At 38.9% G+C, this 264,348-nt stretch overlaps 1 protein-coding gene and 1 pseudogene across 2 annotated transcripts; both read right to left on the bottom strand.

Moving 5' to 3' along the window:
- Positions 1-27,146: 27,146 nt before the first annotated feature.
- ZDHHC15 (zinc finger DHHC-type palmitoyltransferase 15) lies at positions 27,147-254,449 on the bottom strand. 2 transcript variants are annotated; one of them, XM_049873317.1, is made up of 12 exons: positions 254,158-254,449; positions 221,451-221,477; positions 192,593-192,687; positions 164,695-164,815; positions 95,376-95,445; positions 79,874-79,906; positions 78,994-79,114; positions 76,290-76,422; positions 73,564-73,690; positions 56,655-56,755; positions 41,595-41,673; positions 32,439-32,523 (listed from the first exon to the last, which is right to left on the bottom strand). In XM_049873317.1, exons 1-11 carry the CDS (start codon positions 254,291-254,293, stop codon positions 41,627-41,629), a joined length of 1,011 nt encoding a protein of 336 aa, XP_049729274.1. In that variant the 5' UTR covers positions 254,294-254,449; the 3' UTR covers positions 32,439-32,523; positions 41,595-41,626. The 2 variants fall into 2 exon arrangements, with proteins under 2 accessions (XP_049729273.1, XP_049729274.1); XM_049873316.1 differs by lacking the exon at positions 41,595-41,673 and having other exon boundaries at positions 27,147-32,523.
- LOC126069692 (etoposide-induced protein 2.4 homolog) lies at positions 60,785-62,211 on the bottom strand (annotated as a pseudogene).
- Positions 254,450-264,348: the final 9,899 nt, after the last annotated feature.

Here is a 264,348-nt window from a genome sequence, read left to right as displayed (position 1 = left end):
TCCTTTTTATATGTTGCTGGATTCAGTTTGCTAGTATTTTGTTGAGGATTTCTGCATCCAAATTCATAAGAGATGTTGGTCTGTAGTTTTCTTTTCTTGTGCTGTCTTTGTCTGGTTTTGGTACCAGGATAATACAGGCCTTATAGAATGAGTTGGGAAGTGTTTCCTCCACTTCTATTTTGTATAAGAATTTGGAAAGTTTGAAATTATTTCTTTAAATGTTTGGTAGAATTTACCAGTGAAGCCATCGCAGTCTGGGTGTTTCTCTGTGGGAAGTGTTTACATTACTAATTCAATCTCTTTACTTGTTAGTAGAAATATTTTCTATTTCTCCTTGAGTCAGTTTTGGTAGTGTGTCTTTTTGGAAATTTGTCAGTTCATCTAAATTATCTAATTAATATGTTGGCACCCAGTTATTGGTAGTATTCCCTTATTTCCTTCTTATTTATGCAAAGTCTGTAGTGATGTCCAATCTTTCGTGCCTGATTTTAGTGATTTGAGACTTCTCTATTTTTTCTTGGCCAATCTAGATAAAGATTTGTCAACCTTCTTTGTCTTTTCAAAGTACCAACTTTTGGTTTTGTTGATTTTCTCTCTTGTTTTTGATTCTGTATATTATTTATCTCTACAATTACTTTTATTATTTTCTTCTGTTTGATTTGGGTTTAGTTTTCTTTTACTAGTTTCTTAAGGTGTAAGTTTAAGTTATTGATTTGAGATCTTTCTTCTTTTTTTAATATGGTTGTTCACAGCTATAAACATCCTTCTAAGCACTACTTTAGCTGCATCTCATAAGTTTTCATATGTTTTTTCTTCATTTTTATTCATCTCACAATATTTTCGAATTATCCTTGTGATTTATTCTTTACCTACTAGTATTTAGGGGTGTGCCATTTAATTTTCACGTATTTGTGAATCTCTCCAATTTGTTATTTTGTTGTTTATTTTTACTTTCATTCCATTGTGGTCAGAGAACCTTCTTTGTATGACTTCATTCCTTTTAAATTTATTGAAGTTTGCTTTACAGACTAGCATATTGTCTGTCCTGGAGAAAGTTCCATGTGCACTTGAAAAGAATATATTCCCTTCTTTGGTGGAGTGTTCTATAGATACTTGTTAGGTCTAGACTGGTATGTATGTATAGGTGTTCTATACGTTATTGAAAATGGGTTATTGAAATCAACTATTGCTGAATTATCTGTTTTTCCCTTTAATTGTGTCAGTTTTTGCTTCCTGCATTTTAGGGCTCTGTCGTTAGGTGCATATTTGCATATAATTTTTTTTTATATTTGTGTATAATTGGTATATATTCCTGATGGAGTGACCCTTTATGTACCTCTTCATCTGAATTAACATGTTTTGTTTTAAAATCTATTTTGTGTGATAATGGTATAATCACTTCAGTTTTCTTATAGTTGATCTTTGCATGATTTTCTTCTCTCCTTTTATTTTTAACCTATTTGTCTCTTTGAATCTAAATTGTATCTCCTGTAGACAGCATATAGGTGCTTTTATATCCATTCCGACAATCTCTGCCTTTTAATTAGATTGTTTAATCCACTCACATTTAATGTTATTATTGCTATAATTGGATTTACATCTGTCATTTTATTTTTGTTTTCTGTATGTCTCATGTATTTTTTGTTTCTCTTTCCTCTTTTCTTGTTTTCTTTTGCATTCAGTGAATATTTTTTAGCATGGCACTTTAATTCCTTTAATTATTTCTTCACTCTTTTTTGAATTATTTTCTTATTGTTTACTCTAGGGCTTACCATATACATTTTAACTTATCAGACTCTACATTAGATTTGATAATAACTTAATCTCAATGACATGTAGAAATGTTACTCCTATATAGCTCTACCCTGGTGACACAGTGGTTAAGAGCTATGACTGCTAACCAAAAGGTTGGCAGTTTGAATCCACCAACTGCTCCTTGGAAACCCTATGGTGCAGTTCTACTCTGTCCTATAGGGTCACTATGAGTCAGAATCAACTCAATGGCTGCAGGTTTTTTTTTTTAAATATATATATAACTCTATTCCCTCTTCTTCCTCTTTGTGCTATTATTTTATATATATCACATTTATATATGTTACAAACCTAACAATAAAAAAAATTTTTTAAACAATACATTGTTATAATTATAACTTTATATAATTTTATGAGTTTATAGAACCTGAGAGAAGAAAAGAAAGCAAATATATATTCAGAGAGTTTGTTATATCAACCCTCTTATTTACCATCTCTGGTTCACTTCATTGTTTCATGTAGATTTGATTTAACTTTTGGTGTCATTTCCTTACTCTGACATGACTTTGCTCCTACCCATCTCCTTTGTTCTGTTATTAGCAAATATATTTATATATGTTATAGGCCCAACAATATATTGTATACACGTTGTTTTATTTCATTTCATTTACAATCAGTTGAGAGAAGGAAGACAAATATGCATTTGTACTGTCTTTTATAATTACATAATTACCTTTACTAGCATTCTGTTTGTGTGTGTGTTCAAATTACTGTCTGGTGTCAGTTGTTTTCAGACTGAATAATTTCCTTTTGTATTTATTATTAGGCAGGCATATTAATTTTTTTTTTTAGCAACACATTCTCTCAGCTTCTTTTTTTCCTCCCTTTGGTCTAGGAATGTCTCTCTTTCATTTTTGAAAGATAGTTTTGCTAGATTTAAGATTCTTGGGTGAGTAGTTTGAATATATCATCCTACTGTCCTCTAGCCTCCATTGTTTCTGGCGAGAAAGCAGCTGTTACTTTTACTAAGATTCCCTTCTACATGACAAGTGATTTTTCTCTTGCTGCTTTCAAGGTTTTCTCTTTGTCTTTTGATTTCAATATATTTACTCCAATGTTTCTGGGTGTGGATTTCTTGCTTTTTTCTTACCTGGAGTTTGTTGAACTCTTGGATGTATAGATTAATGTTTTTCATTAAATTTGGGAAGTTTTCAATGATTATTTCTTTGGATTTTTTCTGCTCCTTTACTTCTGTGATATTTCTATTACATGTATGCTGGTTGTCTTAGGCTGGGTTCTCTAAAGAAACAAAACCAGTAAAGCATATAAATATATATAGAGAGAGATTATATCAAGGAAATGGCTCACACAATTTTAGAGGCTGAAATGCCCCAAGTCCGTGTATCACGATAGAGGCTTCCCTCAATTCATGTAGCTGCAGGGGCTGGCGAACCCAAGATTGGCAGGTCAGAGAGTGGATCTCCCGCTCTCAGGCTGTGAAGATCAATGAATTCCAAGATCTGCAGATAAACTGATAGCTCAAGTCCCAAGAGCTGGGGGTCAGATGAACAGGAGGCAGCTGCTGCAGAATCCAAATCCCAAGATCTGCAGATAAGCTGATAGCTCTTCCCTAGTCGCCTTTTGAGTGCCTTCCAACCTGGGGGGCTTAACTTCTGGCACTATATCAGACAATGTTCTGTTGCTATTCATAAGGTTTTCACTGGGTAAATTCTTTTCAGAAGTAGACTGCTGGGTCCTTTTTCCTAGATTGTCTTAGTCTGGAAGCTCAGCTGAAACCTGTCCACCTTGGGTGACCCTGTTGGTATCTGAATACCAGTGGCATAACTTCCAGTATCACAGCAACACGCAAGCTCCCATGGTACGACAAACTGACAGACATGTTCAAAAAATGTAGATGCTTATGTTTTCTTTCTTTCTTTCTTTTTTTGAAAAAGGTAGAAGAAAACAGATGCATGTTAAGGGGAAATGTGGAGGATATAAAAATTGAAATTCTAGAGTTAAAGAATGACAAGGATGAAAAATACACTGAATGGGATTAACAGCATATTGGACATTGCAGAAAAAAGATTGGTGAACTTGGTGTCATAGCAATGAAAACTAGGTAAAATTTTACAGAAGGAGAAAAAAAGACTCAAATAAAAAGAACAATCAGTAAGCTGTGGAACAACTTCAAGCTGCTTAACAAAAGTACTCAAGTGGAGGGAGCAGGAAAATATTTTGAGGAAATAATAGCCAAAAGAGATGAATATCAGAATGGTAGAGTGAGGGGCTCTGCAGACACTTTCCCCAGAAAAAGAACCATATAACTGGTAAAAATTATTTCTAAAGCAATTACTAAGGGCATATGGTTGGTAACTCAAAGGTTGGTAGTTTGAACCCACCCAGCAGTACTGAAGAAGGAAAGGCCTGGCAATCTGCTTCCATAAATATTACGGCCAAGAAAAACCTATGCAGCAGTTCTAATCTGTAACACATGGGGTTGCCATGAGTCAGAAATGACTCAAAGACACAAGACAACATCAACAACAAGTGCATGCAGCAAATAAAGAAAAAGAGTTTCTGGCATTTGAGACACAACCTGCTTTCTCCATTTACCCCTCACCAAGCTCAGCATAATGGAAGCTTTACTCCAACTGGGTGCAGTCAAGAAGACAGGGTTCTCTCTCACTCCAGTTACCAGTGAAGCCTACGGTATCTCCCCTGGAGGGATAGACCACTAGCATTTCTCATCACCCACAACCCCAAACTCTGTGTGGCAGAAGCTCTGCAATAGGCAAGAGGTGGCTAAGAGGTTTGGAATTGTCTTTTTTACCAAACCACCATTTGTGGGGCAAAAGTTATACCCCTGGTAAGGCAGACTGAGAATACCAGGAATCCAATTGTCCTCACCCAAGCTCACCTGTACGACAGAGGTTCAATGCCAAGAGATGCAAGCTGAAAAGACTACAGGCTACTGTCCCTACCCAATGGCTTGCTTGTAAAGTGTGAGGGTCACTTCAAGAGAAGCAGGCCACTTTCCCTGCCAACAGATCTGGAGCAGTGGAAGAGAGATTTTGCTCAGAAGGAGAGGCAGGCAATACCAACAAGAGAGCTCCAAAGCTCTCCACAAAGGAATTTAATTTATTTGGAATACAATATGGGGAAACTCAAGTCTAAAGGTGTTCCCAAAGATAATAAAGATTTTGATGGTAAGCGATTAAAAGGAGGTTGTTGCCATATTAGAGCAGCAAGCTAACGTGTAGAGTAGCTAGAAGTTTAACAGAGAGAATCAGGGAAAGACACCTAAGAAGAGCCTTCCTGTGGTTGGAACAAACCTCAAAGACTAGCCTCAAAGACTGTCACTGCAAAAAAGGCCCCAAATTTAATTGGATCAGACTGTGGAGAAATTTATGACCCAGGCCACTGTTGAAAAAATAGAGCAATCATCCAGCAATTAGTAGAGGCTAACAACTAGGAATGATACTAACAGAGGCAGACAGCTTAAAAGAGAGATTAGGGAAAAAGACAGTAAAAGTGAAACTGCTAAAATCACTGTCCTCTCACAGGGATTGTGTGCATGCTCAAGGATTCATTCTTTGAAGAGTGACATCAGAGGCTTCACATTGTAGGAGAAATATACTTCAATAAAATAGACCAGCCAAGTCTCTAAACTAATCAGCAAATAAGAAGTTACAAATGTGGGGAGATCAGTACCCAGAGTTGGTACAATATATTACCTGAAATGCCCAGTTTTCAACAAAAATTCTGAAACATGCAGAAAAGCAATAAAGTGTGACCCATACATTGGAAAAAAGAAGGCAACAAAAAATGCCTTTGAGACGGTCCATATGTTGGACATATATGCATAGATTTCACAGCAGTTATTACAAATATGTTAAAAAAAAAGCAAACTATGTTTAAAGCAATAAAATAAGGATTGCTGACAATGTCTTATCGAGTAGAGACAAAAAATAAAGTTAGGAATATTTTTTAAAAAAGGAAATTCTGGAGTTGAAAAGTACAATACTTGAAAAATACACTGGAAATGCTCAACAGTAGATTTTATCTGGCAGAAGAATCAGCAAATATGAAGACAGATGATGGAGATTATGGAATCTGAAGAACAAAGAGAAAAATAAAAGAAAATGAACAGCACTCAAAAAATGTGGGACATTATATTAAGCTGTGTTCTCTAGAGAGGCAAAACTAGTTCAAATCCACCAGGCATTCAAATCCACCAGGTGCTCCTTGGAAATGCTATGGGGCAGTTCTACTCGGACCTATAGGGTTGCTATGAATTGGAATTGACTCGATGGCAATGGGTTTTATATATATATATAAAATCTCCCCATGTGTCTGTGTCTGTCAATTTGTTGTACTGTGGTAACTTGTGTGTTGCCGTGATGCTGGAAGTTATGCCACCGGTATTCAAATACCAGCAGGGTTGCTCATGGTGGACAGGTTTCAGCTGAGCTTCCAGACTAAGACGGACTAGGAAGAAGGGCTTTCCTGCCTACTTCTCAAAAAAAAAAGAAAAAATAGCCAGTGAAAATCCTATGAATAGCAGTGGAACATTGTCTGATATAGTACCAGAAGATGACCCCCTCAGGTTGGAAGACACTCAAAAGATGACTAGGGAAGAACCGCCTCCTCACAGTAGAGTGACCTTAACGACATGGATTGAGTCAAGCTTTTGGGACCTTCATTGGCTGATGTGGCATGACTCAAAATGAGAAGAAACAGCTGCAAACATCCATTAATAATCAGAACCTGGAATATATGAAGTATAAATCTAAGAAAATTGGAAATGGTCAAAAATGAAATGGAACATATAAACATCAATATGCTAGGAATTAGTGAGCTGAAATGGACTGGTATTGGCCATTTTGAATCAGATGATCATATGATCTACTATGTTAGGAACAACAACTTGAAGAGGAATGGCGTCGCATTCATTGTCATAAAGAACAGTTCAAGATCTATCCTGAAGTACAATGCTGTCCGTGATAGGATAATATCCATGCACCTGCAAGAAAAACCAGTTAATAGACTATTATGCAAATTTATGCACCAACCACTAAGGCCACAGATGAAGAAATCGAAGGTTTTTACCAGCTTCTGCAGTCTGAAGTTGATCATATATGCAATCAGGATGCATTGATAATTACTGTTGATTGGAATGCAAAATTGGAAACAAAGAAGAAAGATTGGTAGTTGGAAAATATGTCCTTGGTGATAGAAACGACGCCAGAGGTCGCATGATAGAGTTTTGCAAGACCAACGACTTCTTTATTGCAAATACCTTTTTTCACTAACACGAATGGTGACTATACACATGGACCTCGCCAGGTGGAATACACAGGAATCAAATTGACTACACCTGTGGAAAGAGATGATGGAAAAACTCAATATCATCAGTCAGAACAAGGCCAGGGGCCAACTGCAGAACAGACCACCAACTGCTCATATGCAAGTTCAAGTTGAAACTGAAGAAAATTAGAGCAAGTCGATGAGAGCCAATGTACGACCTTGAGTATATACCACCTGAATTTAGAACCATCTGAAGAATAGATTTGACATGTTGAACACTGATGACCGAAGACCAGACATGTTGTAGAATGACATCAAGGACATCATCCATGAAGAAAGCAAGAGATCATTAAAAACACAAGAAAGAAAGAGCAAAATGGCTGTCAGAGAGACTCTGAAACTTGCTCTATAACATCGAGTAGCTCAAGCAAAAGGAAGAAATAATGAAGTAAAAGAACTGAACAGAAGATTTCAAAGGTTGGCTCGAGAAGACAAAGTAAAGTATTATAATGACACGTGCAAAGAGCTGGAGATAGAAAACCAAAAGGGAAGGACATGCTCAGCATTTCTCAAACTGAGAGAAGTAAAGAAATAGTTGAAGCCTCGAGTTGCAATAGTGAAAAATTCCATGGGGAAAATATTAAATGATGCAGGAAGCATCAAAAGAAGATGGAAAGAATACACAGAGTCATTATACCAAAAAGAATTGGTAGCCGTTCAACCATTTCAAGAGGTAGCATATGATCAGGAACCGATGGTAATGAAGGAAGATGTCCAGGCTGCAGTAAGGCCATTGCTGAAAAACAAGGCTCCAGGAATTGACAGAATATGAATCGAGATGTTTCATAAAACAGATGCAGCACTGGAAGTGCTCACTCGTCTATGCCAGGAGATTTGGAAGACAGCTACCTGGCCAACCGACTGGAAGAGATCCATATTTATGCCTATTCCCAAGAAAGGTGATCGCACAGAATGTGGAAATTATTGAACAATATGTTAATATCACAGGCAAATAAAATTCTGCTGAAGATCATTCAAAAGTGGCTGCAGCACTATATCAACAGGGAACTGCCAGAAATTCAGGCCAGATTCAGAAGAGGGTGTGGATCCAGGGACATCATTGCTGATATCAGATGGATCCTGGCTGAAAGCAGAGAGTACCAGAAAGATGTTTACCTGTGTTTTACTGATTATGCAAAGATATTAGACTGTGTGGATCATAACAAATTATGGATAACACTGTGAAGAATGGCAATTCCAGAATACTTGATTGTGCTCATGAGGAACCTGTACATAGATCAAGAGGCAGTTGGTTAAATAGATCAAGGGGATACTGCATGGTTTAATGTCAGGAAATGTGTGAGTCATGGTCGTATCCTTTCACCATACCTATTCAATCTGTATACTGAGCAAATAATCTGAGAAGCTGGACTGTATGAAGAAGAACGTGGCATCAGGATTGGAGGAAGACTCATTAACAACCTGCGTTATGCAGATGACACAACCTTGCTTGCTGAAAGTGAAGAGGACTTGAAGCACTTCCTGATGAAGATCAAAGACCACAGACTTCAGTAAGCATTACCCCCAACATAAAAATCCTCACAACTGGACGAATAAACATCATAATAAAGGGAGAAAAGACGGAAGTTGTCAAGGATTTCGTTTTACTTAGATCCACAATCAACACCCATGGAAGCAGCAGTCAGAAAATCAAGAGACACATTGCGTTGGGCAAATCTGCTGCGAAAGACCTCTTTAAAAGTGTTGAAAAGCAAAGATGTCATCTTGAAGACTACGGTGTGCCTGACCCAAGCCGTGGTATTTTCAATCGCATTATATGCATGTGAAAGCTGCACAATGAATAAGGAAGACCGAATAATTCACGCATGTGAAGTTACATATTGGCGAAGAATATTGAATATACCACGGAGTGCCAGAAGAATTGTCTTGGAAGAAGTACGATTAGAATGCTCCTTAGAAGCAAGGATGGCGAGACTGTGTCTTCCATACTTTGGGCATGTTATCAGGAGGGATCAGTCCCTGGAGAAGGACATCATGCTTAGTAAAGTATATAAAAAAAAAAAGTATAGGCTCAGCAAAAAAGAGGAATATCCTCAATGAGATGGATTTTCATTGTGGCTGCAATACTGGGTTCAAGCATAACAAGGATTGTGAGCATGGCGCAGGACCTGGCAGTTTTTTGTTTCGTAGTACATATGGTCGCTATGAGCTGGAACCAACTCGCTGGCACCTAAAGCAGCACCTTTCTCAACATATGAAATATAGTTATAACCATTTTAGTATTGTTTTCTCCAAATTCTATCCTCTTAGCCATTTCTGGGTCTGTTTTTCTTTTCTTTATTGTTTGTTATTTATTTTTTAAACAAATTTTATTGTGCTTTAGATGAAGGTTTACAGAGCAAATGACTTTTTCATTAAACAATTAATACACATATTGTTTTGTGTCATTGGTTGCCAACCCCACAACATGTCCACACTCTCCCCTTCTTGACCTTGGTTTCCCCATTACCAGCTTTCGTGTCCCCTCTTGCCTTCCCCTCCTTGCCCCTGGGCTGGTGTGCCTGTTTAGTCTTATTTAATTTTATAGGCCTATCTAACCTTTGGCTGAAGGGTGAACCTCAGGAGAGACTGCATTACTGAGCAATAAGGGTGTCCAGGAGCCATACTCTCCGGGTTTCTCCAGCCTCTGTCAGACCAGTAAGTCTCGTCTTTTTTTGTGTGTGTGTTTGTGAGTTAGAATTTCCCCAGCTCTGTCTGGGACCCTCTATTGTCAGAGCAGTTGGTGGTGGTAGCCAGGGACCATCTAGTTTTGGCTGGTATTTTTGAAATTTATTTTGTTGTTGTTGAGAATATATACAGTAAAACATACACCAATTCAACTCTTTTTACATGTACAATTCTGTGACATTGATTACATTCTTTGAATTGTGCAACCATTCTCACCCTCCTTTTCTGAGTTGTTCCTCCCCTATTAAAATAACCTGCCTGTCCCCTAAGCTTCTTATGTAATCTTTCAAGTTGCTGTTGTCACTTTGATCCCATAACGATAGTTCTTAAAAGAGCATAATGTTCAAGACAGACATTTTTTAGTAGTTATTTATAATAAACTATTGCTTGGTTTTAAGAAGACTTCAGAGGATATTTTTGGTTTAAGTTTTAAAGATTATCTCAGGGCAATAGTTTCAAGGGTTCATTCAGACCCCATGGCTACAGAAAGTCTGGAGTCCATGAGATTTTGAAATTCTGTTCTGCATTTCCCCTCTTTGATCAGGATTCTTCTATGGAATCTTTGAACAAAGTGTTCAGTAATGGTAGCCAGGCACCATCCAGTTCTTCTGGTCTCATTACAAAGGAGGCAGTGAGTGGCTCATGGAGGCAATTAACCACACATTCCACATCGTCCTCCTATTCCTGACTTTCCTTCCTTTGTTGCTCCAGGTGAATAGAGACCTATCATCATGTGTCGGACGCTTGCGAGCTTTTAAGACCCTGAGCACTATGCAATGAACTAAGAAGTAGAACAGAAGCATTAAATACAACATTAAGCCAATTAACTGAGATGACACATGAAACCATGACCCTAAACCTCCAAACCAAGGAACAAAATCCTGTGACGTTTTTTGGTTGTACACAAACAGCCTCAGCAGCTACTCTTTTTTTTTGTCATTGTAAATATACCTATCACGCAACTTTTGCGAATTCAACTTTTTACAGGTGTACAATTTATTGCCATCAATTTCAACAATTGGCTTGCAACTCTACCCTTAATCGATTCTATTGGTTATGTTTTACTGTCCCTTTGAATGTCTGGTAATTTTTCATTGGATGCCAGGTATTGTGAATTTCACCTTTTTGGTTATTAGATATTTGTGTTACCATTAATATTCTTGAGCTTCATTCTCGTGAGCAGTTAAGTTACTTGCAATAAATTTGATCCTTATAAGGCTTGATTTTTAAGCATTGTTGGGAGGTCCAGAGCAGCTTTTAGTCTAGGGCAATTTTCCCCATTACTGACATAAAACGCTTGTAAGTAGTCTGCTGGATGGTCCATGAATTGCAATGTTTTTACCATCTGCCTGGTGGCAAAATGAACTGTTGCTGGCCCTGTGCGAGATCAAGAGATTATTTCCCATGTTCCCTTTGGGTGGTTCTTTAGGGACCCCACTTTGTGAGCTATTGCCATATAATATTAATTCATACACAATTAAAAGAACTATTAAAACTTCAGGCATGCAACTTCCAAAATTCAATAAAGGATAAGGGGTTTTAGAATGAAAATTATTTTAGTGCTTATAATAGAAAATTAAAACTCCATTCTGAAGTTTAAAAACCAATGTCAGTATCACTAAAAATATCATTGACATGACCTAAATATCCCAGCAGCTCTCATCTTAAAAAAAAAAAATTAAAAGACCCCTTTAATTTGATGAGAAATATTTGGTCCTCTCTTGTCTGAAGAGAGGGCTTTATTTAACACCCAAGTAAACCAAACCCATTGCCATCAAGTTGATCCTGACTCATTGCAACCCTGTAGGATAGAGTAGAACTGCCCCATGTGGTTTCCAAAGCTGAAAGCTTTATGGAAGCAGAGTGTCACATTTTCTCTCATGGAGTGACTGGTAGGTTTGAACCACCAACTTTTGGTTAGCAACTGAGCACTTAACCAACGTGCCACCAGGGCTCCTTGGACTTTATATACCAAAAAAATGAAAAAACCAGGACTTTATATAGTACCTGCTTTTATATACATAGCCCATCTCTCTGGTCCTGCTATATATACAGCCCATCTCTCTGATAGCTTTAGCAATGACCTTGCTGCTGCTTATCCAACTGCTCCAAACCCTCAGATAGCGGGGTGTAAAGTTATGGAAATAGCACATTTTGAAAATATAATAAACTCAGTAATGCATTAATTAGTAACCTGTAGCTCAGTTTGGTAATGGAGCACAGTGTCACATAAAAGGTGCACTTATATTTGATTTGACAATTCTGTAAAGATGGTATACTGTTTAAGGTAGGAGTTCTTAGCCTGCGGTATGTGAATATATTTTAGAGTGTCTGCAAACCCTCTGACATTATTTCCAAAGTTTTCTGTGTATATGTGTGTGCATGTATGTTTATGTGGAGAGTGTCCATAGCTTATGTTTAGATTCTCAATGGGGTGCATAATCTAAATAAGGTTTAGGGCCCTTGGTTTAAGGCAACCTCAGATGGGTCCAAACAACTTCCCTCTCTGCCTCTCCCTCTTCCTAGCACTCTCACCCTCCCTGCATTTCTTCCCTATCAATAGTGTTCCCAGAGATGATAGCTCATTGTAGTGCGAATTATTATCATGAAGAAGTAGATTTAAAAGCTAGATTGGGTAGCACCAGGAAGACTGTATATAGTATATACTTTTTTTTTAACCTATCAACTGGGACTGTATTGTCTACACTCTTTGAAAATAGTCATATAAATGCAAAGTTCTTTCTGATGACTTTGGCTGAACTGAAGTTGTCCAAAACTTTCAGGTAAATAAAAAGTAGAAAACTCCCTAAGTCTATGATAAATGAAAGTATTTAAAAAATAATGTTTAGAAATGAGTGCTCTAGCTCTACCTTTGCTGCTTCCTAGCTGGCTGCTGTAGCTTGGCCGGCTGGGAAGTGCAGGGTCCACGCTGCTTTGATTCAGCCTGCCCACGCTGGAGTTCAGTGGACAGGGAGTATGAGAAAGCAGCTTCACAGAGCTCCCAGCAGGAGACGGAACACCTGGTAACCAGCAATATATGCTTCCCCACACCCTATCTTCCCCCCCCCCGTTCGACCTCCCCTACTTCATAGCTGGCTGCAGTTGCTCAGCTGGTAGGGAAGTGTAGTATCTGTGCCACTTGGATTCGCCCCACCCACATTGGAGATCAGCGGTCAGGGATTACGGGGAAGCAGCTTCACGGACCTCCCAGTGAGAGACAGAGTATCCGGTAACCAGCGATATATGCTTTCCCACCCCCTACATCTTCCCCGCCTAATTCGACCTCCTCTGCTTCCTGCCAGCTGCAGTCTCTGGGCTGGGAGGCACTGGCTTCAGCCCCCTGCCACTTGGATTTACCCTGCCCACACGGCCTGGGTCCCTGAGTGCCATTTGTTTATTCCTGCTGTTGCTTTTTATACTTCTTTTGGTTTCTTCTGTGCCTCTCACCACCTCCCCCTCCTTCCTCTTGAACACCTGGCTCTGTGTGTCATCTTTGCTTCTTCTTGAAAGGCTGTGAAGCACCGCGTGACTGGGGAATTGCTTCCCTGGCTCATGCTGCCACCTTGGTGGGATCTTCAGGGCTTTTTTGTTTTGTTTTATTTTGCAGCTTGGGAGCCCCTTCTAGTCAGACTGTACTGCGTGGCTTGGGAGCCACTTCTCCAGTCACCGAAGCTGTGCAGGTGGAATCCCATGGGCATTTTTTTTCTTTTTTCCTTTTTGCCCTTCTTCATTTCCCAGTTTCTCGTCCTTCTGTACTTACCTTCTTTTCCTGTCTTCTGAATATTTCGTGCTGTGTGACATCTCTACCCCTTCCAGCCAGGCTATACTGTGTGGCCTGGAAGCCACTTTCCTGGTCCTCACAGCTGCATCAGTGGGATTCCTCGGGGCTTATTTTCTTTCCTAAATTTTATTCACCTATTATTTTCTTTTTACCTTTTTCTTTTTTTGTTTTTCTCCATTTCTCAGTTTCTCATCTCTCCACTCCAACAACAAGCTACCTTAGCAATTTATTTTGTTTGTTTTTGGCTCCTGTTTCTCTCTCCTCTCCTCTTTGACATACCCATCTTAGCCCCACACATCACAACGTTGCCCCTCCTTCCTGCCTACCTGCACTGTATGCTGAACATCACACTGCTGAGCAGCACAGGCACAGCCTACTGGAACCTGCCCTGCACTGATTCCCCGCCCACTTTGTTGGCCCTAGTATGTGCCCCAAACAACCCATCCCAGCCTCTCCCCTTCAGGTGGACCTGCCCTGCTGCACCATAGCTGAGCGACTGATCCTGCCCATTGGAAAGGAAGTGACAAGTATTGTGCCCATAGGTGAGCAAACAACAAAGAACACACGGCCCACCTGCTCAAACATAACAAACAAAAAAAAAAAAAACGAGGAAAAAACAAATAAATCTACAGTCAATAAATGAAGAAAATAACTACTGAGTGTTCCAAAGACAGCAGAAAATATCAAAACATTAAAAAAAAAGGACAGGATGGTTCCAGGAAGCATCCAAAATAAAACACCAGATGAGTTACCAGTAGGAGAAAAGGCACTAGGACTACCTGATAGGGAATTCAAATCTCTAATATTCAGAGCTATCCAGGAGTTTAAGCAAAAAGCAGACAAAAATGAGGAAAAAATAGACCATGGAAAAGGCTGACAAATTCTTTGAAAATACAGACAAAAAATGGAAGAATTGTGGGAAAAAATACAGGAACAAAATGTCAAAATAAATTCACAACTAGAAATCATATAAAAACAATTAGATATTCAAAAGATAAAAAACAAGATTTCAGAAATAGGAGGGGTGAGGGGCAGTTCTGAAACAAAGGAAGACAGGATAAACGAAATTGAAGACAAACACTGGGATACAACTTTATTTGAGGAAAAATCAGAAGAAAGAATAAAGAAAAATGAAGAAACCCTGAGAAATACATGGGATACAATCAAAAGCAAAAATCTTTGAGTGATCGGAGTTCCAGAACAGGGAGAGAAAACAGAAAACACAAGAGGATCATTGAAGCATTGCTGATGGAAAACTTCCCTAATATCATGAAAGATGAGAAGTTGACCATCCAAGAAGCTCAACGAACCCCATATAGGATAGACTCCAAAAGAAAATCACCAAGGCATATCATAATCACACTTGCTAAAACCAAAGACAAAGAAAGAATCCTGAGAGCAGCTTGAGGAAAATGAAAAGTCACGCACAGAGGAGAAACAATAAGACTAAGCTCTGCTTATTTGTTAGAAACCATGCAGGCAAGAAGGCAATGGGATGGCATACATAAAACCTTGGAAGAAAAAAATTGCCAATCAGGAATAATGTATCCAGAAAATTTCTTGTTCAAATATGATGGCTAAATTAGGCCATTTCCAGATAAACAGAAATTAAGGGATTATGTAAAAACCAAATTACAAGAATTATTAAAGGAGTCCTTCAGTCCAATAACAAACAACATCAGACCATAGCCTGAATTGAGGATGCAAGACCACACAAGCCAGATACCAACCTAGGAAATGAACTCTCAAGGACTCTCCAAAACCGTAAGACTTACAACAGGGAAGCAGAGAGGTTAATCTGTAAATGACAACGTCAGAACAATAAAACAGGGAATAAATGGTGTAGGTTTAGAACTTTCCAATGGAGAGGAAGGCAAGGCGATGCCAAGTAATAACAGACTAGTTCAAACCTAGAAGTTAACACACCTATACATCAAAATTAAGCAGAAAAACATAAAGTCTCAGTAAAGACAAAATCTACAAAAACAAAAGAAATGAAAAAAAAAATCCACAAATAAAAGGAATTCACACAGGAGAGTAAGAGGAACAAAGAAAATCTCAGCACCACAAAAAAAAAAAAAACAACTACAAAGTGACAGCAATAAACTCACACCTATAAATAATTACACTGAGTGCAAATGGCTTAAATGCACCCATAATGAGACAAAGAGTGACAGAACAGGTAAAAAAAAAAAAACAGGATCCATCAATATACTGTCTACAAGAGACACACCTTAGAAACAAAGATGTAAATTTATTAAAAATCAAGGATAAAAAAAAAATCAAGCAATCAGCTACCGAAAAAGAACAGGCATGGCAATACTAATCTCAGATAAAATAGACTTTAAAACAAAATCCACAATAAAAAACAAACAAGGGCACTATATAATGATTAAAGGGATGATCCTTCATGAAGACATAACCATGATAAACGTCTGTGCACTCAATGACGGGGCTCCAAAATACAGAAAACAAACTGTAAGAGCACTGAAAAGAGAGATTGGCAGTTCCACAATAATAGTGGGAGACTTCAACACACCACTCCTGGTAAAGGACAGAACATCTAGAAAGAAACTCAACAAAGATACAGAAGAGCTAAAGGGCACAATCAGCCACCTTGAACTCATAGACATACATAGAACACTCCGCTCAACAGCTGCAAAGTACACATTCTTTTCCAAAGCACATGGAATGTTCTCCAGAATAGACCACATCTTAGGCCACAGAGAAACCCTCAAAATCCAAAACATTGGTATAATACAAAGCATATTCTCTGACCACAATGCCGTCAAGGTAGAAATTAACACGAAGAGCAAAGAAAAAAATTAATTACATGGAAACTGAATAACACCTTTCTTAAAAACCACTGAGTAATAGAAAAAATCAGAGATGGAATCAAATGAGAATGAAAACACATCATACCAAAGCGTTTGGGACACAGCAAAGGCAGTCCTCAGATGTCAATTTATAACAATAGATGGACACTTCAAAAAGGAAGGGACAAAATCAAAACATTAGCTACACAACTTGAACAAATAGAGAACAGCAAGAAAAAAAGCCCACAGCCACCAGAAGAAAGGAAACAATAAAGATCAGAGCAGAAATAAATGAAATAGAGAATAGAAGAAAATAGAATCAACAAAACCAAAAGTTGGTTCTTTGAAAGGATCAACAAAATCAACAAACCACTGGCCAAACTGACAAAAGAAAAACAGGAGAGGATGCAAAAAACCCAAATAAGAAATGAATTGGGGGACATTAAAACAGACCAACTGAAATGAAAAGGATCATAACAGAGTATTATGAAAAACTATGCTCCAACAAATTTGAAAACCTAGAGGAAATAGACAAATTTCTAGAAACACACTACCTACCCAAAGTAACACAAAATGATGTTGAAAATCTGAACAGACCCATAACAAGAGATTGAAAAGGTAATTACAAAAAACTTCCAAGAAAACAAAACAAAACAAAAAAAGCCGTGGTCCAGATGGCTTCACTAGAGAATTCTACCAAACATTCAGAGGAGAGCTTATGCCAGTGCTACTCAAATGATTTCAGAATGTAGAAAAGGAAGTGACATTTCCAAATTCATTATATGAAGCCAGCATAACTGTGATAACAAAACCAGGCAGAAACACCACAAAAAAGAAAATTACAGACCAATATCTCTCATGAATAAAAAAAAAAAAATACAGATGCAAAAATTCTAGCCAATAGAATTTAGCATCATATCAAAAAAATAATACACCATGACGAAGTGGGATTCATACCAGGTAAGCAAGGATGGTTCAACATTAGAAAATCAATCAACATAATCCACCACATAAACAGTCACATGATCATCTCAATAAATGCAGAAAAGGCATTTGACAAAGTCCAACACCCATTCGTGGTAAAAACTCTCAACAAAATAGGTATAGAAGGGAAATTTCTCAATGTAATGAAGGGCATCTCTGCTAAACCAACAGCCAACATCATTCTTAATGGAGAGAGGCAGAAAACATTCCCCTTGAGAAGAGGAACAAGACAAGGATGCCCTTTATCACCACTCCTAATTTAACATTGTGCTGGAAGTGCTAGCTAGAGCAATAAGGCAAGACAAAGAAATAAAGGGTGTCCACATTGGTAATGAAGAAGTTATATTGTCCCTATTTGTGGATGATATGATACTGTACATAGATAACCCAAAAGACTCCATGAGACACTAGTGGAACTAATAGAAAGATTCAGCCAAGTAGCACGATACAAGATAAACATACAAAAATCAGTTGGATTCCTATACACCAATAAAGAGAATGATGAAAAGGAAATCAGGAAAATAATAACGTTTATAATAAAAAAAAAACCCAGTGCTGTTTATAATAGTCCCTAAAAAAATAAAATACCTAGGAATAAATCTAATCAGGGATGTAAAAGATCTATACAAAGAAAACTACAAAACACTACTGCCAGAAACCAAAAGAGATATACATAAATGGAAAAACATACCATGCTCATGGATAGGTAGGCTCAACATTGCGAAAATGACAATTTTACCCAAAGTGATTTACAAATACAATGCAATCCTAATCCAAATACCAACAACATTCTTTTAAGAGTTGGAAGAACTTATCATTAACTTTATATGGAAAGGGATGAAGCCCCGGATAAGTAAAGCACTATTGCAGAAGAAGAATTAAGTAGGAGTACTCGCACTACCTGACCTCAGAACCTGCTATACAGCTATGGTAGTCAAAACAGCCTCATACTGGTACAAGGACAGAAACATTGACCGAATGGAACAGAATTGAGAACCCAGATGTAAATCCATCTACCTATGATCAGCTGATCTTCAACAAGGCCCAAAGTCCATCAAATGGGGAAAAAGGGAATCTTTTTAAGAAATGGTGCTGGCAAAACTGGATGTCCATCTGCAATAAAAATGAAACAAGACCCATCCCTCATACCATATACAAAAACTAATTCAAAATGGATCAAAGACCTAAACATAAAGCTGAAAATTATAAAGTTCATAGAAGAAAAATAGGAACAATGCCAGAGGCCCTAATACTTGGCATTAACAGGATAGAAACCATAAGCAACAATACACAAACTGCAGAAGATAAGCTAGATAACTGGGATCTATAAATTAAACATTATGCTCGCAAAAAGACTTCACCCAAAGAGTAAAAAGAGAACCTACAGATTGGGAAAAAATTTTTGACTGGTACAAATCAGACAAAGGTCTAATCTCTAAAATCTACAGGAAAATCCAACACCTGTACAACAAAATGGTCAAAGGAAATGAACAGACACTTCTTCAAAGAACACATTGAAGTAGTCAACAGACACATGAGGAAATGCTCACGATCACTAGCCATTAAAAAAAAAATAAACCTGTTGCCGTCGAGTCGTTTCCAACTCATAGCGACCCTATAGGATGGAGTAGAACTGCCCCATAGAGTTTCCAAGGACTGCCTGGTGGATTTGAACCGCCAGCCTTTGGGGTTAGCAGCCATAGTGCTTAACCACTACACCGCCAGGGTTTCCCACTAGCCATTAGAGAAATGCATATCAAAAACCACAATGAGATACCATCTCACCCCGGCATTAATGGCACGAATCAAAAAAACAGGAAATAAGAAATGTTGGAGAGGCTGTGTGGAGATTAGAACTCTTATGCACTGCTGGTGGGAATCCAGAATGAATGATACAACTATTTTGGGAAACAATATGGCGCTTCCTTAGAAATAGAAATACCATATGATCCAACAATCCCACTCCTAGGAATATATCCCAGAGAAATAACAGTTGTTACATGAATAGACATATGCACACCCATGTTCATTGCAGCATTTTTCACAATAGCAAAAAATGGAAACAACCTAGATGCCCATCAGTGAATACACACAATGCAGTATTACACAACCATAAAGAACAATGATGAATCTGTGAAGCATCTCATAACATGGATGAATATGGAGGGCGCTATGCTGAGTGAAATAAGTCAATCACAAAAGGACAAATATTGTATGAAACCACTACTGCTAAATCTCATGAAAAAGTTTACACGCAAAAAGAAACAATCTTTGATGGTTATGGGGGGGAAGGGTGTGGATGGAAAAACAGTAAATAGACAGTATATAAGTGGTAACTTTGATGAAGGGTAAGACAGTACACAATACTGGGGAAGCCAGCACAACTTGTACAAGGCGAGGTCACGGAAGCTCCGTAGACGCATCCAAACTCCCTGAGGGACTGAATTGCTGGGTTGAGGGCTGTGGAGGCCATGGTCTTGGGGAACATCTAGCTCAATTGGGATAATATAATTTATAAAGACAGTGTTCTACATTGTACTTTGGTGAGTAGCATCTGGGGTCTTAAAAGCCTGTGACCAGCCACCTAAGATACTCCACTGGTCTCACCCCTTCAGGAGCAAGGAAGAGTAAAGAAAACTAAACATACAAGGGAAAGATTAGTCCAAAGGACTAATGGACCACATCTACCACAGCCTCCACTAGTCTGAGCCCAGTACAACTAGATGATGCCCAGCTACCACCACTGACTTCTCTGACAGCAATCACAATAGAGAGTCCTGGACAGAGCTGGAGAAAAATGTACAACAAAATTGTAACTCACAAAAATAAGAAAAAAACAGACTTACTGGCTTGACAGAGACTGGAGAAACCCCAAGAGTATGGCCCCCGACACCCTTTTTGTTCAGTAATGAATTCACTCCCGAGGTTCACCCTTCAGCCAAAGATTGGACAGGCCCATAAAACAAAACAAGACTAAAGGAGCACAACAGCCCAAGGGCAAGGACTAGAAGACAGGAGGGGACAGGAAAGCTGGTAATAGGGAACCGAAGGTCTAGAAGGGAGAGTGTTGATGTGTAGTGGGATTGTTAACCATGTCATAAAATAATGTGTGTACTGTTTAATGAGAAACTAGCTCTGTAAACCTTCGTTTAAAGTACAATAAAGAAAAGAAAGGGGGAAAAAAAGTAGAAATGGGTGCTCTGGCTAGTCCTGTTAAGATAATCAGACAAAGGCAGTTTTAGATTTGCAAATTCAAAGTTTTGTCTGTATCACTCAGCTAACAGGATAAACATAAAAAAATAGAAGAGGTAAATTAATTTTACCCCCAACAAAACTGCAATTTTTTTAGATTGAAAATACGTTGGTCAAAAATAGGAGATGTTAGGGTTTAGGGGAAATGACGATCAAGTAGAAAAGGAGTTAAAAATGTTAATGTTTCCTATATCAGCTTAAAAAAAATTTCCATGGAGTCTATTCCCACTCATGGTGCTGCCCGCTGGAAACCCCAGGTTTTGCTTGGTGAGACTCAGCTCAGCCAATAAAGGAGAGACCAAGGTGGGAGATCAGAAAGGCACCTTTATTTCACTGCACAAGGAAAGGAACAGTTGGGGTTAGTGCTGCCAAGACTGCTCAGTGAAGGCAAGAGGGAAAGCTACTTTTTGGGGGTTTATAAGCAGGAAGTTCATGACAGTTACATCAGTAACATTCTTAATGATACTACGTAGGAGCAATGGGGTTTACATATAACTTCATGCATTGCTTGTTCAGAAAATGGTGGTTAAACTACACCCAGAGGCTGGGAAGTTACTATGTATGAGGTGCTTAATGAGCTAAAAGGTTATTGCGAATGTCAACCCGGTGCCTAAACAGGTTTCTGCCAATTTCCGCTACTTTTGGGCAGCAGTTAAGGAAGGGAGAGCAAGGATGTGTATGTAAAGCTGCGGGGTGTGTCAAGCAACGGAACCAGGATGTTGATGTAAAGCTAAGCTGTTTGAAGCAGTGGAATTTTCCGCAGCCTGGGGACCTCTGTATTAATGGCAAGGGTTTTCAATCTCTGACTTTTCAGAAGTAGATCGCCAGGGCTTTCCCAACTTAGCTTGCTGTGGTTGTTGTTTAGTGTTCTTATTCCCCTTAGAGATTTACATCTCACAGGACCTTCAACCCCCTCACTACCTGCAGAGACTTGCCACATGCTTTGGGAATCTTTGTGATTCAGTGGCAACTTCAGATTCGCATTAGTATTGTGTCTGAATCGCATTATTCGAAAAAGTGCTTTCTATTTGACCTCAGTACTTTATGTGTGGTATGACCTAATGACAATTTCTGCCTAATTGGTACCCTGTATTTGTTAACATTCCGATGGCAAAACTTTTGGTCTCCCTGTACTGTGAATTGTGTTTCATTTTCATTCAAATTCTTATATGCTACAGTCGTATTTAGAGTTTGCCAATATTGTGCAGCTCTGGGCCTGAGACTATGCAATTTGCAAAATTGATTTCAATGTTTCAGTTAAGGTTTATGAGGAAAATTTTTTTCAAAACCATAGCTTGTTGCTGTTGAGTGGGTTCTGAACACAGCGACCCTGTAGGACAGAGCATGAAATCTTTGAGGAAGCAGACTGGCCACCATCTTTCTCCAGTGGAGCATCTGGTGGGTTCAAACCACTGACCTTTTGGTTAGCAGCCTAGCACTTTAACCACTGTACCACCAGGGCTCCTTTTCAAAATCATAAATTCAAATACTTCTTTTAAAAAGTTTTCTTAAAATATGCTTTTTGCCATCATGTATTTTCCACCCCTGTAGTGTCAGAAGTCTAAACATTAAAATCTCATATACTATGTTTCTTTTTATGTGAGAATGAATATTTTAATATTCCAAGAGAAACTGACTACTTTTTGAATGTCATTGCACATGGTGAAAAAAATTAGAATTGAATAATTTCGTTGCTTATAATATGAAAATGCCTATCAATGTTTACAGATTCCTGTATGAAATATTATATCTTTGTATCTATATGTATAAATTAAAATTTCTTTTAAAACATATAGGCCTTCAATTTCCTAGGTAACCTCAACTCAAATAAAGTTCTTGTATAACATTCTCCTATTTTGTGCCTTTTTAAAGAAATTTATTATGTTTTAGGTGAAAGTTTACAGCACAAAATTAGTTTCCCATTCAAAAATGTATACACTAATTGTTTTGTAACATTGGTTGCAATCCCTGCAATATGTCAGCATTCTCCGCCTTTCCCTTTCCAACCCATGTTCCCTGTGTGCATTCATCCAGTTTTCCTGTCCCTTCCTGCCTTCCTGTCTTTGGTTTTGGGCAGGTGTTGCCCATTTGTCGCCTATACAGACAGAAATAAGAACCACGTTCCTCACCTGTGTTACTGTTTGTTTTATAGGCCTGTCTAACCTGGCTGAAAGCAGGACTTCAGGAGTATCTTTAGTTCTGAGTTAGCAGGGTATCTGGGAGCCATAGTCTCAGGGGTTCATGCAGGCTCCGTCACACAAGTAAGCCTTGTCTTTTTTTTTGTGAATTTGAATGTCGTTCTATATTTTTCTCCTGCTTTGTCTGGGACCCTCTATTGTGATCCCTGTCAGAATGGCTGGTGGTAGTAGCCAGGCACCATCTAGTTGATGTGGGCACAAGCTGGTGGAGGCTGCGGTTCACGTGGTCCATTAGTCCATTGGACTAATATTTCCCTTGTGTCTTTGGTTTTCTCCATTCTCTTTTGCTCTGGACGGGATGAAACCAATAGATGTATCTTACATGGCTGCTTGCAAGCTTTCGAGACCCCAGACACTACTCACCAACGTAGGTTTTGAACATTTTCTTTATGAACTATGTTATGTCAATTGAGCTAGATGCTCTCTGAGACCAGAGTCCCCAGCTCTCAGCCCTAGTAACTCTGTCCCTCAAGGTGTTTGGATGTGTATGAGTCAGAGTTGACTTGATGGCAATTTTTTTTAGGAAGCTTCTATGACTTCACCTTTGCCAAGTTGTGTTGACTTTCTCTACATTGTGTGTTGTCTTTCCCTTCACTGAAGTTAGCACTTGTCTAAAAAAAAATTTTTTTTTTTTTACTGTCTAATGGTTCCTTGCTCCCACGCATCCCCTCCCATGTAAATGTCAGAGATTGTTTTTTTCTCTGTGTTAACCTTTTCTTGGGTTTTTATAATAGTGGTCTCATATAATATTTCCTTTTGTGATTGACTTATTTCACTCAGCATAATGCCCTCCAGATTTATCCATGTTGTGACATGTTCCACAGATTCATCATTATTCTTTATTGCTACATGATATTCCATTGCATGTATAGTACCATAATTTGTTTATCCATTCATCTGTTGATGGGCATTTAGTTTGTTTCCATCTTTTTGCTATTGTGAACAATGCTGCAGTGAACATGGGTGTGCACATGTCTATTCGTGTGATGGTTCCTATTTCCCTAGGATATATTCCTAAGAGTGGAATTGCTGGATCATATGGTATTTTTTTATGGTATTTCTATTTTTAGCTTTTTAAGGAGGCACTGTATTATTTTTTTCCATAGTTGTTATACCATTTTGCTTTCCCACCAGCAGTGCTTAAGAGTTCCAATCTCCCCACAACCTCTCCAATATTTGTTCTTTTCTTTTTTTTTTGATTCATGCCAGTAATGCTGGGGTGAGATGGTATCTCGTTGTGGTTTTGATTTGCATTTCTCTAATGGCTAATGATCTAATGGCTAATGATCGCGAGCCTTGTGTCTGTTAGTTGCCTGAGCATCTTCTTTGGTGAAGTGTCTGTTCATATCCTTTGCCCATTTTGTAATTGGATTGTCTTTTTATTGTTGAGGTGTTCAAGTATTTTATAGATTTTGGATATTAGGCCCTTGTTGGATATGTCTTAGCCAAATTGTTTTTCCCAATCTGTAGGTTCTCTTTTTACTCTTTTGTCAAGTCTTTTGATGAGCATAAGTGTTTACTTTTTAGGAGCTCCCAGTTACCTAGTTTATCTTATGGTGTTTGTGCATTGTTAGTTATGGTTTTTATTGTATTTATGCCATCTATTTTTTTTTTAGGGCCCCTAGAGTTGTCCCTATTTTTTCTTGCATGATCTTTATCATTTTAGGTTTTATATTTAGGTCTTTGATCCATTTCGAGTTAGTTTTTGTGTACGGTGTGAGGTATAGGTCCTGTTTCAATTTTTTGGTTTTGTATACCAAACAGTTTTGTATAGATGCCCTTTACTATGTTGAGGTATTTCCTTTCTATTCTTATTTTATTGAGAGTTTTTATTAGGAATGGGTGGTGGACTTTATCAAATGTCTTTTCTGCATCAGTTGAGATGATCATGTGATTCTTGTCTTCTATTTATGTGGCAGATTACATTGATTTTCTAATGTTGAACCATCACTGCATACCTGGTATGAATCTCACTTGGTCGTGGTGTATTATTTTTTTTTATATGATGCTGAATTCTATTGGTTAGAATTCTGTTGTGAATTTTTGCATCTATATTCATGAGAGATACATGTCTGTGATTTTCTTTCTTCCTTTTTTTTTTTTTTCTTTTGGTGTCTTTACCTGGCTTTAGTATCAGGGTTACTCTGGCTTCATAGAATGAATTTGGGACTATCCCTTCCTTTTCTACGCTCTGAAATAGTTTGAGTAGTACTGGTGTGAGCTGTTCTCTCAGTGTTTGGCAGAATTCGCCAGTGAAGCTATCTGCACCAGAGGTTTTTTTAGGGGGGGATTTTTTTTTCTTCAATCTCTTCTCGTTACAGGTCTGTTCAAATTTTCTACCTCAGTTTGTGTTAGTTCAGGTTGGTAGTGTGTTTCTGGAAATTTGCCCATTTCCTCTAGGTTCTCAAACTTGTTGGAGTACAATTTTTCATAGTGTTCTGTTATGATCCTTTTTATTTCAGTTGGGTCTGTTGTAATGTCCCCTATCTCATTTCTTATTTTGGTTATTTGCTTTCTCTCCTGTTTTTCTTTTGTCACTTTGGCCAATGGTTTGTCTATTTTATTGATTTTTTTCAAAGAACCAACATTTGATCTTGTTGATTCTATTGTTTTTCTGTTCTCTATTTCATTTACTTCTGCTCTAATCTTATTTTCTTTCTCCTGATACCCATGGGCTTCATTTGCTGTTCTTTTTCTATTTGTTCAGGTTGTAGGGCTAATGTTTTGATTTTGGTCCATTCTTCTTTTTTGATGTGTATGTTTATTGTTATAAATTGGCCTCTGAACAGTCCCTTTGCTGTGTCCCAAAAGTTGTGGTATGTTTTCATTCTTTTTTAGTTCTAGGAATTTTTTATTCCATCTTTGATTTCTTCTATTACCCAGTTGATTTTAAGCAAGGTGTTATTCAGTTTTCATGTATTTGATTTTTTTCCTTACTTTTCCTGTTATTGACTTACTTTTATGGTGTTGTAATCAGAAAGAACCTTTTTTTTGATGTTTTGGATTTTATTGAAGGTTATTTTGTGGCCTAAAATGTCTATTCTGGAGAATGTTTCACGTGCTTTGGGAAAGAATGTATACTTTGCTGCTGTTGGGTGAAGTGTTGTATATATGTCTATAACGTCAAATTGGTTGATTTTAGTCTTTAGATTTTCTGTACCTTTGTTTAGTTTCTTTCTAAATGTCCTGTCCTTTATTGAGAGTGGTGATTTTGCCTTTTTTAAATTGAGAAAGAAATCAGTTTTCCTTTGTTTCTAGTAAGATTTGACATTTTTTTTTTTGCATTGGGTTTGTGATGTAAATTCTACCTGGCTTGTAAATAAATAAATGAAATAGAATTTTCAGCAGAGATATTTAAGGTCTTTACCTAGGGCAAGGTAAGTACTTTTTTATAGTACTTTTAAAAATAAGCTTATTATTAATGGAATAAAAGATTTCTTTCTGGTTTTGTGTTAAGCCTGACCTCTGTGGGTTGGTCCTCCCCTAAGTGATTCAAGTTCTCCATGATTGTTTAGTCAGATGGTCAGCAATGATCCAAAAATTAGTTTTTGAAGCTCTGCACTTTTATGACTTCTGCCTTCTTTGTAAGCTAATTGAGGAGCTTTTTTCTGTCTGAAAAGGATTTTTTGTGAAAATAGTGTATCTGTTGAGGAGAGCCTTCTTTGGAGCTTGTTTAAGGACGATCTTTTCAAATATTTTTCTGTGGGGAATGTACAATTTTGGATCAAGTGGACCACTGTGTTTTTTTCTCAAGACAATTGTATTGTTTTATCAGGTGGCATGCAACTGGAGAAAAACAAACATAGTCTTCAGTGTAAGAAAAAGCAAACCAGAGTTCACATCACCCTTAGGTACATAAGTTCTTTCTTTTTCTTTTCACTTATCACAATGACAGAATGAAAGGCAAAAGATGTCTGAGGCTGAGTAGAGATTGAAAATGATTAAGTGCCATTAGACTGGTCAGCTTTCTATCTAAAAGTCATTGCTGTTAATTAGCTAACTCATATCCATCTACGAACATAAGAAACATTGAACACATCGTGGGGTGGGGAGGGTGTTCAAAAGATAGATGTTACAGAGAATTCTATATACCACACGTACCAACCAAACCACGAGTGAATAAACTCTACTATACCCCATGAAATGAGATTTGTAAAAACTTCCACAAAAGCCGTTTCAAAATTTAGGCTTCCCCAACATTGTTTAACAAAACCATAATATATAAAAGAAACGACAATTTATGCATATACTTTTAATAAAGGACGTAAAAGATAAAGCTGGCCAGCATTTGTCAATATTTCTGCAGCGAGACACATGGTTTTAAGGATACTATATACAATCACTTTTTATATATGATTTATTTTTGTTGTTGTTGAGAATATACACAGCATAACATACATCGATTCAACAATTTCAACATGTACAATTCAGTAACAATGATTACATTCTTCAAGTTGTGCAACTATTCTCACCCCTCTTTTCCAAGTTGTTTATTCCCATTAACATAATCTCACTGCCCCCTAAGTTTCCTATCTAATCTTTTGAGTTGCTGTTGTCAATTTTATCCTATATAGATCGATCTTAAAAGACCAGAATGCTCAAGGCAGATGTTTTTTACTAGTTAAGCTAAACTACTGTTTGGTTTTAAGAAGACTTCGGAGGATATTTTTGGTTTAAGGTTTAAAGATTATCACAGGATAATAGTTTAAGGGGTTCATTCAGCCTCCATGGCTCCAGAAAATCTGAGTACAATCACTTTTGAGCAGATTGATGGAAAAAAAGGATTTGTAGCAAATTGGCAACTTGAGCTGAATTGCTGAAGCCTCCAGTGCCTTTCTTCTTCTGACTCTCCAGTGCTTTGCATATATTACCAAGACCCAACCCCAGCTTTTCTGCTGTGTCCCTTTGCTGATTTAGCCATCTAGGTGAAAGCAATTATTCCCTGCATGCATCTGATATCATTTTTTTTGCTTTAATGCCATTCCCTACTAAGAATCTATTTCCTGATGTATTGCATTCATTGTATTTTTTAAAAACTCATTCTGCCAATGGTTGTATACCAGGCTGCTCCAAAAAACAAATTTAATAGTTTTGAATACTGTGTAGGACACAGACCTAGCCCTTTGGGGCAAGTAAACAGTCATGAGTTACTATTAGAAGCCACTCATTCATTATTATATCGCAACTGCATGCAAAAGCCTACAATTTAATATGGTACATTACAGTCATGGTTAAAGAAATGCAGAAGTACCATACCTTGCAAATCATTTCCTACTGATTAGATGGAGCTCATGAATTTTTTAAGAAAATGGGACTTGTATAAGGGTCTAACAATTTTGTTAGATACGCTCTGACTGACAGAGGCACAGAACATGTCTTTTGTACTGAGTATCTTAGCCACTCTGGGCAGAGGTTCTGGAATGTATTACTGGAATTTTCTTTGCCTGTTAAGACTGTTGGACTTTTTTTTTCTGAAAGGAGAGCACAGAGAATCATTCCTTTAAAGTATTCACTTCTGGTGACCAGTCAGCCTGGTTTGGGGGCAGTTTATGTGTGTTTTTGTGTGTGTGTGTCTGAGCATGCACACGCAAGCGTGTGTGCATGTGTTTGTATATATGTGTGATGAGAGGTGAAACAGATGGGATTCACATGACTGTTACATTCTTGTGAGTTTGGGCCTTGTTAAATTTCAGGTGCATGTTACAATAATGTATATTCAATATTCTTAAAACATACCTGCTAGGATTGTGCTTAAATCTCCATTAATGTCAATGTTTACACTTTGTGCAATTTGGCATAAATGTGAGAAGCACATTCTTTTCCCTGGCAAAGACCGCCCTGAGATTTGGCTCCATGAGGGCCACAGGAGATAATGGCACTGGCTGATGCCACATAGTGTGAAATACACGTGTCACAATGGGCCAGTGGGGGAAAGAGGCACATATTACATTTCTGTCACATAGAAAATAAGAGTTGTATAAACTGTATACTTTCAGAATTTGGAAAAGTGGGACTCTTTTGGGCTGTGATCCTGCCCTAATTCCTCTCAGAGTTCTAAGATGCTCCATGATAGTTCCACTAATGGGAAACCAAGTCTCTTTAAAAGAGTGTACTGGACGCAGTAACTGTGAGTTCTTCCCAAGATAGCTATGTGCCTTTGGAGGGCATTTTGTTTCTTTTACCCTTAATTTTTCCAGCTGTGCCATGCAGAAAATTTTTCTTCTGTCTGTTTTTCCAAAGACATTGTTGGAATGAGTAGAAGAACATTAATAAAATACTCTAAGCTCTGCAAGAACAAATCAGCAATGATAGCACTGAAGAAAGAATGCAGCACACCAGTTCGCTTAGAAATACTGTGGTAGTTAAACTTTTCATTCCAGTCCTGCAATTAAAGACATATAAGAGCACTAGGGAGTTACATAGCACCTTTCAGCTGTAGGATCCTAACAATAAATATCTTCATTTTGCAAATGGAGAAGATGAGTATCAAAGAATTTGGGGAGTGAGATCCCATAGAAGTTACTGGGCAGAGAGCCCCAAGGATAAGCAAGCAAAGGAGTCAGATCAGGGTGCACTGATTATCAAACAAATCTTTCTGTCTTCTTTACCAATAATCAGTTTGGGGGGTAGTGCCTATGTGCATTAGTCAGTACTCAGATGACCTATGAGTAGGGGTATTTATGCTCATGCGTTATCAGAATCTACAAATTAGTGGGATCAAGGTGCTAAGATAGGAATAGGGTTTCTTTTTCCTCCAAGACTCCAGGGAAAACTCTGATTTGTTTGGCCTTTTAAATATGTGTAAGTCTGTAAGACATTAATTAGCTTGAAATGATAGCTCTCCTAAGCTTACTTTCCCAGTGCTTCCCTGTAGTTTACTGACACTGTCTTTTGTGACCTGATATCTGTGAAAGGTGAGTGCTCATACACTCTATGTATCAAAGAAATTCCTGATGCCTTCATGACTTTGGATCATAGTTAACAGCTGCGCTGCTAAAACTCTTGGCAGAAGATGACAGACAGGAAAAGGGGAGATTGCTTTGAGGCCCACTGACTGTGAAGTATGTAAAGGCCCTACCTCTAGAGAAAGGCGCATTTCTGTATAAATAGAAGGCAAGGCTTGTCTGCCATAAGACCATGTGGATGGCCAAATAAGCTGTCAAGAGGAATCTAAACAAGAGAGTGTTTTTGGAGGAAGAGGAGAAATGGGGAAAAATCTTCCCATCTTCCCATCTGAGCATATACAATTTCATCATGAAACCCAGTGTGCATAGTCTTCTAGACCACTTCCGAGCTTCTGAGTTTGAGGAACAGTCTCTGGCTCTAATAGATCAAGTCATGTCTAATCTCTAAAAAAGGAGCCCTGGTGGTGCAACAGTTAAGCACTAGGCTGCTTACCAAAAGGTGGTTCAAACCCACCAGGAGGAAGATGTGGCAGTCTGCTTCCTTAAGGATTACAGCCTTGGAAACCCTCTAGGGCAGTTCTTATTCTGTCCTATAGGGTCGCTATCTATAGGAATCGACTGGACTGCACACAACAACAGTGATCTCTCAAAAAAGAGCCCTGTGGCACAGTGATTAAGTGTTCCGCTGCCACCTGAAAGGTTGGGGCTTCTAACTCACCCAGCAGCTCCACAGGAGAAAAGACCTGGTGATCTCCTTCCGTAAAGAAGAAAACCCTATGGGGCAGGTCTACTCTGTCACATAGGGTTGCTATGAGTTGAAATCAACTTGATGGCATACAACAACAATCTCTCAAAGGAAATGCTGATCACAACCCATTTAATTTATGCTAAAATCTTATTTTGGTCAAAATCACCTAAAACCAAAAACTAAACCCAGTGCCATCGAGTCAATTCCGACTCATAGCGACCCTACAGTACAGAGTAGAACTGCCCCATAGAGTTTCCAAGGAGCGCCTGGTAGATTCGAACTGCCAACGCTTTGGTTAGCAGCCGTAGCACTTAACCACTACGCCACCAGCGTTTCCCAAAATCACCTAGAGGGTCCAAATGATCAGGTTTTGTTGCTTTAAGTAGCTGGATTGCTCACTTTCTCAGGTCCACCAGAGCCTAGACTGCTGATTGTTTGTGGTAGACAACTCTCTCTCTCTCTCTTTTTTTATTAAAAAAAAAAGTTTCAGGGGAGATAATTTAGTAAATTTAGTAAACCTAACCATCCCTCTGGAAACCCTGGTGGCGTAGTGGTTAAGTGCTACGACTGTTAACCAATAGGTTGGCAGTTCGAATCTGGCAGGCGCTCCTTGGAAACTCAATGGGGCGGTTCTACTCTGTCCTATAGAGTCGCTATGAGTCGGAATCAACTCAACGGCAGTGGGTTTTGGTTAACCATCCCTCTAGGGACTCAATTCCTTGATATCAGTAAGATGCCTCTAACAGTTGGGGCTTCTCTTGTCCACAGCTGGCACTACTGCATTGGTTGAAAAAAATATTTCAATACTTTTAGGTATTATAAAAAAGCAGCATTAGTGTCCATACTCATTGATTCAGATACTAGGACTAAAAGAAAGGCTGATTATAAATAAATGGGGAAATGGATGCAAGCTATCTTAATGTCTGAGCTACCATTGAGGCTAAAAGAAAGGATTGACATATTACTGTTAGTTTACCAATATCTGTACATTAACCCCTGCTGTGAAAACACGGATCTTTAGTGCTGTTCCTTGGGCTTATGTCAACTGTGAAATTTTACCCTTATTAACAGCATTGTAATTAAACCTGAAAGTCACCCTTAAACCCCTTTACAAAACCTATGGCCTATAACTGAGGCTTATAGTTTTTTTTTCTTTTCATCATAAATGTAATTCATACGGGCTAAAACAAAGCCAGACAGAGAAAGGAATAAAAGTAATTACGTAATTTGGCCAGCCTGGCATTAAAATTTTTAAAACACCAATTGTTATGTTTAATAAAGTGAAAATCTGATTTGATCTAATCTCATCTATTAGCAGCAGTGTTTCAGGAACCTCTAGGACAGATACTTTTCCAGGACAGAGAACAGGTTTTACATGGTTGTTCAATTTCCAATTTGAGGGCCTTGGTAATAGTGTGTTGAATCTTCCTCTACAATTTTAGGCTGATATAGGATAGTGTTCAAATCTCAGCAAATATTCAAATGCTACTTAGGGAAAAAGCATGATGAAATAAAAGCTTCAGGCTCCTGATTTTTTTTACCTTGATTTACACAACATCACGAAATTTTGTGTATATATATGCTGCACATGTTTATAAATGCACATGCTACAAGCAGCAAACTTATTCTGATTCTCCTCAGTACCACAAGACCCTATAGATATGGTTAATAGTCTTTCCAGTGTAATGAAAGACTCCAAGGAAGTCTTTAGAATTCTCCTTTATCTAACAGGATGAATGAAAAGAGCCTCCAGAAAGGTACAGATATTACATTTAGGCTTTCATGAATTAGGGGAGGGGAAATGAAATGAAGAAAGAAAAAGTAACACTGACATAATTAGTAGCTACCAAATTGATGAGTTGAGTCAGTAAAACAAATATCCTGTAATGTCCTGAAACATCTCTGCACAACAACTCTTTGATGGAATGACTTTAAACTCTGAAACTTTCGATCCACCACGGTGATTTTTTTTGAAGATTGAATGGTTCCCAATATAGAACTCTGTAAGCCTCATGGGAGGTGGTGGGTCCTGGGAATGAAAACGAGAAATTCACAGGTGAGTTGAACAACTGTAAATATGCACATGGTAACTAACATCCATTTGACAGTAATATGCAGCCATTAAAATCACATTTATGAAGTTTTTATGGATCAGCACTGGAAACTGTTAATTATTTTTAATCCAGATACTGTATCTGGAACCAAAGATTAAGGAAATATACTAAACTGTTGAAAGTGATGGATTCATGGGTAATTTATTTTAATTTTCTCTTTCTACTTGTATTTTCCACATTTTCTTTGGTAAACATATGATAATTCTAAAATATTTATTTTAAAAATTCACATGGAAATAACATGAGTTTTGAAATTATGTAATTTTGAATCTGAATTCTAGCTTTGCCACTTGCAATCTCTATGACTCTGAGCAAATAATACCAATGGATCTTAGTTTCCTCATCTATAAAACAGGCATAATAAAATCTACATAATATAATATCTGGTACAGAGTAGGCACTCAAGTAGCTATTATTATTATAACCTTTATGGAAGACAATTCAAGAGTATCTGCTAAGTTCATATTAGCAATTTAGCTTCTAGGATTCTGTCATAAGGAAATGGTTATAAATGAGGGAAATGATTTATGTTCAATAATATTATACACAGCCTTATTCATAATAGTAAAAAACTGGATAAAGTCTTAAAGTTGGACATTAGAGAGATGGTTAAATAAACAACAGTACCTTGATGTAAAAGGGAATTATTTTTGGTATTAGTGAAAAAAGCAGAGTTATAAACTGAACACAGTAAGTCTCAATATTTAAAAAACACTGGAAGTGATACAACAAACTGTTAACAAGAGCTCTCTTTATGTTAGGTTAGGAGAACGAGCAAAACATGAAATGGATTTTTTTTGGGGTGGGAGGTTGAAAGGCACTTTGTTATTCAGGTGTGGAGCTCAGAAAGAGTTGTGGGCTGGAGATACATATTCAGTAAACAGCATTATGTATGCTTTTAGTCATGGAGTGGATAGATTCTCTAAGGAATGAGTAGATTTATGTGACAGGCAGTAGAGAAAAGTTTGAGAATGTGTATTTAGATTATGGGTGATTTTAATGTTCTTCATAGTTTTGTCTCTTTTCTATTATGAGTATGTTTAATATACTTTTAAAATGAATTCCAATGTGTTATTATTTTCTGATTATAAAAGTAACTCATGTTCATCATAGAGTAATTGGAAAATATAGAAAGAAAAAAAATGACCTACAATCTCCGTGACTGTTTTCCATTCCCCCTCCTTCTCATTCATTCCACAAATATTTATTGAATGTTTACCATATGTCAGACACTGTGCTAGGGGCTGGTACTAAAATGAGAACAAGACACAGTCCCTTGCCCTCAAGGAGCTTACAATCTAGTGTGGGAGACAGCCAATTTAATAGACTCTTATAACACATAATAAAAGTGCTGTCATAGGAGGGTTAAGGTAGCACCTAGAAGGGACATAGGCCTCAGCTGTGGGGGTCATTCAGTGATACCCTGAGTAAGTGATGTGAAAGCTAAAATCTGGAGGACAAATATAGTCAGCTGAAGGGCGCTGGGGTAGAGGAGGTGAGAGGTTGCTGAGGAAGCTTCCTAATCAGGGGAAACAGCAGGGACATGCTTGAGGGACTGAAAGAAGTACAGTGTGGCTCAAGTCGAGTGTAGGGATAGGACTAGTAGAAAGGAAGCTTCAGAGTCAAGAATTATGAGAGATAAGCCTTGAGAGATGAGCTGGGGCCAGATCATGAAAGGGTTTGTAAACTGTGTTAGGGAACTCAGATTATGCTGAAACCAATGGAAGAGTCATTAAACAGATTTGAGTTTTTGATCATTCTAGCAGCAATGTGGATAATGGACTGGGGGTGGGGGGAGTGGTGTAAGACTGGAGGCAGGGACAGCAGTTAAGAGGCTATTGCAGCAATACCGATGATACATGAGCTAGAGGTCATGGTAATCAGGATAGAGAAATGTGAGCAGCTTCCAGAGATGTTTAGGAAATGCAATTATACATGCCTTGTTGATTGATAAGATATGGGAGAGGATGAAGGAGAAGGAGCAAAACAAGAGATGTTTATATGGCATGTGAAAGACACTTGGTTATTTAGGTCTGGAGCTCAGGAAACCATTCAGGGCTGGAGATACATTTCCAGCAGTTATCAGCATATACATGCTTTTTCAGTGAAGGAGTGGATAGGTTCCCTAAGGAATGAATAGATTTACATGATGGGCAGGAGAAAATGCAACAAAGTTTAGGAAAACACTGTTTTAAGAAAGAAAGAAACTTCTGGTGGGGGGGGGTGAGGGAGGATGAAAAGAGGGTATAGGAGATTTGAGAGAAGCCTGAGAAAATTTTCTTTAATTTTTTAAATTTAACTACAGTAAAACTTTTTTTGGTATACAGTTCTGTGAATTTTTGCACATGCATAGATTCTAGTAACCACCACCATAGACAGAATGCAGAACCCCTAACATCTCCACCCCTAACCTCAGCAAGCACTGGTCTGTTTTCTTTCCATATATTTTTGCTTGTTCCAAAATGTCATATAAATAGAATCATACAGTATATAGCTTTTTTTACCCATTCAAGTATGGGTGTAATGGAATCTCCTTGTGGTTTTAATTTGCATTTTTAAGTAGCTATCGATTTGAGCATCTTTTCTTCTGTTTATTTGCCATTTGTATATCTTCTTTGGTGAAATATCCCTTCAAACTTTTTGCCCATTTTTACTAGGTTGTTTATTTTCTTATTTTTGGGCTTTTAGAGCACTTTACATATTTTGGATACAAGTCTTCTATCAGATATGTGTTTTGCAATATTTTCTCCCAGTGTGTGACTAAAAAAAATTCTGTTCAGTGTTCTTCACAGAGCAAAAGTTTTAAATTTTGTTGAAGTCCAATTTATAAATTTTTTTTAATGGATCTTACTTTTTTTTTACTTTTGATGTCATATCTAAGAACTCTCTGCCTGACTCAAGGTGATGTAGATTTTCTCCTATATTTTCTTCTAAGAGATTTATAGTTTTACATTTAGGTCTATGATCCATTTTGAGTTAATTTTTGTGTATGGTGTGAGGATGTTCAGTTGTTACAGCACCATTTGTTGAAAACAGTCTTTTCTCCATTAAATTGCCATTACATTCATGTAAAAATCACTTGACCATATTTATGTGGGCCTATTTCTGTATTTGATTTTCTATTCCTTTCCATTGGTTTATGTGTCTATGCATTCAATACCAGACTGTCTGGACTTCTGTAGCTGTATAGTATGTCTTAAAATTGGATAGTTAGAATGCTTTGGCTTTGTTTTTCTTTTTTTGGAATTGTTTTGGCTATTCTAGTTCCTTCTATTAATTTTAGAATCAGTTTGTCTTCTACTCCATGAACATGGTATGTCTTTCCATTTACTTAGGTCTTTTTTGGTCTCTCATGCATTTTGTAGATTTCAGCATACAGATTTATTTTTTTGGAGTTTTTGTAAATGATATTGGGTTTTTATTTTGGTTTCCTAATAGTGCATTGCTAGTGTACAGAAACACAATAGGTATTTGTGTGTTGAACTTGGATCCTGTGAACTTGCTAAACTCACTTATTAGTTCTAGGAGTTTTTGTATAGTCCTCGGAATTTTCTATGTAGACAACTGTAATGGATTGAATTGTATCCCCTAAAATATGTGTCAGCTTGGGTAGGCAATGTGTGGTTGTCCTCCATTTTGTGATTTTCCTGTGTGTTATAAATCATTATCTCTGACTGTGGTTAAAGAGGATTAGGGTGGGTTGTAACACTCTTGCTCAGGTCACATCCCTGATCCAATGTAAAGGGAGTTTCCCTGGGGTGTGGCCTGCACAACCTTTTATCTTACAAGAGGTAAAAAGAAAGGGAAGCAAGCAGAGAGTTGGGGACCTCATGCCACCAAGAACAAAGCATGGGGAGCAGAGCACGTCCTTTGGACCTGAGATTCCTGAGCTGAGATGCTCCCAGACCAAGGGATGATTGAGGACAAGGACCTTCCTCCAGAGTCGACGGAGAGAGAAAGCCTTCCCCTGGAGCTGAGCCCTGAATTTGGACTTTTAGCCTACTTTACTGTGAGGAAATAAATTTCTCTTTGGTAAAGCCATTCACTTGTGGTATTTCTGTTATAGCAGCAGTAGATGACCAAGACAATAATCATGTCATCTGTGAATAAGGATAGTTTTATTTCTTTCTTTCCATTTGGAGTGCCTTATATATATTTTTTCTAGCCTTATTGCATTTGGTAGAACTTTCCCTATGATATTGAATAGGAGTGATATGAGAGAAGGTTTGATATTTTGGTTAACAGAAAAAAGAACCAACAGTAAGTAGGTAAATAGTGAAGATTTATCAGGCCAGTCAAGGCTGAAGACTACAAATCTATAATCTGTTCGGTTGTGTTATTTTTGTAGTAGTCCTTAGTAGCCTGGGTGCAGGAATGGAGAAGGCAGACACTTGGATTGAATCTGGTATTTGGGTTTTATTGGCTGGGGAAATAGAGTTAGGGAGATAAGAATATTGGCAAGAGAGGTTGAAGTGTCTTGGCTAGACAGAGGAGGAGGTAGCCCATGTAAAATTTTGTTTTCCTAATATTTTGGTTTATTTCCTTCCCTTGTGTGTGTATGTATTTAAAATTTTTAAATTAAAATAAAAAATGCAATTTTATAATGTTTTCAAAGTTCATTAATATTGTAACATGTATCAGTACTCCATTCCTTTTTGTTGCCATACTGTATTCAATTGTATGGATATACCACATTTTATTTATCTATTCATCAACTGATGGACATTTGGATTGTTTCCACCTTTTGACTACTATGAATAATACTGCTAAGAATATTTGTTTACAGGTTTTTATGTGGACATATGCTTTCATCTCTCTTGGATATATATGTAGGAGTGGAATTACTGAGTCATATGGTAACTATGTTTAACATTTTGAGGAACTGCCAGAGTCTTTTCCAGAGTGGCTGCACCATTTTACATTTCCACCATCAATGTATTAGGCTTCTAATTTCTCCACATCCTTGCTAACATTTGTTATTTCTGAGGATGATGATGATGGTTGCCATCCTAGTTGGTGAGAAATGGTATCTCACTGTGACTTTGATTTGCATTTCCGTGATGACTAATGATGCTGAGCATCTTTTCATGTGCTTATTGGTCATTTGTATATTTTAGAGAGAAATGTCTGTTCAGATACTTTGCTCATTTTAAAAATTGGGTTATTTGACTTTTTATTATTGAATTGTAAGTATTCTTTATATTCTGCATACAAATATGTATACATAACAAGATTCCATTTTGTATGATTCCATTGATATAAAATGTGCAAAATAGGCAAGTTTATAGACAGAAACTAGATTAGTGGTTGTCTAAAGCTAGGAGGATGGTGTTCTGGTTAAAGCAGTGGCTAAAGCTCTCAGCTGCTAACCAAAAGGTCAGCAGTTTAAATCCACCAGCCGTTCCATGGAAGAAAGATGTGGCAGTCTGCTTCTATAAAGATTTACAGCCTTGGAAACCCTATGGGTAGTTCTACTCTGCCCTATAGGGTCGCTGTGAGTTGGAATCTACTGGACAGTAGTGGGTTTAGAGCTAGGAGTGGGAGGAATAGGGAGTAACTGCTAATGAGTATGGGTTTCTTTTGAGTGATGGAAATGTTCTAAAATTGATTGTGGTGATGGTGCACAACTCTGTGACTATACTAAAAACTACTGAATTGTGGGTGAATTATATGGCATGTGAATTATATCTCAATAAAGTTGATAAAAATATACTTTAAACTGTACTCATAGAGCTTTTCCACATAACCATACTATTAATTATTCTTCAAGATCATTATTTTTAATGGCTGCATAATATTTCACGATAATGATGTTTCTAATTTTCTGTTATTATAACAAATTGATGATTAATAGTTTTGCAGATCTGATTATGTCCTTAAAATATTAATATCCTAAATGGAACTACTAGATAAAATTGTATGAACAGTTTAAGTTTTCCTATACATTTTGCCAAATTGCCCTCAAGAAATGATCTATGAATTTAACCTTCAGCAGCTATAACAGTGCCTGTTCCAACATGTCCGTGTTGACACTATTTATAATTTGTAAAAATTGAATGATTTAATGGAAAAAAAGCATTTTGGGTTATTTCGATTTGTATTTCTTTATACTGAAGTTAGGAAACCCTGGTGGCATAGTGGTTAAGAGGTCGGTGCCAGGCGCTCCTTGGAAACTCTACTGGGCAGTTCTACTCTGTCCTATAGGGTCACTATGAGTTGGAATCGACTCGATGGTAGGGGTTTTTTTTGGTAGACTGAAGTTGGCAACCCCATGTATGTTAGAGTAGAACTGCACTCCATAGTGTTTTCAATAGCTGATTTTTTGAAAGTAGATCACCAGGTCTTTCTTTCAAGGCACCTCTGGGTGGACTCCAACTGCCAGTTTTTCGGTTGGCAGCTGACTGTGTTAACCATTTGCACCACCCAGGGATTTGCCATGAGTCAGAATCTACTTGATGGCAACCTTTTTTTTTAATACTGAAGTTGAACAATTTTCATGTTTATTCTTCATTTTAATTTTTTATTTTGCCTTATCTGTTCGCATCCTTTGCCCATTTTCTAACTGTTGTGTTTTTCTTTTTCCCTGATTTGTAACAGATTTGTAAATTAAAGATGTTAATCCTTGTGTGTTGTATGTTTTGCAAATGTCCTTCCAAATCTGTCTTTTAATTTTGAAGAAAATATCACCTAAAGTCAGTGCATTTCTTTGTGTAAAAATTGTGGTAATAACTTCTTACATACGAAAATTTGAGACACAATGAAAATATGCTACCAAACCCACTGCCGTCGAGTCAATTCCGACTCATAGTGACCCTATAGGACAGGGTAGAACTGCCCTATAGAGTTTCCAAGGAGCACCTGGCGGATTTGAACTGCCAACCTCTTGGTTAGCAGCTGCAGCACTTAACCACTACGCCACCAGGGTTTCCTGAAAATATGCTAGCATTTGTTAATTCTAAGCTATAAATACATGGAATTTTTTCACTTTATACTTCTTACTGTTCTTTAATTTAAAAAATTTTCACAAGAAAAAGGAAAATACATATATCTAATAATTTGTACATACACAACTTATTCAACCATTTTCTTCTCTGTAGACATTCAGACTGTTTCCAGTTTGGAGTTTTTACAACATTACTGTAATAATTATGTTCATACACTTAAAAATTCTTCATATCATAACAAGTTTTGAAATGTTTCTCCCACTCCTTTCTCCTATGTTTCCAAAGACTTCTGTTATTGTCATAACATGACTTTGTTGTTCCCACAAAATTAATCAGTTAATTTATTGGAACAGAATGCCCTAGGAAAAAGGCATTTCTTAAAGCCAAATTTGCTTATCTAGGGAAGTATATCACAAATGTATTTCATGGTTCAATGTTCACTCAAGATATTCTGAGAAAAAAGGGTTACGGGGCAAATAAGCTTGAAAAATAAATTATTCTACTTCTGGAGATTCACCAAGTTCTTTAGCATATTAAAAGTCCTGATAAGTACTGTACTAAAGACAGGGTTTCATGATCTGCACAAAATAAAGAGTTCCTTAGTCAAATGAGTTCAGGGAACTACTATATCCTCCTCTTGGAGATTTATAAAACCCATTATTTTGCATAGCACAGTAAAAGATATGGGAATTCTTACACTAAAGACATCGTTCTAATTTTACTCATACAGTTTCCTAAATTTATTTTAGCAGAGAATTTTTTCCCTTTTACATTTGTTAACATCTATTAACATCTATAGAAAACCCTTAGTAAAATGTTAAGAAAATGAAAGAGATAAGCACCATGGATAACTGAAATCTACATACTACTACCATGTAAGCTGTCTTACCTAAACATCAAACATTTCATCAGAGCTTTGAAAAGCAAGACAGCCTTAATTCTTAATTCTTCCCTCTTTTCAACCTTTGATTATAAGTGAAGATGCACAGTAAATAAACAGCCTAAGTAGTTTTTTTTAATGTAGTGCCATAGTGGAAAGAACATACTTTTGAGGTCAGACAGACCCTGGGTTGATAGCTTATGTTGGTGACTTACTAGCTATGTGACGTCAGATAAGTGGTTTAACCTCTCTGGACTTTGGTTTTCTCATAAATAAAATAGGAATCATAATGTTCACCTCACAGAGCTGTTGTGAGGATTAAATGAGATAACATATATTAAGTAAATAACAATGTGGTTGGCACATACAAAGTCCTATATACTGTCTACACTAGTATACAGTAGGAGTTATATAAGGGAAAGTAGTGAAGATTTGAGAGCGCACAAATAGATGGATAGGCTACAGAATAATTGTGAGCTTTTTCATGGGGATAGAATTGGAAGGCTTATGAGATCAGAGCTTTGAGTTCCACGGTATTTCTATTACCAAAATTCTCCTTTTAATACCGAACTATACTGGGTTTCTTTACCTGTAAGTATTTCGAGGGCACTGGGTTTTTTTTTTTTATTGCAAAGAAAAAGCTGTTTACTTTTTCACTAGGAAGAGAATTACAAAAGAGAAGCCCATGGGTAAGGCAGCCTACCATTAACAAATTAGTGCATTTTAGGTGGGGTGGAGTGTAGGGAGGGTGTTTTTTAAATCTGTGAGTGGGTGAGAATAAGTTATTAACTAATATAATGGAGTCAGGCAAAAAGAACCTATTTGTAATCTATATAATTTCAATCAGAGACCTGGAGTGCACCAGGACAAGGTATATCATTCACAGTATGAAGTAAATAATCCTAACGGAATGTTTGGCTGTTTCTGGATCCCCTGGTGTCTTTTAGCCCAAGTGATGTAACTGAGTTTGTAGGGAATCTTTTTTCAGTACACTGCACAGGGAAATTACGTGTAGAAATTACGTTTATGTGAGTGGTAGAAGAGTGAAGAATTTAACACCGTGTTCACTAGAATGAGAACTCACCCCTTTTCTAATTCTGCTCCCAAGGCCGCTTTTTAGTAGTGCGGGTGGCATTGTATGTGCCTCCCTCAGAATACTGACCTGTCTGAGAGATGCGAGAAATGTGAGAACTGCTATGTTTCCGTTTCCACAGCAAGAGATGATGAGCCTTCTGGATAATCTGTAAGGTTGAAAAGTGAAGGTGATCACATGTCCTTGTCTCTTACATGGGTGGATATTCACTCACTGGCATATTTTGTTTTTGTCCAATTCCTGGAAGCAGCAGACACCCGCAAATCTCTAAAGCATTTGTAACCAGTCCAGACATGCACATCCTACTAGTCAGTATGCTGTACTATGCACTAATATTTAAAAAAATATATATCAGAATAATATGATCTATAATACTGGCTGGTATTTGACTTAAATAGCTATGATAACAGCTCAACATCATCTGACTTTAATTGAATGGTTTAGGTCTTGCTACTCACAAAATCACCATTTTACTGTTATTCCACTGGACATTGAGATAGCTATTATAGTACTTTAGGTATTGGTATGTTTCTAAAACAGAATAAGGTTTCTAGAAAATAAGAGGCTTTGGGATTAACATGCAACGTCATTTATGGTATAAATGCTTTTGTTTCTAACACCCACCATTTTGGGGGAGCAAAGTACACTCCAAATCAGCTTGTTTAATGTACAGATAATCACTTTCTTCATACTCCCTGCATAATAATGTGCTTAGCACTTTGAGATAAAAAAAGTTGACAGTAGTTGTCTCTTATACTTTCTGCCTTTGAAATCAATGAGTCATTCAAAGTGTTCCCATAGGTTTAAGGTCTGGGTTACCCCTGCCACAGCAGGCTGGCAGACTCCCATGCCAATGAGTCAACCAGGCAGATTTGCAGAGACAAGGCTGTGTTCTTCCAGGAAGAGGGGAAAAGTAAAAGTGGCTCTGAGAAAGCCTGTCTTTGGAACCATAGCCCCATGCCAGGCACAATATTCTGTCCTGTCTGGAATACCAACCTTTTGGCTATTCTTATCCCTAAGTCTGAACAGAAAGCAGCCGAATTGGCCCAACTGTTCAAATGAAGGGACTATAGAGAATAACTCACTTATATTTGTCAAAAACTCATGGAGAAAAAGAGGCAGCTAGTGCTTAAACATTCATCTTATCCCACTTATCCAACATTTCTACCAAGGAGACTGATAAAGAGTGAAAGGCAATTCTGGAAGTGCAGTGCACTATTTATTTGCTTTCCCACTCCAGGGAAGTGATTCTAATTCTTTCTATGTTCACTCCTGGCTAATGGTTGGCTGTCTCAGAATTTGTAGGTGTGGTCTGGCTATGTACCTTTCCAAAAGTTGGCTTTTAGCATTCTGCTAAGTGGGTTTGTTCTACTTTCTTCAACGGCAGCCCACAGTCTTATTTGGCACAGAACACTTCCTCCTGGCAATTATTTGAATTAAAACTAGGCCCTTGCAGACATTGAAGCCTGAGCTGAAAAACCCAATTATCAACTACCTTCATGGTTTCACTCCCAAGTGAGATTAAGCTGATACTTCAGGGGTAGGCTCATCACCTGTGAGGCCCAAATTGAAAAGTGCAGATAACCTCAAAGAATCAGGCTCTGCATAATAGAAGACAAATGCAGAATTTAAGAAGTCAATTAACCTTCTCCATCTACTGTCTGCACCTATACTGCTCCCTCCAACCCCTACCAGCTCTTGCTGTCCTATGCTGTAGTGATTTTACCATTGTTCAATAGAACTTGAACCAAGAATTATTAGTCTTCATGTAAGCTGCTTTGGTTCTCGTTCTCTTCCTGTCTTGTCCTGCATCTCCCTTCTTTTAAAATTCTAGGTTTCCACATAATCTTTTGATACCATGACAAGTGACAGTGACAGTATGTGTTTCCTTCTTTCTAGCCATTGGTTCTCAGAGACTGGGAGGAGTAAAAGACACAATGTGGAGTCTGGAAGAACCTAGGTTGAGTAGTGACTGCTTTATGACCTTACATAAGTCACTTTACCTCCCCAGCCTCAGCTTTTTAAATCTGTAAAATAGGGGGAGTACTTTCACATTCACTGTAAATTTGTGATATTCTCCCCCAAACTATGAGTGTCTTCTAAGTTTCTATCCTTGATCCTCTGACTTTATCTTACATCCTTCATTTCCTTGTCCACATGGATGCATATCAACACTGCTTAGGTGATTCCAAATTTTACATTTTATCTCCTTTCCCTAGTTTCATTATTTCCTTCCTCTTTCATGGGTTTAACTGCCATCTCTATACAAATGACTCCCAGATCTCCTTACTTACCAAGAGTATTTCTAGTTATTTAAAATGTCTCTTGGCTTTGATTCTTTCTATTTCTAGTGTTACCACCACTCATGAAGCTACTGTAACACAGGCCTGGCTTTCTGTTACTCTTTCTGGTTCCTGTCTCCCCAGATTCCAATCCATCCTGCATACCCATACCTAAGTAATATTTCTAAAATTTATCTTTCATTATATTAATAAATCACTTAAGACAAGAAAACTGATAGATATCTCCTACTGTACCAAGTCTACAAAGCCTTCTATCATCTGGCCATACCTTACCTCTCTAAGATTACTGCTGACGACACACAATGCTGTGCTTCAGAATGATGATCGATCGTTCAATGTTCTTACCGTATTCACGTTGTATCTCTTACCTGAAATGCTACTTCCTTCTTCCTAGCATCTATTCTGATGTTACCCATCCTAATAACACCTAGCTTAAGTCCTGCCTCTTCCTCGAAACCTCTTACCACTACAGCCCATACTCCCTTTCCTTATATAGATATACTCAGAGTTTAAGCATTTTTAATAAACACATACTTATTATACGTATCACACAGTACTTAGCACAGGGATAAGCCTACATTAGATATGTAATTATAAGCATCATTTTTATGGCAATGAGTACATCAAGTCTTGTGGTAGACTTACGAGTTTTTCTTATCCTTCCTTACGATTGAAAATTCTTTGATAGCAGAGGCCACCATTTATTTTTATTTATATCTCTCCAAAGTACCTAGTCTAAGGTATTCCCTGAGAAAATGCTTTTTAAACTGAATTGCTTGATTGAAGACCATTATTTAAGGGAAACATACCAATTCAGAGCCCAGGGTTGGACAACATAGGTAAAGCTGTAAAATAAATAACCATGATATTACTCCATGAGGTAAGGTTTCCAGGAGCTGAGGACATGCATACTCCCTTCTTTTCTAGAAACATGGGGAATAAGTCACTTAGAAGATACCTAGCTACCCAAAGGAGTACTTCTCTCTAACCCAGTGTATTATCTTTGATGCTTTCAATGATGAGACCTAGGATTCCTTCTCTTGGACAAAGGCAAATGACAAGTGTGAAAGTAGGTTGTTTATAGCCCGATAGGTGATAGGAGGGAGCAACTGGGTGTATATATAGAGGATACTTAAAGAAATAAATTTTCTTCCAGAATGTGGAAGGTGTATTAATAATATAAGTTTATAGTGGCCTCTAGTATTCCCTCTGAAAAAGGAAAGGAACCATCTGGTGAAAGATGTCAGGTTGTAGTTATTCGGCTTGACTTCTGACTCCTCAGTATCAAATGGGGGTCATAGAATATCACACTCTAGAGCTGAAGATTGCCTACCGATCATGAAGTTGAAACTGAGGTCCAGAGAGGAAAAGGGACTTTCCAAAAGCCACATCATGAACTTTGTCACAGAGCTGGGAAATGATTCTCATTCAAGTGCTCTATCCACATTTTTCCATCCTTCTGTTTCTGGTTAAAGAGGCACAGGAACTGAGATAATTTTTTTTTTGAAATGGACCTTAAAAAGTAAATAGGAGCAAAGGAGTGATACTGGTGATATAGCAGTTAAGGGTTTGAACTTTGGAGCCAGTTTCTGTCACTTATTAGCTGTGTGACTTTGGGCTTTTCTGAACTTGAGTTTCATCATCTATAAAATGGGGTTACTTAGTTGGAGCCCTGGTGGTGCAGTGGTTGAGCACTGGGCTGCTAACCAGATGGTCGGCAGTTCAAATCCATCAGCTGCTCCTTGGAAACCCTATGGGGCAGTTCAACTCTGTTGTATAGGTTCACTATGAGTCGGAATCGACTCGATGGCAATGGGTTTGGTTTTGGTTTTTAGTATTTATATTTCACAATGTGATTATCACTATTAAATGTGAAAATGCCTATAAATCACCTGGCATATAATAGGCATTCAGCAATGTTAGTTTGTCCCTCTTCCCTCCTCCTTTTCCTATTATATTCTTGGTCAACCACCCAGACTTTCTACCCCAGAACAGTACTGGGGTAGGAATATATGAAGGAACAGGAGAAGAGCCACTCACTTAATCATCCTAAATGTATAATCATAAGTATATGTCTCCTGGGAAGATCACGCTGGTAAAATGTTAGTATATGGCAGTGTGTCTAGAATTCCTATATAGAAAGCTGGAAAAGGATTGACTGAGCGCAAGTAATCCAAGAAGCTGGACTACATGAGGAAGAATAGGATTGGAGGAAGACTCATTAACAATCTGCGATATGTAGATGACACAACCTTGCTTGCTGAAAGTGAAGAGGACTTGAAGCACTTACTGATGAAGATCAAAGACCACAGCCTTCAGTATGGATTATACCTCAACATAAACAAAATCCTCACAACTGGACTTATAAACAACGTCATGATAAACGGAGAAAATATTGAAGTTGTTAAGAATTTCATTTTACTTGGATCCACAATCAATGCCCATGGAAGCAGCAGTCAGAAATCATAGTATTGCATTGGGCAAATCTGCTGCAAAAGGCCTCTTTAAAGCATTAAAAAGCAAAGATGTCACTTTGAGGACTAAAGTGCACCTGACCCAAAAAACCCACCAAGCCATGGTATTTTCAATCATCTTATATGTGTATGAAAGGTGCACAATGAATAAGGAAGACTGAAGAGGAATTGATGCCTTTGAATTATGGTATTGGAGTAGAACAAGTCTGTCTTGGAAGAAATACAGACAGAGTGTTCCTTAGAAGTAAGGATGGCAAGACATCGTCTCATGTACTTTGGACATGTTATCAGGAGGGACCGGTCCCTGGAGAAGTACATCATGTTTGGTAATGTAGAGGATCAGCAAAAAAGAGGAAAACCCTTGAAAAGATGGACTGACACAGTGGCTGCAATGATGGGCTTAAACAAAGCAATGATTGAGAGGATGGCACAGGACTGGGCAGTGTTTTGTTCTGTTGTGCATGGGGTCGCTATGAGTTGGAACCAACTTGACAGCACCTAACAACAACAACAACAAGGGCTCTTCTTTAGTTGGCCCTGCCTGTCTATGTATGGGAATAAAAAAGGGCAATTAGGTACTCCTGAAGGAGTAGATTCTTTGAGGTAGAAAGCATGGGTTTAACTCAGGACCCTATCTAAATCCTGTGGCAGTGTCTTAAAGTTCCACAGAAATAATCATACAAGTTTGGTTAGTCCTAAGGAACTAAGTAATAGAGAAAATAATTTACTCTTGAAGCAAGAATCAATGGTTTTCTCTCACTAGGAGTTGATTTCACAGAATATCACCCAGAGAAGCTTCTAAAGCACAAACTCCTGATGTGAAAAGCCTCTTATCTCTGGACCAGGGCACTCGTATACAGGATGTACTGGAAAAGTCTGAGTTCTGATGAGGAGACTGAGAGCTCTTACCAATCCTCTCAGAAGGCCCGGGGATTATAGCAATCTCTGGCACAGGATGGAAGTGTGCTTTGATAGGAGTATTACTTCATCATCTTTCTAAAACATGTTCCTCACATCATGCCCCTGCTCAAAAACCTTCAATTTTTTTCCCATCACCCATAGAATAAAGTTCTTAGTCTTGCATCTAATGTTTTATCCAATTTGATACCAATTTACCTTTCAAATCAATCTAACAATCTTTTTCTATATGCAACCTAATTTTGCTATGGTTGCAGAGGATACTGAAATGAACGTGACATGGTCTCTGACTTCAAGGAGTTCCCATCCAACCCCTTATTGCCCAAACATTTGCTGAACCAAGTTACTTTTTTTCATGTCCTCCTCACTTTTTTTTTTTCCCTCACTTAGCTTGGGGTCTTGTGCAATACAATCTGTGACTTTGCTTGTAACCTCTGCCTCTCCATTCCTTGCCACCGATCCAAATAGCTTTAAGGCTCAAAGTCTACCTCCTCTGTGAAGCCATTCTTGACCACATGAATCACTCTCTTCCTTGAATTTCTATCACACAAACTTTACGGTCCCACTCATTTTGTCAATAACATATCCTGTATTGTTTTTTTTGGCAACTTTTCATGTATCTATTTTATCTCTGCAAATAAATGCAGGACCCTTAAGTTCAGAGACCATACTGTATAACAACCCTTATGGGTTCAATGTCATATTCTTAATATACTCCCAATAAACGCTAACTTATTTCTTCTGTTAGTCTTTCTGACAGGCTATTTATTATGACCACAGAAACTACCCAATTAAAAATAAACCAGAAACTCCTTATACCTTGAGCAGTTACTAATAAGTATCATACAAAGAAAGCTTTACCTAAGTAAAAAGAAAAAAAAGTAAAGGAGTGAGAAATTAGGTTATATATAAAAACACTTAATACACTGGAAAGGAAGCCTGGAGGCATAACAGTTCAGTGTTTGACTGCTAACCAAAAGGTTGATGGTTTGAACTCACCCAGTGGCTCCGTGGGAGAAAGACCTGGTGATCTGCTTCTGTAAAGATTACAGCCAAGAAAATTTTATGGGGCAGTCCTACTCTGTCATATGGGGTTGCTATGAGTAGAAAATTGACTTGGTGACACCTAACAACAACAACAATACACTGAAGTCTGAAGTCAATATTTTTCTAGATAAGTATCCAGCAGCATTTGGCAAGAAGAAGCTTAATTCCTCCAAGCCTTGGTTATCATTAACATCGGAAAAGCTGCACTAGCAAATTCAAGCAGGTTTTTAAAATTTTTTTTTATTATTATAGAGATTTTTTTACTCGATAAAAATATCCCTCCTGGGATATATTCTTAAAAATTATCAAAATAAAGAGCCCATTTCTAGCTTCTTTAAAAGCAATTTTGGCTACTTAAGGAAAGCTTTTTTTTTTTTTTAAGGAAAGCTCAGTTCTTTTTCCACTTCATTCTTTCAAAAATGTTTTTCTTGTCATAGTTAATACACCAATATAGAGTAACTGGCACAGGCTGTGCATAACTATTGTGTTCTCCGGGGCTTGGTCCTGACCTGGAGCTCTCTATTAGGTTCTCAAACCAGGGTGATGAGGAGCTGAGTGAGAATAAGGAAAGGGACTCGCTCTATCTTCTTTATTAGGAAATAAGCCTAATGGACAGAGATCACATGGTTACAATTGACAGGTGCTAACTTTGGTACTTACATGAAAGCCAAAACTGAGTTCAGGTCCTGTCAAATAACCAAAATCTGGATGTTCTTGGCAATCATTTGTCAAGGCTCTAATTTGTGGATCAGGACAGGGGAATCATTGAAAGGCAGATTAGTATGAGCTTAGGTTTGTTCTAGATGATAGGGAGAACTGGGAAGTTCCCTGTAAACTCTGGGACAACTTTTCTCTGGAACTCTCTGACCCTCTCTATCAGAATTAAGCCTAGAATCTTAAGAAGTTTTAGGCTACTATCCTGAGCTCAGATGATTTGAATTCCTTATGTTGTTGTTGTTGTTGTTAGGTGCCATTGAGTTGGTTCTGACTCATAGCGACCCTGTGTACCACAGATGAAACACTGCCTGATCCTGCGCCATCCTCACAATCATTGTTATGCTTGAGCTCATTGTTGCAGCTACTGTGTCAATCCATCTTGTTGAGGGTCTTCCTCTTTTCCATGGACCCTGTACTCTGCCAAGCATGATGTCATTCTCCAGGGACTGATTCCTCCTGACAACATGTCCAAAGTATGTAAGATGCAGTCTCACCATCCTTGCGTCTAAGGAGCATTCTGGTTGTACTTCTTCTAAGACAGATTTGTTCGTTCTTTTGGCAGTCCATGGTATATTCAATATTCTTCGCCAACACCACAATTCAAAGGCATCAATTCTTCTTCAGTCTTCCTTGTTCATTGTCCAGCTTTCACATGCATATGATGTGATTGAAAATACCATGGCTTGGGTCAGGCGCACCTTAGTCTTCACAGTGACATCTTTGCTTTTCAACACTTTAAAGAGGTCGTTTGCAGCAGATTTACCCAATGCAATGTCTTTTGATTTCTGACTACTGCTTGCATGGCTGTTGATTGTGGATCCAAATAAAATGAAATCCTTGACAACTTCAATCTTTTCTCCGTTTATCACGATGTTGCTTGTTGGTACAGTTGTGAGGATTTTTGTTTTCTTTATGGTGAGGTGCAATCCGTACTGAAGGCTGTGGTCTCTGATCTTCATCAGTAAGTGCTTCGAGTCTTCTACGCTTTCAGAAGCAAGGCTGTGTCATCTGCATATTGCAGGTTGTTAATGAGTCTTCCTCCAATCCTGATGTCCCGTTCTTCATATAGTCCAGCTTCTTGGATTATTTGCTCAGCATACAGATTGAATAGGTATGATGAAAGAATACAACCCTGACGCACACTGTTTCTGACTTTAAACCAATCAGTATTCCCTTGTTCTATCCGAACAACTGTCTCTTGATCTATGTAAAGGTTCCTCTTGAGCACAATTAAGTGTTCTGGAATTCCCTTTCTCACAATGTTATCCATTACTTGTTATGATCCACACAGTCGAATGCCTTTGCATAGTCAATGAAACACAGGTAAACATTCTTCTGGTATTCTCTGCTGTCAGCCAGGATCCATCTAACATCAGCAATGATATCCCTGGTTTCATGGCCTCTTCTGAATCTGGCCTGAATTTCTGACAGTTCCCTGTTGATATACTGCTACAGCAGCTTTTGAACGATCTTCAGCAAAATTTTGCTTGCATGTGATATTAATGATATTGCTTGATAATTTCTGCATTTGGTTGGATCACCTTTCTTCAGAATAGGCATAAATATGGATCTCTTCCAGTCAGTTGTCCAGGTACCTGTCTTCCAAATTTCTTGGCATAGACACGTGTGCACTTCCAGCACTGCATCTGTTTATTGAAACATCTTAGTTGATATTCCTTCAATTTCTGGAGCCTTGTTTTTTGCCAATGCCCTCAGTGCAGCTTGGACTTCTTCCTTCAGTACCATCGGTTCCTGATCATATGCCACCTCTTGAAATGGTTGAACGTCGACCAATTCTTTTTGGTATAATGACTCTGTGTATTCCTGCCATCTTCTTTTGATGCTTCCTGTGTCGTTTAATATTTTCCCATAGAATCCTTCACTATTACAACTTGAGGCTTGAATTTTTTCTTCAGTTCTTTCAGCTTGAGAAATGTAGAGTGTGTTGTTCATTTTTGGTTTTCTATCTCCACCTCTTTGCATGTGTCATTATAATATTTTACTTTGTCTTCGCAAGCCACCCTTCAAAATCTTCTGTTCAGTTCTTTTACTTTATCATTTCTTCCTTTTGCTTTAGCTGCTCGATGTTCAAGAGCAAGATTCAGAGACTCTTCTGACATCCATTTTGGTCTTTTCATTCTTTCCTGTCTTTTTAATGACCTCTTGCTTTCTTCATGTATGATGCCCTCGATGTCACTCCACAACTTGTCTGGTCTTGGGTCATTAGTGTTCAATGCGTCAAATCTATTCTTGTGATGGTCTCTAAATTCAGGTGGAATATATTCAAGATCATACTTTGGCTCTCAAAAACTTGTTCTAATTTTCTTCAGTTTCAACTTGAACTTGCATACGAACAATTGATGGTCTGTTCTGCAGGCGGCCCCTGGCCTTTTTCTGACTGATGATATTGAGCTTTTCTATTGTCTCTTTTCACAGATGTAGTCAGTTTGATTCCTGTGTGTTCCATCTGATGAGGTCCATGTGTATAAAAAAAAATCACCATTTATGTTGGTGAAAGAAGGTATTTGCAATGAAGAAGCCGTTGATCTTGCAAAATTCTCTCATGTGACATCCAGCATCATTTCTATCACCAAGGCCATATTTTTCAACTACCAATCCTTCTTCTTCGTATCCAACTTTCACATTCCAATCAACAGTAAATATCAATGCATCTTGATTGCATGTTGGATCAATTTCAGACTACAGAAGCTGGTAAAAATCTCCAATTTCTTCATCTTTGGCTTTAATGGTTGGTGAGTAAATTTGAATAATAGTCGTATTAAGTGGTCTTCCTTGTAGGCATATGGATATTATCCTATCACTGACAGCGTTGTACTTTAGGATGGATCTTGAAATGTTCTTTTTGGCAATGAATGCAATGCCATTCTTCTTCAAGTTGTCATTCCCGGCATAGTAGACCATATGATTGTCCGATTCAAAATGGCCAATACCAGTCCATTTCAGCTCACTAATGCCTAGGATATTGATCTTTATGCATTCCATTTCATTGTTTACGGTTTCCAATTTTCCTAGATTCATACTTCGTGCATTCCACATTCAGATTATTAATGGATGTTTGCAGCTGTTTCTTCTCATTTTGAGACATGCCACATCAGAAAATGAAGGTCCCAAAAGTTTGACTCCATCCATGTCATTAAGGCTGACTCTACTTTGAGGAGGCAGCTCTTCTCCAGTCATCTTTTGAATGCCTTCCATCCCGGGGGGCTCATCTTCTGGCACTATATCAGACAGTGTTCCACTGCTATTCATAATGTTTTCACTGGCTAATTCTTTTCACAGGTAGACTGGGCCCTTCTTCCTAGTCTGTCTTAGTCTGGAAGCTCAGCTGAAACCTGTCCACCATGGGTGACCGTGCCAGTATCTGAATACTAGTGGCATATCTTCCAGCATCACAGCAACACGCAAGCCCTCACAGTATGACAAAATGACAGACACATGGGGGGGCTTTCCTTATTGCCAGACAAATCCACAGCTAAGAAAACAAACTCATGGGAGATTGTTGAGGAAGATGCTTTATGGCCAATCATATTACATTATTACATAGTTCAATTTGGATCCCTCTGTGGGAGAAGCAGCTGTTTCCCAGTGTGAGGACTGCAGGTTGCTTGAAGTTGCTTATTTAAGTCAATGTGAAAAGAAACCTCATAGCCTCCTTGGTAAGATCTTGCAGAGTAAATTTTCCTAGGAAGTGGACTGTATTCCTATTTATCCTACTTATGGATGCAAACCTCTCTGGAACAAGCTAATATCATAATTCAGTCAGTGGTGTTGATTAAAGAGTTATTCCCTTGTAAATAGAAAAAGCCATTGCTCTGCTGATGGTGTCTTTGCCAATGTCTCTGTTAGGGTCACTGCCTAGGGAATCTTGACTGTGGCTACATGCTCTGGATTTCCAGGGATGGTGCATCTTAAATCAATGTCGAAGGTCAAAGAGTATTACAACTAATTTGAAAGGGATGATGGTTGGAAAATAGCTTTGTTACTTGTGGAAACAATAATAAAAGGACATAGAACATTCAGAAAGATGTCAGAGCCATAAAGGTAAAAATAAGATTGTGAAATCAGTTCTATAAGGAAATATTAAGGAGCTAGGACTCCTCCCCTCTGGGAAAGCTAAGGGGGTTCTTTATGGGTCGCACATATAGGCAGGTTTTGACGTACAGCAGTTTGCATTTAAGAATCACCCTAACAGTCACACCCACCTTATTATTCATGACAGTTAATGGCAGGTAGGTCATAGATGTCACTCAACCATCTGGAGGAAATGGATTCCAATTTTGAATAGAGCAGAAAAAGTTATATTGTAATTGATAATATATTTTATTCAAGCTAAAGGAAAATTACGATGAACAAAAGATAGTAATAAAAAAAAACTTTTTTTTTTTTTTAATAGAACAGACATATTTGGGTCATTTCGTCAAAAAACTAAAATGCTAAAGCTAAGTCTCTCAAAAGTCTTTAAAAAGATGCCTGTTAAAATCTCCTCAGAATAATACACTGACCTGTACACTTTTGATTTGTGCATTTTTCAATGCATTTGTACATTAAACACTTTATTTTTTAAAATAATTTTTATTGTGCTTTAAGTGAAAGTTTACAAATCAAGTCAGTCTGTCACATATAAGCTTATATACACCTTACTACATACTCCCATTTACTCTCCCCCTAATGAGTCAGCCTACTCCCTCCTTCCAGTCTCTCCTTTCGTGACCATTTTGCCAGTTTCTAACCCTCTCTTCCCTCCCATCTCCCCTCCAGACAGGAGATGTCAACACAGTCTCAAGCGTCCACCTGATACAAGTAGCTCACTCTTCATCAGCATCTCTCTCCAACCCATTGTCCAGTCCCTTCCATGTCTGATGAGTAGTCTTCGGGAATAGATCCTGTCCTGGGCCAACAGAAGGTTTGGGGACCATGACTGCCAGGATTCTTCTAGTCTCAGTCAGACCATTAAGTCTGGTCTTTTTATGAGAATTTGGGGTCTGCATCCCACTGTAACACTTTATTTTTAAAATCTCATCGGGGAAGCCTATTTAAATACCTTGACTTCATAAAGGTGTTTCTTTCTTTTTTTTTGTTTTAATTTTTATTGTGCTTTAAGTGAAAGTTTACACATCAAGTCAGTCTCTCATACAAAACCTTATATACACCTTGCTGTATACTCCTAGTTGCTCTCCGCCTAATGAGACAGCACATTCCTTCTCTCCACCCTGTGTTTCCGTGTCCATCCAGCCAGCTTCTGTCCCCCTTGGCCTTCACATCTCCGCTCCAGATAGGAGCTGCCCAGATAGTCTCATGTCTATTTGATCCAAGAAGCCCACTCCTCACCAGTATCATTTTCTGTCTTGTAGTCCGGTCCAATCCCTGTCTGAAGAGTTGGCTTCAAGAATGGTTCCTGTATAAAGGTGTTTCTTTACCTTATGCTTTGTTGTATTAAAATAAGTCAGAAATTTCAAAGAAGATAAAGACCTTACGTAGTTCCTGTGATAATAAATTTTTACTTAATGAGTTACTGTTTTACCCTATTCATTAATTTATATACAATTTAGAATGCTTTACATTATGTAGTGTATAAGTACATCACTTATAAAAACCAAAAAACCAAACCCGTTGCTGTTGAGTCGATTTTGACTCATAGCAACCCTATAGAACAGAGTAGAACTGCCCCGTAGAGTTTCCAAGGAGTGCCTGGTGGATATGAACTGCTGAACTTTTGGTTAGCAGCTGTAGCACTTAACCACTACACCACCAGGGTTTCCGGTATATCACTTATTGTGAACTAAATATTATATTTTGGTCTAGGAACCAAACCCTGGTATTATTCTTACAAGAAATTACGTTCAACCCACACAATTTTAACTTATAGCACCCAGGAATTGAAGTTTTAGAAGTGCAAGGCCTGCCTATACATGTTAGGTTATGCACAGAAAATGGGGACAACTGAGGATAAAACAGAAGGTCCTGGACAAATAGTGCAGCATAACTTATGTTAGGGAAAAGTACAGTTTTCTAATAGTTAAAGTTGTTAGATACTAGAATTGGCGATAAAGGAGGGTTGTGGAATCTTCTTCAATGGACTTTAAAGAGAATAAACTCATCTAGAGGATGGCATCATGGTCTTGTTAAAGCTAAAGGTGGCTTATAGTCTATCATGATTTATGTAAGAAGTAGTTGAACGCTTCAGACAGCAACATGGCATCCAATCATTGCACTGTGTCTCACGTGTATTTGTCCAAAGGAGATATATAGCACTGTATTGGAAAGAACACAGGATTTGGAATCAGGATCTACCTGTTTCTTGCTATATGACCTTGGATAAGTCATTTAATACCTCTGAGTCTCAGCTTCTTCACTTATAAAATGGGGATGGTATTAATAATAATGCCTACCTAAAATGACAGTTGTAAGAGTAAAAGGAAATAAGGTGTATGAAAGTACTTTGTGAACTGTAAAATGATGTACACATTTGTTATGATTAAATACTTTTGAAGAAGTCTGGAATTATTATTAGCCTTGGTGGTGCAGTGGTTAAGAGCTCGGCTGCTAACCAAAAGGTCAGCAGTTTGAATCCACCAGGCGCTCCTTGGAAACCCTATGGGGCAGTCAGAATAGACTTGATGGCAATGGGTTTGGTTTTTTTTCTAAGAAAGTAACCTCTTTATGATGTAGTGCAACATCTACACTTTAAGTGTTCTTCCTCTTGCCAACACAAGGCTCAGATATGAATATTTTTTCCACAGTGGAGACATTTCAACCAGGTAAGACCCTATAAGTCTCTGATTTGTGTTAAAGTTTGGGGGTTTTAATATCAAAATAAGATTTATTATCACTTGTGACTGCTGTAAGTAAAAGTCTATTCAGAAAGGATGACGGCTGAAGGGAGACAGACCAAAATACAATCAATTTTCCAATAAAGACTCAGCAAGAGGAGGTAAGGGAGTTGTTTATGTTGTAAGTTCTTTGGGCTGGGCTAGAACTTTGAGAATGTAACGTGCTGGTGTAACTATGGATTTGGGACTGGTTTGCTTTGCTTAAACCTAGTTAAGTGCCTTACTCTAATTGTGGACTTCTAGGTAGAGAACCTGGGCCTGGATAATCTAACTGGGTGAAAATTTAGAAAGGTTTGTTTCCAACCTCTGCTCCCCACTTCAATGCTTTTCCTGTCCTAGCTGCATTCCACAGCCTCATTCACCCCAGGTACTGTTTGTGATAACTACTACAAGCTCCCACTCAAAATTGCAGCCAGTTACTGCATTATTAGGACCAGCAGCTAAAAACTACTATCTGATGACTAGTATTATCAACATAAGCAAATGTAGAGGCCACAGTAGTAGGCATAGCATCACATGGAGACAAAGAATAGGAATAGGGCTGGTAATGGAAATACAGGGCATAGGAACTTCCAGCTCCCCACAAAAAGTCTCAAGATAACCAAATGATATGGTAAAAAAACATTGGGAGGGTAAAGCTCTGCTTCCTTATTTTTTCTTTGCCCTTCTAGCTTTTAGAAAAGTAGTCTACATGCACATGTAGGCTTGCCCCCCATATACTATCTTTTATTCTTCAGTGTATATCTGTTGTGTTAAAATGAACTTTATTAGTACTTGGCCTGCTGGGTGGAGAAATGGATTCCTTCTTGGCCTACTTACCTCGGCTGTCATCCTCATCTTCCCAGGGCTCTTCATTTGCTAGCAATGGATTCTGTGACTCATTCATAGACCTCATAGGGAAGGAGTGTCCATCACCAGGGCTGGTGGGAAAAAAGAAGGCAGTAAGCTCTTTCAGCTGACATAGGCTTTTTGTGACGGTACTGTTCCTTTTAGAAATGGGGGGGTGGATAATTAGGAAAATTTAGGCTTATTGGCTAAAGTCATGGTGGAATAGGCTCTTAAATAGCATTATTTAGTTGCTGTATTGTTCTCTATTTTTTATTAACTTATTTCTAGTGACAGTACACACAACCAAGCATATATCCATTCACAATTTCTACATGTACAGTTCAGTGGCATTGGTTACATATTTCACATTGTGTTACCATTCTCAGTATATCTCTACCCATATTGTTTCATCATCATTAATTTAGACTCTCTGCCCCTTAAAGTTCTCATCTGTGCTTGAGATTAACTGCTGTTAGTTTGAACTGATATGGATACTTCTTTATAAGAGCGCAATGCTCAAGGCAAACATCCTTTGTTAATTGAGCTAAATAGTTGTTTAATTTAGCAATGGCTTCATGGGATAGTTTTGGTTCAAGGTTTAAAGATTATTTCTGGGCAATAGATTCAGGGGTTCCTCCAGTCTCAATGAATCCAGTAAATCTGGTTTCCATATGAATTTGAAGTTCTGTTCCACAGTTTTACCCCTTTTGGTCAGGATCCATCTATCAGTTCTATGATGGTTAATGGTATGTGTCAACTTGGCTAGGGTATGATTCTTAGTGATTTGGCAGACACTATGTAATCACTTCCCACTTTCTAATCTGATGTGAGCAGCCAATCAGTTGAAAGGGGAGTTTCTTTGGGGGTGTGGCCTGCCTCCAGTATATAAATGGATGTTCTAGCAAAGCTCTCTCTCTCTCTCCCCTGCACTCTTGTCATTGCCTGAACTCCAGTTCTTGGGATGTAAGCCTGAAGAAGTCTTCAACCTGCCACCTGACCTCCAGATTTTGGATTCGCCAGCCACCACAATCCTGTGAGCCAGCAGAGGCTTCCAGCCTGCCACCTGACCTGCAGATTTGGGGTTTGTCAGCCCCTGCAAACTTGTGAGGCAGCAGAAACCTTCAGCCTGCCACCTGACCCAGAGATTTGGGACTTGCCAGCCCCTACAACTGTGAGTCATTTCCTTGAAGTAAATCACTCTATGTTTATATATATGCTTCACTGGTTTTGCTCCTCTAGGAAACCCAGACTAAGACTTGGTCCTTGATCAAAACATTCAGTAATGGTAGCTGGACACCATCCATTTCTTCTGGTCTCATGGTAATGGAGGTAGTAGCTTATGACGGCAACTAAACATGCAGTTTATTTTCTTCTCTGATTCCTGGGTATTCTTCTTCCTCTGCTGTTCCAGGCAAATAGAGACCAATTGTTATATCTTGGGTGGCTTCTCACAAGCTTTTAAGACCTGAGGTGCTACTCACCAAACTGGGAGGTAGAACAGATACTCTAAAAACAATAGGCCAATTAACTGGACAGACCCACAAAACTATGGCCCTAAACCTTCAAACCAAGAAAACTAAACCCATGAGATCAACGAGAATCAATAAGTGCAGCCTTTTTTGGGGGAGGGAGGGGGGGAGGGGGTGGTGTTCTAGTTGTAAAATTATATAGAACACTTTAGTTGCCATTTTGCCCTTTTTTCTGGTGTACAGCTTAGTGATAACAGCTACATTTGTTAAGCTGTGTAACTATTACCCTCAGTTGATGCCTATTTTTCCATCACCATAAACGAAAATTCACTACTTCCCAGAGAGTTATCCCCCTCTTCCTCCCCCCTCCTACCCCTAGTAATAATTAGTAACCATTGATCTCTATAAAATTACCTATTCTTGTCATTTCATATGAGTTAGACGATACAATATTGAGGAACCCTGGTGGTGCAGTGGTTAAGCGCTTGGCTGCTAACGTAAAGGTTGGCAGATGGAACCCATCAGCCACTCCGTGGAAGAAAAACCTGGTGATCTGCTCTTGTAAAGATCACAGCCTAGACAACCCTATGGGACAATTCTACTCTGTCCTATAGGGTAACTATGAGTCGGAATCAACTCAATGGCACACAATGACAACAAAAATATACAATATTTGTCCTTTCGTGGTTGACTTATATCACGCAGCATAATGTCTTCGAAGTTCATCTATGTTGTAGTGCATATCAGGACTTCAATTTTATGTATGTATCACATTTTGTCTATCCATCCACCCATTGATGGGCACCTGGGTTGTTTCCACCTTTTTGCTATTGTGAACAACGCTGCAATGAACACCAGTGTACATATGTCTGTTTGTATTATTATTTTTAGGTCCCCTAGATGTGGAATTGGAAGATCTTATGGTAGTTCTATTTTATTTTAATTTTGGGAAGCCAGCTGACATTTAATTGTGACATTTTAAAACTGTACAATTGTTTTGACACCCCTTCCCCCCAAACTTAGTCTCTTAAAATGACAAGAAAAAAAAGCCAACCAATCATAGGTTCAATGCATTTAAAAAATTTACACCTTCAGTTCCTATTTGTAGCACCCAATATTCCTTGGAAATACCAGACGGATCCAGCAGTGACCAACAGTAAATTTCAATCTCCATGGTTTAAAATTTCAGGTTCTCTGAGCATTCTGTGTTGCAGTGGCACTTATCCAGAATTGATACCTCTCTATAGTTGGGGAACTTTATGTACTGGTAAAGGCCTTTTCCCTTCAAAGGGAAGAAAGAAAATCACTCCTCAAAACCCAACAGATCTGGTTGCGAGGTCTTTCTTCCTGTTGTATTTCTTTAGACTCATTTAAAAAAAAAAAACCTTTAAAATTTTTTTTTTATTGTGCTTTAGGTGAAAAGTTTACAGCTCAAGTTAGTTTCTCATATAAAAATTTATACACATATTGTTATGTGGCCCTAGTTGCAATCCCTATAATATGACAGCACGCTCCCCCTTTCCACCCTGGGTTTCCCCGTGTCCATTCAACCAGCTCCTATTGCTTTCTGCCTTCTTATCCTGCCTCTGGACAGGAGCTGTCCATTTAGTCTCATGTATCTCCTTGAACTAAGAAGCACACTCTTCACAAGTATTATTTTATTTTTATAGTCCAGTCTAATCTTTGAAGAGTTGGCTTCTGGAATGGTTTTAGTTCTGGGTTAACAGAGAGTCCAGGGTCATTTTTTGCAGTGGATCAAGAGAGACCAAAGCCTAACCTGAGTTACAATAAACAAGACAGTGATGGCTATAAAGGGAGTGACCAGGAGCAACTGAGATACTCCTTCTCCTACCACATCCAATGTATGTGTTCACAGAAAACAACAAAAATAACAAATCCACAAATTACAACAGTTACATTTACAAAATCCATTCATCCAAGTGTGTAAGGCAGGAAGGGGAGGTGGTGGTGGTGGGGTAAATGGCACAGGAAGAAAAACAAAGTATTCAATTAATCCAGGCACAGGGTCCAACAAATGCTATAAAATAGCTGCAGAAAAACCTGTGGTCCTTTCAGACTCACAGTGCTAAAAATCCATATACTGGTGTCAGGAAGATTCTATCTAAGTGCAACAGAGAAAAAACTCCAATTCCTCAGAGAAAAGGGAATATTCAAAGAGCCCTTTGCAGAGCGGATCCTGCCTTCCCTAGTGTCTTAGTTATCTAGTGCTGCTATAACAGAAATACCACAAGTGGATGGCTTCAACAAACAGAAGTTTATTCTCTGACAGTTTGGAGGCAAGAAGTCCAAATTCAGTGTGTCAGCTCCAGGGGAAGGCTTTCCCTCTCTGTCAACTCTGGAGGAAGGTTGTTGTCATCAATCTTCCCATGGTCTAGGAGCTTCTCTGCACAGGAATCTCTGGTCCAAAGGCATGCTCAGCTCCCAACACTGCTTTCTTGGTGGTGTGAATTCCCCAAGTCTCTGCTTGATTCCCTTTCCTTTTATCTCTTGTAAGATACAAGGTGATGCAGACCACACCCCAGGGAAACTCCCTTTATAGTGGATCAGGGATGTGATCTGAGTAAGGGTGTTATATCCCTCCCTAATCCTCTTTAACATCATCTAACTTTGCCTCATTAACCACAGGCAGAGATCAAGATTTACATTAATCACAAAATTGAGGACAACCACACAATACTGGGAATCACAGCCTAACCAAGTTGACACATATTTTTGGGGGACACAATTCAATCCATGACAGCTGAGTAGGGGGAAGTGAACAGGGAAAAGAGATGCTACACCCTCCTTCCAATCCCACCCATCCCCCGTGGGTGGCAGGTGAAGTCAGTGGCCTGCAGCAGCCTTCAGTTTGGCAGGAGGTAGATGTGATGAAGTGAACTTCTCTGCAGAAGTTGAGCTACTCAGAGCAGACTGCAGGTAGGCTGTCTTGTGGAAGATTTTGTTGCTTAAGAAGACCACCAAGGAGAAGAGGCTCAAATGAAAAAGGTATGCTTTGCCAGGGGTCTTTGCTACATTGGTGCTGATAATGAATAAAGGAAAGAGGATGGAAAAGAGGCAGCTAATAATGTATGAGGACTGCATTGCTGTGAGGAAAGCCAAGGGCAAACCAAAATCCAAAGTAGTAAGGCCAATTCCTTTCTATGTTTTACAACTGCTGGTGCGTTTCAATTTCTTTATTGAACCAGTGAAATTCAAAGCAGAATAGTGAATACAGAAAGATACATGCAGGAGACTAACCAGATGACAGAGCCCTGGTGGGACAGTAGTTAAGAACGTGGCTGCTAACCAAAAGGTTGGCAGTTTGAATCCACCAGCTGTTCCTTGGAAACTTTATGGGGCAGTTCTACTTTGTCCTATAACATTGCTATGAGTTGGAATCAACTTGACGGCAATGGGTTTGGTTTTTGTTTTTTTAACCAGATGACCAACAAGATGGATAGGGAAGAGACTCACAAACATCTCCTGGATAAGGAAAAGAGCCTGCAGCAAAAGCTTGAAGAGCATATTAACAGTTATTCTGCTGACACTAGGAAAGAGGTGAGGCTTCCTCCCTGATACCTCAAATGGTAGAGCAGCTACTTGGAATCAAATGACATTGACAGCTTTGCTAAACACAAACAGGGGGAGCACCCAAAGAGCACTGAAAATTGATGTGAGGAAGAATTCCAGCCATGACCAAATATTTCCACGTAGTGATGGATTACCAATAATTTGTGCTATTACTGACTGAAGCACAGGAGTAAATACTCAGTAAAACAAGAGGAGACTCAACCAGAATACTCCTCCATTCCAAGAACAGCACTGGAAAATTCTATTAACTATATATGGCTCACTCTCTTGCCTCCGCTCTATACTCTGGGTTCTCCTCTACGCCAGGACACTACTTGCCCTTCTTGACACTGTTCTTCCCTCTTTTCCTGTATTCGAGCATTCAGCTTTGAGACGGTACAGATACCTCAGATGGAGCCCTTAATTTCCCTGGCAAGGTCCTGGAGAAAGATTTTAAGACTGTCAACCATCTCTTCACCACCCAAACTATGAACTACACAGAGGAGAGATAAGTGCCTCAAACTATATTCATTAGGAAGGGCTCAGCAGCAGCAGCAGCCATGGGCACAGGCCGGCCCTCGCCTGCCACAGGCCACTTACTCCTCTGCCTCTTGCCATGGTTCTCGCCAGGTCACTTCCAGGCCTGGCTGCTGCACCTGCACTGGGCATGCCTGGCCACATGGAGCCTCTGGGAAGCTGGCTCTATTTCTAATTTTTCAAGGAAGTGCCATAACATTTTCCATAGTGGTTGTACCATTTTACATTCCCACCAGCAGTGCATAAGAGTTCCAATTTCCCTATAACCTCTCCAACATTTGTCATTTTCTATTTTTTTTGATCATTGCCATTTTAGCAGGGGTGATGTGGCATCTCATTGTAATTTTGATTTGCATCTCTTTTTTAATGTCTAATGAGGAGCACTGGTGGCATAGTGGTTAAGTACTCAGCTGCTAACCAAAATGTCAGTGGTTCAAACTCACCAGCTGTCTGGGGGGCAGTCTATTTCCATAAAGATTTACAGCCTTGGAAACCCTATGAGGGAGCTCTACTCTGTCCTATAGGGCCACTAATGAGTCGGAATTGACTTGCTGGCAGTGGGTAATGGCTAATGAGCTCGACCATCTTGTCATGTGTTTGTTGGCTGCTTGAATATCCTCTTTGGTGAAGTGTCTGTTCATGACCTTTGCCCATTTTATAAATGGGTTGTCTTTTTATTGTTAAGTTGTAGAAGTTTTATATATATTTTGGATATTAGACTGCATTGTTTTCTATATCTTATTTGTTGGTCTGTATCCATGCTGTTTTTGTTTGTAAGCAACTCTTTAGCTTGTTTTCCACAGTACCCCATATGGCAACATGTACACATAGCAAGCTTCATAAATATCGTTTGCTAATGATGATTCCAATTTATATTCCATTATTTTAGTGCTTCGATTCTGAATTTCCAAGAAAGATTAGCCAATTCAGAATCATTTACTATAGTAAAAATAAGCTCCTGTGAACTGGTGATAATAATGTCTGAGTGCTCTGCTATTTATTTGGCTTGTTCAAGGTTATTAGAAGCTGGGGAGAAGAGCCAGAGGAAATCTCCAGAGTGCCAATTCTAGGGAAAATTATCTGCATATAGGGTCTATTTTGTGGATATCTATGGTCACCTAGAGTCACTTTCCTGGTTAATCTCTGGCCATTAACAGATGGGATGCATTGGCTACAGTAGGTTACAGTTTGAACATTTGAGTCTATATATCTGAATGCATTCCCAATTTAAATCTAAGTGATTTATGGATTATTCATTTGATGTTATCAATGCCTTTTCTCCTGTCTGTGAATGTGGCTAATTGGATGTTGACAGATTATTGATGGCAATCTACAGAGAATGTAATTTAAGTGAGTGGACTTTGATTTCTATTCCAGAGAAGACCCATTTTAAACCCCCCTTTGACCTGGTGATGGTGTGTGTATATTTGTGTGTATGGGTGGAATAGGTTCAGATAATTGCTGGAAACTGTTATTAATTAACATTACCCACTGATACAATTTTGTCTTATGATTTATTGCCAGGATAGTGGGATATACCACGGCTGTTAAATAAATGAGAGAACCTGTAAGATACTAAGTGGTGCAGAGGAAGTATCAAGGCAATGAATGAAGGGGAGGAGAACATTTTCCTTAACTACCATCTTCCCAAAAAGTTTTCTCAAATAAATGAACAAATGAATGTATCCTTGTCTGAGAAGTTGATCTAAAGGGTGCTGCAAGAAGGCTGTAAACAAGCTCTGCTTCAGAGCTAGTTCAGTTGATGGTGGTTCAATCTGGTTCACAAAGTTACTCAGAGGATACAAACTTTGCTCTTCTCATCTCTCCTTTACAGCTTTCCCTGCATTCCTGATGCAGTCCCATTACCAGCAAACTCTAAATAAATCTTCGTTCCTGCTTTTTGTTTTAATCTTTTTCTTCATAAAAACAATATAAGCATTTCACCCCAAAATATGTAAAATAGAGGAAGGTAAATTAATTTCCAATACTATTGTCCTTACCACTTGTAGCATTTTTGGTATATTTCCTTTCTGTTGTTTTTTTCTATATGTATTTATACATATGTCTAATTATAATGAACATACCATTTGGGATTCTACATTTTTCACATAAAATATGGTAAGCATTTCCCCTTACTGTGATACAATCTTTATAACTATTACTTTTGCTTACATAATATTCCATCCAGTGGCTATATATCTTTATTTATCCATTCTCATATTGTTGTTTAGTTAGGTTGTTTCCTAATTATTGGCTGTAAATAGCACTTTGGGGAATATTTTTGTACATAAAGTTTGTTTCTGTCCTTAGAATATATTCCCACAAATGGAATTACTGGATCAATGGACACATACATTCTTAAGGTTTTTTGATACATATCACTGAATTCATTTCTAAAAGAGTGGTACCAGTTTATATTGCCACAAAGCATGAAAATGTCTGTTTTTACCAGACTCTTGCCTCCTGCTTTGTCTTTACTAACCTAGAAATGAAAAACCTGGGGAATAATGTAATTGGTATCACTAAGCTGTATACCCAAAAAATCCTGAATTGGAAATGTCATGTTATATATATTTTTACAAAAATAAAAGCAGGTGTTGAGACTGATTGTGCACAATCAAATACCTCACAAGATATGCTTCCTTCATGTGGAGGTTTAGAGTCATGGTTTTGAGGGGCATCTCTATTATTTTTTTTCTATCAATTGGCCTAAAATTGTTTCTCAGTACCTCTACTTCCTGGTTTGTTGTGGAGCAACTGGGGTCTTAAAGCTATCAAGCGGCCATCCAAGGTACAACATTTTGGTCCCTATTCACCTACAGCAATAGAGGAAGAAGGACAGTCAGGAATCAGAGGAGGAAATCAAATGCATGTCTGGTTGCCTCCACAAACAACCGCCTCTCTTTTTTTTTTTAATTGTACTTTAGGTGAAGGTTTACAGAGCAAATTAGTTTCTCATTAAACAATTAATACACATATTGTTTTGGGACATTGGTTGCTAACCCCATGACGTGTCAACACTTTCCCTTTCTTAGTTTTGGGTGTCCCATTTCCATTCATCCAGGTTTCCTGTCCCCTCCTGCCTTTTCCTCCTTGCTCCTGGGCTGGTGTGCCCATTTAGTCTCATATGTATGGTTGAGCTATGTGTATTACTGGGCCTGTCTAATCTTTGCCTGAAGAGTGAACCTCAGGAGTGATTTCAGTACTGAGTTAAAAGGTTGTTCCGGGGCCATACTCTTGGGATTGCCTCCAGTCTCCATCAGACCAGTAAGTCTGATCTTTTCTTGTGAGTTGAATTTTGTGCTATGTTTTTCTCCAGCTCCGTCCGGGATCCTCTATTGTGATCCTTGTCAGAGCAGTCAGTGGTGGTAGCAGGTAAACATCTAGTTGTGCTGGACTTAGTCTGATGGAGGCTGTGGTAGTTGTGGTCCATTAGTCCTTTGTACTAAACTTTCCCTTTTATCTTTGGTTTTCTTCATTTCCCCTTGCTCCAGATGGGATGGCACCAGTGTAGTATCTTAAATGGCTGATCACAACCTTTTAAGACCCAAGATGCTACTCACCAAAGTAGGATGTAGAACATTTTCCTTATAAATTATATGATGCCAATTGAGCTAGATGCCCCTGACATCATGGTCCCCAGCCCTCAAACCAGTAATTCACTCCCTATGGAAGTTTGGATGTGCCTATGAAGCTTCCATGACCTTGCCTTGGTCAAGTTGTGCTGACTTCCCCAGTATTGTGTACTATTTTACCCATAACCAAAGTTACCACTTATCTACTATCTAGTTAGTGTTTTTCCCCACCCACCACTTGCCTCCATCGTAACCATAAAAGATTGTTTCTTTCTGTGTGTAAACCTTTTCATGAGTTTTTATAATAGTGGTCTTATATAGTATTTGTCCTTTTGTGACTGACATATTTCACTCAGCATAACACCTTCCAGATTCATCCATGTGCTGAGATGTTTGGCAGATTCATCATTGTTCTTTATCCTTGCAATAGTATTCCATTGTGTGTATATACCACAGTTTGTTTATCCATTCATCTGTTGATAGGCACTTAGGTTGTTTCCATCTTTTGCTCTTGTGAATAATGCTGCAGTGAATATGGGTGTGTGTATGTCTATTCATTTGACGGCTCATATTTCTTTAGGATATAGTTCTAGGAGTGGGATTGCTAGATCATATGGTATTTCTATTTCTAGCTTTTTAAGGAAGTGCCATATTGTTTTCCAAAGTGATTGTACCATTCTACATTCCCACAAGCAGTGCATAAGACTTCCAATCTCCCCACATTCTCTCCAACATTTATTTTCTGTTTTTTGATTCATGCCAGTAATGTTGGGGTGAGATGGTATCTCACTGCAGTTTTGATTTGCATTTCTCTAATGGCTAGTGATCTCGAGCATTTCCTCATGCATCTGTTAGCTGCCTGAATGTCTTCTTTGGTGAAGTGTCTGTTCATATCCTTGGACCATTTTTTAATTGGATTGTCTTTTTGTTGTAGAGGGGTTAAATTTTCCTATAAATTTTAGAGATTAGACCTTTCTTGGATATATCACACCCAAAACTTTTTCCCAGTCTCTAGGTACTCTTTCTACCTTTTTGGTGAAGTCTTTTGATGAGCATAACTACTTAATTTTTAGAAGATCCAAGCTATTAGCTCATCTTCTGGTGTTTGTGTACTGTTAGTTATGGTATGTATCCTATTTATGCCACGTATGAGTTGGACTCCACTTGATGGCAGCGAGGGGGATTAGGACCCCTAGTGTTGACCCTATTTTTTCTTCCATGATCTTTATAGTTTTTGGTTTTATATTTAGGTCTTTGATCCATTTAGAATTAGTTTTTGTGTACGGTGTAAGGTATTGATCTTGTTTCATTTTTTTACAGATGGACATCCAGTTTTGCCAACATCAGTTGTTAAAAAGATGGTCTTTTCCCCATTTGATGGACTTTGGGCCTTTGTTGAGGATTGGGTGCCCATAAGTGGATGGACTTACCTCTGGGTTCTCGATTCTGTTCCATGGGTCAATGTGTCTGTACTAGTACCAGGCTGTTTGACTGCTGTAACTGGATAGTAGGTTCTGAGGTCAAGAAGTGCAAGTCCTTCTACTTTGTTCTTTTTCTTCAATAGTGCTTTACTTATCCAGGGCCTCTTTCCTTTCCATATAAAGTTAATGATTAGTTTTTCCACCTCATTAAAGAATGCTGTTGGTATTTGGATCAGGATTGCATTGTATTTGTAGACTGCCTTGGGTACAATTGACATTTTCACAATGCTGAGTCTACTTATCGATAAACATGGTACGTTTTTCCATTTATGTAAGTCTCTTTAGGTTTCTTGCAGTAGTGTTTTGTAGTTTTCTTTGTATAGGTCTTTTATGTCCCTGGTTAGATTTATTCCTAAGTATTATTTTTTTAGGAGCTATTTTTTTTTATAATAAATAGTATTACTTTCCTGATTTCTTTTTCTTAGTTCTCTTTATTGGTGTATAGGAATCTAACTTATTTTTGTATGTTTATCTTCTATCCTGCCATGCTGCTGAATCTTTCTATTAGTTCCAGTAGTTTTCTTGTGGAGTATTTTGGGTTGTCTATGTATAGCATCCTCACGAGTCTGTCAGTTTGTCATACTGTAGTGGCTTGTGTGTTGCTGTAATGCTGGAAGCTATGCCACCGGTATTCAAATACCAGCAGGGTCATTCATGATGGACAGGTTTCAGCTGATCTTCCAGACTAAGACAGACTAGGAAGAAAGACCTGGCAGTCTACTTCTGAAAAAAAAAATTAGCCATTGAAAACCTTATGAATAGCAGTGGGACACTGTCTGATGTAGTGCCAGAAGATGAGCCCCTCAGGTTGGAAGGCTCTCAAAATATGACTAGGGAAGAGCTGCCACCTCAAAGTAGAGTCAGTCTGAATGACATGGATGGAGTCCAGCTTTCAAGACCTTCATTTGCTGTTGGAGCATGACTCAAAATGAGAATAAACAGCTACAAACATCCGTTAATAATAAGAATGCATTGATAGTTACTGGTGTTTGGAATGCAAAAGTTGGAAACAAAGAAGAAGGATTGGTAGTTGGAAAATATGGCCTGGGTGACAGAAACAATGCCGGAGATCTCGTGATAGGATTTTGCAAGATCAACGACTTCTTCATTGCAAATACCTTTTTACAACAACATAAATGGCAACTATACACATGGACCTTGCTGGACAAAATACAGAGGAATCAAATTGACTACTTCTGTGGAAAGAGATGATGGAAAAGCTCAATATCATCAGTCAGAACATGTCCATGGGCCAACTGAGGACAGACCATCAATAAGTCACATGCAAGTTCACGATGAAGATGAAGAAAATTAGAACAAGTCCATGAGAGCCAAAGTACAATCTTGAGTGTATCCCACCTGAATTTAGAGATCTCAAGATTGACACATTGAATGCTAATGACCGAACACCAGACAATTTGTGGAATGACATCAAGGACATCATACATGGAGAAAGGCAGAGGTCATTAAGAGGACAGAAAAGAAAGAAGACCAAAATGGAGGTCAGAAGAGACTCTGAAACTTGCTCTTGAATGCTGAGTAGCTAAAGTGAGAGGAAGAAATGATAAAGTAAAAGAACTGAACAGAAGATTTGAAAGGGTGGCTCGAGAAGACAAAGTAAAGTATTTATAATGACATGTGCAAAGACCTGGAGTTACAAAACCAAAAGTGAAGAATGTGCTCAGCATTTCTCAAGCTGAAAGAACTGAAGAAAAATTCAAGCCTTGAGTTGCAATACTGAAAGATTCTATGGGCAAAATACTGAATGACGCAGGAAGCATCAAAAAAGATGGAAGGAATAGACAGTCACTGTACCAAAAAGAATTGGTTGATGTTCAGTCATTTCAGGAGGTAGCATATGATAAAGAACCAATGGTGCTGAAGGCAGAAGTCCAAGCTGCACGGAAGACATTGGCGAAAAACAAGGATCCAGGAATTGACGGAAACCAATTGAGATGTTTCAACAAATGAATGTAGCACTGCAGGTGCTCACTCGTCTATGCCAAGAAATTTGGAAGACAGCTACCTGGCCAACCAACTGGAAGAAATCCATATTTATGCCTATTCCAAAGAAAGGTGATCCAACACAATGTAGAAATTATCGAACAATATCATTAATATCACACGCAAGTAAAATTTTGCTGAAGATTACTCAAAAGCAGTTGCAGCAGTACTTCTACAGAGAAATGCCAGAAATTCAGGCTGGATTCAGAAGAGGACGTGGAACAAGGGATATAATTGCTGGTGTCAGACAGATCTTGGCTGAAAGCAGAGAATACCAGAAAGAAGTTTAGCTGTTTTTTATTGACTATGCAGAGGCATTCGACTGTGTGGATCATAACAAATTATGGATAACATTGGGAAGAATGGGAATTCCAGAACACTTAATGGAGATCGTGAAGAACCTGTACATACAACATAAGGCAGTCGTTTCAACAGAACAAGGGGATACTTCATGGTTTAAACTCAGGAAATGTGTGTGTCAGGGTTGTAACATTTCACCATACTTATTCAATCTGTATGCTGAACAAATAATCTGAAAAGCTGTACTATAGGAAGAAGAACACAGCATCAGGATTGGAGGAACACTTATTAAAAACCTGTGTTATGCAGATGACACAACCTTGCTTACTGCAATTGAAGAGGACTTGAAGCACTTACTGATGAAGATCAAAGACTACAGCCTTCAGTATGGATTACACATCAACATAAAGAAAAGAAAAATTCTCACAACTGGACCTATACACATCACGATAAACGAGGACAATATTTAGGTTGTCAAGGATTTCATTTTACTTGGATCCACAATCAATGTCCATGGAAGCAGCAGTGAAGAAATCAAATGATGCATTGCATTAGGCAAATGTGCTGCAAAAGACCTCTTTAAAGTGTTAAAAAGCAAAGATGTCACTTCAAGGACTAGGGTGTGCCTGACCCAAGCCGTGGCACTTTCAATCTCATTATATGCGTGCGAAAACTGAACTATAGATAAAGAAGACCAAAGAAGAATTGACATCTTTGAATTATGGTGTCAGTGAAGAATATGGAATATACCATGGATTGCCAAAAGAACGAACAAATCTGTCTTGAAAGAAGTACAACCAGAATGCTCCATAGAAGCAAGGATGGTGAGACTTTGGACGTGTTATCAGGAGGGACCAGTCCCTGGAGAAGGACATCTTGCTTGGTAAAGTAGAGGGTCAGTGAAAAAGAGATGGATTGACACAGTGGCTGCAACAATGGGTCCAAGATTAACAATAATTTTAGGATGGTGCACAATCAGGCAGTGTTTTGTTTTGTTGTACATAGGGTCACTATGGGTCAGAACCAACTCAATGGCACCTACAGACAACAACATGTATAGTATCATATCATCTGCAAATAGGGATAGTTTTAATTCTTCCTTCCAATTTGGATGCCTTTCATTTCTTTTTCTTGCCTTATTGTTCTAGCTAGGACTTAACAGCAGAATGTTAAATAGAAGTGGTGATAAAGGGCATCCTTGTCTTGTTCCTATTCTCAGGAGGAATGTTTTCAGCTTCTCTCCATTGTGAATGATGTTGGTTGTTGGTTGTGTATAGATACTTTACTGTGTTTAGCAATTTCCCTTCTATTCCTATTTTACTGAGAGTATTTATTAGGAATGGGTGTTGGACTTTATTGAATGCCTGTTCTCCATTGACTGAGATGATCATGTGATTCTTTCATTTTATTTATGTGGTGGGTTATGCTGATTGATTTTCTAATGTTGAACCATCCTTGCATATGATGCTGAATTCTACTGGCTAGAATTTTTGCATCTATATTCATGAGAGACCTTGGTCTGTAATTTTTTGTGGTGTCTTTGCTTTTGGTATTAGGGTTATGCTGGCTTCACAAAATGAATTTGGAAGTACCCCTTCCTTTTCTATGTTCTGAAATAGTTTGAGTAATATTGGTGTGAGCGCTTCCCCGAATGTTTGGTAGAATTCTCCAGTGAAGCCATCTGGGCCAGGACTTTTTTTTTTTAACCTTTTTAATCTCTTCTCTTGTTATGGATCTATTCAGATTTTCATCCTCAGTTTGTGTTAGTTTAGATAGGTAGAGTGTTTCTAGGAATTTGTCTATTTCCTCTAGGTTTCCAAATTTGTTGGAATACAGTTTTTCACAGTACTCTGTTATGATTCTTTTTATTTCTATTGTAATGTCCCCCATTTCATTTCTTATTTGGGTTATTTGCATCTTCTCCTGTTTTTCTTTTGTCAGTTTTGCCAGTGGTTTATCGATTTTGTTCATTCTTTCAAAGAACGAACTTTTGGTTTTGTTGATTCTTTTATTGTTTTTCTATTCTCTATTTCATTTATTTCTGCTCCAGTCTTTATTATTTCCATTTTTTCTGGTGGCTGCGGGCTTCTTTTGCTGTTCTCTTTCTATTTATCTGAGTTGTATAGCTAATGTTTTGATTTTGTCCCTTCCTTCTTTTTTGATGTATGCATCTATTGCTATAAATTGACCTCTGAACACTGCCTTTGCTGTTTCCCAAAGGTTTAGGTACGATGTGTTTTCATTCTCATTTAATTCTAGGAATTTTTTGATTCCATCTTTGATTTTTTCTATTCCCCAGTGGTTTTTAAGCAGGGTGTCATTCAATTTCCGTGTATTTGATTTTTTTTCCTTGCTCTTTCTGTTATTAATTTCTACATTTATGGTGTTGTGATCAGAGAAGATGCTTTGTATTATCTCAATGTTTTAGATTTTGTCGAGGGTTGCTTTGTTGCCCAATATGTGGTCTATTCTGGAGAACGTTCCATGTGCATTCGAAAAGAATGTATACTTTGCTGCTCTTGTGTGGAGTGTTCTATATATGTCTATGAAGTCAAGTTGGTTGACTGGCCTTTAGATCTGTATCTTTGTTCAGTTTCTTTCTAGATGTTCTGTCTTTTACTGAGAGTGGTGTGTTGAAGTCTCCTACCATTATTGTGGAACTGTCAATTTCTATTTTCAGTGCTGTTAGAGTTTCTTTTAGGTATTTTAGAGCCCTGTCATTGGACATGTAGCTATTTATTATGGCTGTGTCCTCATGGTGGATTGTCCCTTTAATCATTATATAATATCCTTCCTCGTCTTTTATGGCAGATATTGTTTTAAAGTCTATTTTATCTGAGATTAGTATTGCCACTCCTGTTCTTTTTTGGTTGCTGTTTGCTTGATAAATTTTTTCTCATCCTTTGATTTTTAATATATTTATGTCTTTGTTTCTAAGGTGTGTCTCTTGTAGACTGCATATTGACGGGTCCTGTTTTTTTAATCCATTTTGTCAACAACTGCCTCCTTTGCCATGAGACCAGAACTGGATGGTGCCTGGCTACCATTACGGAAGTTTTTGATCAAAGATTCTATAGAAGAATCCTGATCAAAAGGGGAAAAATGCAGAACAGAATTTCAAATTCTTATGGAATCCAGACTTTCTGGAGTCATTGAGGCTGGATGAGACCCCAAAACTATTGCCCTGAGATAATCTTTAAACTTAAACCTTAAAACAAGAAAACTATCCCCTGAAGTCTTCTTTGAACCAAAGATAGCTTAATTAATAAAGAAGAGACCTGGTGGTATAGTGGTTAAGAGGTTGGCTCCTAGCCTAAAGGTTGGCAGTTCAAATCCACCAGCCGCTCCTTGGAATCAATATGGAATAGTTCTATTCTGTCCTATAGGGTTGCTATGGGTCAAAACTATAAATTCCTTGGAGCCCTTGTGGCGCAGTGGTTAAGAGGTACATATGCTAACCAAAAGGTCAGCTGTTCAAATCTACCAGCTGCTCCTTGAAAACCCTACTGAGGCAGCTCCACTCTGTTCTATAGGGTCTCCATGAGTCAGAATCAACTCAATGGCAATGGGTTAATTAGTAAAGTACATCTACTTCGAGCATTGTGCTTTTAAAGAATGATTTATGTGAGATCAAATTGACAATAGCAATTTGAAAGGTTGGATAGGAAGCTTAGGGGGCGGTGAATTTAAGATAATGGTGGTGAAATAATTTGGAAAAGGATAGTGAGAATGGTACCACAACTTTAAGAATGTAACCAATGTCACTAAATTGTATATGAAGAAATTGTTGAAACAGTATATCTTTGGCTGTGTATACTTTCACCAATACAAAAATATTTTTTAAAAATTGGAGGAAGAAAACTTCTTATTGGACTGATACCTGGTGCACATTATAATCAAAACTGTTTTGCCACTTCAAGGTATCGTCCAGCATCAACTTCTTTCAGTAGTTATAACTACTTACCTTGACCCGATAGGTATTAACCAGAACTTCTTGTTATTTCCAAACACCTGCTGGATATTTTTGATGAAGCCAAGGTTGAACCCATTTTTCTCTGGGCCATTTGTAAACACTGGAGTGCAGAAGGCCTCTAGGGAAGGGCAGAGGAGTTGGAAGAAAGAGGAAAGAGGAAGGAAGCAACAAAGAAACAAATTTCAGGATAGTTACGATTTTATAAAAAAAAAAATTTTTTAAGTTATCCATAAATGTGACTTGGATCTATGATATCTTTTTGCTGTGGTAACACAGCCCTCTCATTCTTAGTTATTGCTAAATTACTTACTAAAAACCAGTTTAATCACATAACATGAAGTAAGATTGTTATTCAATATAAACAACTGGTTTTTTGGTTATTTTGTTTGTTTGTTTAAAGGCAGAGGAAACATATGATGGTAGAAATAATTAAGCAGCCAGGGGGCAGTATATATTTTATACTGCTGGATGTGAAGGGTGAAAAAGCAAAAATAACAGAACTTTATTTGAATCTTAGTGGCAACAGCCAGTTCGTCTCCATCTTTAGAGCTGGGAAACAAAGTAACGACACATAAAGAGATGGTAATGACATTGATCTGGTTTTGAAACATTTCAGGAATGAAAATATTCACAATGAAGGCTGCGATGTAAGGAACTAAGGTTTACTCCAGAGAAAATGTCAATGGGTGAACTATAATCACCTCAAAGAGCACAAGGACTTGGACCATGTTGGTGCACATTATTTTTAGACACATATCCCATTAAGCAAACACTCTCACTGTTGGACTCTGACTGGATCTGGCCATTTCCCATTTGTTCTTTCCTTTCAAAGACTCTGTTATCATGAAGCTTTTAGTAGTCTTCTGCTTTGCAGCAGATCTCTAAGCCAAATGTGCTACTCTACCACCCTAAAAACTAAGTGCTATATATAGATTTGGTTTACAAAATGGGTGCAAATACTTTCTTAGCTTTTAACATTACTAACAAATGAATTCCCAAAGTGTAGTAGCTTTTGCACTAAACTTTCCTCAAATCTATCCTAGCTAAACATTAAACTCTTGTACAGTTTCTTGTCACATCTCATGCATTGATTTGTACACAATGATGAAAAAGTTGTTGCAATGGAATCCATCAGAAATACAGTTCTCCAAATAACAGGCCAGGCTCTACAGTCAGTAATGAACCAAAAGAATGGTCATTTCTTGTACTCATTTTTTAGAGACTCACTTGTTTAATGTAATGTATTTTGTCTCATTCCTTTTTGAGTTCAACATTTGCCCTCATAGGTCCTTTCTGTTGCTGTTGTCCCTTTTTAGTCTTCTCTAAACAAGCAGCAATCTCTTTCCAGAACACTTATTGATGGCTCTACTTGTTTGACAAAAATATATTACTTTATTTTGCTAGTTACTTTTTTGTATGTCTGTTCTGTATCTCAACTATTTTGTAAGCTTTCTGAGGGCAGAGGCTTGGATATATAAACTTAGAAAAGTAACCTTGAAGTTTTCCTTTGATAATAACCAATTGCATATCTAATAAATAACCGAGCCTTATATATCCTTCTGTTGTTGCCATTGTAATGTTTCTTGCATCATTCCAAATATTACATCTCCAATGCCATTCTCTAAGTTCTAACTTGTCTAGATTCCTGCAGTGATCTCCTAGAGTCATCCCCCTGTCAGGCCATCTTATATGCCCTTACAAAACCAAATTACCTAAAATATCACTTTTTACGTCTTCCTAGTCTGCCACTCATTAGTTTTTTTTCTGCCACATACCTTTCTGAATTCTCTGCTGATGCCAAACTTATTTCCTTCCCCTCATCTCATTTCAACACACATCTGACCTATTTCTTTCTACCACATGTCTGCTTTTTTCTCCTAATCCCATTTTCCAGTCAAATCCTACCTAGCCTTCAAGACCTAGCTCAAACCTCCCTCTCAAATCTCTAATAACACTTATGGCAGATATAGTTTGTGTTATAATTAAGCACTGAATTTTTATCTAGTATATTATGTTTCTTTTCTTGTGTGTATGTCTCATCTCCATGGAAAGGCTGTAAGCTCACTGAGGATATGAATTTGTTTATATATTCTAGTATCTTTCACAGTCTCTACAAAGCTCACTGATGATTGTAGACATAAATGATTTGTTGGTTTGGATTCTTTCTCAGGGTTCTGTTTTTGGATATGTTTTATCTTTTATTGACCTTCGTCTCCCTTTTCTGATGTTCTCTTCTGATTTCTTCTTTTTCCACTTCCTCACATAAACACCTTTTAGAAATCTTTTGGGCTGTAATTCTAGGGTACTACTACCCAATAGGAGCCTTGGTGGTACAGTGGTTAAGAGCTTGGCTGCCAATCAAAAGGTCAGCAGCTTGAATCCACCAGCCCCTCCTTGGAAACCCTATGGGGCAGTTCTACTCTGTCCTTTTGGATCACTATGAGTCAGAATCAACTCAACAACAGGTTTGATTTGGTTTTGGTATTACCCAATATGAACGATAAAGAGCACTGGTCATTTTTGTTTTTGTGCCTCTATGCCTCCACGCCTCTCTAGTTTGATGAAAAGTATTTTCATCTGTCTCAGTTTGGTGCCAAAACGATGACACTGCAGCTGAAATGTTTCATTGGAATGTTTTCTCTTCCTTAGGAACAATCTATAGGTCACTCTGATATTCATTAATGTATTTTTTTTCTAGTCTAAATATCCAGTCTTACCTAAGGTGGTTTTGTTTCTGCTGACAAGCCAACAGTGGTAACCAAAGAGAATCACAAGGCTGACAAAAAACATGCAGGCCACAAAGAGGAGAAAAAGGACATGGAACTTGGAGCGAACACTGGGCAATTCCCCCTAGAAAAGAAATAATAAACAAACAAACAAAACCAAAAGATTAAAGTGGCAAGGCTTGGCTAGTTTTTCTGTATAGGTTAGTCATATTCTGACATACATAAAACGTCTAGCTATCATTTAAAATATAGATTTTGTAAAATATTTACAAAACAATTCCTTCTACTGATAACCTGAACACCTCATCATGGATATGCTCTCAGCCTACAAAGCCTGAAATAGATCCTTGTTTAAATGCAGTTCAGTGTAAAATAATGTAAAATGTACCAATTAGAAAAGGGTAATATGAGAGGGGTATAAAAAATGAGAAGGGTATACTCAGGCCATAATTGGCATGTAACCTCTTTAAAGCTGTACTCCATTTAACTTCATAATTATGAATCATTGGCTAATGGTGGTCTTGAAGCAATATGGCTCATCCTTTTGTCTCAAGGTGGACTAGTCTAGAATTCTTTATATGTCATATTTCTTTGTACATATGTGTGTTGAAAATGTCACAGTGGTATATGGAGGAAGTTAAAGCACATAGGTAGAATTTTAAAATGTCCTACCTATAAGTCATGACTTGATTTTAAAGTTGCTGCAAATTTTGTGTAGCTGAAGTGGAATGTGCTGGTATACTACATCTTGTGGAACAGTTGTTTAGACAGTAAGAATCAAGTGGGATTTTGTAGACAATTTTGAAAGTAATTGGCTAAACATTTCAATAAGAAGCTGGGGCATCTTTTTTCCACGTGGCATTGTGTTGGTCTGATGAATCTCTTTGAAATATTTCCAAATGCTCCCTAGTAGTAAAGTTAAAAGTGATTCTTGAATGAGGTGGACCTCAACATTCAGATCTGGTTCTACTCTGGTTTGTAAGGAGAAAATTAAGGTTTAGCAAGATGTAGCAAGATCAGATATTACAGATTTTTTCATCTCTTAGAGATTTTTATTCATTTTGATGTCAGGAAATATTGGGAATCATCCAGGATGTATATGTTTGAAGGATAAAGATAAGGGGGAGTAAGCCAGCCAGATGCTTTCAGCTGAGGGGTGATCTGGGTGAAATTTTCCTGGGGGAAGAACAGCCCAGGAAATAGCTACTCAAAGGACTTCAACTTTCAGGAGGCTTTATCAGAAACTAGGAGCACAGCTAGCTTCCCTGATATATGGCTTTAAAAGTACACAGCATTGTTTACTTTTCATTTTAAGGGCAGACTCAATTCGGCCTAAGCATACAAGTTGAATTTGATTGCTATGTTTGTTTGGTTTTGAATTTATAGGAAAGACTCCATGTATTAGTTTGTAGTGGTTTTTGCCTGGTTGGGTTTATGCTTTCATAATCTAATTTTTAAGTATTTTTTAAAAGCTTTAAAAAAAATCACTTGTTTTACTTCTTACACTTTTAAATGAGCAATTAGAAAATGTCTGGGCGAGAGGGACCGATAGAAGGTCAGTCCACATCCTATGTAGCTGGGTTGGAAGTCTCTTCTCCCCGCCCCCAAAATAATTAGTAGAGTTCTCTTCTGTCTGCCAAAGCATATCTACTGTGCTGTCCCTTGATAAAGCCCTTAATGTTAAACTTTTTGTGTTAGAAGAGGATGACAGCCCTAAGTTCAAAATTACTTTCTCAAGAGATGACCAAACTAAATTAATCAAAGCAATACCCATATTCAGAGGAATACTGGTAGAATAATGCAATTATCTTTTTTCCTAAAATAATTCACAGCCTTCCTGAGGAATAGGGATATCTTTTGCAGTTCATTGGCATGAAATCAAAAAATATATATATTTTGACTATACTGCTGACAGATCATGGATACATATATGAACTGGAAAGCTGCCTTCAACTGTTTGGAAATAGATGGGAGATGATTGATATAAGTCAAGCAGAAGAATGATGAGATCAGGATTTTTTTTTTTTATATTTCATGGTAATTATTGAAATCACATTTTGAAAGGTAAAGCACTCTCAACATCTATTTTATTTGATCTTGGCAATGAGCCTGTGAAGCAGGTAACAGAGCTAGCATTAAAACCCAGTTCTCCTAAATCTCAAACTAGTATTCTTTTCACACAAAGTTCAAATGAGACTCACCGTTTCATTTTGGTCATATGTGAAGATGATCGATGTATCTTTCTGTTCTGTGGGAATGTTGCAACTCTCCTTTGAACAGGGAATTAGAAAGTATTTTCTAACAATGGGGGAGTGGTTTGTTACTCTTTCTTGGGAAACTAGGTATTTAGAATTAGTTTCAATATTTGTCAAATATATAATTGATAAGAAGTGGATTTTTTAAACTTGGCTAGTGAAGTACATTGTAAAGAATCAGTAGAATTCAAGAATTCCTGAAGGTCTTAAAAAGATTCTCATGTGTTGCAGAAACTTAACTGGAATCATTAAATAACATCCTTCCCATAAATCTCAAAGTATTAAACACAGAAAACACGCTTTTGGTGGCTTCCCTTCTGGTTACTTCAGTATTAAATTAGCTACTCCAAAACACGAAAAAGATAGGGTGAACTATTTCATAGATTGGAGTGGGGTGGGGGGGTGAGGAGGGGAGAGGACTTCAGGAATTTTAAACTTACTCTCCAGTATTTGATGAAATAGCTGAAGACTGTTGTAGCAATATACAGGCAATAGAGAACAGAGTAAGCTAAGAACTGAAGGAAGAATTTGTAGTTGGAAAATCCAATGCAGTTATTAACCCTAAAAAAAAAATGAAGAAGAAAGAAAAACTAATTTGAAATCAGGACCCACTGATTGAGAACACACTGATACATAAGTGAACTAAACAATGGACACATGTTACTCCTGCTGCTTCATTATGTGTTATATAGAAACCCACAGAGATTAAAGCCTCTTAATAGGAACGGACTAGAAAAACAAGTTCACATCTCACTTGTTTCTCCTTTCATTTATAGGCACAGACACATCTGGCCTGACTAATAGTTCTGAACTGATTTCTGACACTCCCAAGCAGAGCTGGATCCTGGATACTGAACACATTAAAGTCTTAGCAGCTGCACTTAGCATAATGTGGTCTCTTTGCGGTTAGATGATTTGAGACTGATTCTCTAGGTCTGTCATACAAAATTTGGAGAAGAACTGCTGAATTTAACAATCCTACCACACAGTGGATTCAAACATCAAGCCAGCTAAAAACAACTGAATTGTGTAATATCAAAGAGGAGAAGGAATTGTGCTTTATTTCATTACTATGCCCAGTAGCTAAAGCTAATGAACTGGAGACTATTAGCTTTGTGACCCTAGAAGTGCACTACCATACCTTTGGTGGTATATTTATTCTTGCTGTAAAATGTTACTCCTCCTCTGCCCCCCACACAAATACAAAGCCCAGTGAATTATGGCGGCAGAAACAGGTGTGTTACAATTATGCTTAGGAAAGCAGGTACACTGAGAAATTTTTACCCTTTTAAAGGCGAGAAATCAATAAAAGGGACATACCATGGGCAGTGATGGTCCATCTTTAATACACACCTACAAAAGGGAAAAAATACAGTGTAATAAATGAGGCTATGGAAATGACGCAACACCTTATAATTGCACTCAAGTTCTCACCAGTATTTTTAAATATTTCTAGTATACCCATATTTCCACTATAGCTACACCAAAACTATGTATCCTGTTATTCCTAGGATGAGGCAATCACAACAACACTTTATAAGGTCATACTGGCCTCAACTTACATGCCTAGAAGTCTAAACTTTTAAAAGGAATTAAGAACTCCAGGATATTGATTCGGAGAAAAGGTCCAAGATGTCTCTTCTCATTTTTTTTTCAATACTCAATTTAATAAAAGTACAGAAGAAAGCATATGGCTATAACCTATGTTTGAATCAGGGATAAGGGAAAAATGAGGGGAACAAGTACCCAAGAAAAAAGGCATGAAGATTATATTTATTAACATACAAATGGGGTTTTACAAAGCTGTAATAATTTGAGCAACCAAATAAATACAGTAGTTTTAGGTTATAACCCAAAGTATAAAATAAATATCCATAAGTCCATACTAATAAGTGACTGACTAAATAAATGTGGGGGAGGAAACAAATTTAACATGCAGAAGAATTCCAAAAATTTTTGTAGATACATCACCCTCAAGGAGGTGGCACATAACTCTCCATTCCTTTAATGTTTTTGTGATTTCCTTACCAAGAGTGCAGTATGGAAAGGAAAGGGCGGGGGTGGGTGGGGGTGGGGGGAGAAGAGTGACCTTGCAGAGGCGAAACCTGCCAAACACTATCTCAGCCAGGTGATTGAGATGAGAGTACTGAAAGTGATAAATCATGTTAATAGTTAAGTACCCTTAATGTGATGTGATAAGAATGGCACTTTACCTCTGTGGTCTTCTTCCCTAAAACAAATTGTTGGGTTGTTGTTAGGTGCCATCGAGTCAGATCGGACTCACAGCCACCCTGCATACAAAACAACAAAACATTCCCCAGTCCTGTGCCATCCTCACAATCACTGCTATGCTTGAAACCATTGTTGCGGCCACTGTGTCAATCCATCTCCTCAAGAGTCTTCCTCTTTTTCACTGACCCTCTACCTTACCAAGCTTGATGTCCTTCTCCAGGGATTGGTCCCTCCTAATAACATGTCCAAAGTACATGAGACGAAGTCTCACCATCCTTGCTTCCAAGGAGCACTCTGGCTATACTTCTTCCAAGACAGTCTTGTTCGTTCTACTGGCAGTCCATGGTATATTGAATATTCTTTGCCAACACCATAATTCAAAGGTATCAATTCTTCTTCGGTCTTCCGTATCCATCGTCCAACTTTCGAGTGCATATGTTGCTATTGAAAATATCATGGCATGGGTCAGCCATGCCTTAGTCCTCAAAGTAACATCTATGCTTTCCAACGTTTTAAAGAAGTCTTTTGCAGCACATTTGCCCAATGCAATATGTCATTTGATTTCTTAACTGCTGCTTCCAGTCAGTAAGTGCTTCAAATCCTCTTCACTTTCAGCAAGCAACATTGTGTCATCTGCAAATCGCAAGTTGTTAATGAGTCTTCCACCAATCCTGATGCCATGTTCTTCTTCATATAGTCTGGCTTCTCGGATTATTTGCTCAGCATACAGATTAAATGAGCATGGTAAAAGGATACAACCCTGATGCACACCTTCCCTGATTTTAAACCATGCAATATCCCCTGATTCTCTCCAAACGACTGCCTCTTAGTCTATGTACAGGTTCTACATGACTACAATTAAATGTTCTGGAATTCCCATTCTTTGAATGTTATCTATAATTTGTCATGATCCACACAGTCAAATGCCTTTGCATAGTCAATAAAACACTGGTAAACATCTTTCTGATATTCTCTGCTTTCAGCCAAGATCCATCTGATATAAGCAGTGATATCCCTCTGTCCACCTCCTCTTCTGAATCCAGCTTGAATTTCTGGCAGCTCCCTGTCAATGTACTGCTACAACTGTTTGTGTGTGTGTGTGTTTTAGGTGAAAGTTTACAGCGCAAATTAGTTTCTCATTCAAAAATTACACAAATTGCTTTGGGACATTGGTTGCAATCCCCGCAATGTGTCAGCACTCCCCCCTCTCTCTTTACACCCCGGGTTCCTTGTTTCCATTCGTTCAGATTTCCTGTCCCTTTCTGCCTTCTCATCTTTGCTTTTGGGCAGGTGTTGCCCATTAGGTTTCCTATACTTGATTGAACTAAGAAGCACTTTCCTTACCTTTGTTATTGTTTTATAGTCCTGTCTAGTCTTTGGCTAAAAGGTGGACTTCAGGAGTGGCTTCAGTTCTGAGTTAGCAGGTGTCTGGGGGCCGTAGTTTTGGGGGTCCCTCCAGTTTCTGTCAGACCAGTAAGTCTGGTTTTTGTTTGTGAACTTGAATTTTGTTCTACATTTTTCTCCCTTTCTGTCTAGAAGCCTCTATTGTGATCCCTGTCAGAGAGGTCTGTGGTGGTACCAGGTACCATCTAGTTCTTCTGGGCTCAGGCTAGTGGAGGTTGTGGTTCATGTGGTCCATTAGTCCCTTGGACTGATATTTTCCTTTTGTCTTTGATTTTCTTCATTCTCCTTTGCTCTGAACGTGATGGGACCAATAGATATATTTTAGATGGCTGCTCACAAGCTTTTAAGGCCTCAGATGCTACTCACCAAAGTAAGAGGTAGAACATTTTCTGTAAAAGCTATGTTATATCAATTGACCTAGATGTACCCTGAGACCATGGTCCCCAGTCCTAAGCCTCAGTATCTCAGTCCCACAGGTGTTTGGATATGTCTAGGAAGCTTCTATCTCTTTGTCTTGGTCAAGTTGTGCTGGCTTTCCTTATAGTGTGTGTTGTCTTCACCAAAGTTAACACTTGTCTGCTATCTAGTTAGCGATTTCGCTTCCTCACCTCTCCCCTCCCTTACAGACATCAAAGTTTTTTTTTTCTGTGTGTAAACCTTCTCTTGAGTTTATATAATAGTGGTCTCATAAAATATTTGTCCTTTTGTGATTAACTTATTTCACTTGGCATAATGCCCTCCAGATTCATAAATGTGAGATATCTCGCAGATTCATCATTGTTCTTTATCATTGCTAGTATTCCATCGCGTGTATGTACCATAACTTGTTTATCCATTCATCTGTTGATGGGCACTTAGGTTGTTTCCATCTTTTTGCTATTGCGAATAATGCTGCAATGAGCATGGGTGTACATATGTCTATTCGTGTGATGGCTCTTATTTCTCTAGGATATATTCCTAGGATTTGGATTGCTGGATCTATGGTATTTCTAACTTTTTAAGGAGGCTCCATATCATTTTCCATACTGGTTGTACCATTTTACATTCCCACCAGCAGTGCATGAGAGTTCCAATTTCCCTATAAGCTCTCCAACATTTGTTATTTTCTGTTTTTTTGATTCATGCCAGTAATGTCAGGGTGAGATAGTATCTCATTGTAATTTTGATTTGCATTTCTCTAATGGCTAATGATTACAAACCTTTCCTCATGCATCTGTTAGCTGCCTGAATGTCTTCTTTGGTGAAGTGTCTGTTCATATCCTTTGCCCATTTTCAAACTGGATTGTCTTTTTGTTATTGAGGTGTTGAAGTATCCTACAGATTTTAGAGATTAGACCCTTGTCGGATATATTTTAGCTAAAAAATTTTTCCCCAGTCCGTAGGTTCTCTTTTTACTCTTTTGGTAAAGTCTTTTGATGAGCATAAGTGTTTAATTTTCAGGAGCTCCCAGTTATCTAGTTTATCTTCTGGTGTTTGTACACTGTTATGGTTTGTACTGAATTTATGCCATGTACCAGGGCCCCTATAGGGTTGCAGGGCCCCTATAGGGTTGCTATGAGTTGGAATTGACTCGATGTCAGTGGGTTTGGTTTGTTTTATTTGGGGGGGGGGTATCAGGGCCCCTGGTATTGTCCTTAATTATTCTTCTCTGATCTTTATCATATTTTTGGTTTTATATTTAGATCTTTGATCTATTTTGACTTAGTTTTTGTGTATGGTACGAGGTATGGGTCCTGTTTCAATTTTTTACAGATGGACATCCAGTTTTGCCGGTACCATTTGTTTAAAAAAAAAACTGTCTTTGCCCAATTTAATAGACTTTGGTCCTTTGTCAAAGATCAGCTGACCATAGGTGGATGGATTTACATGTGGGTTTTCAATTCTCTTCCATTGGTCTATGTGTCTGTCATGCGAGGCCTCCTACTTTATTTTTCTTCAGTAATGCTTAGCTTATCTGGGGCCTCTTTCCTTTCCATATAAAGATGGTGATTAGTTTTTCCATCTCGATAAAGAATGTTGTTGGTCACTGGATCAGGTTTACGTTATATCTGTAGATCGCTTTTGGGTAGGACTATTTTCACAATGTTGAGACTTCCTATCCATGAGCATGGTTAATTTTTCGATTTATGTAGGTCTCTTTTGGTTTCTTGCAACAGTGTTTTGTAGTTTTCTTCGTATGTGTCTTTTACATCCCTGGTTAGATTTATTCCTAAGTATTTTATCTTTTAGGGGCTATTATAACTGGTACTGCTTTCCTGATTTCCTTTTTGAAGTTCTCTTTGTTGGTGTATAGGAATCCAACTGACTTTTGTATATTGATCTTATATCCTACTATGCTGAATCTTCCTATTAGTTCCAGTAGTTTTCTTGTGGAATATTTGGGATTCTCTATGTACAGGACCATATAATCTGAAAAACAGGTATAGTTTTATTTCTTCTTTTCCAATTTGGATGCTCTTTATATCTTTTTCTTGCCTTACTGCTCTAGCTAGGACTTCTAGCATAGTGTTAAAGAGGAGTGGTGATAAAGGGCATCTTTTTCTTGTTCCTGCTCTCAGGAAGTATGCTTTCAGCCTCTCTCCATGGAGAATGATGTTGGCTGTTGGTTTTGTATAGATACCCTTTATTATGATGTAGAATTTCCCTTCTATTCCTATCTTATTGAGAGTTTTTATCAGGAATAGATGTTGGACTTTACCAGATGCCTTTTCTGCATTGATGGAGATGATCATGTGATTTTTTTCTTTTGTTCTATTTATGTGGTAGATTGCGTTGATTGATTTTCTAATGTTGAACCATCCTTGCATACCTGGTATGAATTCCACTTGTTTGTGGTGTATTATTTTTTTCCATATGATGCTGAATTTTACTGGGTAGAATTTTGTTGAGAATTTTTGCATCTATATTCATAAGAGATATTGGTCTGTAAGTTTCTTTTTTTTGTGGTGACTTTGCCTGGCTTTAGTATCAGTGTTATGCTGGCTTCATAGAATGAATTCAGGAGTATTCCTTCCTTTTCAATGGTCTGAAGTAATTTGGGTAGTCCTGGTGTGAGCTCTTCTCTGAATGTTTGGTAGAATTTTCCCAGTGAAGCCATCGGGCCTGGCCTTTTTTTTGGGGGGGGGGAGGTTATTTTTTTAAATTATTACCTCTTCAATCTCTTCCTTTGGTATGGGTCTGTTTAGGTTTTCTTCATCAGTTTGTGTTAGTTTAGGTAGGTAGTGTGTTTCTAGAAATTTTCCATTTTCCCTAGGTTTTCAAATTTGTTGAGTATAATTTTTCATAGTATTTTGTTATGATCCTTTTTATTTCAGTTGGGTCTGTTGTAACATCCTCACCTAATTTCTTATTTGGGTTATTTTCTTCCTCACCTGTTTTTCTTTTGTCAGTTTGCCCAGTGGCTTGTTGATTTTGTAGATCTTTTCCAAGTAACCAACTTTTGATTTTATTGATTCTTTCTGTTGTTTTCTGTTCTCTATTTTATTCATATCTGCTGTAATCTTTATTATTTCCTTTCCTCTGGTGGCTGGGGGCTTCTTTTGCTGCTCTTTATTTATTTGAGTTGTAGGGTTAATGTTTTGATTTTTGGCCCATTCTTGTTTTTTGATGTGTGTGTTTACCGTTATAAATTGACCTCTGAACACTGCCTTTGCCCTGTCCCAAAGGTTTTGGTATGCTGTGTTTTCATTTTCATTTGATTCTAAGAATTTTTTGATTTCCTCTATTATGCAGTTGGTTTTAAGAAAGTTGTTATTCAGTTTCCATGTATTTTTTTTCCTTGCTCTTCTTGTTATTGATTTCTACTTTTATAACGTTGTGGCCAGAGAAGATGCTTTGCATTATTTCAATGTTTTGGGTATTACTGAGGCTTGCTTTGTGGCCTAACATGTGGTCTATTCTGGAGAATGTTCTATGTGCTTTGGAAAAGAATGTATACTTTGCTGCTGTTCGATGGAGTGTTCTATATATATCTAGGAAGTAAAGTTGGTTGATTTTGACCTTTAGATCTTCCATATCTTTGTAGAGTTTCTAGATGTTCTGTCCATTACCATGAGTGTTGTGTTGAAGTCTCCTACTATTATTGTGGAACTATTTCTCTTTTCAGTGCCGCTTTAGTTTGTTTTACATATTTTGGAGGCCTGTCATTGGGTGCAGAGATCTTTATTATGGTTATGTCTTCTTGGAGTGTCCCTTTAATTATTATATAATGTCTTTCCTTAGCTTTTATGGTTAATTTTACCTTATAGTCTATTTTATCTGAGATTAGTTTTGCTGCTCATACCCTTTTTTGGTTATTGTTTGCTTAAAATATTTTTTTCAGCCTTTGATTTTTAATATATTTATGACTTTGTGTTTAAGGCATGTCTCTTGCAGGCAGCATAGTGATGAGTCATGTATTTTTTATCCATTTTGTCACTCTCTGTCTCTTTACAGGTGCATTTAAGCCATTTACATTCAGCGTAATTATCAATAGGTATGATTTTATTGCTGTCATGTTGGTGTGCTTTTTTTTGGTGGTGATGATGTTTTTGTTTGTCTTACTTTCCTGTGTTGAGTTCCTTTTTAGTGTGTATTTTCTTTCTTTTTTTTAATAGATTTTGTGTTTACTGAGATTTTATATTTTTTTATTGTGATGAGTTGGTTTGTTAGCTTTCTTTGTGGTTACCTTGAAATTTGCCCTTATCTTCCTAAGTTTGAACCAGTCTTTTATTACTTGATATCACCTTGACTTCCTCTCCATTTGAAAGTTGTATACCTACACTGTTTATTTCCCCATTGTTGTTTTGACATTGTCATTTACAGATTGACGTCTCTATTTCTGTTTTAAGTCTTATAGCTTTATTATTGAGAAATATTTACCTAGTTGGTATCTGGCTAATGCTATCCTGTGTCCTAGACTCCAGTTGTTGTGTGATGTTGTTGGTTGTCTAACTGAAGGACTCCCTTTAATATTTCCTGTAAATTTGGTTTCGTTTTCATGAATTCCCTTAATTTCTGTTTATCTGGAAATGTCCTTATTTCACCATTGTATTTGAGAGAGTTTTGCAGGATATATTATTCTTGGTTGGTGGTTTTTTTTCTTTCAAGGTTTCATATATGTCATCCCATTGCCTTATTGCCTGCATAGTTTCTATTGAGTAATCAAAGTTTAGTCTTATTGTTTCCCCTTTGTAAGTGACTTTTTGTTTGTCTTGAGGTGCTCTCAGGATTCTTTCTTTGTCTTTGGTTTTGGTGAGTGTGATTATGATATGTCTTGGTGAGTTTCTTTAGGTATCTACCCTATATTGGGTTTGTTCAGCTTGTTGGATGGTCAGCTTTTCTTCTTATATGATATCTAGGAAGTCTCCTGTCAGCAAATCTTCAACAATCTTCTCTGTGTTTTCCATTTTTGGACTGCGATCACGAACAAATTTTCACTCGATTCTGTCCCACATAATTCTTAGGTTTTCTTTATTCTTTTCTTGGATTTTTCCTCAAAGTGGCCTCCAGGGATGTGTCATCAATCTTGCTGATTCTGTCTTTCATTGTTTCAAATTTGCTTCTAAAACCTTTTATTGAGTTGTCCATTTCTGAAATTTTGTTGTTTATCTTTTGAATTTCTAGTTGCTGTTTTGTATGATTTTTAATTGTTTATTTTGATGTTTTGTTCCTGTATTGTTTTTCTGAATTATTCTTTCGCTTTATGTGTGTTATTCTTGATTTTGGCTATGTTTTCATTGGTTTTATCTGTGTTTTCATGATTTTGTCTACTTTTTCCTTGGTTTTGTCTGTGTTTTCCTTGATCTCTTTCCTAATCTCTTAGATAGCCCTAAGTATTAGTCTTTTGAATTCCATATCAGGTAGTTCCACTGCCTTTTCTTCTACTGGAAGGTCATCTGTTTCTTTATTTTGATCATTTGCTGGAGCCATATTGTCCTGGTTTTTTATGTTTTGATAATATCTGTTGTCTCCAAGACAATTAGGTACTATTTTCTGTATTTATAGATTTTGTGCTCATTTGTTTTGTCCTGCTTCTTTGTTTTTTTTTTTTGATATGTCAGGGTGGGTAGTCTGGGTGTGCTTTGCTACTGGCTCGTCTGTGGGTACAATAGCTCTCACCACCTTGTCCAGGTGAACAGGGCAGCAGCAGGCAGGTCAAGCACACTTTGCTGTACACTGGTTTGGCGAGGTGGCTGAGGGCAGACTGGGCGTATACTGTGTGACCCCTGGTGTTGGTCCAGTGATGTGGGAGCAGTCACAGCCCCTTGCCTGAGAGGCAGGGATGTCAGACAGGGAGTGGTATGGGCTTACTTCCCTCTGTTCAGCAGCTGGTCAACTGGTGGGAGGGGTGGGGTATTGTGAGCCTAGTTCGGCAGTGGACCTGAGCCAAGGATGATCTAGCCTTGTCGGTACTGTGAGGGCCAGCAGGAAGGAGGGGTGACATACAGGACTAGGTAGGGAGAACAAAGAAAAGAGAGAAAAAGAAAACAAATGTAGCTGGCAGGTGGGGGTGAGGCAGACCTGGGGGCTGGCGGAAGTGGGGTGAGGTGTCATATGGCACTAGGTTGGAGGGATAAAGAAAAGGAATAGAAAAAAAGGAAAAAATAGTGCAGCAGGATCTGGTAGATGGAGGCAGGGTGAACCCGGGATGGCAGTGAGCTGGTGGCTCTCTAGTCATGGTGGTGTAGCATGGCTTGGTGGAAAGAGTTAGAGATGGCATATGAGCTAGGTAAGAGGGAGAAAGAAAAGGAAGAAAGGAAAAAATGGCACAGTGAGAGCCAGCAGGTGGTGGTGGGGTACACCCGGCTGGTTGCAGGCTGGTGGCTCTCTACCTGTGGTGATGCGATGTGGCCCAGTGGGAGGGGGTAGAGGCAGCATATGGGGCTAGGTGAGAGGGTGAAAGAAAAGGAAGAAAGAGAAAAATGGCACTGCGGGAGCTGGCATGTGGGGGCAAGGCAATGTGGTGTGGACCAGCAGGTATGGGTAGAGGTGGGTTATAGGGCTACGTAGACAATTTACTAAACATTTACTTGATCTGTACAAGAGTAAGAATTCTAAGTCAAGTTAACAGCAATCTAACTCAAGTCATCAAAATAGAGAGTCACAGACCCTCGGTGAATTACCAGACTTGAGCCAGTTTACAGACTCACAACCCCTTGAATGATGGGGGTGGGGGGCTGGGTTCCCTTAAGGAAGGACTCTACTGCACTGCCAGAAACTTTAATCTTTCTTTCTCTCAGCCTTCTCCAAAGGGACCTATGTCATTTTACTAAAGTGGCTTTTCACTGGGGAAAAGGAAAAAATCAGATTTTTCGGGGAATACTTGACACCGGGTTTGAACTGACACTAATTCCAGGAGACCTAACACGTCACTGGGGTCCACCAGTCAGAGTGGGGGTGTATACAGGTTAGGTTATTAACTGAGTCTTAGCTCATGTCCATCTCACAGTAGGTCCATTTGGTCCCTGAACTCATTCTGTAGTGATGTTCCCAGTTCCAGAATGCATAATTGGAATAGATATACTCAGCCCTTGGCAGAATCTCCACATTGGATCACTGACAAGTAAAGTAAGGGCTTCTGTGGTAGGAAAAGCCATGTGAAAGCCAATAGAACTGCCCCTACCTAGGAAAATAGTAAATCAAAAGAAATACTGCATTCCTGGAGATATTGCAGAGATTACTGCCACCATCAAGGACTTGAAGGATGCAGGGGTGGTGATTTCCACCACATCCCCATTCAACTTGCCTATCTGGCCTGTGCAAAAAATAGATGGATCTTGGAGAATGACAGTGGGTTATCGAAAACTTAACCGGGGGTGACTCCAATTGCAGCAGCTGTTCCAGGTGTGGTTTCACTGCTTGAGCAAATTAAATCATTTCCTGGTACCTGGTATGCAGCTACTGATTTCACTAATATCTTTTTCTCCATACCTGTTATGAAGGGCCATCAGAAGTAGTTTGCTTTCAGCTGGAAGGCCAGCAATACTCCTTCAGTGTCCTACCTCAGGGCTATATCATCTCTCCAGCCCTATGTCATAACTTAGTCCACAGAGACCTTGATTGCCTTTCCTTCCACAAGATCTCACACTGGTCCATTACATTTATGCCATTATGCTAATTCGACCTAATAAGGGAGAAGTGTCAATGATTCTGGACTTATCGGTAAAACATTTGTGCACTAGTGGATAGAAAATTAATCTAACAAAAATTCAGGCGCCTTCCACCTCAGTGAAATTTCTAGGGGTCCAGTGGTGTTGGGCATGTTGAGATATTTCTTCTAAAGTGAAGGATAAGTTATTGTATCTGGCTCCTCCCACAACTAAAAGAGAGTTTGTCTTAGTCATCTAGTGCTGCCATAACAGAAATACCACAAGTGGATGGCTTTAACAAAGAGAAATTTATTTTCTCACAGTCTAGTAGGTTACAAGTTCAAATTCCGGGCGTAGGCTCCCGTGGAAGGCTTTCTCTCTCTTTTGGCTCTGGAGGAAGTCTGTCTCTCTGCTTGCTTCTATCTTTTATATCTCAATAGATTGCCTCAAGACACAATCCAATCCTGTAGGCTGAGTCCTGCTTCACTAACACAACTGCTGCTAACATCATAGAGGCAGGATTTACAACATACAGGAAAATCACATAATACTGGGAATCATGGCACAGCCCAACTGATACACACATTTTGGGGGAGGACCTAATTCAATCCATGACAGAGGCACAATGCCTTGTGGGTGTCTTTGGATTTTGGAGGCAACATATCCCTCATTTGGATGTGCTATTCTGGCCTATTTATCAAATGACTTGAAAAGGTGCTAGTTTTGGGTGAAGCCTAGAACAAAAGAAGGCTCTTCAACAGACTCGGGCTGCCATACAAGCAGCTCTGCCGCTTGGGCCATATGCTTTCGCTGGTTCAATGATGCTTGAAGTGTCAGAGGCAGATAGAGATGCTGTTTGGAGTCTCTGGCAGGCCTCTATTGGTGAATCACAGTGCAGACCCTTATGATTTTGGAGCAAAGCCCTGCCATCTTCTGCAGATAACTACTTTCCTTTTGAGAAACAGCTTTTGGATTGTTACTGGGCCTTACTGGAGACTGACCGCTTAACCACGGGGCACCAAGTCACTATGCGGCCTGAGCTGCCCATCATGAACTGGGTGCTGTCTAACCCACAGAGCCATAAATTTGGATGTGAATGGCAGCACTCCATCATTAAACGGAACTGGTATATACAAGATCGGGTCTGAGCAGGACCTGAATGCACAAGTAAGTTGTATGAAGAAGTGGCCTAAATGCCCGTGGTCTCCACTCCTGTCATTTTACATTCCATCTCCTAATCTGCACCTATGGCCTCATGGAGCACTCCTTATGATCAGTGGACCAAGGAAGAGAAAACTTGTGCCTGATTTACAAATGGTTCTGTGTGATATGCAGGCACCACTGGAAGGTGGACAGTGGCAGCACTATAGTTCCTTCTTGGACCTCACACTACCAAGGAAGAAGAACTGGGAGAGGAGCTTGTCCTTTGGACCTCGGGTCCCTGCATTGAGAAGCTCCTAGACCAGGGAAAGATTTATGACAAGAACCTTCTTCCAGAGCCAAAAGAGAGAAAAAGTCTTCCCTTGGTGCTGGCACCCTGAATTCAAACTTCTAGCCTCCCGATCTGTGACAGAATAAATTTCTGTTTGCTAAAGCCGTCCACTTGTATTTCTGTTATAGCAGCACTAGATAACTAAGACAGAATTTGGTCCCACTTTCTGGGACTTCCCTGAAGGACAGTGGTGAAAGGAAATCCTCCTAATAGGCAGAACTTCAAACAGTCCACTTGGTTGCTCACTTTGCTTGGAAGGAAAAATGGTCAGATGTGTGATTGTATACTGATTTGTGGGCTCTGGCCAGTGGTTTGGCTGGATTATCAGGGACTTTGAAGGAACATGATTGTAAAATTGGAGACAAGGAGATATGGGGAAGAGGCATGTGGATGGACCTCTCTGAATGGGCCAAAGTAGTGAATACATTTGTGTCATATGAGTGTTCACCAAAGGGTGACCTTAGCAGGGAAGAATTTTAATAATCAAGTGGATAGGATGAAGCATTCTGTGGAAACCAGTCATTCTCTTTCCCTAGCCACTCTGGTCATTGCCCAATGGACTCATGTACAAAGTGACCATGGTGGCAGGGATGGAGACTGTGCATGGGCTCAGAAACATGGACTTCCACTTACCAAGGCCAACTGCGCTACAGCTACTGCTGAGTGCCCAATCTTCCAGCAGCAAAGGCTAACACTGAGTCCCCAACATGGCACCATTCCTTGAGGTGATCAGCCAGCAACCTGGTCGCAGGTTGATTACATTGGGCCGCTTTCATCATGCATAGGGCAGCATTTTGTTCTTACTGGAATAGATACTTACTCTGGATATGGATTTGCCTTCCCTGCACACAATGCTTCTGCCCAAACTACCATCCGTGGACTTACAGAATGCCTTATCCACCCGTATGGTATCCCAAACAGCATCACCTCAGACCACGGGACTCACTTCACAGCAAATGAAGTGCGGCAATGGGCCCATGCTCATGGAATTCACTGGTCTTACCATGTCATCCTAAAGCAGCTGGCTTGACAGAATCATGGAATGGCCTTCTAAAGACACAGTTATGATGCCAGCTAGGTGGCAATACGTTGCAGGGTTGGGGCAGCGTTTTCCAGGAGGCTGTATTTGTTCTAAACTAGGGTCCAATATATGGTGCTGTTTCTGCCATAGCCAAGATTCATGGGCCCAGGAATCAAGGGGTGGAAATGGGAGTGGTACCACTCACTATTACCCTAGTGACTCACTCACAAAATTTTTGCTTCCTGTGCCCACCATCCTATGCTTTGCAGGTGTAGAGGTCTTAGGTCCAAAGAGGGGAATACTCCTACCTGGAGACTCATCACTGACTCTACTGAATTGGAAGTTAATAATGCCAACTGGTCACTTTGGTCTCCTTATGCCTCTGGTTCAACAGGTAAAGAAGGAAATTACCATATTGACTGGTGTGATTGATCCTGATTACCAAAAGGAAATTGGGTTGACATTACATAATAGAGGTAAAGAAGAGTATGTCTAGAATGCAGGAGATTCCTTAGGGCGTCTCTTAGTACAACCGTGCCTTGTAATTAAAGTCAACTGAAAACTACGGCAACCCAATTCTGACATGACTACTAATGACCCACTCCCTTTGGGAATGAATGTTTGAGTCACTCCTCCAGGCAAAGAATCATGACCAGCAGACCTGCTTGCTGAGGGCAACAGGAATATGGAACGAGTGGTGGAAGAAGGTAGTTCTACATACCAGTTATGATCATGTGACCAGTTGCAGAAATGAGGACTGTAATTGTTATGAGTATTTCTTCCTTATATGTATGCATCAAATATTTTCATTTTCTTCACTTATAAAATATAAGATATAAACAGGACTAGTGTGTTTTTGGTTGTACGCGTGTTAGTTGTATCTTGTTAGGTACAAGTATGACTTTATAATTCTTTATTTAGAGATTATGCATGGTTTGAGATGTGTACAGGTGTCATGTTGACAAGGGGTGGACTATGATCATTAAAGTTGTGTGTCACCTTGGGTGGGCTGTGATTGTGGTTTGACACTTATGATGTAGTTTGGCAGTGGTATAATGACATAATTACACCTATGATAAGATCTGATACAGTGTGATCACCTTCATGATGGAATCTGCTGTGAGTAGCCAATCAGTTGAAAGAGTTTCCTTGGGCGTGTGGCCTGCATCCAATATAGGAAGACTTTCTGGCAAGGCTCTCGGGCTTTTGCTCACTCTGGATCCTGCAGTTGGCTCCTATACATCTGACCTCCAGTTCTTGGGAGTTGAGCTAGCAGCTTACCCGCCATCTTGCTTTCCAGTCTTGGTATTCATCAGTCTCCGCAGCCTGTGAGCCAGGAGAAGCCTCCAGGTCTGACCCGTTGACTTTGGGCTTTCCAGTCTCTACAACCTCGTGAGCCATTTCCTTGATATAAAACTCTCTCTATATATATTTATACACTGTACTGGTTTTGTTTCTCCAGACAACCCAGCCTAAGACACCGGCAGAGTAGACCATATGATTGTCTCATTCAAAATGGCCAATACCAGTCCATTTCAGCTCACTAATGCCTAGGATATTGATCTTTAAGCATTTCATTTCATTTTTATGATATCCAATTTTCCTAGATTCATACTTTGTACATTCCATAGTCCAACTATTAATGGATGTTTGCAGCTGTTTCTTCTCATTTTTAGTCATGCCACATCAGTAAATGAGGGTCCAGAAAGGTTTATTCCACCTGCATCATTAGGTTCAACTCTACTTTGAGGAGGCAGCCCTTTCCCAGTCATATTTTGAGTGCTGTCCAACCTGAAAGACACATCTTCTGGCACTATATCAGACAATGTATCACCGTTATTCAAAAGGTTTTCCTAGTCAATTTTTTCCGGAAGTAGACTGCCAGGTCCTTCTTCCTAGTCTCTCTTAGTCTGGAAGCTCAGCTGAAACCTGTCCACCATGGGTGACCTTGCTGGTACTTGAAATACCGGTGGTATTATAGCTTCTAGCATCACAGCAACACACAAGCCACCACAGTACGACAAACACATTACCCCAGTCTAATCATGAGAAAAACATCAACAAACTCAAACTGAGGGACATTATGCAAAATACCTGACTAGTACTCCTCAAAACTGTCAAGGTCATCAAAAACAAGTGAAGTCTGAACTGTCACAGCCAAGAAGGGCTATAAGGAGACATGACTACTAAATGTAATATAGTATCCTAGATCTGATCCTGGGACAGAGAAAGGACATTACGGAAAATGAGAAACACTAAATAAGGTATGGACTTTAGTTTAAAAACAATGTATCAATATTGGTTCCTTAATTGTAACAAATGTACCGTACTAATGTAAAATGTTAATAACAGATGACATGGTTGTGGGGTAGAAGGAAACTATACATCTTTGCAATAATTCTGTAAATCTAAAAATGTTCTAAAATAGCTTATTTTTTTTTTAAGTGGGGTTTTATTTCTCTTTCCTATCTTTATAATAGGTGAATCATCATGATCCCCATAAAGGTATTTGACATGAGTTCATCATGATTGAAAGGAAATGTTCTTAATTCAGGCATGGTTACATTTTAGGATCAGCTTAGGAGAAATATGGCTGTCACTTACATGGCACAGACAGAGCAGTGGTGGCAGCGGTCTGGCTTGATTAAATGGCATCGGTCACAAAATCGTACAGCTGTAGGAAAGATAAGATAGTTAGCACTGATTAGAACTCAATATAAGACCATATATCTTACTAGCCTAGCTGGATGGCTTGTTATACACTGATTAAGGGTAGTCAACTAATTGCACTTCAAGTTATCAATCAAAAAGAAGATCGACCAGATAAATTGTGTTATGTATTTTTTCCCTGTTGGATTAATCTTGTAAACACTTTCTGGGGGACATGGGTAGAGTAGAAAAGCTTTCATATATTGATATATGATCATAAGATTTTTGTATTATAAAACAAACTATACTATCAACTGTTTGAGTGATCTTGGGCAAATCTCTTAGCCTCTGTTTAACCCAACTTCCCTGTCTGAAAACAAGCATTCATAATTTATCTCTTGTCTTTAGAGGCTAGATTGTATCAGGTGGATAAAACTCCAACATTATGGTAAAGAAAGTGGTTCTCAGAACAACAATTTGGAGAATAGAAGACACATTCTAGAGAAATCAGTTCAAATGATTATTTCATAGATAAAGACCTAGGCCATGTCAAGTGACTTGCCCAAGGTCACACAGCAAGTGAATGACACAGTTGGGACCATTACAGAGTTTTTCTGACTCATTCAAGGTTCTCTCCAACTCATAAGTCTGATACAAAAAATCATTTTTTCAAAAATCCTATGCCAACAAATTAGATAACTTAGATGAAAGGAGCAAATTCCTGAAGCACATAAAGTGACTCATGAAGAAATAGAAAATATCAAAAGAACCAAAACAAGTGAAGAGATTGAATCAATAATCAAATATCTCCCCCCCCAAAAGTCCTGGAGCAGCTGCCTCCACTGGTGAGTTCTCCTGAACATTTAAAGAAGAATTGACACAAATCCTTCTTAAACTCTTCATGAAATAGGAGGGGATACTTCCTAACTCATTCAAGATGCAAGCATTATCTTGATATCAAAACCAGACAAAGAAACCACAAGAAAACTACAGACCAATATCCCTTATGAATATAGATGCAAAAATCCTCAACAAAATGCTAACAAACCGACTCCAACACCATATTAAAAAGATTATATACCATGACCAAGTGGGATTTATCCCAGGAATGTAAAGGTGATTCAACACTACAAGGTAAATCATTGTAATATACCATATTAATAGAACAAAGGAAAAGAACTACATAATCATCTCAATTGATACAGAAAAGGTATTTGACAAAATCTAATACCCTTTCATGATAAAAATACTCAACAAACTAGTAATAGAAGAAAAATTCCTTAATCTGATAAAAGGCACTTATGAAAATACTCAATGGAGAAAAGACTGAGAGTTTTCCCCTTAGGATCAAGAACAAGACAAAAACGGCTGCTCCCACCACTACGATTCAATACTGTACCGGAAGTTCCAGCCAGACAAGGAAGAAGTAAACTATCCCTTTTCAAAAATTACATGATTCTATATATGGAAAAACCCAAAGAATCCACAAGAAAGCTACTAGACCTAATAAATTAATTCAGCAAAGTCACAGGGTACAAGGTCAATATGCAAAAATCAATTGTGTTTCTATATACCAGTAAAGTATGTCTGCCTTTAGCATTGTGCTCTTTTAAAGAATTATCTATGGGGGATCAAATTGACAATAGCAGTTCAAAAGGTTAGATGATGTCTTAGTCATCTAGTGCTACTATAACGGGAAATACCACAAGTAGATGGCTTTAACAAAGAAAAATTTATTTCCTTATAGTAAAGTAGGTTAAAAGTCCAAGTTCAGGCCATCAGCTCCAGAGGAAAGTTTTCTCTGTCGGCCTTCTCATCAGTCTTCCCCTGGACTAGGAGCTTCTCCACACAGGAACCTCAGGTCCAAAGGACGTGCTCTGCTTATGAGGTCCACTCCCTTTTACACCCCAAAAGAAACCTGCTCAACACACAATTCAATCTTATAGATTTAGTCCTGCCTCATCAACACAACTGACGCCCATCCCCCCTCATTAACATCATAGAGGCAGGATTTACAACACATAGGAAAATCACATCAGATGACAAAATGGTGAATAATCACACAATACTGGGAATCATGGTCCAGCCAAATTGATACACACATTTTTGGGAGGATGCAATTCAATCCATGACAGATGAGAAGCTTGGGGCAGTGAGTTTATATTAATAGTGCTGGAATAATTTGGAAAATTATAGCAAGAATGGTTGCACAGCTTGAAGAATGTTATCAAAGTCACTGAATTGTATAGGCAGTCCTGTATTACAAATGAGCTTCCGTTCCTAACTCTCTCTTTAAGTCAAATTTATATGTAAGTCGGAACAGTTAGGTACGGTTCGTATCTAACATCAGTTTGTCAAATGTTTGTCTTAGTATATAATGTACTTTTCTAGGCATAAAAAACATGAAAGAAAACACTTCCAGATACACTAAAACATAATAATAATGATAACGTTTTTTTAATTAATTTTTATTAAGCTTCAAGTGAACATTTACCATTCCAATCAGTCTGTCACATGTAAGTTTACATACATCTTACTCCCTTCTCCCACTTGCTCTCCCCCTATTGAGTCAGCCCTTTCAGTCTCTCGTTTCGTGCCAATTTTGCCGTCTTCCCTCTCTCTCTATCTTCCCATCCCCCCTCCAGTCAAGAGTTGCCAACACACTCTCCAGTGTCCACCTGATTTAATTAGCTCACTCTTCATCAGCATCTCTCTCCCCCCCGCTGACCAGTCCTTTTCATGCCTGATGAATTGTCTTCGGGGATGGTTCCTGTCCTGTGCCATCAGAAGGTCTGGGGAGCATTGCCTCCGGAATTCCTCTAGTCGCAGTCAAACCATTAAGTATTGTCTTTTTATGAGAATTTGGGGTCTGTATCCCATTGGTCTCCTGCTCCCTCAGGAGTTGTCTGTTGTGTTCCCTGACAGGGCAGATATCGATTGTGGACGGGCACCAACTAGTTCTTCTGGTCTCAGGATAATGTAGGTCTCTGGTTCATGTGGCCCTTTCTGTCTCTTGGGTTCTTAGTTGTTGTGTGACCTTGGTGTTCTTCCTTTGCCTTTGCTCCAGGTGGGTTGAGACCAACTGATGTATCTTAGATGGCCGCTTGTTGGCATTTAGGACCCCAGACGCCACATTTCAAAGTGGGATGCAGAATGTTTTCATAATAGAATTGTTTTGCCCATTGACTTAGAAGTCCCCTCAAACCAAGTTCCCCAGACCCCAGGCCCTGCTCCGCTGACCTTTGAAGCATTCATTTTATCCCGGAAACCTCTTTGCTTTTAGTCCAGTCCAATTAGGCTGACCTTCCTTGTATTGAGTGTTGTCTTTCCCTTCACCCAAAGCAGTTCTTATTTACTAACTGATCAATAAAAAACCCTCTCCCTCCCTCCCTCCCTCCCCGCTTTGTAACCACAAAAGTATGTGTTCTTCTCCGTTTTTTCTATTTCTCAAGATCTTATAATAGTGGTCTTATACAATATTTGTCCTTTTGCAACTGACTCATTTCCCTCAGCATAATGCCTTCCAGATTCCTCCATGTTATAAAATGTTTCAGAGATTCGTCACTGTTCTTTATCGATGCGTAGTATTCCATTGTGTGAATATACCACAATTTATTTACCCATTCATCCGTTGACGGACATCTTGGTTGCTTCCAGCTTTTTGCTATTGTAAACAGACCTGCAATAAACATGGGTGTGCATAGATCTGTTTGTGTGAAGGCTCTTGTATCTTTAGGGTATATTCCGAGGAGTGGGATTTCTGGGTTGTATGGTAGTTCTATTTCTAACTGTTTAAGATAAGGCCAGATGGATTTCCAAAGTGGTTGTACCATTTTACAATCCCACCAGCAGTGTATGAGAGTTCCAATCTCTCCGCAGCCTCTCCAACATTTATTATTTTGTGTTTTTTGGATTAATGCCAGTCTAGCTGGTGTGAGATGGAATCTCATCGTAGTTTTAATTTGCATTTCTCTAATGGCTAATGATCGGGAGCATTTTCTCATGTGTCTGTTGGCAGCCTGAATATCTTCTTTAGTGAAATGTGTGTTCATATCCTTTGCCCACTTCTTGATTGGGTTGTTTGTCTTTTTGTGGTTGAGTTTTGACAGAATCATGTAGATTTTAGAGATCAGGCGCTGGTCTGAGATGTCATAGCTGAATATTCTTTCCCAGTCTGTAGGTGGTCTTTTTACTCTTTTGGTGAAGTCTTTAGATGAGCATAGGTGTTTGATTTTTAGGAGCTCCCAGTTATCTGGTTTCTCTTCATCATTTTTGGTAATGTTTTGTATTCTGTTTATGCCCTGTATTAGGGCTCCTAGGGTTGATCCTATTTTTTCTTCCATGATCTTTATCGTTTTAGTCTTTATGTTTAGGTCTTTGATCCACTTGGAGTTAGTTTTTGTGCATGGTGTGAGGTATGGGTCCTGTTTCATTCTTTTGCAAATGGATATCCAGTTATGCCAGCACCATTTGTTAAAAAGACTATCATTTCCCCAATTGACTGACACTGGTCCTTTGTCAAATATCAGCTGCTCATACGTGGATGGACTTATATCTGGGTTCTCAATTCTGTTCCATTGGTCTATGTGCCTGTTGTTGTACCAGTACCAGGCTGTTTTGACTACTGTAGCTGTATAATAGGTTCTGAAATCAGGTAGAGTGAGGCCTCCCACTTTCTTCTTCTTTTTCAGTAATGCTTTGCTTATCCGGGGCTTCTTTCCCTTCCATATGAAATTAGTGATTTGTTTCTCTATCCCCTTAAAATATGACATTGGTATTTGGATTGGAAGTGTGTTATATGTATAGATGGCTTTTGGTAGAATAGACATTTTTACTATGTTAAGTCTTCCTATCCATGAGCAGGGTATGTTTTTCCACTTAAGTATGTCCTTTTGAATTTCTTGTAGCAGAATTTTATAGTTTTCTTTGTATAGGTCTTTTACATCCTTGGTAATATTTATTCCTAAGTATTTTATCTTCTTGGGGGCTACTGTGAATGGTATTGATTTGGTTATTTCCTCTTCGGTGTTCTTTTTGTTGATGTAGAGGAATCCAAGTGATTTTTGTATGTTTATTTTATAACCTAAGACTCTTCGAAACTCTTCTGTTAGTTTCACTAGTTTTCTGGAGGATTCCTTAGGGTTTTCCATGTATACGATCATGTCATCTGCAAATAGTGATAGCTTTACTCCCTCCTTGCCAATCTGGATACCCTTTATTTCTTTGTCTAGCCTAATTGCCCTGGCTAGGACTTCTAGCATGATGTTGAATAAGAGCGGTGATAAAGGGCATCCTTGTCTGGTTCCCGTTCTCAAGGGAAATGCTTTCAGGTTCTCTCCATTTAGAGTGATATTGGCTGTTGGCTTTGCATAGATGCCCTTTATTATGCTGAGGAATTTTCCTTCAATTCCTATTTTGGTAAGAGTTTTTATCATAAATGGGTGTTGAACTTTGTCAAATGCCTTTTCTGCATCTATTGATAAGATCACGTGGTTTTTATCTTTTGTTTTATTTATGTGATGGATTACATTAATGGTGTTTCTGATATTAAACCAGCCTTGCATACCTGGTATAAATCCCACTTGATCAGGGTGAATTATTTTTTTGATGTGTTGTTGGATTCTATTGGCTAGAATTTTGTTGAGGATTTTTGCATCTATGTTCATGAGGGATATAGGTCTATAATTTTCTTTTTTTGTAATGTCTTTACCTGGTTTTGGTATCAGGGAGATGGTAGCTTCATAGAATGAGTTGGGTAGTATTCCGTCTTTTTCTATGTTTTTAAATACCTTCAGTAGTAGTGGTGTTAAGTCTTCTCTGAAGGTTTGGTAGAACTCTGCAGTGAAGCCGTCTGGGCCAGGACTTTTTTTTGTTGGAAGTTTTTTAATTACCGTTTCAATCTCTTTTTTTGTTATGGGTCTATTTAGTTGTTCTACTTCTGAATGTGTTAGTTTAGGTAGGTAGTATTGTTCCAAGAATTTATCCATTTCTTCTAGGTTTTCAAATTTGTTAGAGTACAATTTTACGTAGTAATCTGAAATGATTCTTTTAATTTCATTTGGCTCTGTTGTGATGTGGTCCTTCTCGTTTCTTATTCGGGTTATTTGTTTCCTTTCCTGTTTTTCTTTAGACAGTCTAGCCAATGGTTTATCAATTTTGTTAATTTTTTCAAAGAACCAGCTTTTGGCTTTGTTAATTCTTTCAATTGTTTTTCTGTTCTCTAATTCATTTAGTTCAGCTCTAATTTTTATTATTTGTTTTCTTCTGGTACCTGATGGGTTCTTTTGTTGCTCACTTTCTATTTGTTCAAGTTGATGGGGCAGTTCTCTGATTTTGGCTCTTTCTTCTTTATGTATGTGTGCATTTATCGATATAAATTGGCCTCTGAGCACTGCTTTTGCTGTGTCCCAGAGGTTTTGATAGGAAGTATTTTCATTCTCGTTGCTTTCTAAGAATTTCCTTATTCCCTCCTTGATGTCTTCTATAACCCAGTCTTTTTTCAGGAGGGTATTGTTCATTTTCCAAGTATTTGATTTCTTTTCCCTAGTTTTTCTGTTATTGATTTCTAGCTTCATTGCCTTGTGGTCTGAGAAGATGCTTTGTAATATTTCGATGTTTTGGATTTTGCAAAGATTTGTTTTATGACCTAATATGTGGTCTATTCTAGAGAATGTTCCATGTGCACTAGAAAAAAAAGTATATTTTGCAGCAGTTGGATGGAGGGTTCTGTATAAGTCAATGAGGTCAAGTTGGTTGATTGTTGTAAGTAGGTCTTCCGTGTCTCTATTGAGCTTCTTACTGGATGTCCTGTCCTTCTCCGAAAGTGGTGTGTTGAAGTCTCCTACTATAAATGTGGAGGTGTCTATCTCACTTTTCAATTCTGTTAAAATTTGATTTATGTATCTTGCAGCCCTGTCATTGGGTACATAAATATTTAATATGGTTATGTCTTCCTGATCAATTGTCCCTTTTATCATTATATAGTGTCCTTCTTTATCCTTTGTGGCGGATTTAAGTCTAAAGTCTATTTTGTCAGAAATTAATATTGCTACTCCTCTTCTTTTTTGCTTATTGTTTGCTTGATATATTTTTTTCCATCCTTTGAGTTTTAGTTTGTTTGTGTCTCTAAGTCTAAGGTGTGTCTCTTGTAGGCAGCATATAGATGGATCGTGTTTCTTTATCCAGTCCGTGACTCTCTGTCTCTTTATTGGTGCATTTAGTCCATTTATATTCAGCATAATTATAGATAAATAAGTTTTTAGTGCTGTCATTTTGATGCCTTTTCATGTGGGTTGTTGGCCATTTCATTTTTCCACATGCTTTTTTGTGCTGAGACGGTTTTCTTAGTGGATTGTGAGGTCCTCATTTTCATAATGTTTAACTTTATGTTAGTTGAGTCGTTACGTTTTTCTTGGCTTTTTTCTTGAGTTATGGAATTGATATTCCTTTTTGTGGTTACCTTGTTATTTACCCCTATTTTTCTAAGTAAAAACCTAACTTGTATCGTTCTATATCGCCTTGTATCACTCTCCATCTTGCAGTTCAATGCCTCCTATATTTAGTCCCTCTTTTTGATTATTGTGATCGTTTATCTGTTGATTTCCATGATTCCCTGTTATGTGTATTATTTTGTTTATTTATTTATTTTTTAGAATTAATCTTAATTTGTTTGTTTTTGTGCTTTCCCTATTTGAGTTGCGTTGATATCAGGATGTTCTGTTTTGTGACCTTGTATTGTGCTGGTACCTGATATTATTGGTCATCAGGCCAAACAATCTCCTTTAGCATTTCTTGCAGTCTTGGTTTAGTTTTTGCAAATTCTCTAAACTTGTGTTTATCTGTAAATATCTTAATTTCTCCTTCATATTTCAGAGAGAGTTTTGCTGGATATATGATCCTTGGTTGGCAGTTTTTCTCCTTCAGTGCTCTGTATATGTCGTCCCATTCCCTTCTTGCCTGCATGGTTTCTGCTGAGTAGTCTGAACTTATTCTTATTGATTCTCCCTTGAAGGAAACCTTTCTTTTCTCCCTGGCTGCTTTTAAAATTTTCTGTTTGTCTTTGGTTTTGGCAAGTTTGATGATAATATGTCTTGGTGTTTTTCTTTTTGGATCAATCTTAAATGGGGTTCGATGAGCATCTTGGATAGATATCCTTTCGTCTTTCATGATGTCAGGGAAGTTTTGTGTCAGGAGTTCTTCAACTATTTTCTCTGTGTTTTCTGTCCCCCCTCCCTGTTCTGGGACTCCAATCACTCACAAGGTATCCTTCTTGATAGAGTCCCACATGATTCTTAGGGTTTCTTCATTTTTTTTAATTCTTTTATCTGATTTTTTTTCAGCTATGTTGGTGTTGATTCCCTGGTCCTCCAGAAGTCCCAGTCTACATTCTAATTGCTCGAGTCTGCTCCTCTGACTTCCTATTGCGTTGTCTAATTCTGTAATTTTATTGTTAATCTTTTGGATTTCTACATGCTGTCTCTCTATGGATTCTTGCAACTTATTAATTTTTCCACTATGTTCTTGAATAATCTTTTTGAGTTCTTCAACAGTTTTATCAGTGTGTTCCTTGGCTTTTTCTGCATTTATCCTAATTTCATTTGTGATGTCTGTAAGCATTCTGTAAATTAGTTTTTTATATTCTGTATCTGATAATTCCAGGATTGTATCTTCCTTTGGGAAAGATTTTGATTCTTTTGTTTGGGGGGTTGGAGAAGCTGTCATGGTCTGTTTCTTTATGTGGTTTGATATGGACTGCTGTCTCCGAGCCATCACTGGGAAACTAGTTTTTCCAGGTAATCAGCTAAAAAAAATGCAGTCAGATCCCTATCTGAATTCTCCCTCTGGCTCCGGGTATTCGGATGTTAATAGAGCCGCCTGGGGAGGGTGGGGGAGGGATCAGAGAGCTAGGAGTGTAGCACCTCAGAATATAGAGCTGATTCCCGCATTCACGCTCTGCCCACGGCTGCCAATATCCCAGCGGGACGGCTCCCCGGCTGGGGCGCTGCTCTCCCCGCTCCAAGACCTGTCACTTCCTCCCGGGGACTTCTCCGTCCGGTGAGTCGCAGCGCTCGCGCGAACTGGGTGGGCGTCGCCTGCACGAACGTCTGGGCCCGCCCCCGGGGTCGCTTTAGGGAAATATAGCTGATCCCCACGCTAGCGCCCCGCCCACTTCCCGCCAAACTCCCGGCGGGACGGCTCCCCGGCTGGAACGCTACTCTCCCCGCTCCAAGATCAGTCACTGCCTCCCGGGTGCTTCTCCTACCAGCTGCGCCGCTACGCCGCCCGCGCCAACCAGCTAGGCTCCCTCCCGGGATGAGTTCGGGGGGCAGGGCTGGGCCCCTTGTCTGTGCCGTCTGCCCCCCTGGGCTCTGCCCCAGATCGGGCTCCAAAGGTCACCTGCCTGGTACGCTGGCTCCTGGTTCTGAAAACGATCGCTGTCTGCCCGTATTTGTTCGTTCTCCGTCTCTAAGTCTGTGTTTGTTGTTCAGAGTTCGTAGATTGTTATGTATGTGATCGATTCACTTGTTTTTCCGAGTCTTTGTTGCAAGAGGGATCTGCAGTAGCGTCCACCTAGTCCGCCATCTTGGCCCCGCCAATAATAATGTTTTGATGCATGTTGCAAGGTAGCACCCATTTGTTATTATGAACCATTGTATATACCTTCTCCAGAGTTGAAGAGATACCTACTGGGCAAATGTTATCGAAAATACTCAGTAGATTCTGTTCTGTAAAATCTTTGAGACCAATTAGACTTTATTGTAGACTTTGAACTAAAAAATCTACATTGTACCAATGGGCTGTGTTTCTGTTGGGTTTTGAACCCTTCTCCTCAGAGCCAGGGAGGGTTGGGCACATGGGTAGGATGATGCTGGGGCCAGAGAGATCATTCTCCCATCACCTGCTCACCAGACCTGTCAAGCCCACACACCAACTATGAGGCCTCTGCCTCAAGGTGCAAGGAAGAAAGTGCCGCTCAGGTTACGCCAAGAGTTCAGGGAACAAGGGTTGTGAAGAGGACGCTTAGGGAAACCCAAATCTGAAGTTCTCCATGGGTCCCTGGAAACCATATGGACATACAGAGGTCAGGAATCTAAGAGCGCCCCCCCCAGCCACCAAAAAAACCACTGCAATCGTGAAATTCCACATGTGTCAGGTAGTGGAAACAGAAGCCCAGAGAGGTGCTGTGATGGCCCTGGGCTACACAGAGGGTCCAGCAGGATGGAGTGGGCTAAGCTGGGTAAGGATGTGCTGCGGAGGCCTGGTCATGTGCTCAGCACGGCGCACTGACTGGTTGTACTAGGAGAACACATAGAGTGAGGCACCCACATGCCGGCCTTTGGTTGCCACTACCCGCAAGCCTGACATGTGGAGTGGAGCAGTGGTGCTTGGGGTACGCAGACAGTGGGGCCAGCCCTTTCCAAGCACCAAGGGAGGAGGGTGCATGTGGGTTCTCTGCTCACTGCTGCCAGCCCAGGGCTGGACACACCATGTTGCAGAGGCCTGTCAGCTGCCAGCTGCGCCAAAGTACCCGCTGCCGCACCTGCACACGTGGGAGAAGTACGGCCCACTGTGGGAGCTCCGGCTGAACGCTGAGTCAGTTTTTTCCTGATAGGCTTTACAGGGGTTGATTTATAACTACAGGTTGTACATAGGTCAGATGTTCATAACCTGGGGACTGCCTGTACATGCAGAAATTGTTGAAATGGTATATCTTTTGCTGTGTATATATTTCACACACACAAAAAAATCCATCAGCCTTCTTTGCAGAAATGCAAAAGCCAGTCCACAAACTTATATGGAATTGCAAGGACCCAAAATAGCCAAAAGCAAAATTGAAAAAGAACAAAATAGGAGGACTCACATCTACCAATTTCCAAACGTACTATAAAACTACAGTAATCAAAACAGTCTGGTACTGCTATAATGACAAACACATATACCAATGGAATACAATTGAGAGTCCAGAAATAAACCCATGCATCTACAATCAGTTGATTTTCGATGAAAGTGCTAAGTCCATTCGATGCAGAAAGTATATAGTCTTTTCAATAAATAGTGCCAGGACAACTGGATCTCCACATGCGAAAGAATGAAGTTGAACCAATACCTTATGCCATATACAAAAATTACCCCAAAATGGATCAATGACCTAAATGTAAGAGCTAAAACCATAAAACTTTTACAACAAAACAGTAATGTTTTGGGACCTAGTTTTTGACAACGGATTCATAGCCAGAACACAAAAAGCACGAGCAACAAAAGGCAAAATAGATAAACTGGGCTTCATCAAAATTTAAAAAATTTTGCATATCGAAGGACTTTATCAACAAAGTGAAGGGTAAACCTAGAGAGGGGTAGAAAACATTTGGGAACCATATATCTGATAAGGGTTTTATATCCAGAATATACACAGAATTTCAACTCAACAACAAAAAGACAGACAACCCAAACAAAAAATGGGCAAAGGACTTGAGCAGATATTTCACCAAAGAAGATATACAAATGGCCATTAAGCACATGAAAAGATGCTCCATGTCATTAGTCGTTAGGAAAATGCAAACCCAAACCACAATGAGATACCACTTCACCCCCGCTCGGATGGCTATTATCAGAAAAAACGAAAGTAACAAGTGTTGGCAAGGATGTGGAGAAATTGGAACCCTCATCCATTGCTGGTGGGACTGTACAATGGTACAGCCTCTGTGAAAAACAATTTCGTGGTTCTTCAAAAAGTTAAACATAGAATTGCCATATGAACCCAGCAATTCTACTCTTAATGTACATACCCAAGAGACTTGAAAGCAGGGGCCCAAACAGACACTTGTATAACAATGTTCATTGCAGCATTATTCGCAACAGCCAAAAGGTGGAAAAAACCCAAGCGTCCATCAAAAAATGAATGGATAAATAAAATGTGCTATATACAAACTTGTTGCTGTCAAATTAATTACGACTCATGGCAACTCCATGTGTTACAGAGTAGAACTGCCCCATGGGGTTTTCTTGGCTATAATCTTTATGAAAGCAGATCACCAGGCCTTTCCTCCATGGTGCCACTGAGGAGGTTTGAACCATCAACCTTTAGGTTAGTAGTTGAGTGCAAACCATTTGGAATATTATTAAGCCATAAAGAGAAATGAAGTTCTGATACATGGTACGGTATGGATGAACCGGCTGACTCATTAGGGGGAGAGTAAATGGGAGTATGTAGTAAGGTGTGTATATAGGCTTATGTGTAAAAGACTGACTTGATTTGTAAACTTTCACTTAAAGCACAATAAAAATTATTTAAAAAAACATTATGCTGAGTGAAATAATTCAGACAGAAAAGGGCAAATATTGTATGACCTCATTTATATGAAATATCTAAAATTGGCATTTTTTTTTAATAGAGACCAAAGTTTATTAGTGGTAACCAGGGACAGGTAGGTTCGGGAAAGAGGGAGTTATTGCTTAAGGGATACTGAGTTTCTGTTAAGGGTGAGGAAAAAAAACTGGAAATGGGTAGTGGTGACTGAATGTAATTAATATCCCTGAATTATACATGTAAAAATGGTTGAAATGGAAAATGTTTTGTTATATATATTCTACCACAATAAAAAAAAAATCATTTCTCTCTCCATCCTTCCCTTCCTCCCTCCATTCCTCTCTCACACCCTATTTTTCTTCCTTGCTTTCCCTTAAATGAAAGGCATTTTCCTTTCCCTCTCATTTTCTCTGTGCTCACTGATAGAGTGTGACTATGTTTGATTGTAGAGTATGACTGTGTTATTAAGTGTGACAACTAAAATATATGAACAATTTGAGCTAATATAATAATTCCACACATATCTGATTGAACATGTTGTTAACTTCTGTTGAATCAGCCCCCAACTCACGGCAACCCCATGCACAACGGGATGGGACTGTTGTGATCCACAGGGTTTACACTGGCTGATTTTTTTTTGAGATTCAACATAATGGACTGCTAATCAGCAGTTTTGTGTTCATTTCTAGAAATGGCGGAGGGGTGGGTGGGTGGGTGGGTGGCGGTGTTGACCAGATCATGGGAATAATTGAGGTTTAGCTCCTTCAGCATATCATGAGAATACCCTAGTTAAAGCCACCATCATCTCTCACCTAGACAACTGCAATAGCTGGCTAACTGATCACTCTGGTTTCATTCTTGCCCTGTACAATACATTCTCTATAGAGTAGCCAAGGTGATCTGTTAAAAAAAAAAAAAGTAAGATCATATCGCTTTCCTCTTAAAATGCTCAGTAGATTTCCAACATCCTTAGATAAAATTCAGACTCCTTACCATGGCCTGCATCATCTCCTTTGCCTACTGCTTCAGTCTCATCTTGTCCCACTCTCCACCTACTATGCTCCAGCAACATTGGCTGCCTGTCTGCTCTTCTGACATTCCAAGCTTGCTCCTGTCTCAGGGCCTTTTGCACTTGCAGTTCCTTCTGACTGGAATGCTCGTCTCTCTACTCTTTACATGGCTAGAACCTCTTTATCATTTAGTTCTCAGCTCAAATGGCATTTCCTCAGAAAAACTTTTCTTATTACACTTTATCATAGGGGCTGCAAAGATACGCCTCTGGGGGTCGGCCAATTTGGGGTTATGGTGAAACATGAGAATTCATGCCCTGTCTAAAGACGGTGGCCACTACTCAGCTTCAGCTAATTTTTGCCAGTGAGTATGCAAATCAAATGTTGACAGAGCATCTGAATTTTCAAGAGTAACCCTAAATCTGGATTTTTATGTGGAAATAATTGTTAAAAACTTTTAACAAAATGTGAAGTTTAAAAAGGAATACATAGATGAAACAAAATATATCTTTGGGTCCAATTCAGCCCATATGCCTCTAGTTTATGACCTTTACTGTATTACATCATTCTGTTTACTACTGTCTGACATTATATAGATAATTTCCTGTCTGTCTCCCTTTCACCAGAATCAAAACTCTATAAGGGCTGGGACCTTGCCTGTCTTGTTCAACCCTGTATTCCCAATGCATGCAAGAGTGGCTCACACACAGTAGGCACCTTTTAAAAATTAGTATTATCCCAATTCAACTTTTTACAAGTATACAACTTATTGACATCAATTACATTAATCAGCTGTACAACCATGACCCATAAACAATGTGATTCTTCCATCACCATAAACAGAAACTCAGTGCTCCATGAGCAATAACGACCCCGTTCCTCCCTCCCACCCCTGGTAACCACTAATAAACTTTAGTCTCTATACATGTGCCTGTTCTTATCTTTTTATATAAGTGAGGTCATACAATATTTGTCCTTCTGTGATTGACTTATTTCACTCAGCATATGTTCAAGCTCCATCCATGTTGTAGCATGTGTCAAGACTTCATTTCTCTTTCTGGCCGAGTAGTATTCCATTGTATGTATGTACTACATTTTGTTTATCCATTCATCCATTGACGGGCATTTAGGTTGTTTCCACCTTTTGGCTATAGTGAATACTGCTGCAATGAACATTGGTGTACAAGTCTCTGAGTCTCTGCTTTCAAGTCTTTTAGGCATATACCTAGGAGTGGAATTGCTGAGTCATATGGTAGTTCTGTTTTTAGTTTTTTGAGGAATCGCCTCACATTTTCCACAACTGTGCCATTTTACATTTCCACCAGCAATTGGGTAAGGATTCCGATTTCCCCACATTCTCGCCAACATTTGTTATTTTATGTTTTGTTTTGTTTTTTCAATCTTAGTTATCCTGTTGTTGTTGTTAGGTGCCATCGAGTTGGTTCAGATTCATAGCGACACTATATAAAACAGAACAAAACACTGCCCAGTCCTGCACCATCCTCACAATTGTTATCCTTGAGCCAATTGTTGTAGCCACTGTGTCAATACATCTTGTTGAGGGTCTTCTTTTTCCCTGACAGTCTAGTTTACCAGGCATGATGTCCTTCTCCAGGGACTGTTCCTTCCTGACAACATGTCCAAAGTAGGTGAGACATAGTCTCACCATCCCTGCTTCTAAGGATCATTCTAGCTGTACTTCTTTCAAAACAGATTTGTTTGTTCTTCTGGAAGTCCAACACCATAATTCAAAGGCGTCGATCCTAGTAGGAGTGAACTGGTATCTCATTGTGGTTTTGAATAGCATCTTTTCATATGTTTGATGGTCATTTGAATGTCCTCTTTGGTGAAATGTTTATTCAAGTCCTTTGCCCATTTTATGATTGGTTATTTGTCTTTCTGTTGTTAAGCTGTCGAAGTTTATATATACATATATATATACACACACACACGCATAAGTTGTACACCTGTTAAAAGCTGAATTGGCAAATGTTGTGTGATAGATGTAGTTACAACAACAACAAAGAGCAGCTGCTGAGGCTCCTTATATGCAAACAAACATGTCATGGGATTTGGTTTCTTGGTTTGGAGGTCTAGGGTCATGGCCTTATGGGACATCCCAGTTAATTGGCCTAACATTGTGTTTAGTGATTCTTTCCTACCTCCTAGTTGGCTACAAAGTGTCTGGGGTTTTAAAAGCTTGCAAGCGGTCATCCAAGGTGCAACAATTGGTCTCTATTTACCTGGAGCAACAGAGGAAGAAAGAGAGTTAGGAATAGGAGGAGGAAATGGAATGTGTGGCTAATTGCCTCCATGAACAACTGCCTCCTTTGCCATGAGACCAGAAGAACTAGATGGTGCCTGGCTACCATTATTGAACATTTTGATCAAAGACTGTATAGAAGAATCCTGATGAAAAGGAGGGAAAATACAGAATAAACTTCAAATTCTCATGGAACCCAGACTTCCTGGAGCCACTGAGGCTGGATGAACCCCCAAAACTATTGCCCCGTGACTATCTTTAAGCATTATACAAAAAATACCCCCTGAAGTCTTAAAACCAAAGAATAGTTTAGTTTAACTAGTAAAGAGTGGCTGCCTTGAGTACCATCCTCTTTTAAGAACTATCTATATGGGATCAAATTGACAATAGCAACTCGAAAGATTAGATAGGAAACTTAGAGGGCAGTGAGTTTATATTATTGGGGGAGGAACACTTTGGAAAAAGAGTATGAGGATGGTTGCACAACTTGAAGAATATAATCAATGTCACTGAATTGTACATGTAGAAACAGCTGAATTTGTGTATGTTCTGCTGTGTTTATTCTTAACAAGAAAAAATGAAATAAAATTAAAAAATTACTGTTATGCAAATTTTCAAAATACACTAAAAGTAGATATAATAGTATAATGAACCCCATGTACTGATACACAGCTTCAACAATTATCAACATTGTGCCATTTTGTTTAATCTATTCCCTACACTGGCTTTTGACTTGAAAATTTTAAAGCAAATCTCAGACACTGTATCACTTCAAACTATAAATATTTCAGTATGCATAGACATTTAAAAATTACAACCACCATGCCATTGACTTCCTAGCTAGCTAACAATAAGTAATTAATATCTGATGCTGTTGTTGTTAGGTGCTGTTGAGTTGGTTCCAATTCATAGAGACCCTATCTATGTACAACAGAAAGAAATACTGCCCTGCACCATCCTCCTAACAGCAGATATGCTTAAGTCCATTGTTGCAGCCACTGTGTCAATCCATCTCATGGAGGGTCTTCCTCTTTTTTGCTGACCATCTACTTTACCAAGCATGATGTCCTTCAGGAACTGATCCTCCCTGATAATATGTCCAAAGTATGTGAGATGTAATCTTGCCATCCTTGCTTCTAAGGAGCATTCTGGTTATACTTCTTCCAAGACAGATTTGTTTGTTCTTTTGGCAGTCCATAGTATATCAAATATTCCTCGCCCACACCATAATTCAAAGGCATTGATTCTTCTTTGGTCTTCCTTATTCATTGTCCAGCTTTCACATGCATATGAGGTGATTGAAAACACCATGGCTTAGATCAGGCGTACCTTAGTCCTTAAAGTGACATTTTTGCTTTTTAACACATTAAAGAGATCTTTATTTTTATTTTTGTTATTATTTTTGGATGTTACGGTGAACATTTATTTGAATATCTATCTCGGTTGGGGTTTCTCCATCTTATAAGGCAGAACCATTACTATAAAGCTGCAAAGGTCAGATGCTCACTTTCCCATCCACCTTTGTGGCGAGAAACCGAGGACATGGCTTAGATTCAACATTTAGGCACACTCACCTCTGAGTTCAGCAGTGGCAGCCACTGTACTGGCTCTGCAGCATGAGTTTAGCTGTGTCCATCTACTGCTATATTCATTGCCTAAGTCTGCCGTAACAAATTACCACAAACTGGGTGGTTTAAAACAACAGAAATTTATTCTCTCACAGTTCTGGAGGCTAGAAGTTCGAAAACAAGGTGTGGACAGGATCATATTCTCTCTGAAGGCTCTAGGGGAGGATCCTTCCTTGCCTCTTCCAGCTTCTGGTGGCCACAAGCATTCCTTTGTGTTCCTTGGCTTATAGACATGTCCACTTCAATATATGCCTTCAGAGTGTTCTCCCTGTGTGTCTATCTCTGTGTCTCTTCTCTTCTTGTAAGGCCATTAAAAACAAACAAAAAACACTGCCTTCAAGTCAATTCTGACTCATACCAACCCTATAGTACAGAATACAACTGCATCACGGGGTTTGAAGGCTGCAATTTTTTTTTCATTGTACTTTAGATGAAAGTTTACAGACCAAATTAGTTTCTCATTAAACAATTAATGCACATATTGTTTTGTGACATTGGTTGCCAAATCCATGACATGTCAATACTCTCTGCCTCTGGACTCTGGGTTCTCTGTTACCAGCTTTCCCGTCCCCTCCTGCCTTCTTGTCCCTGCCCCTGAGCTGCTGTGTCCACTTAGTCTCATTTTGTTTTATGGTCCTGTCCCATCTTTGGCTGAAGGGTGAACCTCAGGAGTGACTTCAGTACTGAGTTAAAAGGGTGTGTGGAGGCCATACTCTTGGAGTTTCTCCAGTCTGTGTCAGACCAGTAAGTGTAGTCTTTTCTTGTGGGTTAGAATTTTGTACTACATTTTTCTCCAGCTCTGTCTGGGACCCTCTATTGTCATCCCTATCAGAGCAGTTGGTAGTAGCCAGGCACCATCAACTTGTTCTGGACTCAGTCTGGTGGAGGCTATGGTAGTTGTGCTCTGTTTGTCCTCTGGACTAATCTTTCCGTTGTGACTCTCGGTTTTTCATTTTCTCTTGCTACAGATGGGGTGGGACCAGTGGAGTATCTTACATGGCCACTCACAAGCTTTTAAGACCCAAGATACTACTCACCAAAGTAGGATGTAGAACATTTTCTTTATAAACTATGTTATGCCAACTAAGCTAGATGTCCCTCAAGGCCATGGTCCCCAGCACTCAGCCCAGTAATTCTAGCTCTCAGGGAGCCTGGATGTGTCTATGAAGATTCCATGACCTGGCATTGGTCAAGATGTGCTGACTTACGTAGAATTGGGTACTTTCTCTTCACCAAAGTTACCACTTATCTTTGTCTAGTTAGTGTTTATCCCTCCCCACACCTACCCTCCCTAGTAACCACCAAAGATTGTTTCTTTCTGTGTGTAAACCTTTTCATGAGTATTTATAATAGTGGTAGCATGAAGTATTTGTCCTTTTGTGATTGACTTATTACACTCAGCATAATTCCCTCCAGATTGATCCATATAGTGAGATGTTTTGCAGATTCATCATTATTCTTTATTGTTGCATAGTATTCCATTGTGTGTATGCACCATAGTTTGTTTATCCATTCATCTGTTGATGGGCACTTAGGTTGTTCCCATCTTTTTGATGTTGCGAATAATGCTGCAATGAACATGAGTGTACATATGTCTATCATGTGATGGCTCTTATTTCTCTAGGATATACTCTTAGGAATAGATGGCTGGACCGTATGGTATTTCGATTTCTAGCTTTTTAAGGAAGCACCATACTGTTTTTCAAAATGTTTGTACTATTTTACATTTCCACCGGCAATGCATAAGAGCTCTAAGCTGCCCTCAGGCTCTTCAACTTTTATTATTTTGTTTTTTTTTTTTGATTTGTGCCAGTAATATCGGGGTGAAATGGTATCTCACTGTACTTTTAATTTGCATTTCTCTAATGGCTAGTGATCGCAAGCATTTAAACATGAATGTCTTCTTTGGTGAAGTGTCTGTTTATATCCTTTGACCAGTTTTTAAATTGGATTATTTGTCCTTTTGTTGTAGAGCTGTTGGATTTTCCTATAGAGATTACACCTTTGTCGAATGTGTCATAGCCAAAAATTTTTTCCCATTCTGTAGGTTCTCTTTTCACTCTTTTGGTGAAGTCTTTTGATGAGCATAAGTGTTTAATTTTTTTTTATTTAATTTTTAAAAATTTTTATTGAGCTTCAAGTGAACGTTTACAAATCAAGTCAGTCTGTCATATATAAGTTTATATACACCTTACTCCATACTCCCACTTGCTCTCCCCCTAATGAGTCAGCCCTTCCAGTCTCTCCTTTCGTGACAATTTTGCCAGCTTCCAACCCTCTTTACCCTCCCATCCCCCCTCCAGACAGGAGATGCCAACACAGTCTCAAGTGGCCACCTGATACAAATAGCTCACTCTTCATCAGCATCTCTCGCCTACCCACCGTCCACTCCCTTCCACGTCTGATGAGTTGTCTTCGGGAATGGCTCCTGTCCTGGGCCAACAGAAGGTTTGGGGACCATGACCACTGGGATTCCTCTAGTCTCAGTCAGACCATTAAGTCTGGTCTTTTTATGAGAATTTGGGGTCTGCATCCCACTGATCTCCTGCTCCCTCAGGGGTTCTCTGTTGTGCTCCCTGTCAGGGCAGTCATTGGTTATGGCCGGGCACCAACTGGTTCTTCTGGTTTCAGGATGATGTAAGTCTCTGCTTCATGTGGCCCTTTCTGTCTCTTGGGCTCATAGTTATCGTGTGACCTTGGTGTTCTTCATTCTGCTTTGATCCAGGTGGGTTGAGACCAATTGATGCATCTTAGATGGCCGCTTGTTAGTATTTAAGACCCCAGATGCCACATTTCAAAGTGGGATGCAGAATGTTTTCATAATAGAATTATTTTGCCAATTGCCTTAGAAGTCCCCTTAAACCATGGTCCCCAAACCCCCGCCCTTGCTCCGCTGACCTTTGAAGCATTCATTTTATCCTGGAAACTTCTTTGCTTTTAGTTCAGTCCAGTTGAGCTGACCTTCCATGTATTGAGTATTGTCCTTCCCTTCACCTAAAGTAGTTCTTATCTACTAACTAATCAGTAAAAAACCCTCTTGCACACTCCCTCCCTCACCCTCCTCCTAACCACAAAAGTATGTGTTCTTCTCAGTTTATACTATTTCTCAAGATCTTATAATAGTGGTCTTATACAATATTTGTCCTTTTGCCTCTGACTAATTTCACTCAGCATAATGCCTTCCAGGTTCCTCCACGTTATGAAATGTTTCACAGATTCGTCACTGTTCTTTATCGATGCGTAGTATTCCATTGTGTGAATATACCACAATTTATTTAACCATTAATCCGTTCAAGGACACCTTGGTTGCTTCCAGCTTTTTGCTATTGTAAACAGACCTGCAATAAATATGGGTGTGCATATATCTGTTTGTGTGAAGGCTCTTATTTCTCTAGGGTATATTCCGAGGAGTGGGATTTCTGGGTTGTAAGGTAGTTCTACTTCTAACCGTTTAAGATAATGCCAGATAGATTTCCAAAGTGGTTGTACCATTTGACATTCCCACCAGCAGTGTATAAGAGTTCCAATCTCTCCGCAACCTCTCCAACATTTATTATTTTGTGTTTTTTGGATTAATGCCAGCCTTGTTGGAGTGAGATGGAATCTCATGGTAGTTTTAATTTGCATTCCTCTAATGGCTAATGATCGAGAGCGTTTTCTCATGTATCTGTTAGCTGCCTGAATATCTTCTTTAGTGAAGTGCGTGTTCATATCCTTTGCCCACTTCTTGATTGGGTTGTTTGTCTTTTTGTGGTTGAGTTTTGACAGAATCATATAGATTTTAGAGATCAGGTGCTGGTCTGAGATGTCATAGCTGAAAATTCTTTCCCAGTCTGTAGGCAGTCTTTTTACTCTTTTGGTGAAGTCTTTAGATGAGCATAGGTGTTTGATTTTTAGGAGCTCCCAGTTATCGGGTTTCTCTTCGTCATTTTTGGTAATGTTTTGTATTCTGTTTATGCCTTGTATTAGGGCTCCTAGGGTTGTCCCTATTTTTTTCTTCCATGATCTTTATCGTTTTAGTCTTTATGTTTAGGTCTTTGATCCACTTGGAGTTAGTTTTTGTGCACGGTGTGAGGTATGGGTCCTGTTTCATTTTTTTGCAAATGGATATCCAGTTATGCCAGCACCATTTGTTAAAAAGACTATCTTTTCCCCAATTAACTGACACTGGGCCTTTGTCAAATATCAGCTGCTCACATGTGGATGGATTTATATCTGGGTTCTCAATTCTGTTCCATTGGTCTATGTGCCTGTTGTTGTAGCAGTACCAGGCTGTTTTGACTACTGTGGCTGTATAATAGGTTCTGAAATCAGGTAGAGTGAGGCCTCCCACTTTCTTCTTCTTTTTCAGTAATGCTTTATTATCCGAGGCTTCTTTCCCTTCCATATGAAGTTAGTGATGTGTTTCTCCAACACATTAAAGAATGACATTGGAATTTGGATCGGAAGTGCATTGTATGTATAGATGGCTTTTGGTAGAATAGACATTTTTACTATGTTAAGTCTTCCTATCCATGAGCAAGGTATGTTTTCCCACTTAAGTAGGTCCTTTTTAGTTTCTTGTAGTAGTACTTTGTAGTTTTCTTTGTATAGGTCTTTTACATCTTTGGTAAGATTTATTCCTAAGTATTTTATCTTCTTGGGGGCTACTGTGAATGGTATTGATTTGGTGATTTCCTCTTTGATGTTCTTTTTGTTGATGTAGAGGAATCCAAGTGATTTTTGTGTATTTATCTTACAACCTGAGACTCTGCCAAACTCTTCTATCAGTTTCAGTAGTTTTCTGGAGGATTCCTTAGGGTTTTCTGTGTATAAGATCATGTCATCTGCGAATAGAGATAATTTTACTTCCTCCTTGCCAGTCCGGATGCCCTTTATTTCTTTGTCTAGCCTGATTGCTCTGGCTAGGACCTCTAGCACAATGTTGAATTAGAGCGGTGATAAAGGGCATCCTTGTCTGGTTCCCGTTCTTAAGGGAAATGCTTTCAGGTTCTCTCCATTTAGAGTGATGTTGGCTGTGGGCTTTGTATAGATGCCCTTTATTATGTTGAGGAATTTTCCTTCAATTCCTATTTTGGTGAGAGTTTTTATCATGAATGGGTGTTGGACTTTGTCAAATGCCTTTTCTGCATCAATTGACAAGGTCATGTGGTTTTTGTCTTTTGTTTTATTTATATGGTGGATTACATTAATGGTTTTTCTAATATTAAACCAGCCTTGCATACCTGGTATAAATTCCACTTGGTCGTGGTGGATTATTTTTTTGACATGTTGTTGAATTCTATTGGCTAGAATTTTGTTGAGGATTTTTGCATCTACGTTCATGAGGGATATAGGTCTGTAATATTCTTTTTTTTGATGTCTTTACCTGGTTTTGGTATCAGGGAAATTGTGGTTTCACAGAATGAGTTAGGTAGTATTCTGTCATTTTCTATGCTTTGAAATACCTTTAGTAGTAGCGGTGTTAACTCTTCTCGGAAAGTTTAGTAGAACTCTGCCGTAAAGCCATCTGGGCCAAGGCTTTTTTTTGTTGGGAGTTTTTTCATTACCGTTTCAGTCTCTTTTTTTGTTATGGGTCTATTTAGTTGTTCTACTTCTGATTGTGTTAGTTTAGGTAGGTAGTGTTTTTCTAGGAATTCATCCATTTCTTCTAGGTTTGCAAATTTGTTAGAGTACAATTTTTCATAATCATCTGATATGATTCTTTTAATTTCAGTTGGGTCTGTTGTGATGTGGCCTAGCTCGTTTCTTATTCGGGTTATTTGTTTCCTTCCTGTATTTCTTTAGTCAGTCTGGCCAATGGTTTATCAATTTTGTTAATTTTTTCAAAGAACCAGCTTTTGGCTTTGTTAATTCTTTCAATTGTTTTTCTGTTCTCTAATTCATTTAGTTCAGCTCTAATTTTTATTATTTGTTTTCTTCTGGTGCCTGATGGATTCTTTTGTTGCTCCCTTTCTATTTGTTCAAGTTGTAGGGACAGTTCTCTGATTTTGGCTCTTTCTTCTTTTTGCATGTGTGCATTTATCAATATAAATTGATCTCTGAGCACTGCTTTTGCTGTGTCCCAGAGGTTTTGATAGGAAGTGTTTCCATTCTCGTTGCATTCTATGAATTTCTTTATTCCCTCCTTAATGTCTTCTATAACCCAGTCTTTTTTCAGCAGGGTATTTTTCAGTTTCCAAGTACTTGATTTCTTTTCCCTAGTTTTTCTGTTATTGATTTCCACTTTTATGGCCTTGTGGTCTGAGAAGATGCTTTGTAATATTTCAGTGTTTTGGATTCTGCAAAGGTTTGTTTTATGACCTAATATGTGGTCTATTCTAGAGAATGTACCATGTGTGCTAGAAAAAAAAGTATACTTTGCAGCAGTTGGTAAAGAGTTCTGTATAAGTCAATGAGGTAAAGTTGGTTGATTTTAGTAATTAGGTCTTCCGTGTCTCTATTGAGCTTACTGGATGTCCTGTCCTTCTCCGAAAGTGCTGTGTTGACGTCTCCTACTATAATTGTGGAGGTGTCTATCTCACTTTTCAGTTCTGTTAAAATTTGTTTTATGTATTTTGCAGCCCTGTCATTGGGTGCATAAATATTTAATATGGCTATATCTTCCTGGTCAATTGTCCCTTTAATCATTATGTAGTGTCCTTCTTTATCCTTTGTGGTGGATTTAACTTTAAAGTCTACTTTGTCAGAAATTAATATTGCTACTCCTGCTCCTTTTTGATTGTTGTTTGCTTGATATATTTTTTTCCATCCTTTGAGTTTTAGTTTGTTTGTGTCTCTAAGTCTCAGGTGTGTCTCTTGTAGGCACCATATAGACGGATCGTTTTTCTTTATCCAGTCTGAGACTCTCTGTCTCTTTATTGGTGCATTTAGTCCATTTACATTCAGTGTAATTATAGATAAGTATGTGTATCATTTTGATGCCTTTTTATGTGTGTTGTTGAGAATTTAGTTTTTTCACTTACTTTTTTGTGCTGAGACGTTTTTCTTTGTAAATTGTGTGTTCCTCATTTTCATAGTATTTGACTTTATGTTTGCTGAGTCGTTACGTTTTTCTTGGGTTTTATTTTGAGTTATGGAGTTGTTATACCTGTTTGTGGTTACCTTAATATATATTTTTTAATATTTACCCGTATTTTTCTAAGTAAAAACCTAACTTGTATTGTCCTATTTCGCCTTGTATCCCTCTCCATTTGGCAGTTCTATGCCACCTGTATTTAGTCCCTCTTTTTGATTATTGTGATCTTTTACATATTGACTTCAATGATTCCCTGTTTTGAGCGTTTTTTTTTTTAATTAATCTTAATTGTTTTTATGATTTCCCTATTGGAGTTGATATCAGGATGTCCTGTTCTGTGACCTTGTGTTGTGCTGGTATCTGATATTATTGGTTTTTTGACCAAGCAATTTCCTTTTTTATTTCTTGTAGCTTTGGTTTGGTTTTTGCAAATTCTCTAAGTTTGTGTTTATCTGTAAATATCTTAATTTCGCCTTCATATTTCAGAGAGAGTTTTGCTGGATATATGATCCTTGATTGGCAGTTTTTCTCCTTCAGGCTCTGTATATGTCATCCCATTGCCTTCTTGCCTGCATGGTTTCTGCTGAGTAGTCTGAACTTAATCTTATTGATTTTCCTTTGTAGGAGACCTTTCTTTTCTCCCTGGCTGCTTTTAAAATTTTCTCTTTATCTTTGGTTTTGGCAAGTTTGATCATAATATGTCTTGGTGTTTTTCTTTTTGGATCATTCTTAAATGGGGTTCGATGGGCATCTTGGAGAGATATCCTTTCGTCTTTCATGATGTCAGAAAAGTTTTCTGCCAGCAGGTGTTCAACTATTCTCTCCGTGTTTTCTGTTATCCCTCCCTGTTCTGGGACTCCAATCACATGCAAGTTATCCTTCTTGATAGAGTCCCACATGATTTTTAGGGTTTCTTCATTTTTTTTAATTCTTTTATCTGATTTTTTTTCAGCTATATTGGTGTTAATTCCCTGGTACTCCAGATTTCCCATTCTGCATTGTAATTGTTCGAGTCTGCTCCTCTGACTTCCTATTGCGTTGTCTAATTCTGTAATTTTATTGTTAATCTTTTGGATCTCTGAATGCTGTCTCTCTATGGATTCTTGCAACTTTTTAATTTTTCCACTATGTTCTTGAATAATCTTTTTAGTTCTTCAACTGCTTTATTGGTGTGTTCCTTGGCTTTTTCTGTAGCTTGCCTTATTTCATTTCTGAGGTCATCCCTGATGTCTTGAAGCATTCTGTAAATTAGTTTTTTATATTCTGTATCTGATAATTCCAGGATTGTATCTTCATTTGGGAAAGACTTTGATTCTTTAGTTTGGGGGTTTGTAGAAGCAGTCATGCTCTGCTTCTTTATGTGGTTTGATATCGACTGCTGTCTCCGAGCCATCACTAAGATATTGTAGTGATTTATTCTATATTTGCTCACTGAGTCTTGTTTTGTTTTCTTTCAGTATACATAGATGGGGTACTAGATTGCGCTGTCTTGATTGTTGTAGCCCTTGACTCACTTATGACCTGTTACCAGCTGGTTTGGGCTGTTACCAGATATATATGCCTGAGTCCATTCACTATTCTTGAGTAGAAACTGATTTTGAGTCATCAAGTGTGTGATGCACACTGTCACCTAACCACCTTGAGAAGTAGTGGTGGTAGCTGTGTGCACCAGATTCTAGTAGCAGCTGGGGTTCACACTCCAGGAGGGACAGGATGCTGACTGGCTTCCCCCAAGTGTCAGTGAGGTAGGTGTGTCTCTATTCCTAAAGCACCTTCGTGGGTGGGCTCTGCAGCTGTACCTTAGGCACCCAATGCAAGTACCTCTACAGATTGGTAGGTGTCACCCTCCTTAGACCCCTAAGGCAGGAGGCTAGGTAGTCTTCAGTTCCCTGTTGTGGGTCAGTGAGGGCTCTGTTGAATAGGCAGAGATATCAGACCTGGGAAACTTGTCTTTCCAGTAAGTCCCCTAAAACAAATGCAATCAGATTCCTATCAGAAATGCCTTTGCATTATGATAGCCACCTTGTTCCCTGTAGGGATGAAAGCCCAAGACTGTGGATCACATATGCTTGGCTGGAGCTGGTTCTGTGTTTTTAGTCCAATTAGGCAAGGATTTTTGGTCCCTGGGTTTTTTGTGGTTGCTTCTCTCAGGCCAGAAGAATGGGTTAGGAAAAGACCAAAAAAAGGAAAAGAAAAAGTGGAGCAGTTCTCCCTCTGGCTCAGGAAATTCCAATGTTAATGAAGCCGCCTGGGAAGGGGAGGGGAGGGTTCAGAAAAACAGGAGAGAGTAGCACTCCGGAATATAGACAAAGTTACTTATCTTGCTTGGGATGACTGTTTTATCTGAGATTCCCGAGGGGCGCGTCGCCTGTGTGTGCTGGCTGGGTGGAGATTGCCCCCGAGGGTCATGCCCTTGTCCCGAGCTTGCGCTGTCTCAGAAGCCACGGTCAGTTCCTCTGCTGCCAGTCCAAAGCCCTGCGTCAAGGTTCCCCAGCTGGGACGCAGCACTCCCGGTTCCAAAAACAGTCGCTGCCTCCTGGTGACTTCTCCTCCCGCCAGTGGCATCGTCACGCCGCCCGTGCGGACCGGCTGGGCCCCCCCAGGTCAATTCAGGGGGCTGTGGCTGTGCCCCGTGTTTGCACCGTCACAGGATGTCGTGCTTAGCTCCCCTGTGCCCAGTCCAAAGCCCTGCGCCAAGGTTCCCCGGCTGGGACGCTGCACTCCCGGCTCCAAAACCAGTCGCTGCCTCCCGGCGACTTCTCCTCCTGCCACCCACGTGACCACGCCGCCAGCACAGACCGGCTGGGCCTCCTCCCGGGGTCAGTTCAGGGGGGTAGGTCTGCGCCCCGTGTTTGTGCCATCACAGGATGCCGTGCTCAGCTCCCCTGCACCCAGTCCAAAGCCCGGCGCCAAGGTTTCCTGACTTGGACGCTGGCTCCAGGCTCTGAAAACAGTCACTGTTTCCCCATAGTTGTTCGTTCTCGGTCTCTGTCACTCAGGTCAACTCTTTAAATCTGTGTTTGTTGGTCAGGGTTCGTAGATTGTCATGTATGTGATCAATTTACTTGTTTCTCCGAGTCTTTGTTGCAAGAGGGATCCGAGGTAGCGTCTACGTAGTCAGCCATCTTGGCCCCCTCAAGTATTTAATTTTTAAAAGATCTCAGTTAGCTAGCTTATCTTCTGGCATTTGTGTATTGTTAGTCATGGTTTATATGCTATTTATCCTGTGTATTGGGGTCTCTAGTGTTGATCCTATTTTTTCTTCTATGATTTTCATAGGTTTGATTTTATATTTAGGTTTTTGATCTGTTTTGAATTAGTTTTTGTGTATGGTGTAAGGTGTGGGTCCTGTTTCTTTTTTTTACATATGGACATCCAGCTTTGCAAGTACCATTTGTTAAAAATACTGTATTTTCTCCATTTAATGGACTTTGGGCCTTTGTCGACGATCTGGTAACTATGGGTAAATGGATTTACATCTGAGTTCTTGATTCTATTCCATTGGTCAATGTGTCTGTTGTTTTACCAGTACCAGGCTGTTTTGACTACCATAGCTGTATAGTAGATTCTGAGGTCAAGTAGTGTAAGTCCTCCTACATTATTCTTTTTCTTCAATAGTGCTTTACCTATATGGGCCTCTTTCCTTTCCATATAAAGTTAATGATTAGTTTTTCCATCTCATTAAAGAATGCTGTTGGTATTTTGATCTTGATTGCATTATATTTGCAGATTGCTTTGGGAAGCACTGACATTTTCGCAATGCTGAGTCTATCAATAAGCATGTATGTTTTTCCATTTATGTAGGTCTCTTTTGGCTTCTTGCAGTAGTGTTTTGTAGTTTTACTTGTATAGGTCTTTTACATCCCTGGTTAGATTTATTCCTAAGTATTTTATTTTTTTAGGAGCTATTATAAATTGTTTTGCTTTCCCAATGTACTTTTCATAGTTCTCTTTATTGGCATATAGGAATTCAACTATTTTTTTTTATGTTTACCTTGTATCCTGCTACTCTGCTGAATCTTTCTATTAGTTCCACGCAGTTTCATATAGAGCAGTTTGTATTCTCTATGTATAGTTTCATACCATCTGAAAATAGGGATATTTTACTTCTTCCTTACCTATCTGGATACTCTTTATTCTTTTTCTTGCCTTTTTGTTCTAGCTAGGACTTCCAGCACAATGTTAAATAGGAGTGGTGATAAAGAGCCTCCTTGTCTTGTTGCCGTTCTCAGGAGGAATGTTTTCAGCCTCTATCTATTAAGAATGATGTTGGGATTTCGGAGGAGGCGGGGCCAAGATGGCTGACTAGGTAGACACTACCTCGGATATCTCTTGCAACAAAGACTTGGAAAAACAAGTGAATCGATCACATACGTGACAATATATGAACCCTGACCATCATACACAGATCTAAAGAGTTGACCTGAGTGACAGAGACTCAGCCAGCGCAAGCAGGCTGGACACTGACGCGGCTAACGAGAGAACGAGCAACCACAGAGAAGCAGCAACTGTTTTCGGAGCCTGGAGCCAGCGTCCCAGTCAGAAAACCTTGGCGCTGGGTTTTGGATTGGGCGCAGGGGAGCTGAACACGGCATCCTGAGATGGCGCAACCATGGGATGCAGCCCTAGCCCCCTGAAGTGACCTCGGGAGAAGCCCAGCCAGTGCACGCAGGCACCGCAGCTACGCGGCTGACAGGAGGAGAAGTCACCCAGAGGCAGTGACTGGTTTTGGAGCCTGGAGTGCAGCGTCCCAGCCAGGGAATCTTGGCGCTGGGCTTTGGACTGGGAGCGGAAGAACTGACCACGGCTTCTGAGACAGCACAAGCACAGGAGGCAGGCCTGGCCCTCGGGGCAATCTCGACCCAGCCAGGTTACAGGCCCCTCGGGAATCTCAGATAAAACAGTCATCACCAAGCAAGATAAGTAACTTTGTCTATATTCCTGGGTGCTACTCTCTCCTATCTGATCCCTCCCCTCCCCTTCCCAGGCAGCTTCATTAACATTGGAATTTCCTGGGCCAGAGAGTGAAGTGCTCTGCGTTTTTTTTTTTTTCTTTTTCTAACCCATTCTCCTGGCCTGAGAGAAGCAGCTACAAAAAACCCAGGGACCAAAAATCCTTCCCTGACTTCCTGAAATTGGACTAAAAATACAGAACCAGCTCCAGCCAAGCATACAAGATCCACAGTCTTGGGCTTTCATCCCTACAGGGAACAAGGTTGCTATTATAATGGAAAGGCAATTCTGATAGTGATCTGACTGTAATTGTTTTAGTGGATCACTGGAAAGACAAATTTCCCAGGTCTGATATCTCTACCAATTAAACAGAGCCCTAACTGACCCAAACAGGGAACTGAGAGCTGAAGCTCCACCCAAACCACCTAGACTCCTGCCATAGGGGTCTGAGGATAATGACACCTACCAATCTGTACAGGTACATGCATTGGGTGCCTAAGGTACAGCTGCAGAGCCCACCCACCAAAGTGCTTTAGGAATAGAGACACACCTACCTCACTGGCACTTGGGAGAAGCCTGTCAGCATCCTGCCCCCCCCCGGAGTGTGACCCCCTGCTGCTATTAGAACCTGGTGCACACAACTATCACCACTTCTCCTCTAAGTGAATAGGTGACAGTCTACACCACACATTTGGTGACCCAAAATCAGATTCTACTCAAGAATAGTGAATAGACTCTTAGGCTTACATATCTGGTAACAGCCCAAACCAGCTGGTAATAGGACATAAGTGAGTCAAAGACTACTACAATCAAGACAGCACAATCTAGTAGCCCATCTATGTATATTGAAAGAAAACAAAAAAAGATAAGACTCAGTGAGCAAATATAAAATAAATCATTACAATATCTTATAGATGGCTCAGAGACAGCAGTCAATATCAAACCACATAAAGAAGCAGACCATGATTGCTTCTACAACTCCCCAAACTAAAGAATCAAAATCTTTCCCAAATGAAGATACAATCCTGGAATTTCCAGATGCAGAATACAAAAATCTAATTTACAGAATGCTTTTTCAAGATACCAGGGATGACCTCAAAAATGAAATAAGGAAATCTACAGAAAAAGCCAAGGAATACACTGATAACGCAGTTGAAGAAATCAAAAAGATTATTCAGGAACATAGTGGAAAAATTAATAAGCTGCAAGAATCCATAGAAAGACAGCATTCAGAAGCCCAAAAGATTAACAGTAAAATTACAGAATTAGACAACTCAATAGGAAGTCAGAGGAACAGAATCGAGCAATTGGAATGTAGAGTGGGGGAGGTGGAGGATAAGGCAAATGACACCAATACAGTTGAAGAAAAATCAGATAAAAGAATTCAAAAAAATGAAGAAACCCTAACAATCATGTGGGATTCTATCAAGAAGAATAACTTGCGTGTGATTGGAGTTCCAGAACAGGGAGGGATAACAGAAAATACAGAGAGAATAGTAGAAGATCTGTTGGCAGAAAACTTCCCTGACATCATGAAAGACGAAAGGATATCTATCCAAGATGCTCATCGAACCCCATATAAGATTGATCCAAAAAGAAAATCACCAAGACATATTATCATCAAACTTGCCAGAACTGAAGATAAAGAGAAAATTTCAAAAGCAGCCAGGGATAAAAGAAATGTCTCCTACAAAGCAGAATCAATAAGTTCAGACTACTCAGCAGAAATCATGCAGTCAAGAAGGCAATGGGATGACATATATAGAGCACTGAAGGGGAAAAACTGCCAGCCAAGGACCATATATCCAGCAAACCTCTCTCTCAAATATGAAGGTGAAATTAAAACATTTACAGATAAACACAAGCTTAGAGAATTTGCAAAAACCAAACCCAAGCTACAAGAAATAGTAACGGAAATTGTTTGGTCAGAAAATAATATCAGATACTAACACAAGGTCACAGAACAGAACATCCTGATATCAACTCAAATAGGGAAATCAGAAAAACAAATTAAGATTAATTTTAAAAAGAAAAAAATGCTAAAAACAGGGAATCATTGAAGTCATTATGTCCAAGATCACAATGACAAAGAGGGACTAAATACAGGAGGCATAGAACTGCCATATGGAGAGGAAAACAAGGCTATATACGATGTTACAAGTTAGGTTTTTACTTAGAAAAATAGGCGTAAATATTAAGGTAACCACAAAGAGGTATAACAATTCCATAACTCAAAATAAAAACCAAGAAAAACATAATGATTCAGCAAACAAATTCAACTACTATGAAAATGAGGAACACACAATTTACAAAGAAAAATGTCTCAGCACAAAAAGTAAATGGAAAAAAGAAATTGTCAAGAATACACACAAAAAGGCATCAAAATGACAGCACTAAACTCATACTTATCTATAATTACACTCAATGTAAATGGACTAAATGCACCAATAAAGAGACAGAGGGTCTCAGACTGGATAAAGAAAAACGATCCATCTATATGCTGCCTACAAGAGACACACCTGAGACTTAGAGACACAAACAAACTAAAACTCAAAAGGATGGAAAAAATATATCAAGCAAACAACAATCAAAAAGGAGCAGGGGTAGCAATATAAATTTCTGACAAAATAGACTTTAAAGTTAAATCCACCACAAAGGATAAAGAAGGACACTACATAATGATTAAAGGGACAATTGACCAGGAAGATATAGCCATATTAAATATTTATGCACCCAATGACAGGGCTGCAAGATACATAAAACAAACTTTAACTGAACTGAAAAGTGAGGTAGACACCTCCATAATTATAGTAGGAGACTTCAACACACCACTTTCAGAGAAGGATAGGACATTCAGTAAGAAGCTCAATAGAGACACGGAAGACCTAATTACTAAAATCAACCAACTTGACCTCATAGACTTAAACAGAACACTCCACCCAACTGCTGCAAAGTATACATTTTTTTCTAGTGCTCATGGAATATTCTCTAGAATAGACCACATATTAGGTCATAAAACAAACCTTTGCAGAATCCAAAACATCGAAATATTACGAAGCATCTTCTCAGACCACAAGGCAATGAAGCTAGAAATCAATAACAGAAAAACTAGGGAAAAGAAATCAAGTACTTGGAAACTGAACAATACCCTCCTGAAAAAAGACTGGGTTATAGAAGACATCAAGAGGGAATAAGGAAATTCATAGAATGCAACGAGAATGAAAACACTTCCTAACAAAACCTCTGGGACACAGCAAAAGCAGTGCTCAGAGGTCAATTTATATTGAAAAGTGCACACACACATAAAGAAGAAAGAGCCAAAATCAGAGAACTGTCCCTACAACTTGAACAAATAGAAAGGGAGCAACAAAAGAATCCATCAGGCACCAGAAGAAAACAAATAATAAAAATTAAAGCTGAACTAAATGAATTAGAGAACAGAAAAACAATTGAAAGAATTAACAAAGCCAAAAGCTGGTTCTTTTAAAAAAATTAATAAAATTGATACAACTTTGGCCAGACTGACTAAAGAAATACAGGAAGGAAACAAATAACCCGAATAAGAAATGAGATGGACCATATCACAACAGACCCAACTGAAATTAAAAGAATCATATCAGATTATTACAAAAAATTGTACTCTATCAAATTTGCAAACCTTTAAGAAATGGATGAATTCCGAGAAAAACACTACCTACCTAAATTAACACAATCAGAAGTAGAACAACTAAATAGACCCATAACAAAACAAGAGATTGAAACGGTAATCAAAAAACTCCCAACAAAAAAAAGCCCTGTACCGGTGGCTTCACTGCAGAGTTCTACCAAACTTTCAGAGAAGAGTTAACACCATTACTACTAAAGGTATTTCAAAGCATAGAAAATGACGGAATACTACCTAACTCATTCTATGAAGCCACAATTTCCCTGATACCAAAACCAGGTAAAGACATCAAAAAAAAGAATATTACACACCTATATCCCTCATGAACGTAGATGCAAAAATCCTCAACAAAATTCTAGCCAATAGAATTCAACAACATATCAAAAAAATAATCCACCACGATTGAGTGGGATTTATACCAGGTATGCAAGGTTGGTTTAATATTAGAAAAACCATTAATGTAATCCACCATATAAATAAAACAAAAGACAAAAACCACATGACCTTGTCAATTGATGCAGAAAAGGCATTTGACAAAGTCCAACACCCATTCATGATAAAAACTCTCAGCAAAATAGGAATTCAAGGAAAATTCCTCAACATAATAAAGGGCATCTTTTTTTTTTATACAAAGCCCACAGCCAACATCATTCTAAATGGAGAGAACCTGAAAGCATTTCCCTTGAGAACGGGAACCAGACAAGGATGCCCTTTGCCACCGCTATTATTCAACATTGTGCTAAAGGTCCTAGCCAGAGCAATTAGGCTAGACAAAGAAATAAAGGGCATCTGGATTGGCAAGGGAGAAGTAAAATTATCTCTATTTGCAGATGACATGATCTTATACACAGAAAACCCTAAGGAATCCTTCAGAAAACTACTGAAACTAATAGAAGAGTTCGGCAGAGTCTCAGGTTACAAGATAAACACAAAAATCACTTGGATTCCTCTACATCAACAAAAAGAACATCGAAGAGGAAATCACCAAATCAATACCATTCACAGTAGCCCCCAAGAAGATAAAATACTTAGGAATAAATCTTACCAAAGATGTAAAAGAGCTATACAAAGAAAACTACATAGTGCAAGAAACTAAAAAGGACCTACATAAGTGGAAAAACATACCTTGCTCATGGATAGGAAGACTTAACATAGTAAAAATGTCTATTCTACCAAAAGCCATCTATACATACAATGCACTTCCGATCCAAATTCCAATGTCATTTTTTTATGTGATGGAGAAACAAATCACTAACTTCATATGGAAGGGAAAGAAGCCCCAGATAAGTAAAGCATTACTGAAAAAGAAGAAAGTGGGAGGCCTCACTCTACCTGATTTCAGAATATATTATACAGCCACAGTAGTCAAAACAGCCTGGTACTGGTACAACAACTGGCATATAGACCAATGGAACGGAATTGAGAACTCAGATATAAATCCATCCACATATGAGCAGCTGATATTTGACAAAGGCCCAGTGTCAGTTAATTGGGGAAAAGATAGTCTTTTTAACAAATGGTGCTGGCATAACTGGATATCCATTTGTAAAAAAATGAAACAGGACCCATACCTCACACCATGCACAATAACTAACTCCAAGTGGATCAAAGACCTAAAAATAAAGACAAAAACGATAAAGATCATGGAAGGAAAAATAGGGACAACGTTAGGAGCCCTAATACAAAGCATAAAAAGAATACAAAACATTACTAAAAATATCAAAGAGAAACCAGATAACTGGGAGCTCCTAAAAATCAAACACCTATGCTCATCTAAAGACTTCACCAAAAGAGTAAAAAGACTGCCTACATATTAGGAAAAATTTTCAGCTATGACATCTCCAACCAGTGCCTGATCTCTAAAATCTATATGATTCTGTTAAAACTCAAGCACAACAAAACAACCCAATCAAAAATTGTGCAAAGTATATGAACACGCACTTCACTAAAGAAGATATTCAGGCAGCTAACAGATACATGAGAAAATGCTCTCGATCATTAGCCATTAGAGAAATGCAAAGTAAAAGTACGTTGAGATTCCATCTCACTCCAAAAAGGCTGGCATTAATCCAAAAAACACAAAATAATAAATGTTGGAGAGGCTGTGGAGAGATTGGAACTCTTATACACTGCTGGTGGGAATGTAAAATGGTACAACCACTTTGGAAATCTATCTGGCGTTTTCTTAAAAAGTTACAAATAGAACTACCATACAACCCAGAAATCCCACTCCTCGGAATATACCCTAGAGTCATAAGAGCCTTCACACGTACAGATATATGCACACCCATGTTTATTGCAGCACTGTTTACAATAGCAAAAAGCTGGAAGCAACCAAGGTGTCCATCAACGGATGAATGGGTAAATAAATTATGGTATATTCACACAATGGAATACTACGCATCGATAAAGAACAGTGACGAATCTGTGAAACATTTCATAACATGGAGGAACCTGGAAGGCATTATGCTGAGCGAAATTAGTCAGATGCAAAAGGACAAAGATTGTATAAGACCACTACTATAAGATCTTGAGAAATAGTATAAACTGAGAAGAACACATTCTTTTCTGGTTACAAGAGGGGGGAGGGAGGGAGGGTGGGAGAGGGTTATTTAGTGATTAGTTAGTAGATAAGAACTACTTTAGGTGAAGGGAAGGACAATACTCAATACAGGGAAGGTCAGCTCAACTGGACTGGACCAAAAGCAAAGAAGTTTCCTGGATAAACTGAATGCTTCAAAGGTCAGTGGAGCAAGGGCGGGGTTTTGGGGACTATGGCTTAAGCGGAATTCTAAGTCAATTGGCAAAATAAATTCTATTATGAAAACATTCTGCATCCCACTTTGAAGTGTGGCATCTGGGGTCTTAAATGCTAACAAGCGGCCGTCTAAGATCAATCAATTGTTCTCAACCCACCTGGATCAAAGGAGAAGGAAGAACACCAAGGTCACATGATAACTATGAGCCCAAGAGATAGAAAGGGCTACAGGAATTAAAGACTTACATCATTCTGAGACCAGAAGAACTAGATGGTGCCCAGCCACAACCGATGACTGCCCTGACAGGGAGCACAACAGAGAACCCCTCAGGGAGCAGGAGAACAGTGGGATGCAGACCCCAAATTCTCATAAAAAGACCAGATTTAATGATTCGACTGAGACTAGAAGAATCCCGGCGGTCATGGTCCCCAAACCTTCTGTTGGCCCAGGACAGGAACCATTCCCGAAGACAACTCATCAGACATGGAAGGGACTGGACAATGGGTTGGAGAGAGATGCTGATGAAGAGTGAGCTACTTGCATCAGGTGGACACTTGAGACTGTGTTGACATCTCCTGTCTGGAGGGGAGATGGGAGGGTAGAGAGGGTTAGAAACGGGCAAAAGGTTCAGGAAAGGATAAACTGGAGGGAGGGAGTGGGCTGACTCATTAAAGTAAATGGGAGTATATAGTAAGGTGTGTACATAGGCTTATGTGTGACAGACTGACTTGATTTGTAAACTTTCACTTAAAGCACAATAAAAATTACAAAAAAAATGATTTTGGCTGTTGGTTTTGTATAGATGCCCTTAATTATATCAAGAAATTTCCTTTCTATACCTATTTTTTAAAATTAAAATGTTACTTTTATTTATTTTTAATTTTTTTATTTTTATTGTGCTTTAAGTGAAAGTTTACAAATCAAGTCAGTCTCTCCAACAAAAATTTATATACACCTTGCTCCCCCCCAATGAGACAGCACACTCCTTCTATACCTATTTTTTTGAGTTTTTATCAGGAATGGGTATTGGACTTTATTGAATGCCTTTTCTGTGTTGACTAAGATGATCATGTGATTCTTTTGTTCTGTGTATGTGCTGGATTATGTTGATTGATTTTCTAATGTTAAACCATCCTTGCATACCTGGTATGAATTCTACCTGGTCGGGGTATATTATTATTATTTTTTATGATGCTCAATTCTATTGGCTAGAATTTTTTTTGAGAATTTTTGCATATATATTCATGAGAGATACTGGCCTGTAATTTTTTTTTTTGTAGTGTCTTTGTCTGGCTTTGGTATCAGGGTTATGCTGGCTTCATAGAATTAATTTGGGAGTGTCCATTTCTCTTCTATATTCTGAAATAGTTTGAGTAGTACTGGTGCAAGCTCTTCTCTGAATGTTTGGTAGAATTCTCCAGTGGGGCCATCTGGGCCAGGGCTTTTTGTTGTTGTTGTTGGGAGTTTTTTCATTACTTTTTGAATCTCTTCTCTTGTTATGGGTCTGTTCTAATTTTTGACCTCAGTTTGTGTTAGTTTAGGTAGTGTGTTTCTAGAAATTTGTCCATTTCCTCTAAGTTTTCAAATTTGTTGGAGTATGGTTTTTCATAGTTTGCTGTTATGATTCTTTTTATTTCAGTTGAATCTGTTGCAGTGTCCCCTATTTTGTTTTATTTGTATTATTTGCATCCTCCCTTTTCTTTTGTATGTTTGGCCAATGGTTTGTCGATTTTGTTGATCCTTTCAAAGAACAAACTTTTGGTTTTGTTGATTCTATTGTTTTTCTAGTCTCTCATTTATTTCTGCTCTGATTTTTTATTATTTCCTTTCTTCTGATGGCTGTGGGCTTCTTTTGCTGCTCTTTCTATTTGTGCAAGTTTACAGCTCATGTTTTGATTTTGTCCCTTTCTTCTTTTTTGATGTGTGCATCTATTGCTATAAATTGACCTCTGAGCACTGCCTTTGCTGTGACACTGAGGTTTTGGTATGATGTGTTTTTATTCTCGTTTGATTCTAGGAATTTTTTGATTCCATCTTTCAATTCTTCTATTACCCAGTGGTTTTTAAGCAAGGTGTTATTCAGTTTCCATGTATTTGATTTATTTTCCTTGTTCTTCCTGTTACTAATTTCTACTTTTATGGAATTGTGATCAGAGAAGATGCTTTGTATTATTGTAGTGCTTTGGAATTTGTTGAGGTTTGCTGTCTTAGTCATCTAGTGCTGCTATAACAGAAACACCACAAGTGTATGACTTTAACAAAGAGAAATTTATTCTTCACAGTAAAGTAGGCTAAAAGTCCAAATTCAGGATGTCAGCTCGAGGGGAAGCCTTTCTCGCTCTGTCAGCCTTCTCATCAGCCTTTCCTCATACTAGGTGCTTCTCCCCACAGGAACCCTGGGTCCAAAGGATGTGCTCTGCTCCTGGCACTGCTTTCTTGGTGGTATGAGGTCCCCCTGTCTCTCTGCTCACTTCTCTCTTTTATATCTCAAAGGATTGCCTCAAGACAGAATCCAATCTCCTAGATTGAGTCCTGCCTCACTAACACAACTGCTGCCCATCCTCCCTCATTAACATCATGGAGGCAGGATTTACAACATAGAGGAAAATTACACAACACCAGGAATCATGGCCTAGCCAAATTGATACACAATTTTCTGGGATATAATTCAATCCATGACAGTTGCTTTGTGGCTTAATATGTGGTCTATTCTGGAGAATGTTCCATGTGCATTGGAGAAGAATGTGTACTTTGCCGCTGTTGGGTGGAGTGTTCTCTATATGTCTATGAGGTCAAGTTGGTTGATTGTGGTCTTTAGATCTTCTGTATCTTTGTTAAGTTTCTTTCCAGATGTTCTGTCCTTTACTGAGAGGTGTGTTGAAGTCTCCTGCTATTATTTTGGAACTGTCAATTTCTCTTTCCAGTGCTGTTATAGTTTGTTTTACGTATTTTGGAGCCCTGTCATTAGGTGTATAGATATTTATTATGTTTATGTCCTCATGATGGATTGTCCCTTTAATCATTATATAATGTCCTTCCTTGTCTTTTATGGCAGATTTTGTTTTAAAGCCTCTTTTATCTGAGATTAGTGCTGCAACTCCTGCTCTTTTTGGTTGCTGTTTGCTTGATATTTTTTTTCTATACTTTGATTTTTAATATACTTATGTCTTTGTTTCTAAGGTGTGTCTCTTGTAGACAGCACATTGGTGGGTCCTGTTTTTTTTTTTTTAAATCCATCATGTCACTCTCTAGCTCTTTATGGGTGCATTTAAGTCATTTACATTCAGTGTGATTTTGATAGGTGTGAGTTTATGATTGCCATTTTGTAGTGCTTTTTTTGGTGGCACTGACGTTTTCTTTTTTCCTCTTACTCCTCTTGTGCTGAATTACTGTTCTTTGTGGGGTTTTTTTTTCCATTTCTGTAGATTTTGTGTTTACTGAGACACTGTTTTTCTTCTTTATTTTGATGAGTACATTCATTAACTTTCTTTGCAGTTACCTTGGAATTTATCTAAGTTTACACCAGTCTTCTATTACTTAATAATCCCTTACTTCCTCTCTATTTGAAAGTTCTATACCTACACTGTTTATTCCCTCTTTTATTGCTCTGATGTGGTTGTCATTTACAGATTGACCTCTGCTTCCGTGTTGTAAACGTTTTAGTTTTGTTTTATCCTTAAGAGTTCATTATCTAGGTTGGTATCTGGCTGATGCTGCCTTATGTGCTAGATTCAAGCTGTTGTTTGATGTTGTTTGTTCTCTAATGGAAGGACTACATTTAAGAATTCTTGTAAGTTTGGTTTGGTTTTTACATATTCCCTTAATTTCTATTTATCTGGAAATGTCCTAATTTCACCATCATATTTTGAGTGAGAGTTTTGTAGGATATATTAATCTTGGTTGGCAGTTTTTTTTTCTTTCAAGGTTTTATATATGTCATCCATTGCCTTCTTGCCTGCATGGTTTATGCAGAGTAATCAGAGCTTAGTCTTATTGTTTCCCCTTTGTATGTGACTTTTCATTTTTCTAAAGCTACTCTCAGGATTCTATGTCTTTGGTTTTAGCAAGTGTGATTATGATATGTCTTGGTAATTTTCTTTTGGTGTCTATCCTATATGGGGTTCACTGAACTTGGATGGTCAGCTTTTTGTGTTTCATGATATTAGGGAAGTTTTCTGTCAGCAAATCTTCAATGATCCTCTCTGTGTTTTCTGTTTTCCCTCCCAGCTCTGGAACTCTGATCACACATAAATTTTTGCTTTTGACTGTATCCCACATCTTTCTCAGGGTTACATCATTTTTCTTCATTCTTTTCTCTGATATTTCCTCAAAGTGATAGCCAACTGTTTCTCTAATTTCGCTCATCTTATCTTCCATTTTTTCAGATTTTCTCCTAAAACCTTGTATTGCACTATCCATTTCTGATATCTCATTGTTTATCTTTTGATTTCTAATTGCTGTTTTTGTATGACTTCTAGTTTTTTATTTATTTTGACATTTTGGTTCTGTATTATTTTCCTGAATTCTTCCATTATTTTGTCTGTCTTTTCCATGATTTTGTCTGTATTTTTGCTTTATTTTTATCTGCATTTTCCTTCATCTGTTGGAGCACTCTAATATTAGAGATTTGAATTCCCTATCGGGTTGTTCCAGTGCCTTTTATTCTAGCAGAAGGTTATCTGGTGTTTTATTTTGGATACTTTCTGGAGCCATTCTTCCTGTTTTTTTTTTATATGCTTTTATATTGTCTGCTGTCTGTGGGACATTGAGGAATTCTTTTCTTTGTTTACTGACTGTAGACTTCATTGTTTCATCCTGCTTTTTTGTTTTATTTGGTTATATCTGAGCAGGTGGGCTGGGTGTGTTTTGTTGCTTGCTCGCCTGTGTGCACAATACTTCTGACCACCTTGTCCAGGTGGGCAGGGCTGGTCACTCAGCTATGGTGTAGCAGGGAGAGTCCAGTGGGGGTGGAGAGGTGGGGGATGGGTAGTTTGCAGCACAAACTGGGTGCAACTGGGCAGGGCAGGGGGGTAGTGCAGGTGGGGTAGGGTGGACTGCTTCAGTACTGCTCCAGGGTGTGGCTCTTGGCACATGGTGCAGATAGCCAAGAGGGAAAGGAGAGGATGTTATGTGCAGAGCTAAGTGGGTTTGTGAAAGAAGAGAAAGGAGAGAAACAAAAGCAAAAATGATGTAAAAATATTAAAAAGTAAATAAAATGGCAGTGTGGTAGGATTCAGCAGGTGGGGGCAGAGCAGACCCAGTGAGGTTGTGTGCTGGTGGCTGCCCAGCCAAGTGCTGTGATTCGGCCTCTCGAGACGGTGTGTGGGTGGCACGCAGTGCGAGGTGGGGAGGAAAAAGGAGAGGAAAAAAGGGAAAGAGAGAGAAGTAACCAACAATCAAATAATAAATAAATATATATATAATGAAAAGAAATAACAACAATGAAAACATGAGGTGGGGGAGCCAGCCATTGGGGGCAGGGCGGAATTGGGGTGGTGGCAGTGTAGAGCCTAGGTGGGAGAGAGAAAGAAAAGGAGAAGGGGAAAGATAAAGAAACAAATGACACTGAGAGGGCTGGCCTGTGTGGGCAGCACAAACTTGAGAGGCCATATGCCAGAAGCTCTCTACCTGTGCAGTACAGCACAGCCTGCCAAGAAGCTAGGGGCAGTGCTTGAGGCTGGATCAATGGGAGAAACAAAAGGAAGGAAGGGAGAGAGAAGAAACAACAACAAAAACATAAACTAACAATACAAAATCAACTAAAAGAACTAAAAAAAATGAAGAAAGCCTTAGAATTATGTGGGACACTATCAAGAGGAAAAATGTATGAATGATCAGAGTACCAGAACAGGGGGGATAAGAGAAAACACGGAGAGAATTGTTGAAGGTTTGTTGACAGAAAAGTCCCTGATATCATCAAAGATGAGAAGATACCTATACAAGAAGCTCAACAAACCCCATACAGGGTAGAAACAAAAAGAAAGTGACCAAGACATATAATCAAACCGGCCAAAACCAAAGACAAAGATAGAACCTTGAGAGAGGCTAGGGATAAACAAATAGTCACCTATGAAGGAGAACCAATAAGACTAAGCTCTGACTACTAAGCAGGAAACATGCAGGAAAGAAGGCAATGGGATGAGATATATGAAGCCTTGAAAAAAAAACTGCTAGCCAAGAATCATATATCTAGGAAAATGGTCTATTAAATATGATGGTGAAATTAGGTCATTTTCAGACAAACAGAAGTTAAAGGAATTTGTAAAAACCAAACCAAAATTACAAGAAATATCAAAGGGGCAGGTGGGCCCAACATGGCAGAGTAGCTCGGTGCTTCCGGTGATCCCTCTTATAACAAAGACCCCCAAAAATAAGTGAAATGATTATATTTATGACAAACTAGGACCCCTGAACATCAAAGGCAAAGTTAGAAAATAGACTGAGCAGAAGGGGGAGGGAGAGACAGTTCAGAAGCTGAGAGGAGTTACCGGACCTGAATCACTGGGGTCTCTCAGACACTATTCCTGGGAGCAGCTGCGGCGGGCTGGTGGTAGTGTTCAACCGCAGTTTCCTCAGGGAGAAACAGCCAGCCGCACAGCCTACTCACACCTCCGGAGCCAGAAAATAAAGCATTCTCGGAAAATGCTAAGTAATTGCATATATTTTACTGCGCCCACAGCCCCCAAGCTGGCTTCAGCGGCTCTTCATTTCCCTGGCCCTGAGGTAGGTCTCGTTGAGCGTTCTGGGCCATTCTCCTGGCCTTGGAGAAGGAAAAAATTCACAATTGAGGGAAAGGACAATTTGCCAGCTAAACTAACCTGAGGAGCTCAGAACAGAAGCAGCTCCTGTCCAGGCATAAATGGTCTGTGGACTTTGAATACGTTTCCCTCCTGCATGGACTTGTGTGGGCCTACTTCAGGAGAATAGGCCCTTGTTGGCAGACTGCAACTGTTTCAGCTGTGAGGTGAAAAGGGGGGTGTTTGATATTTGACACCGCTTTGCTATTAAACAGGGTCCTCACCTACCCACATCAGGGGCCCAAGGACTGGTGGCTCCACTCAGGTCACCCGATTACCCACGAAAGGGGTACAAGGAAAACTGGTCGCTCACACTCCTTACAACCAAAAGCATTGGATACCCGTGGTCTGGCTGCAGAACCCACCCACTTGTGTGCTCTAGGGAACAGGAACGCACTTTCCTCACAGACACTTGGGGGATGGTTGTCAGCCCCCTGCATTGTTCAGAGCGTGACCCCCTGCTGCAACCAGATACAGGTACCTACACCATTCACCCCTGCCCCTCTAAGACTGTAGGACAGAGCCTGTACCATACACTTGATGATCAGCTACCTGGACACATGAGCTGAATCCATACAAGAAAAGTGAATGGAATCCTAGGCTGATATACCTGATAACAGTGCTAGCCATCTGGTGAGAGGACATCAGATCTTCAAAGGTGAAAATAATCAAGCTAGCTCACTCAAGCAACCTATTTAGGCATATCAAAACAAACAAAGCAAGAATCTAGGATACAGTATGCAAACATAAAATAAACTAATACAATAACTTATAGATGGCTCAGAGACAACAGTCAATGTCAAATCACATAAAGAAGCAGATCATGATTGCTTCAACAAACTCTCAAAACAAAGAATCAAGGGATCTTCTGGATGAAGGTGCCTTCCTGGAATTCCTGGATGCAGAACACAAAAAATAAATATACAGAACTCTTCAAGACATCAGGAAGGAAATCAGGTAATACGCAGAACAAGCCAAGGAACACACAGATAAAGCAGTTCAAGAAATTAAAAAGGTTATTCAAGAACATAATGAAAAATTTAATAAGGTGCAAGAATCCACAGAGAGACAGCAATCAGAAATCCAGAAGATTAACAATAAAATTGAAGAATTAGACAACTCAATAGAAAGTCAGAGTAGAAAAAATTTAGCAAGTTGAAGGCAGAATTGGTGAGATTGAATATAAAACATTTGTCACCAATATATTTGAAGAAAAATCAGACACAAAAATTAAAAAAAATGAAGAACATTAAGAATCATGTGAGACTCTATCAAGAGAAACAACATAAGAGTGATTGGGGTACCAGAACAAGGAGGGATAACAGAAAATACAGACGGAATTGTTGAAGATTTCTTGGCAGAAAATGCTCAAAACAGGGAAACAGCAATGTCATTATGTAAAAGAAGACAACATTAAAACAATAAAGATAGACTAAGAAATGTAGTCATAGATCTTTCATATGGAGAGGAAGACAAAGCGATATAAAGAAATAAAAGTTAGGTTTAAACTTAGAAAAATAGGGGTAAATATTAAGGTAACCACAAAGGAGACTAACAATCCTACTTATCAAATACAAGAAAAACAGATATAGCAGAAACAAAATCAACAATAACAAATAAGAAGAAAGACAATATAACAGATAAACTACTCAGCACAAAAAATTAAGTGGGAAAAAGAAACTGTAAACAACACAAAAAAAAGACATCAAAATGACAGCACTAAACTCATACCTATCTATAATTACGCTGAATGTATATGGACTAAATGTGCCAATAAAAAGACAGAGAGTGGCAGAATTGATAAAATACAATCCATCTATATGCTGCCTACAAGAGACACACATTTGACTTAGAGACACAAAGAAACTAAAACTCAAAGGATGGAAAAAAATGTATCAAGCAAACAACAATCAAAAACAGCAGGAGTGGCAATATTAATTTCTGACAAAATAGACTTTAAACTTAAATACACCACAAAGTATAAGGAAGGACACTGTATAATGATTAAAGGGACAATACACCAGGAGGATATAACTGCATTAAATATTTATGCACCCAGTGACAGGGCTAAAACAAAACATAAAACAAACTCTAACAGCATTGAAAAGTGAGAGAGACAGCTGCACAATTATAGCAGAATTCAACACACCACTTTCGGTGAAGGACAGAACATCCAGAAAGAAGCTCAATAAAGACACGGAAGGTCTAAATGCCACAATCAACCATCTTGACCTCATAGTCATATACAGGAAACTCCACCCAACAGCAGCCAAGTATACTTTCTTTTCTAGTACACATGGAACAGTCTCTACAATAGACCACATATTAGGTCCTAAAGCAAGCCTTAGCAGAATCCAAAACATCACAATATTACAAAGCATCTCCTCTGACCATAGGGCCAAAAAAGTAGAAATCAATACCAGAAAAAGCAGGGAAAAAAAATCAAACACTTGGAAACTGAACAATACCCTGCTCAAAAACAACTGGGTTATAGAGGACATGAAGGACGAAATAAAGAAATTCATAGAATCCAATGAGAATGAAAACATTTCCTATCGTAACCTTTGGCACACAGCAAAAGCAGTGCTCAGAGGTCAATTTATATCAATAAATGCACACACAGAAAAAGAAGAAAGGGCCAAAATACAAAGAATTATCCCTACAACTTGAACAAATAGAAAGAGAGCAACAAAAGAAACCCACAGGCACCAGAAGAAAGCAAATAATAATTAGAGCAGAATTAACTGAAATAGAAAACAGAAAAATAATTGGGAGAGTTAACAAGACCAAAAGCTGGTTCTTTGAAAAAATTAACAAAATTGATAAACCACTGGCCAAACTGACAAAAGAAAAACAGGAGAGGAAGCAAATAACCCAAATAAGAAAAGAGATGGGCGATATTACAACAGACCCAACTGAAATTCAAAGAATCATATCAGATTACTATGAAAAATTGTACGCTAACAAATTTGAAAACCTAGAAGAAATGGATGAATTCCTAGAAACACGCTACCTACCTAAGCTAACACAAAAAGAGGTAGAACAGCTAAATAAACCCATAACAAAAGAAGAGATTGAAAAGGTAACAAAAAAAATCCCTGACCTGGAGGGCTTCACTGCAGAGTTCTACGAAATTTTCAGAGAAGAGTTAACACCACTACTACTAAACGTATTTCAGAACATAGAAACGGACGTAATACTCCCAAACTCATTTTATGAAGCCTGATACCAAAACCGGGTAAAGACACCACACAAAAAGAAAATTACAGACCTATATCCCTCATGAACTTAGATGCAAAATTCTAACAAAATTCTACCCAATAGAATTCAACAACATGTCAAACAAATAATTCACCATGACCAAGTGGAATTCATAGCAGGTCTGTACAGTTCGTTCAACATTAGAAAAACAATTAATGTAATCCATTATATAAACAAAAGACAAGAACTACCTGATGTTATCAATTGATGCAGAAAAGGCATTTGACAAAGTTCAATACCCATTCATGATAAAAACTCTCAGCAAAATAGAAAGAGAAGGAAAATTCCTCAACATAATAAAGGGCATTTATACAAAGCCAACAGCCAATATCATCCTAAATGGAGAGAGGTTGAAAGCATTCCCCTTGAGATCGGGAACCAGACAAGGATAGCCTTTATCACCACTCTTATTCAGCATTGTACTGGAGGTCCTAGCCAGAGCAATTAGGCTAGATAAAGAAATAAAGGGCATCCAGATTGGTAAGGAAGAAGTAAAAATGTCTCTATTTGCAGATGACATGATCTTTTATACAGAAAACCCTAAAGAATCCTGAAGAAAACCACTGAAACAAATAGAAGAGTTCAGCAGAGTCTCAGGACACAAGATAAACATACAAAAATCAGTTGGATTCCTCTACACCAAAAAAAGAACATCAAAGAGGAAATCACCAAATCAAAACCATTTACAGTACCTCCCAAGAAGATAAAATATTTAGGAATAAATCCTACCAAAGATGTAAAAGACCTATAGAAAGAAAACTACAAGAAACTACTGTGAGAAATCCAAAGAGACCTACAGAAGTGGAAAAACATACCTTGCTCATGGATAGGAAGACTTAACATTGTAAAAACGTCTATTCTACCAAAAACGATCTATAGATACAATGCAATTCTGATCCAAATTCCAACGACATTTTTAATGAGCTGGAGAAATGAATCACCAATTTCATACAGGAGGGAAAGAGGCCCCGGATAGGTAAACCATTACTGAAAAAGAAGAACAAAGTGGAACGCCTCACTCTACCTAGTTTTAGAACCTATTACACCACCACAGTAGTCAAAACAGCCTGGTACTGGTACAACAACAGATTTGGAACAGAATTGTGAATCCAGACATAAATCCACCCACATAGGAGCAGCCAATATTTGACAAAGGCCCAAAGGCAGTTAAATGGGGGAAAAGACAGTCTCCTTAACAAATGGTGCTGGCATAACTGGATATCCATCTGCAAAAAAATGAAACAAGACCGATACCTCACACCACGCACAAAAACTAACCCAAAATGGATCAAAGACCTAAATATAAAATCGAAAATGGTAAAGATCATGGAACAAAAAATAGGACAATGCTAGGAGCCCTAATACATGGCATAAACAGCATACAAAATATTACTAACAATGCAGAAGAGAAAGTAGACAAGTAGGAGCTCATAAAAATCAAACATCTATGCTCATCCAAAGACTTCAAAAGACTAAAAAGATTACCTACAGATTGGGAAAAAGTTTTTAGCTATGACATTTTCTATCAGCATCTGATCTCTAAAATCTTCATGATACTGCAAAACTCAACTACAAAAAGACAAATAACCCAGTTAAAAAATGGGCAAAGGATATGAACTGGCACCTCACTAAAGAAGACATTCAGGCAGCTAACAGATACATGAGGAAATGCCCATGATTATTAGCCATTATAGAAATGCATATCAAAAGTACAATGAGATTCCATCTCACTCCAACAAGACTGGCATTAATCCAAAAAACGCAAAATAATAAATGTTGGAGAGGTTGTGGAGAGACTGAAACACTTATACACTGCTGGTGGGAATGTAAAATGGTACAACCATTTAGGAAATCGATTTGGCGCTTCCTTAAAAAAACTAGAAATAGAACTACCATTTCATCCAGCAATCCCACTCCTTGAAATATATCCTAGAGAAATAAGAGCCTTCACACCAACAGATATATGCACACCCATGTTTACTGCAGCACTGTTTACAATAGCAAAAAGATGGAAGCAACCAAGGTGCCCATGAACGGATGAATGGATAAATAAATTATGGTATACTCATACAATGGTATACTGCACATCAGTAAAGAACAATGATGAATCTGTGAAACATTTCATAACATGGAGGAACCTGGAAGGCATTATGCTGAGTGAAATTAGCCAGTTGCAAAAGGACAAATATTGCATGAGACCACTAGTATAAGAACTTGAAAAATAGTTCAAACAGAGAAGAAAATATGAGAGTGGGTTGGGAGGGAGAGGGGCTTTCACTAGTTAGATAGTAGATAAGTACTATTTTAGGTGAAGGGAAAGACAACACACAATACAGGAGAGGTCAGCACAACCGGACTAAACCAAAAGCATTTTCCTGAATAAACTGAACACTTCGAAGGCCAGCATAGCAGGGGTGGGGGTTTGGGGACCATGGTTTCAGGGGACATTTAAGTCAATTGGCATAATAAAATCTATTAAGGAAACATTCTGCATTCCACTTTGGAGAGTGGGTTCTGGGGTCTTAAACGCTAGCAAGCAGCCATCTAAGATGCATCAACTGGTCTCAACCTACCTGAAGCAAAGGAGAATGAAGAACACCAAAGACACAAGGTAATTATGAGTCCGAGAGACAGAAAAGGCCAGATAAACCAGAGACGACATTAGCCTGAGACCAGAAGAACTACAACCGATGACAACCGATGACTGCCCTGACAGGGAACACAACAGAGAACCCTGAGGGAGCAGGAGAACATTGGGATGGAGACCCCAAATTCTCGTAAAAAAAGCGGGCTTAATGGTCTGGCTGAGACTAGAAGGACCCTGTTGGTCATGGTTCCAAGACCTTCTGTTAGCCCAAAAGAGGAACCATTCCCGAAGCTAACTCTTCAGACAGGAATTGGACTGGATTATGGGATAGAAAATGATAGTGGTAAACAGTGAACTTCTTGGATCAAGTAGACACATGAGACACATGAGACTATGTGAGTAGCTTCTGTTTGGAGGGGAGATGGGAGTGGGGAGGGTTTCAGTAGCTGGCCGAATTGACAGGAAAATAGAGAGTGCAGGGAAGGAGTGTGCTGTCTCATTAGGGGGAGAGCAACTAGGAGTATATAACAAGATGTATATACATTTTTGTATGAGAGACTGACTTGATTTGTAAACTTCCACTTAAAGCAGAATTAAAAAAAAAGTGACACTGCTTTTTGAGACATACCCATTACCCGCTGCCATTGAGTCAATTCTGACTCATAGCGACCCTACAGGACAGAGTAGAGCTGCCCCATAGAATTTCCAAGGAGTGCCTGGTGGATTCCAACTGCCAACCTTTTGGATAGCAGCCATTGCACTTAACCCCTACTGCATTTTGAGACATACGTCATTAAAACTGAAAAGCCAACTCTGAGGTGAACTTTAGTATGCAGTTTTTTATTGACTGCTCTTGTTACCAACACCTGAGGAAGGAACTAGAAATGGGCAAAAGGAGAAGTCAAGCTACAGTTCAAGTCCCACAGGGAGCTCTAGAGCTAGAATGACCCTTCAGAGTTCTCTTGAGTTGGGTTGAGATGTCCAGGCCTTTATCTCCCAGTTGTTTTTTTTTTTAACAATGACTCCTACATGGATCAGTCATTGGATGTGGGCTATCCTGGAAGGGGCAGGGCCTTGGGCAAAGGGGCTTCAACAGCTGAGGCAATCCCCAAAGGGACTGACTGTGGAAGGCCATCTGCTGATTGAACTCCTAGCACTGGAGCAACAAGTCTTTTCTTAAAGAAAGATTTGGCACATTACAATGTCCACCATATCACCACAAGTTGTACCAACCAGTGTTCAAAGGAACTCATCTGTCCTGTGATCAACAACATCTCCACACCTTCTCCAAACTGTGCTGCTTGAATTTTCTTGGAAAGAGCCATGGGTGAAGGTTTATGCCATAAAAATAAAAGATAAATCCAAATTTTTAACCCTCAAATCTTTCTAATTCAAGATATCTTCATGTACCTCTCGCTCCCTACCCAAAGTAAACTAAATACATTAGAAGCAACCTTGGACTCTTTATTCAGTCACAATTTTAAATCTTCAGTTTGTAAACCAAAATGAAAATATTATTTCTATGCTCAGTATCATTATCAAACATGAATCCTTACTTGTCCACACACTGTAACTGTTATTAGTAAATCCCTGCCTCTAGATGGACAAAGGACTCCAGGATTAGAAAACCATATATGATTGATTGATTTTTACTCAAACCAAAACCAACTTTATTTCAAAAGCAAACAAGCATGTCAGGGGGTACTTTCTAGAGAAATTTAGGATACTTCATCTTTGCAATATGTCAAGTTAAAAATAAACTAAAAGGAAAATCGGCTGAGGAAAAAAATAGCTCACAACCGTCATGATAGATAGATAACCTCAAAGCACCAGTCATGCCATCTCAACAATTCCAGTACATTTAACCATTTTACTTGTTTTTTTGTTGTTTTGTTTTGTAAATTAACAAACTGTCATTCTGTTGTTTAAAAAAGAAACAGCTGGTAAATATTACTACTCAAGACCTACAAGTATTTGCTGCAATAGTTGGATAGGCCAATGTTACGCTGAAGATACATGTTGATATTAAAAGGGTTTCTCTTTTGGTACGTCAGGAGATAAATGACATATTCTAAGAAGGAAGTGCAGCTAAATTTTCTTTTACCTGCAGTGAAATTATTGGGCCTTGTCTACTTCCTTAAGTACAGATCAATCCCAGACTCCTCACTAAAGCTTTAGGCTGTATGTAAAAACAAGCTGAAGTACCCAAATAATTTTTCTTTTTGTTTTATGTAAATTATTGGCATAACAACCAGCTTTCAGTAAAACTGAAAGAGGGAAAAGTGTACGATCCACTTAAAAAAAAAGCATCTGGACTTTTAGGTGTTTTTTGTTTGTGTTTTAAATTTAAGGTGTCTTTTATTCCTACGGAGCCCTGGTGGCATAACGGTTAAGCATTCAGCCGCTCACCAAAATGTCGGCAGTTCCAATCCACAGCCAATCCTTGGAAACCCTATCAGGCAGTTCTACTCTGACCTACAAGGTCACTATGAGTTGGAATCGACTTAACGGCAATGGGTTTGGTTTTGATTTGGTTTATTCTTACAGTTAATTCAACAGTTTCGAGCAGCTGAAAATCTCTGACCATAAAAGTAAATGCAAAGTGTAATGGTAAATGGATGTGATTCAAGGAACGGTTTTCTCATATAGATCTAAGATATAAAATGTATCCATTTAACTTTTCTGTTTTGTAGCATCCTATACATATGGGTATACATATGATGTAAATATTACGTAAATGCAATTTTAGATGAGAGTCTCAAAGCATTGCTTAAAAATTATCCCAGGTGTCTGTGTTTGTGTGTGCATGTACAATATATATATTCATCTTTAAAATGAACCACACTGTAATTAAGAGCGAAAACAAAAGAAATATCAAAAAGAGTCCTCTGGTTAGAGAACTAAAAATACCAGACAACCCAAGACTAGAACACAGGACAGATTGACAACTTATCAACCCAGATAGGGTAGTTGCAAAAACAAGTCAAAGCTAAAAAACTGAAAACAGGGAAACACAGACATCAATATGCAAACGATGACAAGTCAAAACCAAAAAGAGGTAATAAATAGTGTAGTCACAGAATTTCCACAAGGAAAGGAAGTTAAGGCCATATCATGTAATAAAAGATCAGTTTAAACTTAGAAAAATAGATAAATTTTAAAGTAACCACAAAGGAAGCTAACAAACCTACACATCAAAATAAAAAAGAAGAAAAACATAAAGATTCAGCAAACAGAAAATCAACAATGAAAAAAAATGAAAAGAAAATACATAAAAAAAGACTCAGCACAGAAAATTAAGTGGAACAAAGAAACTGTCAACACCACAAAAAAAAAGTCAAATGACAGCTGTAAACTCATACCTATCAATAACTACACTGAATGTCAATGGGACAAATGCACTAATAAAGAGAGAGAGTGGCAGAATGGATTAAAAAACACGATGTGTCTGTATGCTGCCTACAAGAAACACACCTTAGACCTGAAGACACAAACAAACAAATTCAAAGGATGGAAAAAAACATATCAAGCAAACAACAATCAAAAAAGAGCAGGACTGCCAATATTAATCTGGAAAAAAATAAACTTTAAAATAAAATCCACCACAAAGGATAAGGAAGGACACTATATAATGATTAAAGTGTCTACACATCAGGAGAACATAACCATAATAAACATATATGTACCTGATGACAGGGCTCCAAATACATAAAATAAATTCTAACAGCATTGAAAAGAGAAATAGACAACTTTACAACAATAATAGGAGACTCTAACACATCACTTTCAGTGAAGGACAGAACACCTAGAAAAAAAGCTCAGTAAAGATATGATAGATTTAAATGCCTCAGTCAATCAACTTGACCTCATAGCCATATACAGAACACTTCACCCAACAGCAGCCAAGTATACATCCTTTTCCAACGCACATGGAACATTCTCCAGAATAGACCACATTTTAGGCTACAACCAAGCCTTGAGATAATCCAAAACATCAAAATATTACAAAGCATCTTTTCTAACCTTAATGCCATAAAAGTAGAAATCAAGAACAGAAACACCAAGGAAAAAAATCAAATACATGGAAACTGAGCAACACCTTCCTCAAAAACTACTGGGTTATAGAAAAAATCAAGGATGGAATAAAGAAATTCATGGAATCAAGTGAGAATGAAAACACATCTTAACAGAACCTTTGGGACACAGCATATTACTGCTTAGAGGTCGATTTATACCAATAAATGCACACATCCAAATGGAAGAACATGCCAAAATCAAAACATTAACCCTACAACTCGAACAAATAGAAAGAGAGCAGCAAAAGAAGCCCTCAGGCACCAAAAGAAAGGAAATAATAAAAATTAGAGCAGAAATAAATGAAATAGAGAATAGAAAAACAACAGAAAGGGTCAAGACCAAAAGTTGATTCTTTGAAAAGATCAACAAAATTGACAAACCTTTGGCCAAACTGACAAAAGAAAAACAGGAGAGGAAGCAAATAACCCAAATAAGAAATGAGATGGGTGATATCACAACAGACCCAACTGAAATAAAAAGCATCGTAACAGAAAACTATGAAAAACTGTACTTCAACAAATTTGAAAACCTAGAGGAGATGGACAAATTTCTAGAACCACACAATCTACCTAAAATAACACAAACCGAGGTAGAAAAACAAAACAAACCCATAACAAAAGAAGAGATTGAAGAGGTAATTAAACCCCCCCCCCCATAAAAAAGCCTTGGCCCAGATGGTTCACCAGAGAATTCTACCAAGCTTTCAAAGAAGAATTAACACCAGTACTGTTAAACATATGTCAGAGCATAGAAAAGGAAGGAATACTCCTGAATTCATCCTACGAAGCCAGCATAACCCTGATACCAAAACTAGGTAAAGACACCACAAAAAAAGAAAATTACATACAAATACCTTCATGAACATAGACACAAAAATCCTCAATAAATTCTAGCCAATAGAATTGAACAGCATATCAAAAACAAATTCATCATGATCAAGTGGGATTCATACCAGGTATGCAGGGATGGTTCAACATTAGAAAAACAATCAATGTAATCCATCACATAAATAAAACAAAAGACAAGAACCACATGATCTTATTAATTGATGCAGAAAAGGCATTTGACAAAGCCTAACACCCATTCCTGACAAACTCTCAGCAAAATAGGAAAAGAAGGGAAATTCCTCAACATAATAAGGCCAGTAGCTAACATCATTCTAAACGGAGAGAGATTGAAAGCATTCCCCTTAAGAACAGGAACCAGACAAGGATGCCTTTTAACACCACTCTTATTCAACATTGTGCTGGATGTCCCAGCCAGAGCAATATGGCAAGAAAAAGAAATAAAGGGCATCCAAATTGGTAAGGAAGAAGTAAAAGTACCCCTCTTCACAGTGATATGATATTATACACAGAGAACCTCAAAGAATCCACAAGAAGGCTACTGGAAGTAATAGAAGAATTCAGTAAAATATCAGGAAAAAAGATAAACATACAAAAATCAGTTGGATTCCTCAACACCAACAAAGAGAACTTAGAAAAGGAAATCGCCAAATCAATATCATTTAAAATAGGCCCCAAGAAGGCAAAGTACTTAGGAATAAATCTACCCAGAGACTTGAAACACCTATACAAAAAATACTACAAGAGGGGGCCAAGATGGCGGACTAGGTGGACGCTACCGCGGATCCCTCTTGCAACAAAGACTCGGAAAAACAAGTGAATCGATCACATCCATAACAATCTACGAACTCTGAACAACAAGCACAGACTTAGAGACGGAAAACAAACAAATACGGGCAGACAGCTACCGTTTTCAGAACTAGGAGCCAGTGTACCAGGCAGGTGACCTTCGGAGCCCGATCTGGGGCAGAGCCCAGGGGGGCAGATGGCACAGACAAGGGGCCCAGCCCTACGCCCCCGAACCCATCCCGGGAGGAAGTCTAGCTGGTTGGCGTGGGCGGCATAGCGGCGCAGCCGGAGGGAGAAGCACCCAGGAGGCAGTGACTCATCTTGGAGCGGGGAGAGCAGCGTCCTAGCCGGGGAGCCGTCCCGCCGGGACTTTGGCGGGAAGCGGGCGGGGCGCGAGCGGGGGGGGGCAGCTATATTTCCCTAAAGCGACCCCGGGGCGGGGCACACACATTCGTGCGGGGGGACGCCCACCCAGTTCTCGAGTGTGGACCAACGCACCAGAGGGAGAAGTCCCCGGGAGGAAGTGACAGGTCTTGGAGCGGGGAGAGCAGCGTCCCAGCCGGGGAGCCGTCCTGCTGGGATTTTGGCGAAAGCGGGCGGGGCGTGAGCGCGGGGTCCAATTATATTCCCCAGAATTGACCCAGGGGGCGGGCCCACCTGGTCATGCGGGTGACGCCCACCCATTCGCGCGAGCGGTGCGGTGCACCGGAGGGAGAAGTCTCCAGGAGGAAGTGACAGGTCTCCGAGTGGGGAAAGCAGCGTCCCAGCCGGGAAGCCGTCCGACTGGGATTTTGGCGAAAGCGGGCGGGGCGTGAGCACGGGGTCCAATTATATTCTCCTGAATAGACCCTGGGGGCGGGCCCACCCGTTTGTGCGGGAGACGCCCACCCAGTTCACGCGAGCGGTGCCGTGCACCGGAGGGAGAAGTCCGCGGGAGGAAGTGACTGGTCTCGGAGCGGGGAGAGTAGCGTCCCAGCTGGGGAGCCGTCCCGCCCGGATTTTGGTGGATGGGGGCGGAGTGTGAACGCGGGGATCAGCTCTATATTCTGTGGTGCTACACTCCTAGCTCTCTGATCCCTCCCCCACCCTCCCCAGCCGGCTCCATTAACATCCGAATACCCGGAGCCAGAGGGAGAATTCAGATAGGGATCTGACTGCATTTTTTTTAGCTGATTACCTGGAAAATCTAGTTTCCCAGTGATGGCTTGGAGACAGCAGTCCATATCAAACAACATAAAGAAACAGACCATGACAGCTTCTCCAACCCCTCAAACAAAAGAATCAAAATCTTTCCCAAATGAAGATACAATCCTGGAATTATCAGATACAGAATATAAAAAAACTAATTTACAGAATGCTTAAAGACATCACAAATGAAATTAGGATAAATGCAGAAAAAGCCAAGGAACACACTGATAAAACTGTTGAAGAACTCAAAAAGATTATTCAAGAACATAGTGGAAAAATTAATAAGTTGCAAGAATCCATAGAGAGACAGCATGTAGAAATCCAAAAGATTAACAATAAAATTACAGAATTAGACAACGCAATAGAAAGTCAGAAGAGCAGACTCGAGCAATTAGAATGTAGACTGGGACTTCTGGAGGACCAGGGAATCAACACCAACATAGCTGAAAAAAATCAGATAAAAGAATTAAAAAAAAATGAAGAAACCCTAAGAATCATGTGGGACTCTATCAAGAAGGATAACTTGCGAGTGATTGGAGTCCCAGAACAGGGAGGGGGGGCAGAAAACACAGAGAAAATAGTTGAAGAACTCCTGACACAAAACTTCCCTGACATCATGAAAGACGAAAGGATATCTATCCAAGATGCTCATCGAACCCCATTTAAGATTGATCCAAAAAGAAAAACACCAAGACATATTATCATCAAACTTGCCAAAACCAAAGACAAACAGAAAATTTTAAAAGCAGCCAGGGAGAAAAGAAAGGTTTCCTTCAAGGGAGAATCAATAAGAATAAGTTCAGACTACTCAGCAGAAACCATGCAGGCAAGAAGGGAATGGGACGACGTATACAGAGCACTGAAGGAGAAAAACTGCCAATCAAGGATCATATATCCAGCAAAACTCTCTCTGAAATATGAAGGAGAAATTAAGATATTTACAGATAAACACAAGTTTAGAGAATTTGCAAAAACTAAACCAAGACTGCAAGAAATGCTAAAGGAGATTGTTTGGCCTGATGACCAATAATATCAGGTACCAGCACAATACAAGGTCACAAAACAGAACGTCCCGATATCAACGCAACTCAAATAGGGAAAGCACAAAAACAAACAAATTAAGATTAATTCTAAAAAATAAATAAATAAAAAAAATAATACACATAACAGGAAATCATGGAAATCAATAGATAAACGATCACAATAATCAAAAAGAGGGACTAAATATAGGAGGCATTGAACTGCAAGATGGAGAGTGATACAAGGCGATATAGAATGATACAAGTTAGGTTTTTACTTAGAAAAATAGGGGTAAATAACAAGGTAACCACAAAAAGGAATATCAATTCCATAACTCAAGAAAAAAGCCAAGAAAAACGTAACGACTCAACAAACACAAAGTTAAACATTATGAAAATGAGGATCTCACAAGCTACTAAGAAAAACGTCTCAGCACAAAAAAGCATGTGGAAAAATGAAATGGCCAACAACCCACATGAAAAGGCATCAAAATAACAGCACTAAAAACTTATTTATCTATAATTACACTGAATGTAAATGGACTAAATGCACCAATAAAGAGACCGAGAGTCACGGACTGGATAAAGAAACACGATCCATCTATATGCTGCCTACAAGAGACACACCTTAGACTTAGAGACACAAACAAACTAAAACTCAAAGGATGGAAAAAATATATCAAGCAAACAATAAGCAAAAAAGAAGAGAAGTAGCAATATTAATTTCTGACAAAATAGACTTTAGACTTAAATCCACCACAAAGGATAAAGAAGGACACTATATAATGATAAAAGGGACAATTGATCAGGAAGACATAACCATATTAAATATTTACGCACCTAATGACAGGGCTGCAAGATACATAAATCAAATTTTAACAGAATTGAAAAGTGAGATAGACACCTCCACATTTATAGTAGGAGACTTCAACACACCACTTTCGGAGAAGGACAGGACATCCAGTAAGAAGCTCAGTAGAGACACGGAAGACCTACTTACAACAATCAACCAACTTGACCTCATTGACTTATACAGAACTCTCCACCCAACTGCTGCAAAATATACTTTTTTTTCTAGTGCACATGGAACATTCTCTAGAATAGACCACATATTAGGTCATAAAACAAATCTTTGCAGAATCCAAAACATCAAAATATTACGAAGCATCTTCTCAGACCACAAGGCAATGAAGCTAGAAATCCATAACAGAAAAACTAGGGAAAAGAAATCAAATACTTGGAAAATGAACAATACCCTCCTGAAAAAAGACTGGGTTATAGAAGACATCAAGGAGGGAATAAGGAAATTCTTAGAAAGCAACGAGAATGAAAATACTTCCTAACAAAACCTCTGGGACACAGCAAAAGCAGTGCTCAGAGGCCAATTTATATCGATTAATGCACACAGACAAAAAGAACAAAGAGCCAAAATCAGAGAACTGTCCCGACAACTTGAACAAATAGAAAGTGAGCAACAGAAGAACCCATCAGGCACCAGAAGAAAACAAATAATAAAAATTAGAGCTGAACTAAATGAATTAGAGAACAGAAAAACAATTGAAAGAATTAACAAAGCCAAAAGCTGGTTCTTTGAAAAAATTAACAAAATTGATAAACCATTGGCTAGACTGACTAAAGAAAAACAGGAAAGGAAACAAATAACCCGAATAAGAAATGAGAAGGACCACATCACAACAGAGCCAAATGAAATTAAAAGAATCATTTCAGATTACTACGTAAAATTGTACTCTAACAAATTTGAAAACCTAGAAGAAATGGATAAATTCTTGGAACAATACTACCTACCTAAACTAACACATTCAGAAGTAGAACAACTAAATAGACCCATAACAAAAAAAGAGATTGAAACGGTAATCAAAAAACTTCCAACAAAAAAAAGTCCTGGCCCGGACGGCTTCACTGCAGAGTTCTACCAAACCTTCAGAGAAGACTTAACACCATTACTATTGAAGGTATTTCAAAGCATAGAAAAAGACGGAATACTACCCAACTCATTCTATGAAGCTACCATCTCCCTGATACCAAAACCAGGTAAAGATATTACAAAAAAAGAAAATTTTACACCTATATTCCTCATGAACATGGATGCAAAAATCCTCAACAAAATTCTAGCCAACAGAATCCAACAACACATCAAAAAAATAATTCACCCTGATCAAGTGGGATTTATACCAGGTATGCAAGGCTGTAATATGCAAGGCTGGTTTAATATCAGTAAAACCATTAATGTAATCCATCAAATAAATAAAAAAAAAGATAAAAACCACATGATCTTATCAATAGATGCAGAAAAGGCATTTGACAAAGTTCAACACCCATTTATGATAAAAACTCTTACCAAAATAGGAATTGAAGGAAAATTCCTCAACATACAAAGCCAACAGCCATTATCACTCTAAATGGAGAGAACCTGAAAGCATTTCCCTTGAGAACGGGAACCAGACAAGGATGCCCTTTATCACCGCTCTTATTCAACATCGTACTTGAAGTCCTAGCCAGGGCAATTAGGCTAGACAAAGAAATAAAGGGTATCCAGATTGGTAAGGAGGAAGTAAAGCTATCACTATTTGCAGATGACATGATCGTATACATGGAAAACCCTAAGGAATCCTCCAGAAAACTACTGAAACTAACAGAAGAGTTTGGAAGAGTCTCAGGTTATAAAATAAACATACAAAAATCACTTGGATTCCTCTACATCAACAAAAGAACACCGAAGAGGAAATAACCAAATCAATACCATTCACAGTAGCCCCCAAGAAGATAAAATACTTAGGAATAAATCTTACCAAGGATGTAAAAGACCTATACAAAGAAAACTATAAAACTCTACTACAAGAAATTCAAAAGGACATACTTAAGTGGAAAAACATACCCTGCTCATGGATAGGAAGACTTAACATAGTAAAAATGTCTATTCTACCAAAAGCCATCTATACATATAACACACTTCCAATCCAAATACCAATGTCATATTTTAAGGGGACAGAGAACAAATCACTAATTTCATATGGAAGGGAAAGAAGCCCCGGATAAGCAAATCATTACTGAAAAAGAAGAAGAAAGTGGGAGGCCTCACTCTACCTGATTTCAGAACCTATTATACAGCTACAGTAGTCAAAACAGCCTGGTACTGGTACAACAACAGGCACATAGACCAATGGAACAGAATTGAGAACCCAGATATAAATCCATCCACGTATGAGCAGCTGATATTTGACAAAGGACCAGTGTCAGTCAATTGGGGAAATGATAGTCTTTTTAACAAATGGTGCTGGCATAACTGGATATCCATTTGCAAAAGAATGAAACAGGACCCATACCTCACACCATGCGCAAAATCTAACTCCAAGTGGATCAAAGACCTAAACATAAAGACTAAAACGATAAAGATCATGGAAGAAAAAATAGGATCAACCCTAGGAGCCCTAATACAGGGCATAAACAGAATACAAAACATTACCAAAAATGATGAAGAGAAACCAGATAACTGGGAGCTCCTAAAAATCAAACACCTATGCTCATCTAAAGACTTCACCAAAAGAGTAAAAAGACCACCTACAGACTGGGAAAGAATATTCAGCTATGACATCTCAGACCAGCGCCTGATCTCTAAAATCTACATGATTCTGTCAAAACTCAACCACAAAAAGACAAACAACCCAATCAAGAAGTGGGCAAAGGATATGAACACACATTTCACTAAAGAAGATATTCAGGCTGCCAACAGACACATGAGAAAATGCTCCCGATCATTAGCCATTAGAGAAATGCAAATTAAAACTACGATGAGATTCCATCTCACACCAACTAGACTGGCATTAATCCAAAAAACACAAAATAATAAATGTTGGAGAGGCTGCGGAGAGATTGGAACTCTCATACACTGCTGGTGGGATTGTAAAATGGTACAACCACTTTGGAAATCCATCTGGCCTTATCTTAAACAGTTAGAAATAGAACTACCATACAACCCAGAAATCCCACTCCTCGGAATATACCCTAGAGATACAAGAGCCTTCACACAAACAGATATATGCACACCCATGTTTATTGCAGGTCTGTTTACAATAGCAAAAAGCTGGAAGCAACCAAGATGTCCGTCAACGGATGAATGGGTAAATAAATTGTGGTATATTCACACAGTGGAATACTACGCATCGATAAAGAACAGTGACGAATCTCTGAAACATTTCATAACATGGAGGAATCTGGAAGGCATTATGCTGAGCGAAATGAGTCAGTTGCAAAAGGACAAATATTGTATAAGACCACTATTATAAGATCTTGAGAAATAGAAAAAACGGAGAAGAACACATACTTTTGTGGTTACAAAGCGGGGAGGGAGGGAGGGAGGGAGAGGGCTTTTTATTGATCAATCTGTAGATAAGAACTGCTTTAGGTGAAGGGAAAGACAACACTCAATACAAGGAAGGTCAGCCTAATTGGACTGGACTAAAAGCAAAGAGGTTTCCGGGATAAAATGAAAGCTTCAAAGGTCAGCGGAGCAGGGGCTGGGGTCTGGGGAACTTGGTTTGAGGAGACTTCTAAGTCAATGGGCAAAATAATTCTATTATGAAAACATTCTGCATCCCACTTTGAATTGTGGCGCCTGGGGTCCTAAATGCCAACAAGCGGCCATCTAAAGATACATCAATTGGTCTCAACCCACCTGGAGCAAAGGCAAAGGAAGAACACCAAGGTCACACGACAACTAAGAACCCAAGAGACAGAAAGGGCCACATGAACCAGAGACCTACATTATCCTGAGACCAGAAGAACTAGTTGGTGCCCAGCCACAATCGATGTCTGCCCTGTCAGGGAGCACAACAGACAACTCCTGAGGGAGCAGGAGACCAATGGGATACAGACCCCAAATTCTCATAAAAAGACCATGCCTAATGGTATGACTGCAACTAGAGGAATCCCAGAGACAATGCTCCCCAAAACTTCTGATTGCACAGGACAGGAACCATCCCTGAAGACAAATCATCAGGCATGAAAATGACTGGTCAGTGAGGGGGAGAGAGATGCTGATGAAGAGTGAGCTAATTAAATCAGGTGGACACTGGAGAGTGTGTTGGCAACTCTTGACTGGAGGGGGGATGGGAAGATAGAGAGAGAGGGAAGATGGCAAAATTGGCACGAAACGAGAGACTGAAAGGGCTGACTCAATAGGGGGAGAGCAAGTGGGAGAAGGGAGTAAGATGTATGTAAACCTACATGTGACAGACTGATTGGAATGGTAAATGTTCACTTGAAGCTTAATAAAAATTAATTAAAAAAATACTACAAAACATAACTGCAAGGAACCAAAACGGACCTACATAAGTGGAAAAACATTCCATGCTCATGGATAAGAAGACTCAACATTGTGAAACTGTCAATCATACCCAAAGCCATCTACAGACACAATGCAATCCCGATCCAAATTCCAATAGCATATTTTAATGAAATGGAAACTTCATGTGGGAAGGGAAGAGGCCCTGGAGAGGTAAAGCATTATGGAAGAAGAACAAAGTGGGACGCCTCACACTACCTGATTTTAGAACCTATTATACTGCCACAGTAGTCAAAACAGCCAGGTACTGTTGTAACAACACATGCATAGACCAATGGAACAGAATTGAGAACCCAGATGTAAGTCTGTCCACTTACAAGTAGTTGATATTTGACAAAGGCCCAAAGTCCATTAAATGGGGAAAACACAGTCTCTTTAACAAATGGTGCTGGCATAACTGGATATCCAGCTGCAAAAAAAAAATGGAACAGTACCCACATATAACACTATACACAAAACTATGTCACAATGGATCAAAGACCTAAATGTAAAATCTAAGATGATAAAGATCATGGAAGACAAAATAGGGACAGCACTAGGAGCCCTAATACATGGCATAAGTCATATACAAACCATAATTAACAATGCACAAATTCCAGAAGATAAGGTGGGATCTTCTAAAAATTAAACAATTATGCTTATCAAAATACTTCACCATGAGAGTAAAAAGAGAACATACAGACTGGGAAAAAATTTTTGGCTATGACATATCTGATAATGGTCTAATTTCTAAAATCTACAAGATATTGCAACACTTCAACAACAAAAAGACAAATAATCCAATTAAAAAATTGGCAAAGATATGAGGAGACACTTCACCAAAGAAGACATTCAGGTGGCTAACAGATACATGAGGAAATGTTCCCATTAGGGAAATGCAAATCAAAACTAAAATGAGATACCATCTCACCCCAACAAGACTGGTACAAATCCAAAAAAACACAAAATAATGCAAGTTGGAGAGGTTGTGGAGAGACTGGAACACTTATGCACTGCTGGCAGGAATGTAAAATGGTATGGCCGCTTTGGGAAATGATTCAATGCTTCCTTAAAAAGCTAGAAATAGAAATACCATACAATCCAGCAATCCCACTCCTAGGAATATATCCTAGAGAAATAAGAACTGTCACATGAACAGACATATGTACACCCATGTTCACTACAGCTCTATTTACAATGGCAGAAAGATGGAAGCAACCTGGTGCCCATCAACAGGCGAAAGGATAAACAAATTATGGTGCATACACACAATGAAATACCATGTAACGATAAAGAACAATGATGAATCTGCAAAACATCTCACAACGTGGATGAATCTGGAGGGCATTATGCTGAGTGAAATTAGTCACAAAAGGGCAAACATATGAGACTATTATTATAAGAACTCAAGAAAAGGTTTAAACACAGAAAAAATCATTCTTTGATGGTTACGAGGGTGGGGAGGGCAGGTGAGGGAAATTCACTAACTACACAGAAGACAAGGATCAACTTTGTTGAAGGGAAGGACAACACACAATACAGGAGAAGTCAGCACAATTGAGCCAAAGCAAAAGCTAACAAGTTTCCTGGACACATCCAAACATTTTGAGGGACAGAGTAGCTGGGGCTATGGCCTGGGAACCGTAGTTTTGGGGGACATCTAGATCAACTTGCATAATAAAGTTTATTAAGAACATGTTATGCATCCCACTTTGGTGAGTGGCTTGACACCAGCCATCTAAGATGTATCAGTTGGTCCCAACCAGCTTGGAGCAAAGGAGAATGAAGAAAAACAAAGACACAAGGAAAATATTAGCCCAAGAGACTAAAGGACCAGGTAAACCAGAGACTCCAACAGTCTGAGACCAGAAGAACTAGATGGTACCTGGCCACCTCCCTGACAGGGAACACAACAGAGAGTACTGGATGAAGAAGGAGAAAAGTGTGGAGCAGAACTCAAACTCACATAAAAAGACAAAACTTAATGGTCTGACAGAGGCTGGAGGAACCCTCGAAACTGTGGCCCCTGGACCCTCTGTTAACCCAGAACTGAAACCATTCCCAAAGCCCACTCTTCAGACAAAGATTAGACAGGAGTATAAAACAAAAAATAATACACGTGAGGAGTGTGCTTCTTAGTTCAATCAGATACATGAGACCAAATGGGCAGCTCCTGTCCAGAGGCAGGATGAGAAGGCAGGAGGGGACAGAAACTGGTTGAATGGACACAGGGAACATAGGGTAGAAAGGGAGAGTGTGCTGTTACATTGTGAGGACTGCAACTAATGTCACAAAACAATGTGTAAAATTTTTGTATGAGAAATTAAAAAAAAGAAAGAGAACAGCAAAAGAAGCCCACAGCTACCAGAAAAAATGAAATAATAAAGATTGGAGCAGAAATTAAATAAAGACTAGAAAAATAGAATCAACAAATCCAGAAGTTGATTCTTTGAAAGAATCAATAAAATCAACAAACCATTGGCCAAACTGACAAAAGAAAAACAGGAGTGAACGCAAGTAACCCCCAAAAAGGAACGAAATGGGGGACATTAAAACAGACCCAACTGAAATAAAAAGAATCATAACAGAGTACTATGAAAAACTATAGTCCAACAAATTTGAAAAACTAGGAGAAATCGACAAATTTCTAGGAACACACTACCTACATAAACTAACACAAACTGAGGTAGAAAATCTGAACAGACTCATAACAAGAGAAGACATTGAAACGGAAGTAAAAAAAACTTCCGACAAAAAACAGCCCTGGGACAGATGGATTTACTGGAAAATTCTACCAAACATTCAAAGAAGAGCCCATACCAGTACTACTCAAACTCTTTCAGATCATAGAAAAGGAAGGGATACTTCCAAGTTCATTCTATGAAGCCAGCATAACCCTGATACCAAAATCAGGCAAAGACACCACAAAAAAAGAAAATTACAGACTAATATCCTTTATGAATATAGATGCAAAAATTCTCAACAAAATTCTAGCCAATAAATTCAGCATCATATAAAAAAAATACACCACATATACCGGAATTTATACCTGGCATGCAAAGATGGTTCATCATTAGAAAACCAGTCAACGTAATCCACCACATGAATGGAACAAAAGAAAAGAATCACATAATCATCTCAATCGACACAGAAAAGTCATTCGATAAAGTCCAACACTCATTCCTGATAAGAACTCTCAATAAACTAGGTACAAAAGGGAAATTCTTCAACATAATAAAGGGCATCTATACAAAACCAACAGTCAACATCATTCTCAATGGAAAGAAGCTGAAAAAATTCCTTCTGAGAACAAGAACAAGACAAGGCCATCCTTTATCACCACTACTATTTAACATTGTGTTGGAAGTCCTAGCTAGAGCAATAAGGCAAGAAAAAGAAATAAAGAGCATCCAAATTGGTAAGAAAGAAGTAAAGCTATGTCTTCGCAGAATGATATATTATACACAGAGAACCCTAAAGACTCCACAAGAAAACTACTGGAACTAATAGAAAGATTCAGCAGAGTAGCAGGATACAAGGTACCAAAACCAAAAAACCAAACCCACTGCTTTCAAGTCGATTCCAATTCATAGTGACCCTATAGGACAGTGTAGAACTGTCCCATAGGGTTTCCAAGGAGTGCCTGGCAGATTTGAACTGCCGACCTTTTGGTTACCAGCCATAGCACTTAACCACTAGGCTACCAGGGTTTCCAGGATACAAGGTAAACATACATAAATCAGTTGAATTCCTATACACCAATAAAGAAAACTACGAAAAGGAAATCAGGAAAACAGTACCATTTATTACAATAAATAATAATAAAATAGGAATAAATCTAAAAAAAAATTTTTTTTTAATCTAAACAGGGACATAAAAGACTTATACAAAGAAAACTGCAAAACACTACTGCAAGAAATCAAAAAAGAAAACATAAATGGAAAAACTATACCATGCTCATGGATTGGCAGACTCAACATTGTGAAAATGTCAATTCTACCCAAAGCAATCTACAAATAAAATGCAATCTCGATCCAAATGCAACAGCATTCTTTAATGAGATGGAAAAACTAATCATTAACTTTATATGGAAAGGAAAGAGGCCCCATATAAGTAAAACATTATTGAAGAAGAATAAAGTAGGATGCCTCACACTACCTGACCTCAGAACCTACTACACAGCTATGGTAGTCAAAACATCTGGTACTGGTACAAGGAACATTGAGCAATGGAACAGAATCTAGAATCCAGATGTAAATCCATCCACCTACAGTCTTCAACAAAGGTCCAAATCCATTAAATGGGGAAAAGACAGTCTTTTTAATAGATGGTGCTAGCAAAACTGGATGTCCATCTACAAAAAAATGAAACAGAACCCACAACTAACACCACAGACAAAAACTAATTCAAAATGGATCGAGGGCCCAAATATAAAACCAAAAACTATAAAGCTCATAAATGAAAAAATAAGGTCAATGCTACAGGCCCTAATATGCAGCATAAAAAGGATACAAACCATAACTAACAATACACAAATGCCAGAAGATAAGCTAGATAACTGGGAGCTCCTAAAAGTCAAACACTTATACTCATCAAAAGACTTCACCAAAAGAGTAAAAAAACCTAAAGATTGGGAAAAAATTTTTGGCTGTTACAAATCAGACAAAGGTCTAATCTCTGAAATGTATAGGAAAACCCAACAGCTCTACAACAAAAAGATAAATAACCCTATTACAGGATATGAACAGACACTTCACTAAAGAAGACATTCAGGTGGCTAACAGATACATGAGGAAATGCTCAGGATCACTAGCCATTAGAGAAATCCAGTTAAAACTACAATCAGATACCATCCCACCCCGACATTACTGGCACAAATAATTAAAAAAAAACCCAGAAAATAACAAATGTTGGAGAGGCTGTGGGGAGATTGGAACTCTTATGCAGTGCTGGTAGGACGTAAAGTGGTCCTACCATTTTGGAAAACTATATGGCGCTTCCTTAAAAAGCTAGAAATAGAAATACCATACGATCCAGCAATCCCACCCCTAGGAATATATCCTAGAGAAATAAGAGTCATCAAATGACAGACATATGTACACCCATGTTCATTTCAGTGTTAGTCACAACAGCAAAAAGTTGTAAACAACCTAAGTGCCCATCAACAGATAAATGGATAAACAAATTATGATACATACACGCAATGGAATACTACACAACAATAAAGAACAATGATGGATCTGGGAAACACCTCACAAGATAGATGAATCTGGAAGGGATTATGCTGAGTGAAATAAGTCAGTCACAAAAATACAAATACTGTATGAGACCACTATTACAAAAACTCATCAAAAGGCTTATGTACAGAAAGAAAGAATCTTTGATGGTTACTAGGGAGGGGAGGGGGGCCTTGGTGGCACAGTTGTTAAGGGCTCAGGCTGCCAACCAAGAGGTTGGCAGTGCAAATCCACTAGCCACTTCTTGGAAACCCTATGGGGCCGTTCTACTTTTTTCTATATGGTCTCTATGAGTCAGAATTGACTTGATGGTAATGGTTAATGTTTTAGGGAGGGGTGGGGTAGGGAGGGAAATCCTGGTGGCGTAGTGGTTAAGTGCTACGGCTGCTAACCAAGAGGTCAACAGTTCAAATCCACCAGGCGCTCCTTGGAAACTCTATGGGGCAGTTCTACTCTGACCTATAGGGTCGCTATGAGTCGGAGTCGACTCAATGCCAGTGGGTTTGGTTTTGTTTTTTTGGGGGGAGAGGGAGGGAAAAACACTAACTAGACAATAGATAAGTGGCAACTGTGGTGAAGGGCAAGACAGTACACAATTCTGGGGAAGTCAGCACAACTTGACCAAGGCAAGGTCATGGAAGCTTCATAGACACATACAAACTCCTATAGGGACTGAGTTACTGGGCTGTGGGCTGGGGACCATGATCTTGGGGGGCACCTAGCTCAATTGGCATAACAGTTTATAAAGAAAGTGTTCTAAATTCCACTTTGGTGAGTAGCATCTGAGGACTTAGAACCCTGTGAGCGACCATCTAAGATACTCCACTGGTCTCACCCTGTCTGGAGCAAGGGAGAATGAAGAAAACCAAAGATACAAGGGAAAGATTAGTCCAAAGGACTGACGGACCACAACTATCACAGCCTCCACCTGACTGAGTCCAGCACAACTAGATGGTGCCCGGCTACTTCCATCGACTGCTCTAACATGGATCACAATAGAGGGTACCAGATAGATTTGGGGAAAAATGTAGAATATTCTAACTCACAAAAAACGATCAGACTTACTGATCTGAAGAGATTGAAGAAACCCCGAGAATATGGCCCCTGGACAGCCCTTTAACTCAGGACTGAAGTCACTCCTGAGGTTCACCCTTCAGCCAAAGATTAGATAGGTTCATAAAACAAACAAAAATAAACGTAGCTCAACCACTTATATGAGACTAAATTGGCACACCAGCCCAGGGGCAAGGACAAGAAGGCAGGAAGGGACAGGATAGCTGGACGAATGGAAACGGGGAGCCTAAGATCAAGAAGGGGAGAGTGTTGAGATGTTGTGGGTTTGGCAACCAATGTCACAAAACAGTTTGTGTATTAGTTGTTTAATTAGAAAGTAATTTGTTCTGTAAACCTTCATCTAAAGCATAATAAAAGAGGAAGAAAATGGAAATTATTAAATGTATGTTTAATTTGTATTTAGTGCAGCTGTGAAAATTTTTATTTTATTAACATTTATTAATAAAAATTTTAATTAAAAAAATAAGACACCCTGATGGATGATGCAGAGAGGGATGGATATATGGACAGATATGTGTGTTGGTAGGATGGTCTGCCTTTAATATTCCCATGCAGGCTGCCTAAGCTGAGGTCTTGGGCTCAAAGCATTTTCTGATACCCAGTGCCTTGGGCTCAAAGCATTCTCTGATAAGGAGGGTCCAAATTGAGTCCCTCTCTCTCCTTCTCAGTCTCCTCTGCCTGTCAGAGAAAGCTTCCTCCCTGTTCCAAACCCACAGTAACTTTCTGTCTCTATGACTACTTAATTGTACTAAAGTAATTAATCTTGTAGCTAGTAGGGGAAGAAATGTTCTTTCTGTTCATATACCCATGGTCACAGGACTTCCAGGATTTCTGAGTTTGAACAAAGCTTGGCAACAGAATGGTCAAGCCAGATGCAGCTGAACAAAGACCCCTTCCTCTCACACCCCTGCCCTATTCCCACACACTTTGAGGTATGAATCCCTAGACCCTTTTGCTTTGTAGTCTTTTGCCTGCAGGGTAAACTTGAAGCCTATATGTACAGAAGAGATTTCCTGTGTCAACTCACCCTGAGACAGAGGTCTGAGGGAGACCGCCCCAAGATGAACCTTACGCCATTATTCTGTGACCTGACCACTATGTAAGTAAAAAAAAAAGCTTGTAAATGCCACTGGGTAATGTCAATTAATTAATGAGAGCTGTTTTTTTTACAGCCCTCTACAAGCCTATTTTTTATTGTGGCTCATCTCTATATGATAAAGCAATATAGTAAAATATTAATGGTAGACTACAGTGGTAGGTATACACATGTTCATTATACAATTCTTTCAACTTTGATATGTCTGAAATTTTTATAAAATGGTGGGGAAAAAATCCATGGTGGTTTTCAGAAGATGGGAGAAAAAAAAGGGGCAAGCCTAAGAACATATATGACTTAGCCTTTGTGGCATTCTTGCTGTGTTGTCTCTCCTTTTCTAGCTAAACTTAGATGAACTGACCTCCACTCCCGGTTCTTGTGTAAACTGGTAGCTTCTTGGCCATATCGAAAAGCATCTGCTTCTGTACCTCAGGTCTCTCTTCATTTTCATAGCGTTCCTTGTCTGTATAAGACAAGTGAAACTGGAAGCAGAAGTAACAGACAAAACTTTATTTTCCAAGCTTCACAGAAAAGATTAACAGTAACAATAACAACAACAAGAACTATTTAAATGGAAATAATAATTACCTACCCTTTAGGCCCAGGTACCATTCTGGCTTATTATTTTCTCTGGCTAATTATCTCAATCCCCATAACTCTATGACATTGGTATTATATTTATTTCATAAAACAGGAAAATAACAGAGAGATTAAGTACCTTGTCCAAGATTGTACTCACTCAACTAGTAAGTACCAGAGCTGGTTCCCAAACCCAGTTCATCTGACTGTAATTCATGTGCCCTTTCCCCTTCCCTGGAGCACTGGTGGTGAAGCAGTTAAGAGTTAGGCTGCTAACCAAAAGGTCGACAGTTTGAATCCACCAGCTGCTCTTTGGAAACCCTATGGGTCAGTTCTACTCTGTCCTATAGGGTCGCTATGAGTCAGAATCAACTCGATGTCAATGGGTTTGGTTCCCCTCCCTTATGCCATATGATATCACCTACACTGTGGATGGTTAACCATGTCTTGTTATTAAGTGGTAAGTATGGTTCATAAGTGATACTGATGATACTCTTAGAGGAGCTGGATGTGACTGCTTATAACATTGTCTGCATATTCTAATCTTGCAAATGAGTATATTATTACTATTTCAGTAATTTTTAGTTTGGTAGGGAAAAAGATGTGGCAGTCTGCTTCCATAAAGATTTACAGCCTTGGAAACCCTATGGGGCATGTCATGGATTGAATTGTGCCCCCTCAAAAATATGTGTCAACTTGGCTAGGCCATGATTCCCAGTATTGCGTGACTGTCTACCATGTTGTCATCTGATATGATTTTCCTATGTGTTGTAAATCCTACCTTTATGATGTTAATGGGGTAGGATTACAGGCAGTTATGCCAATGATTAGTGGGTTTTATGTTAATGAGACAGGACTCAATCTACAAGATTAGGTTGTGTTTTAAGGCAATCTCTTTGTAGATATACAAGAGATAAGTGAGCAAAGAGACATGGGGACCTCATACCACCAAGAAAGCAGCACTGGGAGCAGAGTGTGTCCTTTTGACCTGGGGGTCCTGTGCAGAGAAACTCCTAGACCAAGTGAAGACTGATATCAAGAACCTTCCCCCAGAGTCGACAGAGAGAGTCTTCCACTGGAGCTGGTGCCCTGAATTTGGACTTCTAGCCTACTAGACTATAAGAGAATAAACTTCTGTTTGTTAAAACCATCTACTTGTGGTATTTCTGTTATAGCAGCAGTAGATAACCAAGACAGGGCAGTTCTACTCTGTCCTATAGGCTCACTATGGGTCACAATCGGCTCGATGGCAGTTGGTTTGTTTGTGGGATAGAACTTGTTGTCACACTTTTCTAATCTTGCAAAAGATATGCCAAAGGATTAGTAATGCAGACCTGGAGGCTTTCTTCTGCATGGGCAGAAGGGTAGGCAGAGGTGAAAAGCAGGAGGATCTGTAGTCAGAATTTCTGGGTTTAAACTTCATCTCTGCCACCTAATAGTTAGAAAATCACTTTGGAAAAATCACTTAGGCCTAGTTTCTTCATCTGTAAAATAGAAGAAGTAGTATTTACTTCATAAGATTAGTGCAAAAGTGCAAGATAATAACAAGCAATTAAAAGCCTCTTTTAGACGTCCAATTTTTTATCATTTAAAAATATCTGATATTGCTAATCTTTTAAATTTTAAATACTTTGGTGGGTGTACAGTGGTATCTTATGATTTTAATTTGCACTCCCCTGATTACTAATGATATTAAGCTCCTTTCCATTAGTTTATTAGCCATTTGGATATCCTCTTGTGAAATGCCTATTCAAGTCTCATGTTCATTAAAAAAGAAAAAGTGGACCTAAATAAATGGAAAGACATCTACGTTCATGGATTGGGAGATTTAATATTGTTAAGATGGAAATACTAACCAAAACAATCTACAGATTCAGTACAATTGCTATTAAAATCTCAACAGCCTTTTTTGGAAAAATGGAAAAGGCAATCTTCAAATTCATATGGGATTGTAAGACAAACACAGATTATTGGCTACCAGGGACTGGGGAGAGGGGGAAATGGAGGAATGTTGCTTAATGGGTACTGAGTTTGTTTGGAGTGATGAAAATTTTGGAAATAGATAATGGTGATTGTTGCACAACTTTGTGATTGTAATTAATGTCACTGAATTGTACATTTAAAACTGTTATAATGGGATGCATGAGCAACAGAAGACAAGTTAGATAGCTGGGACCTGCTAAAAATTAAATATACATTGTGCTCATGAAGAGGCTTTATCAAAAGAGTAAAAAGAGCACCTATAGACTGGGAAAAAATCTTCAGGAATGACATATCTGATAAAGGCCTAATCTCTAACATATATAGAAAACTTCAACAACTCAACAACAAATAATCCAATTGAAAAATGGGCAAGGGCATGAACAGACACTTCTTCAAAGAGGATATTTAAGTGGCCAACAAACACATAAAAAGATGCTCACAATTAGTAACCATTAAAAACCCAAAACCAAATCCGTTGCCATAGAGTCAATTCTAACTCACAGCAACCCTATAAGACAGAGTAGAACTGACCCATAGAGTTTCCAAGGAGCGCCTTTTGGTCAGCTGCCACAGCTCTTAACCACTATGCTACCAGGGTTTCCTAGTAACCATTAGAGAGATTCAAATCAAAACTACAATGAGATACCATCTCAACCTTGCAAAAATGGCACTGATTAAAAAAACAGAAAACAACAAACGCTGGGAAGGTTATGGGCAGATTGGAACCCTTATCCACTGCTGGTGAGATTGTAAAATGGTACAGCCACTATGAAAAACAGTATGGCACTGCCTCAAAAAGTGAGAAATAGAAATACCCTATGATCCAGCAATCCCACTCCTAGGTATATACCCTAGAGATCTAATAGCAGTGATACAAATAGACATATACACCCCTATGTTCATTGCAGCATTATTCACAATAGCAAAGAGATGGAAACAACCTAAATACCTATCCATGGATGAATGGATAAACGAAATGTGGTGCATACATACAATGGAATACTATGCAGCTATAAAGAATCATGATGAGTTCATGAAACACAACACAGATGAATCTGGAGGACCTTACGCTGATGTAAATAAGTCAATCAGAAAAAGACAAATATTGTATGATTCCACTTTTATAAAAAGACAAAAATAGGTGTCTTAGTTATCTAGTGCTGCTATAACAGAAATACCACAAACAGGTAGCTTTAACAAACAGAAGTGTATTTCTCAGTTTAGGAGGCTATAAGTCCAAATTCAGGGTGCCAGCTCTAGGGGAAGGCTTGTCTCTCTGTCAGCTCTGGAGGAAGGTCCTTGCCTCTTTTTGAGCTTCTGCTCCTGGGCAATCTTCATGTGGCTTGGCATCTCTCCCCCATCTCTGCTTTCCACATGCTCGTTTAATATCTTTTTTATCTCAAAAGAGATTGACTTAAGATACATCCTACACTAATTTTGATGAACAACCCATTCCCAAATGAGATTATAACCATAGGCGTAGAGGTTAGGATTTACAACACATATTTTAAGGGAACACAATTCAACTGATAACAATAAGTATCCATACAGAAATCAATGTTCTTTGGTGTTTACCAGGGATGGAGGTGGAGGGAGGAGGAATCATTCTTTAGACAGAAGACACATTGTCTTAGTCATCTAGTACTGCTATAACAAAAATACCATAAGTGGATGGCTTTAACAAAGAGAAATTTATTCTCTCACAGTCTAGTAGGTCACAAGTCCAAATTCAGGGCGTCTGCTCCAGGGGGAAAGCTTTCTTTTTCTGTCAGCTCTGGAGGAAGGTCCTTGTCCTCAATCTTCCCCTGGTCAAGGAGCTTCTCAGGCACAAGGACCCCGTGTCCAAAGGACGTGCTCTGCTCCTGGTGCTGCTTTCTTGGTGGTACGGGGTCCCCCTGTCTCTCCGCTCGCTTCTTTCTTTTATATCACAAGAGATTCCCTCAAGACACAATCCAATCTTGTAGACTGAGTCCTGCCCCACTAACACAACTGCCACATATCCCCTCGTTAACATCACAGAGGCAGGATTTACAACATACAGGAAAATCACACAATACCAGAGATCATGGCCCAGCCAAACTGGATACACACATTTTTGGGGGGACACAATTCAATCCATGACACACGTGTTATTTCCGGTGATGGGGAAGGCAATACTGAATATGGGCGAAGTGTGCACAATTTGACCAAGGTTAATGATGACACTAAGAAATACACAAGAATAAGGAACGTTATTGGTACATGCTACAACATATGCAATTCTGAAACAACAGCAATAACAACCAAAAAATACGTGAGTGGTTACATGAGTAGATATGTATGCATATATGTGTACAGGAAGGTATACATGTATATATACAAGTGCATATATAGGTGTATCTGTAGGCATGTGCATATACATGTTTTTATGTGCTAAATATATATTCATATATATAATAAAGCACATAGGGAGCACAGTCACAAATACTTCCCAGACATAAACCAACACCTTTCAGGATTGGTTCAAAGGGGTTTGAAGGCTTAGGACTATAGTATCATGGAACAACTTGGTCAATTGGCACAACATAGCCCATAAAGTTTATGTTCTACATCCTAGTTTGGAAAGTAACATTTGGGGTCTTAAAAGCTTATGAACATCTTAAACGCTAGCAAGCAGCCATCTAAGATGCATCAATGAGTCTCAACCCACCTGGATCAAAGGAGAATGAAGAACACAAAGGTCACAAGGTAATTATGAGCCCAAGAGACAGAAAGGGCTACATGGACTAGAGACTACATTATCCTGAGACCAGAAGAACTAGATGGTGCCCGGCCACAACCGATGACTGCCCTGACAGGGAGCACAACAGAGAACCCCTGAGGGAGCAGGAGAACAGTGGGATGCAGACCCCAAATTCTCATAAAAAGACCGGACTTAATGGTCTGACGAAGACTAGAAGAATCCCAGCGGTCACGGTCCCCAAACCTTCTGTTGGCCCAGGACAGGAACCATTCCCGAAGCCAACTCATCAGACATGGCTTGGACTGGACAACGGGTTGGAGAGAGATGCTGAGGAGGAGTGAGCTACTTCGGACTATGTTGGCATCTCCTGTCTGGAGGGGAGATGGGAGGGAAGAAGGGATTAGAAACTGGCAAAACGGTCATGAAAGGAGAGATTGGAAGGAGGGAGTGGGCTAACTCATTAAAAAAAAAAACTCATTAGGGGGAGAGTAAGTGGGAGTATGTAGTAAGGTGTATATAAGTTTATATGTGAGAGACTGACTTGATTTGTAAACTTTCACTTAAAGCACAATAAAAATTATTTTTTTAAAAAAAGCTTATGAACAGCCATCTAAGATACAATTATTGGTTTCTACTCCTCCAAAAGAGAAAGAAGGAAACCAAACACTCAAAGAAGAAACTAGTCTATAGGACTAATTGCCTACACAAGTCATAGCCTTATCTATCTTGAGGCCAGAAGAACTAGATGGTGCCCGGCTACCACTACTGACCATCTAACCAGGGACAAAATAGATGGTCCCAGATAGAATGGGAGAAAGTTGTAGAACAAAACTCAAATTCTTTAAAAAAGGCCAGACTTACTGGAATGGTAGAGACTAGAGGAACCCCCTAGACTATTGCTCTGAGATACCTTTTGAACTTTGAACTGAAACCACTCCTGGAGATCACTTTTCAGCTAAATAACAGATTGGCTCAAAAATAAACAATATCTAAAAAAAAAAAAAAACTGTTATAATGGAAAAGAACAATTTTTAAAAAGAATTGGATGGATTGTCTGTCTTTTTTGTATAGATTTTTGGGAATTCCTTATATGTTTTGATAGGAATCATTTTAAAATTTTGGATACTAGTCCTTTGTTAGATACATGTATTTTGAATATTTTATCCCAATCTGTGGCTTGTCTTTTTTCTTCCTTAATAATGCATTTTGATGAACAGAAGATAGTCATTGGAGTGTAAATGTATACAATCCCTTTGGAGAATTGTTTGATATTATCTACTTAAGCTAAATATACGTCTACGTACTACGACCCAGGAATTCCATTCCTACTTGTATACCCAAGAGAAATATGAGTGTGTGTGTGTAAAAGGACATGTAAAAGAATGATCATAGAAGCTTTATTTGTAATAGAAAAGATGGCAAGAACACAAGTGTCCTTCAATGAGTGAATTAATAAGGCAACTGTGGTATATTCATAAAATGGGCAAGTGGGAGTAACTAACATCAATAAAAGGAAATTAATTACTTAAACATGCATCAACATTGATGACTCTGAAAAGCATTATGTTGGGTGAAGGATTACACAGAACAGTGCACACTATGATTTGTTTTTATGGAGTTTAAAAACAAGCAAAACTAATCTACGGTAATAGATTTCCAATTAGCAGTTATCTCTGAATTTTCTTTTCTGAGGGGAGTTTGATTCAGAAGAGATATGAAGGAGATTTCTGAGGTGCTAGAAATGTTCAAAATCTTAATCTGGATGGTGGATTACATGGGTTTATATATAGGTGAAGATTCACCAAATTGTACAATTTACAGCATGATTCTGGGACTACAGTACATATGCTATACCTTAATAAAAAGTAAGACAACTGAACATTTTGATCAAGGATTCTATAGGGGGATCCTGATCAAAAAAGGGGGAACTGAAGAAAAGAATTTCAAATTCTCTGGAGCCATGGATGCTGGTTGAACTCTGGAAACTATTGCCCTGAGATAATCTTTAAACCTTAAATCAAAAATATCCCCTGAAGTCTTCTTAAAATCAAACAATAGTTTAGATTAACTAGTAAAAAATGTGAGGCTTGAGCATTATACTCTTTTAAGAATTATCTCTGTGGGATCAAATTGACAACAGCAATTCAAAAGATTAGATAAGAAGCTTAGGGGGCAGTGAGTTTATGGGGAGAAAGGGAGGGTGAGAATGTTTGCACAACTTGAAGAATGTAATTATTGTCACTGAACTGTACATGTAGAAACTGCTGAATTGGTGTATGTTTCGCTATGTATATTCTCAACAACACCAAAATAAATTAAAAAAAAGATTAAAACAAATTAATAAATTAGTTAAGATAATTTAAATATAAACAACTGTCTTAGTTATCTAGTGCTACTATAACAGAAATTTATTTTCTCACAGTTTAGGAAGTTAGAAGTCTGAATTCAGAGTGCCGGCTCTAGGGGAAGGCTTTCTCTCTGTTGGCTCTGAGAGAAGGTCTTTGTCTTCCTTCAACATCTGTGGGCCCAGCAATCCTTGGAGATCTCCATGTGTTTTGGCATCAGTCTTCCCCTGGGACTAGGAGGTTGTCAGTGCAGGGACACCAGGTTCAAAGGACACGCTCTGCTCCAGGCTCTTCTTTCTTGGTGGTAGTAAGATCCCTCTCTTCTCTGCTCACTTCTATCTCCTTTTATCCTTGTAAGATAAAAGGTGTGACTCAAGCAAGAAAACAAAAATCCTCATGACTGGACTAATAAGGAACATCATGATAAACGGAGAAAAGACTGAAGTTCTCAAGGATTTCATTTTACTTGGATCCACAATCAACACCCATGGAAGCAGCAATCAGAAATCACAAGACAGATGAGGCAGAGCCAACATGGCACTATAGACAGACGCATCATGTCATCCCTCTATAGCAAACACCCAAAAAACTAACTAAAACAGATACAAATGTCAATCCTGGAACTCTGAACATCAAATGAAGGGACAAAGAACTCAAACAAGCACCAAATGGAATAAGAAACTGACAGAGAACGAGGAGAACTATGAAGTGAAGGTCCCCTAACAGCTCATGTGGCATGGACTCACCATCTTGGACCCCCAGCCACCAAGAATGGCAGACAGGGAGTACAGGAAGGCAACTTCACAGAGTTCCCAGCAGGAGACAGAACACCCAGTAACCAAGGATACACACTTTCCCAGCTGCCACCATTCTTCCCTCTGTGTGGCCTCCACCACTTTCCAGTGGGTTACAATCACTCAGCCAGAGAGAAGCCGGCTATTTACTGCTTGGATTGACCCCATACTCCCCCGCCTCGGCTTGCTCCTTCAGTGCCATTTTTATTGTTGTTTTGCCTACTTTTTGTTTCTTCTCTCTCACCTCCTTCCTTTCCTTTCTTTCACCCAGCTGGTGCAATGTATCACCTCCACTCCTTCTGGACGAGCAAGCCACACTGCTCAGCTGGGGAGCTGCTTCCCTGGTCTGCACTACCACCTCAGTGGGCTCCATCAGGGCATTTTTTTTCTTGGTTTCTTGTCTCTCTCTACCTTCCTTTCATTTCTCCAGATCACCTGGCCACATGTGCCATTTACACTGCTTTTTGATGGTCTGTGCCAAATCGGTAGACGGGAAGCTGCCAGCACATGGCTTCCCCAATCCGTGCCACCACAACGGTGGGCTCCTTTGAGGTATTTTTTTTCCTTTTTTTCTTGGTTTCTTGACTCTCTCTACCTTCCTTCCTTTCCTTTCTACTGACCATGTGGCCACATGTGCCATCCTCACTGTGTTTTGATTGACTCTGCCCCTCCACTAGACTGGGGAGCTGCTGGCACATGGCTTCCCCAGTCCACGCCACCATGCCAGTGGGCTCCTGCGGGGAACTTTTTTTTGTTTTAATATCTTGACCCCCCTCTACCTTCCTTCCTTTCCTTTCTCCCAACCACCTGGCCAGTGTGCTGTCTCTGCCACTTTCTGATAGGCTCTGACACACCGCTTGCCTGGGGAGGAGCTGGCACACAGCTTTCCCAATCTGCACTGCCACACTGGTGGGCTCCTGTGAGGCATTTTTTTTCTTGGTTTCTTCTCTTCCTCCACCTTCCTTCCTTTCCATTCTCTCGACCCCCTGGACACATGTGCTGTCTCTCCCATGTTTGTGACTGTCTCTGCCACACTACATGGCTGGAGAACCACTGGCACATGACTTCCCCAGTCTGTGCTGCCATGCTGGTGGGCTCTTTCGGGGCATTTTTTTTCTTGGTTTCTTACCTGTCTCTAACTTACTTCCTTTCCTTTCTCCCAACTGAACTGGCCACGTGTGCCATCTCTGCCACATTATGACGGGCTTGCCACACTACTCAGTTGGGAAGCCACCGGCACACAGCCTCCCCAGTCTGTGCTGCCACACTGGTGGGCTCCCTTGGACTATTTTGTTTTTCTCAGTTTCTTGTCTCTCTCTACCTTCCTTCCTTTCCATTCCCCCAACCAACTGGCCCCCTGGTGCTTCTTTTTTCTTTTTTTAGTTTCTTATCTCTCTCTCCATTCCTCTCTTTTCTTCCACCCACCAAGTTGTGTGTGTGACATCTCCACCCCTTCTTGACAGCCTGTGCCACATGGCCCACCTAGACAATCACTGGCACGTTGCTTCCCCAGATCCACGCCACTCCACTGGAAAGCTCCCCCAGAACCATTTTTTTGGCTTCAGTTCTCTCTATTCATGCTCTTCTTTCTCACACCCACTTAGCTCCACACATTAATCCTCCCCCTTCTCTCCTACCTATCTGCACTGCAAGCTAAGTGCTACACCCCCAAGTAGCACAGGCACAGAACACCAGACCCTGTCCTACACTGCCTCCAGCCCCACCCTGTCAGCCCCAGTACATGCCACAAATGATCCATCCCCACCCCACCATAGTTGAGCAACTGGCCCTGCCTACCTGGACAAGGTGGTGAGAAGTATTGTGCCCAAAGATGAGCAAACAACAAAGAACGCCCAGCCCACCTACCCAGATATAACCAAACAAAAAAGCAGGATGAAACAAACGAATCTACCATCAATAAATGAAGAAAATTCCCGAATGTTCTGAAGACAGCAGACAATATAAAAACAAAAACAAAATACAGGACAGGATGACTTGACAATAGGTCCAAAATAAAACACCCAGATGACCTTCCAGTAGAAGAGGCACTAGAACTACCTGATAGGGAATTCAAAAGTCTAATATTCAGGGATCTCCAAGAGATAAAGAAAAATGCAAACAAAAATAAGGAGAAAAATAGACAAAAGTACAGAAAATACAGACGAAATCATGGAAAAGAGGCAAAAAATGGAAGAATCCAGTAAAATAATACAGGAACAAAATGTCAAAATAAGCACACAAATAGAAATCATATAAAAACAGCAATTAGAAATCCAAAAGATCACAAGATTTCAGCAATGGACAGCACCATAGAAAGTTTTAGGAGCAAATTTAAAACAATGGAAGACAGGATCAGTGAAATTGAAGACAAATCCTCGTATACCACATTGTTTGAGGAGAACAATGAGAGAAGAAGGAAGAAAAATAAAGAAACCCTGAGAATGATGTGGGATACAATCAAAAGCAAAAAATACACATATGATTGGAGGTCCAGAACAGGGGGGGGAAATGGAAAATACAGGGAGGATCATTGAAGATTTGCTGACAGAAAACTTCCCTAATATTATGAAAGATGAAAAGCTGACCATCCAAGAAACTCAACAAACCCCATATAGGATAGATCCCAAAAGAAAATCACCAAGACATATCATAATCACACTTGCTAAAACCAAACACAAAAAAAGAATCCTGAGAGCAGATCAAGAAAAATGAAAAGTCACATAGAGTGGGGAAACAATAAGACTAAGTTCTGATTACTGAGCAGAAAACATTCAGGCAAGATGGCAATGGGATGACATATATAAAACCTTGAAATAAAAAAACTGCCAACCAAGAATAATATATCCTGCAAAACTCTAGCTCAAATATGATGGCAAAATTTGGACATATCCAGATAAACAGAAATTAAGGGAATACATAAAAACCAAACCAAACTTCCAAGAATTATTAAATGGAGTCCTTCAGTTAGAGAATCAACAACATGAGACAACAGCCTGAATCTAGGATGCAAGACCACATGAGCCAGATACCAACCTAGATAATAAATTCCAGGATAAAACAAACAAAAAAAAAAGATTTACAACAGGGAACCAGAAAGGTCAATCTGTAAATCAAACAACGTCAGAACAAAAATGGAGTAAATGGTGTAGCTACAGAACTTTTGAATGGAGAGGAAATCAAGGTGATATCAAGTAGTAAAATGCTGGTTTAAACTTAGGAAGATAGGGGTAAATTTCAAGGTAATCACAAAGAAAGTTAACAAACCTACTCACCAAAATAAAGAAAAACAGAAAGTCTCAGTAAACACAAAATCTACAAAAATGAAAGAAACAAACAAAAAATCTGTAAACAAAGGAATTCAGCACAGGACAGTAAGACAAACAAAGAAAATGGCACCACAAAAAAAAGCACTACAAAATGACCACAATAAACTCACACCTATCTACAATCACAGTGAACGTAAATGGCTTAAATGCACCCATAAAGAGACACAGAGTGACAGAACAGCTTAAAAAAACAGGACCCATCAATATGTTATCTACAAGAGACACACCTTAGAAACAAAAATGTAAATATATTAAAAATCAAATGATGGAAAAAAAAATATAAAGCAAATAGCAACCAAAAAAGAGCAGAAGTGGCAATATTAATATCGGATAAAATAAACTTTAAAACAAAGTCCACCATAAAAGACAAGGAAGGACATTATATAATGATTAAAAGGACAATCCACCATGAGTTTATAGCCATAATAAATATCTATGCACCCAATGACAGGGCTCCAAAATACATAAAACAAACTCTAACAACACTAAAAAGAGAAATTGACAGTTCAACAATAATAGCAGGAGACTTCAAAACACCACTCTCGGTAAAGGACAGAACATTTAGAAAGAAACTCAACAACTATACAGAAGATCTAAAGGCCACAATAAACCAACCTCTATAGACATATATAAGACACTCCACCCAACAATAGCAAAGTACACATTTTCCAAAACACATGGAAGGTTTTCAAGAATAGACTACATCTTAGGCCATAAAGCAAAACTCAACAAACCCCAAAACATTGAGATAATACAAAGAGTCTTCTCTGAACACAATGCTATAAACGTAGAAGTTAATAACAGGAAGAGCAAGGAAAAAAATCAAATATATGGAAACTGAGTAACACCCTGCTTAAAGCCACTGGGTAATAGAAGAAAGCAAAGATGAAATCAAATTCCTAGAATCACACAAGAATGAAAACACATCATACCAAAACCTCTGGGACACAGCAAAGGCAGTGCTCAGAGGTCAATTTACAGCAATGGATGCACACATCAAATGAGAACAAAATCAAAACATTAGTTATACAACTCGAACAAATAGAAAGAGAACAGCAAAAGAAGCCCACAGACACCAGAGGAAAGGAAATAATAAAAATTAGAGGAGAAATAAATGAAACAGAGAATAGAAAAACAATAGAATCAACAAAACCAGAAGACAGTTCTTTGAAAGAATTAACAAAATCGACAAACCATTGGCCAATTTGACAAAAGAAAAACAGGAGAGGATGCAAATAACCCCAATAAGAAATGACAGACCCAACTGAAATAAAAAGGATCATAACAGAGTACTATGAAAACCTTTACTGCAACAAATTTGAAAACCTAGAGGAAATGGACAAATTTCTAGAAACACCCTACCTACTCAAACAAGCACAAACTCAAGTTGAAAATCTGAACAGACCCATAATAAGAGAAAAGATCGAAAAGGTAATTAAAAAAACCTCCAAACAACAAAAAAAGAGCCCTGGCCCAGATGGCTTCAATGGAGATTTGTATGGAACTTTCAGGGAAGACCTTACACCAGTACTACTCATGCTATTTCAGAACACAGAAGAGAAATGGACACTTCCAAATTCATTCCATGAAGCCAGCATAACCCTGATACCAAAACCAGACAAAGACACTACAAAAAAAGGAAAATTACAGACCAGTATATCTCATGAATATAGATGCAAAAATTCTCAACAAAATTTTAGCCAATAGAATTCAGCATCATATAAAAAAAAATACACCCCGACCAGGTGGGATTCATACCAGGTAAGCAAGGATGGTTCAACACCAGAAATCAATGTAATCCACCACATATATAGAACAAAACAAAAAAAATCACATGATTATCATAGTCGACTCAGAAAAGTCATTCAGTAAAGTCCAATACTCATTCCTGATTTAAAAAACAATCAGAAAATAGGTATATATATATATTTTATATAAACAAACCCATTGCCATCAAGTCGATTCCGACTCATAGCGACCCTATAGGACAGAGTAGAGCTGCCCCATACAGTTCCCAAGGAGTGCCTGGTGGATTTGAACTGCCAACCTTTTGAATAGCAGATGTAGCACTTAACCACTATGCAACCAGGGTTTCCTTTCTATACCTATTTCTATACCTAAAAAATAGGTATAGAAAGGAATTTTCTCAACGTAATTAAGGCCATCTATATAGGGTCTTTTTTTTATATAGGGTCACTATGAGTCAGAATCGACTCGATGGCACTGGGTTTTGGGTTTATACAAAACCAACAGCCAACATCATTCTTAATGGAGAGAGGCTGAAAACATTCCCCCTGAGAACAGGAACAAGACAAGGATGCCCTTTATAACCACTCCTATTTAACATTGTGCAGCAAGTTAAATAGGGTCACTATGAGTCAGAATCGACTCGATGGCACTGGGTTTTGGGTTTATACAAAACCAACAGCCAACATCATTCTTAATGGAGAGAGGCTGAAAACATTCCCCCTGAGAACAGGAACAAGACAAGGATGCCCTTTATAACCACTCCTATTTAACATTGTGCAGCAAGTCCTAGCTCGAGCAATAAGGCAAGGAAAAGAAAAAAGGGCATCCAAATTGATAAGGAAGAAGTAAAAACTTCCCTATTTGCGGATGATATGATACTATGAAAAGAAACGCAAAAGACTGCATGAGAAAGTTATCGGAACTAATAGAAATATTTAGCAGAGTAGCAGGATACAAGATAAACATACGAGAAACAGTTGGGTTCCTATATACCAATAAAGAGAACTATGAAAAGGATATCAGAAAAATAATACAATTTATAACACCCCCTTAAAAAATAAGATAAAAAAAAGCAAGTTGCTTTTTTTTTTATCTCATAGGAGTAAATCTACCCAGGGATGTAAAAGCCTATACAAAGAAAACTACAAAACACTGCTGCAAAAAACCAAAAGAGACCTATATAAATGGAAAAGCATACCATGCTCATGGATAGGTACAATCAACATTGTTAAAATGTCATTTCTACCGAAAGCAATCTACAAATACAGTGCAATTCTGATCCAAATATCAACAGCATTCTTTAATGAGATGTAAAAACTAATCATTAACTTTATACAGAAGGGGAAAAGGCCCTGGATAAGTAAAGCACTATTGAAGAAGAATAAAGTAGGAAGAATCACACTACATAACAGCCTGCTACCGGTACAACGACAGATCAATGGAACAGAATAGAGAATCCAGATGTAAATCCATCCACCTATGGTCACCTAATCTTCAACAAAGGCCCAAGGTACCTTGAACGGGGAAAAGACAATTTTTTTTAACAAATAGTGCTGGCAGAACTGCATGTCCATCTGCCAAAAAATGAAACAGGACCCATACCTCACACTGTACACAAAACTAATTCAAATGGATCAAAAAGGATCAAAGACCTAAATGTAAAACCAAAAACTATAAAGATCATGGAAGAAAAAATGGGGTTGATGCGGAGGCCCTAATACACAGCATAAAAAGGATACAAACCATAACTAACAATACACAAATACCAGAAGATTAGCTAGATAACTGGGATCTTCTAAAAAATTAAACAGTTACGCTCATGAAAAGACTTCACCAAAAGGGTAAAAAGAGAACCTACAGACTGGGAAAAATAATTTTGGCTATGACAAATCCGAGAAAGGTCTAATCTCTAAAATCTACAGGAAATCCAACACCTTTAAAATAAAAAGACAAAAAATCCAATTAAAAATGGGCAAAGGTTATGAATACACACTTCACCAAAGAAGACTTTCAGGTGGCTAACAGACACATGAGGAAATGCTTGTGATCACTAGCCATTAGAGAAATGCAAGTCAAAACCACAATGAGATACCATCTCACCCCAGCATTACTGGAACAAATCAAAAAAACAGAAAATAACAAGTGCTTGAGAGGTTGTGAGGAGACTGGTACTCTTATGCACTGCTGGTGGGAATGCAAAATGGTACAATCATTTTGGAAAATGATATGGGGCTTTCTTAAAAAGTTAGAAATAGAAATACCATATGATCCAGCAACCCCACTCCTAGGAATATGTCTTAGAGAAATAAGAGCTGTCTCACGAATAGACATATGCGCAGCCATGTTCACTGCTGCATTATTCACAATAGCAAAAAGATGGAAACAACCTAAGTGCCCATAAACAGATGAATGGATAAACAAACTATGGTACATACACACAATGGAATACTACACAATGATAAAGAACAATGATGAATCTGCAAAACATCTAATCACATGATGACTCTGGAGGGCATTATGCTGAGTGAAATAAGCCAATCACAAAAGGACAGATATTGTATAAAACCACTATTATAAAAACTCAAGAAAAGGTTTACACAAGAAAAGAAATAATCTTTGATGGTTATAAAGTAGGGAAGGGAGGTAGGGGAGGGGCGGGTAGGGAAGAACACTAACTAGACAATAGATAAGTGGTAACTTTGGTGAAGGGTAAGATAGTACACAATGATGGGGAAGCCAGCACAACCTGTACAAGGCAAGGTTATGGAAGCTCCACAGACACATCCAAACTCCCTGAGGGACCAAATTACTGGGCTGAGGGCTTGGGACCATGGTCTCCTGGAACATCTAGCTCAACTGACATAACACAGTTTATAAAGAAAATGTTCTACATCCTACTTTGGTGAGTAGTGCCTGAAGTCTTAAAAGCTCGTGAGCGGCCATCTAAATACTCCACTGGTCTCATCTCGTCTGAATAAGGGAGAATGAAGAAAATCAAAGACACATGGGAAAGATTAGTCCAAACAACTAATAGACCACAACTACCACAGCCTTTACCAGACTGAGTTCAGCACAACTACCACCACCGACTGCTCCGACAGGGATCACAATAGAGGGTCCCAGACAGAGCTGGAGAAAAATGTAGAACTAAATTCTAACTCACATATACACACAAGAAAGACTAGACTTACAGGTCTGACAGAGACTGGAGAAACCCCGAGTGTATGGCCACTGGACACACTTTTCACTCAGTACTGAGGTTCATCCTTCTGCCAAAAATTAAACAGGCCCATAAAACAAAACATGACTAAATGGACACACCAGTCCAGGCAAGGACAAGAAAGCATTAGGGGGCAGGAAAGCTGATAATGGGGAACCCACGGTCAAGAAGTGGAGAGTGCTGACATGTCGTGGGGATGGCAACCAATGTCACAAAACAATACGTGCACTAATTGTTTAATGAGAAACTAATTTGCTCTATTAAACTTCATCTAAAGTACAATAAAAAAAAGAAAAAGGTTAGATGCTACGAAAACTGTAAACTATAAATATTATGCCTTGGAAAAAGCAAAATGAAAAATAAATTTTTCTTATGATCATCCAAAAAAAAAATCAAATGACGTACTGCATTGGGCAAATCTGCTACAAAAGACCTCTTTAAAGTGTTAAAAATCAAAGATGTCACTTTAAGAACTAAAGTGTGCCTGATCCAAGCTATGATGTTTTCAATTCCCCCGTGTGCGTATGAAAGCTGAAAGATGAATAAGGAAGACCCATCTATTATACCGCCACAGTAGTCAAAACAGCCTGGTACTGGTACAACAACTGAAACATAGACCAATGGAACAGAATTGAGAATCTAGACATAAATCCATCCACATATGAGCAGTTGATATTTGACAAAGGCCCCAAAACAGTTAAATGGGGAAAAGACAGTCTCCTTAACAAATGGTGCTGGCATAACTGGATATACATCTGCAAAAAAATGAAACAAGACCCATACCTCACTCCATGCACAAAAACGAGCTCAAAATGGATCAAAGACCTAAATATAAAATCTAAAACAATAAAGATCATGGAAGAAAAAATAGGGACAACATTAGGAGCCCTAATACACGGCATAAACAGTATACAAAACATTATTAAGAATGCAGAAGAAAAACTAGATAACTGGGAGCTCCTGAAAATCAAACGCCTATGCTCATCCAAAGACTTCACCAAAAGAGTAACAAGACTACCTACAGACTGGGAAAAAGTTTTTAGCTATGACGTTTCTCATCAGTGCCTGATCTCTAAAATCTACATGATACTGCAAAAACAACTACAAAAAGAAAAAAAAACCAATTAAAACATGGGCAAAAGATAAGAACAGACACTTCACCAAAAAAGACATTCAGGTAACTAACAGATACATGAGGAAATGTTCACGATCATTAGCCATTAGAGAAATGCAGATCAAAACTACAATGAGATTTCATCTCACTCCAACAAGGCTGGCATTAATCCAAAAAACACAAAATAATAAATGTTGGAGAGTCTCTGGAGAGACTGGAAAACTTATATACTGCTGGTGGGAACGTCAAATGGTACAACCACTCTGGAAATCGATTTGGCGCTTCCTTAAAAAGCTAGAAATAGAACTGCCATACGATCCAGCAATCCCACTCCTTGGAATATACCCCATAGAAATAAGAGCCTTTATACAAACAGATATATGCACACCCATGTTTACTGCAGCACTGTTTACGACAGCAAAAAGATGGAAGCAACCAAGGTGCCCATGAACGGATGAATGGATAAATAAATTATGGTATATTCACACAATGGAATACTACACATCAATAAAGAACAGTGATCAATCTGTGAAACATTTCATGACATGGAGGAACCTGGAAGGCATTATGCTGAGTGAAATAAGTCAGTTGTAAAAGGACAAATATTGTATAAGACCACTATTATAAGAACTTGAGAAACAGTTTAAACTGAGAAGAAAACATTCTTTTGTGGCTACAAGAGGAGGGAGGGAGGGAGGGTGGGGGAGGGGTATTCACTAATTAGATGGTAGATAAGAACTACTTTAGGTGAAGGAAAGACAACACATAATACAGGGGAGGTCAGCACAACTGGACTAAACCAAAAGCAAAGAAGTTTCCTGAATAAATGGAATGCTTTGAAGGCCAGTGAAGCAGGGGTGGGGGTTTGGGGACCATAGTTTTAGGGGACATCTAAGTCAATTGGCATAACAAAATCTATTAAGAAAACATTCTGCATCCCACTTTGAAGAGTGGCGTCTGGGGTCTTAAACGCTAGCAAGAGGCCATCTAAGATGCGTCAATCGGTCTCAACCCTCCTGTATCAAAGGAGAATGAAGAACACCAAGGACACAAGGTAATTATGAGCCCAGAAGACAGAAAGGGCCACATGAACCAGAGACTACATCATCCTGAGACCAGAAGAACTAGATGGTGCCTGGCTACAACCAATGACTGCCCTGACTGGGAACACAACAGAGAACCCCTGAGGGAGCAGGAGAGCAAAGGGATGCAGACCCCCAATTCTCATAAGACCAGACTTAATGGTCTGACTGAGACTAGAAGGACCCCCGTGGTCATGGCCCCCAGACCTTCTGTTCCCCCAGGACAGGAACCATTCCCGAAGCCAACTCTTCAGACATGGATTGGACTGGACAATGGGTTGGGGAGGGATGCTGGTGAGGAGTGAGCTTCTTGGATCAGGTGGACACTTGAGACTATGTTGGCATCTCCCGCCTGGAGAGATGAGAGGGTGGAGGGGCTTAGAAGCTGGTGAAATGGACACAAAAAGAGAGAGTGGAAGGAGAGAGCGGGCTGTCTCATTAGGGGGAGAGTAATTGGGAGTAAGTAGCAAGGTATATACAAGTTTTTATATGAGTGACTGACTAGATTTGTAAACTTTCACTTAAAGCACAATAAAAATTATAAAAAAATAAGGAAGAGCCAAGGAGAATTGATGTCTTTGAATTAAGGTGTTGGCGAAGAATATAGACTATACCATGGACTGCCAGAAGAAGGAAAAAAATCTGTCTTGGGAGAAGTACAGCCAGAATGTGCCTTAGAAGCAGGGATGGTGAGACTTCATCTCACATACTTTAGACATTGCAATGGATTGAATTATGACCCCCCAAAAATGTGTGTATCCATTTGGCTGGGTCATGATTCCCAGTATTGTGTTGTTGTCCTCCATTTTGTGATTGTAATTTTATATTAAAGATGATTACGGTGAGATAGTAACACCTTTACTGAGGTCACAACCCTGACCAATGGAAAGGGAGTTTCCTTGGGGCGTGGCCTGCACCACCTTTTATCTTACAAGAGATAAAAGGAAAGGGAAGCAAACAGAGAGTTGGGGACCTCATACCACCAAGAAAGCAGTGCCCAGAACAGAGCACATCCTTTGGACCTGAGGTTCCTGCACTGAGATGCTCCCAGAACAAGGGAAGAATGATGACAAGAACCTTCCTCCAGAGTTGATAGAGAGTGAAAGCCTTCCTGTGGAGCTGGCATCCTGAATTTGGACTTGTGGCCTACTAGACCGTGAGAGAATAAATTTTCTCTTTGTTAATGCCATCCACTTGTGGTATTTCTGTTATAGCAGCATTAGATGACCAAGACAGACATGTCAGGAGGGACCTGTCCCTACAGAAGGGCTCTAAGCTAAGCAGAGGGTCAGTGAAACAGAGGAAGACCTTTGACGAGATGTACTGACACAGTGGCTGCAGCAATGGGTTCAAGCATAACAACAGTTGTGAGGATAGCACAGGACCCAGCAGTGATTTTTCTGTTGTATATAGGGTCGCTCTGAATCAGAACAGACTTGAAGGCACCTAACAACAACAAACAACAGTGTGACTTGAGTAAGGGTATGATTTAAATAAGGCGGTGACCTGAGTAACGGTGTGACTTGAGTAAGGCTGTGACTTGAATCACGCCCTTTAGTACAAGATACATACCCCACTAATCCTGCCTCATTTACATATAGAGATTTAGGACTTACAACACATAATTACACAAAACCACAAAATGGAGGACAATTATACAATACTGGGAATCATGGCCTAGCCAAGTTGACACATATTTTGGGGGGACATCATTCAATCCGTGACAACGACTTATAAATTAAAAATGTATATAATCAAACAGTCTATTTTAAGAACCATACCTAGTGATGCATTTTTACAGTATAATGTCATTCTCAGTTACAGTTTTCAAATTAAGTACTAACCCCAGGGGGCATTTGGAAATGTGTAGGGGAGTTTTTGGGTGTTATACTAAATGCAGTGCACAATGGGCATTTACTGGATGGGGGCCCAGGATGCTAAGGATTCTGCAATGAGCTGGTCAGAGCCACATAATTAAGATCTGTCCCAACCAAAAGGCTGAAGGGCAGTGTTTTAAAAGAGCAACTAAGTATTGTAAATTTAATAGAAAAAACACTCAGTTATTTTGTTTTCTTAGAAGAACAATGTATACTAACATGAAAGCATAAAGTTTTTGAAAATTCTTTTTAATTTTGATAATTAAAAGTAGTACCTTATGGTGGCCCTTTAATTTCTGCGATGTCCTTGGACATATAATTTCTTTATGGTACACAATGTTGAATAAAATTAACATTAAGGACATCATACATGATGACAGCAAGAGGTCATTAAAAAGACAGAAAAGCAAGAAAAGAGCAAAATGGATGTCAGAAGAGACTCTGAAACTTGTTCTTGAACATCAAGTAGCCAAACCAAGAGGAAGAAATGATGAAGTTAAAGAGCTGAACAGATTTCAAAGGGGGATTGAGAAGACAAAGTCAAGTATTAACAATGACATGTGCAAAGACCTGGAGTTAGAAAACCAAAAGGGAAGAACATGCTTGGCATTTCTTAATCTGAAAGAACTGAAGAAAAAACTTAAGTCTCGAGTTACAATATTGAAAGATGCTACAGGGACAATATTAAATGACACAGGAAGCATCAAAACAAGATGGAAAGAATACATAGAGTCACTATACCAAAAAGAATTGGTTGATGTTCAACCATTTCAGAAGGTAGCATTTGATCAAGAACCAATGGTATTGAAGGAAGAAGTCGAAGCTGCACTGAAGGCATTGGCAAAAAACAAGGCTCCAGGTATTGACGGAATACCAGTTGAGATGTTTCAACAAACAGATGCAGCCCTGGAAGTGCTCACTCGTCTATGCCAAGAAATTTAGAAGACAGCTATCTGGACAACTGACTGGAAGAGATCCATATTTATGTCTATTCCTAAGAAAGCTGATCCAACCGAATGCAGGAAATTATCGAACAGTATCATTAATGTCACATGCAAGTAAAAGTTTGCTGAAGATCATCCAGAAGTGCCTGCAGCAGTACATCTACAGAGAACTGCCATAAATTCAAGCCAGATACAGAAGAGGCTATGGAGCCAAGAATATCATCGCTGATGCCAGATGGATCTTGGCTGAAAGCAGAGAGATGTTTACCTGTGTTTTATTGATTATGCAAAGGCATTCAACTGTGTGAATCATAACAAATTATGGATATCATTGCAAAGAATGGGAATTCCAGAACAGTTAATTGTGCTCATGAGGAACCTGTACATAGATCAAGAGGTAGTTGTTCGAACAAAGCAAGGGGATACTGCATGGTTTAAAGTTAGGAAAGGTGTGCATCGGGGTTGGACCCTTTCACCATACTTATTCAATCCGTATGCTGAGCAAATAATCAGAGAAGCTGGACTATATGAAGAAGAACGTGGCATCAGGATTGGAGGAAGACTCATTGACAGCCTGAATTACGCAGATGACACAACCTTGCTTGCTGAAATGAAGAGGACTTGAAGCACTTACTGATGAAGATCAAAAACCACAGCCTTCAGTATGGATTACACCCCAACATAAAGAGAACAAAAATCCTCACAACTGGACCAATGAGCAACAACATGATAAACGGAGAAAAGATTGAAGTTGTCAAGGATTTCATTTTACTCAGATCCACGATCAACACCCATGGAAACAGCAGTCAAGAAATCAAAAGACACATTGCATTGGGCAAATCTGCTGCAAAAGACCTCTTTATAAAATATTAAAAAGCAAGGATGTCACCTTGAAGACTAAAGTGCACCTGACCCAATCCATGGTGTTTTCAATCGCCTTACATGCATGTGAAACCTGGACAATGAATAAGGAAGACCGAAGAAGAATTGATACCTTTGAATTGTGGTGCTGGGGAAGAATATTGAATATACCATGGACTGCCGAAAGAACGAACAAGTCTGTCTTGGAAGAAGTACAGGAATGCTCCTTAGAAGCAAGGATGGTGAGACTATGTCTCACATACTTTGGACATGTTATCAAGAGGGATCAGTCCCTGGAGAAGGACATCATGCTTGGTAAAATAGAGAGTCAGCGAAAAAAGAGGAAGACCCTCAACGAGATGGATTGACACAGTGGCTGCAACGATGGGCTCAGGTGTAACAACGATTATGGGCATGGTGCAGGACTGGGCAGTGTTTGGTTCTGTTGTACACAGGGTCACTATGTTAGGTGTGGATGGACTTGACGCACCTAACAACAACAATATGGTATATTCTATCTAGCTGGAGGGCAGAAACAGAGTTGCTTCCATTTGTGTGTGATAAAAACTGTGTGTTTATTCAACAAATAGACTGGTTTAGAATAAGATGTTAGGACTAGACGCTCTATTTCTGGCACTTGTCAAACCTTACTGAGGATTACAGTTGTTATCAGGTGCCATCAAGTCGGTTCTGACTCATAGTGCCCCTATGTACAACAGAAAGAAACACTGCCTAGTCCTGAGCCATCCTCAACAATCCTTGCTATGCTGGAGCCCATTGCTGCAGCAACTGTGTCGATCAATCTCATTGAGGGTCTTCATCTTTTTTGCTGACACTCTACCAAGCATGATGTCCTTCTCCAGGGACTAGTCCCTCCTGTTAACATGTCCCAGTTTATCCCTAAAAAATTCCCAAGCACTTAGTCTTTCTCTCTGTTGGGCTATAAGCTTCATAAATAGTGTAAAGCAGTCAATTATTTTGACTTGCATTTCTGTGATTGCTAATAATATTAAGCATCTTTTTGATGTATTTGTTGGACATTTATATATCTTTGAAGAATTGTCTATTCAAGTCCTTTCACCATTTTTAAATTTGGGAGTTTGTCTCTAGGATAATGAGTTCTACGTGTTGTTTATATATTCTGTATCCTTGACTTGCAAATATTTTCTCACTCTGTGTGTTGGCTTTTCACTTTCTTGATAGTGTCCTTTGATGCACAAAACGTTTTAATTTTGATGAAGTCCAATTTATCTGTTTTTGTTGTCTGTGCTTTTGGGATTGTACCTAAGAATCCATTCATTGCCAAATTCAAGGTCATGAAGATTTACGTATATGTTTTCCTCTAAGTATTTTATAGTTATAGCTCTGACATTTAGGTCTTTGGTTCATTTTGAGTTAATTTTGCATATGGTGTGTGGTAAGGTTCAAATGCATTCTTTTGCATATAGATATCCAGCTGTCCCAGCACCATTTGTTGAAGAAACTAGTCTTTCCTACATTTAATGGTCTTGGCACACTTATTGAAAATCAGTTGGCCGTAGATGTATGGGTTTATTTCTGGACTCTCAATTATATTCCATTGACCTATATGTCTATTCTTTTGCCAGTACCATATTGTTTTGATTACTGTAGCTTTTCAGTAAATTTTGAATTCATCAAGTGTGAGTCTTCCAATTTTGTTCTTTTTTGGCTATTCTAGGTCTCTTGCCATTCCATAAAATTTCTGCCAAAAAAAAAATCCATTGAGATTTTGATGGGGATTGCATTTAATCTGTAGATTGCTTTGGAGAGCACTGCCAAAGTTTGTCTTCCAATCTATGAATGCAGGATATCTTTACATTTATTTAGGTCTTCATTAATTTCTTTCAACAGTGTTTATAGTTTTCCATGTACAAATCTTACACCTCCTTTGTTAAATTTCTTCCTAAGTATTTTTGATGGTATTGTAAATATAATTGTTTTATTTTCTTTTATATTTCTTATTGCTAATGTATAGAAAACAACTGATTTTTGCATGTTGATCTTATATCCTGAAACTTTGCTGAATTCATTTATTAGCTATAGTAGGTTTTTTGTGTATTGTTTTTACGATTTTCTACATGTAAAATCATGTCATCTGTCAATAGAGATAATTTTATTTCTTTTCCAACTTGAATGTCTTTTAATTCTTTTCCTTGCCTAATCGATCTGGCTAGAACTTCAGGTACAATGTTGAATAAAACTGGACAAAGTGGGTATTCTTGTCTTGTTCCTGATCTTAGGGGGAAAGCTTTCAGTTTTTCACCATGGAGTATGATGTTAGCAGTGGGTTTTTCATAAATGCCTTTTGTCATTTTGAGGAAGATCCCTTCTACTCCTAGGTTGTTGAAAAAAATTTTAATCATAAAAAGGTGTTGGATTTTGTCAAATGCTCTTTCTGTACCCATTGAGATGATCATACGGTTTTTTTTTTTTCCTTCATTCTATTAATGTACTGTATTACATTGATTGATTTTCTTCTGTTGAACCAGCCTTGCATTCCTGGGATAAATCCACGTGGTCACGGTGTATAATCCTTTTAATTTGCTACTGGATACAGTTTGCTAGTATTCTGTTGAGGATTATTACATCTATATTCTTAAGCGATACTGGCTTGTAGTTTTCTTTTCTTGTGGTATCTTTGACTTTGGTGTCAGTGTAATGCTGGCATCATCGAATGAGTTGGGAAGTGTTTTTCTCTCTTCCAGTTTTTGAAAGAGAAAGAAGGATTGGTATTAATTCTTTAAATGTTTGGTAAAATTCACCACTGAAGCCATATGGTCCTGGATTTTTCTTTGGAGGTTTTATTATTATTATTACTGGTTCAATCTCCTTACTTGTTATAGGTCTGTTCAGATTTTCAATTTCTTTTTGAGTCAGTTTTGGTAATTTGTGTGTTTTTTAAAATTTGTCTATTTCATCTAGGTTATCTAATTTGTTGGTGTAGAATCATTCATAGCATTCTTTTACAACCCTTTTTTATTTCTGTACGGTGACTAGTAAAGTCCCCACTTTCACTTCTGATTTTACTTATACTTTCTCTCTCTCTTTTTATCCCATCAAGCTAAAGTTTTGTTAATTTTGTTGATCTTTTCAAAGAACCAACTTTTGGTTTTGTTGACTACTTTTCTATTCTCAATTTCATTTATATCTGCTCTAATCTATACTATTTCTTCCTTCTGCTCTTCTTTTTCTAGTTCCTTAAAATATAAAGTTAGGTTATTGATTTGAGACCTTTCTTCTTTTTCATGAAGGCATTTACAGCTGTAAGTTTTTCTCTGAAAACTGCTTTTACTTCGTCCCATATGTTTTGTTATGTCGTGTTTTGTATTCATTCACCTCAAAGTATTTTCTAATTTCTCTTGTGATTTCTTCTTTGACCCACCAGTTGTTTAAGAGGGGGTGTTTTTAATATGTCCACATATTTGCAAACTTTTCTAGTTTTGCTTATGTTATTGATTTTCAGTTTCATCCCAGTGTGGTCACAGAATGTACTTTGTATAATTCCAGTCTTTTAAAATTTATTGAGACTTGCTTTGTGGCCTAACATATAGCCTATCCTGGAGAATGGCTCATGTGTATTTAAGAAGGATGTTTATTCTATCGCTGTTGGGTACAATGTTCTATATATGTGTTAGGTCTAATTGGTTTATAGTGTTTTTCAAGTCCTCTATTTCCTTATTGATATTCTGTCTACTTTTCTATCCATTACTGAGAGTTGTGCATTGAATTCTGCTATGATCTTCTGTCTACTTTTCTATCCATTACTGAGAGTTGTGCATTGAATTCTGCTATGATCTTCTGTCTACTTTTCTATCCATTACTGAGAGTTGTGCATTGAATTCTGCTATTATTATAGAACTATCTATTTCTTCTTTCAATTCTGTCAATGTTTGCCACTTGCTTCATATATTTTGGGTCTTCTTCGTTAGGTGTGGAAACTCTGGTGGTGGAGTGGTTAAAAAGGCTTGCAGTTTGAATCCATCAGGCACTCCTTGGGAACCCTATGGGGCAGTTCTACTCTGTCCTATAGGGTCACTATGAGTTGGAATTGCCTCAACGGCAATGGGTTTGGTTTGGTTTTTGGTTTCTGTTAGGTGTTCATATGTTTATAATGGCTATATATTTATCTTAGTTATCTAGTGATGCTATAACAAAAATACCACAAGTGGATGGCTTTAACAAAGATAAATTTATTCTCTCACAGTCTAGGAGTCTAGAATTCTGAACTCAGGGTACCAGCTCCAGGGGAAGGCCTTCTGTTTCTGTAGACTCTGGGGGAAGATCTTTGTCATCAATCTTTCCAGGTCAGGGAGCTTCTCATCACGGGGGCTCCAGGTCCAAAAGACGCAATATTCACCTGGCTCTTGTTTCTTGGTGGTATGAGGTCTCCACGTCTCTCTGCTCACTTCTTTCTTTTATATCTCAAAAGAGATTGACTGAAGACCAACCTAATCTTGTAGATTGACTCCTGATCCATTAACATAACTGCCACTAATCCCACCTCATTAACATCATAGAGGTAGGATTTACAACACATAGGAAAATCACATCAGATGACAAAAATGGTAGACAATCACACAATACTAGGAATCATGGCCTAGTCAAGTTGATACACATTTTTGGGGTACACAATTCAATCCATAACAATATTCTTGAATTAATTGTTTTGTCAATATATAATGTCCTTCTTTGCCTCTTGTAACAATTTTTGACTTAGTCTATTTTGTCTGATATTAGTATAGCTATACTAGGTTACTTGGTCACTATTCGCATGGAAAAACTTTTTCTATTATTTCATTTTGAATGTATTTGTCTCTTTGATTCTAAAGTGAGTCTTGTAGACAGCATATAGTTGAATGATATTTTTAAATCCATTCTGCCTATTCCTTTTGTTTGGAGGGTTTAATCCATCTTAATGTATGTAGTTACTGATAAGGTAGGATTTATATATGCCATTTTGCTATTTGCTTTCTATGTCATATCTTTCTTTTTCTTCTTCAATTCCTGCATTATTGCCTTCTTTTGTGTTTAATTGTCTTCTTCTAAGTGTACCATTTTGACTCCATGAAGGGGACAGTTTAAACCAGTGTATTTCCTAATGTTTAGAGACTGAAAATCTCTTCCATTGTTTGTTTTTACTTTGGAATCTAACCTAATTTAGAGTAGCCACACATTATAAATGTCTGATATGATCACATATTCTTTCATGAAACCCTTCCAAAGACTACATAAAACACTTGGATTCAAGTAATTTGGTTTGAAAACAATTTATTTAACTATTGATTTTTTTTCCTCTGAGTTGACTTTCAGAGCCTTGCCAGATACTAAAATAATACAGTTTCATAGAATTGAAGAGGTGAGTCCCCAGAATCCAAGTGGATTCTTGCATCTCTAATTATATCACTAATGCAAATAGTGGTTTCCTAGTCTTAAAGATATCCAGGGCTGGTGATTACACAAATTCCTTCAACTGTCTATCTGCCTTTTTAATTTACCTTTATGACTAAGAATTCTCCATTAAGATTACCCTCAATCTCTCCTTTATAATGGAAGGCTATTTGCTCCCCTTTCTGCCTACTATCCGGCTTTATTAGCATCTCTTTCTTCCATTCTTAGCTTTATGAAATAACAAGTATTCTTACCTTCTGGTTTGGCTGCTGTGGTAGTGTAAAGATAGACTTCCAGTAGGTCCAGGCAAAGAACACAAAGATGGCATGGTAGAGTATGAGGTAGACAACTGAAATAAGAAAAATTTTAAGGTTTATATTATACTTTTATCCATTTATAAAAGTTTAAAAAGACATAAAGCTCAACAACAGATTTCTATTTTGCTTTCCTATTACCAAGTATTCTCTAGTATTATTATACAATGTTCATTCTTATCATTTTCCCATGCCTGGAAGCAACAGAAGTGCAAGAAACCAGGTATAATGCTAAATTTTGAACAAGAACTTTCTGTTTCATGTTTTAAAAGTTGCCACATGATTCTGTAGTAGAGGGAGAAATGTCCTTCATGACAATATGTGTCATTATCTCTGCCACTGTTGGTACTGAAAGATGATAGTATTTACACAGCACTTTAGAGTTTACAATGCACTTTCATATACATTAAAAAAACAAACCAAACCTGTTCCTGTCAAGTCAGTTCCACAGGACAGGGCAGAGCTACCCCAGAGAGTTTCCAAGGAGTACCTGGTGGATTCAAACTGCTGACCTTTTGGTTAGTAGCAGTAGCTCTTAACCACTACACTGCCGGGGTTTCCTTCATATATATTAAAAAAAAATTTTTTTATATTACATAGCTTTATTTCCTTAATAACCTTGTGAGAGAGATAACAGGACAGAGATTATCTTCCCATTTTATAATACACGAAGAAACTGAGACTCTTACGGTAGTTAATTAACCAAAGTCCACAGCTATACATAAACCTTCTGCAGAGGGGGACAGAAGCTGGGCTGAATGGACATGGGAATAGAGGGCAGAGAGAGGGAATGTGCTGTCTCACTGGGGGTAGAGCACCTAGGAGTATATAGCAAGGCGTATATAATTTTTGTATGGGAGACTGGCTTGTTTTGTAAACTTTTACTTAAAGCACAATAAAAATTTTAAAAAGAAAAGAAAAAAAAACAACATAAGCCTTCTAACTCTAAATGCCAAGTTCTTTCCCATAGCCTCAAAGTCTAAATACTTCTAAAGTCTGAGTTGCGCCTTTGAGTGAACTGTGAAAAGGGCTCTCCACTCCCTTTCTTTTTATACTCTGCCTCTTGGATAGCTCTTCAGATATGGGAAATCTTGATACTCTTCACAGAGTTGGTTTTAAGACCGAAGGTCAGTTTACTGTATCATTTTGAGACCTTGGATGCCATGGTCTTATTACCTCACACCATTAGAAACAGTCAAGGGAATGATGTGACTCAAGTCCAAGTTCATAGAACTGAGCCTTTTACACATTTATGACTGAATTGAACAAAGCCTTGTTCTTGTGGCCAGTGTTCCTAGCCCTACAGTACAAGACTTTTTTATGTATTTCATTATTTTTTTTTAGTAATTATGACATCTCATTTTAAAAAATAAAGCAATATAAAGTAAAAAGTAAATGTCCACACCCAACCCCCATCCCCCACATACATACCCTGAACCTTCCACTTCCCTCTCTTAAGGCATAACGCCTGTTTGGTGTATGTATTTCTAGATATTCTCATTTCTATGTTGTTATTTGTTAGGTACTGTCAAGTTTCTTCCGACTCATAGTGACCCTATGGACAAGAGAATGACACACTGCCCAGCCTTGCACCATCCTCACAAACGTTGTTATATTTGAGTCCACTGTTGCAGCCACTGTGTCAATCCACCTTGTCCAGGATTTTCCTCTTTTTCGCTGACCCTTTACTTACCAAGCATGATGTTCTTCTCTAGGGACTGGTCCCTCCTGATAACATGTCCAAAGCACATGAGATGAAGTCTCACGATTCTTGCTTCCAAGGAGCACTTTGGCTGTATTTCTTCCAAAACGGAGTTGTTCGTGCTTCTGGGAGTCCATGGTATATTCAATAGTCTTCACCAACACCGTAATTCAAAGGCATCAATTCTTCTTCAGTCTTCCTTATTCCATTGTCCAACTTTCGCATGCATATATGGGGCAACTGGAAATATGGCTTGGGTCAGGCTCACCTCACTCATCAAAGTGACATCTGCTTTTTCACACTTTAAAGAGGTCTTTTGCAACAGATTAGTCCAATGCAATATGTCATTTGATTTCCTGACTGCTGATTCCAAGGGTGTTGATTGTGGATTCAAGTAAAATAAAATCCTAGATAACCTCAATCATTTTTTCGTTAATCATGATGCTGCTTATTGGTCCAGTTCTGTGGATTTTGTGTGTGTGTGTGTGTGTGTGTGTGTGTGTGCTTTAAGTAAAAGTTTACAAATCAAGTCAGTCTCCCATACACTAATTTATATACACCAATATAATTTATACATAAATTATATAAATATATTTATATATTAAATATTATGTAGCAATAATTTATATACTCCTAGTATCTCTCTCTTAATGAGACAACACACTCCTTCTCTCCACCCTGTATACCCCAAGTCCATTCCACCAGCTTCTGTTCCAATCTGCCTTCTCCTGTTCCATCCAGACAGGAGCTGCCCAAATAGTCTCATGTGTCTACTTGAGCCAAGAAGCTCACTCTTAACCAGTATCATTTTCTGTCTTATAGTCCAGTCCAATACCTGTCTGAAGAGTGGGTTTTGGGAACGGTTCCAGTCTTGGGCTAATGAGGTCTGGGGACCATGACCACTGGGGGCCTCCTAGTCTCAGTCAGACCATTAAGTTTCATCTTTATACGAGCACTTGAGGTCTGTATCCCACTTCTCTCCTGCTCCTTCAGGGATTCTCTTGTATTCCCTGTCACAGCAGTCATCGGTTGTAGCTGGGGACCATCTAGTTCTTCTGATCTCAGGCTGATGATTTATGTGGTCCTTTCTGTCTCTTGTGCTCATACTTACCTTGTGTCTTTGGTATTCTTCATTCACTTTTGTTCCAGGTGGGTTGAGACCAATTGATGCATCTTAGATGGCTGCTTGCTAGTGTTTAAGACCCCAGATGCCACTCTCCAAAGTGGGATGCAGAACGTTTTCTTAACAGATTTTATTATGCCAATTGACCTAGAGGTCCCCTGAAACCATTGTCCCCAAACCCCTGCCAAGCTACACTGGCCTTTGAAGCATCCAGGAAACTTCTTTGCTTTTGGCTTAGTCCAGTTGTGCAGACCTCTCCTGTACTGTGTTGTCTTTTCCTTCACCTAAAATACTTCTTGTCTACTATCTAATTAGTGAATACCCCCTCCCTCCCTCCCTCCCCACTCTTGTAGCCAGCTGTTTAATTTCTTGAGCTCTTATAATAATGGTCTTATACAATATTTTTCCTTTTGCAACTAATTTCACTCAGCATAATGTCTTCCAGATTCCTCCATGTTATGAAATATTTCACAGATTCATCATTGTTCTTTATCAAGGTGTAGTATTCCATTGTGTGAATATACCAAAATTTATTTATCTATTCATCCGTTGATGGGTACCTTGGTTGCTTCCATCTTTTTGCGATTGTAAACAGTGCTGCAGTGAACATGGGTGTGCATATATCTGTTCGTGTAAAGGCTCTTATTTCTCTAGGATATATTCCAAGGAGTGGAATTGCTGGATCATATGGTACTTCTATTTCTAGCTTTTTAAGGAAGCGCCAAATTGATTTCCAAAGTGGTTGTACCATTTGACATTCCCACCAGCAGTGTATAAGTGCTCCAGTCTCTCCACATCCTCTCCAACATTTATTATTTTGTGTTTTTTGGATTAATGCCGGCCTTGTTGGAGTGAGATGGAATCTCATTGTAGTTTCGATTTGCATTTCTCTAATGACTAATGATTGTGAGCATTTCCTCACGTATCTGTTAGCTACCTGAATGTCATCTTTAGTTAAGTGTCTGTTCATATCCTTTGCCCATTTTTTAATTGGGTTATTTGTCTTTTTGTAGTTGAGTTTTAGCAGTATCATGTAGATTTTAGAGATCAGACACTAATCGGAAATGTCATAGCTAAAAACTTTTTCCCAGTCTGTAGGTAATCTTTTTACTCTTTCGGTGAAGTCTTTGGATAAGTATAGGTGTTTGATTTTTAGGAGTTCCCAGTTATCTAGTTTCTCTTCTGGTGTGTGTGCATTGTTAGTAATGTTTTATATACTGTTAATGCCATGTATTAGGGCTCCTAGCGTTTTCTCTATTTTTTCTTCCATGATCTTTATCATTTTAGATTTATTATTTAGGTCTTTGATGCATTTTGAGTTAGTTTTTGTGCATGGCCTGAGGGATGGGTCTTGTTTCATTTTCTTGCAGATGGATATCCAGTTATGCTAGCAACATTTGTTAAAGAACTGACTTTTCCCCATTTACCTGACTTTGAGCCTTTGACAAATATCAGCTTCTCATAGATGGATGGATTTAAGTCTGGATTCTCAATTCTGTTCCATTGATTGGTCTATGTATATGTTGTTGTACAGTATCAGGCTATTTCTACTACTGTGGCAGTATAATAGGTTCTAAAATCAGGTAGTGAGGGCTCCCACTTTGTTCTTCTTTTTCAGTAATGCTTTACTTATCTGGAACCTCTTTCCCTTCCATATGAAGTTGGCGATTTGTTTCGCCATCTTATTAAAAAATGTCATTGGAATATAGATCAGAATTGCATTGTATCTATAGATCGCTTTTGGTAGAATGGCCATTTTTACAATGTTGAATCTTCCTATCCATGACCAAGGTATGTTTTTCCACTTATGTAGGTCTCTTTTGGTGTCTTGTAGTTTTCTTTGTATAGGTCTTTTACGTCTCTGTAAGATTTGTTCCTAAGTATTTTATATTCTTGGGGGCTACTGTAATTGGCATTGAATGGTGATTTCCTCTTCGATGTTCTTTTTGTTGGTGTAGAGGAATCCAACTGATTTTTGTATATTTATCTTGTATCCTGATTTGTATCCTGATACTCTGCTGAACTCTTTTATTAGTTTCAGTAGATTTCTTAAGGATTCCTTAGGGTTTTCTGTGTATAAAATCATGTCATCTGCAAATAGACATACTTTTACTTCTTTTTTATCATTCTGGGTGCCCTTTTATTTCTTTACCTAGCCTAACTGCTCTGGCTAGGACCTCCAGCACAAAGTTGAATAAGAGTGGTGATAAAGCGCATCCTTGTCTGGTTCCTGTTCTCAAGGGGAATAATTTCAAACTCTCCATTTAGGATGATGGTGGCTGCTGGCTTTGTATAAATGCCCTTTATTCTGTTGAGGAATTTTCCTTCTATTCCTATTTTGCTGAGAGTTTTTACCATCAATGGGTGTTGAACTTTGTCAAATTCCTTTTCTGCATCAATTGATGAGATCACGTGGTTCTTTTCTTTAATTTTATTTATATGATGGATTACATGAATTGTTTTTCTAATGTTGAACCATCCCTGCACACCTGGTATGAATGCCACTTAGTCATGGTGAATTATTTTTTTGATATGTTGCTGAATTCTACTTGCTAGAATTTTGTTGAGGACTTGATATCTAAGTTCATGAGGGATATAGGTCTGTAATTTTCTTTTGTGTGTGTGTGTGGTGTCATTACCTGGTTTTGGTATCAGGAATATGCTGGCTTCATAGAATGAATTTGGGCGTATTTCATCCTTTTCTACGCTGTGAAATACCTTTAGTAATAGTGGTGTTAACTCTTCTCTGAAAGTTTGTTTGAACTCTCCAGTGAAGCCATCAGGGCCAGGGCTTTTTTTTTGTTGGAAGTTTTATCATTACCTTTTCAATCTCTTCTTTTGTTATGGGTTTATTTAGTTGTTCTTCCTCTGTTTGTGTTAGCTTAGGTAGGTAGCGTGTTTCTACAAATTCATCCATTTCTTCTAGGTTTTCAAATTTGTTAGAGTACAATTTTTCATAATAATCTGATATGATTTTTTAAATTTCAGTTGGGTCTGTTGTAATGTTGCCCATCTCATTTCTTATTCAGGTTATTTGCTTTCTCTCCTGTTTTTCTTTTGTCAGTTTGGCCAATGGTTTACCAATTTTGTTCAATTTTTTCAAAGAACCGGCTTTTGATCTCGTTAACTTTTTCAATTGCTTTTCTGTTCTCTATTTCATTTAATTATTTTCTAATTTTTATTATTTGCTTTCTTTTATCTCTTTCTATTTGTTCAAGTTGTAGGGATAATTCTTTGATTTGGGCCCTTTCTTCTTTTTGGATGTGTGCATTTATTGCTATCAATTGACCTCTGAGCACTGCCTTAGCTGTGTCCCAAAAGTTCTGATAGGAATCATTTTCATTCTCATTGGATTCTATGAATTCCTTTATTCCTTCCTTAATTTCTTCTATAATCCAATTGTTTTTCAACAAAGTGTTGTTCAATTTCAATGTGTTTGATTTCTTTTCCCCGTTTTTCCTGTTACTGATTTCTAGTTTTGTGGCTTTATGGTCAAAGAAGATGCTCTATCATATTTTGATGTTTTGTATTGCGTTAAGGCTTGCTTTGTGGCCTAATATATGGTCTATTCTAGAGAATGTTCTATGTGCATTGGAAAAGAATGTTTATTTGTCTACTGTTGGACAGAGTGTTCATTATATGTCTATAAGGTCGAGTTGGTTGATTGTGGCATTTAGATCTTCCGTGTCCTTATTGAGCTTCTTTCTGGATGTTTCGTCCTTCACTGAAGGTGGTCTGTTGAAATCTCTTACTATTATTGTGGAGCTGTCTATCTCACTTTTCAATGCTGTTAGAGTTTATGTATCTTGATGCCCTGTCATTGGGTGTGTAAATATTTAACTTGGTTATATCCTACTGGCATACTGTCCCTTTAATCATTATATAGTGTCCTTCCTTATCCTTTATGGTGGATTTAACTTTGAAGTCTATTTTGTCAGAAATTAATATTGCCTCTCCTTATCTTTTTTGATTTTTGTTTACTTGATATATTTTTTTCCATCCTTAGAGTTTTAGTTTGTTTGTGTCTTTAAGTCTACGGTGTGTCTTGTAGGCAGCCTATAGACAGATCATGTTTTTTTTTTAATCCATTCTGCCACTCTCTGTCTCTTAATTGATGCATTTAGTTGATTTACATTCAGCATAAGTATGGATAGGTATGAGTTTACTGCTGCCATTTAGATGTCTTTTGTGTGTGTTCTTGACAGTTTCTTTTTTCCACTTCATTTTTTGTACTGAGTAGTAATCTTTATATATTGTCTTTTCCTCTTCTTCATTGTTGTTGATTTTGCTTTTGCTGAGTCTGTATGTTTTTGTTGTGTTTTACTTTGATCTGTAGGCTTGTTAGTCTCCTTTGTGGTTACCTTAACATTTTCCCATATTTTTCTAAGTTTAAACCTAACTTTTACTTCTTTATATCCCCTTGACTTCCTCTCCATAAGAAAGATCTATGACTATATTTCTTAGTCCCTCTTTATTGTTTTAATGTTGTCATGTTTTACATAATTACATTGCTTTTTCCATTTTGAAAGTTTTTTTATCTTATTTTTGTGATTTCCCTATCTGGGTTTATATCTGGTTGCTTTGTCCTGTGTTCTATTCTTGGGTTGATATCTGATATTATTGATTTTCTAACCAGAGATCTCCCTTTAGTATTTCTTGTAGTTTTGGTTTGGTTTGGTTTTTACAAATTACCTAAACTTCTGTTTATCTGTAAATGCCCTAATTTCACCTTCATATTTGAGAGAGTTGTCCTGGATGTGTGATTCTTAGTTGGCAACTTTTTTCCTTCAATTTTTTATATAAGTCATCCCATTGCCTTCTTGCCCACATGTTTTCTGCTGAGTTGTCTGAGCTTATTCTTATTGACTCTGCTTTGAAGGTGACTTTTCATTTATCTCTAGCTGCTCTTATAATTCCTTCTGTATGTTTGGTTTTGGCAAATTTGATTATAATATGTCTTGGTAACTTTCTTTTGTGATGTACCTTATGTGGGGTTTGATGAGCATCTTGGATTGGTATCTTCTCATCTTTCACGATATCAGAGAAGTTTTCTATTAACAAATCTTCAACAATTCTCTCTGTATTTTCTGTCATTCCTCCCTGTTCTGGTACTCCAATCACTCGCAGGTTATTTCTCTTGATAGAGTCCCCGTGATTCTTAGGGTTTCTTCATTTTACTTCTTTTATCTGATTTTTCTTTGAGTATATTTGTGTCAAGTGTTTTATCTTCAATGTCATTAATTTTGCCTTCTATTTCCTCAGTTCTGCTCCTCTGACTTTCTACTAAGTCGTCTAGGTCTGTAATTTTATTGTTAGTCTTCTGAATTTCTGATTGCTGTCTCTCTATGGATTCTTGCAGCCTATTAAATTTTACATCATGTTCTTGAATAACCTTTTTAATTTCTTCAACTGCTTAATCTGTGTTTTCCTTTGGTTATTCTGTGTTTTGCCTGATCTCCTTCCTGATTTCTTGAAGAGTTCTGTATATTAATCTTTTGTATTCTATGTCTCATAATACCATGAAGATATCTTCATTTGGCAGATTCCTTGATTCTTTGTTTTGAGAGCTTGTTGAAGTGGTCATGGTCTCCTTTTTTGTATGATTTGATATTGATTATTGTCTCCGAGCCACCTGTAAGTTGTTTATTATTTTATGTTTGCTTACTGTGTCCTAGCTTGTTTTGTTTTGATATGCCCAAATAGGCTGCTTGAGTGACCTAGCTTGATTATTTGTGCCTTTGAAGCTCTAACATCCTGTCACCAGATGGCTAGAGCAGTTACCAGGTATGTGAGCCTAGGAGGCCTTTCACTTTTCTTGTATGGATTCAACTCAGGTGTCCAGGTAGTTGATCATCAAATGTGTGGCACAGGCTCTATCCTACAGTCTTTAGAGGGGCAGGGGTGATTGGTGTAGGCACGGGTAACTAGTTGCAGCAGGCATTCACGCTCTGAACAATGCAGGGGGCTGACAACCATCCCCCAAGAGTTTGTGAGGAAAGCGTGGCCCTGTTCCCTACAGCGCATAGGTGGGTGGGTTCTGCAGATGGACCATGGGCGCTCAATCCTTTTGGGTGTAAGGATTGCTTGGACCCCTGTCATGGGTGGCTAGGTTATGTGGGTGCAGCCACCAGTCCTCAAGCCCCTGATGTGGGTAGGTGAGGACCCTGTTTAATAGGCAAAACAGTGTCAAACATCAAACACCCACCTCTCCACCCCATAGCTGAAACAGTTGAAGTCAGATCTGTGACACATACACCATTGCTGTCTGCCAACAAAGGCCTAACCTCCTGAAATGGGCCCACACAGGTCCATGCAGTGGTGAAAGGTATTCAAAGTCCACAGTCCATTTGGCCTAGACAGAAGCCGCTTCTTTCCTGAGCTCCCCAGCTTAGTGGAACTGGCAGATTGTCTCTTCCCCCAATTGTTAATTTATTTCTTCTCCAGGGCCAGGAGAATGGCTCAGGGCATGCAGCAGGAACTATCTCAGGCCCAGGGAAATCAACAGCCATTGAAGCCAGCTTAGGGGTTGGGGCACCATAAAATAAACGAAAGTACTTAGCTTCTGCCAATAGCGCTGTTCTCTGGTTCTGGAGATATGAGTAGACTGTGCAGTCGGTTGTCTCTCCCTGAGGAAACCTCATCCCAAATGGTACCGCCAGCCCCGCCGCTATCACTCCAGGGGATCTTTCGTGCCTGAGGGGCACTGGTTCTTGCTGTCAGCTCCGGCAATGCCTCACCGCTTCTGAACTGTCTCTCCCTCCCCCTGCCGCTCAGTCCGATTACCTAACTTTGCCTTTGATGTTCAGGGCTTCTAGATTGTCATATATATAAATGTTTCACTTGTTTTCAGGTCTTTGTTGTAACAGGGATCACCGGAAGAGTCTGAGTACTCTGCCATCTTGGCCCCACCTCCCAGTTCTGTGGATTTTTGTTTTCTTTATGTTGAAGTGTAATTCATACTGAAGGCTGTATTCTTTGATTTTCATCAGTAAGTACTTCAAGTCTTGTTCAATTTCAACAAGTGAGGTTGTGTTATCCCATGTTGCAGGTTGTTAATGAGTCTTTCACCAATCTTGATGCCACATTCATCTGCATATAGTCCAGTTTCTCAGATTATTTGCTCAGCATACAGACTGAATAAGTATGGTGAAAGGATGCAACCCTGATGCACATCTTTCTTGATTTTAAACCATGCAATACATCCTTGCTCTGTTCAAACAACTGCCTCTTGGTCTATCTACAGGTTCCACATGAGACAATTAAGTGTTCTGGAGTTCATATTTCTTTATATTTATATGAATATATGCACACAATATACATATGGAGTTTTTGTAATACTTTTTAAATTTTCATTGTATTTTTTGAAGGGTAATAGATTCACACAGTTGAAAATTCAAAGTTATGAAAAGTATACATTGAAAAGTTTCCCTCCTACCCCTGTCCTTTAGCCACCCACATCCCCTCCTTGGGGGAAACCAATATCATAATATCATGAGTTTATTGTGTATCCTTCATGATATGAGACATGTAAAAGCACACAGGTAGGATGCTTTTCTTCATACTTTTTACACACTATTTTGCATCTTACTCTTATTTTTTATTCACTGTAAACTGGAGATCATGTCACTTAATATAACTTAGAGAGAATGAGTTTTCTCAATCTTCTATGAAAAATTTGCAGGGGATTTCACTGCATGAATATACCATAATTTATTTAACCAGTCTGTCTCTGATGGGCATTTAGTTTCCCCTCTTCTCTTGCTAATAAAAATAATGCTGCAATGAATAACTTTGTATATGTCTCTGGCACATGTACAAAGAACACCTATAGTATCAATTCCCTGAAGTGGGATTGCTGGGCTAAAGTGTATGCCTTTTGGTAGATATTACCAAATTACCCTTTAGAGACGTTGTATTTAATTTACATTCTCATCACCAATGAATGATAGTGCTCCTTTCTCCACAGCCTAGTCCACATGACATGTTATCAGAATTTTTGATTTTAGGCAAGACCTTTAGACCATTTCTTTGAATGTATTATCTTTTGCTCTTATTTTTTTTTAATGTTTCTTTGGTTTTATAAGGATTGTGCAGGGAATATCCCATGATTAAGTTTGAAGGAATATATATTAACCCATGTTCCTTTAATATGGAATGAGAGTATGGAATCTTTAGTTGCAAAGAAATTAGGGCAGAACAATTTTATGTTTACCTTATCATTGGCATTTAAATGTAATGAGATTCAGCAGTTTGGGTCACCTGAATGGTGAGAACAAAACTCTTACACTTGGAAGTATTTTGAGGGCAGGCATTAGCTTAAGTTTTATTTCAGTGATTGAGGTGGGAAGTGTGAAACTTTAACTTGATTCAGGTGATACTACAAGTAAATAATGGTTTAATTATGGAACCTGAAATGGCTGGTTCCCATTCCTGTATCCTAGTATTTGGTAGAGGTAATAAGTAGTTTTTTTTTAAGAGATGAGTGGAAAATGAGGCAACTTGAAGTTAAGTGATCAAGTCAAGGTCATTCACTAGATTGGTAGAATAGGGAATATACTGTAGATTTAATAAAATCTTTCATATCAATTGATAACTAAATGCATTTGGGTTGGTAAAAAAAAATAGAGAGGGTTAATACGGAGAGGGGGTCATATCTTGCAACTACAGGCTATACTTCAACACCAGCTATAGCTTTAGCTCATTGAAAGTCTCCTTTTTGCTCAGGATAGAAATCTGGCTGTTATTTATCAGCCAGACAGTCACTTCTCCCTTTGAGTAGAACACCTAGCAATGAGGTGTTGATTCTAACATTCAAGTTCTCTGATCCATACAGGTCACTGTCCTTACTTTTACTGCCTTAAAAGTGCTAACAAAGAGCTGGATCTTGCTATTTGAATAGCTATTTGAAGGGGAGTTTAGAAAGAAAATGTAAGAGGCCCATAGATAGTGCCCAAGGGTCTAAGGATTCTACAAGAATTGATCAAAATTGTTTCCACGATTTAGCTACGCCCTAGGAGAATTCAGGAACCCTGGTGGTACAGTGGTTAAGGCACTTGGCTGCCAACTGAAAGGTCAGCGGTTTGAACCCACCAGCTGCTCCACAGGAGAAAGATGTGGCAGTCTGCTTCCATAAAGATTTATGGAAGTGGGTTTGGTTTTGGCTGGGTAGGAGAATTCAAGATTTTCCCAAGGGTTGTTTCCCTGGTTTAGCCAGCCATCCCCTAGGAGCCTCTTTGATACCAAAAATCCAAACCTGTTGCCACTGAGTCAATTCCAACTCATAGTGCACCAAAGGACAGAGTAGAACTTCCCAAATAGGGTTTCCAAGAAGCACCCAGTGGATTTGAACTGCTGACCTTTTGGTTAGCAGCCAAACTCTTAAACATTATGCCACCAGAGTTTCTAGGAGTCCCTCTGTTAGTGGGATCAAATTCTGGTGCCAGCATATAGCATCATGTTTTGAACAGCAATGGCTTTCCTCATTGATGTCAACTTCAAAAGTTAGGGTTGCCTCCCAAGAATCTTAATTTCTCTTAGTTATCATTTCCAAAAAACAAAAACCAAACCCAGTTCCATCGAGTTGATTCTGACTCATAGCGACCCTATAGAACAGAGTAGAACTGCCCCACAGAGTTTCCAAGGAATGCCTGGTGGATTCAAACTGCCAACCCTTTGGATAACAGCTGTAGCACTTAACCACTATGCCACCAGGGTTTCCATAGTTAACAATTAGGCATCTGTTATTGTTGTTAGCTGCCATAGAGTCTTTGTCTGACCCATGGCAAACCATGAACAACAGAACGAAATGCTGCCCATTCCTGTGCCATCCTCATGATTGGTCATGAATCGGACCACTGTGGTTCATATGGTTTTCCTTAGCTGATTTTGAATAGTAGATAACCAGGCCTTTCTTCCTAGTTTGTCTTAGTCTGAGAACTCCGCTGAAACCTGTTCAACATCAGAGTAACACACAAACCTCCAACGGCAGATGGGTGGTGGCTGTGCATGAGGTTTATTGGCTGGGAAATCAAACCCAAGACTCCCACATGGAAGGCAAGAATTCTACCACTGATGACTTCTATGGTCATTAAGCATCTGCCAGTCATCAATTTATATAAACCTTTTATAAAGCTGTTATGTCTCATTCTGTAACAATTCTTGGGGGTATTGAGTCTTGCAAGTTTGCTACCCACAGTAAAAAGCAAGGCATTATTTTATACATCTTGAACTTTTCTACCCCCAGGTGCCTGTCAATTTGTCATACTGTGGGGGCTTGCATGTTGTTGTGATGCTGGAAGCTATGCCGCCAATATTCAGATACCAGCAGGGTCATCCATGGAGGACAGGTTTCAGCTGAGCTTCCAGACTAAGACGGTCTAGGAAGAAGGATCCGGCAGTCTACTTCTGAAAACAACTAGCCAGTGAAAACCTTATGAATAGCATTGTCTGATATAGTGCCAGAAGATGAGCCCCCCAGGTTGGAAGGGACTCAAAAGAAGACTGGGGAAGGGCTGCCTCCTCAAAGTAGAGTCAACCTTAATGAGATTGATGGAGTCAAGCTTTCAGGATCTACATCTGCTGATGTAGCACGAAGCAAAACGAAGAGGCACAGCTGCAAACATCCTTTAATAATTGGAACCTGGAATGTATGAAGTATGAATCCATGAAAATTGGAAATAGTCAAAAATGAAATGGAACACATAAACATCGATATCCTAGGCATTAGTGAGCTGAAATGGACTGGTATTGGCCATTTTGAATCAGACAATCATATAGTCTACTAAGCCGGGAATGACAACTTGAAGAGGAATGGTGTTGCATTCATTGTCAAAAAGAACATTTCAAGATCTATCCAGAAGTACAACGCCATCAGTGACAGGATGATATCCAAACACATAGAAGGAAGACCACTTAATATGACTATTATTCAAATTTATGTACCAACTACTAAGGCCAAAGATGAAAAAATTGAAGATTTTTATCAGCTTCTGCGTTCTGAAATTGATCAAACATGTAATCAGGATGCACTGATAATTACTGGTGATTGGAATGCGAAAGTTGGAAACAACGAAGACAGATCGGTAGTTGGAAATTATGGCCTTGGTGACAGAAACAATGCCGGAGATCAAATGATAGAATTTTGCAAGACCAACCACTTCTTCACTGCAAATACCTTCTTTCACGAACATAAACGGTGACTATACACATGGACCTCGTGAGATGGAACACACAGGAATGAAATCGACTACATCTGTGGAAAGAGACGATGGGAAATCTCGATATTATCAGTCAGAAAAAGGCCAGGGGCCAACTGTGGAACAGACCATCAATTGCTCATATGCAAGTTCAGCTAAAACTGCAGAAAATCAGAGCAAGTTCATGAGAGCCAAAATATGACGTTGAGTATATCCCACCTGAATTTAGAGATCATCTCAAGAACAGGTTTGATGCGTTGAACACTAAGGACATCATACACGAAGAATGCAAGAGGTCACTGACAAGGCAGGAAAGAAAAGACCACGATGGATGTCAGAAGAGACTCTAAAACTTGCTCTCAAACATAGAGCAGCTAAAGCAAAAGGAGGAAATAATGAAGTAAAAGAACTGAACAGAAGATTTCAAAGCATGGCTTGAGAAGACAAAGTAAAGTATTATAATGACATGTACAAAGAGCTAGAGATAGAAAACCAAAAGGGAAGAACATGCTCGGCGTTTCTCAAGCTGAAAGAACTGAAGAAAAAATGGAATCCTCAAGTTGCAGTAGTGAAGGATTCTATGCAGAAAATACTAAACAGGCAGGAAGAATCAGAAGAAGATGGAAGGAATACATGGAGTCATTATACCAAAAAGAATTAGTCTACGTTCTACCATTTCAAGAGGTAGCATATGATCAGGAACTGATGGTACTGAAGGAAGTCCAAGCTGTACCGAAGGTACTTGCGAAAGCAAGGTTCCAGGAATTGACGGAATATCAATTGAGACGTTTCAACAAGCAGATGCAGCGATGGAAGTGCTCACTCATCTATGCCGAGAAATATGGGAGAGAGCTTCCTGGCCAACCAACTGGAAGAGATCCATATTTATGCCTATTTCCAAGAAAGGAGATCCAACCAAATGCAGAAATTATTAAACAATATCATTAATATCACATGCAAGCAAAATTTTGCTAAAGATCATCCAAAAGCGGTTGCAGCAGTATCAACAGGGAACTGCCAGAAATTCAGGCTGGATTCAGAAGAGGATGTGGAACAAGGGATATCATTGCTGACATCAGATGGATTCTAGCTGAAAGCAGAGAATACCAGAAGGAAGTTTACCTGTGTTTTATTGACTATGCAAAGGCATTTGACTGTGTGGATCATAGCAAATTATGGATAACATTGCAAAGTATGAGAATTCCAGAACACTTAATTGTACTCATGAGGAACCTGTACATAGATCAAGAGGCAGTTGTTCAGACATAAAAAGGGGATACGGAATGAATTAAAGTCAGGAAAGGTGTGTGCTGGGGTTGTATCCTTTCACCATACCTATTCGATCTGTATGCTGAGCAAATAATATGAGAAGCTGGACTATATGAAGAAGAACAGGGCATCAGGACTGGAGGAAGACTCATTAACAACCTGTGTTATGCAGATGACACAACCTTGTTTGCTGAAAGTGAAGAGGACTTAAAGCACTTCCTAATGAAGATAAAAGACCACAGCCTTCAGTATGGATTATACCTCAACATAAAGGAAACAAAAATCCTCACAACTGGACGAATAAGCAACATCATGATAAACTGAGAAAAGATTGAAGTTGTCAAGGATTTCATTTTACTTGGATCCACAATCAACACCCATGGAAGCAGCAGTCAGGAAATCAAAAGACGCACTGCATTGGGCTAATCTGCTGCAAAGGACCTCTTTAAAGTGATGAAAAGCAAAGATGTCACCTTGAAGACTAAGGTGCGCCTGACCTAAGCCATGGTATTTTCGATCGCATCATATGCATGTGAAAGCTGGATGATGAATAAGGAAGACCGAAGAAGAATTGACACCTTTGAAATCTGGTGTTGGAGAATACTGAATATACCATGGACTGCCAAAAGAATTAACGAATCTGTCTTAGAAGAAGTAAAACCAGAATGCTCCTTAGAAGCAAGGATGGCGAGACTGCGTCTTACATACTTTGGACATGTTGTCAGGAAGGATCATTCCCTGAAGAAGGACATCATGCTTGGTAAAGTACAGGGTCAGTGGGAAAGAGGAAGACTCTCAACAAGGTGGATTGACACAGTGGCTGCAACAATGGCCTCAAACATAACGATTGTAAGGATGGCTCAGGACCGGGCAGTGTTACGGGCAGTGTTTTGTTCTGTTGTGCACAGGGTCACTATGAGTCGGAACCTACTCGACGGCACCTAATAACAACAACAAACTTTTCTAAGTTTCAAAGAGCTTTCTAGTCCCAGTATACTGGAATTTGGTGAACAACATCAATCTAACAAAATCCGTAGTCTTCATATGTTTATAAACTTAGATTATAGCCCCTTTCAGTTTTTGTTTTTCCCTGATGAAGAGGTCTTCTCTTTTTGGTCTACTGTGGGCATTGCGGTGTCATGCAAAATAAAATGGATTTGGAATCATATAACTGGGGTTTGAACTCTGGATCAGCCACTTAATAGCTGTTTGGGTCCTTAGAAAGCTGGTTAACCTTGCTGATCACTAATCTCTCTCTCTCTCAGTAGGCAGATAGATATTAATAATACATACCTGACGAGCTTGAAAGGTTGTTGTGAGAATTAACTTAAACGTGGAAGTCTGACATACTATAAGCACTTAATAAACATCAGTTTTCTTCCCCCTTCCTTCTTCTTGAATCTTAGTGATTTGTTCTCTGAGATATGGTGGTAAAAATTACACAGAGGACTTTGGGGGCAGAAACACCATGGATTTGTTCAAAAGCAGAAAATGGTTTGTTTCCAAACCTCTTCTTAATGACGTCTACCCAACATTTCATTTATCTTGGGTATATAGAAGTACAGAGGGCAACATCCCTTGAGGAATAATTTTTGGCTTATTTTCTGCTTTTAAATGGATATTTGGGAGATCATCACTCTGTATATATACTTTGGATTAAATTCCATATATATACTTTGGATTAAGTACTGCCCAATGCTTCCATGTAGTAAGGGACACTCACAGTATACTCCAAAGTGGAACAGAGAATCTCTGTTGTCTATATGGTGGCTAGGGATTTGTGTGGCAATTCTCTGCTGGCTGAGAGGGTGGCAGGGGTACTCCTAATCACAGCTTGATTTCCTCAGAATGATTACCTTTTGTTGGTACAACCTAGACATCCTTTACCTCATTAACATGATTTTGACTTGGTTTATTTAAATTTCATAACATTTGAGACTTAGAAGAGACCTTAGATGTCATTCGGTCCAATGGTCTATATGATGCATAAATCTGCTTTACATTATCCCTAATAATCCCAGCTTTTGTGTGAATACCTTAAATGATACAAAACTTATCAACTCCTAGGGTCACCCATTGTATTGTTGGAAAATTATGATTGTTAGACACATCTTCCTCATATTAATCAGAAATATGCCTCCTGGTAACTTCTTCCCATTGGTCCTAATTTTGTCCTCGGGGACAAATAAGGCTTGCTTAAAAACAAAGAGACTTATATACAGAACATTTAAAGATCTCTTAAAACTCAATAATAAGAAAACAACTCAATAAAAGATGGGCAAAAGACTTAAACAGATACTTCACAAAAGAAGATATGCAAATGATAAATAAGCACATAAAAAGATGTTCAGCATCATTAGTCATTATGGAATTGCAAATTAAAACCACTTCATACCCATTAGAATGATTAAAAAAATACTGATAACACCAAGTATTAGTGAAGACATGGAGCAACTGGAACTTTCACATATTACTGGTAGGAATGCAAAATGGTACAACAACTTTGGAAAAGAGTTTGGCAGTTTCTTATAAAGTTAAACACACTTACCACAAGACTTAGCAACCCCATTCCTAGGTATTTACCCAAGAGAAATAAAAACATATACCCCCACAAAGACCTGTACCTATATACTTTTATCATCTGTATTCATAATAGCGAAAACTGAACACAACCCAAATACCCATCAACTGATGAATGAATAAGGAAATTGTGGTACATTTGTAATACAGAATACAATTCAGCAATAGAAAGAAAAATTTTCTCATACATACACCAACATACATGAATCTTAAAACACACATTGCTAAATGAAAGACGCCAGATACAAAAGGCTATATACCATATGATTCCATTTATATGATAGCTTGGAAAAGGCAAAAGTATAGGGACAGATAGCAGATCTGACGTTGCCAAGGGTAGGGACAAAAGAAAAGAGGGAATCTTTTGGGGTCATGTAAAAATTATCTTGATTGTGGTGGTAGTTATGTCACTGTATATATTTGTTAAAACTCATCAACCTCTATATTTAAAAAAGGTGAATTTTATTGTATGTAAATTATACCTCAGTAAACCCGACAAAAACAAACAAAACCAAAGAGACCTAAAAATGGGCCTTTTCCCCTGATGTCTTTTTTTCTTAGATTTTCTGATATTTTAGCATAACAGATGATAGCTATTTATTCTGACTTCCCAGTCCAGCATTTTTATTTTCCTCAACAGCCATATTCTAATATATTGGGACATTATAGGCTGTAGAATTTAAAGCACTGTGCATAGGGACACAGCTAAGGTGGGAAGCAAAATTATGACTCTGAAGCCTGGAGTTGGCAGCACTCTGGCTAATCTTTTCTTACACATAAAGAGCTCATAATTTTTGGCTCTGGATCTGCCCCCACCCAGAGGGAACCTGATACAAGTGGGAGTTGCTGGGACACATAGGGAAGGGCACAGGACCATGGAAGTTCCAGTTCATCCCAATGGGGAGAGATGAGCTGGTGCACGGAGGTGTCATAGCTTTGAAATGGTATATTTAGATGTAGCTATATTGGAATCAACTCGACGGCACAGGGTTTTTTTTTTTAATATCAAAAGACCCCCACGTGTCTGTCAGATTGTCATACAGTGGGGGCTTGTGTGCTGCTGTGATAATGGAAGCTAGCCACTGATATTAAAATACCAGCAGGGTCACCCATGGCGGACAGGTTTCAGCTGAGCTTCCAGACTAAGGCAGACCAGGAAGAAGGACCCGGTAGTCTACTTCTGAAAAGAATTTGCCAGAGAAAACCTTATAAATAGCAGGGGAACAGTATCTGATATACTCCAGAAGATGAGCCCTTCAGCTTGGAAGGCACTGAAAATATGACTGGGGAAGAACTGCCTCCTCAAAGAAGAGTCGGCCTTAATGACATGGATGGAGTCAAGCTTTTGGGACCTTCATTTGCTGACATGGCACAACTCAAAATGAGAAGAAACAGCTGCAAACATCCATTAATAATTGGAACCTGGAATGTAGAAAGTATGAATCTAGGAAAATTGGAAATGGTCAAAAATGAAATGAAACTCATAAAGATCGATATCCTACGCATTACCCAAATCGAGTCGATTCCTAGGCATTAGTGAGCTGAAATGGACTGTTATTGGTCATTTTGAATCAGACAATCATATGATCTACTACATCAGGAATGACAACTTGAGGAGGAATGGTGCTGCATTCATCATCAAAAAGAACATTCGAAGACCTACCCTGAAGTACAATGCTGTCAGTGATAGGATAATATTCATATGCCTACAAGGAAGACCAGTTAATAAGACTATTATTCAAATTTATGCACCGACCACTAAGGCCAAATATGAAGATACTGAAGATTTTTACCAACTTCTACAGTCTGAAATTGATCACACAAGCAATCAGGATGCACTGATAATTACCAGTGATTGGACTGCAAAAGTTGGAAACAAAGAAGAAGGATCAATAGTTGGAAAACATGGCGTTGCTGATAGAAACAATGCTGGAGATCACATGATAGAATTTCACAAGACCAATGACTTCTTCATTGCAAATACCTATTTTTACTAACATAAATGGTGACTATACATGTGGCACTCACCAAATAGAATACACAGGAATCAAATCCACTACATTAGTGGAAAAAGACAATGGAAAAGCTCAATATCATTAGTCAGAACAAGGCCGGGGCTGACTGTAGATCAGACCATCGATTATTCACAAGCAAGTTCAAGTTGAAACTGAAGAAAATTAGGATAAGGTGACGAGAGCCAAATTTATGACCTTAAGTATATCCCACCTGAATTTAGAGACTGTCTCAAGAATAGATTTGACACATTGAACACTAATGACCAAAGACTAGACGAGTTGTGGAATGACATCAAGAACATCATACATGAAGAAAGCAAGAGGTTATTAAAAAGACAAGAAAGAAAGAAAAGACCTAAATGGATGTCAGAAGAGACTCTGAAACTTGTTCTTGAACATCAAGTAGGTAAAGCAAAAGGAAAAAATGTTGAAGTAAAAGAGCTGAACAGATGATTTCAAAGGGCAGCTCAAGAAAACAAAGTAAAGTATGATGACATGTGCAAAGAGGTGGAGACAGAAAACCAAAGGGAAAGAACACACTCAGCATTTCTCAAGCTGAAAGAACTGAAGAAAAAATTCAGCTGCAATACTGAGGGATTCTACAGGGAAAATATTAAACGACACAGGAAGCATCAAAAGAAGACAGAAGGAAGCAGAGTCACTATACCAAAAAGAATTGGTCGAAGTTCAACCATTTCAGGAAATAACACATAATCAGGAACCTATGGTACTGAAGGAAGAAGTTCAAGCTGCACTGAAGGCATTGGTGAAAAACAAGGCTCCAGGAATTGATGGAATACCAATTGAGATGTTTCAACAAGTGGATGCAGCACTGGAACTGCTCACTTGTCTATGCCAACAAATTCGGAAGACAGTTACGTGGAAAACCAACTGGAAGATATCCATATTTATGCCTATTCCCAAGGGAGGTGATCCAACCAAATGCGGAAATTATCAAACAATATCATTAATATCACATGCAAGCAAAACTTTGCCAAACATTCAAAAGTGGCTGTAGCAGTGTAACGACAGGGAGCTGCCAGAAATTCAAGCTGGATTAAGAAGACATGGAACCAGGATTTTATCATTGCTGATGTCAGATGGATCCTGGCTAAAAGCAAAGAATACCACAAAGATGTCTACCTGTGTTTTATTGACTATGCTAAGGCATTTGACTGTGTGGATCATAACAAATTATGGATAACATTGCAGAGAATGGGAATTCCAGAGCACTTAATTGTGCTCACGAGGAATCGGTACTTAGATCAAGAGGCAGCGGCTGGAACAAAACAAGGGGATACTGTGTGGTTTAATGTCAGGAAAGGTATACGTCAGGGTTGTATCCTTTCACCATACCTATTCAAGCTGTATGCTGAGCAAATAATCCGAAAAGCTGGAGTATATGAAGAACGGGGCATCAGGATTGGAGGAAGACTCGTTAACAACCTGCATTATGCAGATGACACAACTTTGCTTGCTGAAAGTGAAGAGGATTTGAAACACTTACTGATGAAGACCAAAGACCACAGCCATCAGTATGGATTACACCTCAACATAAAACCAAAAAAACAAACCCATTGGCATTGAGTCGATTCCGACTCATAGCGACCCTATAGGAGAGAGTAGAACTGCCCCATAGAGTTTCCAAGGAGCGCTGGTGGAACTGAACTGCTGAACCCTAGGTTAGCAGCCATAGCACTTAACCACTATAGCTTTTCAGACTATTTCCCAGCATACACATTGAATAAGTATGGTGAAAGGACACAACCATGATGCACATTTTTCCTGACTGTAAACCACACAGTATCCCCTAGTTCTGTTTGAATGAGAGCCTCTTGGTCTATGTACAGGTTCCTCATGAGCACAATTAAGTGTTGTAGAATTTCCATTCTTCAGAATGTTATGTATAATTTGATATGATTTACACAATCCATTTTTTTTTTATTGCCTTTGCATAGTGAATAAAACACAGGTAAAGAACCTTCTGGTAGTCTCTGCTTTCAGCCAGGACCCATCTGACATCAGCAATGATATCCCTTGTTCCACACCCTCTTCTGAATCTGGCTTGAATTTATGGAAGTTTCCTGTCAATGTACTGCTGCAACCATTTTTGAATGATCTTCAGCAAAATTTTACTTTTGTGTTATATTAATGATATTGTTCGATAATGATAATTTCCACATTCTGTTCGCTCACCTTTCTTTGGAATGGGTACAAATACGGATTTCTTCTAGTTGGTTGGCAGGTAGCTGTCTTCCAAATTTCCTAGCATAGATGAGTGAGCACTTCCAGTGCTGCTTCCGTTTGTTGAAAAACATCTCAATTGGTATTCCGTCAATTCCCAGAGCCTTGTTTTTCGCCAATGCTTTTAGTGCAGCTTGGACTTCTTTCAGTACCATCAGCTCTTGATCATATATTACCTCATCATATACTATATATGTCGACCAATTCTTTTTGGTACAGTGACTCTGTGTATTCCTTCCATCTTCCTTTAATGCTCTCTACATCACTTATTATTTTCCCTGTAGAATCCTTCAATAGTGCAACTCGAGGCTTGAATTTTTTCTTCAGTCCTTTTAGCTTGAAAAATGCCAAGCATGTTCTTCCCTTTTGGTCTTCTAACTCCAGGTCTTTGCACATTTCATTATAATACTTTACTTTTTCTTCTCGATCTAGTCTTTGAAATCTTCCATTCGGCCCTTTTACTTCATCATTTCTTCCTTTTACTTTAGCGACTCTACATTCAAGAGCAACTTTCAGAGTTTCTTCTGCCATCCATTTTGGTCTTTTCTTTCTTTCCTGTCTTTTTAATGACCTCTTGATTTCTTCATGTATGATGACCTTGATGTAGTTCCACAGCTCATCTGGTCTTTGGTCATTAGTGTTCAATGCATCAAATCTATTGAGACGGTCTCTAAATTTAGGTGGGATCTACTCAAGGTCATACTTTGGCTCTCATGGACTTGTTTTAATTTTCTTCAACTTCAACCTGCATATAAGCAATTGATGGTCTGTTCCACAATCAGCCCCTGGTCTTGTTCTGACTGATGATACTGAGCTTTTCCACTGTCTCTTTCCACAGATATAGTCTATTTGATTCCTGTGTATTTCATCTGGAAAGGTCCACGTGTATCGTCACCATTTATATTCGTGAAAAAAGGTATTTGCGATGAAGAGGTCATTGGTCTTGCAAAATTCTATCATGTGATCTTCAGCGTTGTTTCTATCACCAAGGCCATATTTTCCAACTACCAATCCTTCTTTTTTTCCAACTTTGGCATTCCAAGCGCCAGTAATTATCAATGCATCTTGATTGCTTCTTTGATCAATTTCAGACTGCAGAAATTGGTAAAAATCTTCAATTTATTTCTTTTTGGTCTTTGTTGGTGCATAAATTTTAGTAAAATTCATACTAACTGGTCTTCCTTGTAGGTATATCAATACTATCCTATCACTGACACAGCTGTATGTCAGGATAGATCTTGAAATGTTCTTTTTGATGATGAATGCAATTTGTCATCCCTAGAATAGTAGACCACAGGATTGTCCAATTCAAAATGGCCAATACCAGTCCATTTTGGCTCAGTAATTCCTAGGCTATCGATCTTTATGCATTCCATTTGATTTTTGATGATTTCCAATTTTCCTAGATTCATACTTCGTACATTCTACATTCCATTTATTAATGGATGTTTGCAGCTGTTTCTTCTCATTTTGAGTTGTGCCACATCAGCAAATGAAGGTCCCAAAAGCTTGACTCCATCCATGCCATTAAGGTCGACTCTATTTTGAGAAGGCAGCTCTTCGCCAGTCACATTTTGAGTGCCTTCCAATCTGAGGGCCTCATCTTCCAGCACTGTATCAGACAACGTTCTGCTGCTATTCATTAGGTTTTCACTGCCTAGTTTTTCAGAAGTAGACTGCTAGGTCCTTCTTCCTAGTTTGTTTTAGTCTGAAAGCTTAGCTGCAGCCTGTCCACATGGGTGACCCTGCTGGTATTTGAATACCAGTGGCATGGCTTCCAGCATCACAGCAACGTGCAAGCCCCCACAGTATGACAAACTGACAGACGTGTGGGGGAAATGAGGGGTAGGTTTCCTCCAAATTCCAAAGAGGCACACCAGGTGTTGTGCCTCCTTTTTAGTTGTAGGATGGGCCAGGTGCAACAACTTATCCTTCACTTTAGTAGGAATATCTTGGCATGCCCCACACCACTTCATGCCCAGAAATTTCACTGAGGTGGAAGGAGTCTGAATTTTTGTTGAGTTAATTTCCCACCCTTTAGCATGCAAATGTCTTACCAATGAGTCTAGAGTCATTGTTACTTCTTCCTTCCTGGGTCCAATCAGCATAATGTCATCAATGTAATGGACCAGTGTGATGTCTTGTGGAAGGGAAAGGCGAGCAAGTTCCCTGTGAACCAAATTACTATATAGAGCTGGAGAATTGATATACTCCCTGAGGTAGGTATTGTTGGCCTTGCTGGCTGAAGGTGAACTGCTTCTGGTGCATCTTTGAAACAGGTATGGAGGAAAAGGCATTGGTCAGATCAACAGCTGCATACGAGGTACAGGAGATGTATTAATATGCTCAAGCAATGAAACTACATCTGAACAGCAGTTGCATCACCTGGCTGAATTTTTAATAATCCACTGTCTTTGTCAAAAATCCATCTGCTTTTTGCTCAGGCCAAATAAGTGAGTTGAGTGGGGATATTGTGGGAATCGCCACCCCTGTATCTTGATGGTAACAGTAATCTCTGCAATTCTTCCAGGAATGTGGTATTGTTTTTGGTTTACTGTTTTCTTAGGTAGGGGCACTTCCAATGGCTTCCATTTACCTTTTCCTACCATAATAGCCCTTATTCCACATATTGGGGATCCAATGTGGGGGTTCTACCAGTTGCTGAGTGTGTCTATTTCAATCATGCATTCTGTAACTGGGGAAATCACTTCAATATGGGTTTGGGAACCTACTGGACCCACTGTGACTGGGACCTGGGCTAAGACTCCATTAATAACCTGACCTCCATAAGCTCCTACTCTGACAGGTGGACCAGTGACATTTTGGGTCTCCTGGGATTAGTGTCAATTCGGAGCCAGTGTTCAGTTATCCCTGAAAAGTCTGATTATTTCCTTTTCCCCACTGAACAATCATCTTCATAAAAGGCCACAGATCCCTTTGGGAAAAGCTGAGAGAAGATTAACAGTATATGTTTTTGGCAGTGTAGTGGGGTCCTTCCTCAAGGGAACATGGTCTGCCCCTCATTCAAGGGGTTGTGTGTGGGTCTGTAAATCGGCTAAAGTCTGGGAATTGATTGAGGGGCTGTGAGTCTCTATTCTGGTGATTTAAGCAAGACTGCTGGTTGCTAAGAGTCGGAGTCGACTCTACAGCAATGGGTTTTTTTTTTTCTTTTTTTGCTGTTCACTTGGCCAAGAATTCTTCCACTTGTATAGATCAAGTAAGTATTTAGTAGATTTCCCATCTATTTCCCTCCTAGGGACACCATGACTAAGTAACCAACTCCTTAAGTCCATAGGAGTCAGACTATTCTGATGACCGCTTTGACTCTGTTCTTCATTATGGTAACCACGCCCACCTTGTCTTTGTTGATTGAGTGCTGCCACTTGGCCCCTACCAACACAGCCCCATTGTAGTTAGGTGTCTTAATTCAGTTAGGGCAGTTCCCACTGTCAAATCTAACTTATATAAAATAGCAATCACAGCAGTCTTCAAGGATACTGGGGCTTCCTTCATAAATTTGTTCCTCACTGTTGTGGTAAAAGGTATGTCCTCCTCTGGGTACTCCATGGTTGGGTTTGTGGGTCCAACCTGATAGATCCACTCTAACACGCCAATTTCCCTAAGCCTTTGGATATCTTCTTCTGCAATATACCAAGGCAGGTATGGCATTTCAACTCGATTTAGTGTAGGCCACCACTTAATTCATTCTTCAGTAACTAAATAAACTATTAGATCCTTTTCTAACCTCTCAAACTGAAACATTGAATAAAGAATCTGTGCTTAGTGGGCCCATATCAATAAACTCAGACTGATCCAACTTTATGCTCCTTTCACCATTATCTCACAACCTTAATAGCCATTCCCATGCATATTTCCCAGTTCTGTTTGTATGTACTAGATAAGAAATTGGAAAACCCTAGTTTTACTATGGTTTTCTCATGCTTTGGAGACTGAATGAAAGGTTATATTATTTGAGGCTTTCACTTATTTGCCCTTATATTTTCTGTGCCTATTGCAAACAATGCTCTGGCTGAGAGTCATATACTGTGTTATATTTTGCTTTAATAGTGCAATATGGTTTAAAACAAGTCACAGATTCACAGAATTAGAAGGAACCTCTGATTGTCATTAGGCCTGTTAGTTTGCTTCTAGGTAAGACTCACTGATTTAAGCCACATGGTTGGGTATCTGATACTTTATAAAATGGAGATTCCATAGCATCCCTTAGTAACTTGCTCTAGTGTTCAGAAGTTCTTCGTAAGTGTAACCTTCAACCTCTGGTTACAATTGAATCTGATTTTAGTTTATAAATTGCACTGTATTTGAGAATCCAGATATATAAAAAAGTAACAACTGAAATTATTACTAATTAACATTTACAAAGCAGTTTATTACTCTATATTTTCACTCTCACTAAACCAGTTTCTTCTGAGTCAATTGCAACTCATGGCAGCTCCATGTGTGTCTGAGTATAACTGTGCTTCATAGGGTTTTCTATGGCTGATTTTTTTTTGGAAATAGATCACCAGGCCTTTATTCCGAGATGCCTCTGGGGGATTCAAACCTCCAACCTTACAGTTAGCAGCAAGCACATGTTAACTGTTTGCATCACTCAGGGACAATAAATTTGTAAAATATTATTAAATTAGCTTCATTTTACAGAAATTGAGGTCCAGAGAAGTTGAGCTATTTTCCAAAGGCAACAGAGCTAGTAAATGACAGAGCTGGAACTCCAAGCCAGATAATCTATCTCTAAAACCTGTGCGTGTACCATTATGCCCCACTACAGAATAAAGAAGCAAAATATAAGCTTATGCTTTACTGTGTTAACAAATTTAAGAACTATCAGGAGAAAAAGAACTCTAGAACCATAAAATCCTAGAGTGAGAAGGGACCTTAAAAAATCATATATTGTTGTAACATAATCTCCTAGAGACTCAAAGTCTCGTAATTGGATTTATGCTACTAGGAAGGCTTTCAGCTGGGTTGGGCTTAATAATGACGTCCCACACTGGTGTAGTTAAGTTTGCTAATAAAATAATAAAGATAGGGTACTTAGTACACTCAAAAAAAGAGCATCTGAACATCAAGTTTCTGAGTAGGAAGTTCAACTAAGCAAATCTAGAAGTTGTAGACTGAAAAGTAAAAGGACAAGTGCAGGTTTGTTGAAGAGCATGTACTTTGGAGTCAGACCATTCTTGGTTTAAATCCTACCAATTACTAGCTATAAACCAAAACCAAATCCATTGCTGTAGAGTCAATTCTGACTGATAGTGACTCTACGGGACACAGTAGAACTGCCCAATATAGGACTTTGCAAAAGTTACTTAACCTCTCTAAACTTCAGTTTCTTTTTCTATAAAATGCACATAAGAGTGCCTATGTCACTATATTGATATTAATAATGAAGAATGTAATGTATGTACAATACTTATCAAGGAACTCAACATAATAAACTGTAGTTTTCAATAATAATGATATTATTGTCATTATTATTATTATGGTACACCATCATCTAAAAAAAATAATAATCATCATCTAAGCCCCCACCAAACCTATCATGAAAGTTTACTGTGAGAAATTTGTTTATAATTATTTCACATAAGTGTACAGAAGATGATCCCTGGCCTTAAGAACCACACATAAGAGGCAATTCACGACTTGCTCTAAGACTAATAATAGTAACAAACATTTATTGAGTCATCAGTATGTGCTTTATTAATCACTGTTCTAAGTGCTTTATTAAGTTCTAAGTCTTCTAAGTTGATACATGTATTAACTAGTTAAATTTTCACAACTCTGTGAAATAGGTAGTATTATTATTTCCTATTCTACACATGAATAAACCAAGCATGAGGAAGTCAAATAATTTACTATTAAGTAGGAGAACTACGATTTGAATTCAGACAGTTTAGCACCAGAGCCAACACTTTTAACTAGTGTGGTCTACTGTTTCCACCCACACTGCTCTTTTGTCTCTATAGTCAACACCTATGTTAAATGAATAATAGCAAACTAGAGTTTTAAAATATTATGAGGGCTAGGTTGGTTAATGAATTACAACAGTTAATTCTCATAAAGTGAGAATTAAAAGTGGCTACATAAATACTTATGGCTATTACTGATATAATAACATAAAGCTGAAGTCTGTTAAGATTCATGATTACCTTATACTTTAAGAAAAAACCCTCAATTTTTTAAGAAAGGTAGTATAGATTGAAGGTCAAGCCAAGATGGGGGTGAGGGGTAGAGAGGAGTAAGGTAAATATGCTGGAATAGTGGTGGTAAAGGACTTAGTTCTTAAAATAGCCCTGTGAGTTCCTTACTCTATGCCTTGAAAAGGAGATGGAAAGGACAGAAAGGCAAGGTACCTAGAACAACAATGATAGACTGAGAAAGAGCCTAGAATCACTACTGCAGACAGGGTGGTTATCTGTGCCCTTCTCTATCATAAATCCTACCAGTTTCCAATCTCTGTCCTACTGTCAAAGGAGCCAGTGAAGATATGTTCTGTTCTACCTCTAGGTATACTTCCTGAAAACCATCATCCTAAACTTTCTAGGGATCTAAGTGTATTCCTGGAAAAGTTGTTCAATTTATAGGCTTTTATATAATTCACTTTTTAGATAGAATATAGTCCTCACCAATACAATTTACAACTTCCTCTTACCTTTTTCTGCTGGGCTCAACACAGTCACTGTGAAAAGATAAAGAGGTAAACATTAGTGACACTAAAAAAAAAAAAAAACTTTTTCTAATACATTGTCCATAGGATCAATTTTGAGCAATCTATTGAATGATACTTTAGTAAACCACCAGTGTGTTAAGATGATGGAAGGCAAGAATGATTAATCCATCCTTTGGTATCTTCATTTTAAACCTTAGTAATTAAGAACTTCCAGTCATTCAACAAACACAAGTATAACCTGGTTTTTAAAAAACTCAACAAACGTAAACACTCAAGCTATAGAACATAGCACTAAGAACTTTAAAAGCTGGTAAGTTAGGAGATGATTATTTACTTTCCCAAAGTTTTCACTGTAGGATGTCTCTCAATCATAATTCCAAGCTTCTCTTGTATATTTAGAGGTAATATAGTATGGAGGTTGTGTACCTGCTCTAGAGTCAGACTCTCTGGATTAGAATCCCTATTCTACTATTTTGTGGATCTGGGCAAGTTCCTTAATTTCCCTACCTCACAGGGTTACTTGAGAATTAAATGTGTTAATGACATTAAATACTATTTAACATAATATCTAGCACAAGGCAAGTACTTAACGAATATTAATTATTATTACATTTGAACTAAGATTTCATAGAATATCAGAACAGGAAGGGACTTTAGTGATTATCTAGTTTATCGGTCTCATTTTAAAGATGGCAAAACAGGACTACCAAAAAAAAACCAGACCCGTGGCTGTCGAGTCAATTCCGACACATAGAGACCCTAAAGGACAGACTAGAACTGCCCCATAGGATTTCCAAGGAGTACCTTGTGGATTCAAACTGCCAACCTTTTTGGTTAGCAGCCCTAGCTCTTAACCACTAAGCCACCAGGGTTTCCAAATAGGTCTACAGTAGTAGCAAATGATTTGCCCCAAGTCAGAGAGAAAGTTAGTGGCACAGTTGGGACTAGATTCCAGCCTTCAGGGCTGGTGGTAACGGTTAAGAGCTCAGGCTGCTACCCAAAAAAGGTCAGCAGTTTGAATCCAGCAGCTGCTCCTTGGAAACCCTTTGCGGTAGTTCTACTCTCTCCTTATAGGGTTGCTAAGAGTAGGAATCAACTTGACGGCAACAGGTTTGGTTTCGTTATGGGTGTCTACCTCCTCCAATTATTCCTCGCTGGCTTACTTTGATGTATGTTATAGATTAAATTGGAGCCCTGGTGGTGCAGTAATTAAGAGCTATGGGTGCTAAACAAATGGTCAGCAGTTTGAATCTACCAGCTGCTCCTTGGAAACCCTATGGGGCAGTTCTACTCTGTCCTATAGGGTCGCTATGAGTCAGAATCAATTCAACAAGAATGGGTTATAGACTAAATTGTGTCCCCCCAAAAAAGGTATATTGAAGTCCCAACCCCTATCCCTGTAAATATGACCCTGCTTGGAAGTAGATGCTGTCTTTCGTTATGTTAATGAGGCAATACCAGAGTACGGTGGGTCCTAAACCTAATCCTTTTTGAGCGGTGTCTTAGAAAAAGAACAGAATAGACACAAGCACACAGGGGAAGACAGATGTCATGTGGAGATACACCCACAAGCAGCCAAAGAAGGACAAAAAATGCTCAGAGCTAAAAAAGCTGAAAGAGGCAAAGATCTTTCCCTGTAGGTGACAGAGAGAGAGAGAACCTAGCCCTGCTGACACCCTGAATCTGGACTTGTAGCCTCTAAAACTGTGGGACAATAAATTGTTGTTCTTTAAAGCCACTCACTTGTGGTATTTTGGTTACAGCAGTACCATACAACTAAGACAATGTATATATAACTTTTTCTCAGAATGTGATTTGTACAAAGCCTATCTGTCTTTAGTTATAACCACCATCTGTGTGAACTTTTTCTAGGTGCTAAGGTAAACTTAAATTATAAGGCACAGTTCTCAAATTTGAGAAGGTGTTAAATGTAAGTGGTTACTGCATACAATGATCAACTCCTAAGGGTCAGGAAAATAGGAAAACAATTCAAACAGAGAAGTAAACAGTGTTCTAGGGAAATTTCCTCAGGTCCTTCATCAGTCCTACTGTCTCTTTTTCTTCATATGCAGGTCTATTTTTTGAACTGTCTTAAAAAATTCTCCTTGTAGAGCAGTTGGATGCAGACCCCAAATTCTCATAAAAAGACCAGACTTAATGGTCTGACTGAGACTAGAAGGACCCCGGTGGTCATGGCCCCCAGACCTTCTGTTGGCCCAGGATAGGAACCATTCCCAAAGCCAACTGTTCAGACAGGGATTGGACTGGACAATGGGTCAGAGAGGGATGCTGGTGAGGAGTGAGCTTCTCGGATCAGGTGGACACTTGAGACTATGTTGCATCTCCTGCCTTGAGGGGAGATGAGAGGGTGGAGGGGGTTAGAAGCTGGCGAAATGGACACAAAAAGAGAGAGTAGAGGGAGGGAGCGGCCTGTTTCATTAAGGGGAGAGCAATTGGGAGTATGTAGCAAAGTGTATATAAGTTCTTGTGTGAGAGACTGACTTGATTTGTAAACTTTCACTTAAAGCACAATAAAAATTAAAAAAAAAAACTTGTAATGGTCACTTGAATGGACTTTGTTAAAATTGTTCCATTTTGTCTCTGGTAGATTGTTCTTCCCCATTCCTAACCAAATATAATTGATGTTGGCTCTCCCAATGGGAGGCAATGAGGGCTCTGCTAAAAATCCGATTAAATAATGCCTTCTCTTTTTTTTTCTAAAACACCTGTCTGAAGATTGATACCAACTGCTTGTGTGCGTATGTTTCTTTCCAGTTAAAGAATTCCAGTTAAAAATGCTTCGAAGAGGCACAAACTCTACTTTGAAATATAAAAAGAAGTGGAAACAATAAGCCTTGGTGGGTAAACTTGGGACTTCATGATTCTTTACTTGCATGTTGGAACTACATAAGTTCCACTAGGCCTTGAATTGGGTTAGAAGCCCTGGTGGTGTAGTGGTTAAGAGCTCAGCTGCTAACCAAAAGGTCAGCAGTTCGAATATAACCAGCCCCTCCCTAGAAACCCTACTCAGCAGTTCTACTCAATATCTCTTTAAAATGGAGAGACTTCCATTGGTGGTAGGATTGGAAAATCATACAACCACTCATGAAAAAAGTTGGGTAGTTCTTTTAAAATGCATCATACACTTACCATTAGACCCAGCATTCCCACTGTGACATAATTGTTCTACAGATATGAAAACACGTTCACAGAGAAAACCTAACGCAGATGATGAAGCAGCTATATTCAAAGACTAAAAATGGGAGTAATTCTACTGTCCTTCATCAGGACAAATAATGTAAGTGGTTTTTGTATACAGTGTATAAAATTCATTCCTTTAATGAGATATGATGCTACAATAAAAAGAGTGAGATTTCTTATTTGATTCAATTTCAACTTGTATAATTCGACTCTAATTGTGATGTTTGAGTCAATGTTTGATTCAATTTTTAAGACAATCTGGCTTTGGGAATTATATTAATTTTCTGAAATCTAAATGAACATCAAGTATATTAGGTCAAATTTAACTTCCAAATTGAGATACACTGAAGCTGTGAACCACACTTTGGATTTAGAAGATCAGGAGGAATAAAAGGACATAATATCTTATTTATCCTTCTGATGGGGATTATACTTCGAAATGATAATACTTTTAAAAGTTTGAGTTAATGATCTTACCTTATATAAAAAGACAAGAACAGGAAAATGTATAGAGACCAAAGTTTATTAGTGGTTACCAGGGTGGGAGAGAGGGAACTGGGGGGGTTTCTTATGGAGCACTGAGTTTCGGTTCATGGTAATGGAAAAATTACATTGATTAAGGGTAGGAATGTATAGCCAATTACTGTACTTGCTGTCAATAAGTTGCACACCTGTAAAAAGTTGAACTGGCAAAAGTTGTGTGATAAATATATTTACAACAACAAAAAAGCAGCTGCTGAGGCTGCTTATGTACAACCAACCACTTCATGGGATTTGGTTTCTTGATTTGGAGGTTTAGGGTCATGGTTTCATGTGACATCCCAGTTAACTGGCCTAATACCATGTTTAGTGCTTCTGTTCTAACTCCTAGTTCACTGCATAGTAGCTGGGGGCTTAAAAGCTTACAAGCAGCCATCCAAGGTACAACAATTGGTCTCTATTAGCCTGGATCAACAGAGCAAGACAGAGAGTCAGGACTAGGAGGAAGAAATGGAGTATGTGGCTAACTGACTCCACAAACAACTGCCTCCTTTGCCATGAGACCAGAAGAACTGGACGGGGTCTGGCTACCATTACTGAATGTTTTGATAAAAGATTGTATAGGAGAATGCTGATTAAAAGGGGGAAAATGCAGAACACAATTTCAAAATAGAATCCAGATTTTCTGGAGTCATGGAGGCTGGATGAACCCCAAAAAGTATTTGCCCTGAGATAATCTTTAATACTTAAACCAAAATTATCCCTTGAAATCTTCTTAAAACCAAACAATAGTTTAGCTTAACTAGTAAAGAACGTCTGCCTTGAGTATTGTGCTCTTTTAAGAACTATCTATATGGGATCAAATTGACAACAGCAACTTGAAAGATTAGATAGGAAATTTAGGGGCAGCAAGTTGATGTTAATGTAGGGGAAACAATTCAAAAAAGGAGTGTGAGAATAGCTGCATAACTTGAAGACTGTCACTGAATTGCAGATGTAGAAACAGTTGAATTGGTGCATGTTCTGCTGTGTACATTCTAGACAATAACAAAAAATAAAACAAATTTAAAAAATGATATGAAAATGAAAATAAAAGATGGAGTGAGAGAGCAGGATTGCCTGAAGATCAATCTTAATGAAGAGTAGCTGATAAATTGCTCTTTGGTATATCTCCTCCCTCTGTGGCTGAACACTCACTGCTAAATAAGAAGTGGAGGTCCTAATCTCCATTCGCTTGGGACAGCACTGTTGGTAAGGGAAAGAGATTACCCAGTGCTTGCAGATGTTGAGATGCAACAATAGGTATACAGAGGAATGAGTGGGAACCCAGGAAGTCTCCAGGTAGGGGACAGCTGTCTTCAAGTAATTGCTGGACTGCCATGTGAAAGAAGGATTGGTTTATATGGTCCCAGAATAGAAGAGAGAAATACAATCAATGGGTAAAAGCTGCAGGTAGACACATTTTAGCTCATTATAAGAAAAAAATGATGATGATGATGATGCCAACTGTCACTAGCTGGACTATTTCAAGGTGGACTGACATCCTTGAGAAATAGCAAGCTTCCCATTACCAAAATCCATACCAAACCTGTTGCTGTCGAGTCGATTCTGACTCACAGAGACCTTATAGGACAGAGCAGAACTGCCCCCATAGGGTTTCCAAAATTGTAAATCTTTACAGAAGCAGACTGCCACATCTTTCTCCTGTGGAGCAGCTGGTAGGTTTGAACTGCCGACCTTTCAGTTAGCAGCTGAGCACTTAACCACTGGGCCACCAGGGCTTCTTTCCCCATTACAAACATTTGAAAATGTACAGGAGATTCAGACATTAGTTAAGCAATGGACTTGACTCTTAAAGTACTTGTCATCCCTGACATTCTATAAGACATCAAGATGTCTAAGGGAAGAAGTTACACACTTGTGAGGAAGTTACATGCTTCTGACGAAAAAAAAAAGCACACACACACAGTTGCCATTGAGTTGACTCCAACTCATAGCTACCCCATGTGTGTCAGAGTAGAACTGTGCTCCATAGGGTTTTCAATGGCTGATATTTCAGTAAATCGCCAGGCCTTTCTTCTGAGGTGACTCAAACTGCCAACCTTTTGGTCATCAGCCAAGTATATTAACTGTTTGTACCACCCAAGGACACCTCTGAGGGGGAAAAAAAGAGAACCTTTATTCCAAAAGATTGTGGCACTTAATCTTGGTAGTTTTGCCTTTCCTTTATTTTTCTAATATTCACTTTTGCATTTTTAAGAGGGAGATGCTAAAAATACTTAGGTCGTATTTAAAATGAAAATGTTACAAGAGTCATACTAAACTTTTATAAAATGAATCCTTTATCATGAATCTCTTGAAGTACACTTAGCCATTCTATGAGTATCTTGGAATGCATAATTATAGAGTGATTTAGTGATATGTGTAATTATACACTCGCTCTATTCTTTCAAATTTCAACTCACTACTAGGGAGTTAAATGATTAGAGTTATCATCAAAAAGCATTTTCACACCACTCTTTTCTCTCAACTATTTACTGATTCTTTGCAACCCAGGTGCTATGAGTTGAATTTTGTCCCCCAAAAAGATATGCTCAAGTCCTAGCCCCAGGTACCTCTGAATGTGACTTTATTTAGAATTGAACTGTTGCAGATGTAATTAATTAGGTTAAAATAATGTCATTAGAATGAGCCCTAATCTCTTTATAACTAGTGTCCTTATACAAAGAGGAGAAAAGACACAGAGGAAACAGAAAGGGAAAAGGGAGACAGAGAATGGGTTTTCACTGTCACAAGCCAAGGATGCTTGGGGCTAACAGAAGCTGGAAGAGACAAGGAAGGTCCTGTCCTAGAGATTTTGGAGGGAGTGTGGCCCTGCTGACACACTGATTTGGCTTCTAGCCTCTATATCTGTGGAAGAATAAATTTCTGTTGTTTTAAGCCAGTTTGTGGTACTTTGTTATGGCAGCTCTAGGAAACTAATACACCAGGTATGGAGAAAAAGGTGAGATATATGCAAGAGCTTTTCATCATACAAACCTGGTGTTAAATCAAAACATACCTCAGGACTTTCCTTAAGCAGCTACATGTTGTAGGGTTCACAGAAGGGTATCTATCAATAGAATAAACCTAGTTTGGGGCTAGATAGGGATGATCAACAAATGTAGTAAAAAGGACATGGAAGAAACTCTAAAGCACTACTACGTAATAGAAAGTGTTGAAAAGCAAAGATGTCACCTTGAAGACTAAGGTGTGCCTGACCAAAACCATGGTATTTTCAATCGCATCTATGCAGTGCGAAAGCTGGACAATGAATAAGGAAGAACAAAGAACTGACACCTTTGAATTGTGGAATTGGCGAAGAATATTGAATATACCATGGACTGCCAAAAGAATGAAGAAATCTGTCTTGGAAGAAGTACAACCAGAATGCTCCTTAGAAGCAAGGATGGTGAGACTGCGTCTTACATACTTTGGACTTGTCGTCAGGGGGGATCAGTCCCTGGAGAAGGACATCACGCTTGGTAAAGTACAGGGTCAACGAAAAAGAGGAAGGCCCTCAACGAGATGGATTGACACAGTGACTACAACAATGGGTTCAAGCATAAGGATTGTGGGCATGGTGCAGGACCTGGCAGTGTTTCATTCTGTCATACATAGGGTCACTATGAGTTGGAGCCGACTCAACAGCACCTAACAACAACAATCACCACATGTGGCTAGTGGCTGCTGTATTGGACAGTGTAGTTCAAAAAAAGTTTTTTAAAGGATAGTGAAGAAGCTGAAAAATTAGTTCATTAGGATGAGTGCTGGCTTACAATCCAAAGCTCTCCTTTAATTAATGACCTGTTTGGTGAGGTGGTTTATTGTAGTGATGTACAGGATATGCTTTGTTGTCAGATATGTATTCAAATTCTGAATCTGACATTCGTTTGTTGTGTGACCTTGGACAAGTTATTTCATCTCTTTGTGCCTCGGTTTCTCATCTGTAAAACTGATATAAAATAAAAGCATTTGTGCTATAAAGTTGTTATAGGGATTAAATAATTAAATGTGTAAAGTGCTTGGGTGCCTGGCACATAGTAAGTACTCAATTATTTTTAGCTAATTATTATTATTTTTCTGAGGACAGTGAACTGCTCACTTAAATGAGGCTTGTTTTTGTTTTTTTAACAGTAAGTATGTGACAAACAAAAATCCCGCCGCCACCAAGTTGATTCCAACTCACAGTGACCCTATAGGGCAGAGTAGAACTGTCCCCTAGGGTTTCCAAGGCTGTAAACCTTTACAGAAGCAGACTGCCACATCTTTCTTCCATGGACTGACTGGTGGGTTCAAAGTGCCGACCTTTTGGTTAGCAGCCAAGTGCTTTAACCACTCTGCCATCAGGGGCTCCTTAGTTTGGGACAAAACAGGTCTTATTCAAAAAATGGCATTTATAGTATTGATTCCCAAAGTTATATATGATGATTTTAAAATAATGTATTCAATGTCAAAATGAATACTATTGATTCTTACTTTTTCCCTTACATGTTCCTTAGATGTTAGGTTAGGGGAGGGTAATAGAATTTGAAATGGGGAACTAAGATACATTTCTGATTATTTTCTGCTTGTTCAAAGCAAGTTAATGACCCCAGTCTTCATTTACTCCTCTGAAAAACATTTACTCATACTAGCCATTCATTTACTTTAGGAAGTCATTCCCAAATGTGTATGATCTTTATAACCACCTTAGAACCATTACAAAAATACAGATTCCAAGACCCTCTTCACATAATAAATCTCTGCATAGAGGCCCAGGAATTTGTACTTTAAATGCTCAGCATATGATTCAGATTATCAGCCAGGTTTAAGAACCATTGGAGTTAATTTGTAGCATAGTGGTTAAGTGCCATGGCTGCTAACCAAAGGGTTGGCAGTTCGAATCCACCAGGTGCTCCTTGGAAACTCTATGGGGCAGTTCTACTCTGTCCTATAGGGTCGCTATGAGTTGGAATCAATTCGATGGCACTGGGTTTGGTTTGGAGTTAATTTAAAAGTTTATAGGATCTCTTACTACTCAGGTGTGATACATTTAACTATTTGCCATATGGTTGACTTATAAAACTATTCTAAATGTGGTAATACCGTGATTCCTACAACTTTTGCTTCTGTAGAAACTTTGTTTCTTGAAAATGTTCCTTCTGATTTTTTGCTTTATCAGTTTTCCATTTCTTCTGACTCTCTCTCTTAAGAGTTTCTAGCTTCTAAGTAGAATTATTGCCTGGACCTTTTTTTTTTAATCCCAAAGTTGAAAATGTTGGTCACAAAAATGGCAGAGCAGAGAATTCCAGGGCTCTATACTTCCCAAAAAGCAACTAATATGCTCTAAAAAACTGTTAAAATCAACCTTTTCAGAACTCTGGAATCTATTCAAAAAACTTAAAACAACCAGAAGACAACGACCTGGTGAAGAAAGAAGTTCCGGTTTTGTGGTAAGAGAGTGCTATAACATTTTAAATTGCCTGGTTATCACCCTCCACTCCATAGATTGTCAGGGGCCATGAGGATGGTAACCCAAGCTCCTCACGCAGGCTGCCAGAGCCAGAAGGAGAAATACAGAGCTTATCCTCAAAGAATTGTGATTGAGGGTTTTTATCTGTCTGGCATCTCCTTCAAGGGCCAATGCAAAGGTTTCTCTTTGTTTTGCTTAACTTTGTGCATTCCTAGGGCTGGTGCAGATTCCTGGGAGCCTTTGCCAAAAGCATTTAAAGGCACAGGTATCAAGCACTTGGGACAAGCAATAGACAGGCTGAGAAGCCTGGGGAGGAAGAAGTTGGGAATGGAGATATGTGGGTGGACTAATAGCTTTTTAAAAGCTCCTGTGTACACTGGGGAATGGAGAGAGCATGCACATGCACATGCCCATGCTGGGACACACGTTCAAAGTTTTCACCTCTGACTGGTTTTCAGGCTCCGCACAAGCAGAAGAGGAAGGCTAAGTCAGAGTTTCAAACAGCCTGAATAAGAGTTGAAGGTGTGCCTCAACACAGAGCCGACCTGCAAAGCCTAGGAGAGTGCTGTTTTTCATGGTTTCTTTGGCTGCAATTGATTATGGAAATATCTGTCAAACCACTAGCTGAACACAAGCTAAAGGAACAGAGACTTAAGAGAATACACATGACAAAGAATACTATCTTTAAAAAACAGGTAAGAAAAGTCACTAAACAAGCAAACAGCTATAACCCACAATCGGCAGCAACAACAAACCCCAGGGAGGGGGAAGAATTTGACTGACAGACTTAAAATATTTTATAATATTCGAAATGTCCAGCTTTAAAAAAAAATCAAAGCATGCAAAAAAACAAGAAAGTATAGCCTGTTGACAGGGAAAAAAGGAAATTAATAGAAACTGTTCATTAGGTATTATACATACTAGTCAACGACTTTAAATTAGCTGTCTTAAATATGCTCAGGGAGCTAAAGAAAACTATGGACAAAGTGAAGGAAATCAGGAGAAAAATGTCTCGCCAAATGGAGAATCACAATTAAGAAACAGAAATCACAAAAATGAACAAAACAGACATACTGAAGCTGAAAAGTACAAAACTGAAATAAAAATTTCACTAGAGGGGTTTAACAGCAGATTTGAGGAGGCAGAAGAAAGAATCAACAATTATAAATATATATGTACTTAACATCGATGCTCCAAAATACATGAAACAAATACTGACTAATATAAAAGGAGAAATAGACAACTCCACAATAATAATTGGGAAATTCAACACATCACTTTCAATTCTACGCAGAACATCTAAAAAGAAGATCAGTAAGGACACTGAGGACTTAAATAAAACCATAACCCTATTTAACCTAATGGACATAAATAGAACTCTCCACCCATCATCAGAACAATACGCATTTTTCTCCAGTGCATATGAATTATTTTCTAGGATAGACCATATGCCAGGTCACAAAATAAGTCTCAACAAATTTAAAAAGACTGAAATTATACAAAGCATCTTCTCTGGCCATAACGGTATGAAGCTAGAAATAATAAAGGAAAACAAATAATTACATAGAAACTAAATAACACACTACTGAAAAAACTATTGGGCCATAGAAGATATCAAAAGTGAAATTAAAAAAAAAATACTTAGAATCAAATGAAAATGAAAACACAATATATCAAAACCTTTGGGACACAGCAAAAGCAGTGCTCAGAGGGAAAATCATAGTAATAATCACCTACATTAAAAAAGAAGAAATGGACAGTAGGGCAAGATAGTGAAGTAAGTTTTTGCTCCCATTCATCCCACTGCAACTAACCCACTGAACAAAGAATAAAAAGCACAGACTGAGATCTCAGAACTCCAGATGGCAGCAGGGGTGTTGAAGAGTAGAGTAGAGGTGCGTTCAAACACAAGGGAGAAAAGGAACGGAGGCAGCGCAGAAGCTGGGAGATACTAGCTGCTGGCACTTGGAAGGCTCGGCTCATCACAGCCGTATTGGGACGGGTACAGGCAACTCCCCAAACAAAGAACATAGGATGGGAGTTAAATTGAGGAAGGTGTAGCCCAATTTTCAAGGCAGCACAGATTGGCTGTGGGAGTTCATGGGCCGTGCACTTGGGCAGGGGTGAAAGGAGGCCAAGGTGCTGCTAGTGAGTGCTGTCGAGTCTCACCAAGTACCAAGGTGGACAGGCTCTAGGACCTAGAATACTAGGGGTACGCACAACCCAGCCTTCAGCCAGAGTGAGAAAAATACATCAGACAGGCTACACAGATAGAAACAATTGACTCCCTGTCCACAGTGAGACATTGTGAGAGAGCCTGTACAGGTATGCCTGTGAGGGAAAGACATAAAGTGCTCCCCACTTTCACCTCAGGAAAGCCAAGCCTACCACTTACATCAGCATCCACGGTCAGAGGAAAACCTCCCATGTATGCTCATTGAGCTGCAGAGCCATAAATATTACAATCTCGGGTTGGAAAAGAAAACCAAGCCAGAGGTACACTCAGGGCCACAGCCAAAACCTTAGAAGACAGAAAGAGCTGTCACACCAGCAAAGTCAGCCACCTCAACAAGAACAAGCCAAAATAAAAACTCAGAGACTTAAACACCAACATACACACTCACTCAGAACTCATCACTCAGTGCTGAAAAAACATAAGGACAAGAGTGCACTCTAGCAGTTCTTAGGAAAACCAGAAAACTTCGGATTTAAAATATTTTGAAAAAAGATATCAAATATTGCCCAAGTTCAACAAAAAATAGTAAAACACGCAAAATCACGAGAAGAAGGATCAGTCAAAAGGAAAACATGAAGAAGAGGAAATATATACTATGGAGATTGAGATAATGGAAAGAATAGAAAACTTTCAGACAGTGGTGCTAAACATGTTTAAAGAAAGCAAAAAGCATACAGAAAACAAGCTAACAGAGATCAGGAAACAAATTGAGGAATAAAATGAGAAATTCAATAAGGAAAGTGAAAACACAAAAAGAAAAATAAAGAAAATTACAGGAACTGAAGAATAAAGTAACTGAATTAAAAAATGCAAGAGAAACACTCAACAGTCAAACATAAAGAAGATAGAATAAGTGAACTAGAAGACAGAGCAACTGAACTTATCAACTCTCAAGAGAAACAAGAGAAAAAAACAAAGAAAAGCAAACAAAACCAAATAGAAATAAGGGATTCAATTAAGAAATTTAACATTATAATTATTGGAATTCCAGAGCACCATGACAATAATAAAGACATAGAATTTTTGAAGAGATAATCATAAAGAATTTCCCAGACCTACACACAAAGCCAAGCTTGCAAATAGAGGAAGCTACAGGAACCCTAATTAGAAGAAGCACAAAAAGATCTACCATATGCCAAATCCTAATAAAATTCCTCAAAACCAAAGACAAGGAGAGAATTTTGAAAGCAGCAACAGAAAAACACAATATAACATACCAAGGTCCTTCATAAGAATCAGTGTGGATTTCTCCTCAGAAAGTCTAAAGGCCAGAAGACAATGGAGTGACATATATAAAAAATTGAATAAATACAACTGCCAACCAAGAATCCTTTACCCAGCAAAGTTGTCATTCAAAAACAAGGGGAAAACCAAGGCATTCCCAAATAAACAGATGCTCTGGGAATTTGCCACTACCACACCAGTCCTGCAAGAATTAGTCAAGGGAATTCTCCAAATAGGAAGACAGGAACTTTAAACAAATATTTGGATCCATATAGGTGAAAATAAAAATAAGAGAGAGAAAGACCAAGATCTCCAAAGAAAAAAACAAAAAACAAAAATGCAGCAACATGGGCAAACATAAGGACCAAGTATATAATATTCTCAGGGGATAAGCTCAATAATTTAATCCTGCAAGCAATACAACATCAAGTTAGCAAGAAATAAGTACAAAGTAAAAATTATCAGATATAGGATATACAATGAACTTAATGGAGACTCACCAACAAAAATGGAGGAAAGAGTAAATCAAGAATAGATTTAATATTTTAATGTTGTATGTCACCCGTTGTTCATGTCATAGTTGCAAGTTGGGTAATGTAATTTGTGTGGTAATGACTAAGAAATCGCCTAGAAATAATGCACAGAAGAAAAGGAAGAAATCCAAAAGGATCATCACAAGAAAGCATCCAAACATAAATAATAACAGAATAATGAAAATTAAAAAAACAAGATATGAAACACAAACACATAAAAATTGCAAAATGACTGAGGTAGACACTTCGTTTTCAGAAATAACCTTGAATGTAAATGGTCTAAACTCCCCATACAAAAGGCAGAGAGTGGCAGAATAGATTAAAAAAAAAAGCATGATCCATTCTTTTGTTGTCTACAAGAACTACACCTTAGACATAAGGGCACAAACAGACAGAAAATAAAATGATGGAAAAAAACATTCCATGCAACTGCAGGGGTGGCCACAATGATATCAAATAAGACTCTAAATCAAAATGAATTATAAAAAATAAATAAGGTCATTGTATAATAATAAAAAGGTCAATACAGCAAGAAGATATAAGAATTATAAATACATGTGTACCAAAAGCAACCCCAAATACATGAAACAAATACTGACTTACATGAAAAAAGAAATAGACAATTCCACAGTAATAGTTGGGGGCTTCAACAACCACTTTCAATTCTAGACAGGACAACTAAAAAAGATCACTAAGGACATTGAGATATTATATAAAACCATAAGCCATTTGACCTAACATGACTATATAGAACGCTCCACCTATCATCAAAACAATACAGAATATTCTGCAGTACACATGGATCATTTCCCAGAATAGGCCATATGCTAGGACACAAAACAAGTCCCAACAAATCTAAATGGTTGAAATCATACAAAGCATCTTCCTGGACCATACGGTATGAAGCAAGAAATCAACAACAGGAAAGGAAAAAAAGGAATACGTGGAAACTAAATAATACACTAATAAAAAAAAAACTATTGGGTCATAAAAGAAATCAAAAGTGAAATAAAAAAATTAGAATAAAAAATAAAAACATAACCTCTTAAAAACCTTTGGGACACAGCAAAAGTAGTTCTCAGCACAATAAATGCCTACATTAAAAAAGAAGATCCAAAATCAAAAACTTAAACAGAAAACTTGAATAGAAAAGGAAGAGAAACAGAACCCTAAATCTACCAGAAAAAAAGGAAATAATAAATATCAGGGCAGAAATAAATGAAATAGAAAAACAATAGAAAGAACCAGGAATTCCAGAAGTTGGTTCTTTGAAATGATTAATAAAATAGACAAACCACTGGCTAGACTGACAAAAGAAAAAAATGAGAAGGGGCAAATAACCAAACTAAGAAATGAAACTGGAAACATTACAAAAGATCAAAATAAGATAAAGAGGATCATAACAGATTAAAGAAAAAAATGTACTCCAACAAATTTGAAAACTTAGATGAAATGGACAAATTCCTAGAAACACACTAGCAACCTAAACTTAAACAAACAGTGGTGGAAATCTAAACAGACCCCTTACAAAAGAAGAGATTGAAGATATCACCCAAAAACTGTCAAGAAAAAAATGCCCAGGACCAGATGGCTTCACTGGGGATTCTATCATTCAAAGAGTTGACACCAAATCTACTCACACTCTTCAAAAACATATAAGAAGGAGGAACACTCCCAACCTCTTTCTATGAAGCCAGCATAACCCTGACACCTAAAGTAGGCAAAACATCACAAAAACAGAAAATTACAGACCAATATCCCTCATGTACATAGATGTAAAAATTTCCAACAATATTCTAGCCAACAGAATTCAACAACATATCAAAAAAATCATATACCATGATCAAGGGGGATTTATACCAGGACTACAAGTGTGGTTCAACATTTGAAAATCCATTAATATAATACACCACATAAAAAAAAGGAATAGAACCATATGGTCACATCGATTGATGCAGAAAAGGCATTTGATAAAATACAACACATTTTCCTGACAACTAACCCTGAGCAAAATAGGAATAGAAGGGAAATTTCTCCACATAATTAAGGGCATATATGCAAAATCAACAGCCAACATCATACCCAATGGAGAAAAACTGAGAGCCTTCCCCTTGAGAACAGGAGTGAATAAAGGATGCCCCTTATCCCCTGTTATTCAGCACTATACTGAAGTCCTAGCCAGAGCAATAAGGCAAGAGAGAGAAAGAAATGGTATTTATATTGGAAAGGAATAAGTAAAACTATCTTTATTCACAGATGACATGATTCTATACATGAAAGGCCCTAAAGACTCCACAAAAAACCTGCTGGAACTAATCGAAAAATTCAGAAATATAGCAGGATACAATATCAACACACAAAAACCAGTTGGGTTACTTTATACTAACAAAAAGCATTCGAAAAAAGAAATCAAGAAAACAATACTATTTACAATGGCCCTCAAAATGGTAAAATATGTTGGAATTAAACCTACCCGGGTACATAAAAGATTTACACAATGAAAATTAGAAAACACTACTATAAGAGTATTATAACTGCCAGAAATTCAAGTCAGATTCAGAAGAGGACGTGGAACAAGGGATATCACTACTGATGTTGGATGGATCATGGCTGAAAGCAGAGAATACCAGAAAGATGTTTACCTGTGTTTTATTGACTATGCAAAGGCTTCTATTAGCTTTAGGTGCTCCAAGTACAAGAGCAAGTTTTAGAGTCTTCTGACATCCATTTTGGTTTTTTCTTTCTTTCCTGTCTTTTTAATGACCTCTTGCTTTCTTTATGTAAGATGTCCTTGATATCATTCCACAACTCATCTGGTCTTCAAGTCATTAGCTTTCAATGCATCAAATCTATTCTTGAGATGGTCTCTAAATTCAGGTGGGATATACTCAGGGTTGTATTTTGGCTCTCATGGTCTTGTTTTAATTTTCTTCAGCTTTGCCTGAAGTTGCGTATGGGTAATGGATGATCTATTCTGCAGACATCCCCTGGCCTTGTTCTGGCTGATGATATTGAGCTTCTCCATCGCCTCTTTCCACAAATGTAGTTGATTTGATTCCTGTGTTTTCCTTCTGGTGAGGTCCACGTGTACAGTCACCACTTACATTGTTGAGAAAAGGTATTTACTATGAACAAGTCATTGGTTTTGCAAAACTCTATCATGCTATCTCCTGCATTGTTTCTATCACCAAGGACATATTTTCCAACTACCGATCTTTCTTCTTTGTTTCCAACTTTCACGTTCCTATCAGAGTAATTATCACTGCATCTTGATTGCATGGTTAGTCAATTTCAGACTGCGGGAGTTGGTAAAAATCTTCAGTTTCTTCATCTTTGGCATTAGCAGTTGATGTGTAATTTTGAATAATAGTTGTATTAACTGGTCCTCCTTATAGGTGTATGGATATTATCCTATCGCTGACAGTGTTGTACTTTAGGATAGATGTTGAAATGTTCTTTTAGATGATGAATACTACACCCTTCCTCTTCAATTTGTGATTTTTGGTGTCATGGATTGAATTACGTCCCCCCCCAAAATGTGTGTATCAATTTGACTGGGACATGATTTCCAGTATTGTATCATTGTCCTCCATTTTGTAATTGTAATTTTATACTAAAGAGGATTAGGGTGGGATTGTAACGCCCCGACAGAGGTCACATTCTTGATCCAATGTAAAGGGAGTTTCCCTGGGGTGTGGCCTCTACCACCTTTCATCTCTCAAGAGATAAAAAGGAAAGGGAAGCAAGCAGAGAATTGGGGACCTCCAAGAAAGCAGTGCTGGGAGCAGAGCACGTCCTCTGGACCCAGGATCCCTGTGCAGAGAAGCTCCTAGTCTGGGGGAAGATTGATGAGAAGGCCAACAGAGAGAGAAAGCCTTCCCCTGGAGGTGACACTCTGAATTTGGACTTCTAGCCTACTTTACTGTGAGAAAATAAACTTTTCTCTGTTAAAGCCATCCACTTGTGGTATTTCTATTATAGCAGCATGGTAGACCATATGATCGTCCAATTCAAAATGCCCCTTACCAGATCACTAATGCCTAAGATACTGATCTTTATGCATTCCATTTCATTTTTGATGACTCCCAGTTTTCCTAGATTCATACTTTGTACATTACATGTTCTGATTATTAATGGATATTTGCAGCTGTTTCTTCTCATTTTGAGTCATGCCACATTAGCAAATAAAGGTCCTGAAAGCTTTACTCCGTCCACGTCATTGAGGTCAACTCTACTTTGAGGAGGCGGCTCTTCCCCAGTGATATTCTGAGTGCCTTCCAACCAGAGGGGCTCATCTTCCAGCACTTTATCGGGCAATGTTCCATTGCTATTCATAAGGTTTTCACTGGCCAATTTTTTCAGAAGTAGACAGCCAAGGTTTTCTTCCTAGTCTTTCTTAGTCTGGAAGCTCCACTGAAACCTGTCTACCATGGGTGACCCTGGTGGTATTTGAAATACTGGCGGCATAGCTTTCAGCATCACAGCAACATGCAAGCTACCACAGTACAACAAACTGACATGGCACAACAATGTTAAACATAAAACTATAAAATTCCTGGGAGAAAATTATGAGATCTAATCTTTTGTAAAAATAGGATAACAAAAATGACAACAAATGCATGAATAAAAGAAGACAAAAGAGATATAAAGACCTTATAAAAAATTAAAACTTATGTTCATCAAAAGACATTATCAAAAGAGTAAAAAGATAACCTGCAGACCGGGAAAAAATCTTCCAAAATGACATTTGATAAGGGTCTAATCTCTAAAATGTATAGGAAACTTCAACATCTCAACTACAAAAGGACAAACAACCCAATTTAAAAATGGTCAAAGGACATGAACAGAACTTTCACCAAACAGGACATCCAAACAGCAAAGACATGAAAAAATGCTCATGATCTTTAACCATTAAAAAAAATAGAGGGCTGCAAATCAAAACTACAATGAAATACTATCTAACTCCAGCTCAAATGGCACTGATAAAACAACACATAATACCAAATGTTGGCAATGATGTGGGGAGATTGGAACCCTTATCCATTGCTGGTGGGACCATAAAATGGTATAACCACTACGGAAAATGTTATGGCACTTCCTCAAAAAACTAGAAATAGAACTACCCTACAATCCAGCAATCCCACTCCTAAGTATATAACCTAGAGACCTAAAAGCAGTGACAGGAACATACATATGCACATCTATGTATACTGAAGCTTTATTAACAATTGCAAAAAAAAAGGAAACTACTGAACTACCCACCAGAGGATGAATGGATAAGCAAAATGTGACGCATACATACAATAGAATACTACGCAACCATAAAAGACAATGATGAATCTGCAAATCATATTATAATTGGGTAGACTTGGAAGGCTAACTGTCATAAGTCAAGCACATAAGGGCAAATATTGTATGATCCCTCTTAAAAGAAGACAACTAATGATATACCATATATTTATGCAAATAGCATGTACCTTCCACGTTTGTTTGTCAACTGCTCCTTCCTGCCATGAGGTATTTTCGAAATCACCACTATTCCAATTTTTTGTACATGTTGCTGTAAAAAAAGTTAGCATAGTGCACTTATGAAAACACATCACGGGGGGAGGGTGCAGTTGGCAAACAAATATAGACAGTGCGCATTATTTGTGTAAAATACAGTATATAAAGATACCAATGTTTATTGGTGCTTACCAGGGTGAGGAGGAGAGGGAGGGGGAAGCACGCTCTAGATCATAGATACTTGTTATTTTTGGTGATGGGAAAAGTAGCGCCAAATGTGGGTTTTGTGAGCACAGCAAGACCAAAGTAAATGATGTCTCTGAGAAGCGCTCATGACAAAAGGATGCCTGTACTAAAGAATTTGACATATATAAGATGGCAACAACTCCAGCAAAGACCAAAAAACGACTCTAGGATTACATATAGATGGGTATAAAAACCAAAAACCTGTTGCCATTGAGTTGATTCCGACTCATAGTGACCCATTAGGAGAGAGTAGAACTGCCCCACAGAGTTGCAAGGAGCGCCTGGCGGATTCGAACTGCTGACCTTTTGGTTAGCAGCTGTAGCTCTTAACCGCTATGCTACCAGGGTTTCCATAGATGGGTATTAAGAATATACATACATGGGTAAGTACAAAAAAAAAAAACCCATTGCCGCCGAGTCGATTCCAACTCATGGTGACCCTACCAAACAGCACAGAACTGCCCCATAGAGTTTCCAAGGAGCGCCTGGTGTATTGAACTGTCAACGTTTTTGGTTAGTAGCTGCAGCTCTTAACCACTATGCCACCAGGGTTTCCTGAATAGGTACAGGTGTATAGATATGTGAGAATAGACAGAAGTATCTATATATTCGTGTGAACACAAGTATGTGTAGGCAGGCATATATATTCATTGAAGACACAACTACAGATATGACCAAAACCATCTGAGATTGGTTTTCTGGGTTTGAGAGCTTAGAACCATAGTCTCCAGTGACAACTCAGTCAACTGGCATAATGTAGTTCACAAAGTTCATGTTCAGCATCCTAGTGAAATGAGTAGCATCTGGGGCCTTAAAAGCTTGCAAGTGGCCATCTAAGATACAACTATTGGTCTCTACTCATCAGAAGCAAAAGAGTAAGAAGTAACCAAAATCTCAGAGAAGAAACAAGTCTATAAGGCTGATAGCCTACGGGAGCCAGGCCCTCAATTACCCTGAGACCAGAACTAGTTGGTGCCCAAGTGCCACCACTGACCAATCTGACTTAGGGGCACAACAGATGATCCCAGTTAGAATGGGAGAAAAATGCAGAACAAAACTCAAGTTCTTTAAAAAGATCAGGCTAACTGGACCACCTGAGACCAAAAGACTCCCTGAGACTAACATCCTGAGATGTTAAACCTTGAACAAAATCTATCTCCTGAGATCACGTTTTAGCAGAAAAACAGAGTGACACACAAAATAAAGGATATTACACATTAGATCAGTGCTCTACTGAAAAGCCATCTGTATGGGTAAAAAGGTCAACATTTAGTCCAAAGCAAAGATAAGACAACAAGAGGGCAGGGAAACTAGAGTACTGTAAATAGAACAACCAGAACACAAATAAAAAGAATATTTATACAATGTAACTAATGTTATTGATCAATTTGTGTGGAAACTGTCAAATGGGAACCTGATTTGCTGTGTAAACATTCATCAAATACACAATAAAATATTATTTTAAAAAAGGCCTAAAATCAATAACTTAAACTGACAACTTGAACAAACAGAAAAGGAAGAGCAAAAGAGGCCCAAAGCTACCAGAATAAAGGAAATAATAAAAATCAGAGCAGAAATAAAAATCAAAAAGAGAAAACGAACAGAAAGAATCAAGAAAACCAGAAGTTGGCTCTTTGAAATGATTGATAAAACAGACGAACCACTGGCTAGACTAACAAAAGAAAAAACAAGCAAATAACCAAAATAAGAAATGAAATTGGAGACATTACAGCAGACCCAACTGAGATAGAAGATCATAACAGAATACTATCAAAAACTGTACTTTAACAAATTTGAAAACCTAGATTAAACGGACAAATTCCTAGAAACACACTACCTACCTAAACTAACACAGAGGTAGAAAATCTAAACAGACCAATAACAAAAGAAGAGTTTGAAGATGTCACGAAAAACAGCCAAGAACGACAACAACAACAGAAAGCCTCACTGGGACATTTTACCATTCAGAGAAGAGTTAATACCAATTCTACTCAAATTATTAAAAAACATAGGAGAGGAAGGAATACTCCCTGACTCATTCTATGAAGCCAGCATCATCCTGATACCGCAACTAGGCAAAGATATCTAAAAAAAAAGAAAATTACAGACAAATATCCCTCATGAATATAGATGCAGAAATTGTTAACAAAATTCTAGCCAACAGAATTCAACATGTCAAAAAAATCATATACCACGATCCAGTGGGATTCATACCAGGAATGCAAGGGTGGTTCAATATTAGAAAATCAGTCAATGTAATTCACCACATAAATAAAACAAAGGAAAAGAGCCACATGATCATATCAGTTGATGAGGAAAATGCATTTGATAAAATCCAACACCCTTTCCTGATAAAAACTCAGCAAAATAGGAATAGAAGTGAAATTTCTCAACATAATTAAGGGCACATATGGAAAACCAAGAGCCAACGCTATACTCAATGGAAAAGACTGAGAGCCTTCACCTTGAGAATGGGAATGAGACAAAGATGCCCATTGTCATGACTCTTATTCAGTATTGTACTGGAAGTGCTCGCCAGATCAATAAGGCACGAAAGAGAAATAAAAGGTATCCAAATAGGAAAGGAAGAAGTAAAACTATGCCTATTCGCAGATGACACAATCCTATACATAGAAAATTCTAAACATTCCACAATAACATGGCTCAATCTAATAGAAGAATTCAGCAACGTTGCAGGGTGCAAGAGCGACCCACAAAAATAAGTTGGGTTCCTTTACACTAACAAGGGGTATTCTGAAAGGTAATTCAAGAAAAAAAATGCCATTTACTATAGCCACAAATATAATAAGATACCTAGGAATTAACCTAACCAGGGACAAAAGACTTATACAATGAAAATTACAAAACACTACAAGAGACTAAAAGAGACCTACGTAAATGGAAGAACATTCCAGGCTCATGGATTAGAAGACTTAATATAGTGAAAATACCAATAATACCTAAGGCTATCTACAGATAAAATGCAATCTCAATAAAATCCCAACAACATTCTTCACTGAAATGGAAAAACTAATGACCACCTTTATATGTAAAGAAGGAAAGAGGCCCCAAATAGCCAAAGCAATATAGAAGAGCAAAGTAGGAGGCCTCACACTCCCTAATAGCAAAACATAGTATACAGCCACTATAATCAAAACAGCCTAGTATTGGTTCAATGATAGACACATAGACCCATGGAGCAGAATTGAGAACTCAGAAATAAAGCCAATCACTTATGAACAGTTGATTTTCTACAAGGGATCAAAATTCATTCAATAGGGAAGAAACAGTCTCTTTAATAAATGATGCTGGAAAAACTGGATATCTACTTGCAGAAAAATGAAACAGGACCCATACCTCACACCATACACAAAAACTAACTCAGAATAGATCAAAGAACTAAATGTTAAACTTAAAACTATAAAGTTCCTGGAGGAAAACATAGGAAAAAAAACTATGGGACCTTATTTATTTATTTATTTGTTTGTTTGTTTGTTTGTTTATTTATTTTAAATTAAGCTAACAAACACAACTACAAATGCATGACTAGCAGAAGACAAAGTATATAACTGGGACCTTATCAAAATTAAATATTTATGCTCATCAAAAGACTATCAAAAGAGTAAAAAGACAAATACAGACTGGGAAAAAATCTTTGGAAATGACATATCCAATAAGGGTCCTTTCTAAAATATATAGAAAACTTCAACAACTTAACAACAAAAAGACAACGCAATTATAAAATGGCAAAGGACATGAACAGACACTTCACCAAAGAGGACATTTGAGCAGCCAACAAACAAATGAAAAGATGTTCGTACTCATTAGCCATTAAAAAAAAAACAAAAAACAAACCCATTGCTGTCAAGTCGATGCCGACTCATAGTGACCCTATAGGACAGAGTAGAACTGCCCTATAGGGTATCCAAGGAGCACCTGGTGGATTCGAGCTGGTGACCTTTTGGTTAGTAGCCGTAGTAGCTCTTAACACCATTAAAAAAGAGAGAGATGCAAATCAAAACTATAATGAGATACCATCTCACCCTGGGTAAAATGACACTGATAAAAACAGACAACAACAAATGTCGGCAAGGATGTGGGGAGACTGGAACCCTTATCCATTGCTTGTGGTACTGTAAAATGGTACGACCACTATTGAAAATAGATGACGTTTCCTAAAAAATACTAGAAATAGAACTACGTTACCATCAGCAATTCACCACTAGCTGTGCACCCTAGAGACCTACTAGAAGTGACACAAACAGACATATGCACACCTATGTTCACTGAAGCATTATTTCCAATAGCAAAAAAATGGAAACAGCTTAAGTGCCCTTCAAAAGATGAATGGATAAGCAAAATATGATAAACAAAAAAACCAAACCCACTGCCCTTGAGTCAATTCTGACTCATAGCAACCCTACAGGACAAAGTAGAGCTGCCCCCATAAAGTTTCCAAGGAGTGCCTAGAGGATTTGAACTGCCAACCTCTTGGTTAGCAGCTACAGCACTTAACCACTATGCCACCAGGGTTTCTGCAAAATATGGTACATACATATAATTGAATATTACACAATCAAAAAGAACAAAGATGAGTCCATGAAACATATTGCAGTGGATTAATTACTTTTGTGTGTGGCCTTTCTAGCCATGGTCTTGTATCTCCCACCCAGGTGATTGGGTGGGACTGTAATTGTAGCCCACCAAGGGGATTGGTCATTTTTGCCTCAAAAGGGAGCCAATCCAGAGCAGAGAGGTAGATCCCACTACCACCAAGGAAACAACAGCCACGAGCGGAGAGCACATCATCTGGACCTGGGATCCCTGCGCTGGGAAGCTCCTGGGAGCAGGAGACAGAGAGAGGCAGGCCTAGGGCCAGAGAGAGGCGTGCCTATGAGCACGGTTGGGTAGGGCTGTCCTGATAGAAAACTGTATCCTGAGTGTTCCCAAGCCTGAATTGTAACTGTTACTTCCCTAATAAACCTCATAATCGTGAGTATGGTCTGTGAGTTCTGTGTGGCCATCGCAATGAATTATCGAACCCAGTAGAGAAGCAGACAGTGCCGTGTGAGGGACGGTTGGTGTCAGAATTAGTAAAGATGGCAGAGAGAGGAGGCTTGTCTGGCCTCCACCTCATGGGAGTCAGCCTTGCACTATTGATCTTGGTTCTCCTTCCCCCTTGTGGGATTGTAGGAGGCCAGACACTGCCCTCAAGTCATTTTTACACATATTATAATATGGATGGAACCAGAGAACACAATGCTGAGTGAAATAAGTCAATCATAGAAGGACAAATATTGTATGATCCTACTTTTATAAGAAGAGAAGAATATATATGTATACATATAAACAGTGTTCATTGGTGGTTACCAGGGATGGGTGGGGGCAGGGATTCACTCTCTGGATGTAGATACTTGTTACTTTTTATGATGGGAAAGGAGCACCAAATGAGGGTGTAATGAGTACAGCTTGATCAAAGTAAATGATGCCACTAAGAAGCACTCAAGATAAAGGAATGTTATGCTAAATAATGACATACATAATTTGGCAACAACAAGGGAGGATGATGTGCCCTCTTTGAGACATGGAAGTTGTGCACTGGTGACCCTTCCAGACCTGACCATGTGTGTCTTCCTTCTTATGATCCTGCTCTGAGTCCTATACTATAATCGTAAGTATAGTACTTTCCCTGAGTCTGTGAGTTGTTCCTGCAAATTATCAAACCCAGAGGAGAAGGAAGAGCCATCAGGTAAATGTGAGGGTGTTGTGTGGACTTGCAATTTTGTGGCTGCTGTATGCTTATTTGGCAGTCTGAAGGATGGTGTCCTTTTAACTTGTGAGATATGCCCTAGCTCCAAGTGACTAAGGTTAGAGAGAAAGTGTGCCACCTTGGCAGCTGGTGTCAGCAATTATTAAGAAGTGGAAAAGCAGGGACTGGATCAATCTCCACATTTTGGGCATTGGATTCATGCTAATTCTTATCCACAAATATATAATTGAGTCCAGAAATAACCCCCTACAGCTATGGTCAATTGATTTTCAGTAAGGGTACCAAATCCATTCAGTGGAGAAAGACCAGTGTCTTCAACAAATGATGTTGTGACAACTGGATATCTATATGCAAAAGAATGAAGTTGTACCCTTATCTCACAATATATACAAAAATTAACTCAAAATGGATCTAAGACATAAATGTCATAGCTAAAACTCTTAGAAAAAGAAGAAAACATACGGGTAAATCTTTGTGACCTTTGATTTGGCAATGGATTCTTAGATATGATACCAAAAGCACAAGCCACAAAAGAAAAAAATTGCTAAATTGGACTCCTTCAAAATTATAACCTTTTGTACATAAAGGACACTATTAAGAAAGTGAAAAGACAACCCACAGAATAGGAGAAAATATTTGGAAATCATATATCTAATAAGAATGGAGTATCCAGAATATATAAACAATTCTTAAAACTCAACAACCAAGAAATGAACAACCCAATTTAAAAAATGGGCAAAAGGCTTGAACAGACATTTTTTCAAAGACATATAAATGTCCAATAAGTACACTGAACAGATGCTCCAGGTCATTAGTAATTACAGAAATGCAAATCAAAAGTACAATGATATACCACTTCACACCCACTACGATGGCAATAATGATAATAATAAACATAAAATAAAAAGCGTTGGAGAGGATGTGGAGAAATTGCAAGTCTTATACATTGCTAGTGGGAATATAAAATGGTGCAGCTGCTGTGGAAAACAGCTGGGTGGTTCCTCATAAAGTTAAACACAGAATTATCACATGGCCCAGCAGTCTGCCTATCATGGATTGCGTTGTGTCCCCCAAAACTATGTGTATCAATTTGGCTGGGCCATGATTCCCAGTATTGTGTGATTGTCCACAATTTTATCATCTGATGTGATGTGTTGTAAATCCTATGTCTATGATGCTGATGAGATGGGATTAGTAGCAGTTATGTTAATGAGGCAGGGTTCAATCTACAGGATTAAGTTGTGTCTTGAGTCAATGTCTTTTGAGATATGAAAGAGAGAAGCGAGCAGAGAGACATGGGGACCTCATACAACCAAGAAACAAGAGCCAGGAGAATAGCGTATCCTTTGGACCCGGGGTCCCTGAGCTGAGAAACTCCTCGACTGAGGAAGATTGATGACAAGGACTTTCCTCCAGAGCCAATAGAGAGAAACCCTTCCACTGGATCTGGCACTCTGAATTTGTACTTCCAGCCTACTAGACTGTGAGAGAATAAACTTCTTTTTGTTAAAGACATCCACTTGTGGAATTTCTGTTATAGCAGCACTAGATAACTAAGACACCCTCCCACTCAAGTACATATCCAAAAAAATTGAAAACAAGTATTCAAAAAATGCTTGTACACAAATGCTTGTGCCCACATTATTTAGAGTAGCAAAAAAGAGAAAACAACCAACTGATGAATAGATAAACTGTGGCATATCCATAAATCATAAAAAGGAATCAAGCACTGATACATGTTATAACATAGATGAATGTTGAAAACATTATGCTAAGTGAAAGAAGCCAGACACAAAAGAACACAGATTGTATGATTCCACTTATATGAAACATCCAGAACGGGTAAATCCATCTAGACAGAACACTGATTACTGGTTTCCACAACTGGGGTGTGGAGGGGGGAGAATAAGAAATGACTGTTTAACAGATATGAGATTTCTTTTGCGGGGGATGAAAATGTTTAGAACTAGATAGGTGTGATGGCTGCACAACATTATGAATGTACTAAATGCCACCAAATTGTACACTGTAAAATAGTTAGTTTTATGTTATGTGAATTTTATCTCAACTTAAAAAAAAAAAGAATACTATTCCTTTCCTCCCTGTCTAAAAGCCAAACCCTCTTATTCTGAGCCAAGCAGAACTCATATATTCATTAACAATAGTAATAATAAGTTACTATTTGATGAGCTCTTACAATGTGTTGTGAAATATGATACATGCTCTTCACTCACCATATTATTTACACTTCACAATAATAATGCTTTGCATATAGTAGGTGTTAAGCAAGTGTTTGTGGTTTCAATGAACAACCCTATAACCAAGGCACATGTGAGGCAACCAAGGTTGAAAGAGATTAAGCAACTTGCCCCAGGTCTCCTAGCTAGTAAGAGACAGAATTCAAACTCTAAGATTTCTAGGACAAAAATACCGCTTTTGGCTTCAGCTCTAACCTGACATTAGGGATAAAACATCAGCTGCTATTCCTAGCAACACGTTAAAAAAAGGTCCTTAATATTACTTTTTATATATTGAAACGCAAACCTGTTAATTCGGTTATAATGGAAAAAGGCATGGCCTTTAGTATGAAGCAGCCTTAATTCTATCTCCATTATTTACTATATGTGCAACTTTTAAATTTCATTTAATCTTTTTGAAATCCAGGTCCCTTATTTGCTGAAAGACTGTAAAATGAGGATGACAGGATGAACTGGTGGATACAGAATTGGAAGTCAAGGCTGCCTTACTCTTCTGATTTTTAAATAATAGAAAATGACGCAAAATATTAAGAAAACACTGCAGAGCCCAAATAACACATATCTGCAGGCTGCATGTGGTCTGTGAGTCACCAGTTTTGACCTCTGTATTAGTTGAGAGGAGTTAAGATAGTGTGGTGGTTAAGAGCATGGACCATAGAGCCAGGCTGTTTGGGTTGTTAATCCAAGCTCAACCACTTACTAGCTCTGTGACTTTAGGCAAGCTATTTAATCTGAACCTCAGTTTACTTGTCTGTGTAATGAGCAAAATAGTAGTACATACCTCATAAGGTTGTTGTAAGGATTAAGTAGGCAGTGTGTGTGTGTGTGTGTGTGTGTGTGCGCGCTTAGTCACTTAGAAAGTGTCTGCCATGCAGCAAGCAAATATGTTAAATAAAATACAAAACAAACTCTAAGCTCCTTTCAGCTATAAATATTACGTTATTCAATAAGAACTTATAAGAAAGCTGATCATTTGCACTGATTCTAACTTGGTCTTCACCTCAGTTTGATCATCTATGCCTAAGCTTACACATCTGCACATTGGAAATAATAATGGTACCTGCCTTACGTGGTTATTGTAAGGATTGAATGAGTTAATATACATAGAGTTAATACATCTAAAGTACTTAGAACAGTGCCTGGTACAGAGTAAGCACTATATAAGTGTTACACATTATTTTAATTACTAACTTTTTTAAAAGATTTCTTTCAAAGCTCATGCTAGTGTACTGAAAAACTTCTATTTAATAGTGGTTACAATATAGCATTGATCCTAGGAACTAAGTCCATACCATAATAATGGTGTTGAACTTTTGACTCTTCAATCACTCACTCAAAAAGCTGAAGTGGTAAGGTTTGAGAATATAAACCCTTCCAGTCATTGGGAAGCTTTGAGGCTTAGTGAGCCTCAATACCAGATTTAGATTTAAAAAAGCCTAAATTTGTGTTTATGAAAGCAACTCACTGAATTAATTTTTAAAATATCTTTCTGTATTTTCCATAATATTTCTAAGAAGGCGGGGAGAAAAAATCAAATTCTGAGTTGAGTTATAGAAGAAAGTTCTATTTTGGACGAGATGGTTATCTCCTGCCTCCTTAGTTAATCCCAATCTACCTGGGGTAGACTACTGCTTTGTCAGTTCTGTAAGGGAAGAAATTATAAGTGGATTCAGATTCTAGGATGGATAAGTGGCACACCAACCATAATTTGCAAGGTGAATAGAGTCTGGTATGAAGAAATAAAGGGGTCTTGGAAGGACCTGGGAGTGAGGAGATATCCAGTGGGACAAGTAGGAGTCCTACTGTGAGGGGACTGAAAATATGCTAAACTCCCACACTGAATAAATAGGGAACACTGAAGGATGCAAGTTTAAGAGCAATAGCAGTGGAATTCTAGTGTTGAAGTAACAATAAATATTAGTGGAATATCCAGTGGGAGGAGATGGAAATTCTTCAATATGACAGGATGGGGCAAGATAAGAAAAAATAGGAGTCTTGGCATGAGAGGACGGAATATAATATGAAAACTCCATCGTGAATCAATAAGAACACTCTAAAGCCATTAGTGATAAGGACCAGGGACTAGAGGAAATCCAAGTGGGGAAAAAATAGGGGAGGGTCTTGGGGTTTGTATCAGGAAATATTGTAGAATTCTCAGTTTGAAGGAACAAGATATACTGGGCAAACCATTTAATAGAGAAGGAATGGGGTGTTCCCCACTGTAATAGGACAGAGTACAAGAGGAGATGCCAGATTTATAAAACGGGTGGTCTAATAAGAGGGAAAAAAATGAGGTCCCCACTGGCAGGGGTAGGAAATAATATTAGAAATCCCAGTGGGAAAATGATGGGGTCCCCCAGTTTGAGAAGATAGGGGATAAGTATAATCCCATAGAGAAGGAAAAAGAAATAATATCTAGGAACCCCAGAGGAAGGGGATTGAAAAATGTGGGGCTAACAGTGGAAGAGGACTGTAGGAGGTGGGAAGTGGGTTCCCCAGGAGACAGAAAGGATAACAAGGGCCCTTTGAAGGGGTATGACAGAGATTGTTGGAACCCTTGTGGAAGGGTGTTATGGATTAAATTGTTTCCCCCAAAACATGTGTTGTAAATTATAACCCTTATACCTATGGTTATAACTCCACTTAAGAATGAGTTTTCTATGTTACATTAATGAGGCAGTATTAGTGTAGGGTGTGTGTTAAGTCAATCTCTTTTGAGATATAAAAGAGACAAGCAAGCAAGCATAAATGGAGGGGAGGATACATGCCACATGATCACCAAGGAACCAAGGAATAGTAACAGAAAAGAGACAAGGACCTTGCCCCAGAGCCAACACAGAGAGAGAGCTTTCCCCTAGATCCGAGCCCTGGATTTGGACTTCTAGCCTCCAAAAATGTGAGAAAATAAATTTCTGTTTGTTAAAGCCACCCACTTGTGGTATTCCTGTTACAGCAGCACTAGATAACTAAGACAATTTGGTACCAGAGAGTGCGATGCTGCTCTAACAAATACCTAAAATCCAGAAGTGATTTTGGAATTGGGTAATGGGTGGAGGCTAGAAGAGTTTTAAGGTGCCTAACAGCAAAAGCCTATATTGCCTTGAAAAGACTGTTGGTAGAATTATGGATGCCAAAGGTAATTCTGGTGAGGACTCAGAAGGAAGTGAGCTCTGTAGAGAAAGTCTCTATTGTCTTAGAGAATACATATGGCACCACCAACAGAATGTTTCTAGATATGTGGAATTTACACGGGTTTATAGTAGGCTTTAACAGAAAATGACGAACATGTGATTAGACAATGGAGGAAGGGGAATGCTTTTTATGCAGTGGCAAATAACTTGTCTGAATTATGTTCAAATGTTTGGTGGAAGGTAGAATTTGTAAGTGATAAACTCAGATATTTGGCCGAGGAGATTTCTAAGGAAGATCTTAAAGGGGCCACATGGTTTCTCTTTGCCACTTTTAGTAAAATGCGAGAAGACAGGGATAGACTAAAAAATAAACTGTGCAAAATGAAACCAGAACGTAAAGATTTCAAAAATTCTGTTGTACAAACTAAGGACACATCCTAGAATTTTCACCAATGATGTGACTATACAATCTTTTGTTAAAGACATTAAGCCTGTGACTGATGGATCTAACCAACTACCACAGCAGAATACACATTGGCTTAGACTGAGCGGGGGCAGGCACAGGACGAAAGGAAGAAAATTGTGTGCCCTTTGGAATTCTCTGGGCAGGAAACAGGCCAAAGGAGCTACATCTGTTGTCCTTCAAGAAAAGAAAAGGACCATCCCTGCAGCAGCTCAGAGATCAGCAGAACTGTTCCAAGGAGCACAGGAAGCAGGGTTGCCATGGTTTCAAAGAGTGGAACCCTGGTCTCCTAGGTCTCAAAAGGTGGAGCCATAGCCTCCTAGGTTTCAAAGTGTGGAGTCATGCTTCCTGGGTTTCAAAGTGTGGAGCCACAGTGTCATGGATTGAAATATGTCCTGCAAAAAATGTGTGAATCAATTTGGCTGGGCCATGATTCTTGGTGTTGTGTTATTTTCCTATATATTGTAAATCCTGCCTCAATGATATTAATGAGGGAGGATGAGCAGCAATTGTGTTAGTAAGGCAGGACTCAAACTACAAGATTGGATTATGCCTTGAGGCAATCTCTTGAGATATAAAAGAAAGAAGTGAGCAGAGAGACAGGGGGACCTCATACCACCAAGAAAGAGGTGCTAGGAACAGAGCACGTTCTTTGGACCCAGGGTCCCTGCACAGAGAGAGAACTCCTAGTCTGGGGGGAAGACTGATGAGAAGGCTGACAGAGAAAGAAAGCCTTCCCCTGGAGCTGACATCCTGAATTTGGACTTTTAGCCTACTTTACTGTGAGCAAATATACTTCTCTTTGTTAAAGCCATCCACTTGTGATATTTCTGTTATAGCAGCACTAGATGACTAAGACACATGGCCTCCTGTGTTTCAAAAAGTCAGATCTCACCAACTCAGTTCCGAATTGTGAGACTACCACAGAAGGTATAAGAGTACACTACTGTGTGAGAAGACAGTTAAAAGGCAGGATCATAACGTGACAAAAGTAGGGTCACTAGTATGAGGTATTAGGAAATGGTGTGGGGCCCCTAATGGGAAGAAGTCAGTGCTCTTCAAAGCAGGAAGGTAGAAGACTATGGTAAGCTCTAGTGTGAATAAATCAGGGCTGAAGTATGAGAGGACAGGATATATTAAAGGACTCCCACCCCACTGGAGAAGATGAGAAAATGGTGAAGCCTACAAAGAAAGAGAAGTGAGGGCTTCCCACTGTAAGAAAAGATGGCATCCCAGTGGGATAGGACAGGGTGTACTGCGGAATCCCAAATGGGAAAAGATGTGAAACTCTTCAGCCAGTGTGACAGGATTGGGGAAAAAAGGATGGATGCTCAGAACTGAAACCACTCCCGAAGCCCACTTTTCAGAAAAAGATTAGACAGGCCTATAAAACAAAAAATAACACACGTGAGGAACGTTCAGTCAAATATGAGACCAAATGGGCAACTCCTATCCAAAAGCAAGACAAGAAGGCGGGAAGGGAGAGACACTGGACAAATGGACACAGGGAACCCGGGTGGAAAGGGGGAGTGTGCTGTCACATTTTAGGGATTGCAACCAATGTCACAAAAAAATATGTGCATAAATTTTTGAATGAGGAAAAAAAAAATAAAAAGGTTTATATAACAACAATGAAAAAAAGGATGGATCCCAGTGTGGGTAAAGAGGAGGTAGTAAGAGAGAACAGAAAATGTTTGGAGACTCCTATAGGAAAAAAAAAGGGGGGATGGCAAAATGGTGGGACTCCTAGTTGGATGCAAAGATGGGATAAGGACACAGGCTACATTGTTTCCTCAATTAGGTAGGGTGCCCCTCCCCCCCAGAATGAGAGCACAAGGAACAAGTGTTTGTCCTGTAGGAGAAAAGGGGGCCCTAGTGGGAAAGTCAGAAAATTACTGTGGGTAGAGCCAGGAAATAATGTGAGAAACCCTAGGTGGGAGGCGATGGCGACATGATGGGACCCTAATGGGAGGACGCAGGAAATATTGGGAGGCCAGAGGTTACAGGCGCGGAGCTCTCTGGGGGAGCAAAAGGAAAACCGCAGCATGATGGCTGAGAACACAGGGGGACACCAGTGTGAAGGGTAGGGCTGGCGATTATGCAGGAGCATAATTTCCCTTTTTTTTTTAAGTGCCCAGACCCACTTACCCAGGCAGAGCTCAAAGACGTAGGCATAGTAGGACCAGAGCACGACGAGGACGATAACGAGCACTGGCACCCAGGACAGTACTTGGCGGCAGCACCGCAGTGCCCCCGACAGAGCCATCTTCCAGCCCCGCCGCATCTTCGGCTCGAAGATCGATCGAGCAGGCCTGCTGGCGCTGGGTTGGAACTGCTAGGGCGGTGGCCGGGAGGCGGGTAGGTGCGCGGTGCGGCGCTCCACTGCCTAGCCTGGCGGGGACAGTCTTACCAAGCCGTTGCCACTTGTGGGGTTTGTACGGTAGAGTGCGCCCTGCCTGGCACAATAGGCATGAGTCATGGCGAGTAGGAACTGGCTTTGTTGGAGCAGAAGGTGATCCGCCCAGCAGTCGAGGCTGGGCGCTCGTAGAGGGAGTGCAGTCCCTCCCCTTTCCGCTCCCCTTCACCCTCTTTCCTACAACATTAGATGTAAAGCGCAAGAAATTTGAGTCCACCGATCTGCTCTTACTGCACTGCGTTTCCCCTTTATCTCCTCTCGGCCTGTTTCTGTCTCGCTCTTGTTCTCTAGCCCTCTCTCTCTTACAAACAAACACACGTACGCACACACGCAGGAATACACAGACACACAGTGTGAAAGATGCAGACCATAGGATCTCATGACTTAAAAGTCATCCAGCCTCATCTTTCCATTGCTACTTGACAATGTGCTTAACACTTAGTGCCGCGGTCATTGCTGTGTAAGTCTAGTGACAGGGCGCTTCCTCCTTCCCTTTCTCTTTCCCTCCCTTATGAATTAGCCTAGTCCATTTTCAGAATAAATACATTGCTACAGAGAAACTAATAGAATAAATAAATACATTGCAATCTGGAGGGCATTCTACTGAGTGAAATTAGGGGCAAAAGGACAAATATTGTATGAGACCACTATTATAAGAACTCAGGAAAAGGTTTAAACACAGAAGAAAACATTCTTTGATGGTTATGAGGGTGGGGAGGGAGGGACAGGGGAATTCACTAACTAAATAGTAGACAAGAAGTATTTCAGGTGAAGGGAAGGACAGCACACAACACCAGGGAGGTCAGTATAAGTGGACTAATCCAAAAGCTAAGAAGTTTCCTGAATACAACCAAACACTTCGAGGGACAGCGTAGCAGGGGTTGGGGGCTGGGGACCATGGTTTCGGGGGGCATCTAGGTCAACAGGCATAACAAAGTTTATTAAGAAAATGTTCTGCATCCCACTTTGGTGAGTGGTATCTGGTGTCTTAAAAGCTTGTGAGTGGCCATCTAAGATGCATCAATTGGTCTGAACCCACCTGGGGCAAAGGAGAATGAACACCAAAGACACAAGGAAAATATTAGCACAAGAGACAACAGAGCCACATAAACCAGATACTTCATCAGCCTAAACCAGAAGAACTTGATGGTGCCCGGCTACCATCAATTACCGCCCTGACAGGGAACACAACAGAGAGTCCCTGACAGAGTGGCAGAAAACTCTGGAGCAGTTCTCAAATTCTAGTAAAAAGACCAGACTTAATGGGCTGACTGACACTGAAGGAACCCCGGATGCTATGACCCCTAGACAATCTGTCAACCCAGAACTAAAGCCATTTCTGAAGCCCACTCCAGACAAAGATTAGACTGGATTACAAAATGTAAAATGATACTCTTGAAGAGTATACTCCTTAGTTCAAACAGATACACAAGACCAAATTGGCTGCTCCTGTCCAGAGACGGGATGAGAAGGCAGGAAGGGACAGGAACTGATCGAATGGACACAAGAAACCCGGGGTGGAAAGGGGCAGTGTGCTGTCACATTCAGGTATTGCAGCTAATGTCACATAACAATATGTGTATGAATTTTTGTATGAGAAATTCACTTTAGCTGTAACCTTTCACCTACAGCACAATTTAAAAAGAAGGAAAAAAAAGATCAAACTTAAAGGGAAGTGTTAAAAGCATAAATTAAAAATCTGAATTAAAAAAATGAATAAATATGTTGCTACAGAGAAACTGATAGGGAAGACATTGATTCTTTGAGGGTTCAGGGAAAACTGCAAAGATTGTGATATTTAAGCTAAGCTTTAAAAATAAACAAGGGTTTACCAGGCAAATGAGAGAAAAAGGACCTTTTAGACAGAGGAAACAGCATTTGCAATGGCATAGAGTAATGAAAGTCAAAAGTGTTTGAAGAAGAGCTAATGTGGCTTGAGGACAGCATGTGTGAAGAGGAGATGCTGGAAGTAAGACTGAGAAGATAGGCTGAGGCCAGGGTCTGAACGCCCTTACATACCATGCCAGGGTGTGTGGACATAATCCTGTAAAGCATATTTTGAAGAGCCATCAAAGGTTTGAGGAAAATGGAGTGACATTATCAGAGATGTATTTTTGTAAAGTAATTGACAGGATTATGGAGAGGATGATTGACTGGTAGCTGTGTAGGGGCAAGGATCTCAACAAGGTTGCTCTCTGTTCTTTATTCACAGTTATATAAGCAGTGACTTTCCTGAAGTGATAAGAGCTTTGTTGTTGTTGTTTCAGATTAAGTTAACTTCATGGTTGATCTGTTCCCATAGTAATGCTATAATAAGTTGCAATATTGATTTTAGTAGTCTGATTATTTGAGTTCTAAGTGTCTGACATGGGTGCTTAAATTTGCCATTATTCATAAAATCTGGGCTCTTGGAACATATCCCTTGGGAACACCTAATGTATACTATTTATATTAAGTAACCCTGAGGAGACAGTGGTTAAATGTGAAAGGGCAAATCTGAGCTGGGTTTTGAACAATGAGTTCAATAAGTTCAGTAAGAAGAGGCGGGGATAGGGATTAAGGGGAAAGGGACTCCAGGCAAAAAGGATATGTTTAGTGGTAAAGATTGTGAAACATCACAGCATTTTTAGAACACTGCAAGTAATTTGGTCTTGTTTGAGGATATTACAGTAGTCTGATGAGAAGTAGTAAAAGCTTGGCCCTAAAACAAGATAAGTGGGAAGGGAGAATCGGTAACAGATGTAAGAGTGTTTTGCAGAGAGAATCAACAGAACTTGTTGACCAATTGGCAGGTGAGGAACTGGATAAGTCAAAACTAACCACCAGATTTCTATCCTCAATGCCCGGATGAACAGTGTTGCCAATCTCCATGATAGGGACTATGATGAGAAGAACAGGTTTAGAGGATGGGGGAAGGTGACAACTTTAATTTTTGGACATGACAAATTTTGTCTAAATACTCCCTTTCTAAGGTGGCCCGGCACCAATCAAGTAGTCTGGGACAGGGCTCTCTGATAGAGGTTCATTTCCAGAACAGCATGGAGGGCCAAGAGCCAGAGAGGCAAACCAAGGCCAAGCCTCTATGGCAGGAGTTGGCAAGTTATGCCCATGGGCCAAATATAGCCCACTGCCTGTTTTTGTAAATAAAATTTTACTGGAACACAGCAATGTCCATTCATTTAGTATAGTCTATGACTGCTTTTGTACTACTGTGATGGTGAAGATTGCGTGCCAGCTTGGCTGGGCCATGATTCTCAGTATTTGTATGTGATCACCCCCATAAAGGGATCTGCTATGAGTAGCTAATCAGTTGAAAGGAAGTTCCCTTGGGTGTGTGGCCTGCATCCAAATATAAGCAGACATTCTGGCTTTTGATTCTCTGGATCCTACAGCTGGATCCTGTTCACCTGACCTCCCATACTTGGGACTTGAGTTAGCAGCTTACCTGACGAACTTGAGATTCTTTGATCTTTGCAGCCTGTGAGCAAGAGCCCTGCTCTCCAACTTGCTGATCTTGGGTTCGCCAGCCCCTGGGGCTATGTGAATCAGGAAAAGCCTCTATCCTGATCCACAGACTTGGGATGTTCCAGCCTTTACAACTGTGTGATCTGTTTCCTTGATATAAATCTCTCTATATATGTATTCATATGCTTTACTGGTTTTGCCTCTCTAGAGAACCCAGCCTAAGACATTCAGTACTGCGAGTGATTCTAGAGAAACAAAATTGTAAGGATGGGTTTTCCAAATTGGTTCTCAAGTCTAGTTAGTCTTAAAGATGTTGATGACTCTGCTTCTAGCAGTAAAGAAAAAAAAACGAAAACAAACCCACTGCCATCGAGTTGATTCCAACTCATAGCAACCCTATAGGACAGAGTAGAACTGCCCCATAGAGTTTTCAAGGAGCACCTGGTGGATTCAAACTGCCAACCTTTTGGTTAGCAGCTGTAGCACTTAACCACTATGCCACCAGGTTTCCCAGGAGTAAAGAGGGCACTGCTAATCCATGGGATGAGGTGGTGATGCAAGTATGAAAAATATCATCACCAGTAGATCAGGTACTGGTGAAAGGCGAGACTCTGGGTGAACACATGTGTAATATCTTTCTTCAGTTTTGTCAGTATGAGAAGTATAAGAAAGCTGATTGGCTGGTCCTACTTTCACCAGACAAACTGGTGAAAGAAAGAGGTGCACTCAGGGCTTCAGCATCAAAGCTCAAGTGCCACATAAAAGACCTAAAGTTTACACTTGTGCTTTAAAGGGAAGCCTTATTTCTTGTAGTAACAGAGCTGATATTACTGAAAACAAAACCCAGAGTCTTATTGTAGGAGTGGCTGAATTACAATGCCAGCTCAATTGCCAGTCTCGAGAGGCATCTAAAGTTCAAGTGAGGGCATTGATTGGGAAGAAATGGGATCCTGAATCTTGGGATGGGGCCATATGGGCAGATAATCAGGAAGCTAGAGACACTGAGCCCCTAAATTCCATTGAATCACTCCTATCAACAGAACCTCTCCTCTCTGAAGAGATTACTTCATGTCTGTCTGCTACACCACCCTGCCCAGAAAAACCATCAGCCCCTCCATCCCCATGTAATGAGATTAGCCCTAGCCCTGCTGCCTCTAAAGAGCCCTGGCCTGAGTCATTGCCTGGGGCATCACCTGAGGCAGATGCTTTACAAAACAATGCTGAATGTTCTCAAAATAATTCCACACTACAGATTCTGGCCTATAAAAAAAAGGTGAAGTAAAAAGTGTGACCCAGGAAGAGGTATGCTACACTTCAAAAGACTGCCTGACTTTTGTAATATGCACACACGGAAACCTGGGGAATATGTGTGGGAATGGCTACTAAGGGTGTGGAATAATGGTGCAAGGAACATAAAGATGGATCAGCCTGAGTTTATTGATATGGGTCCACTAAGCACAGATTCTTCATTCAATGTTTTAGCTCAAGAAGTTAGAAAAGGATCTAATAGTTTATTTTATTGGGTTGCTGAAGCATGGATTACGTGATGGCCTACACTAAATCAAGTTCAATACCAGACCTGTCTTGGTATACTGTAGAAGAAGGTATCTAAAGGCTTAGGGAAATTGGCATACTAGAGTGGATTTATCAGGTTAGACCCACAGACCCAAACATGGAGTGCCCAGAGGACATACCTTTTACCACAACTATGAGAAACATTTTGTGAAGGGAGCTCCAGCATATGTGAAGACTGCTGTGATTGCTATTTTATGTAAATCAGAATTAAGACACCATTGTAGTTAGGTGTCTTAATTCTTAACTGAAATAAGACACTTAACTACAATGGGACTGATTGGACCCTATAGTAGTAGGGCCCAAGTGGCTGTACTCAATTGACAAAGATAAGGTGGGTGTGGTTACGGTAATGGACAGCAGAGCCAAAGGAGTAATCAGAATAGTCTGACTTGTATGGACTTATGGTATTGCTCCTTGGGCCATACGATCCAGCTTCTCCAATGGTGCTTGAAGTGTCAGTGGCAGATAGAGATGCTGTTTGGAGCCTTTGGCAGGCCCCTATTGGTGAATCACAGCACAGACCCTTAGGATTTTGGAGCAAAGTCCTGCCATCCTCTGCTGATAACTACCCTCTTTTTGAGAAACAGCTTTTGATTTGTTACTGGGCCTTAGTACAGACTGAACACTTAACCATGGGACACTAACTCACCATGTGGCCTGAGCTGCCCATCATGAGCTGGGTGTTGTCTGAACCACTGAGTCATAAGGTTGAACATGCACATCAGCACCCTATCATTAAATGGAAGTGGTATATACGAGATCGGCCCTGAGCAGGACCTGAAGGCACAAGTAAGTTGCATGAGGAAGTGGCCCAAATGCCTATGGTCTCCACTTACATCACATTACCTTCCATCTCCCAGTCTGCATCTATGGCCTCATGGGGAGTTCCTTATGATCAGTTAACTGAAGAAGAGAAAACTTGTACCTAGTTTACGGATGGTTCTGCAAGATATGCATGCACCACTCGATAGTGGACAGAGGTGGCACTACAGACCCTTTCTGGGACCTCCCTGAAGGACAATGGGTAAAGAGAAATCCTCCCAATGGGCAAAACTTCGAGCAGTGCACCTCGTTGTTCACTTTGATTGGAAGGAGAAATGGCCAGATCTGTGATTGTATACTGATTCATGGACTCTGGCCAGTGGTTTGGCTGGATGGTCAGGGACATGGAAGGAACAAGATTGGAAAATTGGAGACATGGAGGTATTGGGGAGAGGTATGTCAAAGAAGGCTAGAGACAGGAATTGAAGCTGAGCCACAGAGTCAGATACACAGAGCCAGGGTGATAAAAAGATGAGAAAAAAAAAATGAGAGCAAGCACAAATGCAAGCAAGTTGGGATCAATGTCAGTATGCAGTGGGAAGGATGCGTGATTGGAGTAGTGGGAAAGGTCGGAATGACAGTGTGTGTTTAGAGGTGGTGAGGGACGTCTGAGGTGATTGTTAGAATTCCTATTAGCATTAGCAGCTTGGTTTTATGAATCAGCTGAAGTGTGATACTTAGGTGGGTCAGTCGGATTTTAAAGAATAATGGCAGAACAGACATTCCTTTCCTGGATTGGGGAGCACTGTTCCTAGGTTTGTCTGAAGGAAAATTCTGACATATTCCGGAGTGTTTTGTGGTAGTAGGCAAGTTCCCATGACCACTTTTCTAGCTTTCACCCATCCAATTGCACCAAATATTAGAACTGATTAGTATCAGTGGAAGTCTAACACTTGCTTTATCATGTATTCTGGTTTTCATATAGAGTTTCCCAGGCAGTTGGAGAGGCATGGGATGGCTTTAATGAGTAGGGCTAGCAGGGAGTGGTGGAAGAGAGATAGAACTATATGGGTGGGAAGCAATTGGAAATTAAAAGGCTTACGTGGTCTTCAATAGCCACAGGTGTTTTTGGCAGGGTTAGTTAATGCCGATGTGTCTGAAAAGGAGCAAGGCAGCATACCCTACTTACGTATCCCCTGGTTAATACACTGGAGCCCTGGTGGCGCAGCTTGGCTGCTAACCAAAAGGTCTGCAGTATGAGTCCACCAGATGCTCCTTGGAAACCCTATGGAGCAGTCTGCTCTGTCCTATAGGGTCACTATGAGTTGGAATCAACTTGATGGCAACGATTTTTTAAAAAAATTTTTTCCGGTTAATACACTGTCTGCATAATATCAGCACACTATCTTGTAGATCTTCTTGAGTGACCTGTAACTCTTCTGGGTACTGTGTGGACTTCTAGGATTGTGGAATTGCTCAGCGGTAGGGGATAAAAGCCATAGGTGTAGATCTGTGTTTTGGGTTAAATACTGTAGTGAATTGTTATAAACAAAGTCTGTATGGTAAAGTACGAGAACTAGTCATATTGTTTGAGGAGGTATGACAGTTCAGGTACACTTTTAGAACTTGATTAAAGCATGATCATTGCTTTACCTGTTGGTCTGTAGGTATTAGATGATGTATAAGCGGATCTGCATATGGAGGACTCTAAATTGTGCTTTTCAGAACCAGAATATTAAATGTGGGCCTTGGTCAAATTTCAGGTCGTTATGAAGTTCATGGAGATGGAACGCTTATTTGATAAAGTGACAGTGGTAGTTGTGAATGGGAGTCCAGGAAAGGGGATAAAATATACCATTTTAGTAAAGACTTAAGTCCAATGAAATGGTATTCCATGGAGAATTTGGATGTTAGGATAAGATAGAGTAATACTTTGGACGTTCCAGGCCTGTCCTCGGTCTGAGACCACGGTGCCTTGCATACAATAGGTGCTCAATACATATTTACTATATGATAGAATGAAGTTTGCTCTCACTAGCCATGTTCAGAGTTTTGAATGGGCTGCAGTGGCTGCTTAGTGCAGTGTGGCAGAACAATATCCCTGAAGTTCAGGCTACTCCAAACAGGACATAGAACACTTTTACCCACTGAGGTTATCTGTGAGTGGCTACGTAAATAAGTATCTTATGTAGGAGATCCCTAAGACTACCCTCAGGTTCAGTGATTTGCTAGAAAGACTCACAGGACTCAGCATATAGTTGTACTCATGGCTATTATTTATTAAAGTGGTACAGTAAGGACACACAGCCAGATCATAAGGAAAACAAATAAGCAAACAAGTGACACAATGAGATCCTGTGTCCATGTGCAGGTTTCCTTATACTCTTTCCCTCCTATGAGTGAGGTCACACACAGTGCAATCTTCTCCCAGAAACAAAAATGCTGCAACACATGTGAAATATTGTCTACTGTGGAATTCCATTAGAGATTCAGAGTCCAAAGTTTTTATTGGAGACTAGTCATATAGATTCATGGTGAGCCTCCATGTGCAGTGGCCATGAGTTGAAATCGACTCCATGGCAACTGATTTCTGGTAGTCACATAGGCTACCTCATGTGTTGAAGAGTAGAACTGCACTCCACAGGGTTTTTGGAAGCAGATTGCTAGAACTTTTTTCTAAGGTGCCTCAGTGTGGGTTTGAACCATCAACCTTTCAGTTAGTAGTCAAGTCTTAACTGTTTGCACCACCAAAGGGTTCCTATTGATCTGACAGAATTCTTACCTTTCATGCAGGAGACCTGGGTTTGATTCCTGGCCAATGTACCCCATGCGTAGCCACCATCTGTCAGTGATTTGCACATTGCTATGATGCTGAACAGATTTCAGAGGAGCTTCCAGACTAAGGCAGACTATGAAGAAAGGCCTGGCAATCTAAGAAAAATCATCCAATGATAACCTTATGAATCATAACGGTCTGATCCAAAACCGATCAGGGGGATTGTGCAGGACTGGGCAGTGTTTCGTTCTGTTGAGCAAGGGGTCACCATGAATCAGGGGCTGACTTGACAGCAGCTAATGGCGGCTAACAACAACAACAACCTTATAAGAGGCCAAAGATCCTCGAAAGCATGTGAATAGAAAAAGAGAACCCCCCTAAAAGCCTCATCTGCTTTGACAACTTCCCTTCAATCATTTCTCCTTTCTACGTTACCTGCTATTATTATTGTTATTTGTATTCCCTTTGCCTATGATTAAATACTCCTGTCCCATTACAAGATCCATTACAGTCACTTGGTAGGAAATCTCTGGTTAGTAATTCTCATATTCCTGCCTCCATTGTAGTAGATACTTTGGATAACTCTCCTGGCGAGCTTTCCTCCTAGTTTTTCCTGACAGGGAACTTCATGGTTACATAGTTTAGAGTCAAAAAGAGGATGAGGCTGAAGGATTGTTGGGATAAACTGAGCAAGCTTTCCTTCTGTGTCAGTTCACAGGCATGTGGAGTGGGAAAGTCTTTTATTATGTTTTAGGTGAAAGTTTACAGAGCAAATTAGTTTCTCATTCAAAAATTTATACACAAATTGTTTCATGACATTGGTTTCAATTCCTGCAATGGGTCAGCACTCTCCTTTCCACACCAGGTTCCCTCTTACCATTTGTCCAGTTTTCTCTCCCCTTCCTGGCTTCTCATAGTTGCCTTTCAGCAGGTGTTGCCAATTTAGTCTCATACACTTGATTGATCTAACAGTAAGTTCCTCACGCGTGTTTTTGTTTTATAGGGCTGTATAATCTTCGGCTGAAAGGTGACCTACAGGAGTGGCTTCAGTTCTGAGTTAGAAGGGTGTCCGGGGTAGAGTGGAAAGTCTCGTCTGAACTCCAGGAAGCCTGGGATATCAGGCAGCCAGGAGAAAGGAAGAGGTTTTGCTGAAGGAATACTGTACATGTGAATTATGTAAACAGGGGCCAGCAAACTATAGCCAGTAGATCAAATCTAGTGCATTATCTGTGTTTGTAAATAAAATTTTATTGGAACACAGCCACGCCCATTTATTCATGTACAGTCTATGGCTGCTTTCGTGCTACAACAGCAGAGCTGAGTAGTTGTGACCAAGACCATATGG

Source organism: Elephas maximus, chromosome X, assembly GCF_024166365.1.
Source record: "Elephas maximus indicus isolate mEleMax1 chromosome X, mEleMax1 primary haplotype, whole genome shotgun sequence".
Taxonomy (NCBI): Eukaryota; Metazoa; Chordata; class Mammalia; order Proboscidea; family Elephantidae; genus Elephas; species Elephas maximus.
Note: the sequence above shows the minus strand (reverse complement) of the source record. Positions and strands in the feature narration are given on the sequence as shown.

Bases quoted from the DNA above. Each gene is read 5' to 3' on its own strand.
- ZDHHC15 (XM_049873316.1), bottom strand. From the start codon at position 254,293: ATGCGGCGGGGCTGGAAGATGGCTCTGTCGGGGGCACTGCGGTGCTGC. The intron at 192,688-221,450 runs GTAAGAGGAAGT...TTCTTATTTCAG, and splicing joins GTTGAGCCCAGCAGAAAAAG to TTGTCTACCTCATACTCTAC. The intron at 73,691-76,289 runs GTAAGACTGGAT...GCCCTTCCCTAG, and splicing joins CAGAAACAAAACCACCTTAG to AGGCCTTCTGCACTCCAGTG.